The sequence below is a fragment of the Onychomys torridus genome, chromosome 14 (genome assembly GCF_903995425.1).
Source record: "Onychomys torridus chromosome 14, mOncTor1.1, whole genome shotgun sequence".
Lineage (NCBI taxonomy): Eukaryota > Metazoa > Chordata > Mammalia > Rodentia > Cricetidae > Onychomys > Onychomys torridus.
Window position 1 is genome coordinate 27878767 of NC_050456.1, and position 288358 is coordinate 28167124.

At 41.2% G+C, this 288358-nt stretch overlaps 6 protein-coding genes, 1 non-coding gene and 2 pseudogenes across 16 annotated transcripts in view; 5 read left to right on the forward strand and 4 right to left on the reverse strand.

Moving 5' to 3' along the window:
• Nucleotides 1–43677, reverse strand: part of LOC118595674 (protein transport protein Sec23A-like) — a 52796-nt gene extending 9119 nt beyond the window's left edge. Inside the window, 18 exon segments of the mRNA XM_036206399.1 lie at nt 1680–1699; nt 1702–1840; nt 3166–3243; nt 6132–6285; nt 13969–14075; nt 17978–18067; nt 19175–19255; nt 20379–20502; nt 23379–23494; nt 24369–24467; nt 24469–24528; nt 29712–29856; nt 30779–30858; nt 32500–32736; nt 35363–35449; nt 35946–36003; nt 37865–38110; nt 43436–43677. Of these exon segments, the coding sequence (XP_036062292.1) occupies nt 1680–1699; nt 1702–1840; nt 3166–3243; nt 6132–6285; nt 13969–14075; nt 17978–18067; nt 19175–19255; nt 20379–20502; nt 23379–23494; nt 24369–24467; nt 24469–24528; nt 29712–29856; nt 30779–30858; nt 32500–32736; nt 35363–35449; nt 35946–36003; nt 37865–38085 (1896 nt within the window). The 5' untranslated portion in view covers nt 38086–38110; nt 43436–43677.
• Nucleotides 21442–22352, forward strand: LOC118595356 (annotated as a pseudogene).
• A 1504-nt stretch (nt 43678–45181) lies between the features above and the next one.
• Gemin2 (gem nuclear organelle associated protein 2) lies at nt 45182–62765 on the forward strand. 2 transcript variants are annotated; one of them, XM_036206049.1, is made up of 11 exons: nt 45182–45405; nt 45760–45844; nt 48284–48373; nt 48609–48668; nt 50545–50658; nt 54442–54486; nt 55396–55422; nt 55889–55957; nt 58229–58339; nt 60863–60921; nt 62287–62765. In XM_036206049.1, the coding sequence occupies exons 1-11, from the start codon at nt 45269–45271 to the stop codon at nt 62324–62326; spliced, it is 837 nt and encodes a 278-aa protein (XP_036061942.1). In that variant the 5' UTR covers nt 45182–45268; the 3' UTR covers nt 62327–62765. The 2 variants fall into 2 exon arrangements, with proteins under 2 accessions (XP_036061942.1, XP_036061943.1); XM_036206050.1 differs by lacking the exon at nt 55396–55422.
• Nucleotides 62766–69025: 6260 nt separating this feature from the next.
• On the reverse strand, nt 69026–87979 carry Trappc6b (trafficking protein particle complex 6B). Its single transcript, XM_036206667.1, has 6 exons — nt 87674–87979; nt 77554–77621; nt 75806–75923; nt 73456–73539; nt 70033–70126; nt 69026–69427 (listed from the first exon to the last, which is right to left on the reverse strand). The coding sequence occupies exons 1-6, from the start codon at nt 87752–87754 to the stop codon at nt 69396–69398; spliced, it is 477 nt and encodes a 158-aa protein (XP_036062560.1). The 5' UTR covers nt 87755–87979; the 3' UTR covers nt 69026–69395.
• LOC118595848 lies at nt 84625–84894 on the reverse strand (annotated as a pseudogene).
• A 6028-nt stretch (nt 87980–94007) lies between the features above and the next one.
• On the forward strand, nt 94008–101994 carry Pnn (pinin, desmosome associated protein). Its single transcript, XM_036206479.1, has 9 exons — nt 94008–94202; nt 94883–94954; nt 95566–95634; nt 96097–96169; nt 96273–96367; nt 96474–96549; nt 98484–98639; nt 98718–98856; nt 99567–101994. The coding sequence occupies exons 1-9, from the start codon at nt 94090–94092 to the stop codon at nt 100934–100936; spliced, it is 2163 nt and encodes a 720-aa protein (XP_036062372.1). The 5' UTR covers nt 94008–94089; the 3' UTR covers nt 100937–101994.
• Nucleotides 101995–117408: 15414 nt separating this feature from the next.
• On the forward strand, nt 117409–210289 carry Mia2 (MIA SH3 domain ER export factor 2). Of its 9 annotated transcripts, XM_036205899.1 has the most exons (30): nt 117410–117554; nt 119126–119330; nt 124886–125019; nt 127654–127740; nt 131317–132565; nt 142768–142938; nt 143041–143141; nt 154577–154708; nt 156062–156083; nt 156190–156278; nt 162117–162188; nt 163815–163841; nt 164327–164437; nt 165649–165720; nt 167720–167824; nt 171713–171835; nt 175589–175709; nt 177395–177441; nt 178162–178252; nt 182621–182759; nt 186924–187025; nt 188284–188344; nt 188802–188837; nt 191096–191163; nt 192453–192535; nt 195418–195546; nt 198100–198255; nt 206418–206476; nt 208566–208767; nt 209753–210289. In XM_036205899.1, exons 1-30 carry the CDS (start codon nt 117516–117518, stop codon nt 209914–209916), a joined length of 4197 nt encoding a protein of 1398 aa, XP_036061792.1. In that variant the 5' UTR covers nt 117410–117515; the 3' UTR covers nt 209917–210289. The 9 variants fall into 9 exon arrangements, with proteins under 9 accessions (XP_036061796.1, XP_036061797.1, XP_036061792.1 ...); XM_036205903.1 differs by lacking the exon at nt 195418–195546 and having other exon boundaries at nt 117409–117554; XM_036205900.1 differs by lacking the exon at nt 162117–162188.
• Nucleotides 152818–152942, forward strand: LOC118595940. The gene has a single exon (XR_004946623.1). It is a non-coding gene; the product is annotated as a small nucleolar RNA SNORA26 (small nucleolar RNA).
• Nucleotides 210290–217580: 7291 nt separating the features above from the next.
• Nucleotides 217581–246731, reverse strand: Fbxo33 (F-box protein 33). Its single transcript, XM_036206380.1, has 4 exons — nt 245797–246731; nt 223149–223259; nt 221409–222094; nt 217581–219602 (listed from the first exon to the last, which is right to left on the reverse strand). Exons 1-4 carry the CDS (start codon nt 246423–246425, stop codon nt 219331–219333), a joined length of 1698 nt encoding a protein of 565 aa, XP_036062273.1. The 5' UTR covers nt 246426–246731; the 3' UTR covers nt 217581–219330.
• Nucleotides 246732–288358: the final 41627 nt, after the last annotated feature.

The window sequence follows — 288358 nt, forward strand, 5'->3', positions numbered from 1 at the left end:
ACACTTGAGGTATAACAAATCCAAAAGATATAATAAACACCCAGTAGTACTGACCTTTCCTATGGTTACTATTTCCAAATACATCTATTATATAGGTTTTGTGGAGGCCCAAATTACTCAGGGTCAGAGAATCTGAGCTTCTTTTACCCCAGCAGAGCTGCATAAGAAGATGATTTGGCCACAGGCATGGTTACCATGTGTTTGAAATGGTCTACACTTGGCTGTACAGTATATTTTGATCAAGCAAGGAGGAGGTTTTTTGCCTTGCCCCTTGGTATGTTATAAAAAGACTTTTGAAATAAACCTGTGAGGCTGCCGGGTATTAATCCAGGCCTTCCCGAAGCTATCCTGAGGTTCTGTTTTTCTTCTCGTCGGCTAGGTCTCTCTTTCTAGCTAATATTTCCTCATTCCTCTCTCCTCTTCCTAAGAACCCTTAAAAAAGGTGGGAGCTGGCCTTCATAGGTTTTTAGATTTTGTTTTTGTTTTTTGTTTTTCATGACAGGGTTTCTCTGTGTAGCTCTGGCTGTCCTGGAACTTGCTTTGTAAACCAGGCTGGTATCCAACTCACAGAGATCTGCCTCCTTCTGCCTCGCATGTGCTAGGATTAAAGGTGGTTATATAGTTTTAAATGGTAAATGAACAATTCAAATTATGAAAAAGAAAACATTTATTTGATAATAGATAAAAATGTTTGGAACAGTTTCCCAAAATAACTCAGAGGGTGACTTTATCACTCTTCCAAATATATATCTCTAGGATCAATTTTATCTCACCTTCTCAAAGGACCAAAGGAAAATAAGCTACATGAAAACAAAAGACTTGACTATGACAGATTGTTGTGCCAGACATGAAGTTAGCCATCTCCTCCACAACCATGATCATTTCTGAGCCTTCAAAGACCAATCATAAACTCTGGAGAGTTTTGCCAACAACACATTAAACAGTCACACAAGAGTATCTCCAATAATACTTTTGTATTTAACTTAATGATATAACCTACCACACTGCCTACTAAATAGGGAACACTCAATTAAATATTTTTTTCCTTTTTTTCTATTTTTTTAAATTTATTATATTTGTGTTTTAATTTTACATATCAACCATGGATTCCCCCATCCTCCACCCTCCCGCCCCCACCTCTGCCTTCCCCCAGCCCCTCCCCTCCATTCCCATTTCCTCCAGGGCCAAGACTCCCCTGGGGATTCATTGAAACCTGGTGGATTCAGTACAGGCAGGTCCAGTCCCCTCCTTCCAGGCTGGGCAAAGTGTCCCTGTGTAAGCGCAAGGTTCCAAACAGCCAACTCAGCACTAAGGACAGGTCTGGGTCCCACAGCCTGGGTGCCTCCCAAACAGTTCAAGCTATTCAATTGTCTCTCTTATCCAGAGGGCCTGATCCAGCTGGGGGCTCCACAGCCTTTGGTTCATAATTCATGTGCTTCCATTCGTTTGGCTATTTGTCCCTGTGCCTTTCCAATCTTGGTCTCAACAATTCACCCTCTTACTGTACCTCCTTTTAGAGCAGTAGGCAGTGAGTCAGTCTCAATTAAATATTTTTAAATTAATATCTTGCAATAATAATTTAACAAATTCCAAATACATTTCAAAACAGCAGTTGTTTTCACTTTGTTAATACCACACATCACAATAACAAAACAAATCAACTCTCTTTATCCTCTTACCTCTGGTGGGCCACTAAAGAATAGGCATACAGAATGGGCTGAATCATAATTAGAGACTGTGTCAGATCTTGACGCATGAAATGGTGACGATAATATGAACTCTCATCAGGACTATTGTTAAAAACTTGCAAAAAAGGAGATCTTCTCAAATGAAACATAAACTACAAGACAAAGCAGGTGAGATAGCTTTTACTGATTTTAATATGGCAACAGTAGTTCCATAACAAAACATTTGGTTATAGTACTACGTCACATTAGCAACACACACAAATAAAAGCACCTTCTGTTAAGAATATACTAGAGTAGGACTACAGAGATGGCTTAGAAGTTAAGTGCACTTACAAATGGACTGAGGGGTACTGGGGCTTCAGTTACCAGAACCCACAATTGGTTCACAACTCCCTGTAAATTCAATTCAGGCTATCAGAAGCTCTGGCCTCTGCAGACACTTGCACATACATGGTGCACATAAACTCATACAGGCACATACACAGACATATAAAATAAAAAATAAATGACTGTTTAAAAAGAATGTTCTAAAGTATATCCCAAGAAAGCTTGTTCATGAGCTAAGTCTGGGCTGATGAAACAGCTCCACAGTTAAGAGAGCCTGCTAGGTAAGCATGGGGATTGGAGTTCTGCTCTGCACCCAAATAACAAGCTACGTGGGAGGTCAAGGCATGCCTAGGCTGGAAACCTGACCTCAAAAGAAACAAAAGGGCTGGGCAATAATGGCACACACTTTTAATCTCAGCTCTTAGGAGACAGAGGCAGGTGGATCTCTGAGTTTGAGGCCAGCCTGGTCTACAGAGTGAGATCCAGGACAGCCAGGGCTACACAGAAACCCTGTCTCAAAAGACCAAAAGGAAAACAATAAAAGTTGAAGTTTCAGGACAAACATGAACTTTACTGAAGTACTAAAGGTACAAGTGTATAACCCCAGCACTTGGAAGACAGGCAAGAACATGACAAGTTCAAAATGAACCCTGCTTGAAAAACAAGACCCTGTCTCAAAAACAGAAAGAAAGAAAAGACAAACACAGACATGGTGAAGGTGCTGTAAGGCAAGTTAAGCTCACGTTTCCTACCTGGTAGGGCACTATAAAATTGTTCTCAGTGATGACTATATGCCACCAGATTATCTCCTCAGTAAAATTACAGCACACACCTTCTTTGGCATAGCTGTAATTGGAACCTCTTACCTTCAGTGGCATGCTAATGGGCTTTAGCCTTGCCTGCACCCACAGTCAGCTTCAGTTAAGTCGTCAGGCATCATAAATAGTGACTATTTGTAAAGCCAATATGGGGATACTGTATTCTTGTCATTAACCACAGAGCATAAAATTAATTTCTGAGTTGTCCCAAAATTAAAAGAATAATCCAATAAAATATGTTCATAGATGATTATTAAAAAATAAACAACAAAAAAGATGAAACTCAAGTGTTATTGCTAACAAGAGAAGAGCATGTTCTTTGACTAGCTTACCTGTGGATAAAGGGAAAATGTTTCTGAAAACCGGAAGGAACTTGGGTCATCCTTGTGATATTCTCCAAATTTCTGACACTAAATAAAATAAAATATTAGTGATTTGTTCCTGGTATAATAACTAAAATTCTGCCTAAAAAAATTTTATATATTAAAAAGTTACTACTATTTAGGAAACAGATACTCAACACAGGGTGAAATTGGAATACTATGTATTGACTTAGCAAGAGACTAATTAACCAAAAAAAAAAAAAAATTAAATTTCAGAGAGGCAACAACTTGCTCTAAAATGTTTAGATTTGTTTTAAGCAAGTGTCTTTTGTAGCAAACCAAGAATATGTAAATGTCAATGGGGGGAGAAGGGAGAGGCCAACAGAAGCTTCCAAAGATTATCAGAGTATCTTTTGTCACTACTGGCCAAGGACAGAAAGATACACAATCAACACACCACAGCAGCTACAAAAGTAAGCTGCTGGTCCAAAGTTTGCCATTCTGAAAGTGCCCAAAAGGAAAAAAAAATTCTTATAGAAGCAAAAATTAGAATGAAATAAGGTCACTCGCACAGGCAACAGGGAAGCAAGACACCTATGAGACTATGACAAGGGGCATCCAGCGGCCTTGCATGATCATGAACTCTTCCTACAACAGGCAGTGAACCTTAACCACAAAAAGTCTCTGCAATGGAGGCCCATGTGTTGGAGGCTTGGTCACCAGTTCACAGAACCAGTGAGAGTTAAAGGCCTCCTGGGAGGTATTTTGATCCCTGGGGGGATGCCAAGAAGGGAACTCAACAACCAGTCCCCTTCCTCACTGAAACTTCAAAACAAGCCTATAGCAACAGGGCCAATGATCATAAACCAAAAGCTCCAAAATGATGAGCCAAAGTAAACCCTTTCTGTGTTGTGGTGAAGGAAATGTGACTAACACTTGGAAGATGCCACTCTCAGTTCTGGACACCATACAGCTCAGGCACAAAGACGGGAGAACTGATGTTTCACAAAGAGTGCAATAGTGGCTGACTATCAGACTTCTCCTGAATTACCTCCACTAGTCTCCTCTTGCTGGGACACAAGATCAGAGTAAACTCTTCATGACTCCATCCATAACCTGTTGTCTAGCTCAGCTGCCTTGCTGCTGTGTTTGTTGCAAAATGTTCAGTGTGTGACTAACAGCTGGCTATACATGGTGAGGAAACTGATTTTGTGCCTTGTGCAATTGTCTAATTCAATTATTCACTAGGATCTTTTGAGTTTTATTAGTGTTTCCCTTTTTAAAATATACCAGACAATTGCAGCAGTTTGTGAAGGGAGATGTGAGATAGAAAAGAAGCCTAAACCTGCTAAGAACTCTTTAAAAAATTACAGGCCTGAGTCTTTTGTGCAGCGAAGGACAAAAAAAAAGTCTTTTTCTCTCTCAATAAAAGATGCTTAGTGTGTTTTGGCTCCAGCAACATGGAAAGAGCACTTTACTACAAATCACAGCCACTGCCCAAGTACATACACTTGATAATTCAGCTTTTAGAATCTCAAAACAATAGGGCATTATGAAGACAAAATCAAGGTCAGGTGGTGGTGGCTCACATCTATAGTCCCAGCACTCTGGAGGCAGAGGCAGGCAGATCTCTATGAGTCTGAGGCCAGCCTGGTCTATAGAGCTAGTTCCAGGACAGTCAAGGCTGTTACACAGTGAAATCCTGTCTCAAAAGCCGCCCAATTAAATAAATAAATAAGACTAAGTTATTTTCTGAGAAAAGGCTCAGGAGGCAAGCTATTTCAGAGCACAACTTACTATCCACAAAAGGAAAGCTTACATGGCTTTCCCAGATACTCCAATAGGTAAAATTACAGTCAGTAAAATACTAGGGCAAATGCAACTTAGGAAATAGAAACACCCCTATTTGAGAGTACATTGCTAGAACTGTGGACTCAGCATGATGGACAAGGCTTGAGTATTACCACCAACACAAGAAAGTGTTTTTTTTTTTTTTTTTAAAAAAGACATTTAAAACAGTGCACTGACTCAAAGCACTGGCTCCATGCCACATGATGCTGGGAGGTGTGTGCAATAAACTGGAAATAGCTTTTGTATTCAGATTGGAGGCTCAGGAATGTGTATGGATCTACTGATAGTGACAGTCAAGGAAAGTTTTCTGCTATAAATATATCCCGTTGTTTTAAAGAAGCACAAGTAAGATTCTTAATCATTTTTCCCATCTAGAATCAAAGGCCCAAGGAGGACCTGTGCCAGCCTTGGTGGTGACCGTGCTCCATCATGGTGGCTGTCCAAGGTTAAAGCTCATTTGAAAAGACATATTGAATATCACAACCGCGCTTTCTTCACTAAGAGGTGTTGGGAGAAGGGGGTGCTCTTAGGCTCGAGAAATCTAGACAATACTGCAGAAGTAGCTAATTCTAACCAAGCTCACCTGTGACACCTGAGGAAAAGATTAAAGGCAGCTCTCTTGGTAGCTAACAGAGAATTCTCAAACGTGTTTAAGTTGAAGAAAGAATAAAAAAGTACAGGATAGAGTTAACAAGGTAAAAATGAAATGTTAAGAACTACTTAAGCCCATAGTTCCAGTACGTGAGAGTAAGTTTAAGGCCAGTCTACATAGTGATAATAAACTGAAATTCAAACAGAAAGTAGAAGCCAGAGTAAAGACTAATCACACACATGTAGTGATAGGAAGCTCCAGACCAGCCATGGTTATACAGAGACTCTGTCTCAAAACAAAAACAAAATTCATAGAATTAGTAATATAAAATTAATTTCCACACTAACTCTACACCAGCTAAAATAATGGGTAGCATACTTGCCATACATTTTTAAGGAAGTGAGTAGAACACTTGTATTTACTAGTTCATATTTTGAATTAGTTCTGCGTACAGTTCTCCCGCCCACTTTAAAGGACATTTACTACAAAGGAAAGCTGACCAGCTGAGGAAAGCACACTCTCCGCTTCTTACCAGTCGAATTAGTTGTCTGTCCAACCACCTAAGCACATCTGGCCCTTCCTCTGTCTCTGCTCTGTATATTGCCAGTCGGGCCATGAGAATGGCAGCTGCTTCCTGGTCAAAAGATGCAGCAATGTTTTGGATTTGAGTTTGAGCATCTGCCCAGCTAAAGAAATAAGAAAGCACAGACACAGAAATGAATTACATCATAATTCCAGTTACCTACCACACAGACCTACACTTACAGAATATAGAATGCCTCCTCAACATTTCAAAATTCTAATATTACACAGATTAATTAGCATTATTAAAACATCACAAATAGCTGTTCATTACACTCATTTTCATAAAAACAAAACCTTAAAATATTTTCTAAAATAACATCTCCAAATATATTCTTTAAGACATCAAGATATGATAAGCAAATAGTAGAGACACACAGCATAGATACCTACAACCTGAGTTCAAGTACCAGATTCCACAATGTGGCAGGAGAAAACTGACTCCTAAGGGCCCTCCTCTGACCTCTATTTTCCTACAGTGACCTGCACATGTGCACACATAAATAACAAATCAAGATCCTTTTTAATGAAATGGCATCTGTGAATGTGTGTATGATGTAGAAATCCTGATGGTGACATCATTCCTAAGAATTCTTTTTACATAAAAAAGTCCATACACATGCACATAAATACATACTATAGGCAGAGAATACCATATACATGTGTATAGACAAATACTAATTTCTATCAGTCTTTATCTTTAACTTTTTGTTGATTCTTTGTGAATTTCATATCATGCACCCCAATCCCACCCATCTCCCTGTCCCTTTGTATCTGTCCTCTGCCCTTGCAACCTACCCCCAAAATAAAAATTTTTTAAAAATGATAAAACACACATACAAACAAACAACAATCTCATCATGGGAGCTGTAGTGTATCACAGTGAGTCACACAGTACACCCTTTAGTCCAGACATCTTTACTTGCAAATGTTCATTGTAATACAGCATTGATCCGGTTCCAGACCTCTGGCTTCTGCTACACTATCAATACTGGAGCCTCACTGGGACTCCTCCTTGATATCCTGTTGTTGCCCTGTGTCATGGAGATCCTGCAGCTTAGGATCTGCAGGACTGGCCCCCTCTCATGCTCCAGCAGTTCACAGATGGGATGGATGTTGGAGCTGGCCAACTCCTAGCTCTGGCTCTGGGTGATAGCTGAATTGGTCAGACTTCCAGCTCTCCCACTACCTCACCACCAGGCTGAGCTCTCTAGTGCTGCCCCAGCTAGCTCACTCCATGATGCAGGCAGCGAGGGGTGGGGCCAGTTCTCCCACTCTCATGCCCTCAGGGCCAGCTCACAAGTACCCACACCACCAGGACTACCAGCTCTATTATACTGCCCAGGTGAGGTAAGGGGCCCACTCTCCTGCTCTCCCAATCTCATGACCCCGAGTGCTGCAGCTGGTGAGGGTCAGGGCCAGCTTTCCCACTCTTGTGCTCCCAAGGCCAGCTCTTTGGCCTGCCACAGATGGCAAGTGGGGGACAGGCATCTTTCTCAACCATGCCACTGCATGGCAGGATTAGTCTTTATCTTACTACATAATTCTATGTTGAATTTTATCATATTCAATTTTAGAAAAGCAAAAAATGAAAATACCAAAACAAAGGTTTTATTCTCAACCTTAGAGAATCATTTGATACACTAGTAAAGAAAACATCAGAATTTTATTCTCATTAGTCTTTAGTTCAATCATCAGTGATAAAAATCCCATAACTAAAACTGCTTTGTATTGCCAGGCAGTGGTGGCACACACCTGTAATCCCAGCACTTGGGAGGCAGAGGCAGGTGGATCTCTGTGAGTTCAAGGACAGCCTGTCAGAGAAATTAAGCTCAGTTCCCAGTACCCATATCTAGGGACTCATATTTGCCTGTAATTCCAGCTCCAGTGTGATGCCCTCTTCTTACCTCCACAGATACCTACACTCACATGCACATATCCCCACAGACACACAAGCACACACATAATTCAAATATAAAAATACTTAAAAAACAAACTCCCATATGATCCAGTTAAACCACTCTCAAAGAATCAGTCAGCTCTTAGAGGAGACACCTACACATCTATGTCTACTCTGTATTCTCATCACATTACATTACATTACCAACGTAAGCACCCATTAACGAATGGATGGACAAAGAAAACGTCACACTGAGCACAGTGGTGAAGGCCTATGATCCTAGGACACAGGCTGGGCTTAGTGATTGCATGCCTCTAACCCCAGCCTGATCTACACAGTGAATTCCAGGACAGTCAGGGTGGACAAGGAAGATCACTGCAAACTTCGGACCAGCCTGAGCTACAGAGGGAAAAGGAAAAAGAAGGAAGGGGTAGAAAATGTGGCCTTAGATACACTACAGAGATTTATTCCACTGTAAAGGAGAATGAAAACACACCAGCAAAGTGGGTAACTAGAGAGCCATCATGTTAATCAAAGTAAGTCAGGCTCATAAAGGCAAGTATTGCATTTCCTTCCATACATACAATTTGGAGGGGTCAGTAACAGGCGACAGTAACGGCAGGACTATCACGGATGAGGAAGGGATTGGGAAAAGGGAGAGCAAGAAAGGAAAACAAGAAGGACATGACCAAAGTACATTAGGTCCTAAGGAAACCCAGTACTCTGTACAGATTACATAAGCTAATGAGGTGATGGGGTGGGCTGGGAAATGGCTCAGTGGAGAAAGTGTTGGCTATGTAATCATAAGGATCTGAGTTCCAATCCCCAGCACCCAAGTGAAAAGCCTGATGCTGAGGCAGACCTGTAACCTAGTGCTAGGAAAGCACAGACAGGCAGATCCCAGGGGCTTGCTGGCCACCGGTCTAGAGCAAACAGCAAGCTCAGGGTGCAGTAACAGACATTTTGCATCGAGCATTAACTAAAATGAAGTGATAGAAAATGACACTTGATGTTGACCTCTGGCTTCCACAACATCATACATGGATGAGTGTGTTTGTGTGCGCGTGCACATACACACATACACACACACACACACACACACACACACACACACACACACTTATATATATACTGGGAAAAAAGATTTGAAAAAAACTAAAGTGAGAATCTCAGTCTGAGTGATTGATATTATAAATAATGTATTACTGTGTAGGCCCTGCTGGCCTGGAGCTCACTATGTAGCCTATCTTAGTTAAGGTTTTCATTGCTATGAAAAGACACCATGACGACGGCAACTCTTAGAAGGAAAACATTTGAGGGGGCTCACTTAAAGTTTCAGAGGTTCAGTCCATTATCATCATGATGGGGAGCATGGCGGCATGCAGGCAGACCTGGTGCAGGAGTTGAGAATGCTACATCTTGCAGGGCAACAGGCAACAAGAAGTCAACTGTCTGTCTGTCACACTGAGGGAAGCTTGAGCAAAAGAGACCTTAAAGCCCACTCCTACAGTGACACACTTCCTCCAAGAAGGCTACACCTCCCAATAGTGCCACTCCCTTTGGGGGCCACTTTCTTTCAAACTACCCCATAGCCCAAGGTGGCCTCAAACTCACAGAAATAGATCTGCCCTTACTTTGCTTCCCAAGTAAAGTCACATGCTCAAGAAACATAATCTAGTCAAACTTTTTCTGGGTAGAACCAGTATTAGTTTCTATTTGCAATATTTCAAAGACATAATTTTTGGGTTTTTTAAACACTTCTGCTGGTCCTAGTTGCAAAGTGTCTGACTTTAAGCAAAGCTGGCCATCCTTTGTGAACTTCTTGTATGTGAGCTATCATCTTGTGCATGATCATGTGGGGGTAGAGTATATGCACTATGTCCAGATGCCTGTGGATACCAGAGGATAACCCCAGAACCCATCTTCAAGAACACCTTCCGTCTGCTTTGAGACAGTATTTCTTTGGCCTGGTGCTCACCAATTAGGCTAGACTGTACAGTTCCAAGCTTAAGGATACTCCTGCCTCTGCCCCCACACCTCCATACTGAGATTACAAGCACAGTACATGGGTTCTGGTGATCAAACTCATGTATGGGCAAGGATTATACCCACTGACCTATTCCATAGTCCACACATTATATTTACTCTACATGTAATTTATTTTATACTGATATATTTATTTTTTCTGCCTTTTATTTTAAATTTCATTTTTATTTATGATGAAGCGCTATCCTAATTAGTCGTAACAATAAAAACCCAAGTCAGATATCAAGGGTGAAAGCCAAAAGATGCAGAGCAGCAGCTACTAAAAACAGACCTCTATGAATTCTCAGAAAGAATGGGGGAGGGGGGGCGAGATCTTATCTCCACCCACCTTATATTCCTGTCTCTACATTCCTAGTAGAGATCAAAGGCTTGAGTCTCCCATGTGCTGGGATCAAAGGCATGATCCTCCAAGTACTGGGATTAAAGGTGTGTGCTTCCACTGCCTGGATTCTATGGTTAACTAGTGGCTAGCTCCACCCTCTGATCTCCAGACAAGCTTTATTTGTCGGAACACAAACAAAATATCACACAACAATATGCATGAGTGTGTATCTGTATGTATGTACACATGAATACATGAGTCCAGATGTCTACAGTGGTCAGAATGGGGTGTCAGGTCCCTTGGAGCAGGAGTTATAAGTGGTTATGAACTGTCCAACCTGGGTACTGGGAACCAAACAATATTCCTCTACAAGAGCAGCAAGCAATCTTAAATACTGAGTCATGACTCCAGCCTAGTGGTTTAAGTAAGAATGGCCCCATAGGTTCATATATTTGAAAGCTTGGTCATCAGGGATTGGCACTACTTGAGAGGGAGTAGGAGGTGTGGCCTTGTTGGAGTAGGTGTGACTTTATTGGAGGATGAGTCACTGGGGGTGGTAAAGGAGACCAGCTCCCTCTTATTCCCCCAGGGTACTCCTGAGCAGGGAGAAATGAGGAATATGTAGATAGAAATACAGAGGAAAGAGATAGTTAGAAAACACAGGATAGCCTTGGGAGGGCCTGGGTCCAAACCCATTAGATCCTCTGTCTCTACTAAAGGGCTTCTTAAAGGAATGCCAAGGGGTGGAGCAAAAGACCACCCCCCAGAACAGCCAAGTGCAGACCATTCCAGATACCTCATGACCATGCAATACCTGGTCCAGCCATCCCCTAGTGCAGCCCTGCTGTGTAAAGCAAGCTCAGATCTCACTAAGAAACCCTTGTGGGCTCCCACAGGGTGGGCTTTGAAGTTCCAAAGAAAGTCCCAGTGGCTTTCCTTCATATAGCCTGTTGATCTGGATGTACTCTTGGCTACTTTTCCAGCATCATGTGTGTCTGTGTGCTGCTGTGTTCCCTGCCATGCTGACAATGGACCACACCTCTGAAATGTCAGCCAACCCTAGGGAAATGTGTTCCATTAATAGAACTGCATGTGCATGCTATCTCGCCACAGCAATAGAACACTGACTAAATGCCTTCCTCTAATTTTAATTTTCTTTCATTGAGCAATTTTAAAATTTTTCAGATAATAAAACAAAATTATTTCAGTCTACTGAAATATTAATAAGAAACAAAAATAGAGGGCAAATGAGGGTACAAAGTATACAAGTTATTTTGATTTAATTGTAATATTTAGTGTTCATAGCTTAATACTTAAACTTTAATTTATATAATAAACTCCAGGACTGGAGAGATGGCTCAGCCATTAAAGGCTAGGCTCACTACCAAAATAAACTCTAAGAATAATAAAGCTGTTTAAATTAGTGCTTTTCCATCTTAGTGAACCATGAGATTTAGCTGCTTTAAACTGAATTATAAAGGAAACATATCTCCTGAAAATAAAATAGTTCAATAATGGAATGATGTTAGCAAGTAACCATGTGTATTTGTGTGTATGCTGGATAATTTTATGCCTGACAAACGAAATAAAAAAAAAATAAGAACATGTGTTTTCAGTGGCCTTAAATAGTATTTTGTTTTTATAGTAACTCACTTTTATTGTACTTAGTAAAAGCATTCATTCCAAAGGATGGGAAGAAAAACCACAACTAACCCTTCAACACAGAAAGTTTGAACAGCAGTCTATACCACACCATCATAGTGGATCAAGCCCCTAATAGCACCTAATCCACAAAGCAGGAGCTGCATGATGGTATAAATGAATTAGAGCATTAATAACACATGGGAAATTATAGTTATAACCATCAGCTGAAATGAACTGTCATTAACCATAGCACTATATTATTAAGTATATATGATATATACTTCACATATGTGTATGCATATATAAAAGTATATGTGTACACATATATATGTATATTAGTGACTACTAAATATAATGTTTTATTCTCCCCACAGGGATAAGGTAAATAAAATTTGTTCACTTATTTTTTTTGATGTTGTTATTAATTTTTATTTAAGAGTGTGTATATGTAAACCTGTCTGTGTATGTGTGGGTGGGTGCCTGCAGAGGTCGTAAGAGGGCATTAGATCCCCAGAAACCAGAGTTATAAGCAGTTGTTAGCTGCCCAACACAGTAGCTAGAAACTGAATTTGGGTCTTTTCCAACAGCAGCAAGTGTTCTTATCTGCTGAGCGATTCCTCCAGCCTGTTGTTTGTGTGTGTGTGTGTGTGCGCGTGCGCGTGTGCGTGTGTGTGTGTGTGTGTGTGCAAGCGTGTGTGTGTGTGTGTGTGTGTGTGTGTGTGTGTGTGTGTTAGTTTCATATTTGCCAGGCTTATCTCAAACTCCCTGAGAATGACCTACATCTCCTGATCCTCCTGCCTCTACCTCCCAAGTGCTGGGATTACAAGTGTGTGCCACCATACCTGGTCATAATGAACACAATTTAAGTGTGTGAATCAGGAGCACTTGTGTGCATGTGTGGTTGCACATTTGTGCATATGAATATGGAAGGCAGGGAAGAATCCCAGGTGTCATCCTCAGAAGTCAGGCACCTTGTCTTTTGAGACAGGATTTCTCACCGGTCTGGAGGTCTCCAAATAGGCTAGGCTAGCAGGAGAGTGAGTCTCAGCAATTCACCTGTCTCCATCTCCCAGAGCTGGGATTACACCTGGGTTCCCCCACATCCAGCTTTTTTCCCATGGGTTCTGGGGATCAATCTCAGGTCCTTATGCTTGCAAGGCAGGCATTTTACCAACTGGGCTATCTTCCCAACCCTGAGGAGTACTTTTTGTTTTGTTATGTTTTCAAGACAGAGTTTCTCTACGCAGCCCTGGCTGTTCTGGAAGTACTTTTTTTTTTTTTAGATTTATTTATTTATTATGTATACAGCATGTATGACTGCAGGCCAGAAGAGGGCACCAGATGTCATTACAGATGGTTGTGAGCCACCATGTGGTTGCTGGACCTCTGGAAGAGCAGACAGTGCTCCTAACCTCTGAGCCATCTCTCCAGCCCTGGAAGTACTTTTTAAAAAACTACTATTAAACTTACAACTGACGGGCTGGAGAGATGGCTCAGGGGTTAAGATCACTGGCTGCTCTTCCAGAGGACCCGAGTTCAATTCCCAGTACCCACATGGCAGCTCACACCTGTCTTATCTCCAGTTTCAGGGGACCCCGACACCCATGGCAAAAATACAAATGCACATAAATATATCAAAGAAAGTTCAGGTTTCTGTTAAAGTCATCATACTCAAGAAAAAAAGATTTAAAAACAAAACTTACAACTGACTATTCTACAAAATAAGCTAGGTTTGAAACAAATCACAAACTCTAAATCATACATGTTTATTTTCTAGTGATAAATGTTACCCAAATAAGACACCCAGATTGAGAGTATGACCTACAATAGCTTTAATACATAATTAAACTCTAATAAAATAAAAGAAACACTTACTTCCTAGCAATTGTGGTCACTCGGATACGTCTCTGCCCACTTGAGTGCTGATACTGGGTGACAAACTGGACTGCACCTCGTCCTCCTTGAGGAATTGGAGCATTATGCTGTATAAAAAAAAAAGAAGACGGGATTGAAGATTTAGCTCAGTGGTAGAGCACTTGCCTATCAAGCGCAAGGCCCTGGGTTCGATTCTCAGCTCCACAAAAAAATAAAAATATAAAAAATAAAGAAAAACAAAATCTAAAATCTACTACGGCCATGTCACAGTATCAAAAACTACATATTTTCTAGCACTAAAAAAAATTTCAGGGCAAGGAAAAGCCCAAGAGCTGGAGAGATGGCTCAGCAGTTAAACACACTGGCTGTTCTTCCAGAGGACCCAGGTTCAGTTTCCAGAACCCACATGGCAGCTCACAATCATCCATTACTCCAACTCTAGCCATCTAATGCTCTCTTCTGGACTCTCAGGCACCAGGCACACATGTGGTGTACATGCATACATTCAAGCAAATCATTCACACATATAAAATAAATATAAAATAAAGCCCAGTGTCAGATGCTGTGGTGGTCTGAATGAAGATGGTCCCCACAGGCTCATAGGGTGTGGCACTGTTGGGAGATGTGGCCTTGTTGGAGGAAGCATGCCACTGGAGATGGGCTTTGAGATTTCTGGAGATGATGGGCTTTGAGGTTTCTGGAGATGGGCTTTGAGGTTTCTGGAGATGGGCTTTGAGGTTTCTGGTGCTCAAGCTAGGCCCAGTGTCACTATCTCCTCCTGCTATCTGCTAATCCAGATGTAGAACTCTCAGCTACCTCTCCAGAACCATGTCTGCCTGCATGCCACCATGCTTCCCACCATGACAATAATGAACTGTAAGCTGCCCACAATTAAATGTTTTCCTTTATAAGAGTTGCCATAGTCATGGTGTCTGTTCACAGCAATAGAAACCCTAACTAAGACAGAAGTCTTCACTACAGAGCTCAATAAATATGTAAAGAACTGTCAGAACACAGTCCATGAACGAAGCTAAGTGAGAATTCTGAGACCTTGTGAGAAAACAAGACAGAAGTCTTGTAATCTCTGTTCCTCCTTAACTTGGGATGTTCCTGGAATGTGCTTTGGTGCCCTTCCCACATGTAGGGGATAATAGTGAATTCATTTAGATTATTCACTACAGCTGGCTATGATTTGTTTATACATCTCTAAGGAAAAACATGTTGTTGCCACGTGCAGCCTGTCCTTGTCATTGTACACTTTACTTAGAGTATAAACTGTCCGATGCTCTGAATAAAGTTGGCTATTGTATGAGACTTTAGTCGGCCTCGTTTTTAGCCCCCCACTCTCCCTGGTTCACAATGCTAACTACAGCAGCAACAAAGAACTAATACTAATCTTCTCAGAGTGGGATTCTTCCTATGGAGTGGTTCAACATATGCAAATGAATAAATGATATGATAGTACCATATCAATAAAATGAAAAACAAAAGGCATATGGCGTCACCTCAATAGATGCAGAAAAGGCATTTGGTAAAATTCAGCACTCTTTAATGAGAATGCTAAACACATTATATATAGAAGAATTCTACTTCAACATAACAAAAGGCCATGCATTGAAAAGGCCACAAATGGCATCACACCTTAGAGGGAAAATGAGCTTCTCTCTCGTGTCTAGAATAAAATAAGGATTCCTATTTTCACCAGTCACCAAACATTGTACTACAAAAAGTCCTAGCCACAAGATCAGGCAAGAGGAAGAAAACAGAGCATCAGAATTGGAACAGGAAGTCAAACTGTCACTAAAATAACACAACCTGTCTCTCACATAGATCTCTACACATTCACCTAAAAATATTAAAATCATGAAAAAAATACCCTGTTTTTAATGTTGGCAGAGGGAGGAGATGGAGATAAGACAACGATAAGAGTAAATACTGTGGGTTTTCCTGCGATGCCCCTGACCCCCGGCTCCTACAATCCCTCCTCCCTCTCCTCAGCAGGACTCCCAAGCATGGTCCAAAAGGCCCAGTGTTTGGCCATGGATCTCTGAATCTGCCTCCATCAGTCACTGCATGAAGGCTCTCCCATTACAACAGGGGTTGTCACCAATCCAATCACAGGGGATGGCCAGTTCAGGTTATGCATCTACAGCTGTCAGGAGTCTAAGCTGGGACCACCCTCGTAGCTGTGAGTTTCCCTTGCCTCAGGCTTCTGCCTGACCCCATTAAGCCCCCCTTTCCAGTCATGTCTCTCGGCATTCTTCCCCCTGCCAACCCCTCAACCTGATCCCTTAAGTTCCCATGCCCACCCGGCCCCAGTCCAAACAGGAGATCTCCTCTATTTCCCCTTCCCAGGGAGATCCATGTGTCCCCCACTCAGGCCCTCCTTGTTACCCAGCCTGTTTGGAAATCGCTAGCCTGGCTCATGGGAACTCACAGAGTCTGAAACAACAACCAGGGAGCTTTCATGGGACTGACCTAGGCCTTCCGCATATATATGACAGTTGAGTAACTTGGTCTACTTGTGGGACTCCTGGCAATGGAGGCAGGGGCTGTCCCTGGTGCTTTGACTGCCTCTTGGAAACCTGTTCCTCATATGCTGGATTGCCTTGCCCAGCCTGAATACAGGGGGAGGTGCTTAGTCTTAAGGCAGCTTGATATGCCATGGGAGGCCCGGCCCTTTCTTAGCAAATATGGAGGAGGAGTGGAAGAAGGGGGAGAGAGGAGAGAGGGGAAGAAGTGGAAGGAGAAGAGGGAGGAGAGGCTGCGTTAGGGATGTAAAATAAATTAATTTTTAGAAAAAGATTACAGTAAGCTGGCACAAGGAGGCAATAAATTTTATTTTGATTGGTGGGGGGGTGGTGAATACTGACTGGGAAGTGGTGGTGCATGCCTTTAGTCCCTGCAGTCAGGAGGCAGAGGCAGGCTGATCTCTGAGAGTTCGAGGCCAGCCTGGTCTACAAAGAGAGTTCCAGAACAGCCTGGGCTGTTACACAGAGAAACCCTATCTCAAAAAACAAAACAAAATAAAACAAAAAAATCAAAAAAAGTGAATACTACTTTTGCAGAGGACTCAAATTTCATTTCAGAACCCACATTAGATGACTTACAACCACCTGTAACTATCACAGCAGGGAATCTGATGTCTCTGGCTTCTATGGGCTCTTGTACACATAGGCACAAAACCCCACACATACACATAATTTTAAAATAATTTAAACAAAAAAAACCAGTCAAGTTGCGACATGCATATAATCTAGCACTTGAAAGGAGGAGGATCAGAAGAAGTTCAAAAGTTCTGGGTCATCATCACCTACACAGGGAATTCAAGGCAGCCTCCCTACATAAGACTCTATCTAAAAGAATCCACAACACTGTCATACACCTATACCAAACTCTCTGAAATGGAAATCTAGTGCTAAACATAGAGAGCTCAATGGTGGAACATCTACCTAGCCAGAGTAAAAACCTGGTTCAATCCCTAGCACTGATGAGGGAAGGAGAAAGGAAGGGAGGGAGGGAGGGGGGGGAGGGAGGGGGGGGATTTGGAGAGGAAGAGGAAATAATCCCATTTACAACAGTGAAAAAAATGCCTATTTTAAATCCAAACAAAGGTGAAAGAAATTAAATAAATGGAAAGCTATCTTTGTTCATTGACAGGAAAATCAGTATTGTTAAAATGTCCACACTGTCCCAATTCAATCTATAGATTTATTGCCAATCCATCAAACTACCAATGACACGGTTCACAGAACTAGAAAAATAAATCCTCCAATTCATATGAAAGATTCAGTTCTCAGTTTAGTGTTTGTTTACCTTTAGTATTAAAAAGCAGGCAATCAGCCAGACAGGGTGGAACATGCTTTTAACCCAGCACTTGGGAGGCAGAGACAGGCAGAGCACTAAGAATTTGAGGCCAGTCTAGTCTACATAGTGAGTTCCAGAGCCAGAGCTACATACTCTGTCTCAAATACCAAAAGCATGTTTTTTAAAATGTAAGTAGTCATACCTGATTAACAACTTCAAAATACAAGGCTAAGGTTGTAGTGGGACTGAGTCCACATATCTTCCACTGACAAGTCCCTCCTGTTCCAATCTCCTATAAAAAAAAAAAAGAAGACAGGGTGCTTGAAAGCTAAAGAACATTATTTATTAATTTATAGGAAGAAGAAAAGGAAGGAAAAGCCTCCAGTAAGAAAAAAAACACACAGCTTTCAGATTTATTCAATAAATCTTAAGAGCTTAAAAAAAATTTTTTTAAAGATTTATTTATTTATTATGTATACAATGTTCTGCCTGCACATACGTCTACAGGCCAGAAGAGGGCACCAGATCTCATTACAGATGGTTGTGAGCCACCATGTGGTTGCTGGGGATTGAACTCAGGACCTCTGGAAGAGCAGCCAGTGCTCTTAGCCTCTGAGCCATCTCTCCAGGCCAAGAGCTTAAAAATTTTAACACCATATCACAAACACATAATTACATACAATTAAGCATTTTACATGACAAAAGCGTTAAGATTATTAAATGGATTGCTAAGTAAATTAAAGGGATACAAGGATTTTTGAAGCATGCACTATTTAACAAGTGATTAACCAGAAACATTACCTTTCCACCCAACTTCCCTATCTGTATCAAGGGATCCTATACATAGGCATATATGACTAGATCCTCTGTATCAGAATTATAAGCATTCTAAATGCCAAGAAAATTCAGACACAGATCTTTACCACACAAACTACATATAAACTGATTTTTTGCTTTGTCATTTTTGAAAGCTAATTGTCTATCTTGTGCTGTCTTATCATCCTATCTACAACTACAGGACTGTAATTTTGGAATGCATTACAGTCTTTCAACAGGCAGAGAAAAAGAAAGGAGTTGAAACCTAAATCTCTCTGATTTGGTTGTTCTGTTGTTAATTATGATGACAAATGCCACTTAAAATTAATTTTGGCTTTCAGAAACCTGAAATTGTCCAGGTCATGAGAATGTATTCAAGAGCACACTAAGACAAGGAATAGCTTAGCCATACAGAACAGAGACCGGTGGCAGTGTATGTGAAAGGACAACCACACACGGAAGTGAACGACAGAAGCTCAACCACATACAACAGCTGAAAAGGAAAATCACAGGCTTCCATGACAGGCCTGTTTTTCTGCTAGCCTAGAAATTAACTGTGTTTTTTAGAACAAACGTTACTCACGTTTTCAGACACGCAGGGTCCTTTAGAGTTAAGAGACACACAGGGTCCAATAGCTCCTGAAATCTTTATTTCCCTTGAGGTCTGTAAATAAGAACATGGTACATTTGGTTTTCTCAAAGATAATGTCAGGGCTTCAAAGATGGCTGAGTGGATAAAGGTACTTACCACCAACCCCGACTACCTGAGTTTGAATCCCAGGAACCACGTGGAAGGACCAACTCCTCTAAGTTGCCCTTAGACCTCCATAAAAGCATCATAGCATGTGCATGTGCTCACATTCACACATTAATAAATATAATAAAAATTTTAATAAGTTCAGATGTTTATAAGTGTTATAAGCTTAGTCTCTCTCTCTCAAGATGAAGTTTCCCTAATAACAAAACCTCCACCTTACAGATCCAATCACATCTCCACAATTTCCTACCATCATGCTGATTACATGGTCAAAATATTTAATGAAAATCAAAATCAGGGTGTTTGCAATATAAATGTAATTAACACAAAGTCTTCCAAGTGTTTTAAGTCAATATTTGAATTTCATGATGGAATTTTACATACCACCAACACTAATCACAAAACTAAAGAATAATTTCCTCTCTAGTTAGTTCATTTCTGCCATTATAAAAACTAACATATAGGTGGACAGTGGTGGCACACTCCTTTAATCCCAGAAATGGGGAGGCAGAGGCAGGTGGATCTCTGAGTTCAAGGCCAGCCTGGTCTACAGAGCAAGTTCCAGGACAGCTAGGGCAACACAGAGAATCCTGGTTTCAAAAAACAAGACAAACAAATAAACAAACAAAAAAAACTAACATATAAATTTCCTATAAAAATAAATATAATGTGTAGTGCCAGGCCGAGTAGAACACACATGCATCACAGCACCTGGAAAACTGATGCAGGTGGGTCAGGAGTTATAAGACAAACTGATAAGACCTTACCTCTAAAAAATGAAAATATATATGCAATATATGTAACTTTACTTACATGACTCTTCTTTTCTAACCATTATTCAGAATGATCCCAGTCTCATGTACGTTTAATAACAATACCTTTTTCTGGGAAACAAAATCTCTAATCCATGGTCAAAAGTAACCATTATTTTTAAAGTACATCTGAATTTGACTAATGTTTTAAAGTTATCTTTAAGCCTACAAGGTTCTCACTTGATAACATATCACACATGTCAAGTTTGGACTCTCACCTTTATTTCTAACGTGCCACCAAAGCCCATTTTAAACTGTCCATGTATATCTTTGGTGAATACTCTTTGAAAAGTTTGCTTGAATAAGGAAGTGTTGAAAGAGTCACCCATTACCATGTATCCTCTGCACAAGAAAAAGGCAAACACAACATACACAACACAATTAAATGGGCTCATGTATTACCAGAAAAAAAAATTTACTTAGACTATGAAAAATAGTAAAGACATTTCCCAAAACAAATGTAATTAACCCCATTTCTATTAATAATCCATTTAAAATATAATTACATTTATTTATGTTATGTCTATGGGTATGCACACAACACAGTGTGGGTGTGACAGTCTGAGAAGAACTTCCAGGTACCAGTTCTCTCCTTCCACCATGTGGGTCCCAAGTATCCACCTCAGGGCCTCAGGCTTGCCATCAGAGCTTTCACCCACTGAGCCGTTAACTGGCCCAGATTTTCTCCTTTCACACGCATCATCTAAGATTATCCGTGTTGAAAAATACTTGATAATGCATCATGCATAAATGACTGCTCCTTTTCTTAGTATATATCCACAAAGGTTGTCTATACTTCTACTTCTCAAAGTGTGGTCCTCGGTCCAGCAACGTTAACACCAACAACAACCCCATCTCAAACATACTAAAGAGCACTGGTTATTTCACAAGAAACCCAAGGTTTTGTACAAGTTAATCCCCGAGAAGCTCTTGTCCATATCAGCTTTTTCCAACTCTCTCCTCCTGTTGTCTTTCTAACTCACTCTAGGTCAACTTTCCTTGTTTTTAGTAAGATTCTCAATGGCCTTGACAATGCTGAACTACGTGATCTCCACCCTGCATTATTTTGTATCTGTAATGTTTAGCACAGATGACCATGGCCTTTACCTTCTAGTATTTTTCCCCACTGAGCTCCTAGTTGTTTGCATTTCCCTAGGTATATGTCTAAGAGAATACTGAATAAAGCTGAAACCCTACTTCACTTTTCTCAGCAATAAAAAGAAACACTGGCTTTTTCCCCCTAGCACCACTGGGCCCGCAGGTCTGTGTGGAGCTGCAGTTGCGGGTTGCTGTTCCGCAGGATGGGGTTTGTGAAAGTTGTCAAGAATAAGGCCTACTTTAAGAGACACCAAGTGAGATTTAGAAGGCGAGAGGGTAAAACTGACTACTATGCTCGGAAACGATTGGTGATCCAAGACAAAAACAAGTACAACACACCCAAATACTGGACGGTAGTTCGTGTAACCAACAGAGACATCATCTGCCAGATTGCCTATGCCCGTATAGAAGGGGACATGATCATGTGCGCAGCATATGCACGCAAGCTGCCAAAGTTCGGTGTGAAAGTCGGCCTGACAAACAGTGCTGCAGCCTATTGCACTGGCCTGCTGCTGGCCCGCAGGCTTCTCAACAGGTTTGGTATGGACAAGATCTAAGAAGGCTAAGTGGAGATGACTGGAGATGAATACAATGTGGAAAGCATTGATGGTCAGCCTGGTGCCTTCACTTGCTATTTGGATGCAGGTCTTGCCCGAACTACAACTAGCAATAAAGTTTTTGGGGCCCTCAAGGGAGCTGTGGGTGGAGGCTTGTCTATTCCTCATAGTACCAAACGATTCCCTGGTTATGATTCTGAAAGCAAGGAGTTCAACACAGAAGTACACCGTAAGCACATCATGGGTCAAAATGTGGCAGACTACATGCACAACCTGATGGAGGAAGATGAAGATGCTTATAAGAAACAGTTCTGTCAGTACCTCAAGAACAATGTGACTCCAGACATGATAGAGGAGATGTATAAGAAAGCTCATGCTGCTATCCGAGAGAATCCAGTCTATGAGAAGAAGCCCAAGAGAGAAGTGAAGAAGAAGAGGTGGAACTGACCCAAAATGTCTCTTTCCCAGAAGAAAGATCGGGTTGCTCAAAAGAAGGCAAGCTTCCTCAGAGTTCAGGAAAGGGCTGCTGAGAGCTAAAGCAGTTTTCTATGAAGATATTTTTCATGAAGATAATAAACTTATTGACTAAGCAGCCAAAAAAAAAAAAGAAAAAAGAAAAAAAAAAAAGAAATACTGGCACATCGTAAATGTGCATAAACTTAAAATGCACGCTGAATAAAAGAAGCCCGTGGTGGGCTGGACAGATGGTTGAGTGGTCAAGAGCACTGGTTTCTCTTGCAGAAGATCCCAGTTCAGTTCCCAGCACCTACAAGGTGGCTCATAACCTCTGTAACTCCAGTTCCAGGGGATCCAACTCTCTGTTCTAACCTCCTAGGGCACCAGGCCTACATACAGCACACATACATACATAGGCACAACATTCATAAACATATTTTTTAAAGAAGCCAATGGGAAACACCACTTATTGCTCCACTTACATGAAACATTCGGAAAGGCGAGTAGTGTCGCCTAGGGCAAGAGGACGGGGTGAGAAAGGAGGGAAGAATGGAGGGTAACAAGTAACAGGCAGAGTCTGGCCAGGGTCAGACAACGCTCTACATTCAACCCCAGTAATGGCCATTAACTTGTGAACACACTAAAGCCTCATGGAACATCTTAAATGGATACATTTCATGATGTGCTGCTGTGGAATATTACTTTAACTAGGAAAGGTGTGTTACATTTGTTTATGCTCCAGAATATGACTTTCACTGTGTAAAGGTGTGTTACATTTGTTTTTGCTGCATTTGTTTAATTGTGAAAAGATGTATTGCTAGTGTGCCTTGCCGGCCTAAAAAGAGAACCGAATAGCCAAAAGCTAGGTAGAGAAAGGATAGGCAGGGCTGGCAGGAGAGAGAATAAATAGAGGAGAAATCTAGGCTCAGGAGAAGAGAGAAGAAGAAGGAGAGAACAAGGGGAAAGGAGAGACACACAACCAGCCGAGGCCAGCCAGGCAGGCAGCTGCCAGACAGACAGACACAGAAGAAGCAGGAAAAGTGTCGTTTCCCACGCTGTCAGTGTGGTTCCCACTGTAAGTAGTCGTTATAGATATGACATACGTACCCCGTAAGGTTAGGGCAGCACTTCATCTCCAGGAGACCCGTCTGATCTAGTGCACATGCGTAGATATCAATAACATGCCCAGTCGTAGCAGCTCGATTAGCCAGTGCTTCAAAATGCTACGGAAGATTTTAATAAAATCAAATATATAACTTGACTGTCCCAGAAATCTTTATCCTATTAACAGATAAAGTAATTTAAGAGTAAAAGAATATCTCATAATTTACAGATCATCTTGTCTCATTTAATTTCCTACAGTTTCATAAAAATGATTAAATTACTTCTAAAAGTCTGACTTCCAGCTAGACATGTGGCAGATGACAGAAATTCCATCACTGAGGAGGCTCCAAAAGAAGCATTATGTATTGCATTATATAGAAAGATTCTGTCCCGAATAAATAAATGAATAAGTAAAGTCTAATATTTTAAAATTCTTAGACTTAAAAACCATTATTTTTAGATATGTTCCTAAGTGAAACAAAACTAAAGAGAGGTATATATTCTCTTCTTCAACACAAACACAAAAATAAAACCCAAGAGAACACAAAACTCTTTTTCCTAGCTAAATCCACAGGCAAGTAACATATACATCTGAAAAGAGAAAAAAAAAAAAAAAGAAGATAAGCCAATCTAAAGCATTTTTTTTGCAGCTTTAACAAAAAAATAAAATTTCTGAGCTCAAATGAGAAACTCATTAGCAGATAAAAGCACTCACAGTGTCAAAAATATGACATCAATTATTGTCAAAAATATAACAATGACTACCACAAACTATCAACCAGTACAGCAAAATTAAAGTAAAAGTCTGAATTGAAAATAGCAACAATAACAATAATAATAATAATAATAATAATAATAATGGCATCAACAAGCAGAAACAATACAAAGATTCAAGAATCACCATTAGTGAAATATACCTTTGCAAACCACCCCATAAAATGTAAAGTTACAAAAATAGAAAACAATCACAAGAAAACACTGAATAAAAATTACCTTAGTTCCCTTTTTAACATATTTGGCATTATCCTTTTCAATGTCATGCCAGGATCTTATTGGAGTCTTTAATTCATCTCCAACCACCATTCCAGGTCCCCTGGGTAGCAGGACCACCAATGAACATCATGATCCGAGCACCCGTGTTGGGGAAAGTACACTATTGGGGGAAAAGAACTCGTTCAAAACATGTGAAGGATAACCAAAAGCAGGTATATACACTCCTGTCTCAAATAAATAAATTCCCAGCACCACATGGCAGCTCACAACTCCAGAGTATATGGCACCCTCTTCTGTCTTCCAGGGGCTCCTGCATACACAAGGTACATATGAACTCTCCCTCCCTCCCTCCCAACCCCCTTTACACACACACACACACACACACACACACACACACACACACATACACACACACTTCATTAAAAAGACATCCTTCTCCAGGGTCTAACCAGGAAGTGTAGTCTTCAACCCCATCAAGGAAACTCCTCTTGCAGCAGAGACCATTACAGAAAACCACAAAGGATCAAAATGCAGAGTGGTAGAGTCAGTCCCAACTGATACATCTCCAACATGGCTCCTGCACCTGAGGCTCAGGAATCATAGTGGAGGAGGGAGAAGAAAGATTTAATGAGCCAGAGGAACAGGAAGTTTGCTGTAAGATTGTGTCTCCTGTTGTGTGGCTTGGTCTGTTTGAGGCACCCCTGGCAGTGGGACCAGATCTATCCCTGGTGCATGATCTGGCTTTCTGGATCCCATTCCCTATGGTGGGACACCATGCTCAGTCTTGATGCAGGGGGGAGGGGATTGGACCAGCCTCAATTGAATGTACTAGGTAGGCTTTGCTGACTTCCCATGGGAGGCCTTACTCTTTTGGAGGAGGGGATTGGGGCGTGAGTTGAGAGGGGTGTGAGTCGAGGCGGAGGAGTGAGAGGAGGGATGATACGGAAGAACACACCGATTGGTTATCCAATAACCAATGGTCAGCTCAGAAAACATACATAACAAGTAAAAAAATAGGCTTGAATTTGGAAGAAACTAGGGGGCATATGGGAGGGTTTGAAAAGAGAAGAGGAAGGAAAGGGAAATGGTGTAATTATACTATAATTTTTAAAAAATTAAAAAATTGGGGGCTGGACAAATGGCTCAGTGGTTAAGAGCACTGACTGCACTTCCAGAGGACCTGGGTTCAATTCCCAGCACCCACATGGCAGCTCACAACTGTCTGTAACTCCAGGATCTACCACCCTCACACAGACATACAAACAAGCAAAAACACCAATAAAATTTTTTAAAAATTATTTAAAGCCAGGTGGTGGTGGCACACGCCTTTAATTCCAGCGCTTGGGAAGCAGAGACAGGTGGTTCTCTGTGAGTTTGAGGACAGCCTGGTCTATACAGTGAGTTCCAGGAGAGCCAGGGCTACAAAGAGAAACCCTGTCTCAAAAACTGCCTGTCCCCCTCCACCAAAATAAATAAATAAATAAACTTTTATTCTACAAAATTAGGAAATCGAAAAGAAACGGATGAATTTCTAGATGCATATAATGTAAGTCAAGATGAAATGCAGTAATCAATTTGTGATGTTTTCAATTAGAAATGACCCCACAGACTCAGGCATTTGAATACTTTCTCTGAACCTAGTACTGATGTATGAGGAGGCTACATGGAGTTGCAGTGGTTAAAGAAATGTATCTTTAGAAGCTCAAAAACTAGTTCCATGGCCAGTTCACTCTCTCTGCTTGTGACTGAATATGTGATCTCTCAGTTTCCTGCTCTGGCTGCCTGCTGCCATTCCTCCCCAGCCATTATGGACTCTCTCTCTCTCTCTGGAATAATAAGATAAAATAAAGAAAGACAGACAGACAGACAGACAGACATGGGCTGTGCCGGCTAGTTTTTATGTCAACTTGAAACAAGCTACTGATGACTCATTTGAGAACTGCCTCCCTAAGATCTGGCTATAGACAAGCCTGCAGAAAATTTTCTTAATTAGTGATTGATGTAGAAGGGAACAGCCCACTCACTGTAGGTCGGGGCACCCCTGGGCTGGTGGTCCTGGGTTCTATAAGAAAGCAGGCTGACACAAAGATACATGTTCAACTATGTTCAAAGCAGCATTATTGATAATAGCCAGAACCTGGAAACAACCTAGCAGGGAAAACTCTAGGATGCCTGTGGCTTATAATAAGTTTTGGTTTTGCCCAATCACTGGGCAAGCTTTGGTGAAACATTTCACTATGAAGATAAAAATTTGTACCGTATCAAGCTGATGAAAGAATATACTGGCTGTACTTTCAGGAGGGGAGGCTAAAATCTTTTTAGATTATGGATTAGCCTATAGATATATGTCTGCCATTAATCAAACAGTGAAGGGGAAGATGAAGAGGAATCTCACTTTGCTGTAGATATCTCTCTGTATAAATAAAATGCTGATTGGCCAGAAGCCAGGCAGGAAGTATAGGTGGGACAAGCAGAGGAGAGAATTCTGGGAACAGTAAGGATGGGTAAAAGAAATGATGCCAGCTGCCACCATGACAAGCGACATGTAAAGATACCGGTAAGCCCCAAGCCATGTGGCAACTTATAGGTTAATAGAAATGGGTTAATTTAAGATATAAGAACAGTTAGCTAGAAGCCTGCCACAGCCATATAGTTTATAAGTAATATAAGTCTCTGTATGTTTACTTGGTTGGGTCTGAGTGGCTGTGGGACTGTCGGGTGAGAGAGATTCGGCCTGACCGTGGGCCAGGCAGGACTGGAGAAGTCTAGCTACATCACTTACACAATTTAAATAAAACATAGCTCTCTGAACAGATGAATATAGTTTTCTTCTGTATATCAGAATCTAATCAATATTTATATGTATAATTCAGCAATTATTTGGGATAAAAGAGCTTATTGAGAAATGTTATCATTTTTACTATTTTCTAAAGAAAAAATATTTTCCAGTTTCAAATAACCTTGGACTTTTGAATTATAACCTGTTTTTATGTGCAAGCTATCTGTGTATTATTTCTCCTACAATTGTACATAAAATGTTTTCAGATTCAAAAAAAAGAGCAAATACTATAGAATTGTATTACATGAAATATATTGAACATACAAGTTCATAGAGACAGAAAGATCAGATGTTATCTCAAGACAGAGAAGAAAGGAATATAGAGCAATGATTTCCTAACTACAGAGTTTCTGTTTTGTGTGATGGAAAAGCCCCCAAAATGGACAGTAGTTATCAGGACATAATATATCATGAATGTAATAAATCAATACAATTAATGTAATTAATGAATATCATAAATATAGTTATTGAATAAATACTGTATATGTAATCAATGAATATCATAAATGTAATTAATATCATGAGTGTAATTAATGATTATCATGAGTGTAATTAATATCTTCAATGTAATTCATACCACTGAATTGTGAAGTTAAAAATTGTTACAATTGCAATTATATTCATTTAAAAAATAAGGTGGAATATAATCACCATACGTTATATGTGTGTATGAAATTGAAGACAGTGATGTTCTAAAATAGAAAGTGGTGATGGTGTCATGGGCCTAAGAGGATGCTGGACTAAAGTTTATCAAATTGTGCAAACAGGCAAATTGTATACAATGTGAATTATCAGTCAATAAAGATTTTATAAAACATTTAAAAAAAAAAAAAAGCAAGCAGGCTGAGCAAGCCATGAAGAGCAAGACAGTAAGCAACACCCCTCCATGGCCTCTGCATCAGCTCCTGCCTCCAGGTTGCTGCCATGCTTGAGTTCCTGCCCTCACTGCTTTTGATAATGAACTGTTACATGTAACTGTGAGTGAAATAAACCCTTTCCTCCTCAAGTTGCTCTTGTTCATGGTGTTTCACTACAGCAATAATAACCCTAACTAGGATAGTTGTGCACATCTTTAATACCAGAACTCAGAAGCCAGAGGCACGCAGATCTCTGTGACATACTTTTCCAGGCCAACCAGCACAAAACTGTGAAACTTGTCTCAAAAAAAAGGAAGGCAGGAAGGAGGAAAACTAATCAATATAATCTAAGAAAGTGCTCCAGGAATAAATCACATGGACCCAACAGGTACTAGAACAAATTAACTACAACAACCATCCTACTAATAGATCTCAAGACTAAAGACAGATTGATTACAAGTTGAACACCACCAGCCAGCGATGCAGTCAATCTCGCCTCTGTAGTGAAGCTTCCACAACCAATCATGGGGTGCAGGGGCACTGGAGAGATGGCTCAGTGATAAAAACACTTGTTGTTCTTGCAGAACACCCACACTTGGTTCTCAGCACCCACCCTGCAGTTCACAATCAACTGGAACTCCATTCCAGAGGAACCAATGCCTTCTTGTGGCCTCCATGGGCAACCAGGCATGCACAGAGTGTATAGATATACATGCAGGCCAAACACTCATATACTAAATAAAAACAAATAAATCTTAAAAGAAAATCAAGGTGGAGAGATGGATTACCAGAAGAACCAAGTTTGATTCCAGCATCTATGTCAGGTTGCTCACAAAGACCCATAACTCCAGCTCTGCCTCTGACCTCTGAGTGCACTTACACTCAGATGCACACACTCATGCACACAGACACACACACATAATTTAAAATAATAAAAATAAATCCCTTTTTAAAAATCATACGGACTGGATTTGGAGTTTCTGGATGGCTGAATCCATGCTGCTTTCTAGTGTGTGGTGTATAGAGGGGACATGCCCTTTCAATGATGCAACTATATGCATTTCTTCTATCAGGTTGTGTCTTTTGTAACACTCTTTATGAGTAATAAATAAGTAAAGGGTTTCCCATAAGTTCTGAGCCAGCCACTGTAGCAAATTAATCAAACCTGAGGAGCTACCCAACTTATAGCTAGAAGTACAAGTAACAACCTACTACTTTAGCTGGAATTTGAAGTGAATAGCCTGTTCATGGAAACGAGACCTTAATCTGTGAGAACTAATGCTACTTCTACTAAACAGTGTCAGAACTGATTGCTACATGAGAGAAGAGAAGAGCCACACATGGTGGTGCACAGCGATAGTCCTACATTTAGAAGTCTAAGATCGGAGGGCTGCCATTAGTTCAGGTTCAGCACTAACTGTATTATTTAGTGAGACAGAAAAAAGAAGGAGAAAGATGAAAATGGAGGAAGGAAGAAAAAGATAAAAAGAAATAAGAAAGGAAGAAAGAAGAATAGACCCTTACACCAACCACCACCATGGTGTTTGGCTCACATCTTTACTAGTCCACATGTGCACACACACACTCATGTGCACGCACACACACAAGGACTCTTACATTTCAAAACCAAATTTTTATCACTACTACCTCAAGTAGTCCTACAGCTATAGAAAGAGCCACTCCTGAGGAACGCAAAGGTCTCTTCCCCTGTGGTACAGGCCAAGGGTCTCGCTGAAGTTCTCCCAAAAGATCTGTGAGATTCATGTCTATTTTCTGTACTGGCTGCAAGAATCTGCAAAACAGGAGTAAACCAAAAGCCATTTACAAATGTGATATTGCAAGAACTTTTCTTAAAAACAGAAAAAACTATTTGATACACAGTAGACCAACAGTTCACAATCTTCTGTATGCAGCAGAATGCACTGGAGTATTTCTTTGGAAGCAGCTTGCTATTGGAGATGTAGCTCAGTCAGTAGAGGACTTATCTAGCAGGTATGAGAGCCTAGGCTAAATCCCAAGCAACACACACACACAAATACATGCTCCAAGTGGTGGGGAAAGGAGAGGAGACAGGAAGAGAAGGAGGCAAGAGGAGAAGGGAGAGAGAAATGAGTCAGGCATGGTAGTACACGCCTATAATCCCAGCACTAAGAAGGTGGAGGTGGGAGAATCAAGAGATCAAGGTCACCAAACCAAGTCTATGTCCAACCTGGCTATAGGAGACTGTCTCCCCAGAAAGAAAGGGAGATGGCTATTACTGGGCCCCATACTATAGTCTGTTTATCACTCCAGTCATACTACCAACCAAGAAATCAATATAATTGTTACCAATTTCTTTTAAAGTTTTAAGGTTATCAACATAATTAGAAGATACATCAATACATCAATGAATTTTTATAACACCTCTGGTCAGAAGGTTAAAGAAAAAGCTACCCATAAAGACAAAATTAAAAGCTTTTGAGGCCCTATTTTTGTATAGCCACCCTCAAACCACATAAAGGTTTAAAAAAAGAAACATATTAAAACTAAATTCCTAACATCATAATGATAAAAAAGAAACTGCCTGAAAAAACTTTAGTATATTTTTCACAACTATGTACTACCACAATCTATTTATATCCCTAACATTACTAAATATTATACCATCACCTAATGCCCTTGTTCAAGTTGAGGGCATGATATGTATACAGAGTTCTGTTTGCCGTATTAATTACCTATTGGAAGGAGGTGGCTGCTGGACCTGAGGCCCACGTGTGGCTTGAGTAACAGGTACTTTAGAGAGCGCCAGCATTTCCTGGAAAGAGACGATTTCAGTGAGATCACAATATTTGTCAACTTCTTAAGATGTTCAAGGTGCTCTGCTACACAAAATGAGCATAAGGTCTCTTTCCCCAGAAAGCAAACAGTCTGACTGTGGAAACTGAGCTCTCTCAGTAGCAATTCACCAGGAGAGAGCAAATACAAGGTCTGATGGAGTAAAAAGGATGCTAATTTACAAGTACTTCTTATCTAATGCAGTCAAACTGCATTAATGATTAACTTAAATGTCTTTCCTCCTAGCTTATATGCATTCATCCTTTTCAGCAACTGTCACCTTAAACACCTACTCTGTAGCAGGAATACAGTGGTTTAAAAAAATACTCTCTGCTCACATGGTAGTTAAAATCTAGAAGAAAGGAACGAAGTTATCTAATAAAGCAGTGTAAAATCATAACTGCAGCATTATGAAGCAGTACATCAAGGACTGGAGAGATGGCTCAGCAGTAAGAGGCTTGCAGCTCTTGCAGAAGACCAGGGTTTGATCCAGCACCTATATCAGGTGGCCCACACATCAGCCTACCAGCTGTTATCAGCCTCTAACTCTAGGAAATCCAGTGCCTTCTTCTAACTCTGCAAGCACCTGCACTCATGTGCCTATACACACATACACACACACACACACACACACACACACACACACACACACACACACACACTTTCTTGAAATAAAAAAGTCTTTTTTTAGCCGGGCAGTGGTGGCATATGCCTTTAATCCTAGCACTTGGAAAGCAGAGGCAGATGGATCTCTGAGAGTTTGAGGCCAGGACGGTCTACAGAGCAAGTTCCAAGACAGGCTTCAAAACTACACAGAGAACCTTGTCTCAAAAAGCAATAAACAACAAATAAAGTCTGGGTGTAGTGGTACAAACTTGTAATCCACTACTTGAGTGATAGAGACCGGTAGATGGATACCTGAGCCTTAATGGCCACCCAGCCTCACCTAATCATCAAGCTCCAGGCCAATGAGAGAGCCTATCTCAAAAATAGAGTAGAGTGTGCCTGATGAATAACAATGCCTTAGGTTGTCCTAAGGCCTACACACACACACACACACACACACACACACACACACCTACACATACAGAGTCACTAACTAAACAATGCACACAGTGAAATCCTAATTAAGAGCATACACTGAAATTCTAATAAAGCCATTACAGAAATGAAACAGGTTACATATGTGGTCATTAAGAGATACCAAAGACACACTATGAAAAGTAGAAAGTCTTCAATTCATATGACAGCGAAATTACACAAGAAACAAAACTGATGTTAATACTAAAGTTAAAGCCTTGTCATAATGCAATTATAACGAAGTGAATTCATCATGGTTTTTTAATAATACATGCATCTAGGGTCTGTAGAGATGGCTCAGTGGTTGAGAGCACTGACTGCTCTTCCAGAGAACCTGGGTTCATTTCCCAGCAACCACATGGCACCTAACAATTGTCTGTAACTCCAAGGTCTGAAACCTTACACAGACATACATACAGGCAAAACACCAATGTACATAAAATAAGAATAAATTATTTAAAAAAATACATACATCTAGAAAGTATTTATTAACATACATAATCCACAAAAGAATAAGTTGAGCACTCCCATTCTTACCCACCTGCAGTTGTTTGGCAGATAAATCCTTTGTTCCCCTGAAGACATAGCTTTTTGAAATGCCTTCACATCCAAGTTCATGAACCTGGACCATTCTCCCAAAAGTAATAAGTCCAACCAAAGCTGTAGGTGGCAAAAGACTCAATGACATCTGCATGGATTCCTTTAGAGCTTGTAAATCTTCATCTTCTATACAAGTATCAACCACATAGAGAAATATCAAAGGCATCTGAGGGCCGCGCTTGAAAAAAATGCAGTAAGAAAAGGACTTATAAAGGTATTAGCATTCTATAACAATATTCAAGATAGTCAACCAAGAACTAATGAAAACTGAAAACAGTGAAATACTAATATGTGCATGCAGTGCAATTCTAATAAACCCATTATAGAAATGAAACAGGTTATATCCATGGTCCTGGAGAGAGCAAAGACAGCACTGAGTGAAAAAGGAAGTGTAAAGAAAGGGATGACAGGGTGACATTGCAGGTAAAAGCCCTTGTGGCACAAGTCTGAGGACCTGAGACCATCCCCAAAACCCACAGTGGAAGGAGATACTGACTTTGGAAAACTCTCTTCTGACCTCCAAACACACACACACACACACACACACACACACACACACACACACACACACACACATAGTGGGCGAGGGAGGCTTTGGTTTTCTATTTAATTACATGAATTTAATTTCTTGTAAGCATTTATTACTTTTCAAACTGAGTGTAGTAATGCACATCTGTGACCCCAGCTCAGGACCACCAAGAGTTGAAGGCCATCTTCATCTACATAGGAAACATGACATACATGAGACTCTGTAGCAAATAACTTAATAATTTTAATGTATTTCAAATAGTAATTTAACAACTACAACGTTCAGGCCAGGTACGGGAACACCTATGGCCTCAGCTATTGGGATGATTTCACTTAGAACAACAAAATCAAGATTAACCTGGATGGAAAACAGAGTGGTGTGCCAGATAAAAAAAATACATAAGTCGGGTGGTGGCAGGGCATGCCTTTAATCCCAGCACTCGGGAGGCAGAGCCAGGCAGATCTCTGTGAGTTCGAGGCCAGCCTGGACTACAGAGTGAATTCCAGGAAAGGGACCAAAGCTACACAGAAAAGCCTGTCTCGAGAAACCAAAATAAATAAATAAATGATGTAACTCTTTTTTTAAATCATAAACCATGTACCAAGTTTTTGGTCAAAACTATATAAAATAAGTTGAATAGCATTCTACTATGAGTAAAATAGCACACTAGTAATATGTGTATTTCTACTTGAGTGAATTTCCGTAAGTATAGTCATTTTTCTGTTTGTTTATTTGGGTTTATTTCACTCTTTTGTTTTGTTTGTGTAGTTTTGGAGTGTGTCCTGGAACTCACTTTGCAGACCAGGCTGGCCTCAAACTCACAGAGATCCACCTGCCTCTGCCTCCCAAGTGCTGGGATTAAAGGCATGCACCATCAACGCCTGGCTAGTTAAATGATTTTTTGTTTTTGTTTTTAAAGCAATATTTATTGATTTTTATTTCATTAGGATGAAAGCAGCAATCTTCATCAGAAAATAAACACCATCTCCATCCTACCCCCAAGAGATAATTTTGGTTATTGCCTTTCTTTTTTTGATAAGGAAAAATCACATTGTTCACTCATATTTTTACTATTTATTTTCTCAATTTGATTTAATTTACTTATATTTTATACTCATACATAAATATAGAAATATGATTACTGGATATTTCATAGTGGTCCTTTGTAATTTCTTTTTGCTTGACCCCTAACTCACACTATCCCTCCATTTACTAAACCAATACATATCTTTCTCCATGTGGCTTTTAGAAGGTTTTGTGAATTGTTTTTATTCTTTAATACGTGTTAAAAAATAGTAATAATGAAGGGCTGGAGAGATGGCTGAGTGGTTGAGAGTGCTGCCTGCTCTTCCAGAGGTCCTGAGTTCAATTCCCAGCAACCACATGGCGGCTCACAACTGTAACTACAGTTCTAGGGGACCCAACACCCTTACACAGACCTACATGCAAGCAAAACACGTAAAATAAAAAGAAAAATTATTTACAATAATGAGATAATGTTTATAAAATAATTACCTAAGCCTGGGATGACTTTTCAGAAAATCAAAACCTAGCCAGGTTTGACAAATGTAGTAGTAACCAGTTCTAGTGACCCACAATTCTGTTCCTGTACCACATTCAGGTATTTTTTATTGGTCAACTATAATGGTGCATACCTTTAATACCTGCACTGGAGAGGCAGACAGAGGCAGTCTGCTCTACACAGGGAGCTGCAGGTCAGCAAGGGCTTTAGAGACAGACGCTGTCTCAAAAATATATTTATACTTTTAAATTTCCACACCTTTTTTGATTTCTGTTGTTTTGAGATATGTCTCATAAAGTCCAGGTGGACCTCGAACTCATAGACCAAGATGACCTTGAACCCCTGATCCTTCTGCTTCCATAAGCAAAGTTCTGTGATTACAGGCATGACGTAACCTGTCCAGCTCTCCACAATAAAATCCATAAGCACCAAAGGTATGATCATTCATAAACTCCAGGACAGCAGAATATAGTATTCTATTAAGCAAGTATATGTCAAGAGACCTCCAATTATAAAATGAAGCTGAAAGTTTCCTGCTTACTGATCAAATCATACCATCCTACCCAGTATCTGACTAATCATCAAATAATTCAGAAATTACCTTCATCAAATTGACCTTAATGTTTCTTAACTGTGAAATGCTCAATTCGATATATTGTCTGCCCCTTAACATGATGTCCATTTTCATGATTATTCTGACATAAGCCCTTGTTTACTTATAGCTTTCTTAAATACCTACTCTTATGTTCTTACCAGAACTACATATTCAATGCTTGAAAACTGGGGTAAAAGTTCAGCAGGCTGATTCAGTTCAGATATCCCAGCATATGTAGGTGGAAACTGCAAACAGGAAAAAAAAAAAAAAAAAGTTACCAAATAATTGCCAGAAATAAAGTTTTAAACTCAAAATTGTTTCCTCATCATTTAAATTTCTGTCTGCATTTGTTGTTGTTGTTGTTGTTTGTTTTTGAGACAGGGTCTTCTATGCAGCCCCAGCTGTCCTGGAACTTACTGTGTAGACCAGGCTGGTCTCATTTAACTATTAAAAAGGAATTTCAGGCTGGTGAGATGACTTAGTGGCTAAGTGCTCTTGCTTCTAACCCTGACTACCTGAGTTTGACCCCTGGAGTCCATATGGTATAAGGACAGAACTAAATCCCTCAAGTTTCCTCTGACCTACCCATGCTCAGCATTGTACATGAACACCCACCCACACACACCCCATGCATGGAATGAAAAGAAAGATTGTTTTGTTCTGACTGTTTTATCCTTTTTACATGAGCATTCCCCTATATGACCAGCACTACAGCATTAGCATCTGTAATGATGTCCTTACCTGATTCCTTTGGTAACAAAAGTTGCAAGCCCAGAGTTTTGCTCGATAATCCACTTGACTGTTTTAAGAAAAAAACAGATGTTAGGCAATGTTTCAGTTCAAATTTACAAGGACCTTAATTTAAATAAAATTAATTTCATTCAAAAACATGGAGCAAAATTGATGATCAAATGATTTGCTTTTTATTCCTACCCAGGACCTCATACATTAGACAAACATATACCACTAAACTAAATTGTACCCCTGTTTTGTTTTGAGACAAATCTTCCCAAAACATCCAGGCTGACCTAGAACCCACAACCCCTCAAGTCTTTAGAATTATAGGCTTCTACTAACACACACAGCTGAAAATACTACTTAAGTAGCAATAATAAAGATTAAAAGGCCAGCAAGATGGCTCACTTGGTCAAAGTGCTTGCCAAGAAAGCCTAACAACCTCAGTTCAATATCCAGAGCCATGGTAGAAGGAGAGAACTAAAAAAGTTGTCCTTTGACTTCCATACAATACACCACACATGCATGCACACAAACACATACACATGTGCACACAAACACAAATTATTTGTTTTATTACACAAATAAGAAAAAAGTGATATTTCTAGAGAATATGTTTGGAACACCTACTTTAAAGCAGAGTCTTCTATTTGAAGCCCACTATCTATGATGGGATATCTCCCACAGCCTTGAGGCAGAGGGAGGGGCTTGAACCATGGGAGGCCTTATCTTCTTGTAGGAGGAAATAGGGGATAGGCTGAGAGAAGAAGGCTGGAGGGACAGGAGGAAGGAAGAGGAGGATCTTTGATTGGTATGTAAAATGAATAAAAAATTCTTAATTAAAAAAAAGAATTGAATAAAGCAGAGCCTTCCTGGATACACACAGTAGTATATTCTTGCAATCCCAACACTTGGGAGGCAGGTGCAGGACTGCATGCACCACGTTCGGGGCTAGTCTAGCCACATAACAAGTTCCAGGCCTGCTGGAGCTACACAGCGAGACTGTCTCACAAAACACAAATCAACAACAACAACAACAAAGATAATAACAAAGAAAACCAAAGGAGATCCTTCAAACTTGAAGAGCAGCCTGAAGGAAAGGAAGCCAATGACAGGAGAACCAGAGGCAGAATGCTATATGAAGAATTAACAAACACTTGCAAAGCGCCAGGCTGTAAGTTTAGTTGATGTGCTCAAGGCTCAGACAGAGAAAAGATGTGAAGATGTGACATTGATAGGAAAGACTGGGTAAGCCTATAATCCCAGCATCAGCAAACACCAAGTAAAAGTCAGAGAATCCACAGTGCTCTGGATGTAGAACTGACTGCATTCGCTAACCAACTAGATGGGAGAAAAGACAGAAGAAAGAGAAATTTTAAAAATATTTCCTGAGATCTTGCTTTAGGAATACCAGCACCTTTTGAATATCACACCAACTCATTTATGACTTTTCCAAGTCATAAGATGGGTTTATACACAGCCAGTACTATTAATAGGCTATAATACTTTTTATGATGATATTTGTATCTGGTCTCTTCACTTTACTAATTCATTATAACTAGAATACTAAAATCTAAGCTCTTGGGATTTCTTTGACTACAACTATAAATAGAAAAAGCAGAATTCTTTACATAAATGATAAAAAACAATCTATTTTCCTTTTCTTTTTGTTGAGATGATCTCATGTAGCCCAGCTTGGCTTTGAATTTGCTATGTAGCTGAAAATAATCTTGAACTTCTGATTGCCCTGCCTCCACTGTCTGAGTGCTGAGATCTCAGGTGAGTGCTGGTTTATGTGAAGCAGGGGACTAAACCCAGGATTTTGTGTGTGCTAGGTAAGTACCACCTGAGCTAACCCCTCAGCACAAAATACAGTTCTGAGCTATATTACCACAGTACTTCTTCCTTCCATGTATTTTGATTACCATAAAGGATTCAAAACTGCTCGGCAAGTCGTCCTGCTGCACAGGACAGGCTCATATTGAATGGGTGGTAAGTCGGGCCTCTCCTTTAGAGGTGTAAAGAGGGCTGCCACCGGAACAACCATCCTCGTAGCTTCCAGCCGACTAGATGGCCAAACATTCCAACTGAACCGGACCCCATCTCGTTCTTCATTTTGTTGGATGAATTCCAAATAGGTTGTCATTGTAGTGCTTGATTCTTATTTTTGTCTGAAACATAAGTTAAAAGATATTTAAAAATCTAGAAGCATCATAAGAAACTTAAAATGTTTTTCTACCTTCAGCAAAATTAACACATTAAAAATTATGACCAAACAAAAACATAACAACTCCACTCATAATCCATAATGGCTCTACAAGGCCTAATGCTCATGAGGCTCAGTAAGAAGTAGTGATTTTAGCTAACTTAATTCACTCTTTTAAATCTATTGACAAGGTAAGACGGCTCAGTGAGGCACTTGCTACCAAGTCTGAAGATCAAATGTGAACCCTGGTACAACATGGTACAAAGAGAGAACCAAGTTGTTCTCTGACCTTTCCAAATGTGTGCTGTGCACATGCATGCACCATGCACACACCAACCACATGCACTTTGTCACACACAAAAGAAACAAATATAGGGGCTGGAGAGATGGCTCAGAGGTTAAGAGCACTGGCTGCTCTTCCAGAGGTCCTGAGTTCAATTCCCAGAACCCACGTGGTGGCTCACAACCATCTATAATGAGATCTGGTGTTCTCTTCTGGTGTGCAGACATACATGTAAACAAAACACTGTATAAATAGTAATAACTAAATCTTTAAAAAAAGAAACAAATATAATAAAATATTAAACATTAAATACTAGGACCAATATATAATGAGTGCCCTTATTATTTATTTAAATGTGTATACAAGGGAAAGGACAAAAAGGGAGTAGGAGCCTAGACATTATGATTCCAATCATCAACTTTGTAAGTTATATAATTCTAATAAACATACAAAATCATAAAATTCTAAAATATACATGGTTTTTAATTCAAAAAGGACAAGCTCTCATCTGACTTTCTAGAAGAGAGCATTTAATAGTATTTCTGCTGACAAGAAAACTTATCCTGAAACTAGGTAGAGAATAGCAGAGGCATGACCAAGTGCCTGTTAAGTGGTATCCCCAGGATTTACACATCACAGTGCCTCTGGTAGAAACTGAATCCTAACTTGTGAAAGCATGTTCAGATATAAAATGTCAACGAATATTTTAAGCTCACAGCCAGGTTTAGGCTCTCTGGTCATCGTCTGTCATTGACACTGTGTTGAAAGAGTCTCACCACATAGTCCAGGTTATCCTGGACACCCCCGTCCCCCAGCTGCAGCCTCCGAGTGCTGGGATTGTAGTGTGTGTCATCACGACCAGGTATCTCACCACTTTCTGACTGGCTGGCTACGGTGTTGGCTCCCATCTAGAGTACACTCCTGCCTCAGCCTCTTCAACTGCAGAGAGGTTAGTCATGAATGGAAGCCAAAGAACTTAAGAGCACAAAGATATACCATTCCAAATACCAGTGTAACAACAGTGAAAGAAACAAGGTTAAAAGAGCTGAGGCCGGAGAGTTGGCAACAGTTAAGAACACTCACTGCTCTGTGCACAGGACCTTGGTTTAGTTCCCAGCACCCATATGGCAGCTCACAGACATCTCTAACTCCAGTTCCAGGGGCTCTGATTCTTTCTTCTGACCCCCGAGGACACCAGGCACAAGTAATGCACAAACATAGATGCAGGCAAAGTACTCATACATATTTAAAAAAAAAAAAAAAAAACTTAGAGGTGGGGAGGGGTGCTGGAGAGATGGTTCAGCAGTTAAGAGCATTGGCTACTGGGTTCAATTCTCGGCAACCACATGGCAGCTTACTACCAGATTCTATAAGTCCAGTTCCAGGGATCACCCACTTCTGGGGCAATAGGCACACAAGTGGTGCACAGACATTCATTCACACAGGCAAAATACCCATACACATAAAACAAAATATTTTTCAATTAAGCTTAAAAACAGAATTGATACAGGGCCATGCTGTAAAAAATTTTAAAAAATTTTTAAAAAGATTAAAAAAAGAACAGAATTGAAAATCATAGACCTACACTGTCAGAAGAGAGAATATGGATGTTAAAATTGCTGAGAAGGATGTGGGAAAAGAAACTGATTTTAAATGAATGGGATTGTTGGCCTTATTTTAAAAGACTCCAGAAAACTATATGCCTTTTCTGCTATGTGAGAACACACTGCAAAGTACCATATATGCACCACAAAGCAGGCCTTCACCAGACACCCAATATAGCATCTTGATTTGGGATTTCTTCTGAAACTGAGAAGTAAGTTTCTAGTCAATAAAAAATGCTGATAAGACCAAGTTGAGAAAGGTTTTCGATGCTGTCATACCTAGCATTAGTTCTGTAAGCCATCCCTCACTGATGAATGAAGTTGCTGGAAACCACCAGGCTTGACTGACTTTCAGTCTGTTGCTATCCTATGTGCTAGGCTCTCTCCTTGGAAAAAGAAGCAATAAACACATCTGGTATGACCAGCATGGTGCTGCATGCTTGCCAACCCAGTACTAGGGGAGGCTGAGACAGGAGGATTGCTGTAACCTGGGCTACAGGTTGACAGAGTGAGACCTTGTCTCAAAGAATTAAAAGTAATAGAGAAGAGAAACGGAACCGAGATCATAAGTAAGACAATGGTTACATAAATAAAAATCTTCAGTTGCTTCCTCTTCCCCCACCTCTCTGTTCCAATGGAGACTACACACAGTAGTCCTGTTTGTTTGTTTGTTTAAGGGATATAAAAGTAAACATGTTTAAAAGTATAAGAAGGTCCTGTGAACCACTGCCTAAGCTCCCTCTCAATGAGGAAGATTAAAAGACTCAGAAGGCATTCACACTTAAGAGCCAGGTTTAAGTTTCTACAATAGGTTGTGGACTGGATTTTTTTTTTAAGGTTTATTTATTTTTATTATGTATACAGTGTTCTGCCTGCATGTGTCCTTGCAGGGCAGAAGAGGGTACCAGATCTAATTGCAGGTGGTTGTGAGCCACCATGTGGTCGCTGGGAATCGAACTCAGGACCTCTGGAAGAGCAGTTGGTGTTCTTAACCACAGAGGCATCTCTCCAGCCCTGGACTGGACTTTTTTTAAAGCGCATTATATCTAGAATACTTTTTGAAATAATTTACTTATTTTTATTTTATGTGCATTGTTGTTTTGTCCACATGTATGTCTGTGTGAGGGTGTCTGATTGCCTGGAACTCAAGGTATAAACAGTTGTGTTCTGCCACATGAGTGCTGGAGATTAAACCCTGGTCCTCTGGAAGAGCAGCCAATGCTCTTAATGGCTGAGACATCTCTCTAGCCTATGGAGTGCATTCTAACTCTACATGCTTGTATTTTATTATGATACACGAAATGTCACCTGAGTGATATTTGAGCACAATTTCCCTTTTCCTCAGATTTTTTCTCTCACCCTCTCTGCTCTAAAATTATATTCACTCACTGGTATTCACTGTGTTTCTTAACATTCTCACCTTCTAGCAATCTTCTGAAGCAAGCTGCACCTGTTCTTACTTTGTCCGGTTACATGGTCACGTACAATACTCTCTTACTTTCAAAAGTAGTGTCTGCTCAAGCTGAAAAATCACAAATCCCAGCACAAGAGTCCTTTCACAAACTTCCTTAATGTGATGACATTATTTGGTAAGCACTTTATTACCTAGTATTAACATTAGCCTAAATATGTAAAACCAGCCAGGCATGTTGGCACACAACTTTAATCTTAGCACTCAGGAGGCAGAGGCCAGGGGATCTCTTCTCAGTTCCAAGCTGCCATAGTTAGACCCTGTTAAACACGCGCACGCGCGCACGCACACACACACGCGCGCACACATACATACACACACACACACACACACACACACACACACACACACATTCTGAATTATCATTAGAATGCAGATTTAACAAACTCAGCTTTTAAAAAAAAAAAATGATATAAGATACAAAAGACCATTCTAAAGAAATGACACATTTTCTCAATAATTTATAGCAGTGAAAACTATTTTAATAATTTCTCCTGGTAGACCAATAGCATCATGTCACTTTAATGTAGCACAGCAAATATTTTTCCTAAAGTATCTTGAAAGGCTTTCCCTAGTATTGTTTTTCTCAGTTCCAATTTTAACCTCCGTATGCATTTCTAATTGAAAAACATACAAATTGTAAATAAATTTTAGTTCCTTAGTTATGTGTTACCATTGTACCTCTCTACATTTCAGTTGTAAAATTTTCTCTTATAGGTGTTTTATTTCATTTTTTATGTATGGGTGTTTTGCCTGCATGTGTCTGTATACCATGTGTGTGCAGTGCCTGTGGAGACCAGAAGAGGGCAGTGGATCCCCTAGGAATGGAGTTAGAGAAGGTTGTAAGCCAGTAGGTGAGCCGCTGTGTGTGTGTGGGTGGGTGGGTGGGTGTGTCTGTATGTCTGTCTGTCTGTGTGTGTGTGTGTGTGTGTGTGTGTGTGTGTCTGTCTGTCTGTCTGTCTGTCTGTCTGTCTCTGTGTCCACTTGAACCAGGATTGAACACAGGTCTTCTGGAAGAGCAACCCACTGGTCGCTCTGAACTTGTGAGCCATCTTCCCAGCCCCAGTTGTAAAATTTTCAATGAAAATAACTGAGTAACAAATGTTATGCCCGTGGGCAATAAACTTCTCTGGCCTTCAATTTTTACATCAGTTAGATGAGAAATTTGGGCAATAATACTATTATAGGTCTATGAAACAACTAAAAATATACGGACTTTCGAAGATACTGGGAAGAAGAGGGGTTTAATACACATTTATATTTAGATTTCTTTAAGCAAATATGCCTAGTTATCCGCGGCTTAAGGGTAGGAGTGTGTTAAGACGGAAGACACGGCAGAAGTTTAGGTGAGAAAGTGAATGAAGCATCTCCTCTCCAGTCCACCTATGCATTTACTGTAACTTTTCCACGAACAGGAAAGCTCCACCGACAGAATGGACGCCCGAGTGCACGGGATTGCTCAGTTCTGGAAACTGATCATGAGTAATGAGCCCAAGGCATTAGCTTTACCTGCTACTTTTCTCCTTCACCTTTATAAAGCCCAAGGCCGAATTACGGGTGATGTAGTCACCTGGGTACAAAGTCTAGGACACTCCTGATCAAGTCAAGAAACGAACCTAGAGGCCCCCGGGCCCAGGAGCCCAGGGCGGAGATGGGAAAGCGTGTCATCCAGGAGCTGGGGTGGGCGCAGGGCCAGCTGCCGAAGCCCGCGGTTCTCCACCCCGCTCCCATCCTTCCACCTACCGCAGCACTGGGGATGTGGGCGCTCGGTCGCCGTGACAGGCTCAGTGCTCGGCGCTCTCGGGTCGGCGCTGGGCCACAGCCTCCGGCGCGCCTCGCCGCCTAGGCTAGGGCAGGGCGAGGACAGACAACCCCGTCCGAAGCCCCCAGCCCGGGTGGAGCTGAGGAGGTGGCGGCGACGCCAGTCCTTACCGCAGCACCTTCCCACGAGCTCCGCGCCGGTCGCAGCCTCCGCCTCACAAAGTCAGTCCCCTCCGCCGTCCTGGAGCAGCCGTGGCACGGCAATCAGGGGCGGCCCCGCCCCGCCCCCGGCCTTCGGGAGGGCCTCGGCCTGGACAACATGGCTGGTTGCCGCCTCGGCCACGTCAAAAGGGGAGGAGGCGGAGAGGTGCCAGCAACGGAGGGGCAGGGCGAGAGGGAGGCAAGGGGCGGGGACAGTCCCGGAAGGGGCGGGGCGCACCGGTGGTAATGGGCGGGGATGGTTGGCGGAAGGGATGGGACGGGAGTGAGAAAGAGGGTGGGGCGAGCGAAAAAGTCCTGCTAGCCCAGGCAGAAGGCGGGGATAATTCAGGAAGAGGCGGGGCGAGAGGGAGTCAAGGGGCGGGACAGTCACGGAAGGGGCGGGGCGCACCGGCGGTAATGGGCGGGGATGGTTGGCGGAAGGGATGGGACGGAGTAATAAAGAGGGTGGGGCGAGCGAAGAGTCCTGGATAATGCAGGAAGGGGCGGGGCGAGCAGGAGGCGATGGGCGGGGCGGGTGGCGGAAAGGCTGTAACCCCGGTAATAAAAGGTGGGACGTGACGGGGAAGGCACTGCTGTGAAGCTACAGGGGTCAGGAGTTAAATACCCGACTGGGACGTGGCTAGTAACGGAAAGAAAAATATTCTGTTAACCACCAGATGGAGCCTTCCTGTCTATTGGAATGATTGTTTTCAGCTTTCTAGTGTACCAGAAAAGCTCTTGCATGGATTTTTTTTTTCTGCCGGATTTTATCCGTGTGTTCAAATGGAGAAAGAAAAGGCACTAGCCAACAACATTTGAAGTATTTACTAGAAAAAGATGCTCAGATTCTCCTACTATTGAGTTTTCGCCGGTGTGTTAAGAGCCAATGAAATGGCTCAGCCAGTAAACTCGCTTGCAGAAGAACTCGCAAGGTGGAAGGAGAGAACCTACTCTCCAAAGTTGTACTCTGACCTCCGCACCTGCTATGACATGCACGCACCCACACACATGCAAACACAAAAAAAATCGTAATTTTATATTTTTGAAGTGTATTTTTGGACTGGTGGTGGTGGGTCATGCCTGGAATCCCAATAGTCAAGGTAAAAAAGACAGGCCAGCTTAAGTTACATTGCAAACTGTAGACCCTTCTGGGCTACAGAAGAGACGTAGTCTCAAAACCCTAAAAATTACCCAGGTGTGGTACTTGGTTCATGCCCATAGTCCCAGGACTAAGGAAGCTGAGGCCGGAGGATCACGACAGATTTAGGACAACCGGAGCTACCTAATGGGTTCCAGAACAGCCTGAGCTACATACCACTAAGATGCTATCCAAAAAAGGGGGAAAAATTAAACTCTCCATCTATCCACTTTGTGTCAATTTTGTTCCCCGCGAAACCAGAAAGGGTTGTAATATTTAGATGAATGAAATGTGCTTAGCAGTGGCTGAATTCTTTAGGACTCTAAAAATGATAAATGCCGCAAAGTTGTTCATTAATTTAGAAACTATTCAAGACTATGAAGTTCATCCTCAGTCCCTGCTCCCTACCCAAGCTTTAGAAGAGAAAGTGCAATTGAGTATAAAGAGAAAAAAAAAAAAGACCTAGAAATTCTTTAGGAACCACTGCTCTCAGGAATCCTACTCTCCCGCTTCATTCCACCACCGGAGCCATTAACTTGATGCAACCAGCAAGTTTGCGCGGCTCCGCCCCCTTAAGCCTGTCAGCGCCAGCGGAGGCCGCTTCAGCTCCTGCGCCGTGCCTACCCTGGGCGCAGGCGCGGTAGGGGTTGGCGGGTTTGAATACCATGGCGTGGGTTCCTGCCGAGTCTGCGGTGGAGGAGTTGATGCCACGGCTGTTACCTGTGGAGCCCTGTGACTTGACGGAAGGTTTCGATCCCTCGGTGCCCCCCAGGACGCCCCAGGAATACCTAAGGAGGGTGCAGTGAGTGATTTTGTCGTGCCCCTGGGCTTAGACCTGGTGCCACGCATGACCCTCCGTGTGCGACCGTCTCTCCTCTGTTTGGGTTCCTGTCTCGCGGGAGGTCTGGGAAGTTTAAGATCCCTGTGTGACAACCTACCGTTGGCAAATATCCTTTGAACTTGATTGCACGTTAACAGGTGTGCTCTTAAATCTCTCTGCTTTTCATCTAGATAGGGTCGGGCGTTTTTGTTCTTTCATTGGGAGTCTGAATTTTAGTTGCGATTTCATAATGAAGTAAAATGCATCTGTTGTACTACATACGAGACACGAGCATAGCGCAATAATAAATTTCACACATGTATCTCTTACTTACAGGATTGAAGCGGCTCAGTGTCCAGATGTTGTGGTAGCCCAAATTGATCCAAAGAAGTTGAAGAGGAAGCAAAGTGTGAATATTTCCGTGAGTTTTACTAACCAAGTGGGTATATTCTAACCACACATAAACAGATGACAAAAGCTTTTTCTATCTTGTCTAGAATATCAGTGATGGTGTGTAGGGTAACATTAGATTGCTCCCTACAAAATTAGACACCATTTGGAGGCCAGCCTGCCTTATGAGACCCTCTGAAAAATGTAAACTGTGTGTGTGTGTGTGTGTGTGTGTGTGTGTGTGTCATTTAAAAGATTACACACACGACAGGAGGCAGTGGCGCAGGCCTTTAATCCCAGCACTGGGGAGGCAGAGCCAGGCAGATGGATCTCTGTGAGTTTGAGGCCAACCTGGTCTACAGAGCGAGATCCAGGACCAAAACTACACAGAGAAAAGTAAATTATGAAGGAACTTTTTTATGACTATACCTTTATAGTTATTATCAAACTGGTGCTTAGTGCACATTCTACCCTTGACCTGGTATTTTCTCAGACTGGAAACACAAAAGTCTTAGCATCTTTCTGTTCTTTCCTCTGGTCTTTGTTCATTTGCTTATCCAGCACACTTTTTATTAAGCAATTAGGTTGTGGTGGGCACTAGGAACACAGCAGAAGATAAGACCAGGCATGTTGGTAAGCACGCTTATAATCCTAACACTTTTTTGGAAGTAGAGACAAGAGAGTCGGGAGGTCCAGGTCATGCTCTGCTACATAGAAGGCTGCAGGCTAGCCTGGAATATAAAAGACCCTCATCTCAGAAAGAAAGAATGGGGAAAGTTCCCTATGCTTGTACAGTAACAGTCTCTCCTAAAGGACACAGAAAATAACCAAATAATTACATCATCTGGTCATTGCATGAAGAAAATAAACAACACTCAGTAAATAAAATAACTACAGGACTAGAGAGATGGCTCAGTAGTTAAAAGCACTGGATGTTTTTCCAGGGGATGCAGGTTCAATTCCCAGCACTCACAGCGCTGTTCACAACCATCTCTAGCTCTGGTTCAAGGGGATCTCTTTTCACCCCCTCAGGTACCAGGCATGCACATAGTACACAGACATGCATGCAGACAGTACACTCATACACATAAAATAAATGGAACTTTTTAGTCGAAATCTCTCAGCCAGTTATAGTGGTACATGGCTTTAATACCAGCAATGGGGAGGCAGAGACTGGCAGACCTCTGTTAAGTTCAAGAGTGTCCCAGTCTACAGTCTACGTAGTGATTTCCAGAACAGCCAGGGCCACATAGGGAAGCCCTATCTGGGGGGAGAGGGGGGAAATCTTCTCAATGAAGATTATATTTAACCTAAGATCAGGTTTTTGTTTTATTTTGGAAGGTTTTTGATAATTTTTTTTTTTATGTTTGAAGTAATTCCTTTAATGTTTATAATTAGGACATTTTAATTCAGGCACTATAAGGTTTTATATAACTTTACAAATTTTTACTTGATGGCACATGATTTCATGTAAACTTAGTTTATTTCAAATTTACCCCACGGAGTTTTATTAGAAGACGATACCTGATCATTTGTTAACTGTGTGCTGTTTCAGAAAACTAAAGTAATGTTAGTATTTGGCCACCTTGTTTGAGAACCCCAGGAGTTACAGGGTCATTAACATGTCCACCCCCACCTCCAAAAAAAAAGTTAAAAAAAAAAAGATCTTTTTAAGTCAGGTGTCTTTGAGTTACTGGATACATTTTGACCATCCCAAAATCCTTTATTTAGGGTGTATCTCTCTTTTTTGTTTCTCTTCAGTATTATAGAAAAGTAGAGCTGGGCGTTGGTATCGAACGCCTTTAATCCCAGCACTCAGGAGGCAGAGCCAGGCGGATCTTTGTGAGTGCAAGGCCAGCCTGGTCTCCAAAGCGAGTTCTAGGAAAGGCGCAAAGCTACACAGAGAAACCCTGTCTCGAAAAAACCAAAAAAAAAAAAAAAAAAAAAAAGAAAGAAAAGAAAAGTAGAATTAAGTTATATCCTTCAGGTTCATAGCATTCAGATTTCATAGAAACTTCACCCACAACATTCCGCCGATATTTTTCTAAGTAAAATGACAAAGGATCTCTTTTTATTTTTAATAGTTTATTTTTATTTCATATACATTGGTGTTTTGCCTGCATGTATGGCTGTATGAGGGTGTCAGATCCTCTGGAACTGGAGCTGCAGACAGTTGTCAGCTGCCATTTGGGTGCTGGGAATTGAACCCGGATCCTTTGGAAGAGCAATTAGTGCTCTGAACCACTGAGCCATCTCTGCAGCCCCAAAAGGATCTCTTTTATTAACTGGTTCATAGACTGTAAGGTAAACTACCTGCTTTTCTGCTCTGATAAAATATACCTTTATTCTCTTAAATAATCTTAACATTGACTAAAACGTGTTCACTCTTCATCTTGGTTTTACTCTTGCTCGGCATAGGCGCAGATCTAGATACAAAAATGGACTCTAACACTTGTGACCTGATTTCCAGCTCTCGGGATGCCAGCCTGCCCCTGAAGGTTATTCTCCCACACTTCAATGGCAGCAGCAACAAGTGGTCCAGTTTTCAGCTGTTCGACAGGCAAGTCCCTCCTAGTCAATTAAACCTGTTTCAGGTGTGGTTCTGTTCTTAGACTGCAATTGGGAAAATTATGAATATATAAGTATTTATGAATCGATTACCAAATTATTCTAATCACTAGATGTATTTGGTATGTATGTGTTTTCTAAATTTTAGGATAGCTGGAATTTTGTACAAAAACTTACTTCTTTTTAGTTTTTCATTCTCTGACAGTCATTAACTTGTTTTCCTTTAGAGTGTGAACAAGCATAGAAATCACTGGAAATCTCAGCAGTTGGATAGTAATGTGACAATGGTATGTGAGTTTCTTGGCTTAAGTTGTCCAGTATATGTCTGTGAAATAATCCATAGTCTAGTCTTTAAAGAGTTAATTGCTTGGTCTATATTATTTTTATTTTCCTTCATAAGTCAATATGTATGTGTATCAGTTTGTTATACTAGTAGCCTGAGTCAGTTCATGTTTTGGTTTTGTGTTTGATTTTTTTTAAGACAGTCTCACTGTATTGCCCCAGCTGGTGTGGAACTCATTATGTAGACCAGGCTAATCTTAGACACAAGGGATTTGCCTGCTTCTGCCTCTGGAGTGCTGGAATTAATTGGTGGCATGCAGCACCAAGCCTGGCCCAGGACTGTTTTAATTCACTTTATCTTGAGAGACTTAGAGTGTGTGAAAGTTGTCAGGATCAAAATAGAATATTACTGCTGTCTCAGTTCTAACAAAATAATAAGGCTGAGAAGTTAGAACATGTTCTTATGGATTATTGCCTAATAATAGCCACAAAACACTGTCAAACTACGCACGAGACCACCACCACCTTAAACTTCTAAGGCAGGCACAGTGGCATCTCCTGTAACCCCAGCACTCTGGAGGCTGATCCTAAGTTTGAGGCCAGCATGAGTAATTTACAGGTCAGCCTAGGCTATGGGATAATCTTATCTCAAAAAAGCAAGTAAACAAAATACTTCTGCCCAGCTGTTCACCAGCAGACTGATTTCTCAAAACGTTTGCTGTGGTCCTTTCCTCAGCCCCTTTAAGTACTCCTATAGTTTCCTGTGGTGTGTATTTTTCCTTGCAGTGCTAAGGATTGAACTCAGGGCCTTGCATATGTAGTTCTTACTCCTAGCCCTTGCTATCTTAAAACAAAGTCTACTATGTGTAGCCTTAAACTTGGAATCCTCAAGCCTTTATCTCCCAAGTGCTGGGACAGGCATGTGCTGTCATGTGGGCATCTTTTTTCATTTAGGTTGACAATTGGTGACCCTGTGACCTCTCCGGGGGCTTTTAAGGATTCTCCTCAACTTGCTTTTTTAGAATATAAACACATTTTTAGGATCTAAAAACACTGAAGGGAGGCTTATTAGATTTTCTTGGTGAGATATTAATGCTGTTCAGTGAGCACATTTATATGCTTCACAGTAACAAGCATAGTAGTGAAGCCTGTGGTCCATATTGGGAGATACTGCTTTCTGTATCATAGCAGCTTATGTATAATTAATTAAACTCCTCAATATTAGCAGTTAGAGTAAATATTGGAATTGGGGAAGAGATGAATACATAGTTCTAGCCAATTTTCTTAAACCTTCTAGGGAATCACATATCTAAGAAAGTGATGAAAGCTATTTATCTTCTGAAAGAGAAGAAAATGTATTCTTATGATCCCAAGTCCCCCTTATAAATAGACCAGTCAGGGGCCGGTGAGATGGCTCAGTCTGTGAAGGCCGTTGATGTGAGTTTGGTCTTCATGACCCACATAGTAGAAGGAAAGAACTGACTCCTTCAAGCTGTTCTCTGATTGTACACACACAAATTAATAACAGAAATGGGTTTGGGTTTTTGGAAAAGAGGCCTTCAAGATCAATTAGAGTTCATTCTTGCAGCTTTAAAGGTCAGATCTACAGCAGTCACAGCCTACGGTTCTGACAGTTGGGGCTTCAACATAGGAATTTGGAGAGCGGACACAGTTATGTCCTTAACTAGCACCATGTCTTTAAGTTGAGGAAATCAAAATATAGGGAACCCTCACTTTTCCTTTTTAAAGAAAATGAGCCAAAATTTTTATTTGTTCGTTCCTTGCATTTGAAGTTAACTTCAGTAACATTTTTGGCCTCACTTCTTTTCTTACTGTTCAGTATAAAAATAAATAGAAATAAGTAATTTTTTTTTCTTTCAGCCAAAATCTGAAGATGAAGAAGGCTGGAAAAAATTTTGTCTGGGTGAAAGGCTATGTGCTGAAGGGGCTATTGGACCACCTCCAAATGAGAGTGCTGCCATTGATTATGTCCAAGTAGGTGATGCTGTAGATAAACACAAGAAGTGACAGAGACAGACATTGATTGGCGTATTGGAGTTATCAGTTCACAGCTCCCACCAAATCCAAACGACAAACTGTTTGTGTGCATCTCATGATCTAAGAGTCACGTGTTCTTCTTTCACAGGTTGTTAAAAACAAAGCCAAGTATGGCTAAGGCAATATGTAGCTGGCAAAGACTGTGTAGAAAATACTTAACTTAGGGCTTGGGGATTTAACTCAGTGGTAGAGCACTTGCCTAGCAAGAGCAAGGCCCGGGGTTCGATCCTCAGCTCCAAAAAAAAAAAAAAAAAAAAAAAGAAAATACTTAACTTCTCACTTAGCTCACTGGCTGTTTAACTTAGAAAGTACCAGTTCAGTTTCTAATTACTGGGCTTCGTACTCTCTCGTGTGTTAGCTATATAATGATTTTATGAGTTAAAAGATATTTTGTTGAGGAAAGGGTTTTTTGTTTGTTTTATTTTGGGACAGGGTCTCATTGCTGGAGCTGGCCTTGACATCACCTTCCCGCCTGAGTCTTTTGAGTAGCTAGGATGATGCATCTCTGCCGTCCTGTCTACCTAGGATTCAGGGTGTGCTGGTTTGTTTGTGTGTTTTGGTTTGGTTTCTGTGAAGCAGAGTTGGTAATTAATAAAGACATTTTAATATGAATTCAAAGCACAAAGAGTAGTTTAGAAAGAGGCACTCAGAAATACACACCCTGCAACATAGATGTGCACGACATCTCAAGAGTTGCTTTGGGGTTTGGGTGGTTTTGTTTGTTTTGTTTTGTTTTTAATGATTGGGCAATGAATTAAATATTAAGTTCTAAGTAGTCAGAAACACAGAAAAACATGATAATTAGAAAACTCTTGCTTTTGTTGGCTTTTGTTTTGTTTTCAGATAGGGACTCACTGTGTAGCCCTGGCTGGCCTGGAACTCCCTGTGTAGACCAGGCTATCATCAAACCCACAGAGACCCTCCTGCCTCTGTCCTGAGTGCTGGGAGTAAGGGCCTGCATAACCATTCCTGGCCCAATTAGGAATTTTTTTAAGTTGTTAATAAACTTATTCTGCGGATGAACTATTGAGAATATTTTTAAATTTTTATCACTTTGTGGAAAATATTGAGACAGAGTCTTGCCCAGGGCTGGCCTGGAAGTTGCTGTGTATCCCAGGACGGCCTCGACCACATAATCCTTATGACAAAACACCCAAAGTATGCACATGGCTCCAATCATCAACTTTGTGTCTAACTCCTTGTTCTTCATGATTGACCTGCCTCTAAGTTTGACGATGTTCCCATAACACCCATTGTGAGGGCCAGCAGGCTCTGTGGGTAAAGACACATGCCTCCGAGCCTGACAACTTGAGTTCAGTCCCTAGAACTTACATGGTGGAAGGAGAAAGTCAACTTCTGAAAGTTGTTTTCCCATCTACATACACTATGGCACATGTTTGCCCACCCACATACACATAAGAAAAATAAATATGCACATTTTTAATTTTTTAAGACCCACTGTATACATCTACATATATATATGTATATATATATACATATATATACATATATATAGTATGATTGGTTTTTTTTATAATAATTCCTTTTTATGTTTTATGTGCATTGCTATAATGTTTGCAGTTATGTCTGTGTGAAGGTGTCAGATCTCCTGGAACTGCAATTACAGACAGTTGTGAGCTTCCATGTGGATGCTGGGAATTGAACCAGGGTTCTCTGGAAGAGCAGCCAATGCTCTTAACCTCTAAGCAATCTCTCCAACACCTGCTTTATGTATTTTGAGGTGGGGTTTCACTGTGTAACCCTGGCTAGCCTGGAACTCAAAGGTGTCTATGTCTGCCTTATGACTGGGGAATCAAAGGTGTGTGCCACCACCCCCAGACTCTCCATGTTATAGTCTATTGAAGAGATAATTTGTTTGGTATGCAATGCCATATTTTTGCTTTTCCTTTTAAAACTACTTCCCAAACCAAGCCTCATGGCAGGAGTTCAGTCTCGAGTGCAGCTAAAACAATAAAAAAAAAGAAAGAAAGAAAGAAAAACAAGACAAGACAAAGGGTGTAAATATATATCTCACAAAAAGGAAATACCAACCTTTTATAGAATATGTCCAACCTCACTCCTCATAGAGCTGTACTGATTTGGCTTGTTACTATAGAATATATAAGACTGTCTCAAACAAAAAAAGTTAATGTTTTCAAGTTGCATTGCTTTTTAGATTTCTTCCTTTAATAGTTCAGCTATTAAAATCCTATTCTTAGCCAGGCATTGTGGTGAATGTTTGTAATCTTAGCACTCAGACCCTATGAGTCTGGGGCAGGAGGATCACTGCGTCAGCTGGTTACGGAGTGAGTTCAAAACCAGCTTGGACTGCATAGAGAGAACATGTTTCAAAAACACAAACGAAAAATTTAAATCAAAGCCAGGTATGGTGATGCATGTCTTTAATTGCAGCAGTCAGGAGACAGAAGCAGGCAGATCTCTGGCGTTTAAGGCTAACTTGGTCTACATGATGAGACCCTGTCTTAAAAACAAATAAGCAGCCAGGCAGGGAAGGGGTGCACACCTTTAATCCCAGCATTCAGAAGACAGAGACTGCCAGATCCTTGTGACTTCCAGTGCTACGTAGTGAGACTCTGTCTCAAAAAAATTTAAAAAAAAAAAACATTTTTTTGAAAACCAGAATGTCTCACAGTGAAAAGATTTTTCTTCTGTTTATGTATGTGTGGGTACACTTGTTTGTGAAGGTGCATATAGAAGCCAGAGGCCAACCTCAACTCTTGCTCCTCAGATGCTGTCCATCCTGAATTTCACTAGCCTAGGGGTTTCCTGTTCATCTAGGCTGATGGGCTAGTGAGCTCCAGGAACCCACTTGTCTGTTTACTCAGCACTGGGATTGCAGGCATGCACCACCACAACGGACGTGCCACACAGGTTCTAGAATCACACTCGGGTCCTCATTTTCCCTTAGCAAGCACTTTACCAACTGAGCCGTCCCTCCCCAGCCTCAAAGGCTTCTTTTTTCAAGGGTGTTTTGTTTTGTTTTGTTCTTGTTTTTAAGATTCTTTTAATTTCATGTATATCAGTGTTTGCCTGCCTATGTATGTGTGCTTGGTGTCCCAAGAATCCAGAAGAGGGGAAAGGATCTCCCAGAATTAGTTACAGACAGCTGTGAGCCACCATGTGGGTGCTGAGAACAACCCTGAGTCCTCACAAAGTGCAGCCAGTGCTCTTAGCCTCTGAGCCATCTCTCCAGCCCTTCTCTTTCTCTTGCACAATTACTACTAAAGCTTTTTAAAATTGTGTGTGTGTGCGTGCGCGTGCGTGTGAGCGTGTGTGTGTGTGTGTGTGTGTGTGTGTGTGTGTGTGCGCGCGCGCGCGCGCGCGCGCGCGCCTGGTGCCTACAGAGGCTAGGCAGGGCATCTGATCCCAGGAACTGCTGTGTCAAGTGGTTGTGAGCCATTTGGTATGTATGTGGGGAACTGAACTTGGGTCCTCTGCAAGGGCAGCAAATAGCCTTCACTCCTGAGCCATTTCTCCAGCCACTCCCCACCTCCCTTCCTTCATTTTCCTTTCCCTCGCATACGTGGGACGTAAGCCCAGCATCTAACACACACTAACTGCGATCTATCACAGAGCCCCATCCCCAGCCCTTGGAATTTCCTGTCCTTTGGTAAGAAATTTACCAGTTTGCACAGAAGTAAATGAAGCCCGACTTGAGCTGCCATTTAGTAAACCTCAGTCTCTCCTTTTTTCTTTCAGATTGGTTTTCCTCCCTTACTTAGTATTGTGAGCAGAATGAATCAGGTAAGCATCACCAAACAGTGAATACACTCTTTTGCTTGCAGTGTATATGAAAGGGTTTGAATCCATTTACTCACTATTTACAGTGTGCAGGGTCTTGTCCTAGGCCCTGCAGTGATTGATTACATATCAATGTGAGAAAATGATGTTAATAGCTGTTTTATAGCTGAGGAAACAAAATTTCATGAAGTAAAAGTATTGCATAACAAGTGGTGCTTGTGTTCCTGATATGGTGCTAACATACTCACTTGTGCACGTTTAGTTGTGAGTGTTGAGTCTGCATTCGAAATTCAGTACTTAGGCCAAGACAGTTCTAGTTGTAAAGTGCCTGTCTCAGCATAGCCCATGAAGATTGAGATAGATTATTGGACCAAAGGGGGAAAACAGATGGAATTTCATTCTTTTTTTTTTTTTTTTTTTAAAGATTTATTTATTATGTACACAGAAGAAGGTGCCAGATCTCATTACAAATGGTTTTAAGCCACCATGTGGGTGCTAGGAGTTGAACCTGGGTCCTCTGGAAGAGCAGTCAGTGCTCTTAACCTCTGAGTCATCTCTCCAGGCCCCTGGAATTTCATTCTTTAGTCCTTTAGGAATAGAGACTTTTTATTTTTATTGTCAGCTTGAAAGCAAATGAAGCCAGTCAGCACACGCCTTTAATCCCAGAACTCAGGAGGCAGAAGCAGGTGGATCTCTGAGTTCTACAGAGCAAGTTCCAGGACAGCCAGGGCTCTGTAGAGACACCCTGTCTCAGAAAGGAAAGAAGCTGGTAGTCATAGCTAATGTCTATTATTTGGGGCTTTTTTTAAAGTACCCAATTACATTTAAGTAAGAGAATATTCTCAAAGCATTGATAATTTCATCTGTAGAGTTTTAAAACATCCTTCTCTAGCTAAGTTTGTTTCTCTTTAGATTTGGTTTTCAATGCAATTTGAATTGGTAAGTAAACTAAAGGCTCTTTTTGTAGAAGTATTTAAAATTTTTCATTACTTATAAACTAATGTTATGCCTAAGTTGATACTTGAGAATATAAAACTATTTCTCTTAAAAGACTCTTTAGTCAGGCATGTTGACTCATGACTATAAATGGTAGCACTTGGGAGACAGAGGCAGGAGGATGGCCACAAATTTGATGCCAGCCTGCTCTGCATTGTGCATCCAGGCTGGTCAGGGCCACATAGTGAGACCCTGTCTCAAGAAACAAAACAAAAAGCCAATTGCTAGGTGTGCGGCATAAGCATTACTCATGATTTTCTTTGGGAGCCTAAAGAACAAAGCCATTTTAACCCTTCCAGCTGCTTTTTAACTACAATTCATGGAACTCTTTTTGAACTTGTCGGTGTTATATCTCTAATGTCACTGTTTCCTACCCTCACCCCACCTCTTTTTTTTTTTTTTTTTTTAGGCAACAGTTACTAGTGTCTTGGAATATCTGAGTAATTGGTTTGGAGAAAGAGATTTTACTCCAGAATTGGTAGTATTGCATCTTTTTCTTTTCATTTTGCAGGCAAAATTATGTTTATTTATATGAAGTATGACTGTAGTATTTATATATATTTTTTTATATATGCATATATATGTATTCAGGTGTTCTGCATTATAAAATCCAAATCTTGTTTATAAATAAGGACCTTATTAAAAAATCAGTATATTTTCCTCATTCACTGAAGTCATAGGGACTGGGAATACAATGTCACCTATCTATGAATGGTAGTACTTGGGAGGCAGATACAAGAGTTTGAGGGCAACCTCAGCTACATAGTGAATTACAAGTCAGCCTAGGCTTCAGAATAAGATAAGACCTTGTCTCAAAATACAGAAAGGGAGCCAGGAAGCCTTTAATCCTAGCACTAGGGAGGCAGAGGCGGACAGGTTTAAGACCAGTCTGGTCTACAAGGGAGTTCCAGGCCAGCCAGGGCTACACAGAGAAGCTGTCTTGAACAACCAAAAAGACAAACTAGAGCAAAGGTGTGAGCAGTAGTAGCAAACACTACGTTACGTGCGTTATTCTGAGAGCTTGCTGTGCAATTCTTCATAACTCCAAGAACTTATGGGTACGGAAATTAAAGCACAGGTGGGTCAGTTTTTTACAGTCACATGCTCCATCAGAGGCAGAGCTCACACTTCGACACTAGATCTTCACCTGAGGCTTTTTCATTCTTTTAAGCCATTTTTTAAAATAAAGTAAGAGTTTATTAAAGATATTTTAATACAGGTTTTAAGCCTCGGAGTTAAGACAAAGAAAAATTTCTAAAGAAAATTAAGGTACACCAGGAACCTGGATGTGGTCTTCTCTAAATCTTCAGTCAGGTGTAGTATACTGCACATACCTGATCCTAGTACTGGGTAGGCAGAGGCAGGCAGATCACTTGTGAGTTCAAGGCCTGCCTGGACTACATAGCAAGTCTGAGGCCAGCAAAGGCTACAAAGTAAGCCCAGTTTCAATGAAAACAATTCTTTAGCATATTCTTTTCATGAGATAATAGACATTAAAATCACTCGTACCAATTTTTTCCCTAGGATCATACCTGTCTTTCAGATAATTTTAATCATATACTGTAAGAAGCCTGAATTCTGAACATTTCAAAAATCAGAAATTTTATCTGGATGATAAGACTGAAGATAATGTTTCTTTCCATTTCCTTCATATTCTTGACAAAAGTAATAACAGTTTACACAGTTTTCTGTGTAAACTGTTATTACTTTTGTATTTTATAATTGAAATACCATTTTAATAGTATAGCTACATGAAGCCCCAGAACTTAGTGGTTTTTTTAAGGAAAGGGGGGTTCATTTGGGCTCAGAGTCTCAGGGTCCTCGCTGCCATGCTGCCTCTCTCCATTGTTTCTGGCTTCAGTAAGGCAGGACGTCATGGCAGTAGGGAATAGTGAAGCACAGCTGCTGACCTGCCCATTCAGCAGCAAGGACCCAGACTATTATTTTGTTTGCAGTACAGTTCCTTTGTGTGGATCCGAGACACAGGTTTTAATATTAAAATGATTTGCACTACTCTATGAAGAACACATTTTTATATACATCTTAATTAAGATTTTTGTCTTATTTAAGAGTTGAACCTCAGCTTTATATATGTTAGGCAAGTAATTTACAATGAGCTGTACCCTCAGCCCTCATTTTACTATTTCATTTTAAGACATGGTCTCATTAAGTTGGTCGGGCTGGCCTTGAACTTACAATCCTCTTGTCACAACCTCTCAAGTGATTAGCACTACAGGCCCACCAAACCTAGAAATAAAGAGTTTTGCTTATACCCCCAATGTGGTGCACATCTTTAATCACAGCATTATAAAGGCAAAGGCAAGCAGATCTCTCCAAGTTGGAGGCCAGCCAGAGATACATAATGAGACCCTGTCTCAAAAAACAAAAAAGGTTTTTGCTTATAACTGAGAGCCTTGGGACAAGGCATGGTATGTACTACTTTAGTCCCAGTATTCATGAGGCAGAATCAAGTAGATTCCTGTGAATTCCAGGCCAACCAGAGCTACCCAGTGAGAACCTGTCTCAAAGGGGCGGTACAAATATCAGAAATGAATCCGATGGGAATCAGGAGCTATTTTGAAGTATCTAGTGATGTAGGTCTGTGGTCAGGAGACAGAAGAGCTATCATTTGATTTGTTCACAATGATTTAGTGACAGCTTGTAAACAGGTAACAGCATTGGGCATTTAGAAAAACAAGTTAAATGGGTACTTCATTACTTATCTATTACTTCTTAAATTTTCACTTAGGGGAGATGGTTTTATGCTTTGTTGGCTTGTCTTGAAAAACCTTTATTACCTGAGGCTCATTCACTAATTCGACAACTTGCAAGAAGGTGCTCCGAAGTTAGGCTCCTAGTGGTGAGTTATAACGTATATTTCAGATTCTAATTGTCTACTCAAGCATATGGTGGAAAAGAAGACTCCAGTGATAATGTGAAATAGAAAAATGTGGGATGTGTTACTAGATGAGATTAAAGAGGCCGTAAAAACAAAGAAGTCTCAAATATAGTAGATTAAATAACATACAGCCTGATGTGGTAGCACAAGACTGTTATCCTAGCATCTAGCAGGTAGAAAGGGGAGTACTAGCCGGGTGGTGGTGGCGCACGCCTTTAATCCCAGCACTCAGGAGGCAAAAGCAGGTGGATCTCTGAGTTCGAGGCCAGCCTGGTCTACAGAGTGAGTTCCAGAAAAGGGGCAAAGCTACACAGAGAAACCCTGTCTCCAAAAACAAAAACAAAAAAAAAGAAAAAGAAAAAGAAAGGGGAGTACTGCAGTTCAAGTCCAGCCTGTGGGGGCGGGGACACATGGTGTTGTGCACCTTTAATCCTAGCACTTAGGAGGCAGAAGCAAGTGGATCTCTGTAAGGCCAGCCTAGTCTTCAGAGTGAGCTTCAGGCCAGCCACGGCTACATAGTAAGACCGGTCTCAAAAAAACAAAGAACATGAAAATAAAGTACAATGAAGTCTGAAGGTACAGACAAAGTCGAAAGTTTGGTTCTGATGCTCATGACCTCCATCTTTCTCTTAGTCTGTGTTGCTATAGCAAAATACCTGAAGCTGTTGTTTATTAAGTATGGAGGGGTTGGATCCAGGACCTTGAGTATGCTGGGCAGGCACTCTCCCCAGCCTGAATAGAAACTGATTTTAGTTCAGTTTTGGAAGCTTAGAGGACCCATCTCTTCTACCTTCCAACTACACCTTGATATACTGGAGAGGATCACCTAACAGAAGTGTGTTTAGAGCAATCCCTGCCTCATGTTCACTTTATAACAACCCCTGTTGTAGTGCCCACAAAATTAGGACCCTTGTAAACAGCACTAATTTTTTTTGAACTCCGAGACAGGGTCTCTCTGTAGCCCTGGCTGTCCTAGAACTCATTCTGACTGGCCTCAAACTCAAAAGATCCTCCTGCCTCTGCTTCCTAAGTGCTGAGATTAAAGGCATGTGTTACCACTGCCGCAGCATTAATTATTAATCCTTCTGGACAGCATCTTTCTTTAAATAATGGTCTTGGGCTGATGACCTGAGTTTGATATCCTGGGAAATACACACACTAAATAGAAGCATAATTAAAAAATAAAATAGGAGCTGGAGAGATAGATGGCTCAGAGGTTAAGAGCACTGGCTGTTCTTCCAGAAGTCCTGAGAGTTCAATCCCCAGCAACCACATGGTGGCTCACAACCATCTGTAATGAGATCTGATGCCCTCTTCTGTTATGCAAGTACACATGCAGGTAGAATACTGTATATATAATAAATAAATAAATAAATAAATAAATCAAAAAAATAAAATAAAATAAAGCCGGGCAGTGGAAACACATGCCTTTAATCCCAGCACTCAGGATGCAGAGGCAGGCGATCTCTGTGAGTTCAAGGCCAGCCTTGAACAAAGTGAATTCCAGAACAGCCAGGACTTACACAAAGAAACCCTGTCTCAAAAAAAATAAAAATAAAAAAATAAAATAAAATAAATTTTAAGAATTTTAAAAAAAGAGATTGTAGGTGGGGCTATAACCTACTGATTCCAGTGCTCATCTAACCACAGCACTGCATATTTCCAGTGTGGTAGCCCAAGCCTGTCAGCACTGGGGAGGTAGAGGCAGGAGGACCAAGGAGAGCATGGAGACTACACAGGAGTTTTAGGTCCCACTGGGCTAAACCTAAGCCTAAGAATAAAATAAGGGGCTGCTTATAAGTAACTAAGCAATACTGATATCTGGAGGCCCCCCCAACACCAACTGGTCAGCCCCAAAATTGTGTGTGTAAGTAACAGTATATGAACTAAGCAGATTATATATACTTGTGTGTGTTTGTGTAAAAAAATAAGAAAAAGAGGCCATAATTTGAGAGAGCAAGATTGGGGTACATGGATATGATTGCAGGGAGGAAATTTGGGAACAGGGAAAATAATGAGTTTATATTTTAATTTTATAAATAAAAGATGGGCCAGGTGTAGTGGCACATGTCTTTAATCCCACTACTCAGGAGGCAAAGCAGGAAGATCTCTGAATATTAGGTCAATCCAGTCTACTTAAAAAGTTCCAGGCCAGCTGGGGGTAAACAGTGAGACCTTCCCTCAAATAAACAAATAAACAAACAAATAAATAAATAAATACTCCAGTGTTTTCAGGAAATACTTAACTTCAGTTTTCATCTGTCTGTCCATTTTGGGGACACGGCTGAACTTAAATTCAAGAGCTCCCCCTGCTTCTGCCTCCTGATCTCTGATATCTAAGGCACAAGTCAAACACCAGTATCCTGACAATTTATTCCATATGGTGATGACTAGGACCTAATAAAATTTTCACATTTTCATCTTAAAAGGAAATTTATTATGAAAATATTTGAGGGAAAAACCTGTACTTTTTCTGTTTTTCAGGGTAGTAAAGATGATGAAAGAGTTCCTGCTTTGAATTTGCTGATCTGCTTAGTTAGCAGGTAAATTAACCCGATTCCTGATTGCTAACAGTATGAGGTAGAGCAAGCTTAACGCTTCATTCATTTTCAGGTGCTGTATATTTTTTTCTAATATGTTTCATTTTTTCCTTTTCTTTTTTTATCAGTACTGGGAATAGAACCCAGTGCCTTGTACATGTCAGGCAAGGGTCTACCAACTAAGCTGTATCTCCATTCCTTGTTTGATATAGTACATTATATCAGGGTTTCACTTGAATTTATTTGAGAATATATTCTTTTTTTTTTTTTTTTTTTCTTGGAGCTGGGGATTGAACCCAGGGCCTTGTGCTTGCTAGGCAAGTGCTCTACCACTGAGCTAAATCCCCAACCCCGAGAATATATTCTAAATCCAAACAAAAGGCACACATTTATTTTAGTCTCTTCCTGGACATGTGTTTGCGCATTGATGAGTGGCTGTCATTTGTTTGCTTTGTCTTGGTTTTGCTAGCACCTCTCTAAAGCCTCATAATATGTTCAGCTACATACCCCGAGTCACCCGCTTCTATTGGTGAAATTATTAAGGCCACTCCACGTAGTTAAAAGGGAGGTTTATTTTGGGGGGTAACTTACAAATGAAGGGGTAGGTTGCAGGGTCTGGCAAAGGTATAGCACAGTCCGGCGGTGTTCTCTGGAGAACTCTGCTCGGTCTACCTCCTGCGTCCAGCGTCCCCGAACCAAGAGAGCAACCTCCTCTTGATCCTCGGTCTTCCGCTCCCTCCTCTGCCCCGCCTTGTGGGCGTGATCATTACTGAAGCCTCAATGGGGGTTGGAACTTCCAGGCCAATGCTGGGATGGCTATCCACTACACGCTTCCCCAAACAAGATGTGTTCTGAAAATACACATACTGAACATCTAGGGGTTTTTTGTTGAGTTTGTGTTTTTTGAGACAGGGTTTCTCTATCTAGCTAGTCCTGGCTGTCTTAGAACTCGCTCTATAGACCAGGCTGGCCTCCAACTGAAAGATCCATCTGCTTCTGCCTCCCAAGTGCTGGGATTAAAAGCGTGCACCACCACTGCCTAGCTCATCTAGTTTCTTGATCTATTAATAATTATGCTGTTTATTTTATTAGAGATGAGGAAACTGGCAGAAAGATGGAAAGTCACTTTCCTACTTCCTGAACATTTCCTGAACATCACAGGAGTAGTGTATGGTAGAGACAGGATCCAAATGCAGGCAGCTTTACTCAAGAACGCAGTGTCTCCCTCCCCCGATGTGTATGGATGTTTTCCCATTGGGTAGTACATGCTGTAGTTAAGTCTCTTTATTATAGAGGTGTGAGCTTTTCCTGCTACAGGTAGTGCTGTACTTGATATGAATGCATACACTGAATTCTTTTTCTTACTAGGTATTTTGACCAGCGTGATTTAGCTGATGAGCCATCTTGATAGAGCTTACCTCCGGGGAATGGAAGGTAGTTCTTTGGAGGCAGCCTGAATCTGAGGAAGCACAATGCCAATTTGAGGACAGAGCGCAGCACTTCTTCAACTCTATGTGAAGTGTTTCATCTTAATCTGCAGCTCAAGTTGATATTCAAAATATAGACAGTACTGGTTTGAGTATCTGCAATACCTAAGGAAACGTCCAGTGGGTATCTGAACAGTTGGAATAGTTTCTTCAGCCATGTGCACTGAAAATAGATGAAGTGTGACTTATTACTTAAGCAGCTTGCATAAAAACTGATGAAATTTTATACAGGTCCCTGGTGCTGTTTCATTGTTTGTTTACAAATATACATACATATTTATGTTGAAATGTATTTTGGCTACTCAAATTCCATTTGACTTTTGAACAAAATAAAAGACAGCAGATGTCCTTAGTATTATACTTTGTATAGATGAAATGGCAAATCTGTCCATAGTCAACAAAACTAACCAGATGTTCAGGTTTAAATTCAATCATTTAATTGCACCACCAGATCTTTTTTAGCAAATCATTTTCAGTAATGACCTAATAAACTGCATGGTACAGCTTGTAATCCCAACATTTGGAGGTTCTAAGCCAGTTTGGGATACATAATAAGACTCTACCTCAAAAAAAAAAAAAAACAAGGGACTGGAGATGGCTCAGTGGTTAAGAGCACTTGCTGCTCTTGCAGAGGACTTGGGTTCGGTTCCCAGAACCTACATAGCAGGTGTCAACCATCTGTGACATCAGTTCCATAGGATCTTACACATTCTCCTGCCCTCCAGGTACCAGGTATACATACTGGTATACATAAAGGCAAAACACTTCTATACATCAAAAAGAAATCTTCAAAATAAAGTCTAAAAACAAGAAGATATACCACAGCTGGATTTAAAGCTTCATTGTCTTGATTTGTTTGGGAGATGAGGATGCACTGGGGACTGATGATATGGTGCAGATGAAGGGTCAGTTACTGTTTAATTTCCACAGCCAGTAGCATAGCTATATATGCTACTCTATGTAGCCCAAGATGGCCTTAAACTTGTGTGCCTCAGTTTCCCAAAAACTGTAATAACAGTCATGAGCCACCATACCTGGTTTAGCTAGAGGATTGTGAACAAAAGTGAGAAACCACTTATATAATGATTTAATTTGGTGTAAGGATATTTTGGGTGCTGGAGACAAACAGAAGTAAACACTTTAAACCACAAGACCTTTGCACAGTAACCCCATGGTTTCTTTAGGACTCTAGAACTGCTCCCACCCCTCATCCAGCTCCCAACAACAGAAATGCATTAATTGTGGAAGTCATCAATAGCCCACTGTGGTGGTTGGAATAAGAACGGCCCCCACAGGCTCATACAGTTGAAGGCTTAGGGAGTGGTATTAGGAGGCGTGGCCTTGCTGGAGGAAGCGTGTCACTGGGGGCGGGCTTTGGATTTTCAAAAGCCCAAGCCAGTCCGGGTGTCTCTTCCTGCTGCCTGCTCATTACTCTTGGCTCTTTCTCCAGCACCATGTCTGCTTACATGCTGCCAAGCTTCCCACCCTGAGGACAATGGACTAAACCTCAGTTAAGTGCTAAGAGTTGCTATAATAATGCTGTCTTCACAGCAATAGAACACTAAGATACCCACAAAATATAAAGGCTAAATGTCAAAAGTTTTGGAGAACTACACAATTTGTAACTTTCATGACTAGAAAGTTTCATTCATATGTATTCTTATATACTGCAATATACTATGACAGTTTTCTTGTTATACTATTACTTTGTGTGGTCCTGTGCTACAGCATATGTGTGGAGGTCAAAGGACAACTTATGGGATTTGATTCCCTCCTTCCACCATGTAGATCTAACCACCCAGGGGTTAGATCATAAGGCTTGGCAAAGAGAATGACCCCCAGAGGCTCCTAAGATTGAGTACTTGGTGTTGGGAAGGGTTAGGTCGTGTGGCTTTGTTGGAGGAGAGGTGTCACTGCCTGACAATGAGTTTCGAAAGCATAATGTGCCCTCTCTGCCTCCTGCTTGTGAGGTGTGAGCACTCGGCTGCTGCTCCAGCCACCTGCCGCCATGCCATCACTCCACCATCATGGACTCTAACCTTCTGAAAACATAACATCAATTAAATGCCTTCTTTTCTAAGTTGCTTTGGCCATGGTGTTGTGTCACAATAGAAAAAAATTAAGATACACTATAGACCATCTCTCCAGCCCCTCATTTTTTGTTAAAATAGCAATTTACATGTGTCCATGTAAATCCATTTCATTTTTTTCATTGTATTTACTTATAAATTTGTTTTTTGGGGTTTGGGGGGTTTGTTTGGTTTGGTTTGGTTTGTTGTTTTTCAAGACAGGGTTTCTCTGTGTAGCTTTGCACCTTTCCTGGAACTCACTTTGTAGACCAGGTTGGCCTTGAACTCAGAGATCCACCTGCCTCTGCCTCCCGAGTACTGGGATCAAAGGTGTGCGCCACCACCACCCGGCTATAAATTTGTTATGATGTATAAGAGGCTCCAGGATAACACCCCATTCTAACTATAGGTGTCAAAGATGTTACAGTAGGGAATCCAGATGTTTAACAGGCTCCAGGATAACACTCCATTCTAACTATAGGTGGCAAAAATGTTATAGTAGGGAACCTAGATCATATGGCAGTCAGAGTCTCTGATTGGTCAAGGATACAGCCAAGCATGGTGACATGAACCTTTAATGCCAGCACCAACCATAGAGACCAGGAGGTCTGTATAGACAGGCAGTGACAAGGAAGTCATGTGGCTGGGCTTAGAGCCAATGAGAAAGAACAGGAAAGCAATAAAAACATAAGTCAGCCATTAGAAGGTCTCTCTCTGGGGAAGCTACTGCGGGTGGTAAGCTAAAGCTAGGTGAGTCTTGCTCTGATCTCTTTGGCTGTAACTCTGTATTTGGCTCTGTTTCTTATTTAATAAGACTGTTTAGAAATTCGTCTACAGAAAGGCCTTGAGGCACATCTGTGAGGAATTAACCAGATTAAGGCTAGACATCTTGTGATGGTTTATCTTGATCAGGTTAATTGATGTGAGAAGAATCATCTTAACCGGGCAGGGCCAATCTCTGCTTCAAGCTCCTAAGTTCCTGACTTCCAGGCCTGAGAAGCCAGAATAAACACTTCCACTCTTAAACTGCTTTTGAACGGGGGGGGGGGGGAGGCCGCCACGGGACACGACGGCGACGGGACACGGGATGGACGGACGGACGACACGGAAGAGCTGAGACTAAAAGAGTAAAAAGGGCCAGAAGGGAGAAATTGCAGGCCCTGATCACCAGGAGAATTGTTATTAAGGTCACAATGTGAGAACCTGGGCCAACAGTGCTAGTATATTTATATTTTACAGACTAAGGAATCTTGACATCTAGGCCTAAAAGAGTCCTCACACTCACTGCTGGTTACGGGTAAGGAATTACCCAGGCCTGACTGGAAACTACTAGGACTGAACAGACATTTCTCCAAAGAAGGAATAAATGACTAAATTAAAATGAAAACATGCTTGGTGCTGGAACACTCAGCATCGCATAGGAAGATGACAGCCAGTATATGATGATTGATGTGTGTGTGTGTCTTCCACACGAGATTTCTAACACACTGAGTCAAAGTCCCCGAGGCCCTCATGGGCTGCTAGCACTCTTCAGATGACAGGACCCCATCTGCTGTTGCCAAGTACAGGGAACAAAAGCTGCCAAAGCCCATTAAAGAGCTTCTTGAGCTGGGGAGATGGCCCAATGGTAGAGTGCCTGAAGTTCCCAGGACTCACGTCAGGCAGCTCTCCTGTGGAACTCCAGCTCCAGGGCATCCCATCCCCTCACTTCCTGGCACTTGCCCTCATGGACACAGCCACATACAGACAGGCGCCCATAATTTAAAATGAAAAATTTTTTAAGGTCTCGTCTACTCAAAATTTATATCTGAGAACAGCAAAAGGAGCTTTACCAGCTGCTTGGTGAAAATGAGAATAATGTTTGTAATTTTGTTTTCCCTTTTTGCTTTCCAGAGCAGCTAGCTGCACTAATTTACATCCTAGCACAACAAAGGGATCAAGGGACCTAATGTTCTACATTGTCAGGAACATCTGTTTTGTTTTACACACACACACACACACACACACACACACACACACCCCATATTGTATTATATACTGACCATCCTAAGAACTGTGAAGTAATAGCTTACTGTTTTGTTTGCATTTTCCTATGCAATGTTGAGCATTCCAGCACTGAGCGTGTTTTCATGTTTATTTGGTTATTTGTATTCCTTCTTTGGAAAGGTGTCTATTCAGTCCTAGCCGTTTTCAATCAGGCTGCTTCTGCTACTGAGTTATAGGAGTTCTTAAGAAAAAAAAAATTTTTGACAATGTCATACATATATATAATGTATTTTGATCCCACATTTCTCACTTATCTCCTCCCTCTCCCTTCAGGACCCTCCTTCTTCCCAACACCACCCCCTTACTTACATGTCTGTTTCAATCACCCACTGAGTTGAATTAGGGTTGTTCCCACACATACAGATCATGAGCAACTTAGCAGTGGCCAGAGGCCTGAGCTACAGAAGCTCTTTATGTACCTTTAGACATTTGTGATATTTTCCTTCAGTCTATTGAGCTGTTTATCTTCAAGGCCTTGGCCATGCAGCTTCTCCAGGTTGATCTAGCTCTGTTCATCTTCCTACTTCGGCTGCCTGTGCTCAGGGTGTGAGAGCCCAGAAATTATTACCCGGAGCAATCTGATGCTTTTCTCATTCTCTTCTAGAACTTTGCAGGGTAATTTTGTTGTTCTGTTTGAGACAGGATCGCAGTAGCTTGAATTTGTATGACCTTGAACTTCGAAGAGTGCTGGTGTTGTGTGTGTACTGCCACCATGTCATTTATACATTCCTCGTGGTGGAATTTAGGGCTTCATGAATGCTAGGCAAGTACTCTACCAACGGAACCACATCGTAAGGCCAATTTTTAAGATGTTTAAGTCTTTGATCCACCCCAGGTGATCACTGTGTGTGTAGTGTTAGTATAGTGATCCAGTTTCACTCTTTTGCACATGGATATTACTGTCCTAGCATTTGTAGAAGAGATGTGCTTGTTGGATTATTTTGTGAACTTAACATAAGCTAGAGTCATCTAGGAAGAGCAAATGTCAGTTGAGAAAAAATTGGCTTGAAAGCAAATCTGTGGGGTGGGTGTTTTCTTGACTAATGACTAATATGGGAAGGTCCAGCCCACAGTGGGCAGTGCCACCCTTGGTCCTGGATTGTATATGAAAGCAGGTGGAGCAAGCCAGTAAGCATCATGCCTCCATGGCTTCCTTTTCAGTCCCTGCTTCCAGGTTCCGGCCTTGGCTTCTCTCAATGGATTGGGGCTCAAGATAAGGAAGCCAAATAAACTCTTTCCTGCCCAAGCTGTTCTTGGTCATAGTTTTTAGTCACAGCAATGGAAACCTAACTAATATAGACATTTAGGGTGTTTTGTTTTTTAGGTTTTTTTCTATTTTCCTAAACCATATTCTACTTTTATTTTGGAAAGGCCTTTACCAAATCATAAAAGTAACCTCATATTTTCTGTAGTACTTTATGACTATTTTTATACATAAACCTTTTAAGGCTGCTATAACCTCAAGAAGAAGCATATTCAATTTTCCTTATAATCTCTTGAATAACTTAACTTCTCCCTTGTTTCTATTGAAAGAAGCTTCTTTTTTTTTTTTTTTTTCCTTAGTTTTTTTGAGACAGGGTTTCTCTGGGTAGCTTTCCGCCTTTCCTGGAACTCACTTGGTAGCCCAGGCTGGCCTCGAACTCACAGAGATCCGCCTGGCTCTGCCTCCTGAGTGCTGGGATCAAAGGCATGCGACACCACCGCCCGGCGAAAGAAGTTTCTTTTTGGCTAAAATTAACAAAATACATATTGACTAATGAAATGAGTATACAGTTCTCAAAAAGATGGTACAAATGACCAATAAACATAATAAAAAGTGCTCAATACTACTAGTCAGAAGAGAACTGCAAACTTGAGATCCCATCTCAGCAGGCAGCATGGAACTGATTTTAACAACAAATTCTGGTTAGGCTATGAACAAAATGGTGGTACTGAGAATTGAAACTTGTCCAGCCAGTACAGAAATCAGTACGGAGGCTCCTTAAAAAGACCTACTATGTGGTCCAATTGGAGCACCCAGCTGTTTACCTGACAGACTCCAAATTAACAAATCAGAGATCCTTGCGCATAGGTGTTTACTGTAGCACTACTGAAAAGCACTAAGTTATGGAGTCAACCTAAGTTTCACCAACAGAACAGACAGGAAAATTGATACACACACACACACACACACACACACACACACAAAAGAAATATTTTTAAAAGGATAAGGTGTGATCAGGAGTAAGTATAAAAATTACTTCCCAGTCTAATATTCTCTGGCACTAGAGTTATCAACTAACCTACATTTCACTTTGATTAATCAACAGAGGTCTCAAGGACTGAAATCTATTAAAGTAAAATTAAATTTTCAAGCAATTTAGACAGTAGCATATATATTTATATGAACATATATATACACACAATGTATAAATGAAATCCTTATATAAGCATACAAATTCTCTTAACAGAAATAAATTATAAACAATACAATAAAACTTAAGCTTAATTTAGCATAGTGGTTTGTTTTTTTTTAAATAACTAAAACAGATTTACTTTAACAAATTTTGGTCATTTGAACACAAACTCTTCTGATTGGTACATATTTTTCTATTCAGGAATTCAATACACCCTGAGTTTCACTTCCCAATCTATGATTAAATACGTATCACACTAAGGAAGTAAGGGTGTTTAAAATAATGAGCTTTACATCCTGGTGCCTAGTCCACTGCAATCACCTGGAACAGTTCAGTTAGTCTGTGTCATGGTGGAAGGACCTTCTATCTCCTGGGATTCGGTCTGCAGGAATCTGGTGAGCGCAGCCAGCCAACGATGAGGTGAAATCAGGACTTGCAACACTTTGTACAGGAGAGTCCCTCTTGTGCTTCACTGCACTCTACAGCTTCTGGATCATCACCTGAAATTTGCCTGAGGGGGGGGAAAAAAACAGAACAATTATTCTTCAATTTTTCAGGCATAAGGAAAACAAGCACATTATTTCCACTCAGGAAGTAGTTTTCATTCAAAGAACTTGCTATGTCAAAGGTCTTTTGCACCCCTTAAGGTATTCAATAAAGCCTATTCCACTGAATAACTGTCTGGTTTATGAGGAGGTGTCTTTCCTACATCCTGGGTCTGTCCCTCTGTCTCAACTCCCCCAACTCTGTTTAGAGACAGAGTCTCATTATGTAGCCCTGGCTTGGAGCTCACTATGTAGACCAAACCAGGCAAGCTTCAAACTCAGAGACTGCCTGCCTCTGCTTCCTCAATGCCAGGACTAAAGCTGTGAGTAACCATGCTTGGTAATTCTGGGTATCTCATTACTAATTTGTCAGTGGATAAGAAAATAATACAGTGAAATTCAATTAACTTGTTTTCTTGGTTAGTAGTACCTTGAGTGAAAAGATATTACATATTACCAAAATAAATGTGAAATACTAAAATAAAAGTTTCAGCATTTTTAGTTTCCACTACATTTAAAAGAAAAAGACCTGAAAAATGAGTTAAAAGATCTGTAAGGTAAACAAACTTACAGGCGGGCATTGAAGATACTTCAGCTGTTACAATACTTTTTATTCCCAAGTTTGACAAGCCACCTCTGATTAAGCCACATGTAAATGCTAGATACTAAAAGGGGAAAAAAAAATTAAAAATCAGTAAGGATTTACTAAAACAATAAGCTATTGATAAACATGGAATTGATTTAAGCTATGGTATCAACACATCACTGCTATGTTTTAAAAGGAGAATGAAGGAAGAGAAGACAAGAAGCAAGAGCACGAGGAAAAGGCAGGGCTAAAAAAAAAATGAAGTTGTGAAGCTGGCCTTAAATCCCAGCACTTAGGAAAGAGAAGTAGGCTGATCTCTGAGTTCAAGGCCAGCCTGATGTACAGTGAATTCAAAAACAGCCAGAGCTACATAGTACAAGGTGCGAAAAGCCACTGGTGGTACACCCCTGCACTTCAGCTGTTCAGGCTAAGGCAAGAGGATCATTTCTCTTTTTTTTTGAGACAGGATTTCTCTGTGTAGCTTTGCACCTTTCCTGGAACTCACTTGGTAGCCCAGGCTGGCCTCAAACTCACAGAGATCCGCCTGGCTCTGCCTCCCAAGTGCTGGCGTGTGCCACCACCGCCCGGCTAAGAGGATCATTTCTTGAGGTAGGAAATGGAGGCCAACCTGAGCAACACACGAGTCCCCACAACATGTGTCTCAGGTACACAGGAGCTGATTGATGGTCAATATGTCTCCTGTTTCACAGAAAATGGCTTACACAAAATGGTATAAGTGAAATTACAGCACAGATATTGTAAAGAACTGTTAGAGCTAAATCTAACTGTAACTAAAGCACATGGACAAATGATTTCAGCATAATCAATCTGGTGCTACAGAATAAGGCTCTGAATCTAGAGTAATAAGAAAAACAGAAACAACAGAGTTAGCTTGTAAGTGTTCTCCAGGCTGTGCACAGGGCTCTAACTAGACACTTAACTAGTTTTTAATTAGTTCTTTTTCTAGTCCCTTTAGCCTCCTTAATTTCTTGCCTATTTTCTTGGCCTTCCTATCAACACTGCTGACTAAGTGAAGATGTCTGTTTCTTTTTTCTTCTTTCACCTTTGAGACAGGGTCACATGTGGGTCAGCCAGGCCCAAACTTCCTATGTAGCTAGCTCCTGGTCTCCCAGCTTGTCTCCCAAATACTGGGATCACAAGCATATCCAGCTTCCTAAAACCAAACATCTCATCTTGTTTAAGACTTGAAGCTTAGCTACAGAGCTTGCCTGTAATCCTAGCACTCAAGTGGCTCAGGCAAGAGCATCACTACAAGTTGGAGACTAGCCTGGGCTTTGTGATAAGTGCTCTCAACTCAGCAGCCATCAATCTAGTCCCCCAGCAAAAAATCTTTAACTAAGATGCCGCAAAGTTAAGTGAGACTTAAAAGCAGTAAAATGTGAATAAAAAGAAAAACAATGACTATATATTAACCATAAAAATGCCTGAAGCCTAAATTCACTTGGTTCTGGTCCATGCTCTCTGTTTCAGATGTGGAGACTATCAGGAGGATCAGGAGGACAGCAGGAGGGAGGCAGACAAAAAGGGAGAGCAGTGGTCGAGGAGGACCAATAAGAACAAAGCATACATGAAAGAAGAGGGTTGGGGATTTAGCTCAGTGGTAGAGCGCTTGCCTAGCAAGCGAAAGGCCCTGGGTTCGGTCCTCAGCTCCACATACAAAAAAAAAAAAAAAAAAACCCATACATGAAAGAAGAATCATGACACCTTTGTATGGTCATTTTTAAAAACTCATAGAAAACTGAAGAATGAACAATATTTATAGATAAATAGCAAACTATACTTGCCTAGACACTTTAATATTTCAAAGGAATCTTTATATTACAATTTGTTATTCTGCCAGGCATAGTGACATAGGCCTTTAATCCCAGCACTTAGGAGGCAGTGAGTTCCAGGCCAGCCTGGTCTACAGAGCAAGTTTCAGACTAGCCAAGCTACAGAGTAAGATCCTGCTCCCTTCCAAAAACAAAACACCCTAAAATCTGTTTAAGTCTCCTTTAGTCCATCTGTTTACTCATTGACTTCTTTGTGAGATTAAAGGCAAAACCCACACAAACCCTAGAAATACAGATATACTTAATGTAAAACAAACTTTTAGAAACAAATGACAATTATATTTCTTAAACATTTTAGCCTAGCAAAGGAGATGATAAACTCTGAGGTAAGTAATTCTGCACAGCTTATGTCTGTGTCTGAGTACCTGTACTGAGATAACAACATCATATTAAAGAAAGAATCTGTAGTAAGTCTACATTCACTGAGTGTCTCAGGTACACAGGAGACATGGTCAACATGTCTCCTGTTTCATAGAAAATGGCTTAAACAAAATGGTATAAGTGAAATTACTATTTATTGAAACAGTGTACTTATTTATTTATTTATTTATTGGTCTTTTGAAACAAGATTTCTTTGTGTAGCTTGGCTGTCCAGGAACTCACTCTGTAGACCAGGCTGGCCTCGAACTCAGAAATGTGCCTATCACTGCCTTCCAAGCACTAGGATTAAGGGCATGAGCCACCGCCGCCACCACCACCATTACCAGCGAAAAAGTTTATTAAAAGACATTTAACTTGGATCTTTAACATTTGGGTTAAAAAAGGGGGTGGGGGGGGCACCGGAGAGGAGAGTTGCTTCAGTGGTTGAGACCTCTTACTCTTGCAAAGGACAAGAATTCGGTTCTCGGGCTGGAGAGATGGCTCAGAGGTTAAGAGCACTGGTTGCTGTTCCAGAGGTCCTGAGTTCTATTCCCAGCAACCACATGGTGGCTCACAACCATCTGTAATAAGATCTGGTGCCCTCTTCTGGTGTTCAGGTACATGCAAGCAAGCAGAACACTATATATAGATATTAAGTAAATAAATCTTAAAAAAAAAAAAAAAAAGAAAAGAAAAAAAAAGAATTTGGTTCTCAGCACCCACATGGAAGCTCACCATCTCATCATGCATCAGACACGCATATAGTGCACACATATAAGCAAGCAACACTTGTACACACAAAATAATAAAATAAAAAAATCTAGATTAAGAAAAAAAAAAGAAAGATCTACTTTAAAAAAAAGATCACTTAAGAACACGGGTATGGCTGGGCGGTGGTAGCGAACGCCTTTAATCCCAGCACTCGGGAGGCAGAGCCAGGCGGATCTCTGTGAGTTCGAGGCCAGCCTGGGCTACCAAGTGAGTTCCAGGAAAGGCGCAAAGCTACACAGAGAAACCCTGTCTCAAAAAACAAAAAAAAAAAAAAAAAAAAAAAAAAAAGAACATGGGTATGGGCTTCTCAATGAGTTGCTGAGATTACCATGTTTAATTTCAGTCTACTGTGATTGGCCTTGTAATTTTCCCTGTTACTCTATTTTTTTTTTGTTTTAGTACAAAACCAAATTCCATTAAATACCTTTGATGCATGTTCTAAATACTGTTTTCCTGCAGACAGCTGAGTAAGTAGTCGAAATTTGTTGTCCTGAAGTACATATATGCCCTGTATTAAAAGATTAAAAAACAGCATCAAAAATCCATGCAGTCTGCAGTCCTTAAAAATCACCTTACCCTAGGTAAGTGCAGCTTCCCATGACTATGATTCCATCACAAAGTCAGCAGCCTGTCTCAATAAATAAACAGATAAAATAGATAAGACTGGTAGACAGACGACAGACAGACAGACAGACAGACAGATAGGTGAATAAATAAGTGAACAGGTCAAGGAATAAAAAGAACATAAATCAGTTACTGCACATCCGAACAACTTCTTTTTTTTTTTTTGAGCTGAGGATCGAACCCAGGGCCTTGAGCTTGCTAGGCAAGTGCTCTACCACTGACCTAAATCCCTAACCCGCGAACAACTTCTTTTTAAGATTCATTTTTTTAAAACTGTTCATGTGGGCCAGGCGATGGTGGTGCACGTGATGCCTTTAATCCAATATCACTGCCTTTAATCCCAGCACTGGGGAGGCAGAAGCAGGCAGATCTCTGTGAGTTTGAGGCCATCTTGGACTCACCACAAAGTGAGTTCCAGGACAGCCAGGACTATTCCAGAGAAACCCTGTCTTGAAAAACTGTATATGAGAATGTACACATCAGTGTAGCTGCTCACTGAGATAAGAAGACATCAGATCCTCTAGAGCTGGAACTACAGGCAGCTATGAGTGTCTGACATGGACTGGGAAGTAAACTCAGGTCCTCTGTTAGAACATTATGAGCTCTTAACCACTGAGCCATCTCTCTAGTTAAACCAAAGCAAGTTATTTTCGAGTTAAATATAGTCTATGAATTAGACTTTAGAAATTATTCTAAAGATATAAATATGATAACTATTATGGTTCTGAGTGATAAATGAAGAATCAACCCTAAACCAAATTTCTTTGTCGTGCTACATTCCAAAGATTTTTTTTTTCCCAGTTCCAACAGTTTTATTGGAAAATATGTTTTGGAATATCATTTCTGGTGAGTGGAATGAAGAGCTATGTCCAGGGACCCTTCAGAAAAGCTAAAAAGGACCCTGTTTCGTCCAACTCCACTCACAGACCCAATGATGGCACAAACTAACAGTCGATGAGTAATCCCAGCTGAAACCACAGACTCATCCCATGGTCAGTATTTCCCATTGAATCACTGCCATGAATGATGGTCCTGCCAACTTGAATGTAGGACGTCCCCAGCTATCGAAATACCACCAAAAATGAGGTGTCTCTTTGCCCACTGCTAGAGGGCTATTGTATTTTTTGGTTTGTTTTTTTTGTTTGTTTTTTGAGGCAGAGTTTCTCTGTGTAACCCTGACTGTCCTAGAACTTGCTATGTAGACCAGGCTGGCCTCAGAGATCCAACTGCCTCTGCCTCCCTTTAATCCCTTTGTGGATTAAAGGTGTGCACCACCACACCCAGCTGAGTTATTTTTAGTTATGTGTTTATAAGTATGTGTGTGTACATGCATGTGGATTCCCAAAGAAGCCAGACACTGAATCCTCCTGGAGTTGGAATTTCAAGAGCTTTTGAAACATTTGTCATGAATGTTAGGAACCAACTCATGTCCTCTAGAAGAACAACAATTCACTTAAGCACTGAGCCATCTTTCCAGCCCCCATGCTGGCCTCAAACTCAGAGATCCACCTGCCTCTGCCTCCCAATGCTACATTTTAAAAATTTAACACTACTTAAGTAATTAGAGGAAAGAAACAGTTACAGTTACTCATAACTGTTGCTTTTTCCTTATTCACTTTACCCTACCAGAGAAAAAGACTGACTTATCAATAACATTAGAAAAACATGAAGTTTACCCCCTCCCCCCCACCAAAAAAAGGAGTTCTAGAGGGCTGGAGAGAGATGGCTCAGCTATTAGGATCACCTGCTACACTTGCAAAGGACCCAGGTCCAGTGCCCAGCAAACACACTGAAGCTCACAACCTTTCGTCCCAGCTGCAAGGAATCCGACACCCTCTTCTGGCCACTAAATACACAAGGTACTTTTACATACATAAAAATAAATCCTAAAAAATGTAACTGAAATAAGTAAATTAAGGGCCAACAAAGACAGCTCAGCATGTAAAAGCCCTTGTGCACAAGCCTCACAATCTCAACTGGATGCCTGAACCCACGGTAGATGGAAATACAACCCAGAAGCTGTCCTCTAACCTCACTGTGCCACGCAAGCAGTTACATTCACACATACATCATATACAACAATAGGTAGTAAATATTTGATACGAAGGACATTCACATTAAGTGGCTTTAAAAAAGATTTATCTAAATACCTGATGATTTGTCCTTAGATTGTCAATTTGTTTCTTGAATACTGTAGTCCAAAAATCTTTACATATGAACTTCATGATGTCTAATTCATCCTTGAACCTTGCAGTATCTTTTGTAAACCTAAAAGATTAACTAGAAGTAATACAATATATTTCTTCCAAAGAAAACAAAGGGGGAATTATTTTTCTAACAAGGGGTAAATTATTAACCAATTTCTAAATGCCACTATTACTAAACATTTATTGACAGTCATACAGTGATTAACACCAATCTCATCTCAGTGGATTTACATTCTATCACATAATTATGGGGCTCAAGAGTCTATTATTTATTAGTCAGCCATATTTTCTGTGACAATTCAAACTTGAACATGAAAAAGTCTATTATTTATTAGTCAGTCATATTTTTGGTGACAATTCAAACTTGAACATGAAAAACAACAAAAACGACCTCATAGAATGTGGTGGTTTGTGCCTATAATTCAAGCACTCTGGAGGCTGAGGTAAGATCTCCACAGGTCTGAGGCCAATCTGGGCTTTATGAGTTCCGGGGCAGGTTGGGAGGTTGGACTACAGTATGAAACTTTATTTAAAAAAAAAAAAATGCTGGGTGATGGCGCACACCTTTAATCCCAGCCCTCAGGAGGCAGAGGCAGGTGGATCTCTATGAGTTCCAGGAGTTCAAGACCAGCCTAGTGAGTTCCAGGACAGCCAAGGCTATACGAAGAAACCCTGTCTCCAAAAACCAAAACCCAAAAAAAGACTAAGCATAGTCTTTTATATAAAATCTAATCTAATCTAATCTAAATTCAACTATTTAGATATTCAGAAAGGAAAACAAAAAGCAAAAAAGAAGTGATCCATGCCTCTGCAGTTAAACAAAATTCCATTTCTATTCTGTTTTTAAAAACCTACTAAGCCATAAACAGAAAACGCAATGAGACTGTAAATAGATATTTCAATATATTAATGTTTTCACAGGGGAAAAAAAAAACATGTATGTAAAATAGGTCTTCCTCAATTATTAAAACATAAAATTTGAAGCTGAAGGCCGGGCGGTGGTAGCACACACCTTTAATCCCAGCACTCGGGAGGTAGAGCCAGGCGGATCTCTGTGAGTTCCAGGCCAGCCTGGTCTACCAAGTGAGTTCCAGAAAAGGCGCAAAGCTACACAGAGAAACCCTGTCTCGAAAAACCAAAAAAAAATTTGAAGCTGAGCACAGTGGAGAATGGTTATAATCCCAGTACTTAGAGGACTGACAGCATGAATAGCAAGTCTGCAGCCAATCTGGGTTACACAGCAAGGCCAAGTCCATAAACAAAAATAATAAAACCTGAATAACAGAATTAAACAAGCATCAGATCTAAAGAGAATTTTTTCACAGTAATGGAACCCAGGGCCTCAGGCTCACTAAACACATGCCCTACTACTGATATACCAGCAGCCCCTTAAAAGCAATGTCCATTCTATCAACTACAAAACAGAAAAGAACCTGGGCACAAGCCTTTAATCCCAGCACTCAGGAGGCAGATCTCTGTGAGTTCGAGGCCAGCCTGGTCTGCAGAGTGAGATCCAGGACAGGCACCAAAACTACACAGAGAAACCTTATCTCAAAAAAAAAAAAAAAAAAAAACAGAAATTAAAAATTGGAAATTAAAAAATAAAATCTCAAGTGTTACATAACGATTCGAAACCGATCTTCTGGGTTCATACCTACCTGGAAGAAAATTTTCAAATCCATACTGCTCACCTTTCTATCAATCCTTGTCCCACTCGAAACCCCATGTTTTCCAGCTTAGTAATACATCGTCCATTTTCCTACGAAAAAAGTTTCGAATACTTAGAATTCTAAGACAACTGTATTTTAAAACAGTAAAATAGAAATCAGAGAATAAAAAGGTGGCTCAGCAGGTAAAGTACTTGCCACCAACCCTGATGATTTAATCCATAGGACCCAGGCTAGAAGCAGAGAAATTCTCCAGTTCTGACCTCCACATGTGCACTATGATATATACATGGCACACTCGGGGACACAGACACACACACAAACTAAATATTTTTTTAATCAGTTCCTTTTCTATATACCACTTGCAAAGAAAGAAATCAGGGGGCAAACGAATTCACAATGACTTAAAAAGTAAATAAATTACAAAAAGATAGAAGAACTCTCACAACCAAAAAGTCTATTTAACAACTTTTTATTTAAATGTTTCATTGTAAGTGTCTGGGGAGCATGTCACCGCACACAGGTGGAAGTCAAAGCACAATTTCTAGGTCTTATAGTTCTCTTTCTACCACAGGAACCCAAGGGACTCAACAATTCAACTCAGGATCTCAGGCTTGGCAGCAGGCACCTTTGGAATAAGTTAAGGAAAGCTGGCAAGAAACTACCAAGCTAAGGCTGGGCATGGATAATTAAGAATAAGTCTCCGTGGGCTGTAGAGATGGCTCAGGCTTGGCAGCAGGCACCTTTGTAAGTAAGCAACTTAACAGCCCTAAATTTGTCTTCCATGTAGTGTGAGTGTGTGTGTGTGTGTGTGTGTGTGTGTGTGTGTGCGCGCGCGCGCGCGCGCGCACGCACACACCATGCTCACAATGCACATGTGGGAGTGAGAAACAAATTGAGTTGGTTTGCTCCTTCCACCATGTGGTTCCGAGGAATCCAACTCAGGTTCTCGGGCTTGGTAACAAGCACCCTGTTGTTTGTTTTTACTCTTTTTGGGGTCCCACCACCCAGCTCCCAAATAAATCACACACAGGGGCTTTTTCTTTTTTTAATTTATTTATTATGTATACAGTGGTCTGCTTGCATCTATGCCTGCAGGCCAGAATAAGGCACCAGATCTCATTACAGATGGTTGTGAGCCACCATGTGGTTGCTGGGAATTGAACTCAGGACCTCTGGAAAAGCAGCCAGTGCTCTTAACCACTGAGCCATCTCTCCAGCCCACAGAGACTTATTCTTAATTATGAATGCCCAGCCTTAGCTTGGTAGTTTCTTGCCAGCTTTCCTTAACTTATTCTAACTACCTTTTGCCTCTGGGATTTTCCCATTCTCTAACTTCTGAAAATCTTACTCTTACTCTGTGGCTTGCTGTGTAGCTAGGTAGCTGGCCCCTGGAGTCCTCCTCCTTCTCTGGCTCCTAGCTCTCTCCTCTCAGATTTCTCCTTGTCTATATCCTCTCTGCCTGCCAGCCCCTCCTTTCCTTTCTCCTGCCTTGCTATTGGCCAGTTCTTTAGTTGACCATCAGGTGTTTTATACAAGCACAGTAACACAGCTTCACAGAGCTAAACAAATGCAATGTAAGCAAAAGTAGCATACATTAAAATAATATTCTACTACAGCACCCTTTCCAACTGAGTCTCTGCTGGTGATAGAGGACAATTTTGAAATGCTAAAAAATAAATTCAAGATAACACTAGAGTGCGTGCGCATGTGCACGCGCGCGCGCACACACACACACACACACACACACACACACACGTACGTTTGAATGAATTTACACCACTTTAGGAGATAATGCTCTCCCCAGAGCCACAGGCTAACTAACAAAAACTAGGTGTGCCAGGAGTGGAACCTCCCTCTGAGCTGTTGCCAAGGGGAAGTTAGGAGATTCCCCAAAACAATAGGCTGTATCTGGAAGTTCTTGTGTGTCCCCCACAATCCCACAGCTGCTCAGACCCAAATAAACACACAGAGGCTTAGATTAATTATGAATTGTATAGCCATGGCCTATGGCTCAAGCTTCTTGTTAGCTAGCTCTTATATCTTAAATTAATCCATTTCTATTCCTCTATAAGTTGCCACATGGCTGTGTCTTACTGGTGTCTTTACATCTTGCTGCTTCTGCCAGTGGCTTGCATGGTCTCCTTCCTCTTTCTCCTCCCACTGTCTCTCTTTCATTTTCCCACCTGGCTCCATCCTGCCCTGCCACAGGCCAGCTGATACAGCTTTATTTATCAACCAGTCAGAGCAGCACATATTTACAGCATACAGAAAGACATCCCACAGCAATAGGCTATTGCCCTTGCCCTTGGCTGCCTCCGAGAACCTGAAGTAAGACCCTATTGCTGAAGACACAACACACGTCACAAACTGAGCTGGAACTGACTAGAAGTACACTCCCTTGAAGACTAGCTACCACAGTATCCAAAAGTAGTATGCAAGCTGCCAAGGGAGAAAAGCAATCAACAGTCATACCCAGCTGTGATGCCTATAAACCACAACAATGACCAGCATGGCAGAATGTCATCCCCAAGGGTACAATAGTCGCACTTATATTTTGGGGGTAAACAGCAGATAGCTAATTGAACATAAGGCCTCTTCAAGAGGAAGGGAGTCATGCCCGGTACTATGACCTTAACCAATTACCTTTGAAATCATGAACCTAGAGGAGAACCTCCTACTGCCATTTTCCTAAACCAATATAATTTCTAACTGCATTCTCAATGCTTATCTTTATACCTACATATGTTTCTTCTGCAACAGATGGAGACCATTACAGAAGCCCACAACAGGTGAAACATAGAAAACAATAGACTGTGAGGGGCCCAATACCAATTGATACATCTACAACATGACCCCTATATATAAGGCTCAGAGAATGTATCAGAATGGGGCGAGGGGACAGCAAACTGCAAGAGCCAGAGGATCTGCTGTGAGACTAGGCTGTGTCTTCCGTGTATGAGAGGAACGCCGCACTCAAACTCTCAACACTACAGTCACCTTAACAAAACCTACACAATACCAGTTGCCATGCCAACAAAGACAGGGGATGTCTCACAAGGCCCCACCTCTAAATGAAGAGCTATGAGCCTTTAATGACTGCAGAGAGAGGGAGAATCAGTCTTCTTCAGGGAGGAGTCCTTTATAGGTTATTCAATCCCAAGTTGTCAGCCCTAAATAACACACAACACTAGAGGGGCTCAGTAGGGCGTGTGTGTGTGTGTGTGTGTGTGTGTGTGTGTGTGTGTGTATGTGTGTGTGTGAACAATAATTAAGAATAGGTCGTGTTTCAGAGTGGGGGAGCATGGGATAAGTCAGAAGAGAAAAAAGGTGAGGTGGAAGTGATGTAAATACAGTACTAATGCATGAAATTCTCAAAAAATTTTAAATAAAAAAAAAGTTGAAGAAAAGTGAAGGAAAAAAGAAGGTACTAGATGAAATACCTCTCATGCTTATGGATTAGTGAATATACTGTGAAAGTCAACGCCCAATCGCTATCAAGATTCTAGTAAGATCCTCACAGAACTAGACGAACGAAACCTAAAAGCTGCTGAAGATCCAAATAGCCAAAGCAATCCTGAGCGGAAAGAATAATGCTGCACACTCCAGAGCTATAGAAAGGAAAGCAGCACGAGACTGGCAGGAAAACAGCCACAAAGACCAACCCCGAAACAAACTCATACAGCCACAGCTGACTCTTCATAAACACAGCACAAACATACACGGGTGAACAGCGCTGGGGGTGTGGGTGAACGACAGAACACTCACATAGCGGGGACTCACACAAGACCCTAGCCACAATCTGGGGTTCCTTCCAGGGAAGGGGGATCCCTGAAAACACTGGATGGTCACAGGTAAAAGCATGAAAATAGTTCTCTCACTCTGCACAAAAATAAATTCAAATGGATCAGAGATCTTAATGTGAAAACCTGAAACTCTGAAATTGCTAACGTAAAACAATTTAAGATATAATCAGAGGCAAAACATTTCAGAAAAGGTTCCCAGTAGCACTGGAAATAATCTTAGAAACTGCCATATGAGATCCTATGCAATAAAGGGTTCTATTTAACAGTCAGCAAAGTGAAGAGATAACCCACAGAATGACAGACTGGAAAAAAAAAAATCTCTGCTAAGTATACATCAGACATGGGATTGCTATCTTGATTCTGTAAAGACCTCAAAAGAAAGGAAGAAGGAAGGAAGGAGGGAGGGAGGGAGGGAGGGAGGGAGGGAGGAAGGAAGGAAGGAAGGAAGGAAGGAAGGAAGGAAGGAAGGAAGGACCCCTAGGGAAGAACCTACTACTATACTGTGACTCTGCAAAGTGGGCACAGTACTAAACCAAGTCCCAGTGACTCATCTTTATATTCATAGATTACTGCATCTCTCAACCCTCAGAGACTTGTTTGCAGTCCACAGTGATTAACAAAGACTCACCTTGGTCACAGTGAGGACATTAAATCTGCAGAGTGCTCATCCATAAATAGGACATCTTTATCATACACTCTCCTCTCAAGGGATCATTGCAGAAAAGAGAACAGAAAGACTAAAAAATGCCACATCCAACCTCTACATTCAGCAAGATTCTGCACATCCCTCTCAAGGGACTACACCAGTAATGGATAGAACTTAGAAAAGACCATATTGAATGAAATAACCCAGAAAGACAAACATCACATATTCCCTCTCATTTGAAGTTCCTAGCTCAAAATCTTTAGATATAAAATGTAGTCCTCACCCCTCACCAAGGAAATTTCTTTCTGCATTAGAGACCATTGCAGAAAACCACACAGTTCAAAATGCAGAGTGGTAGTCAGTCCCAACTGATACATCTCCAACACAGCTCCTGCATCTGAGGCTCAGGAATCATAACGGAGGAAGGAGAAGAAAGATTTAATGAGCCAGAGGAATAGGAAGTTTGCTGAGATTGTGTCTCCTAGAAATGTCAGAAGATACACCCATGAAATCTTCCCAACATGGTTGCCTAAATATGACCTGAATAAGAACCAATAGACATGCTAATGTGGAAGAGAGAAAGCTCCTGAGGCCTCAACCCTAGACAAAGAACTACAGGTGACTAAGGAACCCTGAGAGGAGGTGAAACAATCTGTTTTTACAGAATCATCCAGGAACATATTAGCAGGGACTATAGTTATATAGACACTCAAATCATACCACCTATGACCAAAGAAACTTAAGAGTAGGAAAGGGATTACTTCATTTACACTTCCATGTCACAGTGCACCACGAGGAAGCCAAGGCTGGAACTCAACAGAGAAACCATGTTTTCCAGCTTTATTATTCACAGGTTAGTTAGCTTTCTTACACAGTCCAGGACTACCTGAGTAGGGATGGTGCCACCCACAATGGACTGGGGGGTTCTCCTGCATTGGTTAAAAACAAAGACAATTCTCCACAGACATATCCATAGGCCAGTCTGATCTAGGCAATTCCTCTATCCAGGCTTGAAACTCAGATGACTCCAGGCCAGCAGCTCTCAACCAAGAAGTCACCCCTTTGGGGGTCAAACATCCTTTCACAGGGGTTGCATATCAGATATGCTGCATATCAGATACATTATGATTCATAAAGTAGCAAAATTACAGTTATGAAGTAGCAATGGAAATAATTTTATGATTTGGGGTCACCACAACATGAAGAACTGAATTAAAGGGTTGTAGTATTAGTCTAGGCTGTGTCAAGTTGACAATTAGAGCTAATTAGGACAGCCAGTAAAGGTCAATTACAGCCAAACCTAACAAACCAGAGTTCAATCCCCAGGACCCACAGAGTGGAAGGAGAAAACTGATTCCTGAAAGTTGTCCTTTGGCATATACATGTGCGTCATTGCACATGGGTGCACACACACAAATAATAAATAGGTATTTCTAAAATGACATATAATCCTGTCAAGAATGGTTTCAGTCTTTAAAAACAATATTAAGGGCTAGAGAGATGGCTCAGCAGTTAAAAGTACTGAGTGCTCTTCCAGAGGTCCCAGGTTAAATTACCAGCACCACATAGTGGCTCACAACCATATGTTTTAGGGGATCTGATGGCCTTTTCTGGCCTCCTGGGCACCAGTCACACATATGGTGCACAGACATAAACGTAGGGGAAAAAGAGAAAAAAACCTCATACACAAAAGATGAATAATAAAAATGTTGAAGTGTATGTTTTAAAAATGGGCAGACCCTTGCAGCTGCTTCCATCACGTAGCACTGCGGGGCTTCTGCCAGGGGCCCGCCCTCTTCTGAACCACTCAGTCTTTCTTTCCTTACCTACTTCCTAGATACTGGCCCAAGCAAACAGGCTTTCGCTGGGACTCTGGGCTTCTTCCCTGGCTCTCTGAAGTCCCTCCTTTTGTTATGTGGCTGTCTACTTCCACCACAAACACCACTGGATTTTCTCTTTCTCTTCTTCATGCCCCTCTCCTGGCAGCACCTGAGCCTTACAGCTTGCCGCCGCATGTGATGTTATTTTTCTCTTAAGGGCTACTAGAACTACCCCTGAACTTAAAACAACAGCAGGGGGCTGAGACAGATGACTTAGCCAATAAGAGCTCTGGCTGTTCTTCCAGAGGACCTGGGTTCAGTTCCCAGAAACCACATGGAGGCTCGCATCCATCTGTAACTTCAGTTCTAAGAGATCTGATGCCCTTTTCTGGTTTTAATTAGAAAAATTTAAAAAGTCAGTGAGATGGCTCAGTAGGTAAAGGTGCTTGCTGCCAAGACTAGAGCCCTAAGCTGATCCTGGGAACCCACATGAAAGAAGTAAAGAACTGAATCCAACAAGTTCTCTTCTCACATGCATACAGTGGCATACCCACCCACACCTTTCTGCCCTGCTCAGCTACCAGGAACAAAATTAGTACACAGACAACACCCTTACACACAAAGTAAGATACAAATAAGAATGTTTAAAAAGGAAAATTTTTTTAAGTTTAAAAATATTTTTTTAAACAAAAACAATCTCACAGCATTACTTGTTACCTGATAATAACATAAGGGTCACCAAAACAGTATGCTTAAGTGTTTCAGACTGTGTTCCCAAAAATCCCTGTATCACCTTCTCAACCTCTGGGTTCCTGGGCCATTTCTAGTTGGAGACACTCTGTAGCAGAGGGATATTAGTTCCTCTTAGTGTGATCACACCCAGTTGTTTTCTCGACTTTAAGAATGTGTGCTAATGGAGGTTCACGAACTCATCAAAGGCTACATAAAAGTGCTCTGTTTGATCCATCTGCATGTTCACTTGTTCATACAGCCAAGCCTGAATATGAGACCTATTTTGCAAGTGTCTGAAAATGAGGATAATGGGCTGCACCATCACCATTGGCACCTTCTGGCACTGGCCACTGTCCGCCATAGCGGAAGTCACAGGGACCACTGGAGTAGGAAAAGCCACCTCAGAAAGTAACTTAGAAAAAAAAAAAAAGAAAAAGAAAAAATTTAAATGTTAGGTGGCATGGTGGTGTATGCCTTTAATCCCTGCACTCCCGAAGCAGGTAGATCTCTGTGAGTTCAAGGCAAGCTTGGCCTACATACAGAGTTCAAGCTAGTCATGATTGCACAATGAAACACTCTCAGATCATCATCATCATCACCACCACCACCACCACCACCACCACCACCACCACCACCACCACCGCTCTCTATTTGGTTTTCCCTCTCCCAACTATAAATACATTGAAATAGGTAAATAAAACCTTTTTATGAGATTTTATAAGGTTTTTGTTTTACAAGAATCTGTTGTGAGTAGAACAACTATGTTTGTATTACTTTGAGCTAACCCCAGGAGAAAGTGATTAAAAGGTGGAAGATAAGAAAAAGAAGGATGGGAAGGAAGCTAGACACTGTTTGCTCTTCCAGAAGACCTGGGTACAAGGCAGCTCACAACTGTCTGTATCTCTAGTTCCAGGGAATATGAAGCTCTCTTCTGGCCTCTGTGGGCATTAGGCATGCACGGAATGCACAGGCATACATGCAGGCAAGATACCCAGAGAAATAAATTTTTAAAATGTGAAGGCCAAGATGTGGTGTAGCATGCATTGAATCACAGCCCTTGGGAGGCAGAGTTTGCGGTCATTCTGGTCCACACTGAAGCTCCGGGACAACCAGGGCTATATTGTGAGACCCTGTCTCAGAACAAAACAAAACAAGCCTCAGTTTCAATCTTCTTCCTAATGGTATTTTCAATGATGTCATGCCCATCTTTCTTATAGTTTACAATATGTGTCTGCACCTTTTCTTAAGTGTCTCAAAAATTAAACCTGCATATAAGTCAATAGTCTCTGTCCCTCTTCTCTTTACCCCTTCTCTCACTAACAGTACCCCCTTCCAACCCACATGCTTTATCTACAGGGGGTAATTTCAACCTCCATTCCCATATTTAACCAAGACTTAGCATCCACCTCCCTACCTCTTAAGTCTCTTCTCTCTTCTCACTATATCTTCTGAATTCAGACCTTGATCATCTCCTGCCCTGACTCCTGTGAAAATTTATCTTCTCACTGCAAAGATCTCTTAGTCCAGACACTGAGCTAGCTATTTTCATTATAAGCAAATGGACCACATCGTTCCCTAACTTTAAGTCCCCCACTGAGAAACATCTGGGAGGCAGAGGTAAGCAGATCTCTTGTGAGTTTGAAGCTAGCCTGGTCTACATACCAAGTTCCAGGCCAGCCGGAGCTACACAGTAAGATGCTGTCTCCAAAACAAAGTCCTCACTCTTTCATATTCTATGACTTTAACTAGGATGCTTCCTTCCCTAGCCTTCACTCCTCTTGATCAACAGCACTAAAGAAGGGGCTCCTCCCAGCTGTGTCAGTGCACGCCAGCACTTGGGAGACAGAGTTAAGTGGATCTCTGTGAGTTCTAGTCCAGCCTGATCAACATGTTGAGTTCCAGGTAAACCAGGGCTAAAGAGTAAGACCCTGTCTCAAAAAAAAAAAAAGGAAGGAGGCCTCCTGACCATAACTTCAGGCTGTCTCATTTCTAAAATTTGATAACATTCTGTTATCTTATGACTAATTGCGACCCAATACTTTAATCAATAAATTCTATTCCCTAACGACTGTGAAGGAAGAGTTTAATCTTATTTACCCAGAAGGTCCAGTCCGAATTTTCTAAAAGAATCCCGAGGAAATAAGAACTCCCACATTCGATGTAACCTCCCCACAAGGATAAGGCCACTGTGTCATTCACTATTAACTATTAACCAAACTCCCAAAACCAGCTCTGCCATAATGAACACCAAACACTTTAAGTAATTAAGTAGCGTCATAATTATTGCTTAAAAAAAAAAAAAAATCTTGCGAAGTTTCCTATGCTTTAACTCCAAGGCTCATCAGGGTTCGGCCCTGGAAACGTGTGGTGGCGTGGTATCCCGAGTCAAGAGAAAGGTGGGAGAAGAGTCTCTCTGGGACAGCTGTAGTGGGCCTCTCCAAGTGCTGGGCGCACCAGGAAAAGTAAGCAGGTAAGCAAAACCAGCTGCTCTGCAGCTAAGACTCTCAGTAAATCCTAATAGGGCCAATTATTAAAAAAAAAAAAAAAAAAAAATCTGTGGCATGCACTCGGAGGAACAAACAGACACGAACACACCAAACTGAAGGCACAAGACAGAAAGGGTTGGGGGATTTAATCTCGGGAGGAGCCAGCCGAGACACACACACACACACACACACACACACACACACACGTACACACACACACACACACACACGTACACACACACACACACACACGTTACCGGCCTCGGGGTGGACACACACACACACACACACACACACACACACACACGTTACCGGCCTCGGGGTGGACACACACACACACACACACACACACACGTTACCGGCCTCGGGGTGGACACACACACACACACACACACACACACGTTACGGCTGCGGGATGCCACACACACACACACACACACACACACACACGTTACCGGCTGCGGGATGCCACACACACACACACACACACACACACACACACACACACACACACACACACACACGTTACGGCTGCGGGATGCCTCGGGGTGGACCAGTCCGGTCTCACCTAGGGGGCGTCTACGGCCGCCGCGGGGCGGGAGAGGAACGGGAGCAAGTGGCCCGCAGGACCCCGGGGTGCGTGGCGGCACTCACCACTTCCCCCTGCTCGGCGGACTTGTAGACTCCGGACACCATCTCGTTGTGGAGAAGCAGAAACAACGCCTCGTCCGCCATTTCCCGCCGATCCCTCCAGCGCCGCCGAGTCGGCTCCAGCTAGTGCGGGACTCGCGGTTCCCGTTAGCCCGCGCCGGCGGCCCGCACCGCCGCAGCCCGTGCGCGGCGGCCTACCCCGGTGCCGAGGCCGCGGAAGGCCGCTGTGGACCGCGCCCCTCCCTCCCCAGGGCCGCCGCCACTGGAACCCACCAGGCCCTCTTGACAGCTCCACACCCCGCAGAGCCCAGTGCGCCCGGCGCCGGGCGTGAGCAATTTCCGGTCTGGGGGTGAGCAACTTCCGGTGCTCTGCCCGGTTCTGGGAGGCCGGTGGTAACCCAGCTGCAGATGCAGCTGGTCCAGGTACTCAGCTAGGAGGAGAAAAGGACTTTTCTCCTGGACGAGGCAGAGTCGAGGTGGCACGGGGCTGGAGGATAAAGACCCAAGCGTCTGCCTTGAAAGTCGAGCGTGGTTGTTCATGCATGTAATCCCAGCACGCTGGGGGCTGAGGCAGGAGGATTGCCTTGAGTTTGAGACCGGCGTAAATTACAGAATGAGACCTCTGTCAAAAAACAAACAAGGGCTGGAGAGATGGCTCAGCGGTTAAGAGCACTGGCTGCTCTTCCAGAGGTCCTGAGTTCAGTTCCCAGCAACCACATGGTGGCTCCCAACCACCTGTAATGAGATCTGGTGCCTCTTCTGGCCTGCAAGCATACATGAAGACAGAACACTATGCATAATAAATAAATCTTTAAACAAACAAACGAACAAAAATTAAAGCAGTATTGTTAAGCTGATGAAAATCTGTTTCTGCCATCTCGGTGCTAATTATAAAACTTGGGCCGGAGAGATGGCTCGGCGGTTAAGAGACCTCAAATTCGATTCCCAGCACCCACATAGAGTGCTTCTCCACTGCCTGTAAATCCAGATCCAGGGGAGGACTTGATCTTTGGTTTCTGTGACCACTTGCGCTCAGGAGCGTCCCCGCACACACCACACCACACACACACACACACACACACACACACACACACACACACACCACTGCTAAAATATTTCTTTAAGTTATCTTGTGTTCTCTGACATGAAAAAGTAAACACTATGATTACTGGGCATGGTGATACACCTGTAATCCTAACACTCCGGAGATAGAGGCAAGAGGATAGGATCTGTCATCGGCGGCTACATGATTTGTGACCCATTTGAGTGTCGTCTCACAAATGAAAAGAATGAATGGATTGGAGGTAAGAGAAGAGTGTCTCTGTGCAGCTCAAGCTGACCTCAACCTTTGGGCTCCTCCAGCCTCACCTCACAAGTACTGAAGTTGAAAGTTTTCACCAGCATGTGTGCTTCTTCTAAACCCTGCCCAGACTGCAAATATCAGATATAGTGGATTAAACTCAGATTACAAAACAACAACAACACACCCTGAAAGCCATCTTAGCAGCAAAGTTTTTGGGGAGTTGGATTCAAGGGACAAGTAGAGCTTCCTCCAATGCAAGTGACTGACATTCCTACAGGATATTTTCCCTGAAATCTGTCTAGGTACACCTCTCTAGGGAACTTGGAATCATTGTTATTTAGAACAATTACATGGGTTTGTTTGTTTTGTTTTCCTAATAAATCCTTTCCAACATTTAGATTAATTTATGTCATTCATCATACGCATCAAACATAAAGAAGTCCCACCTGAAAGCCACATGTGGTGGTAGGCACTTGGGAAGAAGAAATGGAGACTTTCAGCATGAGGAGGACAGATTCAATGGACAGTTCCATTCTTACCCACAGCAGCCTAGCGAATTTCTATAATCTCTTTTTCTAAGACTTATTAATTTTTTATGTATGTGCATGGGTGTTTTGCCTACATATATGTCTATGCACCATTCACATGTCTGGTACTCTTGGAACACAGAAGAGGGTGTCAGAATCCCTAGAACTGGAGCTACCAATGGTTGTGAGCTGCCAAGTGGGTGCTGGGAATCAAATCCCTCTGGAAGAACAGCCAGTATTCTTAACCACTGAGCCATCTCTCCAGTGCCATAAATTCATTGCATTCCTAATTGTGTGTGTATGTGTCTGTACATGGGCACGAGAGTGAGTGTGGATGCTAGCAGAGGCCAGCAGCTGTAGGACCCCCTAGAATTGGAGCTACAAATAGTTGTGAACCACCTGGTATTGTGAAATATTCCTTTACACTGTGTGAAGATGTGTCACTGTGGTTGGTTTAATAAAGTGCTGAATGGCCAATAGCTAGGCAGGAAGAGGCTAGGCGGGACTTCTGGGGACAGAAGAAAAAAGGGGAGTCACCAGGCCAGGTGTGGTGGCACACACCTTTAATCCCAGCATTGGGGAGGCAGGCAGATCTCTGTGAGTTCGAGGCCAGACTGGTCTACAGAGTGAGTTCCAGAATAAGATCCAAAGTTACAGACAAACGCTGTCTCAAAAAACCAAAAAAAAAAAAAAAAAAAAAAAAAAAGTCCCCAGCTGGACACAGAGGAAACAGGACATGCAGGAGTAAACAAGCCATGCAACAGCATATAGATTAATTTTTAAAAATGGGTTATAGGAGCTATTTAGAAACAAGCCTAAGCTAAGGCTGAGCTTTCATAATTAATAATAAGTGTCTGTGTCATGATTTGAGGGCTGGTGGTTCAAAAAAGCCTGCTACGGCCTGATATGGGTAATGAGAACCAGACTTGCATCTTTGCAAGAACAGCAACCAAACTTTTGTTTGTTTGCTTCTTTTGTTTTGTTTTTTGAGACAGTGTTTCTCTGTGTAGCCCTGGCTGTCCTAGAACTCACTTGGTAGACCAGGCTGGCTTCAAATTCACAGAGATCCGCCTGCCTCTGCTTCCCCAGTGCTACGATCAAAGTTGCGTGCCCCCACTGTAGCCAGAAGTTTTCCTGGTCCCACCCAGCTCGCAGCTGCTCAGACCCAAATAAACACACAGACACTTATATTAATTAAAACTGTTTGGCCTAATGGTTCAGGCTTCTTTCTAGCAAGATATTACACTTAAATTAACCCATAGTTCTTATTTATGTTTAGCCACATGGCTTGGTACCTTTTCCCAGTTCTGCCTTTACATCTTGCTTCTCATGGAGGTGGCAGGTGGCCACGTCTCCTGACTCAGCCTTCCTTTTCCCAGCATTCTCCTCTCTCCTTATCCAGCCTATACTATAGTTCCTGCCTTGCTACTGGCCAATCAGCGTTTTAATTATCAATCAATCAGAGCAACACATTCATAGCATACAGAAAGACATCCCCAGCACACCACCGCCAGGTATCTGCAACCAGTCTTAAATGATGAACTGTTTCTCCAACCCTCCAGTGCTAGGATTACAGGCACGATCCACCAGTCCCAATACTAAGTAGGGTTCTGATAAGATAATTAAACCAGCACACCATGTTAGAAACGTGGACATGTGTTGTATCTTTCCATAGTGTTAGAGTTGATTTGGCTGATGGGATGACTCAGGCGCCTGCCACCAAGCCTGACAAGCTGAGTCCCAAATCCTATCTGGTGAAGAAGAAAACTGACTCCGGTGAGTTGTCTGTCCTCTGACAAGGTGTGTATGCACACATAAACAACACATTGAAAATAAATTAAAAATAGATGTAATAAAAATTTAAAGATAGTGAATAATGAATTTAGAAAACTGACTCCAGTGAGTTGTCTGTCCTCTGACAATGTGTGTATGCACACATAAACAACACATTGAAAATAAATTAAAAATAGATGTAATAAAAATTTAAAGATAGTGAATAATGAATTTACTAGTCACATCATTTCATTAGCTGCATTGTGCCAACAAAATGATTTTGCTTGATAGCTGGCCTTTGGAAAACATGGGTTCTTAATGACAGTGTGATTGCCTCTAAAATCGCATATTACATATTGTTCTGCCCAGATTAGGACCCCCAAAGAGACCACCAGAGACTGAGGATGTCCAGAATGCAACAGCAAGGTTTACTTCTTAGCGCAATACAAGCTAGCAGAGAACCCTGTCCGCAGTGCCCGGCGCAGCAAGGCAGGGGGGAGAGTTCCTCTTTCTTGGGGAGGTTAGCTTTTGAAGGCAAAACCCACAAAATTCTTCAGAGAGGAGGGGGTTAGTACAGGTCCATCCTTGGTTGGTTCAGTTTTCCCGAGCCTGGACTTTATCTTATTTTAGTTTGTCTGTTTGCTATGTCAGGAGTTTTACGGCCCATCTCCAAAGTCTGGTCATGTTATCCAGGGGAAGGGGGCATCTGGTGGTTAGTCACCACCAGACATCCTGACTTTGTACTTAAAAAAAAAAAAAAAAAAAACTTCTGACCTCACCCTGTATGGGAATGGGGAACTGACTCAGTTCTGGTTATTTTAAGATGTCCCTTCCCTCAGCTCTCTGGGCCTTAGGGGAACTGGGGTGGAGGGTCTCTCACATATCACACACAGTATATATATATAAAGTTCAATCCTAATTAGTCCTAATCAATAAAAACCAGGAGTCAGAAGCTGGGCGGTGGTTGTGCACACCTGTAATCCCAGCACTCGGGAGGCAGAGGCAGGCGAATCTCTATGAGTTCCAGGCCAGCCTGGTCTACAGAGCTAGTCCAGGACAGGCTCTAAAGCTACAAAGAAACTCTGTCTCGAAAAAGAAAAACAAAACAAAACAAAAACCAAACCAAACCAAACAAACAGAAATAAAAACCCAGAAGTCAGAAGTTAGAGTGAAAGCTGAAAGATCAGAGAAGCAAAAGAGCAGCCGCAGTCACTTCTTACTCTCTGGATCCTCTGACTGAACCGGAAGCCCCAGATCCTGTCTCCACCCACCTTATATTCCTGTCTCTATCTCTCTAGTGCTGAGATTAAAGGCTTGAGCCGCCCAAGTGCTGGGATCAAAGGCATGATCCTCCCAAGTGCTGGGATTAAAGGTGTGAGCCATCACCTCCTGGCTCTGTTTCTATTTCAGATTGGTTCAATCTTGTATAGTCCAGGGTGGTTCTTGCTTCCTCCTCCCAAGTGCTGGGATTGAAGGTGTGTGCCACCAATGCCTGGCCCTTATGGTTAATTAGTAGCTAGTTAGTAGATCTGCCCTCTGATCTCCAGGCAAGTTTTTCTTGTCAGAACACAAAATATTATACAACACACACACACAAGTATAACACACACACACACATACATATATACACACACACTCTGCCTTCTGGGTGCTGGGATTAAAGGCTTGCATCACCTGGCTGTTTTGTTTTGTTTGAGGCAGGGTTTCCTCTGTGTAGCCCTAGTTGTCCGTTTTGTAGATCACAGGTACTGTAGCATTTACTTATGTAATAAAGACAGTGAAATTCTTCCTCACTTATCCAGTTATGGGCCTCCACATAAATAGCATACAGGGTAAGAGCAAATTACTGTTACTAAAAACAAAACCTCATTCTTTTTCAGGAAGCAACCCGATGAGGATCTGACCTCTGGGTAGCATTTCCTGAACTACAACTTGTCCATCTCTTCTGGATCAGAACCAGTTCCAATGTTGAAAGTGTAGGAAGGTCAGAGTGGAATCTGGTAAACACACACAGCAAAATACTGGCCAGACCACTTCCCCAGAACCACTGTCAAATTAGCCGGCTCTAGGTCTGGTGAAGACTGTCAGCCTTTCTTGGGGTCACATCAACCTCTCAACATAGATCTGACTTGACCTGCTTGACCTAGGGAAACCGAAGCCTCAATTTCCTTATCATTAATAACCATGTTTCCAAGTTTCTAGTTCTTAACGACTAAGGCGTGCAAAGCGATTCGCAGTGTCCACGACGATTACTAGCTGTTAGGGTGAAGACTCGTGGTGGCGGTTCTTCGCTTTACGTTCAAGTTCCCTTTAATGGGAAGGCAGGCAGCACCCCCCCCCAACCCCACCCCCGCTGCATTCTGGGCATGCGCAACACCCATACACTGCCATGCCCTGTCCCAATTGAATCTCTGGTGGAGGGAAAGAGGGGAGGTAGAGCCGCTGCCGTCCCCTGGGCGTTAGTAGATGTTCCAAAAATCACTACGAAGTCGGCGGCATCGCAAACTCAAGGGGCTGCCTTCCCCAGAAGCGCGCGAGCCGGGCGGGGGGTCGAGCGCACCGACATAATCCCTCCCCGCTCTGCGCAAGAAGCGGAGCGCCACCACCCGCGGGCGCCCTGCCGGCTTCTCATTGGTCCGGAGTCACGGAGCGGCCAGCTCCTTCCCCTTCCGGTCCCTGGGTGGTTGCGGCCGACGGCCAAAGCCCGCGGTCATTGGCTGGCGCGGGCTGTCACTCCTTCCGCGTCTGGCGGCGGCGGGCGCGGCGCGGCAGCGCGCGGCCTGTAGAGCAGCCGCGAAGCCTGCTGCAGAGAGAAGATGGCGGTCGCGGTGAGAACTTTGCAGGAGCAGCTGGAGAAGGCCAAAGAGAGCCTCAAGAACGTGGACGAGAACATCCGCAAGCTCACCGGGCGGGACCCAAATGATGTGAGGTAAGAGGCGCGGGGGGTGGCGGGGGAGAACGGGACCTGCGAGGTCGGCGAGGCACGCCTCAGGTCGGGGCCCAGCGGGGCGGGAGGGCAGCCGGCCGGTGGCGGGTCAAGAGGCCGCTTTCCCCGGGCAGCGGCCGAGCACGCTTCGCGGTTAGGTCGGGGAAGACGCCATCCCTGCGCCCTAGGGCGCTGTTCGCAAGGGCTTGCGGAGGGAGAGCGAGCCTGGCTGCGCCGCATGGCTTCCGCACCCGTGGGAAGGAGGCCGAGACCACGGCTTCCCGCCCTTGGCGCTGCAGGCCCGGAACTGCAGTACAAAGCCCGTGTCCACCCCGGCGGCCCCCCAGCCCCGGCCAAACCCCGAGGCCCTCCGGGGACGCGGGTGGCCGCCCCTCTCCCTGCGCTGGCCTAGGTGTCCCCCTCCCCTGGGGCTGGCGGATAGGAGCTGATCCAGGCTTGTTAAGGTGTAGAGGTTCGAAGGAAATGTATTTTCCGAAATACTGGTCTAGGCGAGACAAGGGAGAGGCATGTAATTTCCCGTTCCAGAGACGTGGGTCTGAAACCGTCGTTTTAGAATTATTTGTGTTCGGTTTTCCTTAGGGTGTACCACACCTGTGGAAGTATATGATGCCCTTGCATATGTCTACGTAGGACTTTGGCACTGATTATAAATCTTTTTATAGGCCCATCCAAGCCAGATTGCTGGCCCTTTCTGGTCCTGGTGGAGGTAGAGGACGTGGTAGTTTATTGCTAAGGTAAGGTCTTTGATATATGTTACCTAATGCTAAAATTTATAAACTTCAAACAGCCTGGTCTACAGAGCCAGGTCCAGGACAGCCAGAATTACACAGAGAAACCCTGTCTCAATAAACCAAACCAAAACAACAACAAAAAAGAATTATCAGGAGCTAGGGTGGTGGCGCATACCTTTCGTCCCAGTACTCAGGAGGCAGAGGCAGGTGGATCTGTGTGAGTTTGAGGCCAACCTGGTCTAAAAATCGAGTTCCAGGACAGCCAGGACTGTTACACTTTGAAACCTTGTCTTGCGGGGTTGGGGAATCAGATTGAACTTGTTAGGTTTCTAGTAAGTGTACTGCAAAGTAGAGGCTGAAGACTATTAATTAGAACAGTTTTGTATAAGCCTAATTGTGTTTTTACGTACTGTAAATGCTTTTTGACATCTGAGACTATAATTGGTGGTAGAGCGTTGCTTCACAATCCCACAATAGAAGGAGGCAACTTTTTCCTGTAAATGTTCACGGAAGTTCACTTTGTTTGGAAATGTTTTTACTTTTTATGAAGTCACCAACACAGAATATCAATTTATCTCAAGCTTTCTGTTGGATTTTTTTTTTTTCAATTGCAGGCGTGGATTCTCAGATAGTGGAGGAGGACCCCCAGCCAAACAGAGAGACCTGGAAGGGGCAGTCAGTAGGTATGTTTTCAGAAGATTTCTGTAGCATTGGTAGTAGTACATGCCTTGTTTTTTGGGGACACTACAGATACTTCTGCACCAGGGAGAGTCCCTTGGTGTATGAACTGGGCTAGCCATCATCTTAGAAAAGTCAATAAGATTGGAAGAAGTAACACTTTGTTTTATAATTTGAAAATCATTGTGAGAAATGTGGTTGGAGTTTGGTTTGAGCATTTTGCTTCTATTTTTTTCTTTCTCTCAGAGCTGAGGATCAAACCCAGGGCCTTGCACTTGCTAGGCAAGCGCTCTACCACTGAGCTAAATCCCCAACCCCTATTTTTTTTCCACTTTAAAAAAAAAAAAAAAAAAAAAGGTAAATGAGATCTAAACTGATAGACTGTGGCTTCTGGAGATAAACTGGTTTGCCCTTGGTCATTAGGCACTTGATTCCGCAGCAGTCATTTATATTTTCTCCTGTGATAGGCTGGGTGGGGAGCGGCGGACAAGAAGAGAATCACGCCAGGAAAGCGACCCGGAAGATGATGATGTTAAAAAGGTATTGAAATTAAATATTAGAGGATGGACACCATTCTTAGTGCATTTTGGAAAATGGTGTTTCCCGTGTGCAGGCAATCAGCAATCCTTCTTTTCTCTTGTAGCCAGCACTTCAGTCTTCCGTTGTAGCTACCTCCAAAGAGCGCACTCGTAGAGACCTCATCCAGGATCAAAATATGGATGAAAAGGGAAAGCAAAGGTATCTGCAGACACGTCAGATAACAGTTTTAAGCCTAGAGGATCTCTTAGAAAATGTTGGGTTTGGTAGATCCTGCAGGCATTGATTTTGTTTTGTTGCTTTTTAGGAACCGGCGAATATTTGGCTTGTTGATGGGCACCCTTCAAAAATTTAAACAAGAATCTACTGTTGCGACTGAAAGGGTATTGGTGCAATTTTTGTCTTGCCTCATTTTCTCATTACCAAATAGGGGACTAATGTTCCTAAAAAGAGCTTGAAAAGTTCTCTTTGCTTTGGTGATAAGGGCTTTTGCTGTGAAGTTCTGGCTAAGCTGGTATTCACCTATAACTAAGAATGACTTTGGAGCCGGGCGGTGATGGCACGAGCCTTTAATCCTAGCACTTGGGAGGCAGAGGCAGGCGGATCTCTGTGAGTTCAAGGCCAGCCTGGGCCACAGAGTGAATTCCAGGACAGGCTTCACAGCTACACAGAGAGACCCTGTCTGGAAAACAACAACAACAACAACAAAAGACCTTGGACTCTCAATGCTCCTGCTTCCACCTTAGAAGTACTGGGATTTATTTATTGAATAGGTTACTTGTCCACCTTTGAGTTTTTGAGATGGTGGTCTCACTATATAACTGTGTTGAAACTCACTATGTAGACTATGCTAGCCTCAGACTCAACAAGATCCACCTGCCTCTGCCTTCTGAGTGCCGGGTTAAAGGTGTGAGCCACCATCACTGGCTTTTTGCTTTTTTTTTTTTTGAGCTGAGGATTGAACCCAGGGCCTTGCACTTGCTAAGCAAGCACTCTACCACTGAGCTAAATCCCCAACCCGTTGCTGGCTTTTTAATAGGTTTTTGCCTTTATTTTGTGTGTATGGATGTTGCCATTACATGTGTCTGTGGAGGCAAGAAAGAGGGTGTTGGGTCCTCTGGGCCTGGCGTCACAGGTCTGTGAGCTGCCCTGTGGGTACTTGGAATCAAACACAGATCTATAAAGAGCCTGAATTTGTAACTATTGAGAGCATGGGTTCTGGCCTAAGCTAAAACAGTCTCATTGTGTGATCTTAGGCAAATCCTAATTTGGTATCCAGTTTGGTTGGGGGAATGTATGTTTTAATTACATTTATTTATGTGGTGGGCACATGTATAGTGAGTGAGGTCAGATAACAACTTCAGGAGTTGATTATCTCTCTCCAAGATGTGGGTTTGGGGGATTAAAGCTCAGGTTATCGGGCTTTGATGGCATTCACCTTTACCTATTGAGCTATCTTACTGGCTCTAGGTCTCAGATTTTCCTTCAAGCAAAGGGGTTTGGGTTATAGTATTTGGTTCTGTTTTTGTCTTTTTGGAATAGGGTCTCATGTAATCCAGGTTGGCTTTGAACTACCTGTGTAGCTGAGAATGACCTTGAGCAGTTGGTCTTCCTGCCTCCCACACCCACATGTTGGAATTACAGTCATTAAGTCACCAGGACCGGCTCAAGGGTAGTAGTTGACTCTTACTACACACTCAAAGGCAATCCTTACACTCCAGAAGCCAAAGGCTGCCCTCTACAGTTTATTTTGCCCTTTACAGTTTATTTTATTTTGGCTTCTATAAATTCTTATTTCGGTACAGCTACAGATTTGTGTCTCTGGAACTGATGTTAATGCTTTTGTAGGAAAACTAATAGGGAGAAAGGGGCATTGTAGATGCCACCACACACCTGTGGAAGTCATCATGCATACCCTCAACCTGTGCTCTGAGAATGGAACTCAGTTGCTCAGGTCTGGCTGCAAGTGCCCTTATCCAGTGAGCCATCTTGCAGACCTGAGTTAAGTTATATTAAAGAAACTTTTATGATGCAATAGAACGGTTAATGTTCTGTGACTAGTGACTTTCAAATTTAGATATTTATAGGAAAGGGCCTTAGTCACTGTCTCCTGAAATTGTCAGTTACAGTCAGTACCAAATACTAAGTTAAAATTTCTAATACCTGAAAGTGTGATCTAGAAAAAACGTGTGCGAGAAAATTTTTATGATAAAATAGTAAATTTCAGGTAATCAAGATGTGTGGTGTTTCTATTGTTATTGAACTAAAACTGAAATCTTGATTATCTTGTATACTAAATCAGGTTATTTATTTTTAGCAAAAGAGACGCCAAGAAATTGAGCAAAAACTTGAAGTTCAGGCTGAAGAAGAGAGAAAGCAGGTTGAAAATGAGAGGAGAGAACTGTTTGAGGAGAGACGTGCTAAACAGACAGAACTGCGCCTTCTGGAGCAGAAGGTTGAGCTTGCGCAGCTGGTGAGCAGTGCTTTCTAAGTCCTAAGTGAGGTGGTCCTCCGTGTTTACAGAGCACTGACCTTTCTACTTTTTCTTCAGCAAGAAGAATGGAATGAGCATAATGCCAAGATAATTAAGTATATAAGAACTAAGACAAAGCCCCATTTGTTCTATATTCCTGGAAGAATGTGTCCAGCTACTCAAAAGCTAATAGAAGAGTCACAGAGAAAAATGAATGGTAAGTACATGAAGTCCATTGAAGCTTTCTCAGTGGTAAAACCATACATTCACATATGCCTATTTCTTAGAAATGATTTAATAGTTCAGTTTTGGGTTGTTGCTGTTTTATAATATTCTGAAATTGATAGTGGGGTTGGGGTTTGGGAATATTTTCTGCATAGTTGACTTTAATCTCAAACTCATTTTGTGGTGGTGATTATATGTATAAAGACTTTGTGTAAGATTACTTTGTGCTTAAAAATCTTAGCAGACACAGAAGAATGTTAAGGAAATTAGGCAAAATAAAAGTTCATATTAGGTATTCACATGGCGGGCTAGACATTGGTAGGCTGGTAATTGGGCATTTTGTTGTGCCTGAGCCCGGGAAAGTTAACTATAATGGTGATTCTGCTTTAAAGAGGTTTTGTTGATTTTCAGTTTGTAATACATTTACCATAATCAGTATTGTCATCTCTAGGAAAACATTCAGGAACTGGTAGTTCACCTATAGAGTGCTTGTCTAGTTTGCATAAGATTCCTGAGTTCACTTTCCAACACTGTTCTCCACCCCCCCCCCAAAAAAAAAAAACCAAAAAACTAGAGACATAATAAAAAGACTATTAGATGACAGTGACAATTTGTGACCTGGTATAAAGTTGTTACTTTTTTTAAAAAAATTTTATTTTCTTAACTGCCATAAATTGTACACATGTAATTTTTATTGTTTAGCTTTATTTGAAGGTAGACGCATCGAATTTGCAGAACAAATAAATAAAATGGAGGCTAGGCCTAGAAGACAATCAATGAAGGAAAAAGAGCATCAGGTGGTGCGTAATGAAGAACAGAAGGCGGAACAAGAAGAGGGTAAGGTGGCTCAGCGAGAGGAAGAGTTGGAGGAGACAGGTAATCAGCACAATGATGTAGAAATAGAGGAGGCAGGAGAGGAAGAGGAGAAGGAAGCAGGTGTAGTTCATAGTGATGCAGAGAAAGGACAGGAGGAGGAGGAGCACAAGCAGGAAATGGAGGCTAAGATGGAGGAGGAAACTGAGGTAAGAGAAGGTGAGAAGCAGCAGGATAGTCAGCCAGAAGAAGTTATGGATGTGTTAGAGATGGTTGAAAGTGTCAAAAATGTAATTGCTGAGCAGGAAGTAATGGAGACTAATCAAGTTGAAAGTATAGAACCTTCAGAAAATGAAACTAGCAAAGAATTGGAGCCAGAGATGGAATTTGATGTTGAGCCAGATAAAGAATGTAAATCTCTTTCTCCTGGAAAAGAGAATATTAATTCTCTGGAAGTGGAAAAGGAGTCTGAGGAAAAAGAAGATAAAGAACCTGAGCCCCAGCCTGAGCCTATGGCTCAGCCTCAGCCCCCGCCTCAGCCCCTGCCCCAGAGCCAGCCCCACTCTCAGCCCCAGCCTGTCCTCCAGCCCCAGCCTCTCTCTCAGCCTGAGACTTTGCCATTAGCGGTTTTGCAGCCTCCGCCTCAGGTTGTTCAGGAGCAAGGGAGTCTACTACCTGAGCGGAAGGAGTTTCCTCTAGAGTCTATAAAACTCCCTGACGTGCCTGTAGAGCCAGTGTTGACAGTACACGCAGAGAACAAAAGTAAGAACAAAACTAGGAGCAGAAGCAGAGGTCGGGCCAGAAATAAGGCGAGCAAGAGTAGAAGCCGGAGCAGCAGCAGCAGTAGTTCGAGCAGCAGCTCCAGCAGCAGCAGCAGCGGGAGCAGCTCCAGCAGTGGCAGCAGTAGTAGTCGCAGCAGCTCCAGCAGCAGCTCGAGCAGCAGCGGGAGCAGCAGCAGAGACAGCAGCAGCAGCACTAGCGAGAGCAGTAGTGAGAGCAGGAGTCGGAGCAGGGGCCGAGGACATAACCGAGATAGAAAGCACAGGAGGAGCGTGGACCGGAAGCGAAGGGACACTGCAGGACTAGAAAGAAGTCACAAACCTTCCAAAGGTGGTAGTAGTAGAGATACAAAAGGATCAAAGGATAAGAATTCCCGATCTGACAGAAAAAGGTCTATATCAGAGAGTAGTCGATCAGGCAAAAGATCTTCAAGAAGTGAAAGAGACCGAAAATCAGACAGGAAAGACAAAAGGCGTTAATGGAAGAAGCCAGGCTTTCTTAGCCTATTTGCAGCAGAAGATTTGATGAGTAAAAGGATTACCTTGTAAGGAGGATGCTGCCTTAAGAATTGCATGTTGTAAAAATTCTTTTTGGAAAATACAGACTGTTTGTTTACCAGACATTCTTGTACTTTTTGCATAATTTTGTAAGAGTTATTTATCAAAATTATGTGAGGTTCCAAAATATGTAAAAATAATAATAATAAAAAAAGATTAACATCCCTTGTCATCTTTTTTAAATACCCTATTACTCTTCAGTCAAAATCTGTATATTTTAATAGGTAAATCTTTAAATTGTTCCTTTATGTTCTGTACCATACATTGCTTTTGTAGAAATAAATGTGCATCTTTCATTATTTTTGGGATGTCCTTGTTAACACTTGTATAATAAATATCTTTATATCATTTTCAGTTTTTGTCACAAGATACTGAACATGATTAGAATGTTTTTGAAAGTTTCATCACTTGGATTTGCCTGAAAACAGTTACTTTGAGTTACCAGGTCTTTACAGCTTTGACGGGAAATAGTTCTTTTAAAACATTTAATTATTTCCTCTCTTATAATTTTAATCTAAGCATTTTCCTGTTTTTCATTTAAACCATTCAGTTGGTAGATAACTTAAACAGTGTAATTTGGTTGTCATTTCATGATTATGGGAACATCATTCTCTTGTCCTCATAGCTACTTGTGTGATAACAACATAGTGTATAAATCTGTTATAGTTATCACCTCCTGGGTGGTGGTGGGGTAAAAGTATCTTCTAAAGTTGGTTTTTGAATTTGTGGTCTTGTCTTTCCTGTTGGCTATAACGGAAACATGCCAATATGTGTTTTCAAGAATTTTTGTTTAAGGAAGTGTTGTATGGAAGTTTACACAATGAAGGAAGCTCATCTAGACTTGACTATGTAAACAAGATGACACACAAGTGTACCAAGTGATTATTAACTTTGTTTATAAATTTGTATGGACTTGGAGTATCTGTTGCCCATTACTATATATGTGCAAATAAATGTGGCTTAGACTTGTGACTGTTTAAGATTAGTATTTGTATTAACGTTCTGATGCACATGAGAACATTTCAATGGCAGTGGCTATTTTTGAGTTGATATTTTAACATTATAGCTGTAGCTTGACTTTAAATAGTAGTATACCGTCAACAAGTAAACAGTTTGCATGAAAAATGAGCAAACATCTTCGTTTAGTCTTCGTGTCTGCACAACCCACGTGTTAAATGTGAAAAGAATTCTTTTTAAAAATCCTTTTCTTGGGTTAGAGGAACAAAAGTCAAACTGTAGAACCACATTCGTTTGTGAGCCTGAGTACACCAGGACCAGCTTAACAACTCTGTGCTCTTGATGACCTTGTGCCGTGCAGTGGAACAAGTGGTAAGGGAATGACTAGATTTAAAATGGCTGAGGAGAAAAAACAAAGCTTGGCCTCTTTTTTCTTAACATGTATTTATTATGTATAGTCTTCTGCCTGCATGTGTGCCTGCAGGCCAGAAGACGGCATCAGATCTCATTACAGATGGTTGTGAGCCACCATGTGGTTGCTGGGAATTGAACTCAGAACCTCTAGAATGCTCTTAACCTCTGAACCATCTCTCCAGCCCTTGGCCTCTCTTTTTTGAAGCACATAGATTTATTAAGGAAAGATGAGAACTGAGGGTGGGGAGAGCCTCCAAGGAAGAAGTACTTAATAACATTTTTTTACTTAAATATCTTTTGTCTGTGTGGGTAGATGAGCTCATAACTTTTTTGATGAATTAACATATTTTGAGAGCCTACGTACCGGAATAGTGGTGTAGTCCAATGCCTAGAAAGTGCTAGGCCCTGGATGCAGCCCATTTTTGTGATAAAAATTTTACTTCCTTCTGTTCAACTAGTGGATAATGGTCAAAGGAATATAATTTATAAGGAGAGGAGTAATTCACAATTTCCACTTAAGCTTTATAAATAAGTATTAAGTACTAGTATTTAAGTTACATGTATTTTCAACTGGAAGGCTTGTAATTTTTTTAAAGTTAGTATTTTACTCACTGTGTGTGTGTGTGTGTGTGTGTGTATACCAGAGGAAGGTGTCAGATCTCTAGAGCTGCAGTAATAGGCATTTTTTAGTTGCCCTATTGGGGTGCCAGGAGATGAGTTGTCTGGAAGAGCAGCAAATGTCTCAACTGCTAAGCCATCTTTCCAGCCCATGGAAAGCTTATTGGCATGTTATTAGTTATAAAGGGTTTCATTGTGATACTTCACATGAGGATATAACATTTGCTCTTTGTCCCACTCTTCCTTTACTTCCCCACTAGTCTCCTACTTTCATGTCCTTATTTTAACAGCTTCCTAAATTTAATTAAGGTTTCTTTTAAGAGCACAGGTATTGAAATGTCTCTCCCCAGTAGTCATTAACTGTATATCCTTAGAGGGAAGGGGTTTGTGACCCCTGACTAAGAATTCAGAATTTTTTTCTTTTGTATTTATTTACTTGTGTGTGTGTTTTTTTTTAAATGTGAATTCTCCAGGACAGCCAGCTAGGACTACACAGAAAAACCCTGTGTAGAAAATAATTGTGAATTCAGGACTAGTGAGATGGCCCAGCAATTAAAAATGCTTGCCAAATCTGAGCTTGATCCCTGGGACCAATGTCTTGCAAATGTACGTCTCTACTCATACATATACACACACAATAATGGTAATAAAATGTTTGCATTTAGGCCTCATGTAACCCAGATATTTACCATGACTCCCAGTTTATGCAATATTGGGGATGGAACTTGGCTTTATGCATGCTAGGCAGGCACTCTACCTATCATAAACTGCTTCCCCACAGGGAGATGGCTCAGCAGAAAAGAGCACTGGTTGTTCTTCTAGAGGTTCTGGGTTCAGTTCCTGACAACCACATAGTGACTCAACCATCTAGAGTGGGATCTGATGCCTTCTTCTGACATAAAGTCATACATGTAGATAGAGCATTCATATACATAAATAAATCTTAGGCACCTCGGCGCAATAGGCAGTGCGTCAGTCTCACAAATAAATCTTAAAATAGGCCACTTACACAACCTTAACAGTATCTCACAGCTCTTCAGAATAGAGAGTATGAGCTACACACTAAAGTTCCCTTCAAATGGATGTTTGCCTGCTTTCACTGTGTTCTCAGAGGCTTCTAATATAGCCATAGTATGTTCAAGGCTGCCTACCTTTGTGTTTCAGAATGTAAATGATGTGATAATTGGGTCATCTCTGAATTCTTTGTAGGTGAAATGACCTAGAAAGTGAACTAATAGAATTAAAGTCTCTTATGTATTCCTTATTTCCTTTCCACCCAACCCAGAATCCACTGCATTTTCCTGATCTGTATTCCAGAGAACCTGAGTTAATTTTCCAGCACCCATGCCAGGCAGCTCCCAACTTCCTGTAACCCTAACTTCAAGGGATCTGACATACTCTCCTGGTCTCAGACACCTGTGTACACACACTAAAACAAATTTGGTTTTGTTTTTCATGACACAGTATTTCTATATAGTTCTGTCTGTCCTAGAAATCCATCTGCAGAGTGGAATGGGCTGGGCTTGAACTCAGAAATTTGCCTGCTTCTGCCTCCTGAGATCAAAGGTGTGTACCACCACTGCCAGGCTTCAAACATAAATTGATTAGAAGTCTAAAACAAAAAAAATCTGTTATAGAACATCTTTTAATAAGGCTACTTTTCTTAGCTTGTCTATTTTTGTCAACCAAAATTAATTAGAGCTTACCCAAATATTCTGCACAATTATCTTTTATTATTATGAATTTTGATACTAGACTTTAGGGAGAGGGTGCCATGTCAAGATGGTTTTATACAGCCCAGGCTGGCATTGGACTCAACTGTGGAGGCAAGGAAAACCTTGAAGTCCTGATCCCTTTTGCATCCATCACCCAAGTGTTGGGTCTATAGGCCTGAATCATTATGCCTGACTTAGAAACAAGCCTTTAGTTCACTGTTTAAAATATTTTTTAGACAGGATCTCGCCAAGAACTCAAAAGAGAGATCCCTGCCTCTGCTCGTATGTGTTTATGTACACAGGAATACAAGTGCCCAAGGAGGCCAGCGGTCAGAGCCTTACGAAGCTAGGGTTAGAGATGATGGGGGGCTATCACCTGACAGGAGTGCTAAGACGTGTTGAATTCTGTCTGGTCCTCTGCAAAAGCACTGTGCATTCTTTTGGTTTGGTTTAGTTTTTTGAGGCAAGGTTTCTATGTTACAGCTCTGGCTACAGTGGAACTCCTCTGTTGACCAGGCTGGCCTCAAACTCACAGAGATCTGCCTGCCTCTGCGCCCATGGAGTGCTGGGATTAAAGGTGTGTACCACCACTGCCCAGTAACAATATGCATTCTTAATTGCTAAGTCATCTCTCCAGTCTTTGTATCTAGTAATGCAAATTTATTTTCTCAAGAACCAAAAATAATTTTTATCTATTTATTTTTAGTATTGATTTTTCAAGACAGGATTTCTCTGTAGAGCAGTTCTGGCTGTCCTGGAACTCACTCTGTAGACTAGGTTGGCCTTAAACTCACAGATCTGCCTACCTGTGTTTCCTGAGTGCTGGAATCAAAAGGCGTGCACCTTTTTTAGTCTTATTTTAGTCTAGACAGTGTTTCTCTGTTCTGGATAGGACTTCAGACAAGGCTGGCCTTTAACTTAGAGATCTGCCTGTTTCTTCCTCCTGAGTTCTGTAATTAAAGGTGTGTGTCACCAGTACCCACTGTTAATTTTAGTTGTCCTATTAACTTTTACATTTATTTGGGAGCAATTAACATCTTTAGAATGCTGGATTAATCGAAACAGAAATTTAGTTCCTCATTTACCTTATCCTCAGAGTTTTCGAGTTTCATGCTTTCGTTGCATGCCAAATTTATTTACTTACAGGTCGAAACAACTTTAAAGGTCTTTCTGGAATGTAGGAAGCTTGTTTTTCTCTTGTCTCCAGAATAGAGTCCTATGACATTTTCTAGCTATACTTTATTGAATCATAGAATCCATATGGACATCCTCCAGGAAGACAACAACATTGCATTTTGTGGTTGGACCCGTTGACATGTTTGACTGATTTGACTAGTGTCTAATTTTCTGGCTGGAACTACACCATTTGTTACTCTGGTCTCAGCCTTCCAACTCCAGGAGTAACAAACCACTTTCAGTCATGGCCTTTGTTTTGCTTTGTTTTGTTTTGAGACAGGGTCTCTATGTAACCTAGCCATCCTGGAACTTGCTGTGTAGACTAGGCTGGCCTCAAACTCACAGAGATCCATATGCATGGTCTTTAATCGTCATTCCCCAGCTCTGTTCTACCATGGATACAGAAACTTGGATGCCTTATGTTCTAGATGGCTTAGGCAGAGGTTAGCTGTTTTATGTTCACTTCATATCCATCACTCTAGTATGAACAAGAAACGATCTTTGGGTCTGGAGAGAAAGTTCAATGGTTAGGGGTGCCTGTTGCTCTTGCAGAGGACCTTGGGTTCTGTTCCCAGTACCTACATAGTGGCTCACAACCACCCGTAACTCTAGTTCTAGGGGATCCGATGCCTTCTGCCCTCTGTGAGCAGTGCTCATGCATATAGTGCAAATACGTGCAGACACAGCCCCCACTTCTGCTTTTCTTTCCTTATTAATTTTTTTTTTCAGAATCCCAGGTTGACCTCAACTCACTATGTAGCTGAGGATAATTTTGAACATGTGTGTGTGTGTGTGTGTGTGCACGTGGGTGTGCATGTCTGAAGGCAAAAGGTTTACTTCAGGTGTCTTCCTCTATCATTCACTACCTATTTGTAACACTTTGTTGGTTTAGTTTGTATGGAGGAGTGTGTGTTATGGAGCATGTGTGAAGGTCTGAGGGCAGGTTGTGGGAACGGGTCCTCTTCTACCATCTGGCCCTGTCGATTGAACTCAGGTTACTAGGCTTGGCAGCAAGCACTTTACCCACAGAGCCATCTCGCCACCCACCCTTAGTGTGCTAATGTTGGATGATGCTAACTTAGAACTTCACAGTTTTATCATTCTAAGTCCTGGAGCAAATGCAAAATTACTTTGCCTAGTTGCCACGCATGTTGTCCTTAGTCCTCTTTTGACTTACTTTTAGGGTGGGGCTGCAAGGTAATTTCCTATTTAATCACTTAGCCTTTTGAACTCCTCAGCTTTCCTAAGACTAAACATCTTTAGCTCTGCTGAGAGTGAAAGCATATGAGTCAGCACTTCAGTGTGGAACAGTGTGTTCTTTACTTGGGGATTATGACCTCTTACTCAAGAGTTGTAACCAATTTGAACAAAATTCCATTGTAATGTTCATTTAAACAAGTTATGACTTGATGAAATTCTGAGGCAAGCAATATATATATAGTAAAGGGCTAGATTAGAACTACCAGTGAATATCTGCAGGAAACCATACTGCAGAGGTTTGATGAGAGAAGCTATCTTAAGGTAGAGTATATCACCTCCCTGGGCACTTTCCAGCAGTCAGGCTGTGGCCACAGGATTGGGTTCTGCAGTGTCTGTGGGTAAAGGGGATGTACTCTCAGACTGGATCATGAAAGTTCACATGTGTTTCTCAGCATATTCTCTTTCACTTCTGTGATGACTTCAGAGGCTATGTCATCTAGAATGCAAAGTGGAAACATGCTGTGGGATGGTCTTTCTGTATGCTTTGAATATGTGTTGCTCTCATTGGTTGATGAATAAAGCTGCTTTGGCCTATGGCAAGGCAGCTTAGAGCCAGGTGGGGAATCCAAGCAGAGATTCAGGGAGAAGAAGGGCAGAGTCAGAGGAGATGCTGCAAGCTGCCAAAGAACAAGATGTAATAGACACAGGTAAAGCCACGAGACAAGTGACAATACATAGATTAATAGAGATGGACTAATTTAAGATGTAAGAGCTACCTAGCAATAAGCCTGAGCCATAGACCAAACAGTTTGTAATTAATATTAAGCCTCTGACTGGTTGTTTGGGAACAGGTAGATGGGAGAGATTCGTGCATCTACAGAAATATTCTCTCTGGGTTACCATCAAGAAGAAAGTCACTAAGGAAAAATGGCCAGATTGACTTAGGGAATAAAAAATAAGCTTTTTTTTTTTTTTTTGTCTTAAATTACAGAGGTTTTGTGGATTATTTATTAGTATAATATCTTACTGGAATTTAGTTCAAAGTAATATACCTGACATTTATTTATTTATTTATCTATTTTTAAGACAAGATCTTTCTATGTAGCCTTGGCTAGCCTGGAACTAACTATGTAAATCAGGTTGGCATTGAACTCACAAAGATCTGCCTGACTCTTATTCCTGAGTATTGCAATTAAAATGCCTGGTATAATAATGACTTTTTAGGAGTTTGTTTAATTATGAAAGCCACATAGATAAGTTTATCTCCAATTCTGGGTATTCATTATGATTCACAAAGTACACATATCCATTAATCAGCAGATAAATGTTTAATGAAGTTTATCTGGTTCAAACTCAGAGATTCACCTACCTCTGCCTACAGAGTGCTGGGACTAAAGGTGTGTGTCGCCACTGTCTAGTACCTGCCACTACTGCCTTAGCAGCCAAGCTAGCTGGAGGGCTAGAAAGTAGATAAAAGCAGATAATTTCCCAGGTGTAGTGGTATTTGCTCTGCCCATGACTATAGGGTATAGGGCCGGAAGGAGGCAGTGCTTCTTGCTGATGTACATGACCTCTTAAAAGGAAAGGGAGAAGGGTCACAAGCTCCTTTCTCCCTGCTGCCTGCTTCCTGGTGTGATCCAATTGCCAGGTAGATCAGAGGAGGACTTGAGAGTCTGCAGCCATTCTCAGAGTAATGGGTAAGATTGTCTGAGATTCTTAATCTTGTAGTCATTGGGCTCTTCCTTCTGGAGACTTCAGAGGTTGTTACTGGGAAGACTTATTTTTCACTGTGGAAAACTTGAACACTATTAATATCAAAATGGAAAGTTCAGGTTTAGGGATTTGAGGAAGGATTTCCAGAAATCAAGGATAATCATGGGAAGAAACAGAATCTTGACAATAATGGTCACTAGATTGTTTTCTTCTGTCTTACACCAGTAGGCTCTTCTGATATGAGACAAAATCTCCTAATTTTTCTTTTAGCAATAAGCTTGGGTTTAAAGAAGGAGAGAGCCACATTCCAACTCCAAAACCAGCTTGATTTATAATTGAATCGGGACCACAACTATTCTAGATGTAGATGTTAGACAGTGAGATATTACCCTGTAGAGTATATTATTACCAATAGGTCCTTCCTTTATGTGGTAGACATCTAGGTGTTCAAGGCCTTATGATTTCTTGAAGATGGGTATTTTTATTATCCTGTAAAGACAAAAAACAGAACCTGCCCTAGCCCTTGTTTGTTGAGTTTTTCTTAACAACTTGTAGAACTGTCACATTGGTGGATGAGCTATCACTTCACTTCATCAAGGGGTTTCTCCTGTTCAAAGTGATTTTTTTTTTATTAATTTTGTTAGTATCCATAGCTTTTCTTCTCCTATAGAAACAAAAGCAAAACTCCTTCCTCAATGGAGGACATATTCTGGTTTCCATTCTGAGGTCAACACATCTTTGAAGTGGCATTTAAATGTTTTGATAACTTAGAATTCTGTTGACATGAAACATGATTGTTCCTGGCAGCACCAATCTGATCCCGAGTGAAAGTTGGGCTTCTAAGACACTATGTTTGGAAGTTGTCTTCTCCTTAGCACAAAATGGCCTGCTGGGCAAAGAATGCCCTTGCCTCGACTGCTGACACTATGAATGCTGTCCTTTCCAGTCCTTGAGCAGGACACAAGGACTACTGAACCTTGTCAAGACAGGGTAAGATGGTCTTTCAAATTTTCTGCTTCTGAAAATGGTCTGTCAGATACTCTAGGCCTGTAGCCAAATTGGATGCCTCAATGATGCTGAGAAACTTTAGGTGACTATCCAGGCTTCCAGCTGTCTCTGTCTAGCAAGAATTTTGGAAATTGCTTGCTTGCATCTTTCATTTTCTCAGGTATTATTTTCCTTCTCAGGTCTTTGATGAAGTTGAAGATGAGATAGTTACAGGTACAATCTTCTCATATCTTAGCTAGGACATACTAAGTGCTAGAGTTATTATAATCTTCAGAATAGGACAACTATTGGAGTAATCTCCGTAATTTGACATTTACCTATGACCTGGACATTTCTGGACGTTTAGCATGTGTGGTAATACATTGTGTACCTCAATAAAACTTACCTGGGGATCAGAAGACAGAGCCAGCCACTAAATTAGACATAGAGGTCAGGCAGTGGTGGCACACACCTTTAATCCTATCACTTGAGAGGCAGAGATCCGTCTGGATCTCTGTGAGTTCAAGGCTATACTTGGCTATATGAAAAACAGAACCAGGCAGTGGTAACACACACCTTTAATCCCAGGAAGTAATATGAGGAAACAGGAACTTGCTCTCTTGAGGCTGAGGATTTTGTAGAGGTAAGCTAGTAACTGGCTGTTATTCTCTGATCTTTTAGTTTTATCTGGCTCTGGGTATTTTATTATAAGACTTCATAAGATTTATATTTCAAGCATGTCTTTCTTTCTTTTAAAATTGATTTTGTTTATTATATAAATAGTGTTCTTTGTACAAGTTTGCCTGTATACCAGAAGAAGGAATCAGATCTCATTATAGATGGTTGTGAGCCACCATGTGGTTGCTGGGAATTGAACTCAGGACCTCTGGAAGAACAGTCAGTGCTCTTAACCTCTGAGCCATCTCTCCGGCCCCTCAAGCATGTTTTTTTGTTTGTTTGTTTGATATTGTTCCTGTTGCTTGTAGTTCCATTTTTGTTTATGTTATTACCCTTCGTTTTTCCTGGATAATACTTGATAATCATTCTTATTATATATAGTGTGCATTAAGTTTTGAAAAAAAGATAAATAAGCATAGCTACCTTAATCAAAGCATATTTTGATAAGTATGATTTTGTCTTTAATAAATAGTAATATTTTAGCCGGACAGTGGTGGCGCACGCCTGTAATCCCAGCACTTGGGAGGCAGAGGCAGGTGGATCTCTGTGAGTTTGAGGCCAGCCTGTGTTACAGAGCTAGTCCAGGACAGGCTCCAAAGCTACAGAGAAACCCTGTCTCGAAAAACTAAAAAAAAAAAAAAAAAGTTTAGAACCTTCTTATTTAGACAAAAAGGGGAAATGTAGTGGTATTTGTTCTACCCATGACCTTGAGCTATTGGACCCAAAGGAGTCAGTGCTTCTTGCCTTGCATGTAACCTCTTAAAAGGAAAGGGAGAAGGGGCTCATCACAAGCTGCCTGCTTCCTGGTGTGATCGAACTGCCAGGGGGATTTGCTCCTGGTCAGATCAGAGAACAACTTCAGCTGTCTACTCTATTCTGTATTCATGAGTGTATTTCCTCAATTTACCCTAATAAATTTCCCCAGTACTCCTTAAGCAGACTCACAAGAATTTATTGAATTAGCCAGGCAGTGTTTTGGGACCAGAATAGGTTATAAAAATTATTTTTGAAGAAATAACATATTAAAGTAATTAGGTTTTTAAATGTATTTTGATTAAACATTTTGAGTTTAACAAGTGACTTTTAGTTCACAGTTCTTTATTTTTTTGGGGGGAGGGGGAGGATGTAGATTTTTCAAGACAGAGTTTCTCTTTGTAGTTCTGGTTGTCCTGGATCTCTCTCTGTAGACCAGGCTTACCTCAAACTCAGAGATCTGCCTGCCTCTGCCTCCCAAGTGCTGGGATGAAAGGTGTGGGCCAGGACCTCAGGACTATATAGTTCTTTATGCATGCTGTGTCAGACCTGGGTTCTTGACTTGGGACAAAAAGCCTCAAAAGCTATCTGTGGAAGCATTCTCAACTTTGAACATGTTCAAGGGCTCAAAGGTAACCTTTATTGGAGATTCATGTTACAAAGATTGAAAGACAAAGATATATTCACTTTGCTTTCAATGACCTTATGTTTTAAGTATTTTTTTCAATTCTGCTCAAAGATTAACAAACCTTGCAAACAGAATAGGCAAAGTTAAGCATTTTCTATATACTTCAGATAAAATAAAATTTCATATTATTAAGTTAACTTTAAAATGCCTTGGGACTATTGTGTATAGAGTAGCGGGAGTGGATATACAGCTATATGTTCATTAAAATCTACCAAACTGTATACTTAGGCTATGAAGAACTAGTCTTACTGTCTACAAATCAACAAGACAGCAGAGGAATTCAAGGTGGAATGTAGGTTGTGATAAGGAAATCAAATATATTACAAATGTATGACATCACCGTCTTGCCAGAGTAGAGAGGCTGAGGGCTGACCTAAATCATTTTGTAAAAACACAACTAGACATTGTAGGTGAGAGGATGACAGGGTTGCAGCCATCTTAGAGAAGGGTCAGACTGGGGCAGCAGGCCCTGGGAAAGCCACCAGAGGATTAGACTCAGGGCAGCAGGCCTTGGGAAACTCATCAAAGGATGTGCTGCCCTTAGACCCAGACAATTAAGAGCCACATAAAAAATGAGTTCCAGACATTTCCTGCCATAAACTAAAGAATATGATAGATTATATACCATAGCTGTCAGAGGGAACAAGTTTCCTACATAAGAAATGGGATGTCTTATAGATGTGATGACATTGGTAGTTAGATTCCTTGCAGCTGTAACTCTCCAGTCAGTTCAAACACAGCATCTCTAACCTAAAGTAAGCACCAGTCCTGAGCTTGTAACTACATAGAGTTGGAATTCCCCCAGACTCCCTACCCTGACCATTACAAAAGCCCTGCTTGATTGCTACTCAGGGTCTCTCCTGCTCAGCTGTTGCATCAGATGAATGGAGAAACCCCAGTTAACTCACAACAATAAAAAGACTCTTTGCTTTTGCATCAGATTTGGTCTCTTGGTGCTCTTTGGGGGACTCTGGGTACAACAGTAGGGCAAACCAGAAAGGAGAGCAGGAGAACACCTCCCTGGTAAATTTGTTCAGAATGGGTGTGGGCTATCAGTTCTGAAACTATACATATAATGGAGAACAAGTAGATGAGTATCTTGAAGCTAATGATCTGGGTTTCTTATCATTGGAGAACCTTCTGATAATCCTCAGGAGTAAAGCAAAAATTCTCCTTGAAAGTGGGCTGGGCCTAGTAATTCTCCTCACATGAATAGGACAGGAGGAGAAAACAGTTCCTTTACTTTACAGATGTCTGGAAGACATTACTTTAGTCAGGTGATCAAGGTTATACCAGCAACTTGACATATGTATTATGTGTAACCGTGAGATGCTGCTGTTCTGTGGTGTCCTCTACAGAAAGCACCAAGCAGCCCCAAATGAGGAGCATTTCAAAGTGTTAAGATCAGTGTCAACCAAAAGCCTTTCACAGAATATAGAAGATTGAGGAGGCATAACAACCAATAAAATGTGTGATTTTCAATTTGATTTTTTTTTTTCTGAGACAAGGTTTCCCTATGTACCCTTGACTAGCTTGGAACTACCAAGTACTGGGATTACAGGCAAGTCCCACCAAATATTGGCTCTGAATTAGATTCTTGAACAGATTCCTGGAAGTTCTCCCCTGACCTCTATGTGCATGTCATCACACACACACACACACACACACACACACACACACACACACACCAAAAAAAAAAATAAAAATAAAAATAAAAACACCCACTAGCTGTCTTTGGTCTTGACAGTGCACAGTAAAGGAATCATGACCTACTCGTGTTTTCTTTGCTCTTTCTAATCCACTCTTCAATTTGCTTATGCCTCCAGACTGTAGACATTTACAGCAGCTCCAGGGGGCCCCTGCTTTGCTGGTGTCTGCTGGTTTTGGTCAATGGAAAGCACCATCAGGACAGCAAAGGACAGCGAAGAATGAGGTGCTCTAGACTGAGCTTCCCATAAGGCTTCAAGTTCCTGTTGGGCAGGCCTCTCCTGTAGCTCTTGGCAAGCAGTCGCAATTCCTCCATGCCTGAGGATGTCACTTCCCTGTTGCTTCCCTTTCACCTAGTCTACACCTTTGTAAACTGTCCCTCCGGAACCATCCCCGTGTATCAGCCCTTACATCTGAATGTCTATTCATTTCCTGTTGATAGAAACAAAACACAGACCAGGCAGTGGTGGTGCACACCTTTAACCCCAGCACGCGGGAGGCAGAGGCAGGTGGATCTCTGTGAGTTCGAGGCCAGCCTGGTCTACAGAGCGAGTTCTAGGACAGCCAGGGCTACAAGAGAAAGAAACCCTGTCTAGAAAAAAACAACAACAGCAAAAACAAAACCAAGAAACAAAACATAAAATGGTGAGTAGAATTACATTTTGGACTTCAGCAACACAAAGCACACAAGAAAGTCATGAGTGACTAGCACAAACGATAATAAAACATGCATGCTTGCTGTTGTCTTCTTTATTTTATTTTATTTTTTTTAAAGATTTATTTATTTATTATGTGTACAGAAGAGGGCGCCAGATCTCATTGCAGATGGTTGTGAGCCACACCATGTGGGTGCTGGGAATTGAACTCAGCACCTTTAGAAGAGCATTCAGTGCTCTTAACCTCTGAGCCATCTCTCCAGCCCCATCTTCTTTATTTTATTTTATTATTTTTTTTCTGTAATTCATGGCTTCTGAGATTGAGCCTTCTGGAAGCAGATGCTGAGATGGGGTTTGGGGTTTAAGGGATTCATTTCCTCAAAAGATAGAAGAGAGCAGAAAAGCCCAGAGCAAGTCACATTGCAAGGCTTAGTCAGCAGGAAGTGCTGGATGAAAGAATGACCTTGCCCTTTACTATGTTGTTTATTCCCTAGATGCACTAGGACACCCAGGAGGAGTAATCTCGGGGAAGGTGATTCCCTGCAGCGAAGGCAGACTTTGACATCAAGACCTGCTGCAGACAGCCAGCTGACTAGACACAGAGCAGTTGGCCAGAAAGTCCTACCTGGAGGGCAGGAGACCAGGCCTCTCCACATCTTCCACACACAAGCTTCATTCTCTCTTTCCTAGGCCTTTTTTCTTTCTATGTGCCTACCTACCTTGGGGACTTTATTCAAAGGCTCTGTTCTCATGCCTGGACCTTGGAAAAGCCCTACAGGTTTATTCATTCTGTGTTCTAAGGCTGTCCTACCTGAACTTACCTTAAATTGTCAGAGTAACAGGCAGATGATTTAAGAAAACACATTTTCAAGGAAATGTAAGAAATTTGAGACAGTAGAAAAGAAGGCAATATTGTATAGGGTTGGCAATAATATCACCACACAGTAAAAATCAAACACTCATGAGGATGCTTTTATGTTCTGATGGAAAGGCTGCTCTGTGAGCTTAGCTGTAGGATACCATGTGTGACTTTGATGATTCAGGCTTCAGCTTTGTACAGTAGGCTCTCTTACCTCCAGAGGCTGTATTTTGTTACCATGACATCCTCCTTAGTGCTAACTTTGTAGATGAATATAGATACATTTAATCTACACACTGACTCAACAGTTAGGTAATATCTAAGTTGATAGAGCTGGCTACCAGACAGGATTTCACTGTGTAACCCTGGCTGTGCTGGAACTCACAGACATCTGCATCTGCCTCTGCCTCCCTAGTGCTGGGATTAAAGGAGTGTGCCACCACCACCCAGCTACATTTTCTTTTATCTTTAAATCACGATCTGAACAGAAAATGAGATCACCGAGTGCAGTAATTGGCATGAAGAGATGTAAGTAGAGAAAATATTCAGAGATAGGTCTACTAACCATGTGCACCCTATCTTGTCTTTCAGTAGACAAATTTAAACCTTGCCGGCCTCTTATTGCTCTTTTTTCTTGGAATTCTTGAATTAAATTTTATTATTTTTATTTATTTGTGTGTGTGTGTGTGTGTGTGTGTGTGTGTGTGTACACACCCATGCGTATCATGGAGGTACAGTGTACATGCGGCAGTCAGAAGACAGCTTGAAGGAACAGTTGGCTGTCTTTTACTCTATGTGGATTCTAGGAATTCAATGCACGTCTTTAGGGTTTGTGACAAGTACCCTTACCCCTGAACCATCTTGTTGGCTTATCTATCTACCTATCTATCTATCTATCTATCTATCTATCTATCTATCTATCTAATGTATGTATGTATCTATCATCCATCTGTCTGTCTATCTCTATTTGTCTATCTAATGTATGTATGTATGTATCTATCTATCTATATGTATCTGTCATCTATCTATCATCCATCTATCTATCATCTATCTATGCATCTATGTATGTATCTATCTATTGTATGTATGTATGTATGTATGTATGTATGTATGTATCATTTATCTATCTATCTATCTATCTATCTATCTATCTATCATCTATCTATCGTGTGTGTGTGTGTGTGTGTGTGTGTGTGTGTGTGTGTGTGTGTGAGTATAAGTGCCTAGAGATCAGGGGACAATTTACCAGAGTTGTTTCTCTCCTTCTACCCTGTGGGACCTGGGGATCAACTCTATAGATAGGGCCTGGTGTTCACACAAACCTGTGCATGCGCTTTCATGATGTGTGCACACGATGTGCTCACATGTCACATGCATGTGTAGAGGCCAGACTTTGTGCAGTTAGTTCTTCCTTCACCTATATTAAACTTGGTATTAAACTCAGGTCAGTAGGTTTGCAGGACAAGCACCTCCCCCACTGAGCCACCCATCCCATCTACTATTGAATTGCTAATTTAGAACAGCATTTATTCTGAATTTAATTCATGAGGTCTTTAGTATTGAGTATAAACAACAAAGATACTTAAATGAAATTGCTAAGTGTGCTCAATTTATTACTGGTTTTAATTTCTAAGAATTTATTTTTATTATTTTCATTTTGTTTATTCTTATATTTTTTGTTGTTGTTTGCTTGTTTTGGTTTTTTTCAAGACAGGGTTTCTCTGTGTAACAGCCTTGGCTGTCCTGGAACTCCCTTGGTAGCCCAGACTGGCTTCAAACTCACAGAGCTGCCTGCCTCTGCCTCCTGATTGCTGGGATTAAACGCATGCACCACCGCTGCCCTTCTTATTTTTATTATTTTTAATTATGCGGTTATGTGTAGATTTGTGTACATGAGGGTGCAGGTGCCCTCAGAGGCCAGAGGTGATAGATCCCTCTGGATACTGGGAACTCAACTTGGGTCCTATGCAAGAGCATAAGTGCTCTTCACATATGTGCCACCTGTGAGGCTTCTAATATGGGCTTTGATAAAATACATTGTGCAAATAACTTCACACCAAATCTTGAGGATGAAGAGTTAACACTCTTCTCTCACTGAACACAGGATCTTGCCCTGACTGATCTGAAGTTTCTCTGTAGACCAGATTGGCTTGGAATTCTCAGAGATCCTGCCTCCCTGGAGTGCCAATATTAAAGGCATATGCTACCACACTTGGCCCCAAATCAGCCTGGCTGATTTTTATTTAAATGTCATTAACAATGATATTCCAGACTAAGGAAGTTGGTCAAGAACCTAATCTACACTGTGTGTGTGAACACGACTATGGAATGCCCTGTTGCAAGCCACCTGACCCCCAAGTGCATCAGACTTTTTGGATAAATGTACGAACCTTGTCTTGGACAGAGCAGATTTCCACAGGTAAATAAACCAGCAGGCAATTGTATTTCTGTTCTTTTAGGACTCTGAAAGCAAAGGTCCTTTACTTTAGCTTGTCTGGGGTGGTGGATATGTGTCATTTCTTTTTCTTTCTTTCTTTTTTAAATATGAAGTCTGTTTTTTTGTTTGTTTGTTTGTTTTCTTAAGATTTATTTATTATGTATACAGCATGTGTCCCTGCAGGCCAGAAGAGAGCACCAGATCTCATTACAGGTGGTTGTGAGCCACAAGTGGTTGCTGGGAACTGAACTCAGGACCTTTGGAAGAGCAGTTGGTTCTTAACCACCGAGCCATCTCTCCAGCCCAATATGTGTCATTTCTGTCTGGCCCTAGAGTGCAGTGTGCTGCCTTGGGACCTGAGGACCTTCAGATCTAGTCTCTTAAACAAAATTTCCCAATATAGGACTTTGATCTTTTAAAGCAACAACAGCATTCAAACGACTCAATTTCCCTAACTTATTTGTAAATGACACATGCTCATTTTTTTTCTTTTTTTTTTTTTTTTTTTTTTTTTTTTATGAAAGAAGCTATGAAGAAGAATCCATTCTGAAATTACATTTCCACCCTCTGGGGAACCTTGCCAGTGATCTCTCATCTCTCACTCTCCCTCCACATGTGTCCTTTTAAATGAGTAGAAGTCTTCACTTCTGTTTTTTCCACAGCAGTGACTTAAAACACAGTAGTTACTGTGTTGTTTCTTAATAGCACATTCGTTTAATTTTTTTTTTTTTTCATTCACTGAATGACCTTGGGTGACTTAGCCTGTCTCTGGTGTGGCTCATATGCAAAATCATACTTTTAACATAAATTCATACTGCTTTTTGTACAACTATATACCTTCTTTTTAATGCCATGTGTACAGCAATTGTTTCTAGTTTAATTTCTATATTTGAAGCTTTTTTGCAAGGGCATAAATTCATTTTGGATTATTCATTTAACTTTTAAAATTACATTTATTTATTTACGCACACTCTGTCTCTCTGTCTCTTTGTCTCTCTCTCTCTCTCTCTCTCTGTGTGTGTGTGTGTGTGTGTGTGTGTGTGTGTGTGTTTAAGTGTAGGGCAGACTACCACTTGTGGGAATCGGTTCTGTCTTTCCACCAAGTAGGTCCCAGGTAATATTTATTCACTGCATTACTCACTATTTTCTGGCTCTGTACCTTCTCTTTTGAAGTTAGAATTTACATGCAGTAAATATTTGGTTTTTACTTGTGGACCGATCTGCCTGAAGACAATGGTAGAGATTAACTACCTTTTTGAGGAGGCTTAAGAACTGTCCTTTTGGGCTCAAGGTTCCTTTAAGTGAGTCAGTTTCACATGGGCTACTTTATAAAACATTAGTCCGACTAAAAATCCCCGTTAATTATTAAGCCCTTCTGTATTATCTGTCTAACTGACACTGCAGATTGAGACAGAGTGTTAACTCCTGAAGTTGAGCCACGACACCAACAGGAAAATGTAGCTACGAAGGCACTGAAAAACGTTCAACCTTTTCCACTGAAAAACGTTCAACCTTTTCCACTGAAAAACGTTCAACCTTTTCCTCTTGTACAGCTGGAGAGAGTTGCTGCTGTTTTGCTGGTGTGTCTGCGACCTAACAGGCATTCGGATGCTTGTTCAGGATCCCTGGTGTCTTGTGTAAGCATGGCGGAAATCAGTGTTCGAAGAATCCTTCTTTTGGTTATTTCTCTGGCTAAGTGTCTGGAGGGCACAAAGCTGCTGGCACACCTTAAAAAGTGTGGTGACTTGGAATGTGAAAGTAAGTTTGTATTTCTTCTTCTCACATTAAATGTTCCTCTGGACCTGGATAATGAAATCAGCATTAATAATACTGAGAAATGTTTTAATTAAAAAATGTAGCTTGATATAAAAAAGGAATTCTATAAGCAAAACATTTTGTGACAGCATTATTATACATTTAACATATAAGACAAAAATAAGACTGATAGAAAAATATGTCAGAAATGGTATTAATCCAGGTGTCAAAAACTAAATAAAGACTAAAACTTTTACTATTTTTTTAAGACAGTTGAGTTGTTTAAAAAGATATCAGGCAGCTTGATAATTTACTATTTATGAATCTTCTACATTTTAGTTTCTATTTTACAGTCAAGAATTTCTGATCCTCATGAGTTTCCCCCAAAATGTTTTTATTTCAAGCATGATGATTTAGCTGTCTAAATTTTATCAGATGCTAATAATATCACATGTTAATTTTTTAATGTAAAATGCTAAAATAAGTGTTCCAATATAGATATTTATGATTTATAACATTCAATATTAAATTCTCTTGAGTTTCTGTGATGAAAAATTAATTTTTACTTCGTTGTTTAAGAACTTACGTTCTAATTATTTTATTTTATATATATGGGTATTTTGCTTGCAGGTATATATATATTATACAACATATGTGCTTAGTGTTCACAAAATCCAAAAGAGGGCATTGGATTCCCGGGCACTTGAATTACAGACAGTTGTGAGCTTCCATGTGGGTGTTGGGGAACCAAACCTGGATCCTCTGCTAGAGCAGTAAGAACTCTTAACCACCCAATCATCTCTCCACCTCCAAGAACTTAATTTTTTGTTATCCACATGATGGTATAAAATAATTTTATCCTACTGAATATGATGGTACACACTTTTAGTTCCAGCACTCAGGAGACAGAAGCAGCCAGATCTCTAGTTCCAGGCCAGCTGGAGCTACATGGAGAGTTCTTTGTCTCAAAGTAAAATCACAACAACAAAAACAGAAAAAGAAAATATTGTATCTTCATCTCAGAGTTGCTGAAAATGAGTTATATCTTTCCCACATGAAAACTATATCTAATTTTGCAAAATTAAAATACAGAATATGATTAAATGAAACAAAAAATTCTAACATATATGTATAAAAGATTTATTTACCCCTATTTTTTTGTGTATGAGTGTTTGCCTGCATGCATGTAAAGGCACTGGGTGTGTGCTTGCTGCCCTTAGAGGCCAGAGAAAGTTCCGAATCCACTGACAGGAGTCACAGATGGCCACGAGCCACAATTCGGGTGCTAGGAATCGAACTCAGATGCTGTAGAAGAGCAGCCAGTGCTCCCATCTTGTCAGCCACCTCTCCAGCCCCAGTAATTGCTTTTTTCAGGACAGGGTTTCTCTGTGTAGCCTTGGCGAACGTTCCTGGAACTCCTTCTGTAGACCAGGCTGGCCTCGAACTCAGAGATCCACCTGCCTCTGCCTCTCAAGATGGGACTAAAGGAGTGCACCATCATCCCCCAGGTAGTAATATTTTCATGAATAATTTTTTTATAATCTTTCTCAGAAGTCATTTGAAACATATGTTTATATGTTTACTATATCTTGCCTTTCTTTTCTTACTTATCTTTCTTTCTTCCTTTTTTTTTTTTTTTTTTTAACCTAGTCCTGGCTGCCCTGGAACTCTCTATGTAGACCAGGCTGGCCTTAAACTCACAGAGATCAGCCTGCCTCTGCCTCCAGAGTGCTGGGATTAAAGGCGTGTGCCCCCACTCCCTGCCAACTACCTGGTATTTTATAAGATCCTTTAACTTTTCTCTAATAACTGCTTTCTGTATTTTAATAGTGTTTTTATTTATCTTTTGGCACTTTCATACATTTGTACAATGTGTTTTTGATTATGTCTATTCTATATCCCACTTCCAACTCCACCTGCAGCCCCTGCAACATCCATAGTCTCTTTTTTTAATTTTTTTAAAGAAAGTTTTTTGTTGTTGTTGTTGTTTTTCAAGACAGGGTCTCTCTGTGTAGCTTTGAAGCCTGTCCTGGAACTCACTTGGTAGCCCAGGCTGGCCTCAAACTCAGAGATCCGCCTGGCTCTGCCTCCTGAGTGCTGGGATTAAAGGCATGCGCCAACACCACCGGGCAAGAAAGTTCTTCTTAAAGTCTTCTTCATTGTATTTCATGTGTGAGTGTTTTGTCTGCATGTATGTTTACACGTATGTCTGCATACCACGTGCATGCCTGGTGCTGGCAGAGGTCAGAAGAGGGCATGGAACTCCCTAGAACTGTAGTTACGCATCAGTTACAGCCACCATTGTGGGTGTGAGGCCATCAGCTGGAGCATGGGCAACCTACCAGTGGCCACACCCCTAAAGAAAACTGACTCTTTTCCCTCAGAAGCCATGGACTCAGCAGCTCCTCAGCCAGCAGTGGGGGCTTGTGGGCCCCTTCCTGCTCTGCTTTGGGGATGTCAATGGCTTGGTCTTGTACAGGTCCTTGGCAGGCAACCACAGTTGCTATGAGTTGGTAAGTGTAACACCCACCTCCTATCCAGAAGACAGCATTTCAAAAGGCAAAAATATGGTTAGTTTAAACGTATAAATTCATGTGATATTTTTACACATAATCCTTTTTTCTTAACCTTTTGGAAAAGCCATTCTGTATGTAGAGAAGTTAGCAACCACGGTACTTTATAGTGACAATTCTTTCCCACTTTGCATTATATCAGCACTTTAATATTTTGAGGGTCCAATGGAAACTCAAATTCATAGTAATTTATATTGCTGTTTTGACTCTTATTGAAGAACTTAATATGTTTTTAAATTTTACCCATTAGTACCATAATAGTTATATGATAAGTGTGTTCCTTTAGACATTGAAGGACTGAATCAAGCCTATGTAATTTACTCAGAGTTATTGAGGGCCTACTATATTTCCAGGGTATGTGTTTTAATAAATGTGTTTTAAATGTAATAAAGTGAAATGTAAGTTGTTTCTTACTCTGTAGGAATATTAATTTTATTTAATAATGACAAAACAGATAAAGATGAAACAATAGTGATATAAAATTGTGAGGATAACAGGTAATGCAGGAGTTCAGACTCAGAGAGGAAGGAAGATATGAGTTAAGTAAGAAGATGTAATCAGGGCTGGAGAGATGGCCGTTAAGAGCACTGGCTGTTCTTCTAGAGGTCCTGAGTTCAATCCCCAGCAACCACATAGAGGCTCTCAATCATCTGTAATGAGATCTGGTGCCCTCTTATATATATATAAAAGATGTAATCAGCATCCCATATCCCAACCTCTTGATCCCTTAGAGGTTTATATTAATTACAAATGCTCGGCTGAAAGTTCAGGCTTGTTACTAGCTAACTCTTACATTTAAGTTAACCCATTTCTATTAATCTATGTATTGCCATGTGACTCATGGCTTTACTTGTCCTCTAGGATGTCTTGCATATCTTGCTTCCTGGGTGGCTGGCTGGTGTCTCTTGACTCCACCCTCCTTCTTCCCATCATTCTCAGTTTGGTTTTCCTGCCTAACTTCCTGCCCAGCTACCTGCCTGTGAGCTTTTATTAACCAATGAGAGTAATACATATTCATAGCATAGACAGGATTGTTCTACAGCAAAAAGAGAGAAGGATTTTTCTTTTTTTTCTTTCTTTTTTTTTTTTTTTGGAACTGAGGGAAGCTAGAAGCTTAGGATAAGGAAGGTGATGTTGCAGTGAAAAAAATATCAGGGCAGATCTAGCCAACCAGCGCTATATGATCAGTCCCCTAACCCTTAGCTAAAGGCTCATTTGTTAGAATGAAATGAGCTTGTAGATATGTGTTGAGGATTTAGGAGAATGAAAATATGATGCATTGACATGTAAAGATACCAGGAAGAAAGGAGTGTCCTACACACCAGAGAACAGCGGTGACTTACTCTGAGAACAACATATTTGCAAGCTGGAGTGTAGCCCTGAATCTGTGCAAAGGAATAGAAGAGATTGCTTAACATAGGAAAGGGCAAGGGCTTCAGAGACGGATCTGTAGTTAAGAGTGCTCACTGTTCTTACAGAGGATCTGGATTCAGTTCTCAGCACCCACATGGTGGGCGGCTCACAACCACCTATAGATCCAATTCCAGTAGATCTAGTTCCCTTTCTGGCCTTTGTGAGCACCAGGCACACATACGGTCCATATACACATATGGAAGCAAAACACTCAAACAGGTAAAATACAATAAAACCTTTAAGAATGAGACACAATGAGGCGAGCCTGTAAGATGACTCAGTGGGTGAAGGCATTTGCTGCCAAGCCTGACAATCTGAGTTTGACAACCAGGGTCCACAGAACACAAAGAGAGAACTGACTCCCAAAAGTTGTACGCTGGCCTCTACATGGGCACATACGTGATTTAAATTAAAAAATAGATAAGTGGGATCAGCTTGTGAATAATCTCCAGTACTGTGCCAAAAAATCTGGGCTTGAATCTGTGTGTAGTGAAGAGTTTATTTTGGCTTTTGAGATCATAACCAATATCAGTAAATTAGCATTTCAAACTTTATTATTATTGTTGTTATCATTATAGAAAGAGCCTGAGGTAGTTTGAATGTAATTGACCTCAATAAGCTCATAGGGAGTGGCACTATTAGGAGGTGTGGCTTTGTTGGAGTAGGCGTGGCCTTGTTGGAGGAAGTGTGTCACTGTGGAGGTGGGCATTGAGGTCTCATTCATGCTCAAGCCACGCCACGCCCATTGTCTCTGTTCACTTTCTGATCAAGATGTAGCCAGCACCATGTCTGCCTGCATGCTGCCATGCTCCCTGCCATGATGATAATGGACTAAGATTATCTTCTTTATAAGAGTTGGTGTCTCTTCACAGCAATAGAAACTCTAACTAAGACATAGCCCAAACTCTTGAGGTCAGAACATCTTTTTTTAAAGATTTATTTATTCATTATGTACACAGTTTTTCTGCCTGTGTGTGTACTTGCAGACCAGAAGAGGGCACCAGATCTCATTACAAATGGTTGTGAGCCACTATGTGGTTGCTGGGAATTGAATTCAGGACCTTTGGAAGAGCAGTCAGTGCTCTTAACTGCTGAGCCATCTCTCCAGCCCATAGCCCAAACTCTTGAAGTCCTCCTGCCTCGGCTTCTTGAGTGGTGGGATTACAAGTGTGAACTATCAAGCCCAGCTATCATTTCAAAACTTAAAGGATGGATTGAAGGAAGACAAAATGGATGGAGGTGTCAATTATGGTGGTGTATATCTATAGTCTTAGCACCTGGGAGAAGCTGAAGCGGATTTTAAGTTTGAGGCCAGTGCAGTATACATAGCAAGACCTTGTCCGTAAAAAGTAAATGAGGCCAGGTGGTGGTGGCACACACCTTTAATCCCAGCAGGTAGAGGCAGGTGGATCTCTATGAGTTCGAGGCCAGCCTAGGCTACCAAGCGAGTACCAGGAAAGGCGCAAAGCTACACAGAGAAACCTTGTCTCGAAAAACCAAAAAAAAAAAAAAAAAGTAAATGAGGAGCCACACCATCTTAAAGTGTGTGCTTTTCTTTATGTGTCTCTGCAGCTTTAATCAGTAGAGTCTTAGCCCTGAGAGATCACACAGGACCTGACTGTCGGTACCTAAACTTCACTACGGGCGAAGAGATATCTGTTTATGTTAAACTGGCAGGAGAGAGAGAAGATTTGTGGGCCGGAAGCGTAAGTATCTAGTTTTAAGAACTGAACGCAGAATAAATGGCCAAGGATACTCGCTGTGAGTCTTTAAAGGACCTCTGATCTCTGTATAACTATTAAAACCCTTGTCATATTTAAGAAAACAAACAAAAATGATCACATGCATGCTTTTAATCCAAGCACTTGATATAAGGCCAGCCTGTTCTACATAGCAAGTTCCAGATCAGCCAGGCTTCAAAAAAAAAAAAAAAATGACATTTATTGATGGCTCTAAAAGAAGTTTTTGAGTAGACAGCTTGAGATGAAGGACTAAAGGAGTGCCTTGAAATTATTTTTACATAACATACAGAGTTTTAAGCTTCGAGTTTATATTTATTTAGAAAGCCTTTAGGAGTACTGACCTATATAACAGCAACCTCTCTGTGCTGTCAGTGACCAAGTGTGAGAAAGACTGAGAAGTCAGTTCATCAGGTTTCAAAGCATGTCTGTCTGAACAGAGAGAGAGCTGAAGTGTGCTGGAGAGGTCAGCAGAGAGGTTGGTACTCTAGGGAAGAAAGGTATATAATTTTTTCATAGAATATAAAATAATAACTGTGAGATCCTTTTATATGGCCAAACTAAAAGCAGCCTAAACTATCTCTGAGAATGATAATTAATGTTTCCGGTTGAAAAGATTTGTGTATTATGTTTTATAATAACAGCATGCTGTGGTAGATGAGTTTATTTCCAAGCTCAATAGACATGACCAATCTGATAGAGTCCCACGTAGTTTCCATATTGTGTATGTATCAGGTTCTTCCCTAATATAGTCTCTCATGCTCACTGTCTGAATGAGACAGAGTTTCATGTAGCCCACGCCATCCATAAACTCCCAATATAGACGAGGGTGAGCCTGAACGCCATATCCTCCTGAGTGTGTTGATGTTGCTGGTGTACAATACCATACCCTGGAGGCACAGACTGTATCTGAAACCGTCCTCTTCACACCTGGAGATTCGTAACCAAACCTTTGCCACTGGCCAGATGTGCTTTCTGCTCAGTAACTCCCAGGACTCCTTACTGCTTAGAATGGCTTTAAAATGCCAGTTTGTGTTTTGAATGCATCGCAGAAATCTGATTCGGGTATAAGAAAATGACTTCGTATAAGCCATAAGAGGCAAAGAAAGCAATCTTTGTTTGTTTACTAAGCATGAAAATAATAATTCTACACAAAATGGTATTTAATGGCTAAAACTCTGGGTGAAGTCCCAGCTGCTTTTAGTTTGGTATATTGCATGTTTAGTTTAATTGCTTTTCTGTCCTTTTGCTAGATGAAATAGAGATGAATAGTCTGTGCTTATAACCATTTAAAGACTGATAGTGTGGACTTACAGACCATTTCCAAATAGTCTATGTATTGTAATACACAGATTATTATTACTATGTAATACAGATTACTATTACTAAGTATTGTAAATGAAGACTAACTGAACAGCTAGAAGAATCATATTTGTGGTGGTGTTAGATCGAAAGACACAAAATATCTGTAAAACTTTAACAGACATAAGAAGGGCTGTGAGGGCTGGGTGGTGGTAGCACACCCTTTAATCCCAGTACTTGCGAAGTAAAGTTGGTGGCTCTCTGTGAGTTGAGGCCAGCTTTGTATGCAGAGTGAGTTTCAGGACAGCTAGAGCTGTTACACAGAGAAACCCTGTTTTGCAAAAAAAAAAAAAAAAAAAGGTTGTGAGTGAGTGGTTGAGTGGTGACTTACTCTTGGGACATCCTACATGTGCTTGAACTGGGTCAAGAAAATCTCTTACCAGGCTAGCCCAGAGGAGCCAAAATGAACTGCATCCTCCCTTGGGGACACACAGACCTTAATTACGCCAACCAATCCATCTGCGGCTTCTGGAGTTTACATCCCTTTCTTGAATGTGACACCTTGAAAACTCCAAGTTTGTCACATTTTCCGGATTCTTCCATAGCTGTCACCTGAATTGTTACTTTTTGATATCTCAGACATAAAACTGTAAATCTGCAGAACCTGAACAAAGAGGGTCTTTAGGAAATAAGGGAGGGGTTGGGCTGGAACAATGGCCGGTGGTTGCTAATTGCTATACTTCCAGAGACCTGGGTTCAATCCCCAGCACCCACATGGCAACACACAACTGTTTATAATTCCAGTTTTAGGGAATCTGATGGCCTTTTCTGGTCCCCACAGACACTACAAGCAAAACACCCATACACACACAGAAAAATATATAAATCTTGAAAAAAGAAAACAGAGAGAAGGGAAATGAGAATAATAGGAGTATATAATCCAGTTCTCATACTGAAGTTTTCGACAAGGGCATTTTACAGTGCAGGTCATTATGACCTTAAGTTAATATTATTCCGTCAAATTACAGAACAATGAGGCATCGCTCATGTTCTTTTTGTTGTTCTTGTTTGTCTGGCACTGGGGCTTGATGCCAGGGCCCTGTGCATGCTAAGTAAGCACTCTACCACTTTATTATATCCCCAGTCCCCACTCCTGAGTTTTAGATAGCATTTCTTAGCCAATTAATGTTTTGTGATTTAATGTAGCTAAAAGCCGAGGTCACAGGGCAGAATGAGGCTCCAAAGTTATTACTGCTTCAATCACTTTTCCTCTATAACCTTTGTCCTTTGTTTTGGTAGAAGGGAAAGGACTTTGGATTTTTTCCCAGAGACACAGTCCAAATTGAAGAGGTGTTCATATCTGAAGAAGTTGAAATGCCAACTAAAGTGAGTAAACTCATTCTCAGCTATCAATTGAATTAAAAAAAAAAAGTTCTTGGGTTGGGGATTTAGCTCAGTGGTAGAGCGCTTGCCTGAGTTTGATCCTCAGCTCAAAAAAAAAAAAAAAAGTTCTTGGCAAAAAATGGTTTCCTTGAAATAAATGTTCATTGGTTGTGTACCTCATTTAGTGTCTGTAAACAATAATTATTAAGAACTTGTTCTTGGTATGGTTTGGGTATGTGAATACGATTAGATAAAACAGGACTGAGGACAGCTAAAGATGTGGCTTTCTGAGCAACTGACAGGCAATAGGGTACAGAGGTTGAAAGAGTGAATTCTGGAGAGTGTGCGCTTACGGCCTGACGCAGCCACTTACTATGGCTGTAGTACTGGATGCCTGAGTCTATCACTGAAAAACAGGGACTGTGAGCATAGCGTAGCAACCTGCAACAGACTGAAGACTAGATGAGCGTAAAAAAGGACACAGAGAGCCGGGCGGTGGTGGCGCACGCCTTTAATCCCAGAGCCAGGCAGATCTCTGTGTGCGAGGCCAGCCTGGGCTACAGAGTGAGTTCCAGGACAGGCTCCGAAGCTACACAGAGAAACCCTGTCTCAAAAAAAACAAACAAAAACAACAACAACAACAACAAAAAGACACAGAACAGCACACAGTTTCTATTCTTGAGCTACAGTCGCTGATAATATTGTCCTACTAGGTCCAAAGGTTATTTCTTCTACCATGTGTAGATGATGTGTATGAGTGTTTGTCTTCATGTATGTCTGTGTACTACATGCATGCCTGGTGCCGGCAGAGGCCAGAAGGAGGCTTCAGATCCCCTGGAACTGGAGTTACAGACAGTTGTGAGTAGCCATGCGGGTACTGAGAACCGGACTTGGGTCTTCTGGAAGAGCAGCCAGTGCCAGTGAGCTTTTTTTTTTTTTTCCTTTTTGTTTTTTTGTTTTTCGAGAGAGGGTTTCTCCATGTAGTTTTGGTTCCTGTCCTGGATCTCGCTCTATAGACTAGGCTGGCCTCGAACTCACAGAGATCCGCCTGCCTCTGTCTCCCAAGTGCTGGGATTAAAGGCGTGTGCCTCCGCCACCCTAATGTTAAGCTTGGTAATAAGAAAAGGAATCATGGGGCTGGAGAGAAGGCTCAGGGTTACGAGCACTTGCTGTTCTTACAGAGGACCAGGTTTAGTTCTCAGCACCCACATGGCAGCTCACATTTGTCTGTTACAGGGGATCTGACACCCTCACACCAATGCATATAAAATAAAATAAATTATATATAATTTTTAATTTATATAATAATTATATATATAATCCTCCAGAGACACAACACACTCTAAAAATATGCAATTAAAAAATGAAAAGGAATCAGAAAGTGATATTTTAATATATGAATTTGACTTGCCAATTTAATTCAGATTCCAGGCTTTACCCCGAGTAAGGCCATCGTGAAATAAGACTGTCTGGTGCCGTTCTTCCCCCATAAGCCACACATACCCTGGACAGACTGACTTTGGGATTGTTCTTAGAGTGTGCCAACTCTTACTTAGCCCAGGGACTAGAAGGGACTCTTTCTCTGGTTAGAACACCCGGCACTGTTTCCACCTAGCTAGTTTCTTCTCATCCTGTAGGTCCCGATTTAAAACATTGGTGCCTCTCAGGAAACTTTTGGAATATTTCCCTAGATTCCAGTGATTGGCAACAACAATAGATTTGTGTAAACTCACAAAATTCGATGAGTTTATTATAATAGGATATTATATGCATTTTTGGTGAGCTGATTATTACTCCGTATAGATCGGGGAATGCTGTAATTAGTTTGCAATTAAAAAAAAAAATGGGAGCCAGTGAGATGACTCAGTTGGCGAAGGAGCTTGCCACAAAGCCTGACAACCTGAGTTGATCCCTGGAACCCATGTGACCTTGGAAAGGAGACAAACAACTACAAATTTGTCCTTCCACTGCCACATGAACATCATGGTAGACATGTCCTCAAATACACATGTCAGGTGTGTGTGTGTGTGTGTGTGTGTGTGTGTGGTGTGTCCTTGTGCTACAGCCTATGTGTGGAGGTCAGAGGTCAACTTGCTAGAGTTGATTCTGTCCTGGTACTAGGTGGGTTTGACAATCAGGTTGTTAGGCTTGGTGCTAGGCACCTTCACTCACTGAACAATTCAAATCTATGAGCCCGTGGGGGCCATTCTCATTCAAGCTACGACATCTAAGCACTATCAAGCTGCTGACACCCTTTGAGGGCATTTTTGTTATATGACTGTGGTGGAAGGAAAGAGTGAGAGAAGTCATGACAGAGCAGGGGGGTGAGCCATCCTTTGGTAAAGAATCACTCCTGGGCCGGGCGGTGGTGGCGCACGCCTGTAATCCCAGCAATCGGGAGGCAGAGGCAGGTGGATCTCTGTGAGTTCAAGGCCAGCCTGGTCTGCAGAGCTAGTCCAGGATAGGCTCCAAAGCTACACAGAGAAACCCTGTCTCGAAAAACCAAAAAAAAAAAAAAAAAAAAAAGAGAGAGAAGAATCACTTCTGGGATGACGTACCCACTCCCATGACATTCAAACTGCCCTCATGACCTAATCACTTACCATGAGGGTCCATCTCCTAAGACTGTTGCATTAAGTTTCCTATATATACTTTTGGGGGAACGCATTAAGGTATAAGCCCAGGCCCTGAAATCACTGCACAAATGTGTGCATTCACTTAGCACACTCTTAGGAAGTGCCAGAACTTATTTGTGGAATATACTAAAAGCATTAATAATCTATGCTTTTCAACTATTTGATAACAAATAAACCATACTCTAAGAGTTTTCATTTAAGTTAATATCATTAATCCTTAGAAGTCAGTTGTGACACATATATTTGAGGGTCAGAGACCTAATTTTAGGCTTTGCTCTGGGATTAAGCTAGTTGTATATTTTTGGGAAAATCATAGTCATCCGTTTACTTTATTTTTGAAATAGTCTTTTAATAGAACATTTGTTTTTACTTTTTGTTTTGTTTTGTTTTTCAAGACAGGGTTTCTCTGTAGCTTTGGAGCCTGTCCTGGACTAGCTCTGTAGATCAGGCTAGTTTCAAACTCACAGAGATCTACCTGCCTCTGCCACCCGAGTGCTGGGATTACAGGCGTGTGCCATCACCGCCCAGCCCATTTGTTTTTATTTAGTTGTCTTTGTGAGTATATGCCACTTGTGAACAGATGCCCAGGGAGGCAAGAAGAGGGTCTTGATCCCCTGGAACTGGTGTTATAGGCAGTGAGTGAGCCACCTGATGCAGGAGCTGGAAACTGAGCTCAGGTTCTCTGTAGAGCAACAAGTGCTCTTTATAATTTTTGTTTTGGTTTGGTTTTGTCTTGTTTTTCCAAGATAGGGTTTCTTTGTGTAGCCCCAGCCATCCTGGAAACCCCTATGTAGACCAAGGTAGCCTTGACCTCTGAGATTTGCCTCTCTTTGTCTGCTCAGTGCTGGGATTAAAGGTATGAAAGAACACACCTGACTATATAGTCTGTTATCTTAAAATGTTTAGGGAGAGACATTTATGATTTTTTTTTTTTGTCCTTTAGGAGTCTGACTTTCTTTGTCTTCTTGGGGAAGGCTACATATTTGGAAGTGAACATAGTGAGTTAAATGGAGATGGTGATGGAAATATGTACCCATATGAGGAAGATGAAGACCCAAACTATAACATATATGAAAGTGGTTTTCAGCCAGAACTTGACTTTTATGCAGCTTCCGAAGGACCTTTTCTTGAAGACCAAATGTCAGCATCAGAGGCTCCTGAAGATTTCAGCATTTCTAACAAGTCTAAGGATTGGGAAGAGGCTGGAAGTGCGGGCAGTGGGGAGCAGGAGTACACTCCAGATGTGGACCATGTCTTGCCATCCCTAAGCATGCCTGAAACGCAAGGACCGTTTGGACTGGGGAAAGAAGAAGCTGGAGAGAAGGCTTTTGAAGCAGACCCTGAACTCACACAAAATAGCTCATTTCAAAGTAGAAAATTAACAGTGGATGAGGAGAATGACCTAGAGAAATTAAACAATGCTGAACCCCAAATGGAACTTGAGCAGGATCCAGAATCCCACTTTGACTCAGAGACACCAGAATTCAGTCCAGGACCAGAGGAACAGTATGAACTAGTGTCTGAGTCAGAGAACACCCTCAAGCCTCAAGCCACTGGCTGGTTTGGTGGTGGATTTACAAGTTATTTAGGTTTTGGAGAGGAGGATCCAGGACTTGAGTTATTGTCCAAAGAAAGCAATCCGCCATTACAAGATGTTCCCAGTTCTGTTTCACCTGATGAAGAAGCCCCAGCTCCATGCAGAGAAATACAGACGGACAAAGAAGATGCAGTCATTAATGACACCTCAACTCTCAGTCCAAGCTGGTTTAACTTGGGCTTTGGTATGCTAGGCTTTGCCTATGCTGATGAAGACAAAAGTATTTCAGATGATGGGAAAAGTGAAGATGGTGAGGTAGATAACCACAAACATCCTCTAGCAAATGACTTTGACGCCGCAAAGGAACAAGAAAGGAAAATGATAACAGCCATGGAAACAGAAGATCAAATAAGTAAGGACAGAGCTTTGGAGAAGACCGATGATTCTGATTCTATGCAGTATCTGAAGAGGTTCTTTGATAACCCTTGGAGCTTCCAGAATCTCCCAGAGGACAAAGAATTACCATTTTCCCAACAGATGCTGGATGAAGATGATGTACTTGCAAATGACAAAACTGAAGAACTCTCCACTGAAAAGTCTGCCACAGAGGACATGAAAGATCCCATGATGCTGGAGGGCAGATACAGCCCGTCAGGTTGGTATGAAAAGATTTTAACATATTTGTTAAGGTAATTTATTTTTACAAGTACCCATCCGATGAAAGGTTCGTGTCTGCACTGGGGAGATGGCTCAGTGGGTTAAGTGCCTGCTACATGAGCATGAGGATGAGTCAAGCCTCCCAGGGATGTCAACTGAACATGCCTTAACAAGTTACAATAAGACTAGGCGGGGCTGGAGAGATGGCTCAGAGGTTAAGAGCACCAACTGCTCTTCCAGAGGTCCTGAGTTCAATTCCCAGCAACCACATGGTGGCTCACAACCATCTGTAATGAGATCTGGCGCCCTCTTCTGTGTACATAATAAATAAAGAAATCTTTAAAAAAAAAAAAAGACTAAGCACATAGCCTCATATCAAGGCTGGATGAGTGGGAAAAGGATCCCAATAGCAGGCAAAAGGGTTAGAGACACCACCACACAGTCCCACTGTTAAGAGTCCCACAAGAACACCATTCTACACAGCTATAAAATACATTCAGAGGACCTAGCTCAGACTCACACAGGGTCCGTGATTGTTGATTCAGTCTCTGTGAGCCCTGCTTAGTTGATTCTTCGGGCCACATTCACACTCTAAAGAGAAAAAAAAGTCCATGTTTTTCAGAATAGTCAGCATCCAACAAGAACTATCTTTACTGTTTGATTTACTCTGAGATTTAGAAAATAAAACCTAAGGAAAAGAATGATTAGTGGTGTCCTGGTGTTATGTGAAGATTTTAAAATATTTACAGTATATTTTTAATTATCAGAGAGCTATACTATGTAAATAGATTTTAAATTTTAAATAGGGTGAAGGCCTTTTAAAAGGGAAAGCAGTTTCTGCTCTTTCTGTCTTTATTCTCACCATCGTCCCAGAGGTCTTAGCTTCTTTTCTTTTCTTTCTTTCTTTTTTTTTGGGGGGGGGGCGTTTGAAGTCCATTTAGTTTTTTTCCTCTTATTTCCTAAATAAAATATTTATATTATTTTGGGGGCTGGAGAGATGGCTCAGTGGTTAAGAGCGCTGTCTGATCTTTCAGAGGTTCTGAGTTCAATTCCCAGCAACCACATGGTGGCTCACAACCATCTATAGTGGGATCTGATGCCCTCTTCTGGCATAAAGTTGTACATGCAGATAGAGCACTCATATACATAAAATAAATAAATAAATTTAAAAAGTCTTTATATTATTTTGCTTTAATTAACCTATTTTATTCAAGGCCTGCTGACTTTCTGTTCTAGTAGATAAGGATTTCACTTATTGATACTCAGTTTTAAGACATTCCCAAAAGAATCGTATGTCAATGGTTTTCTTTGAAACCTAAACTAATGGCAACTTCAACAATTCAAAGTTGTCCAGATTTTTTTTTTTTTTCAAGCCAAAGTCTCATTATGTAGACCAGGCTGGCCTTCTGACTTTGGCTCCAGTGCTGGGATTAAAGGCCTGCACTACCACATCCAGCTAGTTTTGATTCTTAAATATTATTTTTTAAAGATTTATTTATTGTATATTATGTATAGTGTTCTGCCTGTGTGCCAGATCTCATTACAGATGGTTGTGAGACACCATGTGGTTGCTGGGAATTGAACTCAGGACCTCTGGAACAGCAAGCAGCCAGTGCTCTTAACCATTGAACCATCTCTCCAGCCCCCTTAAATATTATTTTATTCCATCTGCAGTTACATATTGTTTGTTTCCCTATGAAACACTATGATAAGGGGTTTCTCTAAGTGTGCTAGATCCTAGAGAATTTCAGGCAGGGCTGGAGAGACAGCTTAAGGGACAAGAGAGCACTTGCTGCTCTAGCAAAGGAGCCGAGGTCAGTTCCCAGAATCCATGTGGTGGCTCACAATCGCCTGTAACTCAAGTTCCAGGGGATACAGTGCTCTCTGCTGGCCTCTGTAGGCACCAACTCTGTATGTGGCACACACACACACACACACACACACACACACACACACACAGAAACAAAACATTCAGACACATAAAAATAAGACACTACGAAAATTTCAATCACAAATATTGTAAACAGCTATTTTTCAACTTTTTTATTTCTGAGAGTTCACCAGAGGGCTGTATAGTGGGTGAATATTGGAAGACATAGCTCTATTTAGATGACCATTTATTAGCCACTTCTATGATTAAAACCACATGGGTTGGGCCAGCTGTGGTGATGCATACATTTAATCCCAGCACTCAGAGGCACAGGCAGGAAGATCTCTGTGAGTTCGAGGCCAGCCTGGTCTACAGAGTGAGAACCTGTCCCTGTTTCAAAACAAACACAAACAACAGCAAAACCACAGAACAAAAAAATCCCTCCTATGTGGGTTGTGATTTGAGTCACATAGTTCTCAGCTCCATTCTGATTTGTCTGTGATGAATAGATCAGAAACCCAGAAAAGGACTGGAGAGATGGCTCAGTGGCTAAGAACACTCAGTGCTTACCTAGACCCCTAAGTTCAGTTCACAGCATTCACATTGGGCAGCTCACAACTCCTGTAACCCCAATTATAGGTGATATGACACCCTTCTCTGGCCTCTTGGGACATTGCATGCACATACAGAGAAGAAGGCACACACACATACATATTAACAGAAATTAGAAAGAAAAGACTTAAAATCCTCAGAAAATATTGATCAATAACACATAAATAACTGATCCTTAGGATGACATCAAACCTTTCAGAAGTAGCTCAAAATGCTGAGAACTCAGAAGGGAACACATTTGCATTAGAACCAATAGATTTTCCTGTATTTCAAGAACTGTTAATATCTCAGTATTCTCCAAAATATGAGCCTTCTACTTGCTCACTATCAGCACAGTATAATATGGATATCTAGACTTCACTGCTTTTCCAAATGAGAATGGTGCATGACCACAAACAGTAGAGACCTAGATTGCTGAGAGCTTCTTGTAAAGGACATTCCCTTCTTCTAAACTTTTAATCTTCCCCAAAAACACTTGTGGGAAAGCTAATCAGAGCCATTGAAAAGGAAGGAGACTACAGCAAATCAAAGCAATATCAAATCTAGAAATATAAGCAATTTAAAAGACTGATACAAGGTGAATATGTTCACAGTGCATTGTATATATGCATAAAACTGTCAAATATTAAAATTTAAAAATGTTTTAAAGAGAAAAAAGAATTCATGGAAAATGAGAGTCCTGACAGATTGTGTCTAATCTCCAATAAAATTATTTACTGGTCAAAGAGATTGATATATAAAAATTTGTCAGCCGGGCGGTGGTGGTGCACGCCTGTAATCCCAGCACTCGGGAGGCAGAGCCAGGTGGATCTCTGTGAGTTCGAGGCCAGCCTGGTCTACAGAGCTAGTCCAGGACAGGCTCCAAAGCTATAGAGAAACCCTGTCTCGGAAAAAAAAAAAAAAATTGTCACAATTTAATTTTGTGATTTCAAGGTATCCTGAAAAAAAAAAAAATCAGTGTTTTTAAGTTTTATATATCATTTCATAAGGTAATACTGGGAAATTTTCTAAACAATAAAACCTGACACACTGGGCATGGTGATGCACCCTTGTAACCCTGGCATGGTGGTGATGCACCCCTGTAACCCTGGCATGGTGGTGATGCACCCCTGTAACCCTGGCATGGTGGTGATGCACCCCTGTAGCCCTGGCAGTTAGGAGTTGGAGGCAAGAGGATCAGAAGTTTAAAGCCAACTTGAGCTATATAGTGAGTTCAAATAAATTTAAGGCTAGCCTAGGCTACACAAGACCTTCTCTTGAAACATCCCAAAAAGAAAGAAAAAACAAGCTCCTAACAAATCAGCAAGTACAAATTATAGCCAGTTTTAGAGAACTTTGGTGAAAATATTTAGAAGTTCTTTTAAGTTTCAGGAAGTAGATACCCCACATATAAACAAAGCAGGGTGCTCTAACACATGTATTGAAGTAAGCGAAAGCAGCTGCAGGTTATTTGGTGTGCATGTGTGACTGAAAATTGAACCCAGGACCTCACTAGGCAAGCACTTTACCGCTGAGTCATTTCTCCAACCATACTTTCACTTATCATTTTAATTTTTAATGTCATTTCATTATGTTTTTATTTGTTTGTTGAGACAGGGTCTAACTGTGTAGTCTTTGCTGTCCTGGAACTCACTCTGTAGACCAGGCTGGCCTCAATCTCACAGAGATCCACCTGCCTCTGCCTCCCCAGTGCTGGGGTTGAAGGCTTGCGCCACCGCTTTCCAGCCTTTTATGTTTTTTCAATAAATTCTGATGTTTTTCCTTTCAAAAAAATTAAAATGTAGGTTTTTCAGGAGATGCACACACCTATTTTTATTCTGAAGCTGAATTCAGGCAAGTTTTGGTTTGTTTAAAAAAATGTTTTGTAGGCCGGGTGGTGGTGGTGGTGGTGGTGGTGGTGCACGCCTTTGATCACATCTCTTGGGACGCAGAGGGAGGTGGATCTCTGTGAGTTTGAAGCTAGCCTGATCTACAGAGTGAGTTCCAGGACAGGCTGCAAAGCTACACAGAGAAACCCTGTCTCAAAAAACAAACAAACAAACAAAAGAAGAAGTTGAGGGAAGAGGATCCAGAATTCAAGGCTAACCTGGGTTACAGAGTGAGACCTTGTCTAAAAAAATTTGTAGGGGGGCGGTTTGGGGATTTAGTTTAGAGGTAGAGCACTTGCCTAGCAAGTACAAGGTCCTGGGTTCCGTCCTCAGCTAAAAAAAAAAAATTGTAAGATAAACCCAGAAAATTCAAGAATATTTTATATAAACTCATATCAGCACTATTTCATTGAGATATGAAATCAAATTATATTTCCCTAAAGTTATAAAAACTTCTAGCCTGGTGGTGGTAGTGTACACCTTTATTCCCAGCACTCAGGAGGCAGAGGCAGGTGGACCTCTGTGATTTGAGAAAAGACGGGTCTATAAAGTGAGTTCCAGGACAGCCAGAGCTACACAAAGAAACTATCATGAAAACCCAGAAAAAGAAAAATTATTAGTTGGATAACATGCTTTTAAATATTACTAAATGTGTATGACTACTTTTTGCCTGCATATATGTCTGTCCATCACATAAGAGAACATCGGATTCGTTGTGAGCTGCCCTGTGGACACTGGGAATTGAACCTGGGTCCTCTGGAAGAACATTCGGTGCTCTTAACTGCTGAGCCATCTTTCCATCCCCAGATAACATGCTTTCAAAAACATTTTTAATTTAGACTGACAATTTTATATCCATACATAATGTATCTTGATCAACTCCACTTCTGCTCCCTCCTTTTCCCTGGGCTCTCCAAAACACCCCTTTTTGCTAACATTTTTTTCTTTTCATTTGTTCGTTTATTTTGTGTGTATCGGTTTGGAGGAGGTAGTTGGGCTACAGAATACATCTTGAGGTCAGAAAACAGTTTGTGAAACTTTATCTTTTTCCTTCCACCATGTGGGTCCCAGGGATCAAAATCAGGCTCTCTGGCTTGGCAAGTGTCTTTTCCTAAGGAGCTCCCTTGCTGGCACCTATTTTTTGAGTTTTTGTTTGTTTTGTTTGTTTGTTTGTTTGTTTGGTAAACAGAGTTTCTCTGTGTAGCTCTGGATGTCCCAGAACTCACTCCGTAGACCAGGCTGGCCTTGAACTCAGAGATCCACCTCCCTCTCCCTCCCAAGTGCTGGCTGTTTTTTTTTTTTTTTTTTTTGAGTTTTGAGACAGGGGTTGGCTATGTAGCCCAGGCTGGCCTTGAACTTGTGATTCTCCTGCCTTAGTCTCATGAGTCTCTTGATTACAGGAGTGTACCACCATGCTTGGTTGATAAGATGTATTTTTATTTAAACAGATCTAATTAATTTCTGAGAGTAGGGGAAGGCAGTGATAAGTTTCATAATTTCTGAGATTGCTTTTAGTAGTTTGACATTCTAATCTTGCTGGAGCAGTGCATGAACCTTCTGAAGTCACCAAAGGAAGCAGTAATCTTGTGTGAGTTTTCCTTTGCCTGAAGTGGTCACAGCCAAAATGATCGAAAATACAGCTTAGTGTTGTTTTTAATTTCTCAGCACAGACTTGTCCTATATTTGGCTTGAAAGAGAAAAGCATTTGTGTGTACAAACTCATGGCAGCATATATTTCATAGTTGCTATTTTTATATTTTTATAATATCTGTATCTTCCACGTACAGAGCCAACAAAGAACTACAAAATGTCCTTGTTTTACCTCTGCTTATCTTTTTCTTGTTTGTTCCTCTGAGACAGGGACTCATATAGCTCAGGCTAGCTTTAAACTCACTAGCAGAGGATAACCTTCAGCTCTTCATCCTTCTGCCTTTACCTCCCAAGTTTTGGCATTATAAGTGTGCACCATAATGCCTGGCTGAGACTATTTTTTTCTACTTTATTTGTGTTACACAACACCTTCCAGTACATGAATCACTAACATAATGTACTCTAAATACAAGACATACTAAGAGCTGCATGTGTGATACAGATATAATAAATAGGATAAAAGGGTAGATTAATAAACCTACTTTTAAAAAACAACAACTTGTTTGAAATGTTTTACATTGGTATAGATTTTAGTTTATTGATACAAATTTAAAGTTAATTTTGTTATACTGTTTATATATTTCTACTCTTGTTTACGGTATTATGTTTATATAACTCATTTAGATTATAATAGATAATTAAAAATACAGATTAATAATCTATGATAGTTAAACTTATAACATGTTAGTTAAGTTTTCTAGGTATACATAGATATATTTCAGATAGATAGATAATCTCCAAACACTTCAAAGACCTACAAAATATAACTTTTAAAATGTTTTAAAAATTTAAACTTTCTAAACAATAAGACATGTCTACTCCTGACAACACAGATTTACTTAAAAAATAGACATTAAAAACACTCTATATAAAGTTTATCTTCACCTTGACAAAAATAGCCATTTAGACAAAAAACTGTTCTTGCCTGGACTGCTTAAAAAGATATGTTGTCTAAACATACAAAACCCATAAAAAGGTAACCACTAAACTTTGCTTGACAAAATGGTCCTTCAGGTTCCTGCTTCACAAAAAAACAAAAACATAAACAAAAAACCTGCCAAACATTCTACAACACACACACACACACACACACACACACACACACACACACAAAGACTAAAAAACTCTAGCCCTATGGGCTAAAAACAGATGCTCCAACTTTACAAAAAACATTAGATGACTTTCCAGGCTGCCAGTTGTCTCTGTCTACCCTACAAGACTCCCAAAAGTTGCTTACATCCTTCTCCCATTTCTCAAATAATTATGTATTCTTCTAAGGTCTTTGATCTAGTTAAAAACTAAAATTGGTTATAATTTTCCTTAATTATGATAAAAAATAAGTTAAATATAAAACCTTAAACTCACAAATATAAGATAGATAAGTATCTTCTTTAATTTTCCAAATAAACTAGTTATTATGAATAAACTAGATATTATAACTATAATTCTTACTTAATAATTGTTTTATTATCTATAATTTTACTATATAAAAGTTAAAACCTTTGGGAAGTGGAAGGCTGAGACAAAGAGACACTGCCAGCCACCGCCATGACAAAAGAGATATAAGATACCGGTAAGCCATGAGCCACGTGACAAAGTATAGATTAATAAAAATAAGTTAATTTAAAATATAAAAACTGCCAGGCGGTAGTGGCTCACGCCTGTAATCCCAGCACTCGGGGTTACAGAGGCAGGTGGATCTCTGTGAGTTTGAGGCCAGCCTGGTCTAGTCCAGGACAGGCTCTAAAGCTACAGAGAAACCCTGTCTCAAAAAACTAAAAGAAAAAAAAAAGAAAAACAAAAAGCCTACCATAGCCATACAGTTTGTAAACAAAATAAGTCTCTGTAAATTTACTTGGTTGGGTCTAAGCAACTGTAAAACTAACAGATAAAAAAGCTTTGTCCTGACTGTGGGCCAAAAAAACTCTAACTACAAAAAACAAAAAACAAAAAAACAACCTCTGAAAACATGTGTGGCTTTACGTATCTATAATCCAAGCATTTGGAACACTGAGACAAGAGCACATCGTGTGTGAAACCATGCTGGGCCGCAGAGTGAAACCCTGTTGCAATAAGTAAATAAAAAAATATATATATATATATATATGACATCATGTTAGTTAAAAAGGATTCCTCTAGAGTATATCTATATTCCTCTAAAATTTTCAGTTCATATAAAGGATGGGTTTGATTATGGGATTTTTAAAAGCCTTTTAAAAAGTAATTGTTTTTCTTAATATGCTCCCTCGACTATGTAGTATGGCATGGTATATATAATGGAATGGAACGGACATGGGATTAAAGGGACAACCAGGGATGGAGTTTGAACTTAATGAATCCCCAAAAGGACAACAATGTGTGACATCTGATCAGTACCTCATCATTTCCAAACTTCTTCCTAATAGCCTAGGGGTGCTGGCCTTTTTCTGCATAAACATTTGATTCCCAGGACTCACAAGGTACACTGAGTCCTGCAAAAGGCCTCTGATTTCCACACACATGCCGTATCGGAACACACATGCTCAAGTGATAGTTTTTATATTTAATAGTGCATATTATTACATACACATGATCTAGTGGGCTCAGCTTTGGAATTTGGAAATCCATTACTGTAAGTTCTAGCATGGATTTTGTTGTAACTATTTTGCTCTATTTATTAAGTAGGATTAGCTACCAATATTAAGCATCCTGTAGATGCTATAAATAATTTTTGTCATTCTGACTTCCTGATTATCTAACAGATAAAGTAAGCATTTGTCATTGAATGACGTCTACATTTTATATCTTTTTGGATACATGTTTCTAACAGGAATGAAATATTTTTATTTTTATTTTTATTTTTTTGAAACAGGGTTTCTAAGCCAGACGGTGGTGGCACATGCCTGTAATGCCTATAATCCCAGCACTTGGGAGTCAGAGGCAGGTGGATCTCTGTGAGTTCGAGGCCAGCCTGATCTACAAGCAAGCTCCAGGACAGCCTCCAAAGCTACAGAGAAACCCTGTGTAGTCCTGACTGGCCTAGAACTTGCTCTGTAAACCAGAGTGGTTTCAAACTCAGAGATTCATCTGCCTCTGCCTCCAGCGATCAAAGGCATGTACCACCATGCCAGGCAGAAATCTTCTTTTCTTAAAAATTAACTTTATTTATTTATGTGAGTGTTTTGCTTGTGGGTGTGTTTGTGCACCACTGGAAGCCAGCATTGGATCCCTGGACTTGGAGTTACACATGGTTGCAAGCTACTATGTGGGTGCTGGGAATTGAACCTGGGTCCTCTGCAAATGTAGCAAGTGTTCTTTTTTTTTTTTTTTTTTTTTTTTGGTTTTTTCGAGACAGGGTTTCTCTGTGTAGCTTTGCACCTTTCCTGGAACTCACTCTGTAGCCCAGGCTGGCCTCGAACTCACAGAGATCTGCCTGGCTATGCCTTCCGAGTGCTGGGATTAAAGGCGTGCGCCACCACTGCCTGGCTGGCTCTCTTTTTTAAAATAAACTTGCTCACTTGTACTTTATGTTCATTGGTGTTTTGCCTGCATGTATATGTGTGTGAGAGTGTCAGATCCCCTGGAACAGTAAAGGTGGGTGCTGGGAATTGAACCCAGGTCCTTTAGTAGGACAGCAAGGGCTCTTCACCTCTGAGCCATCTCTCAAGCCCTAAATTGGTTCTCTTCTTTCATCATGTGTGTCCTAGGGATTGAACTCAGGTTGTCATGCTTTGCAGCAAGCACCTTTACCCACTGAGCTTTCTTGGGCAGTCCAAGGAATGAAATCTTTTTTTGGGGGTGGGGGTTGTTTTTCTCTGTGTAGTCATGCCTGTCCTGGAGCTCTCTCTGTAAACCAGGCTAGCTTCGAACTCACAGAGCTCCACCTATCTTTGTCTCTCGAGTGCTGGAATAAATTATTAGCTTAATCATGGGCTTATACAGCAGAAGAAAGTTGCTGACGTTTATTTCCTGGTTTTCTTTTTTTTAAAGCCTGGATCTTAAGTAGGACAGCAAGGGCTCTTAACCTCTAAAGCCAAAGGTTTGTGGTCCTTTGTCACACTTTAAGACCTTGCACAGGCCACAGCTAATGTTTTGTGTGTTTTCTCAAATGAAGTGTCCTACTGGCCATATTGTTTCAAACAGTAACTTTCCAGAAAATGAAAGGAAGCCAAACACGAAGTAAGTATTTTAGCAAAAACATTTCTCTTCATGTGTTTGCAGATACGGCTTCTGAAATAGAGTTACCTGTGAGAGTCCGTGAAGGAATACATTCGCTGAAAGGGAATGAGGAAGATTCAGAGTCATGGGTGGACTCTGAAGGACCTGCTGTGGCAGAAACCGACAGGTCTGTGGGAGGTTCCCTGCTTGGTAGTCAGCTGGTCTCTCAAAAAGGTAAGAAATGGTTATCTGTTCCAATCCATCAGCTGAAGAAGAAATTAGACCCAGAAATTATATATCAAGTGGTGATATGTTTTTTTTTTTCTAAAACAACAGAGCATGATGCAGGGTTTCAGATTCTGAAGTATTTCTTTCAAATCGATGTCTATGGCTTCATGAATTCCGCTTTTTCACCATCTGAAATTTTTATAGAAAGGGTGAGTCAAATTTAAAATTTTCATTTATATTTCTTTAGTTTTCTCTCTCTCTCTCTCTCTCTCTCTCTCTCTCTCTGTGTGTGTGTGTGTGTGTGTGTGTGTGTGTGTGTGTGTGCATATACACATGTGGAGGTCAGAGGACAATTTGGGGGAGTCTGTTTTCTCTTTCCACTATGTGGATCTTAGGGATCAAGCCCATTAGTCTTGGCAGCAAGCACCTTTACCAGATGAGCCATCTCTGGTAAAATCCATGCCCCATGGATTTTTAAATCTTTTGCAATATTTTTTTTACCCAATATAGGAATGACTTATAGGCTTGAGTGACTCTTCCCTCTACATGCCTCACAGTGCTTCCCTTTCCATGAAATCTTACGTGTGAGTTCTCCTTAGATAAAGGTTCTGTTAATAAATGTTGTTAGGAGTATTTTTTTTCCTGAGTCAAGGTTTCTCTGTGTATCCCTGGCTGTCTTGTAACACAATCTACGGACCAGGCTGCCTCTGAACTCAGAGATCTGCCTGCCTCTGCCTCGTGAGTGCTGGGATTAAAGGCACACGTCACCACCACCCAAGAGGAATTTTTTTAAAAAAAGATTGTGAATAATGACTTTCTGCCTTTTTTTTTTTTTTGGTAAAATTATACTTAATGAGGCAATTAGAAATAGTATGAGTTAAAGAGTCTTGAGCAAATTGTTAGGAACAAATGACAGTTACGATCTTGAAGAGGTATAATAGGAATATAAAACCAATCAGTACTGTAATACTTAACTACTGTAGCAAAAATTCCAAATTCTGTTCACATTCTCACTTGTTGCTAACCTGATTATCAGCAAGATGTGGTATCATACATCTGCAATAGCGCAGCATTTGAGAAGCAGAGGCAAGAGGATTGTGAGCTGGAGTTCAGCTTGGGCTACAAAGTGAAACTCCATCTCAAAAAGGGAATGGGGCCCTGGAGGGACAGCTCTCTGGTTAAGAGCACTTGCTGCTCTTGCAGAGGACCAGAGTTCAGTTCCTGGCACCCACATGTCAAGTTACAACCATCTCTAACTCCAGTTGCAGAGGACCCCACACTGTCTTCTGGATACCAGGGCACTAGGCACACACATGTTACACATACATACATGCAGGCAAAATTCTCATACACATAAAATAGAGATAAATACATCTTAAAAAAAAACTTATTACTAAATGAGATATAGCCTTGCAACAGGACCTCTCTTTAGTACTTAGCACAAAAGAAATCTTTTGCATCTGGGTGGTGGTGGCACACGCCTTTAATCCCAGCACTTGGCAGGCAGAGGTGGGTGGATCTCTGAGTTCAAGGCCAGCCTGGCTTACAGAGTGAGTTCCAGGACAGCCAGGTGTTGGGTTTTTTTTTTTGGGGGGGGGACCTGCCACCCAACTCCCAAATAAATTCATATTTAGAGGCTTATTTTTAATTATGAATTCCCAGCCTTAGCTTGGCTTAGTTTCTTGCCAGCTTTCCTTAACTTATTCTGACTACCTTTTGACTCTGGGCTTTTCCCATTCTCTTACTTCTGTAAATTTTACTCTTTCTCCATGGTTTGCTGTGTAGCTAGGTGGCTGGACGCTGGAGTCCTCCTCCTCCTCTGGCTCCTAGATCTCAGATCTCAGGTCCCTCCTCCCAGTGCTCTCTGCCTGCCAGCTCTGCCCATCCTTTCTCCTGCCTTGCTATTGGCATTCAGTTCTTTATTAGACCATCAGGTGTTTACACAGGCACAGTAACACATCTTCAGAGTTAAACACATGCAACATAAGCAAAAGTAACACACCTTAAAATAATATTCTACTGCAGCCAGGGCTACATAGAGAATACCAAAAAAAAAAGATTATCCTTCACTAAAATTTATACCAGAGAAATTAAGAAGTTGAAAAAATAATTTAACAGTCAGAACATGATATATGAGTCTCTATAAAATATTTATTTAATGAAACCCACTAAGTATGCTTACTTTTGTGGGCTTAGTAAATATAGTCAAATAGATTTTCCTTAACTGTCTTGGTTGAAATTCCTTAGACATGAAAATATTGAATTTAAGTTTATTTTAATTATCTTGTGGTCTTGGAAAGTTATATCTTTGCAGAAGGCATCTTAGTATTAAACCTTCAGTATTAGAGGCTGAGACTAGTGACATGCTCCTGGTGAGGTAGACTTGTACATTGTTTTTTTTTTTTTTTTTAATGTCATTGTTGGTGTGTGGAGGTGGTGGCACACGCCTTTAAACCCAGCACTCTATAGGCAGAGGCAGGCGGATCTCTGTGAGTCTGAGGTCAGCCTGGTCTACAAAGCGAGTTCCAGGGTAGCCAAAGCTGTTATACAGAGAAACCCTGTCTCCAAAAAACCAAACAAAACAAAATCACTGTGGGCTGGTGATGCAGCTCCGTAAAGAAGAGAACTTACTGAAAACTGTCATAAAAAACAAACAAAAAACCAGAGCTCACACACACACACACACACACACACACACACACACACACACACACACTCACACAAGTCAATTGTCAACATTTAAAATGTAAGTTCATTTAACAATTCCAGATTCTCTCCAACAGCTAAAAGATTGCAGTAGAAAAGTCTCTAGTCTGGCAGCCAGAGGCTCAGGCTGCTACTGCTGACGAATGTAGACTTGTAACTGTACAACTGCTTGCGTGTATTTCAACTGCTTGCCTTTCTGGGCCCTGCAGCCCACAGGCATTGGATTAAATGTTCTGTAGAGTGTCTAACAGACCTGGAGCCTAGCAATCTGGCACAGCTTTGAGGCATCCATAACACTGATCTGAAAAGCTCCTGCAAACAAAAAACGAGCAAATTTCCAGTTAATTTCTAATGAAATTTTTCTTGCCTAGTTGAGGCGACTGTTTCAATTAATCAGTATTTCAGGTAGATTATGTGTAGACATACCTAAAACGTTCTAACATTCATCTGCTCCCTTGAATACTTCATTTACAGGTGTCCTAAACCAGGAAATGCCCAGGTTCAATATATTCCGAGAACAACTCTTACATCACAGATACAGAGAACAGCAATGTGGCACACTAGTGCCGATTTCCTTTCAAAAGGAATACTTCTCTGTGTGTCACTAGTGCTGAACTAAGTGGGAGTAGCTCGTCCTTACAGCTTTGACATAGGCCTTCCTGAGGGTCTAGGCTGTGGACTAGGTCTTCCAGCTAGCGATGTCTAGGGTCAGTGGATGCTTTCTCATAGCTGTTAAGAGCACTAATAACATTTGCTGTCCATTTCCTTGAAAGCAGGTCCTTTGTAAGATAATAAAATCTCATGTCCACTATGGCAAACCTTCTTTGAATATCTGTCATCTGGTAGAAATTTTGTACTCTATGTGAATAGGCTACAGGGTAAAATATTTAGTGTTTCAGTTTCCAGTTGTGGATTTTAACGTGTGATATGTATAATATTTAAGAAAATATCTATATACAGGCGTAAATATGTGTGCACACATATACTTCTTAAGTGATGAGGTCCATGAAAGTGGATTATGGGTTGCTAGTCACAGCTCCACCTATAGCACCCCTTTATCTCAGTGTCAAAACAGGATCACACTCTGTGTGGAAACAGGAGTCCAGGTATTAAAATCTGGACTCTTTCTCAAGGATGTGAAGTGTTCAGGATAGCTTTACTTATGTGTTAGGGTATTTTAACATGAACTTCCTAAGACATGGAACAGGAAGGTCTGGGTGAAGAGGTAAGTGTCTCTGTGACGGTAATGCTTTCAGAAAGTTAGATGAAGAATTTCGCACTGACTGTTAAGTTTACTATTTTTGCTATGGAGAAATCTTTGCTATAGGTATGCTCAGGTTTTTCTGCTTTCTAAAATTTCACTTGTCTCAATTTTGCTTTTAGCATGTGGGGTGGTAACTACTGCAGATTGGAAGGGGGCACAGAAGAACACAGGGAAGATCGGTAGAGCAAAGCAAGTTTTTTTATTTACAAATCCTAAAATCCCAATAAGATTCTAGAGCCCATTAAAGGTGGGCTCAGACTCACTCAAGAATTTTCATTTGAGTAATGCAGTGTTTAAATCAAAGCTTAAGCATCTTTGAAAAATTTCAAGCACAGTTCTGAAGTTAGTATTCACCTAAGTTAGTTTCAACGCAATCCAACACGTATGAAACTGGAGTATTGAGCAACTTCGGCTGTCTCCGATAGCAGCAGTTTCTGAAACTCCCTAGGGTGATGTGGCAAAGAACAATTCGAGTTTCGACAAAGCAGGCCTCAGTTTGGTCTTAAGTCACTGGCTGTAAAGTAACCGTGGGTGTTTCTGATTTTGAGTGTGAGTGCTCCAAGATTTTATTACAGGGATTTACAAAGGGTTTATGATTTTGTTTATTAAGTTCTCTAGGGAGGCTGCTCCTTTTCGAATTGCTCCACTGAAGAAGCGTTCGTTTGGATAAGACGAGGGTGTTGGGAAAGAAGACACACATTAGAGACAGGTTACCTTTTGAATCGTATGTTTAAAATCATCTCTCCCAGTCCTTCACGCAACGGCTCTAAAAATAGAGCCCTAAATTTAGAGGGCAAGCTGCTACATTTAGTTCTTGCCTCAGTGGGCGCCTCGTGCTGGGCAGACGTCCACACGGGCTTGATTTAGGTAACCTGGGCGCGAATGGAGTTTAAAGCTGGGGTGCGTGGCTAGCGGCCACCTGGTGAACTCAGGCGAGTGATCCCCGAAGGCTGGGCGGAGGAGGACCGGAGCCTGCGTGCCCAGATGGGGTTAAACTGACCAGCGCGCACCGTTGACCCGACCGCCTTCGTGTCCAGAGTGCGAAGTTGTGACGCGGCGGGCAGGCAGGGCGCGCGGGTGGATTATGGCCCAGGCCGACCTCTCGGTGCTCGAGGGGGGTCGCCGGGGATACTGACGGCAGTGCGCCGTTCCGACTGGGGAGAGGGCACGGACGCGCCGAGCTCTCGTCCTTCTGTCTTTCTTCCTTGTTCAGTTTTAAATACTTAGCTTGGTTTAGGCTCTTTTTTTTTTTTTTAATATATATGTTTTTAATTTAAATTAGTTTTTCCTTTTCTATACCAACCCCTGTCCCCTCTCCCTCTCCTCCCCCTACTCCTCACAGCGCCTCCCTGGGCATTACCCCCGCAGCCTCGCGGCTCCGGCTCTCGGTGCTCCCGCTCCCCGTGCTCCGGGGATGAAGGCCCGGGAGAGGCTCGTGGGCCCTTTAAGCGCAGTAGAGGGGGCGTCTCCGCCTCGCCGGCGAGACCAAGGCCGGGGGTACTAGGCGGGCTCCCCCCGCAGGCCCGCAGTGGTGCGCGCCGCCTGCCGGCGCCTTCGCCTTCCCTGCGCTCCCCCGACTGCGCCGGCCCTGCTGCTGGCCGGCGGGCCGGCTGCGAGGCCTCCGCCCGTGGGCGCGGCGATGGCGGGGCCCGGGGCCGCCGCGACTTGCGTGCGGTGGGTTCTGGAGCAGCTGCGCGGGGTGAGTCCTGGGCTCGGGAGCCGCGGGCCCGGTGGGGCCGAGTGGCTGCGGCGGCGGGGAGACCGGGGCTGGGTCGGCCTGTGCTCGACCGCTGCGAGCCGTGGGGCGGAGGGGTGAGGGGGGGGTGGAGAAAAGGGGCCCCGGGGACCCGGAAGGCAACGTGGAAGTCCCGGAGGGGCCCGGATCGTTCCCGACTCCCGAGTCAGATTTGCCTGAACGTTTATTTATTTTGAACGGGGGTCAGTTACACGTGGTTCTTCTGACTGCCGGAAACTGGAGTTTCTTGCTGATGAAACTTCTTGGCTGAAGAGGACGCCTAAGCTGGGGCCAGAGCTGAGATTCTAATTCTGCATTATTTTTCCCCAATAAAGAGCGCCTTTTTGAGATGCTTTAAACAATACAAAAGGCATTCTTGTAAACTCTAGAGATAGTGAAGGATCAGGATCCAAAGTGTGTGTGTGTGTGTGTGTGTGTGTGTGTATGTATGTGTGTGTGTACACAAACATATAATCAGGTGGCAGAGGTTTTGCTCTTTAAGTGTTTGTAGATGGTTTTGTTGTTGCTGTTGACATACTTAGGGACACACACACACACACACACACACACAGTTTTTGGAAACTGCATTGCGTTTTTAAAAAGACCATTTAAATGTAGTGGCTGTTTGACGAACCAGTTCTGATTATCTTCTTGTTCTGGGAATTTAAAGCAGTGTTGCCATGTTCGTGGCTCATTCATCCAACCATAGTGTAGTGAGTGCACCCGCTCGTGAGTGAGAAAGCCCTATGGAGGTTCTCAGTGAACTTAAGAGTTTTGGTTGACTTTGAAGGGAGAGGACCCACAAACTTAATTCACAGTAGAAGCCAATTGCTTATTGGAGCACACATGTAGAACAAAGGGAGGGAGGGGTTGTCTTTTCTTGGGTTGTTGGGGAAGTCTTTAGAGGCCGAGCCAATGGTTTAAACGGATGAGATGTGAAAACACGGCGTGGACAGGGGCTTTGCTGCTCAAAATGAGCCAAGGGTGTGTGTGATGTGAAATAATGCCCACTGTAGACAAGTGGGTCCCAAGGACTGCTGCAGGGTGCAGAGGAGCCACTGAGGGCATTTCAGTGGTTAGACTTTTAGGAAGAAAATATAGGTTTTCCTGATAGTGTGTAGTTCAGGCGTCAGGGGACAAAGAGCAGGCTGGAGAAATGACAGTGGTAAGGATACAGAAGTTGGTCCTAAATGGGGCAAATAGGAAGTTAGAGCTAAAATGGGTATGACTTTCCCGATTAGCTGTGGAGAGGGGTGGGATGTGGGAAGAATCTAGAACAATCCTAAATTTCTGACTGTGTCAGCTAAGTTACTGAGATGAGGTTTATAGGAAGAGAAGCAAATTGTAGATGAGAGGTAACTTCAAAACACACACGCCCCCTTAAAATCAGGCATTCGGGCCCCCGGGAGATGTCTCAGTGGGTAAAGTGCTTGCATGATCTGGAGTTGGAGCCCTCACATGCAATGTAAATGCAAATGCGTACATGCAAGGCTTTTGGTGCCCTTCAGCTCACTCACTGGTCACCAGCTTAGCGAAGAATGAGTGAGCTCTAGATTCAGCGAGAGACATTGTCTCAGAAAAACTCAGGTGGAGAAGGAAGACATCTTCAGGGCTACTTCTGGCTTTTCTGCGCATGCTCATGCAGCAGATGCAACACACGCACACACCTAACAGTTAGCAACACTTGGTTTTGGTAAGGTTGATAATGAGGGACATGGAGAGATTTTGCAGACTTTTCAGAGTTTTTTGTGGTTCAGTGGGCTATGTGGGTGTGTTTGTTGCTGGTCTTAGGGGAACAGTCCTTTTCACCTTCGACATGTTGTTAGCTGTGTGTTTTATTATATTGGTGCTGTTTGTCAGATTGAGAAATGTAATCCTAGTTTGCTGAGTCTTTTGATTATTAGAGGGTGTTTGGTGTTGTTAAATATTTTCTTAGTATCTTCTGATATGTTTTTTTTTTTTTTTAACTTCTTTTACTATGGTATATGGTATTGATTTTTTTAACTTAAAAATTACATTCATTCGTGTGTGTGTGTGTGTGTGTGTGTGTGTGTGTGTGTGTGTGTTTGTGGGGGGGGACATCCAAGGACCCAGGAGTCTGTTTTTTCCTTCTACCATGTGGGTTCTGGGGTTCACACTCAGTCTTCAGGCTTCGTGGCAAAGTTCTTACCTGCTGAGCCATCTTCCTGGCCCAATAACTTTTTTAAAACGGCCTTTACAACTATAAATTTTCCTTTTATGCACTGAATTAGCTGCATTCTATAAGTTTTATTGTGTTGCATTTTTTCAATTTATCTGAAAGTATTTTATTTGAAAACAACTGTATTTTACGTGCATGGGTATTTTGATCCTGCATGTGTCTGTGCACCATGTGTTTGCAGTGCTTGAAGATGCCACAAGAGGGTGTCAGATTCCCTGGGACTGGAGTTATGGACAATGTGGGTGCTGGGGATTGAACTGGGGTCCTCTGGAAGAACAATCAGAACTCCTAAATGCTGATGTATCTCACCAGCCCCTGGAAGTATTTTCTAATTTCCCGAGTTGGACTGGAGGCATAGTTCTGTGGGTAATACAGGCCAGGTGACCTGAGCTCAGATCCCCAGAAGCCACATTCCAGTTGGACGGAGCATAGGGATCTGTGATCCTAGTTGATCCTCCTGTTAGTTGGAGGCAGAAGGCTCCAGACGCTTATGGGCCAGCTAGCCTGGTAAATGTGACCATGAATAATAGGAGACCCAGTTTAAAAAAAAAAAAAAGAAGGTACGAACTGAAAACCTGAAGTTGTCCTCTGACTTCATGTGTACTCATGGCACTAATGTGCCTAGACTCCCAATAATATGGTTATTTTAGTAGTTTATTATTAATTTCCACGTTTGTAAAATTTCCAGATTTCCTTTTAAAAAAAAATTTTAAAGCGATTTATTTTATGTGTATTTAATATTTTGCCTGCATGCATATTTGAACACTGTGTGTCTGATGATGGTGGAGGCCAGAGGAGGGGTTGGATCCCCTGGAACTGGAGTTGTGGATAGTGATGAGCCACCATGTGGATGGATCCTTGGAACCAAACCTGGGCCATCTACAAGAAAGACAAATGCTCTAACCTGCTGAGCCATCTTGCCAGCCCCTCCTGTTTTTGATGGCTAATTTTAACTCACTGTAATCAGAGAACATGCTTCTCAAGATTGGAATTTTAAAATGAATTTTTATTATTTTAAATTATGTGTATGCCTCTGTGTGTGTCTGTGCATGTGGGTCCAGGTGCCTGAGGAGGCCAGAAGAGGGCATCAGATCCCCTCGTGCTAGAGTCATGGGCAGGCAGTTAGGGACTGCCTGATGTGGATTCTGGGAACTGAACTCTGGTCCTCTGCAAGAGCAGTAAATGTGCTTCGCTACTGAGCCATTTCTCCCGGATAGCCCTGTGATTTGATTATTTAAAAAACAAAACATATTGAGGTTTATTTTAGCTTGATATGTGGCTTTGTTCCGAAGACTCTTGCGTGTACATTTGAGAATGTGTTCTCTGCTGTTGTTGTTAGTAGTTTGTTAGTGTGTTAGGTCTGGCTGGTTTGTAGTATTGTTCCAGTTTTCTCTTCTCATGCTGACTCATTGAAAGTGAGATCTGGAAATCCCTAACTACTACTGATGAATTGTCTATTTTCTTCTTTACTTCATCAGATTTACTTCATTTTGTGGTTCTCTTGTTAGGCAAAATATACTGCATCTTAAAACCAGAGCTAGCCCTTGCCGTCACATGTCTTTGTTTCTAGTAACAGTTTTTGTCTTACAGTCTTCATTTATCTGATATCAGAGCAGTCAACCCACTTGTTTTTATGATCAGTTAGTATGTGGGGCCTGGTGACAAAATAGAATAACCCACTGAGGGAGGGGGGTGGGCCCGCTGGGCCCAGGGAGAGGTAAAATATGCAGTCCACTGCAAGCCTTGAGCTGTGTGGTATGGAAGCACTTCAGAGGAGGAATGGAGAGGCCTTGATTATACACTCACGGTCTTTGGGGGAGAGATGGTGGAAGTAGTTGCTGTTTATTAAATTCTGTCCTTGTGATCCTGGAGGCAAATCCTTGTTATTGCTTAACGGTATGATATCATGTTTTTGTGTATTGGACCCAGGTGAAGAAAGGAGAGACAGAATCAGGATAAAAGGTTTTTCTGCCCTTTCCTGTGCTCTTTTAAGGTTGGGGCTGTACCTTAAGAGGCTAACACAGAAGGGTAAAGGAACTCTCCATCAAACCCAGAGAAGAGGCTGTACACCTCCTCCTCTTTGGATCCTGTCTGGAGTCACAGATGTACAAAGGAAAATAAAGATACAGGGATTTGAAAAAAGAGTCTAATATTGCATGTATTTGATGGAAGTTAATAAACAATAGATAACAGCTTGGAAGGAGTCCTTGTAGACATAAGAGCTAAAATCAGATTTCACAGAGAGTGTTGAAGGATTTGTTGATTTTTGTCAGACCTTGGAGTGGGAAGATTGTGGGTGAAGGAGGTTCTAGAGGGTCTGTGTCGATGCCTGGAAAAGAATCAAGCATTCTTAGGGTTGTTTTCTCCTTGTGATCAAACTGTATTATTTTAACTCAAGAGAAGAGATAGAAGGGAAGGATTTAAATTTCAAATTCAAAGCTCTATCAGTTGCTTTCTGACCACTCCCCTGACCCCACCAACAAACTTCACGTCTGTGTTTTTTCTCTGCAGGGAAATTTTTTGTCATACCCAATGCATATAGATAATGCATGAACTTGAAGTCAGGGAAAAGCACCCAACCCAGGTCATTGGTACTCTTTTGTAGTTGGTATTTTTTACTCTTTGGGGGCCTGCCACCCATCTCCCAAATAAATACACAGAGATTTATGCTTGTTTTTGGAGCGGGGGTCGGGGGGAAACAGGATTTCTCTGTGTAGTTTTGGAGCCTGTCCTGGATCTTGCTCTGTAGGCCAGGCTGGCCTGGAACTCACAGAGATCCGCCTGGCTCTGCCTCCCGAGTGCTGGGATTAAAGGTGTGCACCACCAATGCCCGGCCGGAGACTTATTCTTACTTATGAATGTCTGGCCTTAGCTTGACTTGTTTCTAGGCAGCTTTCTAACTTAAATTATCCCATTTCTCTTTAACAACATTTTGCATGTAGACTTTTTTCCTTTCTCTAGACTCTATAATTTTGTTCCCTTCTTAGTCTGTGGCTGGCCCCTGGCATCCTCCTTTTCACGATCACTTTGGATTTCTCCTATTTATTCTTGCTGCGTGCCAGCCTGCCTGTCTTTTCTCCTGCCTACTTATTGGCCATTCAGCTCTTTATTAGACCAATCAGATGTTTTAGGCAGGCACAGTAACACAGCCTTACAGAGTTAAACAAATGCAGCATAAAAGAATGCAACATGGGGCTGGAGAGATGGCTCAGGGGTTAAGAGCACTGGCTGCTCTTCCAGAGAACCTGAGTTCAGTTCCCAGCATCCACATCAGGCAGATCACAGGAGATCTGACACTTTCTTCTGGTTCCCACAGACACCTGCACATATTCACATACATGTAATTAAAAATAAAATTAAAAAAAGAAAAAAAAATGCAACACATCTTTGTCTCATTAAACAAATATTCCACAGCATAAATGAATGTAACACATCTTAAACTCAGAGTCCCCAACATTCTTTCCTTGACACTCTGTCCTTATCCTCGACCCCTCCTGGAGTTAAGCTCCGAGGAAACTCCTCTAACTCCTGTTTGAAAACCATTGTGTTTCATCACACTGCTGCTCGCCATCACTCAGGAAAAGACTGTGAGTTGACAGAAAACGAGGTTGGAGGCTTTCGGCTTCCTATCACATGGTAGCCCATTTCGTAGTAGTGGAGTTGGTCACAACCCTGTACCTCTTTATAGCAGCACTGTGGAAGGTGCATGTTTATAGGTAGAACTTGCTTTGTCTTGAAGGTTGTGGCAGCATTGCCTGAAGACATGAGAGTGGGCTTCAATTCCAGCGGTTTTTCATTGGAATTGGCGATCTGTGTGCTCTCCCTTGGATTGCTTACTGTGCTCCTGTTTGTGTGGAGAGGCTTCCGATCAGTAAGTAGCCACCACATACTAAACGGTCATTCTGGGGTCTGTTTTTTTACTTTATTTTAGATGTATTACTGTTTTGCTTGCATGTATGCATGTATATTGCATGTGTTCTTGGTACACATGGAGGTGAGAAGAGAGCATTGGATCCCCTGGTACTGGAATTACTGATGATTGTGAGCTACCATGTGGGTGATGGGAATTGAACCCTGGTCCTCCTGAAGAGTACCAAGTGCTCTTAACCACTGAGCCATCTCTACAATCCTTATCTGTCTTTAGACAGAGCAACTAATTGGAGAAACTTACTTGTTATTTCAGGGAAATAAGTTAGGTCATATCGTTCTGGGTTACTCATGGTGATATGTAGTTATTAGAAACTGAGTATAGATCTAGAGAAAGGTTTTTGTGTGTAAGGATTTTTTAAAGGGTTTTCTTTGTCGGGTACTATACAGGAGGACAAAAGCCCCACCATTCTTTCTTGCTTTTTTGGCAGGGGGTGTCTGTGTTTGTTTTTAACAATATGAAAAGCCAGCAGGTGCATCTACCTACCAACCTAGAATAAAACCACTGCTGCCATTTATATTCAGTTAATAACCCCTGATTTCGCCACCCTGGCTTGCTGTATAGAGGTGCCCCTGTCCTGGGTCCTGCATTGCTTATTCCTATACTTAAGTTTTTGGGTTTTTTGGAGGGAGGGATAATATACCCTTTTCTTTCTGAGACTTCTTTTTATTCGTTTCTAATTTCTGTTCTCCCCAGAAGGAGCCCTCCACCTGGTGTTGCCCTTCCCTTCTTTCTTGTTTACACAAAACCCCGTTATATCTTGTCTTTTCAATTTTTCTCTTCCATTTTTCTGTCTCCGTATTTTCTAGGTGGTATGAGTCTCCTTTTATTTGTTTTCCTGATCCTTGACCCTAGCTCCCCTGCTCTCACGGTGGGTTTATCCCTCCTTCATTGAGAGCTGACGCATAAGGAGGAAAAGGCTAATGAGTTTTTAAGAGTCAGTCCAGGTCCAGAGCCCCAGGATACTTTGTAGACTTTTATTTAGGCTATTAACAGTAGGAGACTTAAAAATAGGGGCTCCTTAAAATACTTGGTCTTAGGGCCAAATACTTGTGTGGGAAACCTGGGTTTAAGTGGACTTAAACAAGTGCCTTTAATATGATAACACACAGTGTGAGTCTTCAATGGGAGACCCTACTGTGTAGCATTGCTTCATTGGAAATAGAATGCTTTTGGGTAATTCATTCAATGTAAGGAGGTAAGAAAGTTGTTGTTTTAAAGTTGGGAGTAGAAGTCATACAGATTGACTTGAAGGTATATTTGTTTTAATGTAATTTTGTTAAAAATTTATTTCAGATTCGAAGCCGATTTTATGTGGGTAAGTTGTTTTTTTTTTTTTTTCTATTTTAGATCACATGGTTGTATATAGTTTAAAAACTTATAATAGTTTAGTCATAATAATAATCTTTCTTTTGCTTTCTCAGGAAGAGAAAAAAAATTGGCTCTTGAGCTTTCTGCACAAATTGAAGAAAAATGTAAACTACTTGAAAAAGTTAGCCTTGCTGAAAAGGAGGTAAGGCATGTTTGAAAATAACGTCAGGGTAGAGTGTGGAACTTCACGGGTTCTCCATGGAGAGTTCCTTTGCTCCCCTTCATCACTTAGCATTCTCCTTGCAGCCACTCTGGTGATGATGTGTGGTGCTTCTCTCCCTGATGAATGAACGAGGTGGGGCGCCTATTGCTCATCTTGATATTCTTTTTGTGAAATTGCCTTTTTAAGTCGTTTTCACCTTAAAAAATTACTTCATTATTATTGTGTGTGTCTATATGTGTCTGTGAATGTGTGCATGTCCTAGGCATTGTGTGGTGATCGTAGAACATGGGGGTCAGTTCTCTCCTTTTCTCATCTGGGTCCTAGGAATTGAAGTCAGGTTGTCAGTCTTGGAGCAAGCTCCTTAACCACTGAGCCATTTTGCTGGCCCCTTTCCACCCTTTTAAAGGCACTCACAATCTTTTCCCCCGTATGTCATATAGAAACAGGGCGTTTGTTTTTAATATTTTATATCTTATATATAAGGGTTTTGTCAGATGCAGGGATTGCAGATATCTTCTACCCTGTGGCTTCTATTTCTGATTTGTTTGGTGTCATAGAAGGTAGAGGTTTAGGATTAGAATTTTAATGTAGTATAATGTGTCAGATTTTTGATTATCAAGGATGTAGAGGTACCTTTACTTGTCCTTGTGTAGAGACTTTACTTACTGTTTTCATTTGGACTTTATATCAGCAGGCTAAGGCTGCTGAGACTAAATAACACTTTAGCAGCAGGAGTGAATTTCCTTACAGTTCTGCAAACTGGAGTCCAAGATGGAGGTGTAGGCAGGCTTTGCTTCTTCTGTGACCGGTCCCTTGACTTATAGATAGCGCTGTCTGCTTGCCATGTCTCACTCTGTCCTAATGTTCTCTCTTAGGATACCAGTCACATTAGGTGAGAGTCGTCTTAACCACCTCGTGTTAGCCTAGTTATTTCTAAAGGCTTTGTCTTCAAATAGCAAACATTCAGAGACAGGGTTTCTCTGTGTAGTCATGGCTGTCCTGGATCTCACTCTGTAGACCAGGCTGACCTTGAACTCAGAGATCCTCTGCCCCTGCCTCCTGAGTGCTAGGATTAAAGGTGTGAGCCACCACTATCCAGCTCTTACTTTCTTCTTCTTCTCCTCCTCCTCCTCCTTTTCTTCTCCTCCTTTTTTTAAAGATTTATTTATTTATTATGTATACAGTATTCTGCCTGCATGTATCCCTGCAGGCCAGAAGAGGGCATCAGATCTCATTACAAGTGGTTGTGAGCCACCATGTGGTTGCTGGGAATTGAACTCAGGACCTCTGGAAGAGCAGCTGGTGCTCTTAACCACTGAGCCATCTTTCCAGCCCCTTCTTCTTCTTCTTCTTCTTCTTCTTCTTCTTTCTTTCCCTTTCCTTTTTTTTTTTTTTTTTTAAACAATAATGTATTTATTTTCTATTTTATGTGCATTGGTGTTTTTGCTTGCATGTATGTCTGATCCCCTGTAATTGGAGTTGTCAGCTGCCGTGTGGGTGCTGGGAGCTAAACCTCGGCCTTCTGGAAGAGCAGCCAGTGCTGTTAACTGCTGAGCCATCTCTCTAGCCCCCTCTGTTTACTTTCTTAATGGTGTGTGTGTGTGTGTGTGTGTGTGTGTGTGTGTGTGTGTGTGTGTGTGTTTTAAGATTTAGTTATTATTTTATGTGCATGAGTGTTTTTATTGAATGTGTATCTGTATACAATGTGAGTTCCTGGTGCTTTCAGAGGTCAGAAAAAGGCAGTAGGAACTGGAGTTACAGGCTCTTGTGAGCCACCTCTACAGCCAGCCTCCTCCAGGTATCTTTTTGACACAGTGTCTTACTGTTTAGCCCAGGGAGGCCTGGGATTTCCTATGTATGTATACCGTGCTGGACTTAACTCAGAGATCTGCCTGCTTCTGTTCTGCCTCCTGAGTACTGGAAATTTGGGCATGCGCCATCATCCCTGGCTTGATGGTTAAATGTTTCACATTTTGATGATGATCAGTTTATTTACTTTATTATTTTTGTGCTTCTGGTTATAGAAATAAATGGAGATTAATTCAGGGTGACAGAGATTTATACTTGTGTTCATGTAGAGAAGTTTTACAGATTTAACTCTGTGTCTAAGTCCATGGTTTGTGTAGAATTGAATTTCATATCTAGTGTGAGGTGGAAATCCTCATTCATTCTTTTGCACCTGTCTATCTGGTTTTCTTAGCTCCACTTAACTGAAGAGTAATCTTTCCCCATGGAATTGTCGTGGAATGAGACATTAGTTTTGTTAGCTGAAGAGTCTGCATAAAGGAAAGCATGCTGTTGGCTTTACAGTCAGTATTGCTTTTATGAGAGTCATCTGTTGTGAACATATTTAGTTTTTTTCCCCTGCTGAGTAAATTTGTACTCTATCAGTGCACATACTTGTTTATCAACTAATTTCTTGGTATTATTATTTCTGGATCTTGGCTATTAAGAATAAAGTTATGAACTTTTTTTTCTACAAGTTTATTTTTCTAGCATGTATTCTAATTTCTCCTTATTAAATATCTATTACTAGGTTGGCAGGTCATTAGGTTGGCTACAGTTTAGGTTTATAAGAAGCTTTCTGCTGCTTTAAAGTTATTCTTTCACAGTTCGTATATATTTAACGTACTTGGATCATATTCTTCTCCCCCAACTCCCTGCTCTTCCAAGCTCCTCCTTCCCAACTATACCTCCCTCAGGTACAGCCTCTTGATGACTCGTCCCTAGTGTACTATGTAGTGGCCTCCACGCCTCTTCTCACTGGCTTTGGTTTGAAGTTTACTCCGTTGGACATGAGAATCGCTATGCCAGCCCGTTAGCAGCTTCCTTTGGCATGCTAGGTTTATTTCCAGCTTTGACTCTCAGTTTTTGGATACCTTTCCTGAGTTTCTTGGAGACAGCACATAGTTGGATCTTGATTTTTCAGTCCAGTCAACTAGCCTTTGTGCTTTTTTTGAGATAGGGTCTCACTATGTAACCCCACTGGCCTGGAACTGAAAGAGATCCACCTCTGTCTGCTCCTAAGTACTGGATTAGAGGTGTTAGAGGTATGAAAAGAGGAAATGTTGTATATCAGTATTTAGGAAATGAATGAAAGGGGAGTAGGGAAGAGGACTTTAGAAAAAGAAGAAAAGCGTTAAGTGTCAGAGGTATGAAAAGCAACAGAGAAAATATTGTGTATTAGGTTTAGAGGAAAAAAGGACAGATAGAAGAGACTTTCCCACCAAGATACAAGCTCCCACATACAGACCAAACACCTAAAGTATAAAAGTGTTCAGAGTAAAAAAAATGAAATTAATTATTAAACATTATGTATAAATCATTGGAAAATAAAAATTAAAGATTAAAATAATAAAGACACAAATGAGGAAGAAAATGAAGTAGAGAGGTTGTGTTCTTGATCTAGGCTCCTTCTTGCACTGCAGTGCTCCCCAGTTTGCTGGGAGTGCTCCCCAGTTTCCTAGGGTTGGTGTAGCTCCTTCCGGTATGCCTGGACTGGGGATGTGGGGGCCCTCAGCTTCTGCCGTCTCTACAGTCTGTGCCACTGGGATCGGATGTCTCATCTGGATGCTCCTCCAAGTTCTGTGGCTTCGTTTCCGGTCCCAGGCATGTTCCAGGGGGCAGTATAGCAGGGGTGGGAGGGTGAGGCCTGCAGTTCTTCCAGCTGGAGGGTCCTGGGTTCTGTCTGGCACTTCTGTGTCTGTAATTTGCTGAGCTGGTCTCTTCTGCTGGTGGATTCAGCCTCCAAGCTAGTTCTTCCCATGGTCTGTTCCAGTTCTGAACCCTGCCTGCTCCTCTACATAGTGGCAGGGAGGGAGGAGTCATTGGAAGGCTCTCTCTCAGATCCCCTATCCCTTTTTTGAGTCTTGTGGTCCATTTTCCCCCCTGGTCACTAAGTCCAGATTTGCATGTCTGCTTGGAATCCTTAATGGATGCCTCTCTGGTGGGGCTCAGCTCGGCCTGCTTCCTGGGTGTGCCTGGATGTGCTTGTGGAGGAAATCCTAAGAAGTATGCTTCACCTTTCTGTCGCTCCTAGTGCTCTGCTGGGTATTATTATCTTTCTTCTTCTACCTGCTCCTGGTCTCCCAAACACTATATCTAAACTACCATGGTGAATCGCCTTGTTAGTATCTTTTTAAGCTGGTTCATTATGTGTCATAGGCTTATTATGCTGCTTTATTGAATTCATTCATTGGATCTGTAGCTTTTGGGGCAGTCTTAGGGGTTTGTCTACATATAACATGCTACATAAGTTAGGATTCTCTAGAGGAACAGAATAAGGTGAATCTGTGTACATGGAAAGGGGATTTGTTAGAGTGGATTACAGGCTGTGGTCTGGCTCGTCTCTCAGTGGCTGAATACCAACTGAAAGGCCCAGAATCTGACAGGCTAGTTGTCTGGGTCTTCTGTATACCCTGGAATTCTGAAGAACTAGGTTCTAATATCATCAAGGAATGCCTCAGCAGCAGGGTCAATGAACCAGCCAGTGACACTGGGGGTGAGCAGGCAGCAAGCAGAAGCTTCCTCCCTTCCTACACTTTTATGTGAGCTGCCATCAGAAGGTGTCTTCCCACCTCAGACGATCCAGTCAAGATCAAGGGGGGCCTAGCTGGTTGGGTTTTAGTTGATTACAGATGTGGTCAAGGCGACAACATTATGTCCAGGGACATTCCTCTTAGACATAAACCTGTGCAGGTTTGGTCAAGAAAGGAAGCTGAATTTTGTTCAGAGCTCTCTGTTGATCTGTGTGCTTGTGTTACTGTTTGCTCATGTGGTCTGGTGAAGTGATGGATGACACTGTGTTTAGCCTTAGTGTCTCGTAAAGCCCACATTATTAGGCATATAATTTTTTTTGAGATTCGAGTAAGTTCCATTTGTTAGAAATGTATTGAGAATTTTGCAGTAGTAGTTACCAGACACATTGACCTATTTTCTTTTTTGTGTGCTGTCTTTGTCTTGCTTAGTTATCAAAAGGATACTTTTTGAAATATTCAGGCAAGCACAGGATCCTGTCCTAAAGCCCATCTGACTTAGCGGGTCCTGAAGTGTATACATTGTTTCTTCATGGTTTCTAATTCTCCTGAAGTCCTTACCTAGTTCCCTGCCCATGTGAGTCTCTTTTATAAGGAAAAAGAAATGTGTGCTGCTGGGTTTGCCTTTCTGCAGGGCTCTCTCTCTTCTCATACATCTTTACTGTCTAAATAGTTCTCAGAGGCTTTGGATTCTGTCCTTGGTGTGCTTGTTATCTGCTGGTCATCAGGAAGCTTGATTCAGAACAAGATAGTCCTCAATTTAATCACCCCTTATTTTATTTTATTTTATTTTATTTTATTTTATTTTATTCTTCTTAGTTTCTATCCCTCGATGATTATTCTATCCCTTAAAGATTTTATCTTCCTTACTTGCCTTATTTGTCATATGATGTAAATACCTGATGGCCAGTTATTACTCACTGCTCTATTGAATGGAGACTGGAGAGGCTGTTCATTTGTTCAGAGGCTGAGAGACTGGACTGCTTCTTTGGACACTCGTTAGCACACTCTTGCTGATACAGGTTTCACCCCCAGCAGCCTTGGGCAACTTTGCTGGTCACAGGGTAAAGTCCTGCTGTCTCTTGCCCCAGCTGGTGGTTGTGGTTTGTTAGCTGTCCTGGCTTTGCTCATCACAGCTGTTAGATTGCAAAATAAGCTCAGAAAATCCAAGGGAATTTTACACATGTGGAGATAGATTCTGTTTGCTTTTTCCACATCTATTTAGATACAGTCTGAGATAAAATTTGTAGTTCTCACTCACGTGTCGCCTTCTTTCACTCAGTATGAAGGCTTAGAGTCATCTTTACAGGAGGCCAGCTTTGACAAGGAAGCAACAGAAGCACAAAGTTTGAAGGTAAAAAAAATACGAACAACCAAAAAGTATGACTTAAGAGCTAGGGAAAAGATTCTTATTAAATAACAAACTTTAAAAATTCATTATCTTTTCAAAAATAATTATTTCAGAGAAATATGAAATGGCATATCTGGATCTTAAAACTTACAGAAAAAGTTAGAGGAAACAACATTTGTAGGTAGCATAAAACTTTTAAAAACAAAACAGTTTTGTTTGAGCTCTTGTTATTAACTTGTTTTAAGGGATACATAATGAATTTACCAGAATCTCTAGATTTATAGAAAGAAATCCTTTATTCTGTATTCCTAAGAATGCATTGAAGAGACCATTCCTTTTTTTTTTTTGACATGGTTTGCTCCAGGAAAGAGACATAGAACTCTTTACTAATTTAAACATAGCAGGAGACAAGTAAGTTATGACTATATTACTTTTTCCTTTCCCAGATGGTAGGCATTAACGAGAATTAGACCAGAGGTGTGCATTGTAAATAATGGCATGGTAAATGTTTAATTATCCCTGTCTACACACTCTGTCATGGCCAGTTTTCAGTCAGCAACATGATGTCACTGAATGGGGAGTTTAGGAGAGATATCCAGTTAACTTTTCTGTTTCGGAGGACACAGTGATTCATGTTAGCAGACAGAGTAGGGTGTGATGGAGTGCCTTGGTAATGTTGACAGATGGAAGGGTTGTAAAGAGTGAGTAGCGAGCCTGTATAGGAGAAGCAAGCTGCTCCTGCTGATGGTGGAATAGAAGACAGACCTTGTACCTTTGGTTTACGTGTTCAGTCCAGCGTGGCAGTTCTGTCACCGTCTGTCCCGTAGAAAGTCCGTGTCTTCTGATTTAAAATGCCCTTGTAGAATCCACAAGAAGTTTGGACTCCAAAGAAATTCCTTAATTTTTTTTTTCTTTCTTTGTTACTTATGAATATCCTCAGGAACACTTTGTAGTTGCTGTGTTTGATTCGGTGAGCCTGAGGAACCTTTTGTGGTTGCTATGTGTTATTTGTCGAGGCTCTGTTAGAAGTGCTAACCCAGTGGGAATTTCTTAGTTTCCCCGATGGAAGAGATTTAGGCAGGTGTGGGGCATGCCTATCATCCTGGCACGTTGGGGGGGGGGGGAGAGTGCTGGAGGATTGCCAACTCTGCCTTAAAAAACAAACACACAAATACAAACTCAAAACAAAACAAATGCCGCAAAACAAAACATGTAAAGGTTTTAGAAGCTGCTAAAGAAAAGTCGTTACTGGATAACAAAGACAAATATTTATTCAGACTTGGTGTACAGGTAATATACACATACCAGGTTGTTATGACAATAAATTTATGAGTAATATAAGTTGAGATTTGGCCACACTGCATACCTTAGAAAATTATCTAATTTTAGTAATTGAAAATATTTTTAGGTGTAGTAGTCATAGTTGGACACACAATATAATGTAATACAAGTTTTACAAAGCTTGAGAGTTGACTTTGCAGGTAAAAATCAAACCAGTAGAGTACTCTTGATTCCAGTCAGAAGTCTTGTAATAAAATAATCAAATTTGGGGAGATTATAGGTAAAGTTTTTACAACTACTTAACACGTTTTGGTTTTGTTCTTTTTTCTTTTTTTTTCTTTTAACAAGTTTATTGAAGGACCACAAATATCAGAGGTATGTTATAGTATTAAATCCAAAAATCAATCTAATAATTAATCACCTTAAATTAAAAAGATTACAGAAAATGTCATTCAGTGGAAAATATGATGATGCAATCTTGATTTTAAAATTTCTTTTTATAATAAATTGCACTTGTCCTTTTTCCCCATAACATGCTTTTTAACATGCTCTAGAACTGTTGATAAGCTGTGCTTGGTGGATTTTCCCCCTGTCTTTGTAGATAAAAATTGTATTGGAATGTAATCATATTAATTCCTTCAGGGGTAGTCTTTGTTTCTCCTGGTCAGCTGATGGAAGCCTGAAATACTTAGACTCTTTACAGAAGTTGCTGGCAACTGCTAGACCTGCTGTTATTTTAAAATCAGAGAAATGAACAAATGTAGAAAGTGTTTATAAATTTGTCTGATTATACTCATCTGATTTTTACCCTAACTAAAAGTTCTTAAGTCTGGATTGTTAAAGTTGGCTTTCTATTTTAGGCAACCTATGAAAATCTAGAAAGTTCGAAATCTAAACTTGAAGATGAAATACTCTTTCTAGAGAAAGAACTGGAAGAAGAGAGAGCTAAACATTCTGAACAAGATGATTTGGTGAGTCTTGTGTATTCCAAAAGAATTATGAATTTTACATATTAATACAATATTGATTTAAATATGACATGTAATCTAGCCATAGTGACACAAGCCTGTAATCCTAGCACTTCAGAGGAGGAGGCAGGAGTTCCAAGCTAGGCTGGTCTGCACAAGGAGAGGAGATACTATCTTCAGAAATGTAAATAAAAATAGTAAAACTCCCAAACCGTACAAATAAGTAATAAATATAACCCAAGCAAAATAAAACAAAACAAAAAACTCATGCATGTAAAGAAACAGAATGTAGAAGACCCTGAGGACAAAAATTGTCAAATCTAATCTTTCATGTTTTAGATGTTCTCAAAGCTCTTTTTTGCATATTCCTTTTTTCTTGCTTTTTTCATTTGTTGAGGCAGAGTCTTAGACTACACCCCAGTCTGTATAATTGTGTAACTGTATAACCGAGGCTGGCCTCAAACTCCTGATCTTCCTGCCTGTGTCTCCTAAGAGCTGATATTGCAAGTGTGTGCCCCCACACTTGACTATCTTTTACATTTACATAGAGATTTCCCATATTTGCTGTGAAAGTAACATGAATAATGTAACTTGAGTAATCATATACCTAATGAAGGATATATATTTTTTCTTTTTTCTTTTTTAAAAATTTTCTTTTTCATCATAAGTCAATTTATTTAAAAGAATATATTTACTTTTATTTCATTTGCCTTGGTGCTTTGCCTGCATATATGTCTGTAGGAGGGTGTTGGATCCCCTTGAACAGGAGTTACAGACAGTTGTGAGCTGCCAATGTGGGTACTGGGAATTGAACCTGGGTCCTATGGAAGAGCAGTCAGTGCTTTTATCCACTGAGCCATCTCCAGCCCTCAATATATATTTTTTAACTTAAAAATACATTAATAACTTTATAATTTTCTACTTTAAATTCTGGCATAAGGGAAATCTTGATGTGTGTGAGATTATTTAAAATATGACATTAGTGGGTTCTTCTTGAACCTGAAGAGTTCTACGATACATAGAAGTTGAGAAGACGTACTGTTATCACGTAATTTGTGAAGTCCTTGTGAGCACACGGTAAGCAAGCTGACAAGGCCTCTTCATCCGGCCTCTCACTTTTATTAGCAATAAATTAACAATACACTTACCTAATGCATGTTGTCTTGGAGCCAAAGGACTTATTAAATACTTACTGTCTGATACTGTCTTTTCAGATGGCTGACACTTTAAAAGACATACAATCCCTAGAAGATGAATTAAAAGCTCTCAAATCACAAATAGCTGAGGTAAGTTGAATTACTCTAATTGATCTGTTACTTTTTTTTGTTTTTGTTTTTGTTTTTTTTTGTTTTTTTTTGGTTTTTTTTTGTTTTTTTTCGAGACAGGGTTTCTCTGTAGCTTTGGAGCCTGTCTTGGACTAGCTCTGTAGACCAGGCTGGCCTCGAACTCACAGAGACCCACCTGGCTCTGCCTCCCAAGTGCTGGGATTACAGGCGTGCGCCACCACTGCCCGGTGGTCTGTCACTTTTGAAAAACATTTATGTTTTCATGTCATTTTTATTATTAGGTATATTAGTCAGAGCTCTCTAGAGGAGCAGAACTAATGGGATGACTATTATCATCTGTCTGTCTATCTATCTATTTATCTCTCTCTCTCTCTATCTATCTATCTAGTCATCAATCCTATTGGTGATTTATTAGAGTGGCTTATAGGCTGTGGTCCACTTAGTCCAACAATGGTGCTCTACCAACAGAGAGTCCAAAATCCGGTAGTTGCTCAGTCTATGAGGCTGGATATCTCACCTGATATTCAGAATACACCAGAATCCCAAAGAAGTAGGCTCTAATGCCAGTGAAGAAATGGACTTGCCAGCTAAAGTGAGGGCAAGTAGGCAAAGAGCAATGCTCCCTTCTTCCATGTCCTCTAGATAGGCTGCCACCAGAAGGTGTCCCCATGTTGAAAGTGGATCTTCCCACCTCAAAAGATCTGGGCTAAAGGTGGATCCAAGGCCAGGGCGGTGGTGGCGCACGCCTTTAATCCCAGCACTGGGAGGCAGAGGCAGGCAGATCTCTGTGAGTTTGAGGCCAGCCTGGTCTAGTGATCAAGATCCAGGATAGGCTCCAAACCTGTACAGAGAAGCCTGCCCCTAAAAAAATAAAACAAAATAAAACATAAAAAAGGTGGATCTGAGATCCAGATTAAAGGTGGGTCTTTTCACTTTAAATGATTTAATTAAGAAATATCACAGCTTGCTTGGGTTTTAGTTAATTCCAGATATAATTGATAACCAAGAATAGCCATCACATCAGATAATAAAATATTGCATTAGTATTTGAAATATAGGGACTCTTTTTTTTTGGTGGGGGGTGTTTCCAGACAAGGTTTCTCTGTGTAGCTTTGTGCCTTTCCTGGAACTCGCTTTGGAGACCAGGCTGGCCTCGAACTCACAGAGATCCGCCTGGCCCTGCCTCCTGAGTGCTGGGATTAAAGGCGTGTGCCACGACCACTTCAGCAGGTATTCATTTTTTAAACTTGACTAACTGCCAATGAAATTCATTTTTCCCTGGATAAGTTTAAGGTTTGACAGCATTGAGCCCTCTTGAAGTTGTGTAACATGTAACAACAGAAACAAAGTTGTTTCCTGCAGTATAAAGTTTAGGGGAGGAGACAAAGTGTAAGTAGTGTGGGATCTTGTGGAATAAGTACTCCGACATTTGTGAGCCTGGAAGAGAGGAGATGTCACCAGTGGACTGAAGCCAGGACAGTCTTGAAAGGCTTCAGTTCTGGGTCTGGTTTATATTCTAAAACCACAAAGTGGGCAGAAGAGCAAGTGAGAATTTTCCTGAAGTATACGTGGCAGCCGGCGGGTTGTTAAGGGCAGCAGCCCGTTGTTTCAGCTTTCTCCAGGTCGTTGTGTCCCAGGTAGCAGGTGACGCGGTGCTTGACAAATAGGCAGTCCATGCAGTGCTCTAAGTAAGTCACCAAGGACGCCGATAAATCAGTATCTAATAACTGGGCTTCTCTGCTTCAGTGGTTAACAAAATTGTACAGAACATGGAAGGTTCAATAATTTGCCCAAAGTCACGTGGCAAACAAGTGGTAGGGTAGGATGGGCCCTGGGTCTTGGCCAGCCTTTGTCTGTTGTATCAAAGCAGTGTTAATACTTCCTCTACTGTTAATGGTGGCGTGTTTTGGTTTTTGCTTAAATTTTGTGTTCTGCAGAGAATACATAACCATGAGGTTTTCTGTTAAATTGTTATAAATTGTGTATTTCTTTTACTCAGGCCAAAACGACCTTGAGAATATTTGAAATCAATAAAGAGCGACTTGTGGGAACAATAAAAGATGCCTTGAATGAAACTGCTGAACTTCAGGAAAACCATAAGCAGGTCTGTGGTCTGGAGAGCCGCTTTTAGGTCTGAGTGTAGACTTGATGTTCTGGGTAACTCGACTGACCGTACCTGCAGTCCTGTAATGAATGAGTAGGCTTTTGAGGGCAGGCGGTCTCCCACGCATACTTCTGTCTCTCGTAAAGGATTTACAGGTCTGTCCTTCTATCTCTGTCTTCTCCCGTGTAAGAAGTCAGCCAAGGCAGTCAGCATTCTGACATTCACAGGAGACAGCAGGGAATATAGTAAGAGTGAATGTAGTAGCGATTTGGGGCCTAAAGGAAGGAGTTCTGGGGGGCCGTAACATGGAAAGTTAGCTTTTATTGTCACGTTCCTCTCACATAGGCACTCACACGTACATGCTCTCCCTTCTGTTCTCCCAATAGTGTTTGGCATGAAAGTTCCGTTTTCCTTCCTTCCTTTCTACAATGTGCATATTGAGGCGCGCGCGCGCGCGCGCGCGTGTGTGTGTGTGTGTGTGTGTGTGTGTGTGTGTGTGTGTGTGTTGTGAGAGTTTGAGTGTGCACAGGTCATGGCTTGGTGTTGGTCCTTACTTTCACCTTGTTTGAGATAGACTGTCTCTTTTCTGTTTTTTCTGTTGTGTATGCCTGGGTAGCTAGTCTGTAAGCTTCTAGGGACTCACCTTTCTCTGCCTTCCATCTCTCTGTAAAGCACTGGGATTATAGATGTTTGTACTATCCATCTGGCTTATTATGTGTGTTCTGGGGATTTGACTCAGGTCTTCATCAATGGCAACCCTTCATCTTCTCACCCTAACAGTATGAAAATTTCTAATTACATTATTATGAGTCTCAGCCAGGTGGTGGTGGCACATGCCTTTAATTCCAGCACTCAGGAGGCAGAGCCAGGCGGATCTCTGTGAGTTCGAGGCCATCCTGGGCTACAGAGCGAGTTCCAGGAAAGGCACCAAAACTACATAGAGCAGCCCTGTCTTGAAAAACAAAACACAACAACAACACATTATTATGAGTCTCTAAATAGTAGTCTATCTTGAGCCACACGATGTGACTTGATTATATATCCTGTGTTGCCCGTTTTACTTTCCTGTTGTTAATAATTGCTTGTTTTCCTGTAATACATATTTGTAATCTACCTCTATGCTTTTTGAGAGATGGCAGTATCATAAATTCAACTGCTTTGGCTAATTTGTTAATTTAAACTATTATTATTATTATTATTATTATTATTATTATTATTATTATTATTTTAGAGAGACTCCTCTAGTGTAGTTCAGGATGGCCTGGAACTCACTATGGTACTCAGCCTCCTAACTACTGGGATTGTAGATATGTGCCATCATGCTTGCTGCCTCCTCTTTCTCTTCCTCTTTGTCTATTTTTATTATTTTTAATTATGTGCATGTGTCTTTTGAGTGTGGATATGTGCATATAATGTGTTCTGGCTTCCATGGATGCCTGCACACATATGCACATACCAACACACAGAAACACACATATCCATGTTCCTGTTTTCCCTCCTTCCTTCCTCCTTTCCTGTTTCTGTCTTCTCCTAAACATGCATATACACATCTCATTTTCTGCCATTCATCTCTTTTCTTTGTTTGCTTTGTGCATATATCTAGCTGGAAGTTTCATCCCTACTGGCTAGCTTCAATAGTGCTGGAAGGTGCAATGCATACTACCACAGGAAAAAAGTAATCATCAGTCTCACCTACCTGCAAACCATGCAGGCTACAATAACAATCTGCCTGGCAAGATATGCCTACTGATACTCACACAAACACACAAAAAAATCAATAAATAAAAACTTTAAATTATCACAATAAATATATGAAATAATTCTAGTAACCCACAGAATCGAGAGGAGTTTCCAGAATGAAAGTGTCCAACGTAACATATAAAAGACACGATGTAGGACACATTGTCATATAATCTCAGAGAGCTAAAGATAACAGAGATACATTAACAGTTTGTGAAGAAAAAAGAGAGCAGGAAACAAAGAAGGACCCATTTAAAAACCAAACCAAACCAAAGAACCCTTGTATCTAAATGTGAGAACCATGAAGGAGAACAAGGAGCTGCATGTACTGTTCTCCAAGACGTCTTTTTTGTTGTCGTTGTTTTTGAGACAGGGCTGCTCTGTGTAGTTTTGGTGCCTTTTCTGGAACTCACTTGGTAGCCCAGGCTGGCCTGGAACTCACAGAGATCCGCCTGGCTCTGCCTCCCGAGTGCTGGGATTAAAGGTGCGCGCCACTACCGCCCGGCTCCAGGACGTCTTGATCTCAATTTCCCACACCTGTATCAGGCTGCTCTCAACCACTCACAACTCCAACTCCAGAGGATTCAACACCGTCTCCTGGCCTCTGAGGGCATCTTTATCATGAACACAGATGCACACAAGTACAAACACATTCACATAATTAAAATAGTGATAATTTTTTAAATGAAATCTTTTTTTTAACAAAAATGGAAGACGAGATTTTCAGCTATGCTACCTCTTTTAAAATTATTTCCTGTGCCTCATTATCTGAAAGTTAATCAAAATAACTAACCACAAAAGAGCAAGTCTTCGGTACAGGAAATAGAATGTTTAAGATGAGAAAACAAGAATCCTTGATGGCAGAGTGAACTGTAGTCTCAAGACAACAGAAGCCCAGCAGATCTACAGAACTTGTTCTTTTTTGTCTGTGTTTTGAGACAGCGTTTATTTATGTAGTGTTAAGCTATTCTGGAACTTGGTTTTTGACCAGGGTGGCCTTAAATTCACAGAGCTGTCTGTCCCCTGAGTGCTCAGATTAAAGGTGTGCACCACCACTGCCCATCAGAGCACATTCTTGTTAGACCAAGAGAACCTAAGTTCCCAAGAAAATGGCTTCTAGAAGGAAATGAAGGGAGGAGAGATAGCTCAGTGTTTGAGTGCCATAGGACTTGAGTTTGGTTCCCCTTGCACATATCAGTTGGCTCTGCCTGTGACTTGAATTCTGTGGGCATCCGATGCCTCCGGCCCCCAAAGGCCCCAGTGCAGGGGCAGGGGACTGATGTGGGTCCTCTGCAACAGCAGTACGCGCTTTTACCTGCTCAGTTGTTTCTCCAGTCCCCCAGTTCTTCCCTTTTGGTTTCGGCTCATCCACCTGTTACTGCTGCTTTCACATCGTGAGCCTTTCTGGACCACGTCCGTCATCATCGTCTTCACTACTTTCCACCTGGCTTAGGCTGCTTCTGTCTATTGTCTGTGGAGTCTGTTTATCACAGTTGTGTGTCTCTCTTCTCTCCATTTCTCCACTTTTCTTTTCCTTCTCTCCCTCCCTCCTCTGTGTGGGTCGACGCCTTTTCCTTCTACACCTTTCTCCTGTCATCTTAGATTTCAGAGAACGCATGTGGTGGTGATGGCACCTGTTGTAAGTTTCCCAGGCTGTAACCCAAAGTGCCTCCCCCACTTCAGACCAAGTCCTACCATGTAGCCCAAGCTAGACGAAAACTCACAGTGCAGTTCGGGCTGGGGTTTTCTGTCTAGACTATCGAGACTAACAATACTCTTCAGAGTTACCTGGAGACAGGTAACCCAGTACTAAACAGCATGGTGACTGAAAAATACTAAGGTAAGTCAGATCTGGCATATTATATGGGATACAAAGGTAGAAAGAATTGACTAGATTTATCAGATAAGTGTGTGTCAAAAACCTTGTACTTGATAAGAATTTACCTTGTAAATCATTTGGAGAATATTTGTCATTTTACAGTCTTCTGTTTTGAAAGTTCTTTATAAAAGGGAGCCACATCTGCCTTCCTTTTTTTAAGTAGCAGCCCTACTTTCTTATATTTTTTTAATGATACATCTAAATATTTAAATGAATGCATCTAGACATTATGTTATTTCTCACATCCTTGTTAATTGTTTTCATATCAGCTTTTACAGGAAGCTGAAGTAATGAAAGAAAAGGTGAATGAACTCAATACACAGAAAGTAAAATCTGAAGAATCCAAAGTACAGGCAGAGCAAGTTCTAAATGACAAAGACAATCAGATCAAGGTAAAGGTTCTTTGGCTTTAGTAACTAGTTGGCCACAATTTTACTTTTACTTTGAAATTCAAACACTTTGAACAGCTTTTATTGCTATTGTGTCTTTCATCACATTTCAGGTGCTTTTTGATGATTCATAGATTTGTAATATGTATGTTAACACTCCATGTCTTTGTCCTCTAGTATTTTAGCCTGGTATTTATCAATAAAGAAAGAAAATAATGATTTTTACCTTTTCCTGTTATACTGACATCCACTGCTATTGGTTAAGAAATTGGGTTTATAGTTTATATGTATGGGCTGAATATTCTTTGCATCTCTACTAAGTTTGTGATACTTATTTTGTTGATACAAAAGCTTTTTAAAAAATTGAAACTCAGGCTGGGGAGATGGCTCACTGGATAAATCACGTTTCATAAGCCCAATGATGTGAGTTCAGCTCTCCAGAATCCTAAAAGCTGATTATAGTTAGCATAGTAAGTATCTAATGCCAGTGCTCTGGGGTAGAGAGATGGAGACACAGACTGGACACTCTGCACAAGTTTGAGGGGTGGAGAGACCTGTCTCAAACAAGGTAGAAAGGCATGGACTGACTGCAAAGTTTGTCTTCTGACCTCTGTAGGTGCTGTGTGTACCTGAACCCATATATACCCATACATATGGCTGTCGGGTCACACACACATACACTAATTGGAACCTGACTCTAATTATAGGAATAAAATAATTGACATTACATAGGCCATTGAGAGCACTCAGCGGGTAAAAGCACTTGCTGTACAATCCTGACAATCTTGAGTTCATTTGATTCTTAGGACTCACATTGTGGAAGGAGAGAATTGACTCTCAAATTGTCCTCTGACCTTCCTGCATATGCCATGACACATATGTTGTTCCCCACCTAGATAAATAAATATAAAAATTAATGAAGATGTTTTCAAGAGATTCTAGCTTTAGTTTTATTTACAGTTTGCCATATAGTTGGCTCTCTGTATCTCTCTGAATTCAACCAATCACAGAACGGTGCTATTAACAATTTTGGACTGACTAGAGGGTTTATTGAGTGAAAGTGCCTGCCTCATAAACCTGATGACCTGAGAGTTTGATCCCCAAACCACATAAAATAAAAGGAGCAAACCACCTGACTTCAGTTGTCCTCTGACTTCATGTGCTTGCCCTACTTACTTAAATGTGCAGACATAACAAAACAAGCACTAATAATAACTAGAAGAAAAACATTGCATCTGTACTCTGCACGTAGACTTTCCCCTGCCATTCCCTGAATGATACAGTAAAGCAACTGTTAGTGTAGCATCTGTGTTGTATTAGTTATTATAAGTAATCTAGAATCGGTTTTATGTATATAAAGGAAGATACATATAGGTTATATGCAAATACTGTTACTTTATGTACAGGGACTTGAGCACCCATGGAGTTTGTATCCACGCAGTGGTAGTGGCAGGCATCCTGGAGCCAATGCTCTGGATGCTGAGGGATGTCTGTACTTTCCTTCTCTAAACTTCCTTAAGAAGCTTATGATTCTTCCTAAATAAAAAAGGAATGGGATGTGAACCTTCAGCACTGCTCAGAGCTGGAGGGCATTTTATTTGTGCCAGAAACCTTGAAGGAAGGGAAGAGATTAGCAAGTAGTTTTAGGTGGCCCTTGCAGAGAAATGCATGGTGCATAGTCATCTTGTTACTTGTACCGTTGCACTTGGTTTCGGCCAATAACCTCAGACGAAATACTAACCTATGTTACTAGAAAATGTTCCTTACTTCAGAAGATTAAAAAAACATTGCTGAGCCAGGCATGGTGGTGCACACCTTTAATCCCAGCACTGGGAGGCAGGCAGATCTCTGTGAGCTCCAGGCCAGCCAGGGCTACATGGAGACTGTCTCAACAACAACAACAACAACAACAACAAAAAACACGGTTGGAGAACTTGCAGTGCTCCATTGAAATTCTTTTACAGTATGTCTTTGTCTTGTTTGAACTCTTCAGCTAGTTATTTACTTGAATAAATCAAGAATCTATGGCTTATTTTTTGTGGGTATGTGCATGTGAGTTTCAGTGCCCTGGGGGAGCAGAGTGTTGGGTGCCCTGTAGTTGAGGTTACAGTAATTGTGAGCTTGCTGGGTGTGGGTGCTAGGAATTGAATTTGGGCCTTCTGCAAGAGTAATAGCTGCTCTGAAGTGCTGAGCCATCTCCCTAGCCAGAGATGTTAATGTTTTCATTTGTTTATACTTGTATGTGCCTGTGTGGGGGTGTGTGCATATGAGTGCAGTGCCTGTGCTGGTGTCTGTGATTTTTTAAATAGATTTTTGTGTCTCTCAGAGATTTAATATCACACAACTTTTACCCCCATATGTTAATGACCATTCTTTTAATTTTTTTTCGGGGGTGGGGTTTCAAGACAGGTTTTCTCTGTGTAGTTTTGGTGCCTGTCCTGTCCTGAAACTCACTCTGTAGCCCAGGCTGGCCTTGAACTCACAGAGATCCTCCTGGCTCTGCCTTCTGAGTGCTGGGATCAAAGGCGTGCGCCACCACTGCCCGGCTTACTTTTAATTTTTTTTTTTTTTTTTTTTTTTTTAAAGCTGGGCAAGTGCTCTACCACTGAGCTAAATCCCCGACACATAATTTTTTTTTAAACTTCTGAATTTCTGTATTTGTGCACGTCAGTGTGTGAATGCCAGGTGTGTGAAGGTCATGAGTGTGGATGCCCACACAGGCCAGACGAGGCCGTTGGATTTCCCAGAGCTGGAAGAAAGTCATAAGAAAATATTTTTGGTACTAGGGTGATGGTTTAGTGGGTTAGTGCACTTGCTGTGCAGGCATGAAGACCACCCTGAGTTTGAATTCTAAGCACCCACTTAAAAGATGAGCGTGACTGTGTACGCCTGTAAGGCCAGCACTGGGGACAGAGACAGTGGATCCGAGAGCTTGTTGAGTGGCCGAGCTTCTGATTCTATGAGAGGTCCTGTCTCCAGGCAACAAGCTCTAGAGTGTGGTAGAGGAAGACACTTCCGGCTTCCTGCTCTTTCAGCCACATGTGCACCTACGTACTCAAGTGCATATGATACACACAAAAGAAAAGAAAAGACTTCACTGTTTTGTAATCATATAGTGTTGTTAGCAAGAATGAACCATTTTAAAATATTATGTTTGATTTCGTTTTCTCATCTTTCTTTTTTCTTTGGATACAATGTCTTACGAGGTAGCCCTAGCTTTCCAGAACTCACTCTCTTTGTAGACTAGAATGGCCTCAAACTCACATAGATCTGCCTGCTCTGCCTTCTGAGTGCCGGGATTAAAGATGTTGTACCATGCTGGGCAAGTTTTATGTTTTATTTTTTAGGGTTTAATAGTCAATAAATGTTGCAGTTAAAAAAAAAAAAATCCCAACAAGTATTTTCGTTAAGATATATTAAGATATAACAGGTAGAAAATTAGAGCTCATAAGGAATTATTTATGTGAACTGATTTGAAATTTTTTTTTAATTGTATCTTAATTATTTGTGTCTGTATGTGTGGGGTATGTGCACGCCATGATGTGTGTGGAAAGTTCAGAGGACAGCTTTTGGGAGGCAGTTCTACCGTGGAGGCCCTGGGGTTCAAACGCAGGTCATCAGGCTTAGTGGCCGATGCCTTTACCTGCCGTCTCGTTGGCTGGGATTGAATTGTAAACTACTGTGCAGTTATGCACTGTACCGCTGATAGCCTGAGTCGTTACTTCTCTTTGCTTCCCCCTTTGGCTTACTGTCCAGTCTCTGGTGGAGAGCCTGCTGAAGATGGAAGTTTGGACTGCTGTGTTTGGAGAACACATAGTCGATGATGGTAACCTGGATTGGGAGATGAAGAGTGACCTAGAAAACGATGCTCACTTAGGTATGGTGACTGGTTCCTTGCTTCCTCTTCATTCCATGCACTTGAACCACCTCACGTAGCTAGACTTTTCTAGTAACTCTTTGATCACCTCTTCCCAGTTGTAGCCTCCTCTCCTTTGTCCTGTGTCATACATCTCTTCACGACAACAGCTTCAGAATCGTAACCACTCTGGTGCCTGTCTTTATTGTTAATCATATGAGTGTCAGAATAACTAATTGCTGAAGCCCTTTGCTTTAGACAGATGACAGTACTTTAATCTTGGCCACCACAAATTGTTACTGCTGTTGCTGGATATATTATGACAGTCACAAAACAAAGGTTCATTTAGTTATTTACTGTATTTCCAAACTCAGAGACTCTCCTGCCTCTGCCTCCCGAGTGCTGGGATTAAAGGTGTGCACCACCACCTCCCGGCTCCAGTGGTGATTCTTCAACTTTGTGTCCTCTCTCTTGGCTCCCTGACCTGCTGTGTAAATAGTAGACTTCTTATACCCACAGAGCGTAGTTTTCGAGCTGTCTAGTCGGCCAGAAACTGTAGGCAGTGCTGAGCGAACTCTCTGTGTATTGTGCCCTCTCCTGTCCTTACATACTTTCAGAAGTTTAAGTTTTTACTTAGCCACAGTAAGAGACGAGAGCAGCAATAGCAAAACAGGATAGTTATTTCAGTATACTGTTAGGAAGCGATGGGAATGCGGTTTCTTCCCATCCCAGTGCTGGAACAGATTGTCTGATCGAGATGGCTGAGTGAGGAGCAGTGAACAGATACTGGGTGGGCGTGTCTCGGTGGAAAGCGGTAGGATGGGGGAGATGTCCTCATGCTGCTCAGGACCGCATGTAATATAGAACTTGGGAGCTGTGTGTTCCCAAGTTGTTGTCAGGAGGAGACGGGTGATAGATATATAGGACGAAGGAGAAGGAGGCTGCAACTCTGAAGAGGTAAAGAAAGCTCTCCTCGAAAGTTCAGCTGTAGGAGTGCTGAGAGTAGAGGGCATTTCAGGCAGATGGACAGACTGCCGCTAAAACAGATGAGGAGAACTATGATAAAGCTACATTTGTAGTTTTTCATTTTTACTTTATCATGTCAGAAATAGTTTTCTGACAGAATTTATGCTGAATATTACTTAATTTGGAGCCATGCATCACTAATACTTTGGATGCCGTAATGTCTTAAGAATCTAAGCATGGTAGATGGAAGATTGTATAACATCGGTAGCGAACTCCTGCCCTCCGAGGTTCTCCTCCCTCTCCTCCCTCCTTCAATAAACGGCATTCAGCATTTAAAAAAAAAAAAAAAAGAATCTAAGCATGGTTAAGTGTGTGGCCAGCGTTTAGGTGAATATTCAGTTCTTGTTGGGACTCTGTGGTACTTTGATTGCTTGCAATGTCTAGCTTCCTAAGAGTAGGTTGCTCTACCTTATACAAATTATTATTTTTATTTTAATTCCTGTTTTTCTGAGAAAGTGTCTCACTGTAGCTCAAGCTGGCCTGGAATTCACTGTGTAGCTCCAGCTGGCCTCAAACTCATGGTAGTCCCCAGGTCTCAGCTTTGGAATGTTGGGATTGCAGACAAGAGGTGCTAAGCTCAGCTCCAAACTGTTTATTGGAAGAGGGATTGTAGGACTAGCTGAGGAACTACTGTATTCGTTTGGATGTCTTCGATAATATGGTTTTATTTTTCACTGTAGAGAATCAGCCCAAGGGAGCTTTGAAGAAGCTGATTTATGCTGTTAAGGTTTGTATTATCATGTAATATAGAGAGGAGGAGGAGGACCTACAGCAGGGATTCGGTCTGGCTGTCCTTAGTAACTAATTGAAGATCACTTTTATTGTTTTAATTCATTTATTTGCATTGGTGTTTTGTCAGCATGTATGTATGTGTGAGGGTGTTGAATCCTCTGGAAGTGGAGTTCCAGGCAGTGGTGAGCTGCCATGTGGGTGCTGGGAATCAAACCAGGTCCTCTGGAAGAGCAGCCAGTGCTCTTAACTGCTGAGCCATTTCTCTAGCCCCTAGAATTTTCTTTATCAATTGCTTTTTTATAGTAACTGTAGAAATTCACATAATTATAGAATTTAGAAAAGTTCAAAATTGTACACTCATTCCTTCAGCTAAAAATACTTTAAAAATGTTTACTATATTCATTTCATAGTTCCCTTTGGGCAGTGTTTTCCTGCTGCTTCTGTTACTTTCTTACCCCAGTGGCTCCATATCCTATTTGAGAAGTAAATAATAGCTTTGTTTTCTTCTGGTTTGTTCCTTCTGCCTGTTCTTAGCTAACCTGTGGGAGAAGTCCTGCTAATGTATTGTGAAGGCTGCTTTACAGCAGCTGCATTGATGGCTTTATGTTTATGATGCACCATCAGAGGAGAGCAGCTGCAGACAGTGCGGGTGTACCAGGAGATGTGTGTGTATTTTATGTAACCTTACTGTTTTTTCTTCTTCCCTTCTGTAAAGTTAAACGCTTCTTTAAAAGCCTTAGAAGGAGAAAGAAACCAAATTTACACTCAGTTATCTGAAGTCGATAAAACAAAGGAGGATCTTACAGGTAAGGTTTACTCAGTGAGTTTTGTTGTTATTGGTAAAGGCATTTCAGTTTCTCTTACACTTACAAAGTAATCTTTAAAGCATGTAGAACTGTGTATTATGGTCTGTCTTAGTCAATGTTCTATTGCTATGAAGAGACACCATGACCACAGCAACTCTTATAAGGAAAACATTTAAAGATTTATTTATTTATTTATTATGTATACAGCATGTATGACTGCAGGCCAGAGGAGGGTGCCAGATCTCATTACAGATGGTTGTGAGCCACCATGTGGTTGCTGGGAACTGAACTCAGGACCTCTGGAAGAGCAGCCAGTGCTCTTAACCTCTGAGCCATCTCTCTAGCCCCAGGAAAACATTTAATTGGGGTGTGCTTACAGTTCAGAGTTTTAGTGCCAATAAACTATACACATACATTAAAGCAGAGGACCATACTATTTCCACTACTGAAGATGAATTTCACAATTGCCCATCGTCATCATGGCGAGAAGCATGGCGGCACATAGGCAGACGTGGTGCTGGAGAAGGAGCCAAGAGTTCTACATCTGTATCCGCAGGCAGCAGGAAGAGAGAGTGACACTGGGTCAGGCTTAGCATTTGAAACCTCAAAGCCTGCCACCAGTGACACATGACACACTTCCTCCACAAGGCCACACCTCTGAATGAGCCTATGGGGCCATTTTCATTCAGACCACCACACAGTATTATATGTGTAGTATAGTTGTAGATGTTTGAAAGTATCAAATTGAAATTTTTCTTTGCAATTTTTTTTTCAATTGAGAAATTGATCTTTAGTAGTGGAACTAGTATGGACTACTACTTTATGTGTATGGCTTGTTAACATATATAGGATGATGTTAGACCTATAAAAATAAGTTTTTTTTTTTTTTTTTATTGAGAGCATTAAAAAAACTTGCTGATAGTGTTGAAAAATAAGTTCTTCCAGTTGTGTTTGGGATGTTAAAAAAGTTAGTATATCATGTCTCATTGTATTAAATAAATAAATTAATATTTTTATATCTGAAAAGAATGGATGGACATATTCAAATGTCTGAACTGGTTAACTCAGAGTATAGGACCACAGGCATCTTTTTTTTTTTTTTTTTAATTTCTCCCCATCTTTATTTTCTTTCCTTTTTAATTTCCAAAACAGTCTTCATTGATCCAGTTACATGTACATAAATCATGCAGCATTAGCCAAAAGCTTCTGCTTACAGAGCTTCGTTTCTGCCTGCCTGGTCCTTTCCCGGCCTGTTTGCAACTATAGACCAATGATCACAGACAAGGGCCCCTTTATTGATTGTACAGCTAAAAACAAACAAACCAGAAACAAACAAAAAATCTGCTCCATGAGGACAAGAAAGAAATGCCTCAAGTATGTAGTCAACCACTGCTGCAGCTGCCCAGAACTTAACAATTCTCTCTTTAATCCTCAACGTCTCCTGTCTTACAAAGAGCAGTCAGACCTGTTTGAGTCTGGACCCGTGCTCTGTGCTGGAGGACATCATTGTGAGACCAGCTTCAGTGTCCTCTTTCTTCTTTATGACCTCCAGGGCCAGTGTTGAGATCAGAGGAGAACTGGACCAGAGGGGTCCTCGTCTGATTTGCTCTTTTAAATGAGCAGAATGTTTAAAAAGATTGAACTATACTGGATAGAAATTACTAAAAGATTAACATTGCTCTCTCAATGATTATAGTAGTTGTATTTTGATTAGACCTGAAAAAACATTAGTGTAACTTAAAAAAAGCTGCTATCTGCACAGAGTAGTATTAAAGAGGGGAAGATGCACAGAGGACTAGGACTGTTCGTAGGGCAGCTCCACCGTGGCGTGTCTTAGGAGGAGCTGCCGGAGCAGCAAGGATCAGTTCACCAGTCAGCCCATTGCTTCTCCGGTCTCTTGGCCAGTCTCCCCCCCCTCCCCCCAAGTAATAGTGGAGACCAGGTCTGTGTATAGTGTCTTCCAAATCCAACTTTGTTTTCTCAATGGCTCGTAAAATTTTTCAATAATTGATTTCCGTTGTATGTGAACATCTTCTTCTAACGGTCTCTCTCCTCTAGTCTCTGCCTTTTTCGGTAATCATTTACAATGCTCTCCTTTTGGAGGTAGTGTTTCTGTGTAACCCCAGGTCGTCTTGAGGTCCTGAACCTTCTGCCTCAGCCTCCCACATGCTGGCATTTATATAGGCTCACAGTTGCCATACCTGGCTGTACAGTACCCCCTTAAAGTATGTGGGCTGGCCAGATGCTCAGTGCAGAAAAGCCCTTTCTGCCGAGCCTGATGGCTGGAATTCAGTCCCCAGTGGAAGGAGAGAACTGAGCCTCCTATTTGTCATCTGACCTTTGCTTCCTTGAATGCAGGTGCACACGCATGCTTTTTCGAGACAGGGTTTCTCTGTGTAGCTTTGCCCCTTTCCTGGAACTCACAGAGATCCGCCTGTCTCTGCCTCCTGGGTGCTGGGATTAAAGGTGTGCGCTACCACCACCCGGCTTTAAAAGAAAATATGAGACAAAAGAGCTAGAGTGTATAATGGTAAAAGAATTCATGTTGTTTTGTAAGGCTTCTTTGTATGATGCACTTATAGTAGAGCTTATATCCAACATTGATTTCTTTGTTAAGTGACTTGTTGGAATTGATTGACAGCATAGATGGACACTTTTTTTTTTTTCTGAAACAGATGTAAAATTTTTGCAGAAAACATCTATACACTATTTCCTGTACATGTACCATTTGCTGTTAAGGTGTTTACATAAACAGTTATTTTGGTATGCATGTTTAGTTAACTGATGTTTTAGAATAATTACATGCCATTACATTTAATTACTAAACTTTTCCATGTTAAGCTTTTGAAACTGCCCTTTTGATACATAGTGCATTTTTTCTTATGCTAGATTTGATTCACATGTTTTGGGAAATGATGCTTTAGAGGAGGTCAGAGTTGAGGTTCTCTTCTTGGTCCTTTAATATTAGAGCTGTTTAGAGTTATGGTAGTTATACTGAAAGAGAAATGAATTTTTTAAAAAAAGATTTATTTATTATGTATACAGAAGAGGGCACCAGATCTCATTACAGATAGTTGGGAGCCACCATGTGGTTGCTGGGAATTGAACTCAGGACCTCTGGAAGAGCAGTCAGTGCTCTTAACCTCTGAGCCATCTCTCTAGCCTGAGAAATGATTTTTTTTAAAAACAGCTGTATGCTAGTTTATACAGAATTTACAGTTACTTCGAATTGTTCGTTTCCATTTGTGTGTGTGTGTGTGTGTGTGTGCGTGCGTGCGCGTGTGTGTGTGTGTGTGTGTGTGTATGTGTGTGTGTGTATGTGTGTGTGTATGTGTGTGTGTATCTGTGTGTGTGTGTATCTGTGTGTGTGTATGTGCATGTGTGTGTGTGCGTGTGCGCGTGCGCGTGTGTGTGTGTGTGTGTGTGTGTGTGTGTGTGTGTGTGTGTGCATATGTGTGTATAGAGGACAAGGGTCGATGCTCGGTGTTTTCTTCACTTGTTTTCCGCCTTGTTTGTTGAGAAGATGTCTCTCAGTAAACCTGGAGTGTGTTAATTTTGTTACAGCAGCTGCCCAGGGAGCCCCAGGGAGCCTGCTTTTGCTTCTCCAGTACTGTAACTTATTTTGCTAACCAGCTTTTATGTGGGCACTGGGGACCCACACTCGGGCTCTCATGTTTGTGTGGCCAGTACGTTACTGACTGAGCCATCTCCCCATTTTTGTGGGTGATTCGGTAGTTGAGCAGTTGAAGTAAAGTTAAAGTCATTTTTCTCTCCAGTCTTAGTCTTGTCTGAGACACGGTCTCTCTCTAAACTGGAAAATGAGCATTTGTTATCAGCTAGCTTGAATGACAACATATGTAAAATTTTGGCTTAAACAGAAGACTGGATAATTATGGTACTGGTGATTGAACCCAGGGCTTTGTGTGTTCTAGGCCAGGGCTCTACCACTCAGCTCTGTCCACCAGCCTGAACAGCAAGCTACTGAGGTGACTTCTTAGACTGTAACAGACATTCAGCATGTGAAACAGGGAAGGCTGATTCTAAATGCCCTCCTCTGAAACACTCATCCTCATGGCCTTCATCCAGTGGCTGTTACTTCTCAGGTTGAAAGTCAGAATTAGAATGTTGAAGTTTGAGAGATCTTCATAATAATCATACTAGCAATTTAAAATAGGGTTTGTAGCATCTTAGTTAAAATAGTTACAGATTTTGTCCTGCTGCTGAAGAACGTTTGGTTTGCTCTTCTCTGTAGTAATTGTCTACAGCTGCATCACCCCGGGCATGCCCAACCTTGTCTGTTCTTGATAGGTTTTACTTTTATGAAATTCCTTTAATTGTGTTCCGTTATGACTTTGAATGTTTCTCTAGAGCGTATTAGAAGTCTGGAATCTGAGCAGGCGTCTTTGCCATCAGAAATCACAGAGTTTGAAAACGAGAAACAGAAGCTTCAGCAGAAACTCCAAGTGATGACTGAGCTGTACCAAGAAAATGAAATGAAGCTTCACAGGTGAGAAGTATTGGGTAACTCCATCGACTGGCAAGCAAAATGGCTTTAAAGTATGTGTTACATGTTCAAGACCTTAAACGTGATTATTAGACATTATCAGTTATATTGCATCATTCACTTTTCAGAATGTTATTTGATCTTGAAGCACACTTTTCTTCTCTGAAGAATATGTAAATGATGTTGAAATTTTCAAGCTATTTCACAAAATCTTCCTTAATGTTAGTAAGCATTTATCAGATTATTGCCTTAAACTAATACTGACAGCCGGGCCAGGGAATCTTGAGTGATCTGTTTGGATGGAACTGCTTGGTGTATGTAAAACTGATTGCTTTCTCCTGTTCATTAGTCTTGCTCAGTGCTCTTCGTTCCAGTTAGTAAATGGCAGTGTCATTTGCCTTGTGTGCAGGGCAGATGCTTGTCATCCTTAAATGCCCCCTTTGTGTCCCATATTTGTCTTCTCATCACGTCTTGTCAGCCTTCCTAACTTTAGTCTGATGCCATTTCACCCTCTTCCAGTACTCTGCTTAAAGCCATTATTGGCAGTAGTTGGCTTATCACAGTAGCTTTGTGAATGTCTTTACACCTTAGCCTCCTGCACCGTCTTTTCTCTGTAATCACAGAATAACTCTAAAAACATAAATTGTGGGTACTGTCATGGTCTTTCTTGGGCCCCCTAAGTGCATTTAAAGAGATTTTAAAGCAAAACTTAATCTTAGCCTATCAGAGCCCAGCTTACTGCACCCGCCTTCTGACTATCTCTAGCCTATTCTGTGTCTTGTTTCTTTGTTTCTCTCTATTGACATGGCTTTCTTGATTTTTGGTGTGCCCAGCACATCTGTATCTCAAGGTCTTTTATGCCTGTTCCTTTTGCTTGCAATGGCTGTGTTTGCATGGTTTGATCCTTCGTTTCCTTAGGATGACAGGTTCAACTGTCATCTTAAAGAGGGCTGCCCTAACTAAAGCAGTACCTGCTATTCTGTTCCCTTCTCTTTCTTCACAGCCCTTTCTGTGTTCTAAACATCATGTCCTTCACCTCACATTAAATTTGAACTCTTAAGAAATGCTGTGTTTTTGTTTATATTCCCAGTGCTTCAACTGAGAGGAAAATGGTAGGTTTCCTACAGATAAATATGCTCAGTGCACTTAAATATTGATGTTAGGGTGTGGTTGTGCATAGAAACACCCAGATATAGGTAGAGATACTGATCCAGCAATTTGCAGATTTTCAAAGTACAAATTAGCCTAGATTTTTCATTATACAACCCAGCAGACTTTGCTTTCCCTTGAGGAAGTTAATGAAAGTCACTTGCCAGTCCTTATCCGTCATACATTTTACATACATACCTGATGTAAAGTTGGTCCGTTGATAAAATTTGTTTATAACCTTAAAGCCTGTTCTTCCAAAGCTTTCATGGCCTTTCATGAGGATGCTGAGAATGGTAAAGGTTCTGAGATGCCCAATGTGAGCACTCCCAGTTGAGGACTAACACAGCAACTTCTTTAGTTCTCCTTCTGTAAACAAGTGTTTTTCCCTGAGGGCCACATCTTTTGAGAACTGTATCTGGTGACTTAGCTATTCACATAGATCCCAAACACACGCTTGAGTGCTGTTGGTGTTCCTGATGAGAAGGCCATGAGATATTTTGTGGAGAAAATACAATGTATCAGGTAAACTTCATTTGGTCATAACTTACAGTGCTGTTGGCTGTAAGTTGAGTGCTAGAAAATCTACAATATATATTAAATAAGGCATCTTATTTTGTTTGAGGCTGTTTCATGTAGTCCGTGCTGGCTTGACCTTAATATACAATCAGCTATGACCTTTAACTTCTAATCCTTCTGCTTTTACTTCCCAAGTGCTTGGAACAGGTGTTTGCCACCATTGTAGTTTTTTGTTTGTTTGTTTGTTTTTAATTTTTATTTTCTGGAGCTGAGGACCAAATCCAGGGCTTGTGCTTGCTAGGTAAATGCTCTGCCACTGAGCTAAGTCCCCAACCCCCCATTGTAGTTTTTATTCATTTAATTTTTAAAAAGGATCTACTATTTAAATTGTGTGTGTATGTGGGGCCCTGTGCACGGGTGCTGGTACCTGCAGAAGTCAGAAGGGTTGGGTCCCCTGGAACTGTATGTGGTCACAGACAGGTGTGATCTGGGAATTGTGACATGCAGATGCTGGGAGTTGAACCTGGGTCCTCTGGAAGAGCAGCCAGTGCTCTTAACTGCTGAGCCATCTCTCCAGCCCCTCAACCTCCTTTCTTATACAACCCAGGGGGTGGCACCACTTGCAGTGGGTAGGGCCCTCCTACATCAATCATCCATCAAGGGAATGCCCCATAGGCTTGACGACAGCCCAGTCTGGTGTGGAGCTTCCCTTTTTCCAAAGTGCTGTAGTTTGTGAGAAGTTGGCACAACTGTTGTGAGTCTCCAAACCTGAAACGTTGTGTTCTGAAGGCACTCACTACTCAGGTTGAAGCACACCACCAGGTGTTGTAGAGGGCGGGACAGAGGAAGCTGGAGAACTGTTGAAATGTTAGGACTAATTCTTGCCTGTGTAGGGTGTAATTTAGGTTCAGTTATTTTGTAGATTTATTTTGTTGTTCTTGTTCAGTTATCTTCTTAATGCTTTTCATGACTGGTACTCTGTGTTGCTTACACTTTTTGAAGTTTAATGTTGGCAGGAAGTGAAGTATTAGAGCCTGGGGTTCAGTGTTTGCAATGTGACTCCTCTTTGAGCTCCTCAGTGGGTCTCCTCTCACGGGTAATCTTCAACTTGAAGGCTGTATTGGTTTACTCTTGTGTTGCTGTGACTGAAAAAACTAAACAAACAAAAACAAAACAAACCCTAAAAACAAATACTGTGATCAAGGTGACTTGTAGATGGGAGAGCTATTTTCTCTCAAGGCATACAGTTCCAAAGAGAGAGCGTGGGATGGTGAGGGAGCTTGGGAGCAGGTTCTGGAGCAGGAAGCTGAGAGGTCATAACCTGAACTTGAAGAAGAGGGAGAAAACCGGAAGTAGAGGAGGCTATATGCTGCCAGTGACAGTCATGTGACATGTGCTGGCATGTTGGTGAACTGTGAACCACAGATATGGTGCTGTCATGACAATGCCACCCACTGATTCTTGGCCATCTTGGTTTGTGTAAGCACACTCTGACGTCCACAGAGTAATGAAATGGCTTGTTGGATCATTTCTCAGAGACCTGTTGTTACATAGTATATGCCTGTATCTGGCTTCTCTGTGCTGTGTTTTCATTTTTGGGCAATGGAGATAATTGTCCCTTCTGTAGACCTGCTCACTAAACAGTGCACACAAAAGTCTAGCACATGCTAATGGTTCAGCAGGTTACCTGTCACCTACTATTAGTACAAAAAAAAAAAAAAAAAGTAATGTAGGATTAGTGCTGGTACTCATATTATTTGTTATTTTTAACTACCAATTAAAAATATAGGGGCTGCACACCTTTAATCTTAGTACTCAAGAAGCAGAGGCAGGAGGATCTTTGTGAACTAGAGGCCAGCCTGGTCTACAGAGTGAGTTTCAGGTCTACATTGTGAGACCAAACCCACCCCCCCCCCCAAAAAAAAACAAAAAAACAAAAACAAAAACAAAACAAAAAACAACAACCAAAAATCCCTAGGTGGTATTGGCGCAGGCCTTTAATCCCAGCACCGGGGAGGCAGAGGCAGGTGGTTCTCTGTGATTTCAAGGTCAGCCTGGTCTACAAAGTGAGTTCCAGGACAGCCAAGGCTGTTACACAGAGAAACCCTGTCTCAAAAATCCGAAGCAAAAACAAAAACAAAAACAAAACCCCCCAAAAATCCATAATTTTAGTTGTTGGTTTCTTGTTTTCAAACATAATGCTTTATTACAGAAAACCTTGATAAATGATAGTCTTTACTGTTTTTATTAATATTTATCCTGGACAAATTATGATAAAGTAAAACTCTTGAGACTGTTAATACCAATGAACACTGTGATCTTGGGTTTATAATGTTAAATTTCATATCAGAAATATACAAACTTTTTTTTTTTTGCATATGACCTTTGTAGTGGTGTATGGAAATTGCTTTGGGGGGTGCAAAGTTCTGATGTGATTTTTAAAATGTAGTTGATTATATGTATTACATACTTTAAAAGAAATAAAATACTCTTTGTTTTAAGGAAATTAACAGTAGAAGAAAATTACCGATTAGAGAAAGAGAAAAAACTTTCCAAAGTAAAGGAGAGGATCAGCTATGCAGCCGAGGAGCTGGAGACCTGCAGGTAGGAAGTACTCTCTCTCTTTTGGATGCTGAGCAGCAGAAGCAGTGACAAATGGCTGTCCTGGATCTCACTCTGTAGCCCAGGCTGGCCTTGAACTCAGAGATCCACCTGCCTCTGCCTCCCGAGTGCTCCCGAGTGCTGGGACTAAAGGTGTGCACCACAACCACCCAGTGAATTGGCTTATTTTTATTTCATTACTTTACATTTGAATTTCTTGGTATTTTGCAGATATTCAGAAAATATAAAAAGGAAAAAAATTTCTTTTCGGGAACTTTGATATTTAAGTACAGACATTTTATATTAATACCAAGAAGTTTATAAATAGTTATTAATGCTATGTGTGGTGGCACTGGGAGGTAGAACAGAATGATCACAAGATCAAGGCCAACCCTGGCTAAATAGTGAGTTTGAAGCCATCTTGGACTACATGAGACCCTGTCTCGAGAAGGAAATGGAGAGAGCAGCTAATTCAAGCTCCTTGGGTTATGTTCAAAGGGAGGAACGTGCACAGTATTAACATTCAGTGAGTGTGTCCTTGAAGAGCATTTTAGTAAATGCTTAGCTGTAGTTTTTGGTAACACTAGAATGTCAGAAAGAGACACAGAGTCATAGGAACACTCTTTATCTTGGGAAGAGTAAGTTTAGGCTTTGTCTAGAAGGACAAATTATTTTCTTTGTAAGTTATGTACTTATTTACCTTGTAAGAGTTCCTCTCCTGAGCTGGGTGGTGGTGGTGCATGCCTTTATGGAAGTCTGATCTACAGAGCGAGTTCCAGGGCAGCCAGGTCAGGTCTACACAGAAAAACCCTGTCTTGAAGAACCAAAAAAAGAAAAAAGAGTTCCTTTTCAGGGACTTTGTTAAGACTACAGGATCTGAGTTAATCTTTCAGGATTCCTCTTCCTAAAAATGAAAGCCGGAGAGCATCAGGCATGGTGGCGTGTACCTGTGACTCCTAGACTTAGGACGTAGAGCTAGGAAGATTATAACTGAGCTTGAGGCCAGGCTGGATGAGACCTTGTGTATTGTATAAATCCTTTGTGATGTTGTTTTAGCCACAGCCAAGCAATAGTACTCAAGAGGTTTGATTGAGGTTAGAATTAGAGGAAGAAAGGATGTACTTTAAAATCTGTCCATATCTCTCAAAGACAAGTCTTGGGGTTATACTTAAAATAAGGTAGAACACTATATTCTTGTAGCCACGTGCTCTCATTCCTTATTATATGTTACTACAGTGGAATAACTACTTGTTCTTTATAGACAGCGCGCCAAGGATCTGGAAGAAGAGCTGGAGAGAACAATTCACTCTTATCAAGGGCAGGTATGTGTGAGACTGTTGTGTGCACACAGCAGAGCACTGGACTCTAGAACTGTTGCAGGACTGCAGCTTTCATCCCTGCTGAAGTGGAACATTCCCAGGGAGCCAAAGATGCTGAAATCAGAAAATCCTGGAACTTTCCTGTCTTTGGAAATGAGGATTATGTACCCCCTAAAAATGCCTGTCACCATTGTAGTCCCATGTTGTGCTTGTTATCTTTTCCTTGGGACCTCTTGTTGATCATTACATGAGGTTTGTTGGCATTACAAAATTTACATTCAATTTTACAAAATAAGAGTTCAGTAGAGTAGATCATACATATACACGAAGTATGCTTTCAGAATGCTTATAGTGCTTCAGAGATGCCTGGACAGTTTGAGTTTATGTTTTGTGCCTTAAATTTTAGTGGTGGGAATAAATGTTTTTATTTAAGAATAATTTTAATCATTTTATTTTTTAGGTTATTGCTCATGAAAAAAAAGCACATGATAATTGGGTAAGTTTTAAGTTCACCTAAAGCCTTTTTGTCAAATTCCTTCCAGAAAATATACTACTCATTTTAGATTAGGCAAACATATAGATAGTATTTAAAAAATAATCACTTTCTATTAATTTTACCAGTAATGAAATCATGTTACAAGTCATACCATCGGAGGCACTGAGAAGTAATCGTCTTTTATTTTATACTTTTCTTTCTGAATGCAACTAGTTAAAAAAATCACAAAGGAATTCTGGGGGCCGGAGAGATGGCTCTGTGGTTAAGAGCACTGGCTGCTCTTGTAGAGGACCTGACCTGCGTTTGGTTCTAAGCTTGTCAGATGGCTCACAGGTGCCTGTAATTTTAGTTCCAGGTGATTTGACACTCTCTTCTGTCCTCTTACACACACACACACACACACACACACACACACACACACACACAGAGAGCAGGCACCTTGTAACTCCAGTTATATCACATTCAGGCAGAACACTCATATACGTAAAACTAAATAAAATTTTAAGACATTTAAGTTAATTGTTACATTTTACTAGTTAACATTATTGGTGCAACGTTCCTTTTTGTTCAGAATTGATTTTATGATTACATATTGCACACACAATCCCCCCCCCCTGCTTTTTTTTTGAGATAGGATTTCTCTGTGTATCCCTGGCTATCTTGGAACTCACTATATAGACCAGGCTAGCCTCAGAGATCCATCTGCCCCTGCCTCCCGAGTGCTGGGATTAAAGGTGTGTACCATCACTGCCTAGCCAAAAAAATCTTTTTTTGATAGTACTAAAATATATTTAAGCTATGTTTTCTGTGAATGTTTGTTTGTTCGTTGGCTAAAGTCAATTCTCATGTATATTTCTCATATGAAAACTAATTTGAAAGTAGAGTTCCTTTTACTTGTAAATAGTTAATAGTTCTAGACTGTTAGTCTGTGTCTACTGATATGGTAAGCTCACTTTTTGCATTTGATCTTGTTGCTGGAGTTATCTCCAGTCCAGCCCACCCAGGCCAGCAGTCACTCAGACCCAAATAAACACACAGATGCTTATATTATTTAAACTGTTTGGCCTAATGGCTCAGGCTTCTTGTTAACTAGTTCTTATATCTTTTTTTTTTTTTAAAGATTTATTTATTTATTATGTATACAGTGTTCTATGTGCATATATACCCGCAGGCCAGAAGAGGGCAACAGATCTCATTACAGATGGTTGTGAGCCACCATGTGGTTGCTGGGAATTGAACTCAGGACCTCTGGAAGAACAAGCAGTGCTCTTAACCTCTGAGCCATCTCTCCAGCCCCTAGTTCTTATATTTTAAATTTCTATTTAAATTCATTCATTTCTATTCATCTATAAGTTGCCATGTGGCTTGTGGTTTACCGGTACTTTTATATCTTACTTCCTCTGTCTATGGCTGGCGACTCCTGACTTAGCCTTCCTGTTCTCAGAATTCTCCTCTCTGCTTGTCCCACCTATACTTCCTGCCTGGCTACTGGCCAATCAGCATTTTATTTATCAACCAAATCAGAGCAACACACTCACAGCATCCCCAGCACTTCCCATTTTCTTTTTCTCAAAAGGGAAGGATTTTAACTTTAACGTAGTAAAATTACATATAACAAAACAATTATCAAGCAAGAATTACAGTTACAATATCTAGTCTATTTATAATATTTAGTCTATTTGTATTTGACAAAATTAAAGAAGATATCCTATTAGACAACCCCAGTATGATCTATCTCCTGTTTTATCTATTCTACATCTAATCTGTAGAGTCTAGTATTTGTTCATTGTTCTATACTTACTAGATGTGCAATATTCATTGATTGTATTTAGTTATTAAAAGCATGACCTGTATTGGTGTTCTGTGAAACTGTTTTAGACCTTTCTAGTTTCCTAGAATTATGGGCATAATGACCATCCATTTCCATTGACTTTGCCCTAAGCTTATCTGCCAACATGCCTCTTATGATTGGATATTTGCATCATCAAGTAATTTTAGGCCCCAATTTTGCATTTAAATAGCAACATTCACTAACAAGTACCAATTAAACTCCAGCTTTATGTTCATGCTTTTGGCTGGCATGAAACTCATTCCCTTTTTGAATAATTCCCTAAGTTTAAAATGTTTTATATTGACTCAAATAAATGCAGACTCATCTGTTTTTGGTTGTGACATTATATGCCATCATGCTGATATTTATGCTGCTCTTGCATTTAAGTTTGTGTAGATATAGTTTCAAATGTATTATTTTCTTCAAGCTGGTAGCTCGGACTTGTGAAAGAAACCTCAGTGATTTAAGGAAAGAAAATGCTCACAACAGACAAAAGTAAGTATTCATGGAAAAATAGTTTCCTCATTATGTAACACTTGTATAAGGATAAATTTTAAAAAAATGTAGCAAATTCACATAATTTTTTACAAAATATCTAGTTTTACTAGTTGAGAAGTTTTAATTTTTTTTTGAAATAATTTTCTTAGGCTACTGCAGTGGCTATTACACTTTAAAGAAGGTTTTACAAGATACACTGTAAAAAGTGTCACTTAAAAAAAATTAAGCCAGTATGAGAAAAAAGAAGAGTGGGCACAAGAAAGGCTGTCTCTGTGACACAGTGATGCTTAGAGTGTCAGTGTCCTCCATCTCTAAGGAGGTAAAGCATTTCTTGTCTCAGCCCTGGCTTGTGGTCGGGCGTCGTGTCATACAGTAATAAAGTGAAAGAAAGAGTAAAGGTGTGCAATACAAAGGAAGCGTAAATGCTTTACCTACGGGTGGTAGCAGTCTTGAAGAGTGTTAGGCTTGCTTGCCAAACTACTTTTGGCATCATTAAAAACTGCCTTCTGCCGGGTGGTGGTGGCGCTCACCTTTAGTCCCAGCACTTGGGAGGCAGAGGCAGGTGGATCTCTGTGAGTTCGAGGCCAGCATGGTCTCCAAAGTGAGTTCCAGGAAAGGTGCCAAGCTACACAGAGAAACCTTGTCTTGAAAAACCAAACCAAACCAAAACAAAACAAAATAAAACAACAAAAAAAACTGCCTTCTGTCTCCTGGCTTATAGCTCAGAAATTAAAGTCAAACAGTTGCTTTATTTCAAGTCTGAGGATCAAAAACTAAACATTTGTTTGAAAATGCAACATCTAAAGATACAAAGTTTAGAAATAAAATAGACGTATCAATTAATGGGATTTCCAATTTCACAAGGGGAAGTAAGTGTAGGTGTCTCAGAGCAGAGGTTCTGTGCGGTAGCCCTGGCCTTTTCATTTAGGAGTCAGGTAAGTCCCTGCCTCAGTTTCCTTAGTTATAAAATGACACATTTGCACTCGTTTATCTTGGATGGTTCTACTTCAGAAGTGTAGACTGTGAGATCGCACTCATCAAAGTCTAGTTTTAAAGAGCCAAGCAGTTCTAAACATGAGTACCTCTAAGGAGAAGCCAGTCACCCCCAAGTAAGTGTGGGAATTGTAGAAAGGTATCCGGGCAGACCAGTGCTGGGCCTTTTTCTTTTCAGCAGAGGTTGAGCTTGTGGGAGGAGCTGGTTTGGAAGTGGCCTTTGCTTAAAATGTGCTGTTTGTTTTGGCTGAGTAACTTTGAGTAGCTTAGAGATGTTTACTCTTTGTTTGCAGATTAACTGAAGCAGAGTTGAAATTAGAACGTTTAGAAAAAGATCCTTATGCACTTGATGTTCCAAACACAGCGTTTGGCAGAGGTAGTCTTTTTAACCCCTTGTTTACAATACATATTGTGTGTCCATATATATTGTGTATGTAGTTTACTTTAGTGTAAGTTAACATTTTCACCTCACAGTATTTTGTATTTTGTAGCAAGGGTTCTATTTGAAACTGTCTCACTAACTCTGGGATGTCATTCTGTATGCTGTGAATATGTGCTGCTCTGATTGATTGATAAATAAAGTTGTTTGGCCAATGGTGAGACAGAGTAAGGTTAGGCCGTACATTCCAGAGAGGAAGAAGAAAGGAGAGTGGGGCAGACGCTGCCAGCCACTGTCAGGCAAAGCAAGATGTGAAAGTACCAATAAGCCACGAAGCCACGTGGCAATGCCTAGATGAATAGAAATGGGCTGAGTTAACTTGTAAGAGCTAGCTAGCGAGAAGCCTGAGCCATTAGGCCATACATTGTGTAAGTAGTATAAGCCTGTGTGTGTTTACCTGGGTCTGAGCAGCTGAAGGACCAGGTGGGACACAGGAAAACTTCCAACTACACCAAATATTTATATATTTGGTATATATTTGGTGTATGTAGTTTGCTTTAGTGTAAGTTAACATTTCACCTCACAGTATTTTGGATTTTGTAGCAAGGATTCTATTTGAAACTGTTTCACTAACTCTGGGTTTGGTGTTTGGGTTTGGTTTTCCTAGTGGTAATGAAAGTGAGTGGTGTCTCCTTTCTCAGGGAACTGTCCTGACAGGTATTTAGTGCTGTCGCCTCCTTGCAAAGCTCGGCACTCTGAATGGGGCCATTGGCTGATTTTTGGGAGAATGAATGAGAAGTAGTGAAGTGGAATAGCATTGTGACTATTTATATATTAACAATACTTTGAAATTTGCTTGATTAGAGTGAGAATTAACATAGCATTAAAAAATCCTTCAACTATTGATTGAAAAGTTAGGGCAGATGTGGTCTACAGTTGATGACTATAATTACCCTGGGAGGTTCGCCCTTTAGAGGTGCAGTCAGTACCTCTGCTGGTTCATTATTATCATTTTAATGATCTCTAGCTAATCACTTTCAGAGTGATTTTAGTTGAAGTGGAATTAAAGTCCTGTAGTTATGAAATGAAATCTTTATCGGTAGAATCTACTTTTAATAACCTCTGAAAGTCAGCAAATCACTTTTGAGAGTCAACTTTCATTAAAATGTAAATGTTTCTTACATTTTAAAATATCAGATTATTGAAGTCTTCAAGTCATAACAAAGCTTGGAGTGTGACAAGTATATAAGCAGAATTTTTGTTTAACTTCAAATCAGGATTCTATGGGAGGGTAAAGCATGCTTTGATCTTTTCTGTAAACCATTTGGGTGTGTCAGGTACACACTTTATAAGACTGTATTTTAAGTGTGAATTCCCTGGTGTTTAAGTTCTTTTTTATTGCTGATTTTTTCTTTACCTTTGGAAGCATAATCACAATCTGGGAGTGATTACGGTTGTAAAATGGTAGGTCTTTTGGTCACCAGGATTGCAGAAATTTATTGGATTCATGATAATATCTAACCAAGTCTTTGACTTTACAATTCAAAAGTAATTTCTGGTTCTTCAGAGTATTTTATGCATTTATTTAATTTATGCATTATTTAATTTTCAAAATCTTACTTTTAGCCAGGCAGTGGTGGCCCATGCCTTTAATCCCAGCACTTGGGAGGCAGAGGCAGGTGGATCTCTGATTTTGAGGCCAGCTTAATCTAGAGATTGTATTCTAGGATAACCAAGGCTATATATATAGAGAGAAACCCTATTCCAAAAAACTAAAACCAAAACCAAAACAACAACAACAAACCCAAAAAAACTGACTGACTCTAACATTTCAGATTGAACGTGGCCTACATGGCTCTGCCTTAAATCAAGCACTTCCTTGTTGTAAACCTTCCCAGTGGAAATATTGGGAAGTCATCAAATTCCCAAACCACCGGTGCATGGTGGCAGACACCTTTAATCCTACTACTGAGTCAAGGACAGGCTCTTTGTGAGGTTAAGGCCAATCCAGTCTACATCCCCAGTTCCAGACCAGCTAGTACTATGTAATAAGACCGTTTCAAAAACAAACAAACGAAAACCCAACAACTAAACAAAACAACAACACACAAAATGAACCAACAGAACAGGCAAACTTACTTCCTGCTCCCTAAGTCTTCAGTAACCCTGAGCACTGCCAGCATCCTTTGTTTAACGTGTGTGGTTACTTACGTAGCTGATGGTTTGGTTTCGTTTGTTGGTTGGTTTTTATGTACATGTCTTGAGACTTGTGCTTGTTTATTCATGTAAAGTTTCTCTAGAGCTTGTAGCCTGCCCTCAGCATTGCACAGATAAAAACAAGTGACATTTAACAGAGACCTTCACATTTTAAAAATCAGAGCTCTCTCAGGGCTAAGGAGGTGGCTGCTAAGAGCACATACTGCTCTTGCACAGGACCTGAGTTCAGTTCCTAGCACCCACATTGAGTAGCTAGTGGTCCCTGTAAACTTTGAGCTCTAGGGTATCCAATGCCTGTGGCCTCATAGGCCACTGCTGCTTACATGTACACAACCCACACATAGACAGACTCACACATGCCAAATTAAAAACAAAATAAAACCTTAAAAACGTTGGACCTTTGTATATAGGTGTAAAGCTGACAGAATTCAAGTTCTGAGTATTTATATATACAACCTTATGTTTTTAATTGACTAAATGTCTGATTTGTTGAAAAGCTTTAAAAACTCCAGGTTCTCTGTTTAATCCTGTGCAGTGTTCAGGGCACAGATTAGACATGGGCTGGCAGCAGGATGACCCAGGGACAGTTGTTGAATGGGATTCTAACTTTATGGTACCGCTAACTGGCTATGCATGTACATCTGCTGTTTTAATTATTCCAGAGCACTCCCCATGTGGTCCCTCACCACTGGGCCGACCTCCATCTGAAACGAGAGCTTTTCTCTCCCCTCCAACTTTGTTGGAGGGTCCACTCAGACTCTCGCCTTTGCTTCCAGGGGGAGGAAGAAGAGGTATATTGTTTAAACATTTTTATTACTCTAAATGTCTTCCTTTATATTTTCAACTCAACTTACCTTTAAAATAATCTGTAAATAGACATTTGGAACGTACAGGCATTCCTTGCACTTATCATAGATTCACTTATTTTTTTTTAACTGGGTAAAAAATCTTGGGCCAGATATGGTGGCACACACCTTTTATCGCAGCAGCTGGGAGGCAGAAGCAGGAGGAACTCCGTGAGTTTGAGGCCAGTCTGGTCTATATAATAGTGAATTGTAGGCCATTTGGAGCTGCATAGTAAGATTCTGGCTCAAAAACAAACAGCAAAATTCTCCATAGCACCTTGTTTTTCATATGTTTATCTCTTGCACACAGTTTAAGGTGCTAAATCCAGAGTACTCTGAATGGCAGACTCTTTTGGTGTAGCACTCAAAAAGTTGTAAATTTTGAAGCATTTCATATTGCAGATTTTGGGTTTGTGATGTTCAACCCTTTAGGGTCTATAAACACACCCAGCCAGGAGGTGGTGGTGCATGCCTTTAATCCCAGCACTTGGGAGGCAGAGGTAGGTGGATCCTGTGAGTTCAAGGCCAGCCTGGTCTACAGAGTGAGTTCCAGGACAGCCCAGACTGTTATACAGAGGAACCCTGTCTTAAAAAACACAAAACAAAAACCACACACACACAAAATCTAAAATTGTAAACACTTATGGTGCCATGCATTTTCAGTAAGGAATACTCAACCTATACTGGATAATGAGGAGTCATTGTGTATCTTTTAAAACCATACTATACTACATAAAACATTTTAAAGAATATGTAAGACATAGCAGTATAACCAGCATAAAATGTGTTTTGATGAAACAAGATCAAAATATAGAATTTTATATGTATATATTTAATTGAGAAACATTTTTATATATTTTTTGTAGTAAATCAGAATGTGAAAGCCCTTATCCTCCCTTTTAAGCATGAAGGAAGTCAGAAGTGCTCTTCTAGGCAGACTTTGGATGGGGCTTTTCAGGAGTCCTAACTCTTACTGACACTTTGAGAGACTATGCCTGGGTTGTCTGCCTTGCTCCCATACCACCTTGCTTTTTCTGTATTTCCATAGCTATGTTAAGTATAGGAACTGCTAACGAAATGTCTCTAACCATTTGTGTAAGTGATTTAACAAACTAAATGTAAGACAAGTGACACTATGAAAACAGCAAGCTAAACCAAACATATCAACATTGCACACTGAGCCCAGCGCCCCCCCCCCTCGGGCAAACTGCGTCCTTCTGCTAAACCAATGCCATTATAACTATTTTAGAATCCTGTTCTTTGTGAGAATATCAGTACCCTAGAAATAAGTTTAATTTCTCACTGGAAGTTGAATTGCATAAGTCAAGGATTGCCTGTAGTCAAATGAATGTTTGAAATTATAAAAATTACCTTTCCTTTCTCCTCTCCTGTTTAAGTACTTTCCTCTTCTATTTAATTGTTTTTAACAGTATGTTTAGATTATTTGCAAGGTTATTTCCTGTCTGTTAAAAAGCTCCAGAAGTTCTTGGTAAGTTACCAGCAGGCCTGAAATCTCTATTGGATCAAGTTTCCTATGACCAGGGAAAGAGTGGCTCCTTCTCCTTCCTCTGATTATCTTGAAATTTGAAAGCTTGCATAAGATTGTGTATAAGGAAAGCAATTTATTTTTAGGGAGTGAATCGTAGATAACTTGTTCTTAAAACTCTTTAAGCTTTTGTATTTTCAGGTTTGCAATGCTCACCTGAGGGTCACTTGGCCTGTGGCTTTGGTCCTGGTAGCGAGTGATGAGGAGTCTTAGAACCTCTCATTAAAGCCTGTGGACTCCTGAGTATTGTCCCTTCCCATCCTTCTTCTCATGAGCTAACAGGAGGAGAGATGTGGAGATTTACTAGAATATATATTCATTGTTGGATAGAACCGAGATTCTTATTACAACTTCTGATGCAAGTTTTGGTCTTGTAACGTTAGGCTTAGTGTAGTACACTTCCAAAGAAGTTGTCTGAAACTACTTGTTTAGTAGCAGAATTGCTGTTGCAGGAATATAGCCTCTAGGATGATTGATAGAACTCATGCCTAAATAATAAAATCCTTATCTTTTGCTTATTTCATAATTTTGCTTAGCATGAGTCTTTATAATTTACTCTCTATACCTTATTTTTCAGATTTATTATCTAACCACTGATTATAATTATAAAATAATGATGATGGTAATTCATAAAGATGAATTTTATAGGCAAATGTTGTTGGATATTTATTTACTTATTTTGTGCTATGGGTTGACCCCAGAGCCTTCTGTTAGCTAAGCAATACTCTAATCTCTGAGCTATATTCCAGTCTGTAAGCAAGTATTTGTTTATGCACATTGCAAAGTTATTTTCCCATTTCTTAGAAATGGTTTTGGTAGAATTATAATCTAAATATTTTCCAGGGAAGCTTTCTTTGAATTTGTATTCACTTTTGAAAAAGCATCTTGATTTCGACAGTGGGTCTTTTGTGACACTTTTTGAGAAAATATAGATTTGGGTTTTCTTTAATTAGGCCCACGAGGCCCTGAGAATCTTCTGGACCATCAGATGAATACTGAAAGAGGAGAGTCAAGCTGTGACAGGTTGTCTGGTGCTCCGAGAGCACCTTCTGACAAGTCCCTGTCACCTCCATGGGAACAAGACCGAAGGATGATGGCCCCTCCACCAGGTATGTAAAAACAACAGTCACTGTTCATATTTGTATGACATCTTGTGTTTGGGACACAGTGAAGAGGACCATATGTGTTCTTATCTTAAAAATCTTATCTTGGGGTTGGAGAGATGGCTCTGTGGTTAAGAGCACTGACTGCTATTCCAGAGGTCCTGAGTTCAATTCCCGGCAACCACATGGTGGCTCACAACCACCTGTAATGAGATTTGGCGTGCAGGCAGAACACTGTATACATAAAAAAAAAACAAACTTAAAAATAAGAGTATTTAAACAGTATTATGAGGTGACTGTTCACATTACAGGAGCTTTCCCAGTTATTATTGGTTACACAAGTAAAACATGCTTATTTTTGAAAATCTGAACGTTAGGGATATGGAGCTACAAAAGTAAAAATTTCCCTTGTTGTCTTAGCACACATTTCTTGCCCTGAATTTAGTTACTTATCTTGAGGGATTTTATATATATGTTCACAAATATAGTTGTTAAAATTCTTTTATCACTGCTGCTTGAACTCTCAGCAATCCTCCTGCATCCTGAGCTGTTCTTCCGCTTTTCTTGAAACTACCCAGATCATACTCCCTGGGATGACCAATGTTCTGGCTGGCAGGTGTCTCCTCCTTGGGAGTGAAGGAAATGTTCAGGTGCAGGACCTACCTTCTACTTTCTAAATTTCCCAGGTGTGGCTTGCCTATAGAGAGGTGTTTTAGTTAGGGTTTCAATTGCTGTGAAGAGACACCATGACACTTATATAGGAAAACATTTAATTGTGGGTGGCTTACAATTTTAGAGGTTTAGTTCATTATCGTCATGGCGGGAAACATGGTAGCCTGCAGACAGACAGGTTGTGTGCCACACTGAATGTAGCTTGAGCATATGAGACCTCAAAGCTTACTTCCACAGTGACACACTCCTTTCATCAAGGCCACAAGGCCGTACTTCCTAGTAGTGGCACTCCCTGTAGGCCAAGCATTCAAACACATGCGTCTATGGGGCCATTCCTTCACACCACCACAAAGAGGATGCATCTGTGGATGCCATGTGCATTCCTGGGGCTTCAGGTTCTCAGCCTTCAGCAGTGAAGAGCAAGTTGGGTGCCCCAGAGGCTGATTTCCTTTCACTTCCAGCCTGAGCTTATGCTCTTGCTGCATTTACTGTCCAGCTTGTCACAGCTGCTTCCTAGGGCTTTCTCACACTGCTTGTGGCTGGTTGAATTCAGAGTGCTACTACTACTACTACTACTTATTTTATTTATGCTTCTTTCATATATTGCATCCTAGCCATAATTTCCTTTTCCTCCTCTCCTCCCAGCCCCTCACATCTCCCCTCTCCCCCACATCCATTCCTCCTCCCTCCAGAAAAGGCAGGCCTCCTGGGGATATCAACTGAACATGCTATATCAAGTCACAGTAAGACTAGGCACCTCCCCTCATATCAAGGCTGGGCAAGGAAACCCAGTAGGAGGAAAAAGGGTCCCAAAAGCAGGCAAAAGAGTCAGAGACATCCCCACTCCCACTGTTAAGAGTGCCACAAGAACATACAGGCTCCCTGATTGTCAGTTTAGTCTCTGTGAGCCTTGGTTAGTTGATTCTGTGGGTTTTCTTGTGATGTCCTTGACCCCTTTGGCTCCTATATTCCTTCCTCCCCCTCTTCCACAGGATTTCCTGAGCTCCACCTAATGTTTGGCTGTGGGTCTGCATCTGTTTGCATCAGTTGCTGGATGAAGCCTGTCTGATGATGGTTATGCTAGGCTCCAGTCTACAAGTATAGCAGAGTATCATTAGGAATCATTCATTTCATTTAATTTTTTTTCCTTCTTTTTTTCTGCTGGTTGTGTTGGGTTCTATTGTAGGTTCAATCATAGGTCTCTGGGCTATCCAGTCTCTAGTTCCTGGTTCTCCAGACAGTATCAGGGGTGGTCCCTCTCATGGCATGGGTCTCAAGCTGGAACAGTTATTGGTTGGTGTCTCCTCTCCTCTCCTCTCCTCTCCCTCTCTCTTTTAGATTTATTTATTTTTATGTGCATTGGTATTTTGCCTGGATGTATGTCTGTGAGGATGCCAGTCCCCTTGAACTGGAGTTACAGACAGTTGTGAGCTGCCATGTGGGTGCTAGGAATTGAACCCAGGTCCTCTGGAAGAGCAGCCAGTACTCATAACTGCTGAGCCATCTCTCCAGCCTCATTTGGTTGGTGTTTTCATTAAGGTTTCAATTGCTAGGAAGAGGCACCATGACCACAGCAACTTTTATAAAGTAAAGCATTTAATTGGAATGGCTTACAGTTTCAGAGGTTTAGTCCATCTTCATCATAGTGGGAAACATGTGACATGCAGGCAAGCATGGTGCTGGGGAAGGACATCCTGATCTGTATGCAACAGGAAGTGAACTGACACTGGCCATAGTTTGAGCATAGGGCTTTGAAGCCCACCCCTACAGTGACACACTTCCTCCAACAAGGCCACACCTCCTAATAGTGCCACTCCCTTTAGGGGCCATTTTCTTTCAGACCACCACAGATGGCTACTCTCACAAGTTCTGAGCCAACTTTACCCCAGCACATTTTTCAGGCAGGACTAATTGTAGGTTGAAGGTTTTGTTGCTAGATTGGTGTCCCAATCCGTCCACTGGAAGCCTCGCTGGTTACGGAATATGGCAGGTTCAGGCCCTGTATCCTTCATTACTAGGAGTCTTAGCTGGGAGTTTCCATTGCACTAGGTTCCTAGATCACCCCTGAAGTAACCCCCAATTCCAGTCATCACTCCCAGTATGCTTTCTCCCCATCCTCCACCCCCGCCTGATCCCTCTGTTTCTATCCCCACCTGCCCCAGTTCATTCACTAAATCTATTCTCTCTTCCTTCCCAGGGAGATCTACGCATCCCACCTCGAGCTCTCCTTGTTACTTAGCCTCTCTGGGTCTTAGTAGCTAACGTCCACGTATAAGTCAGTATTTACCATGTTTGTTCCCTGGGTCTGGGTTACCTCAATCTGAATGATTTTTTTTCTAGTTCTATCCATTTGCCTGCAAATTTCATGATGTTATTTTTTTCTAAGCAGCTGAGTGACACACCATTATGTAAATGTACCATATTTTCTTTATCCCTTCTTGTGTTGAGGGACATCTAGGTTGTTTCCAGGTTCTGGCTATTACAAATAAAGCTGCTATGAACATAGCTGACCATGTGTCCTTGTGGACAGCATGAAAAGAGCAACTCTTTTTTGTTTTTTGAGACAGGGTTTCTCTGTGTAGCTTTGCGCCTTTCCTGGAACTCACTCTGTAGACCAGGCTGGCCTCGAACTCACAGAGATCTGCCTGGCTCTGCTTCCCGAGTGCTGCTGGGATTAAAGGCATGCGCCATCATTGCCCAGTGGAAAATGGCAATTGTTATGAAAGAAAACATTTAATTGGGGTGGCTCGTTAACAGTTTTGGAGGTTCAGTCCATTATCATCATGGCAGGGAGCATGGCAGCATGCAGGCAGACGTGGTGCTGGAGGAATAGTTGAGAGGCCTACATCTTGCAGGCAACAGGAAGTCGACTGAAACTCTTGGTGGTATCCTGAGCATAGGAAACCTCAAAGCCCTTTCCCACAGTGACACATTTCCTCCAACAAGGCCATGCCCACCCCAACAAAGCCACACCTCCTAACAGTTCTACTACCTATGAAATTATGGGAGCCAGTTACATTCAGACTACCACATTTCCACTTCCTGGCCCCTGTAAGCTTATAACAATATCATAATCCAAAATGCATTTAGTGCAACTTCAAAGTCCCCATGGTCTATAACAGTCTCAACAATGTTTTAAAGTCCAAAATTCCTTCTGAGAGTCATGCAATCTCTTCTTTTTTTAAAATCTAATTTAAAAATTTTTTTTTTTTAAGCTGAGGACCAAACCCCAGGGCCTTGAGCTTGCTAAGCAAGTACTCTACCACCTAGCTAAATTCCCAACCCTTCATGCAAACCCTTAACTGTAATCACCTGTAAAAATCAAAATCAAAAAGCAGATCACATACTTCCACCATATAATGGCACAGAATATGCATTACCATTCCAAAATGTAGGGAAGGGAGCATAGTGAGGAAATACTGGACAAAAGCAAGACCAAAAACCAGTTGGGCAAACTCCAAACTCTGCATCTCCATGTCTGATGTCAACACACTCCAGATCTCCAACTCTGTTCAGCTTTGTTGACTGCAGCACACTTCTCTCTCTTAGGCTGGTTCCACTCCCTCTTAGCAGCTCCCCTTGGCAGGTATCCCATGACTCTGGTATCTCTAACATCTTAGTTCTCCAAGGTAATCCAGGCTTCACCTTCACAGCTTCATGTAGTGGCCTCTCCACTAGGCCATTCAGGGACACCTCTGATACATGCCTGGCCTCAGTGGCTTTATTCCATAACTCCTTTCTCCTATCCTTAACTCTAAAGCCAGAACCACGTGGCAGAAGCTGCCAAGTTCTGCTGCTTACTGGGGCTGGAACATGGCCCCCTCATTTAATTACATCTTCACCAGCTTTCTGTTTTCCTTCACTGCCTAAGCTTGGCTGTCCTTGAACTTGCTCTGTAGACCAGGCTGGCCTCAAACTCGGAGATCGGATAGCCTCTGCCTTCCCAGTGCTGGCTGGGATTAAAGCTGTGCACCACCAAACCTGGCTCTACACTTTTCTTTGGTTCTTTTTTACAAGTGGAAACTTGGATGGGTGGGATCTTACGCCAAGGTCACCGCTCCCTTTATTCCATTTCTTAATCAGTTTATCTCCTTGAACACAGAACTTAGCTCCATTCCACTTTCTGGTGCTCCTTTTCTCCTCAAATATTTTTTTGTTGCTCAGCTTGCTCCTTTTCACAGTAAATCATCATAATAACCACACAACAGTGTCTATACTAGGCTGTTTTGAGATTTCTTCTGCCAGTGGAATTAATCTAAAACTCTTCACTTTAACCTTAGGCAGACTCTTCAGACAAGGGCAAAAGGAAACCACTTCTTCACCAAAATATCACAAGACCAGTCTTGAGGCCACATGCTAACACTCTTCCTCTCTGAAACATCTTGATCCCACAGTTCATCAAGTCACACTCAGCACCACTCTCTTCCATGCTCTTTCTAGTATTGCACATTAATCCTTTCCAAACCAAAAGAACCAAAGTCCAAATTTCTCTAACATAGTCTCAGCAATACCCCACTCCTGGGTACCCCACTTCTGTCATAGTTAGGGTTTCCGTTGCTGCAAAGAGACACCATGACCATAGCAACTGTTTTAAGAAAACATTTGAGGTAGCTCACTTACAGTTTCAGAGGTTCAGTCCATTATCGTCATGACAGGGAGCATGGTGGCATGCAAGCAGATGTGCTGGAGTAGTGGCCGAGAGTCCTACATCTTGCAGGCAACAGGAAGTTGACTGATACACTGAGTGGTATTCTGAGCATAGGAAACTTCAAAGCCTCCCCCACAGTGACACACTTTCTCCAACAAAGCCACACCCCCTAACAGTGCCACTTCATATGAGATTATGGGGGCCAGTTACATTCAAACTTCCACAGATAGTACATCCTTTGGTTGTATGCCCAGGAGTTGTATAGCTGGGTCTTGAGGTAGATCAATTCCCATTTTTTGAGAAACCACCATATTGATTTCTAAATTGGCTGGTAATTTTGCACCCCACCAGCAATGGAGGAGTGTTCTCCTTGCTCCACATCCTCTCAGCATGAGCTGTCACTAGTAGTGTTTTTGATCTTAGCCATTCTGACAAGTATATGATGGAATCTCAGAGTCCTTTTGATTTGCCTTTCCCTGATGACTAAGGATGTTGAACATTTCTTAGTGTTTTTTGCCCCTTTGAGGTTTTTCTGTTGGTAATTCTCTGTTTACATCTGTACCTCATTTTTTTTTTTTTTCCTTCTAGAGCTGAGGACCGAACCCAGGGCTTTGTACTTGCTAGGCAAGCGCTCTACCACTGAGTTAAATCCCCTGGGCTTTTTTTAGTTGGGAGACTTTTAACAACTTGCTTTTATTTTCTTCGGTGTTATTGGTCTATTCCAATTATTTATCTGATCCTGACTTAACTTTTGTGAGTGTTATCTGTCAAGAAAATTGTCCATTTCTTTCTTTGTTTTTTTTGAGCTGAGGATCGAATCCAGGGCCTTGCTCTTGCTAGGCAAGCGCTCTACCACTGAGCTAAATCCTCAAGCCATTGTCCATTTCTTTTACATTTTCCAATTTTGTATAATACAGGTCTTTGATGATTCTTTGTATTTCCTTGGTGTCTGTTGTCATACACCACCACCACCACCCACCCACCCACCCCACCCCCACCCCACCCCCCCCCCCCGCCACACACACACACATACACACACTGTAACTGGAAGTTTTTGTATATCCTGCCCAGGCCCTGCGGTTGGGACGAATCTATCTCATCCCTGTCTCACAGCTGCTTGGTCTCAAATAAACACGCAGAGGCTTATATTATTTTCAAACTATAGGCCTAATGGCTCAGGCTTCTTGCTAGCTAGCTCTGACATCTTAAATTAACCCATTTTTATAAATCTATACTCCGCCACATGGCTTACCTGTACACCTTGCTTCTCCTGGTGGCAGCTAGCAGCATCTCTTCTCCCTCTCCTTTCTCCTCCCACTATCTCTCTTGAATTTTCTCATCTGGCTCCATCCTGCCCTGCCATAGGCCAATGCAGCTTTATTTATCAACCAATCAGAGCAACATATATTCACAGCATACAGAAAGACATCTCATAGCACCACCCCAGTTTAATTTGGATATTCTCTCTCTGGAATTCAGATTTCTTGATTTGTGGTTGATCTCTGTTCTCATAGATTCCCTCTCAAGATGGTGCTCAGCCTTCACCCTCCAAGTCATTATAGAGTAACAGAATGGACCTCCTTTCCATTGATGACTCTTGCTGGGAGAATCAAGAGTCTCACCAAAACCTGTAGTTCTGTTTGAGTCAGTGAACACTGTGGGTCTGTCCCTGCTCACCAGGGTGGCACGCTTCCCCTGCCCCACCAGGGAGCCATGTGACTGGAACTATGTTTGGCTTAATAACAAATCCATTTAGATAAACAACAGCAGTAGGTTCCATGACCTCCCGAGCCACAGTCTTTTGAGCAATGCTTTGCATGAACTCCCTCCTGTAAGGCAGGCCTCAAATTCAATCAGAATATGGTTGGTCATTCCTCCAAAGAGTCATGGCACTATTGGGCCAGCAGCTGATCTTGACTGGAAGGTCATTATTGTCGCATCCAAGTTTCATCAGTGGTTCCATTGGTGACTTTTCTTCTCTAGTGGACTGCATAGCCCCTCTGGCACTATAAAAGCTAGCCTGCAGAAAAGAAGTTTCCGGTTCCAGGTTGGTTTCTCTCTGTCCTCCAACAGAAATACATTGTGTCTTCAGAAATAGGGTCTTACCGTGCACTACTTAGTACCTGCCACGTGATAGATAGACTCTGGATCTAAATAACAGGTTACTTTTTGTCAGTGGAGGGCAAAAGGTATATATTTTGTGAAAAAATAAACTCTGAGTTTCTGATATTTTGATGAACATTAGAAGGAAAATGCTAATGTGAGACCTAATCTTGAGACCTGATTAAGGATGAGTTGTGAGTTTTCTCTACTTCATCCTAATATTTGATCAATCCCATGTTGGAAGAAAAGCAGGGCATTCTGTGTAAAAGGCTTTCTATTAGCCCTCTGCTTTCATGGGACTAGTCCTGATCCACTGAGACAGCTCTTTGCTAAGATCTGAAAGGTGGTTATAAATGAGCCTTCTCTTCAGGAGTTGTGGAACTTTCCTTAGTCTTGTCCTCTTACTCTTGGGAGCTCATTAGAAATAATTCTTTCCATTGACTCTTGTTACATCAAGGTGGTTTCCTTGGCATTGTGCGGAGAGATGTTTCAGGGGAGTCTCAGGAGCGTAAGTCAGATGAGGGGTGACATAGCATTGCTGAGTTCAAGTGAGGCCAGGGAAGACAGTTGGCACTGTTGATGTCTGCAGTAGGACAGTATTTAGGTAAGGTTACTGTTGCTGTGATAGAACACCATGGCCAAAAGCAACTTGGCATGGAACAAACCAGTGTCATTTGGATCTGGAAATGGTCTAGAAATAAAGTGACAATTCATGAATTTTTCCTGGTTCAATTTTTCTGTCTAGATGGGCCAGTCTCCTCAGAAAAGGAGTCCATTAGAAATGATACCAAAGATCAACCTGGTGTAAGTATTGGAAATTGAATTCTACCCATGTATCCATAACCAGTTTCTTGATTTTACTAGAACAAAGCTAGAGCTAGTTTACATTGTGAATATCAAGATATTAATAAAATATACTTCTACTTAGCATTATCACTGTTTCATATCTGGTTTGTAACCTTTGGAGAAGTAGTACAAGTGACAAGCCAGGTTTTGATGATGCATGTAATCCTGGTATTTTGGCAGGCTGAGGCAAGACGATTTTGGGAATTCAAAGTCAGTGTGGGCTACATAAGGTGATCTTGTCAACAACAACAACAACAACAACAACGACAACGACAAACCCCAACAAATAATGGACTAGAGAAATGGCTTAGAGGTTAAGAGCACTGGCTGCTATGCTATGCCCTAACTTCTTTCCACTAGGTTTAACCTCAAAGGTTCTACCTCACCTCAAGTAGGGACTGAGAAGCCATGGGGGTAGCATTAAGATCCAAATAGTATGCCAGATGGTGGTGGCACACGCCTTTAATCCAAGCATTTGGGAGGCAGGCAGATCTCTGTGAGTTTGAGGCCAGCCGGTCTACAAAGTGAGTTCCAGGAAAGGCGCAAAGCTACACAGAGAAACCCTGTCTCGAAAACAACAAACAACAACAAAAAGATCCAAACAGTAAGAGAAGAGTAAGTACAAAAGGAGTGAGGTAGATGGGAACCAGGCATTAGCGACTTACAGTGAAGTGTTAAGGCGAGGGGCAGGTGGGTGTGGAGCTTTGGATACCAGCTAGAATTATGGGAGTCCATCACCTAGGCTTAAGCAGTAGCAGTAAGCCACAGCGGATTTTATATCCTCTGTTATTTCATTTTCTTCCCAGTTTATTTGGAACTGAACCCTTGTGTATGTTATTTCTTCTGTGAATATTTTTTATATGCATCTCTGAAAGATAAGGACTTAAAGGTGATCATGAGATATTATACTGAGTAGTTGCCTTTCACCAGATGTTCACACTGCGTGTATTTGTTTTCATATACACACATTTACAAACTCTGATGGTGATTGTTAATTGGCAACTTGATAGATTCTCAAATCACTTAGGAGATGAGCTTCAGGGTGAGCCTGTGGGGAATGATCTTGATTGTGTTCTTTGAGGTGGACCAACATGCTCACTGTGGGTGGCGCCATTCCCTGGCTGGAATCCTGGATTGTATAAGTGGAGAAAGGAAGCTGAACAGCAGCATCCACTCATAGGTCTCTGCTTTCTGATTGTGGGTGTGGTATAACCAGCTGATTCAAGCCCTATCCACCTGAACGTCTCTGCCAAGATCCTTGAAGTGTGCATCTGAATAAACCCTTTCTGCCTTAAGAAGTTGCTTTTGTCAAGGTGTTTTACCATAGAAGCAGAAGAGTAACTAAAATGATAATGTACATTTATGCATATGTGTTTAATATGTGTATATAAGTCTATATCATTGATTATTTTTGAAATGTCTGGTTAATTGCTTATAGTCTATAATGTCAGGACCCACAAAAGGTTCATGGGTTGTAGTTAGTCACTATGTACCTTAAGGATTTTTTTTTTTTTAGTCTTATTAAGTTCAACTTTCAATTTCTCCATTATTAAAAATAATTATTAAAAAAAAAAGAGATACCACTGGCTGCTCTGATAGAGGACCTGGGTTTGGTTCCCAGCACCCACGTGGTGGCTCACAACTATTTTTACCTCCATTCTCAAAAGATCTGAAGCCATGTTCTATTCTCCCAGAACACTGAATGTACATGCAGACATACATGCAGGCAAAACCCCCATACATGTGAAGTAAATACAACATATTAAAAGAAATGAGAGAAACCTGACAGCTCCCACTTTAGAATGGATTTTAAAGCTTCTTTACTAGCTGAACACAATTTCAGAGTTTCTTCCTTGAAATTTTATTTGAATCTTAAAATATATTTTATTTTTAAAGTATAATATTGATTTTGGCCATTTTGAGATTATCATATCCTAACATTTTCCTTTTGAGTGTGTATTTGATAGACTCGTGTTTTAGTGTGAGCTAGGTAGAGGAGCTGTGAATCCAGCCACTTTACTGACTGCTGACTGTCAATCTGCTCCAGAACTCAAAAGTGCCTGATTCTCCTGGTCATGGCTTCGTCCCTCCACCGGGTCCCCCAGTCCCCCCTGTGGACCCAAGGAGCCAGCTGATGGGAAGGGCCTGCCCCTTCCCCCCACCTTCTCCAAGAAACATCTATGGAGCTCCTCCAGATTATTATTCTCCACCTAACGACTTCCCTGGCCCACCACGTCTTCCATTCCCAGGTAGGCCTTTTTTAAGAGTCCATGAGTGTGTCAACATTTATCTGTGCTTTTCTTCAAGTTTGGTTCCTGCTGCTGTGATAAACACTGACCAGAACCAGCTTGAGGAGGAGAGGGTTTACATGGCTCACAGGTTACAGTCCAGCAACAAAGGAAGCCAAGGCTTCACCTTCATCCACCTTAGCTAATTTTGAATTTTAACTGTATTGTGATAGTTCAGAGAATCACTGAATGTATAAGCAGTTTTAAGATTAAAATTATGTGTATTTAATTTAATAGAAATGTAGTGTGTTCAATTATTAAAATACTTATATTTTAGTCAAGATTACTGACTAAAGTGTTTTAAAGTTTTTTTCATAAATAGTTCCCACCTGCTCATATTTATTTAAGATCATATTTAGTTATTTGTTGAACTTACTGAAATTCCTTCATACCCTTACATTTTAAAATGAAAATAATTTGTTGCTTTTACAGCACACTTTACCCTTTGAAACCACAGATTTCTACACAGTAAATCATGTTTTCAAGTACTACACAGGAACCAGCTTAGTTGTTCTAGGAAGCTGCTCTCTGATCTCATCTCTAGTTTTAAAGTTCTAGGTGAGTCAAAGGAATTTTGTTTGGTAAGTTTTAGGATGGTCCTTGGCACTGCAGGACATGTTCTTAGTAGAGTATCAGGTCGGAATCTGATCTGAATGCTAAGTTTGAAAATCTGACTACATTGAAAACCTGTTGTTTTTAAGTAAGCCTTGAGTGTATTGAGACCTTGTTAACTGCAAAGATAGGACCAACATACCTGAAATCGATATTCTTATTAATCCTATGTAGTTGAAGAAGTACATTTTTCAATGTCAAAATTAATTTGTGAGATCAAATATTCTGGTGTGTGTGTTTGAATATCAGAATAACTACCGGAGCTAGTGGTTTTTAACAAGTGTGTAGTCCGGGGTTTCAACTTCCAATGTCCTTTGCTAATCTCTTTGAACAGGGAGAAATGTGTACCCACCGAGGGGCTTTCCACCTTACCTTCCCCCAAGAGCTGGGTTCTTCCCCCCACCCCCACATCCTGAAAGTAGACGTGCGCTCCCTCCAGACTTGATTCCACCTTCAAAAGAACCTGCAGCCGAACCTCCAGAACCCCAGGAGACCTGACAGTGGTGCTGGTCCCTCAGCAGTCCTTTTCTTCATTTTCAGTTTAAGCAACTGCTATTACTTATGTGATTATATTTTTGCTCAAATTGAAGCTTAATGGAATTATAATTCTCAGGATAGTATTTTGTAAATAAATATGATTTAAATATGAATCTTATGAGTAAATTATTTCCATTTTATTTTATTCTGAATAGTATATTTTACTTTGATTACCTCATCCATAATTATGGTAGTTTTATATATGTAATCTTATAGTTGGGGATATCTTAAACTCAAAAGGCTGTGTCTTTATACCAGGAATGTGTTCACCGTGGTTGTAGACAAATGTAAAAGTAACTTTATGTACAATGAAATAAATTTTAATTGATTTAAAGTCTTGTTTGGCATTGCTAATAATAAAACCAGCCAGTTTCACATAAACATGGTTACATAAATTAATCTTTTTACCTGTACCAATAATTCAGTGGTTCAAAAGTAAAGCAGTTAGGGCTGCAGAGATGATGATGGCTCAGTGGTTATGAGTACTGGCTGCTCTTCCAGAGGACTTGGGTTTGGTTCCCAGAGTCCATATGGCAGTTCACAAGCCTCTGTAACTCCAGCTCTGGGTAATCCAATGGCCTCTGTGGCCTCCAGATGCACCAGGTATGCATGTAACGCACAGACATGCATGTAAACAAAACATCTGCACACATTAAATTATATTTTAAGAAAAGGTAAAATATTTTGTGGTCTTTCTGATTGATTATCTTATAAAATATGTATTCTTATAGTTAGATATGAATGACCCAAAATAAATTAATAAACTTTAAAAACTTAAATATAGAGATACATTTTAATATGTGTATCTATCTACTGTACTATCAGGACTCAGGAGTTCAAGGCCATACTAGTCTACAAAGTGAGTTCCAGCCAGAGCTGTTACACAGAGAACCCCTGCCCACCCCCTCCAAAAAAAAAAAAGAATTTCAAAGATTTCTACTGTGTAGTGTAAATAGATATTTCTTTGGGCTGCCTGCTCACAAATAATGACACAGAGACTTCTTTTTGAAACTGTGAAAGCTTGGCTGATAGCTTAGGCTTGTGGTTTAGCTAGCTCTTATAACTTAAATGAACCCATTTCTATTCATCTATGTGCTGCCACATTGCTTGTGGCTTGTTACCTCATCTTCTACATGACCTTCCTTTGCATCTCCTGGTGACTCCACCCTCTTCCCCGTGTCCTCTCTGCCCTGAAAATCCTGCCTAGCTACTGGCTGTTCAGCTTTTTATTAAACCAATCAGAATGACACATCTTCACAGTGTACAAAAAGATTATTTCACAACAATTTCCCTTTTAGTCTAAATAAAAAGGCAAGGTTTTAACTCTAATAAAGTAAACTATATATAATAAGAACAATCTTCAAGGAAGAATTACATTCGCAATGTTCAAACCATGTGCATTTGGCATATTTAGAGAAAATGATCCATTATCTATCCTATCTTGTTGAATTCAAAGTTTTATACCTAAACCATTTTTTATTATAACTTGTACTACATCCTAAAAATATCTTTGTAGACCTTAAATAAAACATGGCTTTAGAGAAACAACTTAAGCTTTTATGTTTTTTAACCTTATAACTTTACATCTCTTACATAAGTTCTTTTCTGAATTTGATAACAAGAGAAACTGTAAAACTATAAGTATCTAGTCTTCAGTCTCCATTAGAGACCCACGAAGGATAAAATTTTGAGTAAACAGGAAGTGCAGAAAATGTAACTTCCAAAACTAAGCAATGACAGAGATATCTGGCTGCCTTGGACAGTCACCTCAAGATCCTCTCTAATGTTGGGGCATCCAACTTCGGTCTACCGGCCTAAAATATCAGACTGTGATATTCTGTGAAGCAGGATTTTTGAAGGGTTGTCCTACCTTGTCTTGGCAAAGTTTGGCAGATGCTTTCTTTTGTGTCCTGCTTGTCCAATCTGGGCAGCATAATGTCAGCAATTGAGGCAAGGGCAGTTTCTTTGTCCAGTGGCTGACCTTACCACAAATGAAAGCAAACTCCATATGGAGGTTTTCTTTGATGTCCATCATCCTTTTATGAAGTAGATTGGTGCTGCCAGGAGCAGATGCGTGTGGTGATATTTTGTTTGTGCTCTAACATAAAGCTTGCAAGAAGATCAGAGGGTGGAGCTAGCCATTAGTTAACTATAGAGGTCTGGAGGTCTGTGTAGAAAGGAGACAGGAAATGATATGGCTCGGGGAGAGGAGCTTGACCCTTTTTGGTCTGAGGAGTCATGGAGATAAGAGGTGACTTTGGCTGCTCCTTCACTTCTCTGATCTTTCAGCATTTACCTTGATATCTGACCCTGGGTTTTTATTGTTAAGACCAATTAGAATTCATGCTACAGATACATCTCATGAAAAGACTTAGGTTATTAAAACATTTTAAATGCCATATTCTATAGGTCTTTGAAATGTTTGAAGACCATCTATTTAAAATATATCTTTGGCCAGACGGTGGTGGCACATGCCTTTAATCTCAGCACTCGGAAAGCAGAGCCAGGCGGATCTCTGAGTTTGAGGCCAGCCTGGACTACAGAGCGAGATCAGGACAGGCACCAAAACTATACAGAGAAGCCCTGTCTCAAATAAAAAATAAAATAAAATAAAAAAAAATCTTTGTATGACCTTGAAAATATGCCTAATATGACTAAATTTGATTGTTATAGATGACTATTAACTTGTATTTCTCTATTATCCTAAATACTTTTCAAGGACTAAAATTTACATTTTTAAATAAGCTGTATAGGTACAATACCTTAAACAAGAATAGAAACATATATACAGTATAACAAAAAACTCCTTCAATTTGTATCAATATGCAAAACTCCATACCAATGTAAAATATTAGAGACTAGTGGTTGTTCAAAAGTAGACTCAATAATCCACCCTTTTATCACTTCTATATTATATTCCCACTTTTTGCCTTTAGAAAGAGATTCTTTTTATTTTTTAGATTTTTTTTTAAGCTGAGGATCAAACCCAGGGCCTTGAGCTTGCTAGGCAAGTGCTCTACCACTGAGCTAAATCCCCAACCCCAGAAAGAGATTCTTGAATTTAATGTCCTTTGTTTAGTTTTCTCCCCAACCATGACTAAGAACAAATTGTAACCAAACCCCTAAACGATGACAAATGTCCATAACCCATTGAATGACTAAAAACCACCCATCCCCACCTCTTGGGAAAGTGGTCATCATGTTCTCTAGACTGCTTTCTGTCGTCTGTGGGCAATGACATCTTTGAGGAACACTGAGAAAATTAGAATTATGGTCAAGTTTGGAAAAACTAGCCATAACCTTTGTTGTCCAGTGTCTGTGCAATGGGAAAAGCACAAGACTTATTTGAAGTCCTGGCTGGAATAGTCTATGAGGCTGGACTATCTCAGCCAGCAGCCTTGAAGCTGTTCTAGATACAGAACTATGAGCAAACTGCAACACCTGGACTCTGAGGGGCCGGATCACCTGGCCCAGTTTTCATTAGTACCTGGTCTCCTTACTCTGAAAATACAAATTTTCAAACATAACATATCTGCATTAACATACATATGGATTGTGCATTGTATGCAAGCCAGCCAAAGCTGACTTTTTCTTTTTTTTTTTTTTTTAAGATTTATTTATTTATTTATTATTTATACAATATTCTGCCTGCATGTGTCCCTGCAGGCCAGAAGAGGGCACCAGATCTCATTACAGGTGGTTGTAAGCCACCATGTGGTTGCTGGGAACTGAACTCAGGACCTCTGGAAGAGCAGTTGGTGCTCTTAACCACTGAGCCATCTCTCCAGCCCCCGACTTTTTCTTTTATGTTTGAGCAGGTAACATATAGGTGGCCTATCTTGTAGTTTTCTAGGTTCACTTTTTTATGTCTCCAGCCTAGATTTTCAGGGGGTCTTCCCCAATGAAACCTGATGTGTATCAACCTTGAAGGAATTCACAGCCTTTCATTTTCTGTGGAAACTAAAGTAAACCTCTTCCCCAAAGCAATACATTTTCTGATTTCCATTTTAATGTTAAGGCATCTGAAAGTATGTGTCATGTCATAAACCCAAGCAAGACAGTTTCTGCATCTTTGTATTCAACCATAAGCACACTGTCCTTCCCAGCCCTACTCTACTGGCTCCTTAAATTCCTTAATCATTGGATGGTGAGAGATGCAGAAAATATGGTTTGACTCATTTTGTTCATACTGTCTTTTTGGTAGTGCTGGTGTCTTTGTTAGGGTTTTTATTGCTGTGAAGAGACAGCAACTCTTAAAAGGAAAACATTTAATTGGGGTGGCTTGCTTACAGTTTCAGAGGTTCAGTCCATTATCAACATGATGGGGAGCATGGCAGCATGCATGCAGACATGGTGCTTAAGTTGAGAGTGCCACATCTTGCAGGCAACAGGAAGTTGACTGTCACACTGAGGAAGCCTGAGCAAAAAACATCTCAATGTCCACCCCCACAGTTATACATTTCCTCCAACAAGGACACACCTCCCCTTTGGAAGCCATCGTCTTTCAAACCACCACATTCCACTTCCTGGCTCCCAAAGGCTGATAGCCATATCACAATGAAAAAAAAAAAATGCATTAAATCCAACTTCAGAAGTCCCCATAGTCTATAACAGTCTCAAACTTATTTAGAAATCCAAAGTCCAAGTTCTCTTCTGAGATACATGGCACTCCTTTAATGTAATCTCCCTGTAAAAATAAAAAATCAGATCACATTCTTCTAAAATATAATGGCACAGGATATATATTATCATTTCAAATTGCAGGGAAGGTAGCATAGTGAGGAAATACTGGACAAAAGCAAGACCAAAAACCAGCTGGGCAAACTCCAAACTCTGCATCTCCATGTCTGATGTCAAAACACTCCAGATCTCCAACTCTGTTCAGCTTTGTTGACTGCAGCACACACTTCTTTCCCTTGGGCTGGTTCCACTCCCTCTTAGCAGTTCTCCTTGGCATTCTTGGCTCTGGCATCTCTCTTGGGTTCTCCAAGGCAATCCAGGCTTCATCTTCACAGCTTCACGCAATGGCCTCTCTACTAGGCCTCCATTCAGGGACACCTCTGACACATGCCTGGCCTCAGCATCTTTATTCCTTAACTCCTTTCTTGTATCCTTTTCTCTAAAGCTAGAACCACATGGGGAAAGCTGCCAAGTTCTGCTGTTTTCTGGGGCTGGAACATGGTACCCTCATTCAATTACATCTTCACTGCCTAAATTTGGTTGTCCTGAAACATGATCTGTAGATGGGGCTGGCCTCAAACTCAGAGATCTGCTAGCCTCTGTCTTCCAAGTTCTGAGATTAAAGGTGTGCCCCACCACACCCAGCTCTAAGTTTTTCGTTAGTTCTTTTTCACAAATTGGAAATTTATCTGGGTAAGATCTTGCCCTGTTGTAGAATATTATTTTAAGGTGTGTTACTTTTGTTCATGTTGCATTTGTTTTACTCTGTGAAGCTGAGTTACTGTGCCTGTCTAAAACACCTGGTGGTCTAATAAAGAACAGCCAATAGCATGGCAGGAGACAAGATAGGTGGGACTGGAAGGCAGAGAGAATAAATAGGAGAAATCTTGGAGGAGGAGAAAAAGAAGTAAGAAACAAAGAAAGTTATACAGGAATAGAAAAGGAAAGAGAAGTAGCCAGAGAAGGAAGAGGATTCCAGGGGCCAGCCACCCAGCTACACAGCAAGCTTGGAGTAAGATTATGATTTACAGAAGTAAGAGAATGGGAAAAGCCCAGAGGCAAAACAGATGGGATAATTCAAGGAAAGCTGGCAAGAAACAAGCCAAGCTAAGGTTGGGCATTCATAATTAAGAATAAGCGTCTGTGTATGATTTATCTGGGAGCTGGGTGTCGGGTTCCCCAAAAGAGCAAAAACAAACAACATTGCCCTGAGGTCACCACTCCCTTTATTCCATTTCTTAGTCCATTTATCTTCTTGTACATAGGATTTAGCTTCATTCCACTTCCTGGAGCTCTTTGTCTCCTCAAAATTTACAGCTTGTAATTTACCCTGCTCAGCTTGCTCCTTTTCATTATAAATTTTCATTGGGGTTACCACTAAAAACCACACAACAGTGTGTCTATACTAGGCTCTTTTGAGATTTCTTCTGCCAACAGAATTAATCCAAAACACTTCACTCAGGCAAACTCTTTGGGCAAGGACAAAAGGCAACCACTTTCTTCACAAAATATTACAAGAATGATCTTTAGACAACATACTAAAATTCTTCTCCTCTGAAACCTCTTGAGTGAACCCCCCATAGTTCAAATAACTCTTAGTACCACTGTCTTTCATGCTCCTACTGATATGGCTTAAAGCATTCCAACTGCTTCCCAAACCCAAAGCACCAAAAGTCCAAATTTCTTCAAACAAACACATAGTCAGGCCTACCACAGCAATATCTCAGTCTCTGGTACCAACTTCTGTCTTAGTTTGGGTTTTTATTGCTGTGAAAAGACACCATGACCAAGGCAATCTTTATACGAAAACATTTAATTAGGGTGGCTTCCTACAGTTTCAGAGGTTCAGTCCATTATCATCGTAACAGGGAGCATGGGCAGCATGGATGCTGATGTGGTATTGAAGTTGAGAGTGCTACATCCTGCAGGAAATAGGAAGTCAACTGTCTTTCACACTGAGGGAAGCTTAAGCAAAAAAGACTTCAAAGCCCATCCTCACAGTAACACATTTCCAATAAGGCCACCTAATAATGCCACTCCTTTTGGTGGCCATTTTCTTTCAAAACACCACAGCTGGGGATGGAACCCATGGTCTTTGCAGGAGAAAGGATAGGTGGGACTGGTAGGCAGAGAGAATAAATAGGAGAAATCATATTTGTATGATCAGTCACCAGTTGGTAGGCTGTCTGGAAAGCTTAGTAGGTATGGCTTTGTTGGAAGTGGTTTGCTGCTGGGGATGGGCTTTGAGGTTTCAAAATCTTATGCCAGGCCAAGTCTACCCTCCATCCCTTGGCCCTAGCCTGCTGCCTGAGGATCAGGATGTAAAACTCAGTTACTTCTTCAGCACCATGCCTGCCTGCATGCTGCCATTCTCCTCACATGATGACAATGGACTAAGCCACTGAGACTGTAAGCAACCCCCAGTTAAATGCTTTCCCTTATAGTTGTTGCCTTGGTCATGATGTCTCTACACAGCAATAGAACAATAACCCGTGCCATGCTTGGCTCTTTTTCTGCCTCCTACTTGTGGATCAAGATTTGAGTTCTCAGATGTCCCTGCTGCCATGCTTTTCCTTCTCCATCTTGGACTTTAAACCTCTGAAACTGTAAGCTCAATTAAACACTCTTTTATAAGATGCCTTGGTCACGTGTTTTGTCACAGCAACAGAAAAGTAACTAAGACACTGACCTTAAACTTGGGATCTTCCTGTCTCTATTTCTCAAGAGCCAGGATTATAGGAGTGTGTCATCATGCTTGGCTTAATGTCTGTTTTGAAGCTTGCCTTTTCTCAAAAAGTGTGTGTGTGTCTGGGGGGTGAGTAGACGGGGGGGGGGGGGTAGGAGATGGGGGACATGACTTTGACTTTCTAAACTCTGTGGCCTAAGATTTTTATTTAAACATTGAACACTTCATGCTTCATATACAATAAAATACATTACAATGGTCACTTTTTAATGCTTTATTCATTGATTAAAAGAATATACATTTAACATAAACCATACAACATCAGTCATCAGGTCAAACATTCAGCTGGTTTCCTTACAGTTTCTGTCAGGAGTTATTTTATCTGATCACATATACAAGATAAAATCTCACCACATCTGGCATTTACACACACTGTGCCAGTGGATTCACACTACTGATGTACATATAAAATCCGCATGGTATGTGCTCACTGGAGACAAAACAGTGCACACCTGTCAAAAGGTCATTTAATATAAGATGGTAAAACCATTTGTAAAACATATAAACTTTTTCCATAAATAGAATCATATCTGGACATCTGTTGCATAAATTGTGTTTCCAAAGCTTACAATAGAGCAGCCAGGTCTCAGCACTGCTGGGCACCCACGTTGGCTACTTACTTTATTATTGCAGACTGTCCTTAACGTTAAATGCACAACATTCGTACCACTTAAAACTTGGGTCAGGTGGAAGTCTCACAGAGACCACGTCTGTACCGCGGTTGCCCTGAAACAGTTATTGGCTTTTAAAGCCACTCAGATATAACAAGGTTTTAAAACATACTTCATGGAATGTTCTTCATGTATCATAGCAGCTCATACCTGTGATGGAACAAGCTTTTGGTTTTCCTTTCTTTCCTTTACATTCACTATTCACAGTGAAACAGGTGCATTTTTTTTTTTTTGTTTTTTGTTTTTTTGTTTTTTTTTTCAGAGTTCTGAGGTTGCTGACTGAGCCACAGCACAGCTGTGTACCACAGGTCGAAATTCGACCTTAAATATTACAATCTAGCAGTATCTGGCTGGCCAAAGCTGGCCAGCCCCTGCCAGCATGTGGGCACTTCTTCATGTAAATCTATTCTTTGGCAGCTGACACGCGCGCTGACAGAGAGATCCAGTGACTTGTTAGGGATTTCACGACTAATGTTGGTTTGCAAGCCTGTGTGTCTACAGTTCTGTGCTTTGACTTAGCCTCAGAAGTTTCCCTGGAATATGGTTCTTTCTTCTTCTACAATGTTGATTTCTGGGCTAAAGAAGCTAACTTGAATGTAACAGATGAAAAAATTACGACAGATATAGTTTAAAAAATCCAGCAATTTGAGTTTCATGTTTATGTAAATGCATTTAAAAAGGGATTAAAGCAATATCTAACTTATACTATATGAAATTCAGAATGGTAATTGGCAATATCAATTATTATATTGGTAATGAAAGTTAAACTCAGCGTTCTGTTAAAGATAACTCATTTGGGATACTATTTTCCCTTCTATTTCAAACCAAAATCAATGAGATGCTATCAGAATACATAGATGCAGTGCATTGCATACAAATCCACCAGGCTATGGATATTCATATATATATATATACGTATAAAAATATTTGGCTCCTGAGCTCTGGATTCCGACAAAGAATAAAAATGTCAAAAAGGCAGAGTAACTCAGTGAAAAACAAAGTTAGCCAGCAACCTCAGATAATCATTGGCTGTATATCCTTAAGGTTTGGTAACAATCTCATTAACCGTGAAAGCCCTATACAATGTCACTTTGAACTTCTAAAACCAATACCCGACTACGTTCTTTGATCAAGAAGTAGAATATACATATATAATTCTATAAAGCTAATACTGATTAAACACAGCACAAAAGGATTAGTTTATACTACTGAAAGAAAAAAAACATAATGGGACCCTACTTGCATATGTAGCCAGAGGAATTATACATTTTAAAAAAGCTAAATGTCTTCGCTGAAGCTTTGCATCTCTCTGTAAAAATGACGATTTGGTTCAGTGAAGACACTGAGTGATTCAATGTCCAAGACTGCGTGCCAAGGCTGACCAAGGCCCAGGGATACCTGCTCAATAAGGTTATGCACTGGATCCACATCCTGGTCAGCCAGTTCACCTTGGTCAAAATCAATGCTTTCTTCGGTGACTTCAAGCACTTTTAGATCAGAGCCACGAAGACGAGCAATGGCAATGAGGTTGTGTGCCCACACGGTGTAACCTTAAAGATAAACAAAAGGTAACTCTGTTATTCTCTTCTGTTTTAGTCTGTCTCCAACAAGTTTAGGCTGTGTCTCAGCAAGTGCTTCTTGAGAAGCTTCACATTTATATTTCACCATATTTGACCTTTCCCCTTTAAACTGAGAATAAAAGAAACATGATTACCTAGGAGTTTCACATTGTCTTTAAGAACACCACAGAATGGTGGGCTGTTAAGTGGTGTATAATCTTACTCTGGTATTTCATTCAGCAAAACAGAAGACATTTAAAGTATATAAATACATTTTTAACTTTGGATAATGGTTTATCATAAGGAGCACATTTTATTTCCTATATAAGTCCTGATTAACAATATATAGAGCCCAGCAGTAGTGGCACATACCTTTAATCCCAGCACTCGGGAGGCAGAGCCAGGCTGATCTCTGAGTTTGAGGCCAGCCTGGTCTACAAAGTGAGTTCCAGGACAGCCAGGGACATACAGAGAAACCCTGTCTTGAAAAACCAAACCAAACAAAATGGAATTTTTCATTGTAAAACTAATTTCCTATGGTGTCTCACAGTCCAAAGTCATGACACCTGAAACTTTGAAAGTAACTGTTCATTATCAGAAGTCATAGAAATCATAGGATTATATATCAACTTCAGAACAGAGGTCACCCTGGAAAAGGATAAGGGCGGCAGCTGATGGGCAAGCTTTATCTCTATTTAACATAGAGAAGAACAAAGAAGAAAAAGCTTTAAAAGGGCTCGTTTAAGTTAACTTTCAAATAACCTGATGTCTGCTGATCCGTTTTTTTTTTTTTTTTTTAAATATACTGTCTATGCATGTACATGTGTATGGGTGTGTGCCTGCTTATGGAGGTCTCAAGATGACATGGTGTCTTCCCTGGTTGTTCTCTACTTTATTTGTTGAGGCAGGATCTTAAAATGGAATCAGAGCTCGATTGGCTAGTCCAGCCAGCCAGTTTGACCCAGGGATTCTCTTTGCCTGAGTAGAGGACTTGAGATGGTCACCAAATTGCCTGGCTGTTTTATGGGTTCTGGAGAGCAAAACTCTGGTCCCACACTTGCAGAGTAAGCACTTTATTCACTGAAGCATCTTCCCTGACAGCTCCTTACTACTTTTAATATGGATCTGTTTCTGGCTACTACCTTTGTGTGGCCCAATCAAGTAAAACCTGAAAATTAGAACTGCAGGCTAAGAAAGTTTCAGAAACAATGAGCTAGTATAGAAAGCTTAAGACATTCTTTGCTTGCTTTATTATTTATTTATTTATTTATTTATTTGGTTTTTCGAGACAGGGTTTCTCTGTGTAGCTTTGCGCCTTTCCTGGAACTCACTTGGTAGCCCAGGCTGGCCTCGAACTCACAAGATCCGCCTGCCTCTGCCTCCCAAGTGCTAGGATTAAAGGCATGCGCCACCACTGCCCAGTTTATTTATTTATTTATTTATCCATTCATTCATTCTTTTGAGACAAGGTTTCTCTGTGTAGCATCCCTGGCTTTGTAGACCAGGCTGGCCTTGAATTCACAGAGATCCGCCTGCCTCTGTCTTTCAAGTGCTGAGATTAAAAGTGTGAGGCACCATACCTTGTTTATTATTATTTTTTAAACAAAGTCTCAGTCTCTAGCTCAGGCTGGCCTAGAAAACACTTATGTAGTATCAAATGCCTCACAAAAGCATTAGAGGGGTGCTGAGAAAGAGCACTCAGTTGAGATAGGACTTTCTAATTTGTGATATATTTACCAGCACAAAATACTTTAGGTATGATGTCAGTATCAAGTTATAGTGAACAAAACTACATACCATGAATTGCCAAAAGAGTAAGCTTTGTGCACCTCCATGCTAATAAAACCAACGGATCTTCATTTCGGTTGTCACTAAGATCTGGAAAACCAGACGTGTCAATGACGTCATTCATCAATATAAAATGAGTGAGGAACTTGTCGTACTGCCTGGATATAAGATCAACAATAGCCCCTGAGACACAAGTGACGTAGCTGTCAAAGTGAACTCTCTCAAGTGGTATACTGGGTTTCAGAATCTTTAGCATGTCTTCACCTTTGACATCAAAAGCCATTAGATAGACCCGAAGGCTGGAGCTCTTTCGTGATAGGGCTTTCCAGTGCTCATCGTTTGGCATGTTGTCTAATGACTTGTGCATCACTGAAACATTGTGGACCAGGAGAGACAGTCGCTGCAAAGGCACATGGTTGCTTTCGGTTAAGACTCTTGCCATCTCAGCTGTAAAGTCACAGAAATCCAGGGCAAGTGAACGCAGGTTTACAAACCGCTCTAGTTCAACTGCAGTGATAAGAGTGCTGTTGTCAGGAATATTGTTGTCCAGTAAACTCAGGTGTTCCATAGTGTTGGCAATTGAGTTAGATAGAGACGACAGTGATGTTGGGGTCACTATTTCCAGCATAAATCCACAGGACAGCCATTTTAGTTGCCTACTATTGCTCAGTATTTCTTCAAACAGCTGCTGAATTCTACGAGGAAAACATGTCACAATGATGTCATGAGCACTCAGCACTAATCTTTTTAAAAATGGGCAATACATAGCATTCAATGTTGAGATACATTTTTTCCTCACTGATTTATATCCACCTACAAATGCAATTAAACTCACATTACAATATAATAAATAAGATACACTAAATATGTAGAATGTTTCTCATCTGAGGAAAAGAACATTTTTTTTAACTAACATTATGGAAGACTGATGACATATGACTTATTTTATAACAAAGGGAAGTGAAAAATAACACCTTTAAATAGCAGTAAGGAGCTGTGAATAAGAAAACTTCCTTCTGCAGAGAATCTGGGTTCATTTCCCAGCACTCATATACTGGCACACAACCATCTGTAACTCTAGTTCCAGAGATCTGACTCCTTCTTCTGACTTTTGTAGGACCCAGACACTCATGTGGTGCATATATATATATATATACACATACATACATACATACATGCAGGCAAAATATTTGAAAGGCATAAAATAAAATATTAAGAATTTATACAGCAACAATTACCCAGCAAGCTATATAATTTATCCTAAAAGACTTATGCCATTGAGTGTCACATAACCACCACTAAAATGAACTGTTAAGATGTTTCTAGGACATATACTCTACCCCAACACTGTGTGCATGTGTACATGCACATGTGCGTGCGTGCTTGTGTGTTTATGTGTGAGTGCGTGTATGTATGTGTTTGTGTGTGTATAAAGCAGGCTCTCTCAAACCAGAGCTTGCTGATAGGGCTCATTTCTGTTGGCCAGCTTGCTGTGGGGATCCTTGGTCTCTGGCCTTTCAAGGTCAGAATCATAAGGAGCCACCATGTCTATGCAGCATTCACATGGAATCTGTTTTCTTAGCTCAAATTAGTATCAAATCTTCAGATCTTCAATCCTATGGATTACCTCCATTTTTTTAAAAAGAAAACAAAGATCATTTTTCTTGATTCTGTCTTGTGATTTTTTTCCAGTAAAAAACTAGACTCATTATTAACATAAGCCCCTGTAAAGCTTACTGTATGACTTACTGCTTAATCTTCTTGCCATCAGGGTCTACCCTGCTGAGGTATGTGCTGGATAAACTTCCTTGCTGCTGCATAACACTTATGTCTCCAAAAAGACTAAACTTCTGGAGATTCCTATAGGAGAAAATGGAAAGTGATTTTCTAAATGTTTAATACACACACATACTAAAATACGTAGAAGGGATATTTTAGAAGAGTTTCCATCCAACTCACTTAGAACCAAATGGCCTTTGGACAGCTGCGCACATTCAGTGCGACAGTATGGAGAAACAGCAAACATGGTAAAGGAAGTAGACCAGGTACAGCTCATACTCAAGTTTAATGACTGTGGACAACACTGTGACCAAAGCCAGCTGCTGAGTTCACAGGTCTTAGGTACGAGCAACGAGGTGACACTGAGAACTTTAAGTTACAAGAGATGTCAATCACAAGAACTTCTCAAGTGAAACAGGTGATGGCGGCAAACAACTCTGATCCCAAAACAGGGGAGGCAGAGGCAGTCATATCTCTGTGAGTTCAAGGCCAGCCTGGGCTACAAGCAAGTTCCAAGACAGCCAGAGCTGTTACACAGAGAAACCTTGTCTCCAAAAACCAAACCCAACAAAAACTATGTAAAAATCTTTAAAGTTTTAGGTAATTTCAGCTGTAAAATAATTTTCTAACAGCAATATTCTAAATAAAATGCAAGGAAACAAATAAATAGTTAAGATACACACTCCTAAATAGTAGTGTTAAGTTTCAAATCTGGGACAAAAGGTTGAAGTATCAATTTAACATACGAATGTGGACCTGGCTGCCAGATTCTCCCAGCATCCCTCAGTCCTGTTACAGGGTATGACTGGCATACCCTGCCCTGAAAAGCCATGATCTGGGCTTCCCTTCCCTGTATAATCCAGACATTTTGCTCGCCCAGCCCTTTTGTGCCTTTGACCTCCTGGCTGCAGCATCGGATCCCATCTCTCCCTTCTTTCTCTTCTCCCCACACGGTCCATCTCAGTGTGGCCATGGCCACTCTGGACTCTCCCAGATTTCTCTATCCCTGCCTCTACCTATGTTTTCCTCTTTATCTAGAATACACTTTCTCCTCCACCATACCTAGGAACAGTCATGTCCTTTCCTTTCCATTTCTTTTTAAAATTTAGGTATTAGTAACCAACTAGAGATTTCATTAATAACAAAACATTTAGGATAACTTTAACAATAACTTTAATCCATGAAAGTGCTTAGAACCAATGTAAAATACTGTCAAGAAAATATGTTAGAAGGATTACTAAGGGAAATAATCTAAGTTTTGTCCTTCAAAAAGTTTCAAATTGATCTTTCAAGGCAGTATCTCATTGATGACTGGAAGCATTTTACTTTTTAAAAAGTTCAAAGACAATCATGAAAATAGATGCCAACAATTTTCACATTAACGAAGGACACAGAAAGCTGCTCTTGCCAGCCATGGTGTACTCCTTTATTCCCGGTACTGGAAGGCAGAGGTAGACAGATCTCTGTAGGTGCAATACCAGCCTGGTCTATACAGTGAATTCCAGAACAGGCAGGGCTACATACAAGAGACCCTGTCTGAAAACAAAACAAATACTCTTAAAAGAAAACCAAAAACTAGAAAGCAAAGGCAAAAGCAAAGACCAAACCAAAAAACAAAGTTATTCTGTATTCTAATTTGTTACATGTGGAATTAAAAACAAGTTAATTTCTCAGAAGAAAGAAAAATTAAATACTTCTAAAAGAAAAAGTGTTTAGAAGATGAGAGTCTATAAGTAAAAACTGCACTGTTCTCAATGTCTACTCGTATTCAGGAGCCACACAATCTCAGTGTTTTCCCTTCAGTTCAGCTCCCACTGGTGACTCGTACATGCCCACAAGTGTGTGGGGCAGTAAAGCACAAAGGCAGATGTTTACTTCTGCCACGCATCATTCAAGAGCTAGAACTTCTTTCACTGTAAGTTGTCTATTAAGTTAAAATCTTGTTCTCAAAGACAGTTAAAAATGAAGGGCAAACTAGAGATGACAAGAACTATTTTAAGACATATATCTAATTAAAAGACTGTGATCCAAAAGAATTTTAAGCAGATGCTTGGAATTCCAGCACTTGGAAGGTTCCAGGGGGAAGGCCACAAGCCCAAGGCCACAGTGCTACACAGTGAGTGCCAGGCCAGCCTGTGCCACATTTAGAGCCTGTCTCAGAAAAAGAAAAACCAGGTCTGAAGGGGCACTGCAACCAAGAAAGAAGGAAGGTGAACTGCATATGAAAATGTTCATCATTATCACCCACCAGGGAAACGGAAGTTAAAACCACAGGGAGATAGATAACCACACATACCCTATAATGTCTAAAATGACAAAGATTCACAACACCAAGTGTGGGCAAGGATATGGAACAACTAAAACTCACACATTACTTCCAGAGTGCAAAATAACACATTCTGAAAATAGTTCATCAATTTGATGAAGAGTTAGATACAGGCCAATAATTCCAATTGTAAGAACTTACCCAAGAGAGAGAGAATTTGATCCAAAAGTTCACAGCAACTTTATTCATAATAGAAATAAAATTAGAAACAATTTAAATATTACCCAATTGGTGAATAAATACACAATTAACACATCTACACAATGGAATAAGCAATGAAAAACAAAGTGCTTATATATATTATGGACATAAAGCAAAATTGTATTTATTGTATTATTCAATCTGTATGAAATTCTAGAACAATCAATTGGTAGGTTTGGGTCATTGTTTCCTCAGGGTTAAAGATGACGGGGGTGGAGGGGCAGAGTAGAATTTCTTTGATTAAAAAATGTTCTACATTTTGAATTTGGTGGCTATACAGCAGCGTTAATCTATAAGCATCTCTTGAACTATACTCTTAAAAATGAGGGCTGAAGAGACAGCTCACCATTAAGTGTGCTTACTGCTCTTACAGAGGACCTGGGTTCAGTTTTCAGCAGCCACACAGAAGTTTGCAATAGCCTTTATCCTATTATAGTTCTCAAGATCTGAACATATGTATTATACAAACATATGTCCAGGCACACACACACATTCAGATAAAATTAAATGAATCTTTTTTTGTTTATTTTGTTTTTGTCTTCTGAGACAGGGTCTCTCTTTGTAGCCCTGGCTGTCCTGGAACTCACTATGTAGACCTGGCTGAACTTCACCTCACAGAAATCTGTCTCCCCTTGCTTCCCAAGTGCTAGAACTAAAGGCATGTGCCAACACATCAAGCAAAATTAAATAAATCTTAAACAAACGGAGTTCAAGGACAGCCAGGACTACACAGAAAGACCCTGTCTCAAAACCCCACTACCACCACCATCACCACCAAAACCCAATAAACAACTCCCAAATATAGTGTTTTATGATTCTCAAATTCTAGCACTATTTTTCTCATTATTTTATTTTTTAGCCACAAAGATTATTGGGGGAGCCTATCAGAGTCCCAGCTTCGACCTGCTCAAGGGTTCTTGGGGTGGGGGTGGGGGGAAGAGGAATGAAGAAATATCATATAGAAAGGAGATAAGAAAGAAAGAAACACAGGATAGCTTCAGGAGGGCCCTGGGTCAATTCCCAGCCACCTCAAAATTTATTCAAAAGGGCTTTTTACACCATGCCAAGGGGAGAGGCAAAAAGACTTCCCCCTTGCAAGATCAAAGCACAATGTACATTCAAGTGTAGACCCTTCCAAACACCTGGTAAATATGCCCATGGCCAAATCATCCCATTAGGCAGCTCTGCTGGGTAAAGCAAGCTCAGATTCTCTGACCTTGAGCAAGGTCTCACTAGAGAGCCTATGTGGCCCCCATTGATTATCTACTGTCTTCTCAAGTAATCAACAAAATAAGGTCTTTACATTTTGTCACTTTAAACTCTTTTTTTTTTCTTTAGATATTGTTTGTAACAGCTACCAGAGAAGATGGAAACAACATATTTTAAAGACAGTTCAAATCTATACACTAAGATTATATATGTCTGTAAAACCTACATAACACCCAACAAAACTCTAAGCAACTGGGAAAATTTCATTCACTGCATTAGAATAATTTAGAAGGAAGTACCTTCTCAGCTTCTGAGTTTAGTACTCTCTGCAAATGAAAATACTTGTAAATGCAAGTAAGTACAGTTAAGAGTTGAAGGCCATTTATGTTTATTTAAGTTGAGAAACAAGAATGAATGTGGAACTTGGCATTTAAAGTCTATTTCTTTGAACGAAACTATGATAAACTGATTTTCATATTTTGAACTAAGACACAAAGCTGACAGCAATATAACAATTGTGGAGTTAATAATCTATCTTAGTGCATTTTCTGTTGCTTTAACAAAATACCCCAGATGAGGTAATTTACAAAAGATACAAATTTACCTAGCACATAGTTCTGGAGACTGGTCAGTTAAAAACAGGAAGGTGGCATCTGATGAGCACATTCTTGCTGCATCACACCATGGGGAAGGAAAGGAGAGGGAATCATAGCATGATTAGTCAAGCTCATCAGTTTCTGTCTCTCTTACTTTCAAAAGATATTAATGCCAATATAGTTTTACACTTACGAGCTAATCCTAATGACCTGCCAATGGCTCCATCTCCAAATTCACATGAATTTGAGGATTAAGTTTTCTTTTTTGAGACAGGTCTCACTGGGTTTGGGCCCTAGCACCCACATGGTAATTCACAATTGTTTTTAACTCCAGTTCCAGGGGATTCAACACTCTCTTCTGATCTCATGGTGCATAGATACACATACAAACAAAACACCCACACATACAAAATAGAAAGAGATCTAAAAGAAAACCTACAACACAGCGTAAAATGGGAGATCTGATATTTGCACACTAAGCAGCCGCTGGGGAAGGAACCCCTACACTAGCTTATTCGTGGAACTGTGGTGGTGAATCATCTTAGGCATAGTAGTCAAACTTCACCTCCAATGAGAGCAGTAGCCAGTATATTTTTATATCCACAAGCCCTATAGGTATCCTCTTTCCACCAAGTGAGTGACCACCTGTGGAATATTCCTTTACACCTTGTGAATATATGTTGCTGTTGTTAGTTTAACTGGACAGGATAAAGTTAGGTAGGAGAGCCAAACAGAGAATGCTGGGAAGAAGAAGGGCAGACTCAGATGAGTAGCAAGCAGATGTAGAGAGAAGCAAGATGGACATGCCATACTGAGAAAAGGTACCAAGCTACATGGCAAAATACAGATTGAACACTTAAGTGTCTGTGCCCTGACCTGCCAACACAGACTGCCTTGGCCCTGATGCTTTCCATGCCTTTGAAGTCCAAGAGACAAGTGGTAGAAATTCAGCTGCTTTGCAGACATTTCCCAGGCCCATATTAGCACAGAGCCTTTGGCATAAGAAGGCATTTACCACATCTTTTTTCTTTTCTTTCTTTCTTTCCTCCCTCCCTCCTCCCCCTCTTTCCTTTCCTCTCCCCTTTCTTTCCCCTTTCCCCTCCCCCTTCTTCCCCTTTCCTTTCCTTTCCTTTCTTTTTTGGAGACAGGGTCTCTCTATGTAGTCCTTGTTGTCCTAGAGCTAGATATGTAGACCAGGCTGAACTTCAACACACAGAGATCCACCTGTCTCTGCCCCAGAGGGCTGGTATTAAAGGCACTGAACCACCTAGCTTTGTTTTTATTTTTATTTTTCTATGCTTTTAAATATCTGGTCTGTTTCTGAACTATGTCTGCTTTCTCTCCTCTGAGTGGCAATGGGGACTGAGACCTCAAGAGATAGCTTCTACTAAGACCCCTATGTAAAAGATACAGATCCCAACAGATGTACAAATTTGCAGTACAGAAACACAAGAAATATAAAGGAAATTTGATGCTATGAAAGTTTATTCCTCAATAACCCAATCAAATGATATTGAAATGGTTGAAATGTTAAAGAATTAAAGCACTTAAGTTAAAAACGACCAAGACTGAAAAGAAGATTCAAATAAGCTTAAGGAAGTCAATTCAAGACTAGGATGAAAAATTAAACAACTTGTATAAGAGATTCAGCAAAGGTAGATTCTAAAAACTACTCAAAACTACTCCTCCCTCATGGAAACTCTGGAAATAAAAGTTAAGCAAAAACAAAACAAATTTGATCCAGTGGACTGCATACCATATGGATCCAGGAGATAGCACACTAGATCAAGCAGGAGAAAGAGTACTGTCAGGAAAAGGCAAACAAATCCCCCAACACATTTAATGAAATTACAAGCAGAAAGTCCCCTAAATCTAGGAGAAGTTGTAGCCATCCAAGATCAGAAAACATCTAGAATTCCCAACAGGACCAGGAAAGAACCTCTCCCTGAGAAGAATTCAGACCAAAGAAAGAATATTCAAAGCTGCAAAAGAAAAGGAGCCAAGTTACTTACGAAGACAAACCTATCAGTATGAGGTCAGATCTCTCAGAAGAAATAAAAGCCAAGAAAGTACAGGATGATGTGCTTCTAGCCTTGAGAGTAAATAACTACAAGCCAAGGTTTCTACATCCAGCAATGTTATCCATTATCCCTTAAATGGATGGATTAAACAGACTTCAGGATAAGCATAAACTAAGCAATTCCTGATCTCTAAACCAGCACCACAAAAAAAAAAAAAAGCAAACAAAAAACAAAACAAAACAAAAACCACCTTAAAAGACTACTACATACAGATGAGAAAGACTGTTGCAATTATAAAAGCTAAGAATAAACTTCACAAGAAGAAATGAACATAGAATAGGAAAGTCAAACATTTTTTAGTCAGTAAGCCAGTAAACCTTTAAAATGAGCAAGGGAGAAAGAAAAGTCAACCAGGAAACAACTATAATACAATTGCAGGAATTAACACACACTTCTCAGTAAGAACCCTAAATGTAAATGGTCTTCAGTCTCTAATTAAAAGATAACTTCTTAATAATAATTCCAATTTGGTCTTAAATCTCCAATTAAAAAAAAAACCCACAGAATGGCTTAAATGGATTAAAGACAAGATCTGAGGTATGTGAGAAAGCTCAGCTGGTACAGGTGCTTGCATGTATGCCTGATCACCAGACCTGACCTTCACATATGTGTTATGATGTGCGATGCGCGTGTGCGGGCGGGCAGACGGACGGACAGACACCCACACCCACCCACAAACCTCTAGTCCTTGGCAACCACTGACTTTTTTTTTTAACCATCTCCATAGTTCTGCCTATTGTAGAATTTTATACAATTGAAACCACCTAATATGTAGCTTTTCCAGACTGCTTTACTTAGCAATACACTTTGAGGCTTTCATATCTTCATAGTTTAAGAGCTCATACTTCTGAACAATGAATGATATTTGATTGTCTAGACTGCTAGTTTATTCATTCACTTATTGATTGATTACAAGTTTTGGCAATCATTAACACAGTTGCTATAAATATCCTTATTGTTTTTGTGTGGACACACATTATATACCAAGAGGTAACAGTACAAGGCAACACGTGAGTTTGTATAGTTTTGAAAAAAAAGTGTCTTTTTCTCTTGAAAGTCAGTTTTTATTAGTATAATTACACAGTGGATTTAACACATTTATGTAGTGTGTTTTGACCCACTATCCTTTTCTTATTTCCTTCCCTCTTCCCAACTAACCCCCACCACTCCTTCTGAAGTAACTCAGTGAGTGAGTTTCATTAGGGTTGTTTACAGGAGGAAGGTTGAGGAGTTGTTGGAGCAGAGGGTTGTTTAAGAGTCATATGAGAACCTTCTTGGTGGTTACCATTAAACACACATAAGCCCCCAGGGTGAAATGCAGCCCAGTAGTTCTTCCCCCTTCCATGACAGGATGCTGACAGGCCCAGTCTTGTGCAAGTAATCATCGCTGTGAGTTAAGGAATGCAACAGCAAGGTCATGTCCATGAGTGGTACATACCACTTACCTATTCTTCTGGCCCTTACATTCTTTCCATCCCTTTTTCTGTGACACCCCTGAGCCTTAGAGGGGTCTTATATAGATGTCTCATATTCATTCATTCATTCATTCCCAAGACAGGCTTTAGCCCTGGCTGTCCTGGAACTTGCTCTGTAGACCAGGCTGGCCTCCAACTCACAGATCCACCTACCTCTACCTCCTGAGTGCTAGGATCAAAGGCGTGTGTCACCACTACCTGGCTGGACGTCTTATCACGCTGACTAGTTATGAGCTTCAGCAGGACTGCTGCCCACTACAGAAGTGTCTCACACCAAAGCCCACAGCAGCACTAACCTGTGGACATACGCACAGTACTCTGAACAACAATTCAAAGGCACATGACCTGGCTGTGCCTTCACATTTCCATTACTGATGTATGTGAATCTTGTTGCTCTACCTCTTATCACCATCCACATGCTGTTACAGCTCTGAGCAAAAACTGTCCATTCTAGGTATACAGTGGCATCTCACTGTTTTATTTGTATTTCCCTGAGGACATATGGTATGAACAGCTTTTCTTAAGTGTACATGCAACCCACACATCTTCTTTGGTAAGGTGTCTGCCTGATCTTTGGCCTAACTTTCAGCTGGGCTGTTTTCTCGTTCAATTCTCAGACTTCTTTATACGTTCTGAGGCAAGGTTTCTCCTGTGAAATCTGCTCACAGACTTATGAAGGCACATTTTATGTGATGGCCTTACAAAAACTTCTCTTCCCTCTGGATTCAGTTGGGTTAGTACAATCATGCTGGTGTAGACCACTCGGGGCTCATTCTGCCTGGTATTCCTTCTTTGGGCTCCCTGAGTCTGGACATCAGTCCCCTTCTTGGAGTTGGGAAGTGCTGTAACTGCCCTGCTGCTGCTTCCACCACTTGCACCTGCTGGCTGATGGGAGTCCCGTCATTCTAGGTCCTCCTCATTTCAATTGACTTTCCTTTTGCTCCTCTAACTTAATAAATTTCAAATCATCTTTCTTTAAGCTCACTGATGCATTTGCTTGATCATGTCTGCTACTGACTTCACAGGTAAGTTTCACTCTAATTATTACATTATTTAGCTGCAACATTTCTCTTTGGTTATTAAAGATTACTCCATAGCTTTTGGTTCATAATTCATGTGCTTCCATTCGTTTGGCTATTTGTCCCTGTGCTTTTTTGATCTTGGTCTCAACAATTCACACTCTTGCAGTCCCTCCTCTTTCTCGACAATTAGACTCCTGGAGCTCCACCTGGGGCCTGGCCGAGGATCTCTGCATCCACTTCCATCAGTTATTGGATGAGAGTTCTAGCACAACAGTTAGGGTGTTTGGCCATCTGATCACCAGACTAGCTCAGTTTGGGCTTTGGATCAGGCCCTCCGGATAAGTGAGACAACTGAATAGCTTGAACTGTTTGGGAGGTACCCAGGCAGTGGAACCGGGACCTGTCCTTAGTGCATGAATTCGCTGTTTGGAACCTGGGGCATATGCAGGGAACACTTTGCTCGGCTTGGAAGGAGGGGACTGGACCTGCCTGGACTGAATCTACCAGGTTGAACTGAATCCCCGGGGGAGTCTTTGCCCTGGAGGAGATGGGAATGAAGGGGAGGGGCTGGGGGGGCGGGAAGGGGGAGGACAGGGGAACCCATGGCTGATATGTAAAATTAAAACACAAATATAATAAAAAAAATTATTCCTCACCCTTTATATTATCAATTTATTTTCATGTATGGACTTCTTGATTTGATTTAGTACTTTCCCTCCCTTCTTTCTGAGACAGTTATTAGCTAGCCTAGACTGGTTGGTATTAAACTTGCTATGTAGCTGAGGCTGGCCTTAAATTTGTGATCTACCTGCCAAGCCTCCTGAGTGCTAAAATGAAAGGTTGTGCCATTCATTATGTGTAGCTCTTCAAGTTGTATGTATGTGTGCGCCTTATTTTCTGTAACTTACTGAGCTTCAAGATGATTTGAATTCTTTGCAAGCAATTAATAAAATTTCAGTTCTTCTGAGTCGATTACTATAACTTTATTTTTTTTAGACTGAGTCTTGTCATGTCTTGATTTGTTCACATTATTTACATAGTAGTTGGACCTTATCTGTAGGAAAATATGTTCTAAGACCTTTGACCCTCACCAGATGCGGTGACCATGAATACACCAAACTTTGCATAGACTATGTTTTTATACATGTACATATTGATGAAAAAGTTAAATTTTAAATGAAACACAGTAAGAAATTACAACCAATAATGAAAGAGAACAATTACAATGAACAGCAAAGAAAGTTGCAAATGTGGTCTCTTTTAAAGTGTAGTTATTTTACTGTTTTTGAGAGCTCTTGGGTTCTCTTCATCTTGTCAGCTCTTCTTGACTTCATAATATGCTTGGCAATACCGCTTCATAGCTTCAGAGTTCATCTGTCCTCCCATATTTTATGCCTTGCTGCTTTTATTCTTTGGTATATTTATGAAAATGTGCTCTACTGGGAACTGTAAAGTTTGATCTTGACTGTCAATCCGATGAGATAGATTTAACTGAGCAGAGAAGCCCCACCCTGAGTCGGAGGAGAAGATGAGTTGACCCCAGCACTCGTTTTGTTCTGCTCCTTGACACTGGACATAACGTGAAGACCAGCACTTCTCGCTCCTCTTATCACATTTCCCTGCTCTGCAGAACTACACCCGCTCAAACTAAGTCAGAAATACCCTTTTCCCATAAGTTGCTATTGTTAGATATTTGATAACAGCAACAAATAAAGTACAGGCATCAGAAAGACTGGCTTAAGTCCGCAGCATTTCTCTAATTAACATCTTCATTTTGATAGAGACGTGGCAAAAGCTTATTCACTGCCAAGTAGTTTCTCCTGCAACTGATATTTTTCAGATCAAATCTATTCCTGAATTTGAGTGCTTCCAGTCAATGCCTTATTTACAATAGGGCACCCTTTGCTCAAGTCTTTGCTTAATGCTTTCTTTCTTTTTGGGGCGGGGGTCAGAGGATGGGCATTCAAGACAGGGTTTCATTGTGTAGCTCTGGCTGTCCTGTAACTCACTTTATAGACCAGACTGGCCTTGAACTCACAGAGATCTGCCTGCTCTGCTGGGATTAAAGGTGTGTACCACCACCTCCCAACTGTACAATGCTTTATTAATGTCCACTTGAAACATGTTTTTGGTTCATGTTTTCCACTCATAAATTAGTACTCTTTTCATTTTAACTAGGCACTAATCACATACAGTGGCTATAACTTCTGCAGTATGAGGTACTTATAGAACACTAATTTATTTTCTTCTCCACAAGTTCAGATAATAGTTCTATTGTAGTATAGATCCTCCCAACCTTGGCACATGACTGTTTTCTTTCCTTAAGAATTTAAACCTTTTCACTTAATCCTAATACTCAGGGGGCAGAACAGGTAACCTCTGTGAATTCAAGGCCAGTCTGGTCTACAAAGGAGTTCTAGGCCATTGTGGGTACAAAGTAAGACTCTGTTTCAAAAAACCAAAAAGAACTTAATCTTTTCACTTAAAAGAATTTTATGGCTTTCCTGTGGCATATCTGAACTGCTGGTATCACTATTCCTGTGCTTGTGCTTGAGGTTGTTATGAAGTGAAGTACAGGTTATTTAAACTTCAGCATAGTGGTGCTTAATCAGTCAATCTGATACCTGAAGTGCCTTCGGAGTAACTAAGAGGTGGGCAGCACACAATCGATATGTTGGACAAAGGGATGAATCATGTCCTAGAGCCAGAATGCAGTAGTATAAAATTTCATTATTCTATTTAAAATTTCATGTGATTTTAAACATGTTTGAAATTTCCCATATCGTATTTTTAGATGATGGCTTATGGATAACTGAAATACCAGATAGCAAAGTATAATCATGCTGATGTCTGTGCATTAAAAAAACAACAACAGTACTTTTACTCCAATCTCATAGATTATTAGAGATGCTTATCCTTCTTCTCTGGTACTAGGTGTCCTGGGCATCTATGTAGGCTCCAGAGGTCTTTTGTACTCAGTATGAACCAAGTGGAAACCAGCCATTTGGGGATCATACTGAAAGGTAGGGTAAGGGTTTACTTCATCTCTCTCCCCACTTCTGAGCCTTTGTAAAATTGTCAGCTCTAAGAGGGAGGTTACTTCTATTGATCTTTGTTGTCCCAAGGGTCTATGTTCTATTAAGTCTTTCTGTAGTGGTACGAGGCAGGCAAGAAACTGGCTTCTTGGGTGAAAATAAAAGGCTTCTTACAAAACAAGATGGCCAGGAATACCATCCATTGTATCCCTCACTACTGCAGAAGCCCCAGGAGGCCAAAGAGTGAGTGGGAGAGTGAGTGAGTGAGTGAGTGAGAGAGAGAGAGTGAGAGTGAGAGTGAGAGTGAGAGAGAGAGAGAGAGAGAGAGAGAAGCTATTGTGCTCTTCTTACGAATAGGACCATAAATTTCTCAGCTCTGTGCTTGTTTATGGCACTATAACTTCTTAAGTGGATTCTGGCCTTTTACTACATATACACTATCTGAATATTACCTTCAATGTTTCTGAGGGAAAACAATGGCTTGATTTATTATTTTACTATCTTGTTCTCAACAAAATTTTTCAATGTACATACTGATAAAAAAGGTATAAAATTATAGAAGCACTACAATTTTGCAAAAAGATGCATACATTTACCCTATCTGGTGAGTTTGTTTTATTTTTCCTGTAGTTTTAAATTTTTCTATTTTTACCAACCCATTCCTTGAGAATTCAGAAAAAAATTAAAATAACTGCCCAGGTTTGAGTTTTATAAGAACTTAACTATGATAGTAAAATTTATCTAGTTAATATACTGAGACTCTTCGGAAGATTTCTAGTTTCAGGTTCAGCTATACTGTATTTTCAATGTCTTATCACTAAAGCGGCAATGGAACAAAAATTCTTTCTAACTGTGGCATTAAAGTGTTAATCATCTTTTTTACAGTAAAGCCACTAACACATCCACGAACTGGTTCCTTATAGACAGGAGAAAGGCGAGGCATGTGGAACCACCCAATATCCCGGGAAAACACTATCAACTGTCACGCATAGATGAGTCACTTGCAGCCACAGCCATCAAGAGAGCAGGGGCTAAGTGAAGCTCAGGCAGAGGAAAGAGCTCCCTGATCACAAGCATGGGGCCCGCAAAAACCCAGCCAGAGGCCCAGCACCCTTTTATAAACAAACAGGCACCGTGAGGTGCAGGCACAAAGAGCCCTGGAGCTACAGAGTCAGCCTAGTCTGATGATGTGAGTGCAGGTCAAGTGACAGACCTTATTTCAAGAAGCAAGGTGGATGTCCCCTAAAGAGTAACACCTACAGCTGACTTCTGGTTTCAACATCCACACACATGCATCCACACATACTGCCCATGATGTGCATGTCAGAAAAAAAAAAAAAGATTTTTCTCCTTTAGTATAAGAATTTCCTTATTACAGTTCAGTTTAGTAAAAACACAGATTAGCAAGTAAAATTGGGTAATTCTTCAAAAATAATATAATGATTTGATCTACGTGCTCATTAGTACATTCCTCAAGGTCCAGCTTCAGGTTATAGATGGAGCTTTAAATAATCAAGACCCAAAGCTTCTGAGAGCTTGGGTATGATGGCCTGTTTCTATTTTACAGTTCAGAATTGAGGCACTCCATCCATGGCAGTAACTTTGGTATTTGATATAATCATATGGACTAGTATAGAAACACAAAATGCAGTGGCCTTGCAATTAAAATTTAATACAGCTAGGGCTAATTATCTATAGAAACATGGAATGAAAGAGAAGCTGGCTAAACTCTCAATACAGAACCTAGACTGCCCTTGAATCTGAGTGATCCTTCTGCCTGCTGAGATTATATGAGTACTGTGCATTATCACATCCAGCTATGAGTTCTTTAAAATACCATCATAACACCAGTGCTGAAAAAGAGGTTATAAATACAGTATTTGTTCTTGTTGATAAATGTTAAAATAATGTTGAGCTCCATTTTTCTAAGTTCAGGCTCAACTCGACATGGTTTGCACTCACCTAACAGTCTTACATAAAGGCGATGCACTCTGGTCATCTCATTTCCACGTCATCTCTCCTCTCCACCAGGCTCCTTCTTTTCCCAACAAGTTCTTTTCATACCTTCACTTTTTTACTTAGTTTCTGTGGCCACTGAACTTAACTAGGGCTGCTTACATGAGCATGAGTGGGGTGAATCAACATTTTTAACGATATTTAATTAATTTAAAATCTAAGTAGGTTTATATGGCTAGTGGAGCCATAATGGACAGACAGAACATTAGAGCCAGTGAATAGGTCACTAGCCTAAAATAGTGGTTTTTATTAAGTTTTACTAGGGTCTATTAGTTAAAATTTCCCTGAGTTTGCAAGCTCCACCTAAAAATTTCCATTATCCTCAAATCTCAAAATTAGGATTGCATTTCTACTTAAATACAACTAACAAAAGTATGATTTAACATGCTACTAAAAGATAATTTTAACACTATTAAGGACGAGAAAACTGAGTCTTACAAAGAAATAATGAAAAATATTTGTTTTTTTTTCTTTTGTGATTCACATCTAATTAGCAAGTTCTGGGCTATACTTCTTTCCAACTCCACTGCGCTGACTACGAGTAAACATTTTGTTTAGATTCTTTACTGGTCTCATGATCCAGCTACCAGAGTGATTGACTTAAAATACAGATTAAGTCACCCATCCATCCATCCATCCATCCATCCATCCATCCATCTTTGAAATGGTTTTCACACAGCCCATGCTAGCCTCAAACTCACCTACTTAGACAAGGCTGGCTTTGAACTCCTAGTCCTTCTGCCTCCACCTACCAAGTGCTAGGAATACAGGAATGTGCTACCATGCCTAGCTTAGATCACATTACTCTCTCTAAAATTTTCCTCATTTTCCATTAGCATATATTATTCATCATGGGTTTCATCGCAACATGTATGTATTTATTTCAATCATGTTCACACACACCCCCTTACACTTGGTTTCCCTCTCACTTACGCTTGCCCCCTTCTTCCCAACTGGTCTCCCCTCACTTTCCTATCTTCGTCTTTGATGACCGAATGATTTCAATAGGGTTGCACACAGGAGGACTTGGCAGGAGGAGTTGTTTGCAGGAGTATGGGCACATTATCAGAAGCTGCAACATTCAAGTAAATCCCTCTCCCTCCTCCAGCAACCATTAACTACTCATAAATCCTCATGGAGGGGTGGGGCCTTGCAAGCTCCTCTCCCCTCCATGACTTGTCCCTAAAAATGTTTACAAAGACCTCTGTCCATATACTGGGTGGGCAGTAGTGGTACCCACCTTTAATCCCAGCAGAGGGAGGCAGCGACAGGTGAATCTCTGTGAGTTCGAGGCCAGCCTGGTCCACAGAGTGAATTCCAGGACAGGCTCCAAAGCCACACAGAGAAACCCTGTCTCAAAAAACAAACACAACTGTTGTGGTTTGAATGAGAATGGCCCCCAACAACCTTTTATATTTTCAGGCTTAGTCCCTAGCCGATGATCTGTTTGGGGAGGTTTAGAGGTGTGGCCTTGTTGGCGGAGGTATGCTGCTGGGGTGGGTTTTGAGGTTTCATATCTCTCTGTCTCTCTCTCATCAGGATATAGAACTCTCATCTACCTCTCCAGGACCATGCCTGCCTGCCATGATGACAATGGACTAACCCTCTGAAACTGTAAGCAAGCCCCCAGTGAAATGCTTCCTTTTATAAGAGTTGCCTTGGTCATGGTATCTTTTCATAGCAAGAAGTGATTAAGACAATTGCATAAGGTGATTCCACAAGCTCATATAACCCCATCTTTCTTCCCTCTGCCTCTCGTTTTTTTTTTTTTCTGACATGACTCAGTTATTCATTTGCCCTGGTTGTCACTCTTTCCAGCCCCCAAATCCTGTCAGCTTCAGGCCATGGAACTAGCTGCTCTTTGTACTTAGAGTGTTATCTGCTCTGAGATGCTCACGGCAACTCTGGTCATTTACCATACAGCTATAAATGCCTTCTCCAAAGAGGTCTTGAGTATCACCCTATCTACTGTTGCAACTTAAGTCCCTACAATCTCCTTTTATAATCTCCTTTTACAAACTAGTCACCATGTGTGTGGATGTAAGTGTATGTGTATAAAGGCCACACTGTTTTTTAAGAAAAGTTTTCTCATTGAGACCTGTGCTCATCCATTAGGCCAGGGAGCCCCAGGGATTTGCCTGACGCTACCTCCCCAACACTGGGATTACAAGTGTGTGTCACCATTCCTGTTTTTTCATATTGGTGCTGGGGACTGGACTCAGGTCCTCATGCACACATGGTAAGGATTTAACCAACTGAGCCCTTTCCCCAGCCCCAAACTCTTTTTGTTATTAGATTTTCACTTCATTTACATAACCTGAAGAAATCTTTTATTTCGGTATTGTCTCCCTAGAAAGTAGATGTCATAAGAACAAGGAGTTTGTCTATACCCTCTGGCACATAGTAGTCTCTCAATATTTAGAAATAAAAAGCCCGAGTGGTGGTGACACACGCCTTTAATCCAAGCACTTGGGAGGCAGAGCCAGAAGGATCTCTCTGAGTTCGAGGCCAGCCCGGGCTACAGAGAGAGATCCAGGACAGGCACCAAAACTACACGGAGAAACCCTGTCTTGAAAAACCAAAAAAGATTAAAAAAAAAAAAAAATCCTATATTTTCTTTAGTTATCAGTTTAGGTCTCAAGTTAGGAGAACTCTTCCAAGGCTGCCTCAAGAATAACACTACATTAAAATAGACTTAATTACTTCACTCAAGTTTCTCAATGGTTTAAGTCAATTTTCTTTTTGTCCCTTTGCATTTTATCAGTTGCTCAAGAAACATAAAATGATACCATGCCCTAGAGAGAAACTCCCTTTCATAGCAGCCCTTCCAGCAAGTTTGAGTAGCCTCTATTCTCAGTGGTCTTTAAGTTGTCTTTGGGGAACCCCATTACTGTGTCAGTTTTAGGGTATTGAGCCTGTCAGGAATGCACAGACTCACTTGTCTTATCTATAAGCACTACTTCGTAGGAAGTATGAATTGGTCAGTCTCCACATTTTTTGTTTATTCTAAAAATAAACTTTTAAAAGCAGGTAATAATTAGTGAGCTCATAAAAATGAAAGCTGTCTCTTATGGTATTTTGTCGGTTGCTGGAAGACATTTTCTTTCAAGATAAGTAAGGCTCAAATTTGTTGGAGAGAACACCTTCAAGGCATCCTTATCATCTGAGATAGTATCTGACACGGCTAAAGAACCTTTAACTTATTTTAAGATTTTAATAATTATATTTACTATATAAAATAATGGATTCCATTATAACATTTTTATACATGAACATAACATATCTGATTATATCCACCTCCCATTGCCCTTTGCTGTTCCCCTCTCCACTTCTGCTGGTTCCCTTCTACTTTCTGGAATCTACTTTTTTAATGTCTTATATTTTATATTTGATAATACATATGGGAGAAAATGTGATACTTATAGTCCTGAGTCTGGCTTATTCCACTTAACATGCAGATCTTTCATTTCATCCATTTTTCTGCAAATGATGTTTCTGTTTTTTAGGGCTAAAGAAGATTCTCTTGTGTATATATTTCATTTATCTATCCAATCATGTGTTGATGGGCATCTAAGCTGATTTCATTTGTGATTACTGTGAGTAGCATAGTAATAAACACAATGTGCAAATCTCTGCTGTATGTGTGGTGTGGTGTATATATGCATGTGTGGGGCATGTACATGTATGCAGGTGTGCACCTCATATGTGTGTGCATGCACATCGAGGCCAGAGGAGGCTGTTGAGTGTCTTCCATATTATCTTGAGACAGTATCTTTCACTGAACAGGAAGCTCACCTTTTCAGCTAAGCTGGTTGGTCTGTGAGCTCCTAGGATCTACATGTCTGTGTTCTCTGATGATGTTGTATGTTTGGTTTTTTTGTACATGGGAACTGAGGGTTTAAACTCAGGTCTTCATGCTTCCACAGCAAATACTCTTATTCACTAAGCCATTTCTCCAATCTCTAAGCTGTGTTTTTAACAGGACTTGTTGTATTATTATGTCTTAGTAGACTCCTTACCTGCATATGTCAAATAACAAGACCAAATCTAAGAATTACTAATAGACTTTTTAAAAAGACTTTAAAACTGATTTTTTTTTTTTTTTTGTGGATTTCATATCATGCTTAATAGACTTTTTTATGAGATAGTGCTGAAATTTGGATATGGATTATTCTCAAAGTCCATGGTTAAAGTAGGCCTGAGTAATTCTGGAGGGTGGTAGAAAATGTAAATAATGAGACAGCTCCAAAAGCAACAGGGCCAATTGACCATGGGCTGAAACCTTCAAAAGTGTAAGCCAAAATACTTATTATTTATTTATTTCTTGAGACAGGGTTTCTCTGTGTAGCCCTGCCAGCCTCTGCCTCCCAATGCTAGGATTAAAGGCATTGGTCACTAAGCCTGGCAACTCTTTGTTTTTCGTAAGTGACTCTAACTGAACACTTGTCACAGGAATGAAAAGCTAACACAGGACGATGAAGTACAAACTAGAAAGGATGCCTGAGGGACAATGGTGGCCCACGCCTTAATCCCAGCAGCACTCGGAGGCAGAGCCAGGCGGATCTCTGTGAGTTCAAGACCAGCCTGGGCTACAGAGTGAGTTCTAGGACAGCCAGGACTACACAGAGAAAACCTGTCTTGAAAAAGCAATAAAAAAAAAAAAAAAAGAATGTATTCTTTGTAAAAACTGTGGACCTAAACAGTGTTAACAATGTCACTTAGTAGTTTTTTGTTTCCAAACCCTAAAATTTAATAACTAGTGAGAAGTATAAATACAAACCCATTCTTTTAAAATTTATAATGTTTTTGCTTTGTGATTTCTACCATTTTTTAAAATGAATCATTGTATCAGACATTCCACTTCCAAGCTTTGTGCTGAATTCTTTACACAACTCAGTTATTTTATTTTGTTCTGGATATGTTCATTCCCCAAAGGAAAAGAACTAAAACCAGTAACCTATAGTTGTGGGTATTTTCTTTCTTTCTTTCTTTCTTTTTTTTTTTTGAGACAGGGTCTCTCTGTGTAGCTTTGCGCCTTTCCTGGATCTCACTCTGTAGCCCAGGCTGGCCTTGAACTCACAGAGATCCGCCTGGCTCTGCCTCCCGAGTGCTGCTGGGATTAAAGGCGTGGGCCACCATTGTCCCTCAGGCATCCTTTCTAGTTTGTACTTCATCGTCCTGTGTTAGCTTTTCATTCCTGTGACAAGTGTTCAGTTTATGGCTGCCATATTGGTATCTTAGATGTTAGGAGCAGATGACAATCTTTGAAGGTAAAATACAGTGCTGCAGGTTTCAGAAAAGCTTTGTCTAGAGATGCAGTAAGAGCTCATTAAAATGTGTGTTAAAAGGGTTGAACTTCTGCAGTGGCTCTATAAGAAATTCTACTATATTCAAAACAACAAGGTCAGAAATGTATTTGTAGCTTTCAGTCTAGGTGCCAGATCAAATACTCAGTAATGAAAAGTTGTATTTCCTATTTAGAAAAAGAGAAACTTTAGGATTATCAGTAAGGGCGGGGCAGTGGTGGTGCATGCCTGTAATCCCAGCACTCGGGAGGCAGAGCCAGGTGGAGCTCTGTGAGTTCGAGGCCAGCCTGGGCTACCAAGTGAGTTCCAGGAAAGGCACAAAGCTACACAGGGAAACCCTGTCTCAAAAACCAAAAAGATTATCAGTAAGATTTGCGATAACAGACTAGTTTGTTTTTATGTTTTGTTTTATTTCTTGTTTGTTTGGTTTAATCTCTGCGTGCTGGGACTAAAAGTGTGCACCACCACCTAAATCCAGTTTTTGATCACAGAATCACAAATGTCACTAAAAATACAAATACAAAAAAATCACAGGCTTTACTAAACTTGGTGAACTTGAGTAACTAAAATTAGTGAGTGAAAAACTTAGTTTAATGCAGGGTAGTAGCAGCACAGGACTTTAACCCCAACGGGAGGCAGAGACAGGTGGATCTCTTGAGTTCTATGCCAGACTAGTCTACACAGTGAGTTCTAGGACAGTCAGGACTACATAGAGAAATCCTGTCTCAAAAAAAGAAAGAATAGAAGGAAGGAGGGAAAGAAAGAAACTTAGTTTAAAATAGTTTTAATTTGTTAAAGCTTAAAAATTCCAATTATATTTTATCATTTGAATACTTCCAGTATCAGAATATTTAGACATTTCCAAAAATAAAGATGACGTTAACTCAAAACATATAAACACAATTTTTTTTTTTTGAGAGAAAGAGCCTTGTGTATCCCACCCTGGCCTTAACTAGCTACATAGCCAAGGCTGACCTTGAACTTGGATTCTTTTGCCTCTTCTAAGTGTTGAAGTACAGATGTACGCTACCACTGCCAATTTAAGTGGTGTTTGGGACTGAACCCAGGACTTCCTGTATGTCAGAAAAATACTTAGCAAAGCTACACCCCAGTCCAACAAAATTTAGTTGAAAAGAAATAGCATAGAGTACAAACAATATACATACACACACACACACACACATACACACACACACACACACACACAGAATATGCTATCCAAGCAGCACAATGTGCAGTTCCATCACTACAGCAGATGAAAGGAAAACCTTACACTCACAGATGACTGACAGCTGTCAGCAGAGAAGTGATTAGTGGACCCAGAAGAGCAAATGCATATGGCCTCACAAACAAGTACATTAGGAGAGAAGCTTACATGGTAAGGGTGAAAGAGAAAAAGAGAATTAAAGACAAAATGTGGTATTCTATTATTGTGTATACATGCTATATATCCACCCATAAATCATTAAAATACCTAAAAGAACTGTGAGAAGTGGTGCTTCCTTGAATCAATGCCGATTCCCCATCCCCACTGTCCCTTTGCAGGGTCCCTAGCTATGTTCAATTCTGCTTTTCTTTTTTTTTGAGACAGGGTTTCTCTGTATAGCTTTGCGCCTTTCCTGGAACTCACTTGGTAGCCCAGGCTGGCCTTGAACTCACAGAGATCCGCCTGGCTCTGCCTCCCGAGTGCTGGGATTAAAGGCGTGCGCCACCACCGCCCGGCTATGTTCAACTCTGACAGGAAGCCTCCAACCTAGGTAAGAACATTTTTAGCCTTAATAGCCTATCTTGACAAAAATCAAAGCAAGTAAGTGGAATGGCTTAATGTGAAAAGCTTAGGAAAACAGGCCCCTGGAATAACGGAGCCATATTCCATCAACATTTTTTTAAAATATTGTTTCTTGGGACAGGGTTTCACAAAACCCAGGCTGGTCTTGATCTTGTTCAGCAGAGGATGATCTTGAACTCCTGATCTCCCTGCCTCTAGCTCCCAAGTACTGAGATTCCAAATCTGTATCATGCCTGGCTTCCACATGATACCCTATGCTATACCTCTTGATTGAGACACAGATTATGAAAAAAATGTAATCTATATATAGACATACATGGCCTAGCATTAAACACAACCTGCTCTTAACTCTTTTTTTTCCAAGACGAGGTTTCTCTGTGTAGCTTGGGAGCCTGTCCTGGAACTCGAGCTGTAGACCTGGAGGCCTCAAACTCAGAGATCCGTCTGCCTCTGCCTCCCGAGTGCTGGGATTAAAGGCGAGCGCCCAGCCTCTCAATACTATTTAACACGATGATGGTGTGGTTATTTATTGTGGAAGGAAGAGCACTGCTCTTAGAGAAAAATAATGCCATCTGACATTGTGTACATCACTTGATCGATTGAGTACCCGTTTCCGGGCTGTAAAGTGGGGCAATACTTTCTACACTGACTCTAACAGTGTCAGAGTCAAGTCAGAAAAACAATTATTTGTAAACTGCTACAATGACAACTATGTAAGGTTCTCTCTCTGTCTCCCAAATTAAAAGTGCTGTAAGGTTGGAATAAATATCCAGATACAGAAAATATAAATATGGTTTGAAGGACACTAGGCTTTCATAGAACAACAGAGAAATATTGATTAGGATATAGTCTGTCCCGGGCTCCAAATATGCGTTATAAGCTCTAGGTGAAATTATAGTAAAGTCCTGATGCAAAATGACAGTTTCATACTTAATCCCATCCCCACCCCACCCCGCCAGACTCTGGCCAGCTCCTTCACCCCACCCCAAGTTACACTGTGTTATTTCCAAGTGAATCACTGGGAATAAGTTCAGTCTGATGGTGCATGGGGAGGGGTTCCACAACTCTGCAATCTCCCTCAATAACTTTTAACAAGTACTCTTTGGGCCTGGCCCAGATTAATGAAACTATTCCAGGCAAAAAAAGGACTGTTACAGATTTCTTGTCGGTTAATTCTTGTCATCATGGACACCAGCAGTAAAACTACTCACTCCCTCACTACGAATTACTATCACCAATCAAGAAAACTCGCCTTGTTTCTTGAACAAGCCTCACTCTTAACTCACAACTCTCCCACGCACAAAATAAAGAATGACATTGCCCGGTAGCTCTATCCCATGGTGAAGAACGGATGAATGAACCGTGCCTGGGAGGCGCCAGGAACGGTGTTTGATAAAGTGTCACGCCAAGACCCGTTATCACCTCTTGTCTCAGGAAATAGCCGGGTCAGGACCGATAGCTGCATCTACCCCAAGGCCACGCTGAGACCGGCTGGCGCATCCCACGGGATGGTTCCCAGGCGAAGGAGAGGAGAGACCCTCGTGCTCCCCACGCAAACCTACCTGTTGTTCCGGATGCTGAGCAGCACGCACAACACCAGCTCCAAGTAGATGCGCAGCACTTCCAGCCAGCGAGAGGAGAGCTGCAGGGCCTCACCTTCCTCCCCTCCGGTGCCCGTGTCGGCGCCGCCGCCGCCCTCGCCGTCGCCGGGGCCGCCGCCTCCGCTCAGGTAATTCTCCGCGGCGAATTCAACGCGCAGCTCCCGCACGAACCAGCCGCACTTGCGCATGAGGAACTCTAGCCGCGGCTGCTCGGCGGGCGAGACGCGGAGGCAGAGGCGGAGCTGGGGCCACAGCGCCGGGTAGAAGAGGCACTCACGCCAGTGCGAGCAGGAGGCCGAGGCCCGCAGCCGGTCGGGCGGCGGCAGGAAGGAGAAGATGTGCACGATGAGTTCGCTGGGCAGCGACGCGGCGCCGGCTGCCTGCCCGCACAGAGCCATCCGGCCCCGCCGCCGGCCGCCCGCCCCCGGCCGCCTGCGCAGTCCTCGCAGCAGCCCCCGCAGCCGGCGTAGCTGCCGCAGCCGCAGCCGCTGCCGCTGCCGCCGCCGCCGCCACCGCACCACCCGGGCGGCCCCGGCTCGGGTTCGCGCTCCCGGCGGTCGGGGCTGCGGCACTGACAAGAACAACAACATCAATGACAAGGAAGAAGGGGGCGGAACCGTCGTGCGCTTCGGCGGAACCAAGTGCAGCAAGAGTGGTGGAGAGGCCGGCTCGCCGCCGGCCGCCGGTCTTCCGTACCGCACGCAAGGACGCCCCGGTCAGCCCACTTAACAACCTCAAAACCCTCGTTCCAACGGACCCGGGGCCCGGAGGTGACCACGCTGCCTCTAAGGAAACCGCGACTCTCCCCGGACCCGGACGCGGAGGCTCGGTAGTGGTAGGGACTGAACTTGACGTCATGGCGGTGGGCGGAGCCTGGCGCGGCTGTGCGCGACTTCCGGAACCGGGGAGCTCCTGGTTGCCTGAACCGCGCGGCACGTGATCCAGGACGCTAGCCGGCTGGAGGGCGGAGCTGGCGGCGCGGGGGCGGAGCCACGGCGTGGAGGCGGAGCCACGCCGGGCGCCCCTTTCGGGCTGGGTCCGGCCCTTGCAGCATGCTCATGGTGGACCCCGGCTCCGGGCGAGCCTTCCCGCCGCTTTCTCATTCGCTGGGCTAGGGGCGCGGATCCCGAGGGCCTGCACACCAGCGTCCTTCTCCGTCCTATTTGCTCCGAGGAGGACCAAGTCGGCTACCGAGAGGGCGGGTCTAGGCGGCACGCGGACCTGCCTCCTCCGACGAGCGGAGGCCGCTCACGCCCGGATGCCGAACGAGTGAAGACAGCGCCACCCTTAGTCTTTAGAGGGGGAGGAAAAAAATATGGCTAACGATTTTCTTCTTTCCGGCGGGTACCCAGACCTAAAGGCTCTCTGGACCCTTGTCTGCAGAAGTTCTGTGTAATTAGTATGTCTTATTCACAGCTAACGATCATTTAGTGGCGGCCACAGCAGCAAATTAGGAAGTTAAGACGGAGGTTTTAATTTCCAGCTTCGTCAAGTCTTTGAAGGGTTTTTGAAGGGAGTCGTAGACTTGGATCGTCTGTGTACCAGTGTACATACACCTCCATAACAGCATACCCCTGTGTATAAAGAACACGAGTTAAAGTACGTTTTAGTATTAACTGATACTCCTGCAAACAAGTTGGGGAGGAGAGCTTTTCTTTAGTTTGGTGCCCCGGAAGAAAGGAATTCTCAAAACATAGCCCCTCAAATTCTCAGCATGCGAAGTAGCTCACTCAAGTTGTAAGAGGCAGCGAAATCAGAAAGGAATAAGATTTTTGTAATAATTGGGGACTGCTCAACGGAGTCTGCTGCTTCAAAGTGTTTGAACAGTCTCTTGCACACTAAGAAACTAGCTATTATAGATGCTTTTAGCCCTGAGAGCAGACCTTGCTGCTCACATTTTTAAAAATACATTTTGGTGTCATGTACCTAATAAGCTACCAATAATAGTATTCTGTTACTTCTGAATTTCCATCTGTTCACTTGGTACTTTTAATAAAAATGTATTCAAGATAGGTCATTTCTGTGGACCCTTGTCTATAAATTCTATGTAATTATGTTTTATTAGCATTCTATGAACATTAAGTGGTAAATTATGAAATTAAGACTTGGATTTGAATATCAGTTTCAAAGTCATTGAAGTGCTTTGAAGAGAGCCATAGACTTCTGGAGTTTCGCTTTAGTGTGCACCTCTGTACTGGCCATTCTCGGTTGTCAACTTGACAATATTTGGAATGAACTACAATCCAGAAATGTAGGGCACACCTGTGTGAGAGAGTCTGCTTTGTTTGAAATGGGTGAACCCACTTCTAGTCTGGACCTTTGCCTGAATCCCTTTTAAAATTATAACTTCCTTTTCTTTCATTGCATCTACAGTTACTAGTTTGTATTATCCTGTAGTCGTTAGAAACTTTCAAAAACCAGTAACATAAGAAGAAGTCCAAAACAAAATTAGTAACAGTTAATGCCTAATTTTTTTTATTTCCCATTTTGAAAGTAAGGCCTTAGAAAATGACAAATGAGTTTTTCTTGGTTTTGGTTTTTCTGCATATTACTCTTTATTTATGAATGTTTTATAGATTTGAATCAATCATTGCTTCTCAAATTCTGGTGCTTTCACAATCCCCTTTCAAATACATTTTTTTTCTGTGTATTATAGTTTTATTTTATTTTATTTTTTGGTTTTTTTGAGACAGGGATTTCCTGTGTAGCTTTGGTTTTTTAAAGTTCTCTCCCTGTTGTATGCTTGGCAACTGATGGATGCTGGGGGAGGAACAGTTATTGCCTTCAGTAGTATAGCAGGTAGGGGGCCCATCAGGCTCCAGTGAGTATTTCCAGACCTCCGGCCACACAGACAGCCCTGCATACAACCAGTGGATCACAAAGCAAAACAAAAGAGCATGAATTCTGGAAGGAATCTGTGAAGAACAGTGGGAGGGATCATGGGGGAGAGAGTAAACAGAATGCACCAAAATATGGATGAAAGAAATTTAATCCATAAAAGAGTAATTGAAAAAATTTCCTTGAGCAGTTTCAGTAAAATGAGTGGGAAGCTGAGGTTCAGTTCTTCTCCTGAGTTGGCTGTGAACTAGCTGGGTGAACTTTAAACAAGATGCTTAACCTCTTGTGTCTGTGCTTTTTATTGGGCAGGGATTTCTGCAGTCCTGTTCTTAGATTCTTAAAAACACGCACTTACCGTTCCGTCAAGATATATTTTCCATGCCGTAAAACTGCCTATTTCAAGTATTTAACTGAAGGATCTTTAGTAATTTTGTCAAGTGATGCAACCACCATAAATCAGATTGAGAACATTTTCTTCCCATGAATAAGGTTCCTTCCATATATGGCTAATCCTCCTTCAACCATTTACCAAACCATTGTGTACATTTTTGTCTATGTTGCCTTCTTTGGACATTTCAGATGGAATTATAGAATATATGACCTCTCAGGTTTCTTTTACTCAGCATGATATTTTGAGGTTCATTCGTGAAATACCACACATTCCTTTATGTTGCAGAGCAGCATTTCATTCTGCATTTTTTTGTTGTTATGTCCACCCAATAATTGATAGATATTTATAGATTGTTTCCAGTTCAGGCTGTTATAAATATGCTGCTTTTAATTTAAACTAGCAACTGAGCCAAAGAAAATTCAGAAGTAGCAGCATGATATTATTGCAAGTCACCAAAATGCATCAAAAAACTGTGAACGCAAATATACTCTGATTTGTAATTCACTAGAAATATGCTGCCTTCTTCCTGGGTAATATTAATGGTTAGGCTTTAATGATTAAAAATGTTGTCTAAAAAAAAAAAAAGGGTATTTTGCTTAAAATAAAAGTGTTTCTAGGTGTTATGTTTGTATTTTTATTTTCTTATTAAACAAAGATAGGAATGCTTTTATCTGTAACTGTGAGCTAAGACATGAATTAATAAGATATTATCATAATAAGAAAACAGTAAATTCCAATGCTGATGCAGAATTTATCAAAGCAATACACTTAATATTAATTGTCTACTACATTATTTCTTTTGACGTTTATGTATGCATTCTATTGCTAAAGGAACAAAGTCAATGTACAAAGGTCAGGATAAAATCACATTTCATGAAGTTATAGAGCCTGAGCTATGATTCAGAGCGTGGGAGGAGGCACTGGTGTTAGGAAGCTCATAAAAATACCTAGTACTACCGAGTTCCAGGTTCCAAAAGGGGCATATTGTCACTATGGCAACTACCATGCTTATTTGGCTCTGAATCCCAGGCAACGCACAGCTGTTAGGACTACCTCATCCAGGTAGATGGATTGGATTAAATTACCTGCCTGTTGGCAGTCAGTGGGTCTGTTTTATCATGTAATTTTTTTATAAAGATGTATTAGTTTTGTGTTACTTTTCCAAAAGATAATTTAAGTATTCAGTGTTTTCATATGCTTCTTTTTAAAAACATGCTAAGTTTAGTGCTTTTTCCAGTTAGGTAATAAGGATTTACTCCCCAATTATTGCTTAAATTTGGCAACCTGTTTTGAGCTAAATATAATTTTTATAATACTGAATCATTGGCATTTTTATAACAGAAAAAATGGCTGTGACAAAATTCATTTTATGATAGGGCTATTGATTAAAAATTCCCTAAATTCAAACATTTTTTTGAAACATTATTTTTTTTCCCAGAGCAAATCCTCATCTTTGATGATGTTGGCAGATGAAGACAGCATAATTCTCTTCCAAATTATCTCTTAGTGCATTGATGAATTTACCCAGAGGTGGCCCATCATATGCCTTTAATTGGTGGACCTCTGTTGAGTTCAAAGCCAGCCTAACTCAATATTAGGCCAGCCAGGACTACACAGTAAGACCTTGTCCAATGAGACATGCATGCACAGGGGTCTTCTGTGAAAATAGATCTTAGAATTTGAATTTGCTTTCTTTCTTTCTTCCCTGGCCTATAAGATAGAAATGTTCTTAGTGGGATTCTTTTACAGGAAAAGGAGATGAAGAGGACCTGCCTTTAGAGAGTAGTGAGGTAAGTAGGACAGAAGACTTAGAGTAGGTGTTGTAGGATTATTGCTATAATGAAACAATATGACCAAGCAGCTCTTAGAAAGCATTTGATCAGGGGCTTGCTTACAGTTCTAGACGTTTAGTCCTTATTATGGTGGGAAGCAGATAGCCATGGTGCTAGAGAGCAGAGATGTTGCTAAGAGACTTACACCCTGATGGAGAGAGAGAGAGAGAGAGAGAGAGAGAGAGAGAGAGAGAGAGAGAGAAAGAGAGACTCACCAAGGCCACACTTTCTAATCCTTCTCAAACAGTTCCACTCCCTGGTGACTAAGCGTTCAAATATATGAACCTATTGGAGGTCATTTTTATTCAAACCCTATGGTTGGTGTTTTGTTTTTGGTATAGCAAGTGTGTATCTGTACTTGCCCTATGCAAGCCACTTACAGGTTGGTTGTGCAAATTTGGAAATTGGAAGAGCTACACTGATAAAGTAGGGATTGGTGTCTGGTATCCTAAGAAAATCTGATCCTATATGGTACAGCAGGAAGTGAGGCTGTGATTTACTAGTGGGAAGGCGACCTCTATGTTCCCAGGTTTCATACTTTTTCAAGAGTAACTAAACTGGATTTGTTTGTTTGAGACAGGGTTTCTCTGTGTAGTCCTGGAACTCGCTCTGTAGCCCAGGCTGGCCTCGAACTCACAGAGATCTGTCTGCCTCTGTCTCCCCAGTGGTGGGATTAAAGGCATGCATCACCAACTCAGGGCACTAAACTGAATTTCTAAAGTGAAGAATTCTCTTGATTGCTGCTTGATTCACATTAAAAATATCCTGCAGATATCTCAGACAAGAGTTGGTCTTTAAGACATTGAATTACAAATTTCTAGAGTTGTGAAGCCTGTGGGTGGGACTCCTTTTTATTCTTCTGTCTGGGCCTGCTAGTTTATTCTTGACATTTAAATCCACCTCAGAGCCACTTTTTCCCACCCTCCTCCATCAGTTTAAAAGAAAGAAAGAAAAAAGTTTATCTTGGATGACTATTTTAAAGTAAGTTAATTTTTGGTCTTTTATTCAGAAGGATATTTATTCAGAAGGATATATAATGTATATATAATTAAAACCCAAATACCACTATCTTTAATTCGACCACAAAGGGTTTTTTATATATAATTAAAAATTAACAATTGGGACTGGAGAGACGGCTCAGCAGTCTCTGACTGACTGCTCCTCCAAAGGACCCGGGTTCAATTTCCAACACCCACTAACTCCAGTTCCAGAAAAAAAAAAAATGAACAATTGGGTAATTTTAATGATTTAGTTGCCAAGGGGCAGTCTTGAAGTAATCACTTTGATTTGGTTTCTTTGGTTGCTCAACTAGTTTAAGCATTGAATATATTATTACCTCCCCTCCCTCCGCTCTCACTCCCCCTCCTAGATACACTAGGGAGCTTTGAGGTCATCCCCATGCTTGTAACTACCTAAACTTCATAGCCACCACTCTCTTCATCCCGCAGGGTATCATAGTCCTTCCCTTTTCTCTTCAGACTATTTAGCTAACTTATTTTATGTGGGACCCCTAACTGCTGGTCCAACTCCAAGTCTACAAGACCCAGCTACAGTTTCTAATTTCATGAACAGATTTCTTCACTGTCTTCAGTTGAAATTGCTGAGGGAATCCGCTAGGGTTATCTTTGGGACGTACATAGGTGACAGATCATTAATTGATTTGATTGGCTGTTTTAAATCCAGATGTTTCTGATCTTGTCTAATGAGCTGAATTTAGAGTGATTGACCATTATACACAGTTCTTTGGACAGATGGACACGAAAATAAGAAGAGAACAAAGAGCTTTTTCCCCTGCTTAGGAACCAATGCTGTAGGCCTTCAACCACTCTGAAATCCATTTTGTACAGTAGATACCATGGCTCAGTTATTTTTATGCAAAGATGCTTATATTTCTATATTGAACAAAAGTGGCCTAAGATGGACACCCTGAGACATCATCTCATAGGACCTGAACTAAGAAAATAAAGGAAGGACCACATCTTTAGGACTACTTAATTATGCCCTCCTACCCTAATTATTTTTCTCTTAAAAGCCCAAAGTTTGTGTCAATACTCTGAAGACAAACTGTAGCATGAATCTTAAAAGGTTTTATTAATAAAAACAAACCTGGAGCCAGGTATTGGGTGAACGCTGAAAGATCACAGAAACAGAACCAGCCACAGCTAATCTCACTTCACCTATTCCTCAGCTGATCTCGTTTCCTCAAACTGGAAGCCTCTGTGTCCTTATCCGAATGGATATCAGCTGAACTGCTGCTCAAAAGCCTAAAAGCTTAACCAGGCTCTAGTTCCTGGTTTTCACACCTTATATACCTTTCTGCTTTTTGCCATCACTTGCTGAGATTAAAGGCGTGTGTTGCCATGCCTGGCTGTTTCCAGTGTGGCTTTGAACTCACAGAGATCCACATGGATCTCTGCCTCTGGAATGCCAGGATTAAAGGCGTGTGTGTGCTACCATTGCCTAACCTCTATGTTTAATTTTGTGGCTGTTCTATTCTCTGACCCCCCAGATAAGTTTATTAGGGTGCACAATATATTGGGGAACACAATATCACCACACTACACCCTTTTGTTTATTCCTCTTCCCTATATATGTTTAATATTTTTTCTTTGCTTTGAAAAAGAATAGGAGCCAGGTATGGTGGCATATACCTTTAATCCCAGCACTTGGGAGGTAGAGGCAGATATATCTCTCTGAGTTTGGGGCCAGCCTGGTCTACATAGTGAGTTCCAGGACAGCCAGAGATAAGTAATAGAGAGACCTTGTTTCAACATCTCCCCTCCCGTCCCCCCCCCCAAAAAAAAGATAAAGAAAGGTCTAAGCTGATGACAGTTAGCTTTTTTAGGTAGTTAGTATAGTTGAATAGTCCTAGAAGTTACTGGAGTCCTAGTCTGAATATCCATTACACTTCTTAAGACCATATAGATTTAGTCATGAAGAGTTAAATTGTGACAAATTACCACAATATTCTTATTATAGAATTAATATGTAATTCTTTGAAAATAATATTTTAAAAACCATTTGGTACAGGAAAATCAGAAACGAAGTATTCTCATACAATAAACACTAATCAAAGTATGGGGCAAAGGGCTTACTTGACATACAGCTGTTAGTCTAGGGAATACTGCTGAGGGCAGGAGGTAAAAACTGGCAGACAGTTTAGGAGCAAGGGTCTCAGGGTGAATAGTTTCCTTGTCCTTGGTCAGAAGCAGGAAATATCCTTGGGTCTCAGTCCAGGAATATCAGAAAGGGGGGGGGGGTCTGATTTCTTACCTCCTTCCACGGGAACACTTCTGCCTACAGGAGATACATAAGGGTGTGACCAAAAGATGCTAATTCCTTTTGGTGACCAGCTTTAGATTTAGTTCTCTAGGATTTTCATAATGAAAATGGGTTATATTTATTCCCCAATTTCAGCCCATCTCATAACGATGTTAGGATTACCTCTCTTGTGGGAGCCCACAAAGGTTTCCTAGTGAAATTTGAGCTTACTTTATACAACAGGGCTGCATTAGGGGATGGCTTGACCACATGCATGGTCACCAGGTGACTGGGATGGTCTGCACTTGGCTGTGCTGGGGGGAGGTCTTTAGCTCCACCCCTTGGCATTCCTTTAAAAGCTCTTTAGTAGAGACAGAAGGAGCCAGTGGATAAGGATCCAGGCCCACCCAAAGCTATCTTGTGTTTCTAACTGTCTCTCTCCTCTATATTTCTATCTAAATCTCTTCTTATCCCTCACTCCTCAAGAGCCCCTGGGGTAAATAAATGTGGGAGCTGGTCTCCCACACTCTCTAGAGGGGGAAATGCTATAGTAGTTTTGAAGGGATATTTGTGTTGAGGCCCATTAAGACAGATACTTCCTTCTGGTCAAAAGAATTGAATTTTAAGTTTTATCTCTGGCGTTGAATGGAGACGTAACATTCTATACTTCCCAAAACATAGGAGTTAACCCAGCTAGTTCAATTAATCACCTGGATTTCTTACTTTAGCAAGAATAATTTACCTTAAACCATGTGAAAGAGATGGGAGGAATAATTACCCTTTTAATGAAATAATGTTCTTTTCCTTCCCAGAACCTTTACCCTCAGTGCAGTTATTTATAGAGCTGCTGACATGCAGCTGGGCTAGGCCTGCCCATTTTTTCTAAGTTACTAAAAAAAAAAAAAAAAAAAAAAACAAAACTATAACTTGTAGAATATTATTTTAAGATGTGTTACTTTTGTTTATATTGCATTTGTTTGACTTTGTGAAGCTGTATTACTTTGCCTGTCTAAAACACCTGATGGTCTAATAAAGAACTGGATGGCAGGAGAAAGGATAGGTGGGGTTGGCAGGCAGAGAGAATAAATAGAAGGAGAAATCTGGGGAAAAGAAGAAAGAGCAAGAGAACAGGGAGAGGAGGATGCCAGGGACCAGCTACACAGACAGCAATGGAGTAAGAGTGAATGAAAGTAAGACATATAGAAGTAGGAGAAAGGTAGAAGCCCAGAGACAAAAGGTAGATGGGATAATTTAAGAAAAGCTGGCTAGAAACAAGCCAAGCTAAGGCTGGGCATTCATAAGAAATAATAAGCTTCTGTGTGTGGTTTATTTGGGAGCTGGGTGGTGGGCCCCCCGAAGAGTAAGTAGTAAAAACCAACCAACAACAATAACCTTCCCACTTTTTTTCTTTCTCTCTGTTTCTTTGAAATACTTGCCATGTCCTGGGCATGCTTTCTGGCTACTCTGAGATTTCTTACTCTTCTTCCAACCTCCCCGCCTTTCTACCACCTGTTTCTGCCATATAGCTATTGGTCTGACCTCTGTCACTAACCTCCATGCCTAACTCAGAAGGCATGTTTTCTCTTTTTTCCCCTTTAATCCTCAGGGCAGCTGCTGAACTACGCAGCTTGCATGATCATCTCCAGCTACATCGACAATTGACTCAGAAGCCCCCACATATTTACTGTATTCTTCATTCATGGTTTCCCTTAAATGCCATCTGTGCAGAAGGGCCTTTCTGCACTACCTTGTCCAGAATATCAACCTCTTCCCTCTGACACAGCCCATGCTTTGAGCGTGTGAGGTGCTGGAGACCAAGTCCAGGAGCTTGCACTTACAAGGCAGTCACTCTACCTCTAGGTACATCAGAACCTCATCTTTCATCATTCAATTTTCTTTTGTAGTTATCACCTATTACACTGTATATTTTGCTAATTTATCATTCTTCTGTTTCTGTTTCTCTAGAGTATAGGCACCCAGAGGTCCTAAGTTTGTATTTGTTGATTATTGTATCACTACTGTCAAGAGTCCTTGACACGTAATAGGCACTCAAATATCTGTTTAATGATGAAACAACCTGACAATGTTGTACAACACACATAGAAATAAAGGAGGCTACAGTTAGAATACTATTGTTTACACACACAAAAATTGAGTACCAACTACAGATACAAAGCTTTTGTGGGGGGAAGGAAGGGAACAAATATGAAAAGGACAGTGATTAGACACAAATCAACTATAATCTAAAATAAATATTCAGGTGAGAATTGGAAGAAAGTGCTGTGGGTACTGGAATGAAAATTAATTAATGTTAGAGCCGAAGAGGTGGCTCAGCCGCCATGAGCACTTGCTGCTCTTGCAGAAGTCTTGGGTTTGGTTCCCAGAACCTACACAGTGGCTCACAGCTGTCTGCAGTTCCTATTCCAGGGGATCTGATGCCTCTTCTGACCTTCAAGATCTTCTGCATGCATGTGGTGTACATACACACATATACCAGGCACACACAAATATACACATAAAATGAATATACATAAACTATTTTTAAAAAAGAAAATTATGTTGGCAGGTAACTATTGTAGTAGACTAGACATCAGTTCCCTGGGCCTTGCACTATACAGTTTGCAGAGGATGTGCGGAAGAAGGCATTAGCCGCCAGGCAGGTACTTGTATGGGTAATTACTTAGGTTTATGCCATGGGCGAAGAGAACAGCTGCACTTTTAGAATCACTGTTAACCCATTAATAGTCCTTTATTGTTGTATTTTTCTGTTTCTGATAAGCCCCCCTCCTTGAGAGAAACTCAAATTCTTTAAACCAGCCCCACAACGCAGTCCTTCTCCTAGGTGACCTACAATAAGCATTACTCATTATTTTCTCATTAGAAAGCTCAATCCTACAGCCACGGGGCAGTTCTGACTGCTATTTTTGAAAAATCTATGTAGAGGTTAGCATGATGTCCAGCTGTGTGTGCCGAGGAATCTATTTCATGTGATGTTTTCCTCATATGATTATGCATGAGAGCTTTTTTTTTAGATTATTTATTTATTTATTTGTTTGTTTATTTATTTATTTATTTATTTATTTATTTATTTATTATACAGAAGAAGGTGCCAGATCTCATTACAGATGGTTGTGAGCCTCCATGTGGGTGCTGGGAATTGAACTCAGGACCTTTGGAAGAGCAGTCGGCGCTCTTAACCACTGAGCCATCTCTCCAGCCCCCGCATGAGAGCTTTAATAAAAGCTCTCTGCTTTCCTTGCTGGGGAGGGGCCCTGCTTTGATAACTCCCCCAAATGCTCTTTAAAAAAATTTTTTTTTTAATTTTTAATTTTTATTTTCCGGAGCTGAGTACCGAACCCAGGGCCTTGTACTTGCTAGACAAGCACTCTACCACTGAGCTAAATATCCACCCCCCCCCCCTTCCCCCCGTGCTCTTTTTACTATTACCTTCTGGCTATAATTATCAGCTTTTCACTTTCCATTGCAAACGGACAGAGCTTATAAAAATGGACAAAATTAGGATGTGATGGCCCTTTGAATAGAAGGAGAAGTACCACGAAATATAAACTTGGATAGTGACAAGAACATTAGTGGCATTATAAAAGAAGGTGTCCTAGGAGCTCAGTGGTAGAGAGCACATGCTTAGTATGTGCTAGGTTCTGAACCTGTCCCTAGCATCAGTCAATTAGTTTATCCATCGTGCACCCACCTGAAGCATTTATCTTATGATTATCAATAAAAACTCAGGAGTCAGATATTGGGGCAAGAACCTGAATGATCAGAGAAGCAGTGAAGAAGCAACCAGTGATGTCCCCTCTCTCTCCTTTCTCGATCTAAAAAAGGCTGAGACTCTTTTCTAAACCCCTCCCTACTACTTCCTGTGTCTCTCTATATGTTCCTTGGTCCTCCAAGGTTCTATGGCTAATTTTGGTTAGCTAGTGGCTAGCTCTGCCCTTTGATTCAAAGTAAACTTTATTGGCAGTCTCAGGAGTGTTAGAATGCAAACAAAATATCCCACAGCATCCATCCATCCATCCATCCATCCATCCATCCATCCATCCATCCAGGGATGAGTTGTGGGGGACACAGAGTGAGTGGAAAACAATAAGTCCAATAATAACCATTTTATTTTAGGTAATAGTAGATCATATCGGAGAAATTTTCAATGCAAAATTGTGAGTCATATGCTAAGGAATATTGACTTATAAGGATATTTTTCTCCACAGAGAGGTAATTGAAACAGGAAAAAGTGAGATTTTCAAACAAAAGAGTGATGGAAAAACCATAGGAAACTGGTGAACTTACAGGTCAGGGAAGAGAGAAGTGCACATGAGCATGGCAGGGAAGACAGAAAGAAAGAAAATCAGGACAGCTCTAAGTAGACGCAGCTTTAAGAATTCATCCAGGTTTAAGAATAATCAGGTTGCCATCCACTTTCATGTTTAATAATTTTTCGATTATGTTCATTTAAATCCTCAAAAATCTCAGATGAAATTAAACCAATATTTCATTTAAATGATCAGACTGGCATATTTTCCCAGTAACCTCTGAAATAAAAATACAGCTTGTATCCTTTTGCACATTTAATTGGAATTTGGATGAAAGATAAAGAATATGATGCAACAAGACTCTGTCACCCAGGAAACCAACTAATATCACGGAAAAATTGTGCAGCCTTCTTTATAAATATGAGTCAGCCCTGCTCGGCATCTGGGCTGGTTCTATATATAAAAGGAACATTGGCTACATATTTATTTACACGGGTAGCAAATTGAGCCAGTTAGAAAATATAGAAATAGGTAATTTTAAAATAATTCATGGAAGGGACAGTTGTTAATTAGTTCACGGAAAAGAGAGGAGGAGGATTTTGTATTTGGTGTGTACTGAGTTGCAATTTGGAAAGATGGACAGGTTTTTCTTTTTTATTTATTAGTTATGTTTTTCATTTATTTTTACATGCCAACAGCAGTTTTCCCTCTCTCCTTTCCTCCCGTTCCCTCCCCTGTCCATTTCTACTGCCCCCAGCCCCATGCACAGGTTTCTATAGATATTTTTGGTGGTTGTATAGAGTGTGAGTGTACTCACGATAGTTAAAACAGTAACTGTGGTGGTTTAAAAGAAAATGGCCTCCAATGGAGAGGCACTATCAGGAGGTGTGGTCTTGTTGGAGGAAGTGGTCCACTGGAGGGGCGGGCTTTGAGGTCTTTGCTCAAGCTTTCCTCAGTGTGACTGCTAGTTGACTTCCTGTTGCCTGTAAGATGTAGCACTTTCAGCTCCAGCTCCAGCATCATGTCTGCCTGCACACCACCACGCTCCTCGTCATGATGATAATGGACTGAACCTCTGAAATTGTAAGCAAGCCACCCAGCTAAATGAGTTACCTTGGTCATGGTGTCTCTTCACAGCAATAAAATCCCAAACTAAGAAAGTAATCTTATGTATACTTTATCACAGTTTAAAAAATTACTTCAATTCACATTTTACGGTGTAAAATGAGTACTAATTCCCAGGAGCAATGACTATATCAATTTTACTTTAATCCCAAGTCTCCAAATTCACACCTGAAATTTGGTAATGAGGTGGGTAAAGTGTTTCAAGCCTAAGATGATATTGACAAGAAAAAAATAGAGAACAGGATACAAACTGTTCTCTATTTTTTTAAAAAAATATTTGTATCAATTATTCTTTATTATAATTTATATAATTTGGTTTCATATTAAGGACATGGTTAGCAATGGTGTAGTAGCCAGCACACTCATTGTCAAAAGCTAAATCTTAAAACATGGTTCAAATATGCAAAATTTACATGGTACTCACAACAACCAGGCCTATAGAGAGACAATGAGTCATGAACATTAGAGGAATGAGGTTTCACCTGCCTTCATTCAAGCAGTTACCAAAGGAGTAGGAAATATTCATGCCATCTGGTACCAGGTCAGTCTCTATGGATTTAATTTGTAACTCTGCCTCTTTTTATTTATTTATTTATTTATTTTTAATTACTATTTTTTCCTAGGCCGGGCCGTGGTGGTGCACGCCTTTAATCCCAGCACTCGGGAGGCAGAGCCAGGCGGATCTCTGTGAGTTCAAGGCCAGCCTGGGCTACAGAGCGAGATCCAGGAAAGGCACAAGGCTACACAGAGAAACCCAGTCTCGAAAAAAAAAAAACAACAACTATTTTTCCTTTACATTTTTTATGAATATGAGTATTTTACTTGCATTTTGTCTGTACACCGTGTGGGTACAAGTGCCCATGGAGGCCAGAAGATCAGCTGGAGCTGGAATTATAGATGGTTGTGAGCTGCCACGTAGGCGCTGGAAATTGTAACAGCGAGTGCTTTTAGCTGCGGAGCCACCTCTCCAGCCCCTGGAATTTTTCTTCTTGTAATCAGGAAACACACCAGCTCTGGAAGGTGGTCAGTTACTTCCCCAGCAGAGCCCCTGGCCTGCTCTTCTAAACTCGTCTCTGTCTGGCCCTCCTGTTTCATGACTGCCTGTCACGGCTGTTTCTCAGCCCGGGACTGTGGGAAGTGGACCCCAGTCTCCATGTCTTGTGAGGGGTGCTTGTTCTTAGGTCCCAACGGGGCAGCTCAGTTTGAAGTCTTTTCTGTATTAGTGTCTTACGGATGGGACTGAATAGTTGACAGACAACTTAAGGAAGTATTTCTTTTGGTTTGTGGTTGATGTGGTTATGTCTATCATGACTGGGAAGCTTGGCAGCAGGGGAACCTCCGAGGCTGTGATGAAGGGAGCGTCAAGTGGCTGGTTACATAGTTAGCAGACAGAAAGCGGAGCTGTGGGGCTGGGTTCCTGGTCATGCCATACCTACAGCGCCTGCCCTCCAGTGACCCACTTTCTCCAGCTAGACTCCCCTCCTTAAAGACTGTAGTCTCCCCAGATAGTACCACTAGCTGGGGACATTACATATTCAAGTCATAATAAGTTCTGCATCAAGCTGCCATCCAGCAGGAACTCACCGAGTCACGGGTTGAGACAAAATGGACCTCCTCTCCACTGCTCACCGTCACTGCGGAGCAATCACTCACTGTCTCACCGAAACCAAGACCTGGATTTGATGCTTGTGAGAACTCAGGGTGGGAGCCAGTGCTGACTGCTCCAAACAGCAAACAAACAAACATTAAACGTTCTGGTCCGTGACAAGATTTTACATACATTTTCATTTAAAAAGTCTCTCATCTGAAGCTACTGAAATAAATACTAAAAATACAGTTTTTAGGCCGGGCGGTAGTGGCGCACGCTTTTAATCCCAGCACTCGGGGAAGCAGAGCCAGGCCGATCTCTGTGAGTTTGAGGCCAGCCTGGTTACAGAGTGAGATCCAGGACAGACCACAAAACTACACAGAGAAACCCTGTCGAAAAACAACAACAATAACAACAACAGCAACAACACAGTTTTTCAAACTTCAAAATAGTCTAATGGAGCAAATTGAGAAGTAGGACGTCCCATTTCCTCTTGATGTTGAACTCAGGTCTCTGAGCTGAGAACAAAGTATGTTAGATTCCCAGAGAGCCTAGAGAGGGGTGCTGTGCTTCTGTGTGAAGCAGGAGATGGCCTCGTAAATGGTGTTTCTGTGCAATTCTCTGTTACTTGCGGCTGGTCTGCAGAGAAGCAGGGATTGTGGAATGTATTCCCATTCCGACTGTAGCCAGGCCACCTATGGAAAGCTGCCTTGTTGTCTGCTTAGACTCAGTGGCCATGTGCTCAACAATGAGGCTGTGCTGGAGGCTTTTGTTCATTTTTTTTTTTTTTTTTTTTTATAGATACAGCAAGACAGGCAAGCAGTTGAATGTAGGAGCAAAAATCATAAAAACTGAGATGAAAAACTGTCATGTCAGTATTGAAACACCCAGAGAGCCATTTGATTTGGGTTTAGTTGCCTAAACGCAAATCAAATCAGGCTATATTCACGGTTCATTATCGTTAAGCTTTTTTTTTTGTTTTGTTTTGTTTTTTTAAAGATTTATTTATTATGTATACAGAAGAGGGCACCAGATCTCATTACAGATGGTTGTGAGCCACCATGTGGGTGCTGGGAATTGAACTCAGGACCTCTGGGAGAGCAGTCGGTGTTCTTAACTGCTAAGCCATCTCTCCAGCACCTAAGCTTGTTTTTATATATGAGTGAGGTTTATGTGGTCAGGAATAAAGTTCATGGTTTGTTAGTTTGTGGGAAACGCATTATTTTGCTTCCAGTTATCCATACATGTATCTGCTTGAGATCCTGTCTACGTGCCTCCAGTTGTACGCCAGGGACTTTCGGAAGCATCACTATAATTTCACACACTTGAGTTGTCATGACTGACAGCATCTTCTGTTGCCATTGTGACTCTTTCAGACATGGGAGTCTGATTAGATTTATCTGTGAGCAAAGAAAGGCTTGGTAGGAAAATTTCTTCTACAAGTAATCTATTCCTTAAGTGTTATCATAATTCTCTTCTAAAATGTGCCAATGTGAGATAAAAAGTTTTATCAAGCAGAAAACATGTAATAGATTTAATTCAGAGGTTGTATTGTAGCTGAAGTTTTCCTGTGTCCCATCTGGCCTGCGGTCAGGACAAATCTCTCTCACCCGTCACTCCTCCAACCGCTTGGACCCAAGTAAACACACAGAGGCTTATGGCAATTAATACTGCTTGGCCATTAGCTCAGGTCTACCACTGACTAGCTCTTACATTTAAACTCAGCCCATTTCTGTTAATCTATATGACGCCATGTTTTCTGTGGCTTTTACCTGTGTGCCATTACATGCTGCTCCCTGGACGGCAGGCTGGTGTCTCCTGACTCAGCCTTCCAGCCTTCCCAGAATTCCCCTTTCTCTGCTTTTCCTGCCTATACTTCCTGTCTGGCTACAGCATTTTATTTATCAACCAATCAGAGCAATACATTCACAGCATACAGAACGATATCCACAGCATTGTATTGTTGGCTTTTGGTGTTTTTTTTTTAAGATTTATTGTTTCTTTTATGTGTATGAATTATTATGTATAGAGTTATCTGCATGTTTGCCTGTGTGCCAGAAGAGGGCATCAGATCTCATTATAGATAGTTGTGAGCCACCATGTGGTTGCTGGGAATTGAACTCAGGACCTTTGGAAGAGCAGTTGGTGCTCTTAACCTCTGAGCCATCTCTTCAGCTCAGGCTTTTGGTATTTTGTAGTAGTAAGAGATTAATATTAATGTGTGGTCAAGATAGGAGGGGTGGAGAGAGAGAGAGAGAGACAGAGACAGAGAGACAGAGACAGAGAGACAGACAGAGACAGAGAGACAGAGAGAGACAGAGAGGCAGGGTGGGGGGAGAGGTACTGAGTGCTTCTTTTGCACGCCGCCATTCCAACCTCCACAGGTAACTTCAGGCCTCACTGAGTTTTGGTAGGCTTTCTAGAGGGGAACTGTATGGAAGTTTTCTCATGGGCTCCCACCTCCACCTGCTAAGTAGACAGTAGGGACAATCCCTTTTCCCTCTAAGGTTTGGCTGGGAGCTAGAAATGCAGAATGTGCAGGGAACTCCCTCTGGCTGCTCCAAGTGACAGCATTTCCAGTCATGTATCACTCTTTAACCTCTTTCAGGATCATACTAAACATTTAGTCCTTGGCGCTTAAAAAAAAACGAACCCAACAACTAACTCCCCCACAGGCCCTTCCGTACTGCAACTCATATATGTTGGTTGTTGTCATTTATTTTTTATGTCTAGTGTGAGTGTAGGACCTGACAGGTAAGAATTTGTTGACTGAATGAAGGATTGAGTCTGTCAGCTGGGCAGCTTAGTCTGCTCCCACAACACTTTGTAAGCGAGGACGTTTATCAGGCACTGCAGCCCATAGAAGGCAGCTGTAGCATTATACCGCTCAGCAGAGCAAGCAAGCAGAATTTGAAGAATTTTAATTTTGCATGTATTGGTTAAATAATACAGGTGCTACTTATGATGGGAAGTACAGCATAAGCATAATCCCCAGTCTGCAGAAGTTTACAAGCTGGTGGATGTAACCGAAACATTAGCCCCTTGAACACAGGGTGGGAGACATTTATGTCAAGTCTTTCTGGAGGTCCTGATTATGAGCCGGCCTTTGATACCTGGAGGAATGTGACCCTGGGCTGAGGTGTGGGAGAGGAATGAGCAATACCTCACTGGGAGCTGCATGAGCAGAAGGAAAGGTGGGGACAAGGAAGAAGGGGCATGGCCCAGGAGCCAGGGCAGCATAGCACAGCTTTGTCTGGGTTCAGTGACTGGAAAGGCAACATGAGATCATTGTTCAAAGACTGAATGCCAAACAGCATTTTGAACACCTTTGAAAGTCATCACAACTCTCCAAGCAAGGAAATATTTGGTAGCTAATTACCGTGTAATTATTATTGATTGGTGCATGTATGAGGATCCTCTGCCAGGTTTGTAGGATATAACCATGTGAGGTTCTTACTCAGATTTGATGACTCAGAAGTTACAAGATGGCACATGGGCATTTGGGTTTTCAGTGCCACAGGTAATTATGAACACCTGGAGTGGTAGAGCAGCCGTCAACACCAAGTGACTTAACTTCTCTGAATTCAATTTATATATCTGAAAAAGATTGACTAATAAGGCCTTGGCATCTATTTCACAGTGTTATTGTGAAGACCACATAATAAAATATATGAAACAGTTTGATGAACTGTGAAAAATACACAAGGAGAAAGAGGGATTGTGACCACACTTGTGTTTCAGCTATGAGATATGTGTTCACAGAGGAAGAACATCCAGTCATAAAGAACAGAATCTTATTTACAGCAAAATGGATGAGCCTGGAGGACATTATATTAGGTGGAATAAACCAGACACTGAATGATAAGTATTGCATCTTTTTTCCCCCCTCATATGGGCAGGAAAAAGTCAGCCTAATAAAAACAATTACTAGAGATTGGGAAAGTATGTGTGTGCTGGGGAGGGTGGACAAGAGAAAGCAGGATCTGATCAGTGCATTGTGTGTTGCATTACTGCAGTGGACTCCACTAATATGTAAAATAATACATTAATCATAAGTAAAGTAACTTGAAAAACAAGTTAAGCAATGGGCTTATTGTAAGGACACTCCAAGAGCAATATAAGGAAATGGCCATAGGGGTGTTATGGGCTCCTTGTTTGAAAGACTGTGCTCTTGTGGTTCAACATCCTACTCATCTTTTTTAGCTTTTGAACTTCTCTCCCCCATTCTAAAGACAATGAGTTAGTTACTGCCCAACAAACAGACGTCTTTGCTATCACAGAGTGCTGTGCCAGTGAGAGCAATTAAGAAAGCAAATGCATGGAAGGTATGACGTACTACAGAGGAAATAGAACAAGGTAGGAGCTTGGAGGTTGGTTGCTTATTTGTGAAGTATGGTTAGGGAAGCCCTCTAATACAACATTTGAGCAGAAATTGAAGGAAGAAAGAAGGACTCCGGGTTATCCATTAGAAGATATATATGAGCTACCTTTGTGATTTTGAATTCCATTAGAGCGGAGTTGGGAGGTTGAGGATGGGTCTGGTAGGCGGTTGTGTTTCTTTATTGTGTTTTGTGCATCCATTAGGATTGATTTGTCTTCCAGTTTTAACTTCTTGCACTCTTTGGTTTTGCTCCTGTGAGTCTTCCCAGAGGGATGTCTCGTGAAGTTCAGTGATGGGGACTGCTAGAGCTTATCACTGATTCTGTGGTGGGGGTGACCTGATGGTGGCCAGTGACAATAAGATGGTGAGCAGAGCTGCACACTGATCACCAAGGGGGCTTGTGGAGACACAACCCTGGTAACATGTTGGACTTCGTGTACTGGCTGGGGGCTAGAGTCAGAACTCTAGTCCTGTGATAAACTCGGGGGCCATTTGAGTCAAAACTTCAGTCCCTCCATGAACTCTGGACTCCTGGTAAATGAACTCTGAGACCCCTGTGTCTAAGCTTCAGGGCTGCTGTGGGATCTAGGGCTTTCTAGAGTCACAGCTCAGGTCCTGGAGCAAACTTTTGGACTACAGGAGTACATACATTGCAGATCTTCGACCAAAGTAAATATGACTGTTATGAGCCATGGTTATGGTTTGAATATAAAATGTCTTTCAAAGGCTCATGGGTCTGAACACTTGTTCCCAGCTATTTGGGAAGGGTATTTGACCTTTGGTACAGGAGGCCTAGAGGGTGCAAAGAGGTCACGTGGGTCCTTGGAGGTTCTAACTTGCTTTCTCTGCTTCCTGCTTGCAGTAATGTAGATAAGCCTCTTCTACATGCTTCCTGCCACACATTGTCCACCACCACAGCTTCCCTACCATGCTTCCTTTACTACTGTGGTCCTTGTGAAACCATTAGCACAAATACAATTTTCTTTTAACTATTAAGAAGGACTTATTTGTTTTTTATTTTTGTGAGAGTCTGATGTTTGTGTACCATTTGCAAGCCTGATGTCTACAGAGGCTAGAAGGGCATTGGATCTCCTGGAACTGGAGTAGCAAGGTGGTTGTGAGCCACTGTGTAGGTGCTGGGAACAGTCCCTGGTTATTCTGAAAGAATAGCGGTGTTCTTAATGGCTGAGCCATCTCTTCACCCTCCTAAGTTGTTTCCATCAGGTATTTTATGAGAAAAGTAGCAGCTATCAAATTTTGGAATTTTTTTAAATGAAGTAATAGAAAGTGAATAGATGTCATTATCTGATATTGGAATTCTGTGTTTTGGAAACCCAAACTTGAGGCATGTTGTGGAATATTTGTTTAACTATACCAAGATTGTTGCATTTGTTTATGTTGTAGAATACTGAAATATGCAAAGATGTATTGCAATTAATTATGTAAAGTTGTATTGCTATTTTACCTTGCCTGCCTAAGGCACCTGATTGGTCTAATAAAAAGCAGAACAGCCAATAGTGAGGGAGGCAGGACTTCTGGGCAGGGAGAGCAACTAGGAGGAGGAATTTCGGCTCGGGAAAGAAAGAAAATGAGATGCCAGGGAGACACCAGGAGCTAGCCAGCCAGACATGGAGGAAGCAGAAAAGTGGGGCATACAGAACGGGAGAAAGGTAAAAAGCCCTGAGGCAAAATGTAGATGAAAAGAAACAGGTTAAATTAGGTTAAAAGAGCTTGCGGGACTAGCCTAAGCTAAGGCTGAGTATTCCTCATTAATAATAAGTCCTTGTGTCTGTATTTGGGAGCTTGTTGGTGGCCTAAAGAAAAAGCAACTACAAAGGCAGGCTGAGGCTCTAGGCTGGACAGGACAAGAGAGTGGGCAGAAACGAGATAGCCTTGGGGAGGCTGGGAACTTGAGAGCCCTTGGGGAGGCTGTCAAGAGGACTGGAATGGAGTGGAGCCGTGTAAGAGGGGGCTGCAGAAAAGCAGATAACTCCACAAAAACAGAGGGCTCAGCACCATTTCCACCATGGTGACGTGAAAAGCAGAGCATGGCTATAATATTTCATGCGATAAAGCTCACTCCAGGGAGAGAGTGCAAGAGGTGTGACTTCCTGGTGCTTACAGCAGGATGTAGGAGAGAGATGAGCCGAGGAAGAGAGGGGTGAGCTAAAGAAGGAATTGGTTAAATATAAAGGAGGCAGGACTTGGTGGGTTTGAAAATAAAACTGTCTATTTTCCAGTTCCTCCAGATGGCAGACAATTCTAAAGTTAAGAAAAGGCCGTGGAAGATCTAATCTGTGGTTGGGCCAGTAAAATATGGCATAATAGGAAGCTGAGAGGATGACCGTAAGCCCTTCGTTAAGCCCTCATCCAGACACGAGAAGATGTTTATGGAGGGGCTGGGGAGATGGCTCAGGTGTTAAGAGCATTCACTACTCTTTCAGGAGACCCTAGTTTGGTTTCCAGAACCCAGAAAAGGTGGCTCATAACCACTTTGAAGTGCCTGTAGCTCGAGGGAACTCCAACACTTCTGGCCTGTGTGGTCACCTGCACTCATACACACACACACACACACACACACACACACACACACACACACAATACAAACATACATATACACTTAAAAAATAATAAAAATAAATCTTAAAAATAGTTGTTTAGGGACTAGCATGTGTGTTGGCTAATCTTGGTTGTCCAGTTGGCATCCCTGGGAAGAGGGAACCTCAATTGAAGAATTTCCCCTATTAAGTCATACTGTGGGTATGTCCGTGGCATTTTCTTAATTGTTAATTGATGTTGGAGGGCCCAGACTACTGTGGGTGCCATTCCAGGCAGGTGGGTCTGGGATGTATAAGACAAATAGCTGGTGTGATGCCTATGAATGAGTTACTACCGTGGCAAAATATCCCTATAGGTGCAGAAGTGGCCATATCTTGGAATAACCAACAGCTCTCTAACTAGACTTAAGGTCTACTCAACAGAGGAAAATCATACCTGATAATGGAAACCTAGCCAACTACCCAGAACTAGAGAGCTCATGGGTCTTAGAGGAGAACTTACTGTGGTGGGTATTGTGTTCCCTGAAATATTGTGTGTTCCCCGAAATAAACATATCTGGGGTCAGAGAACAGACAGCCACTAGAACAAAGCCAGAAATGGTGGCTAGAAAATGGGAAGAGTAAGCCATAGCAGAAGTTGGGCAGTGGTGGTACACACCTTTAATCCCAGCACTTGGGAGGCAGAGCCAGGTGGATCTGTGAGTTCAAGGCCACTTTAGAAACAGCTAAGCATGGTGACCCACACCTTTAATCCCAGAAACCCAACCTTTAACCCCAGGGAGTGGGGGCAGAAAGAGAAAGGTATATAAGGCGTGAGGACCAGGAACTAAGGAGAAAAAAGCATGTAGTGAGTAAAGCATTCAACTAGTTAAGCATTCAGGCTTTCGAGCACAGTTCAGCTGAGAGCCTTTGGGATGAGGACACAGAAGCTTCCAGTCTGAGGAAACAAGACCACCTGAGGAACTGGCGAGGTGAGGAAACTGTGGCTTGTTCTGTGTCTCTGATCTTCCAGCAATCACCCCAATAACTGGCATTGGGTTTGAGTTTTATTAATAAGACTCTTTAAGTTTCCTGTTACATATTACCACCACTTTCCTAAAACAATGTAATGCCTAATTGCATTCTAAATACTTAGCTTTATGCCCACAGATAAGTATACTTCTCACCCCTCATCAAAGAAACTTCTTTTTGCAATAGACTGAGACTATTACAGAAAACCACAATTGGTCAAAATGCAGAGAGCAACTGATGGTTGGGTGCCCAACCCTACTTGATGTGTCTGCAACTAAATTCCTGCACCTGAGGCTCAGAGGACATCCACAGAGGTGGGACAGGAAGATTTCAAGAGCCAGAGGACGTGAGAATTTGCTGTAAGACTGTCTCTTCTAGAAATGACAAGGAAGACTTATTTACTCATGATATCTCAACAATGAACAAGTACAACACCCAAAAACATGCTAACACAGAAGGGGGAAATCTCACAGAACCCCACTCCTAAGACAAGGAACTACAGGTAACTACAGACTGCTGAGAGCAGGAGAAATAGTTTTACCCAGGAATGAACCCCCTAATTGGCTATTTAATGCCAATTATTTAGCTCTGAAGTAATACACACACACACACACACATATAATATGTACACATATATACACACATTTATTTATGTGCAACAATAACAAAGAAAAAGAGGACATAAATTTGAAAGGGAGCAACGTGGACCATGAAAGAGGACAGAAGGAGGAAAGAGAGGGGGGAAATGATGAAATTATTTTTTAATTTAAAGAAGAAAAAAGAAAAGAAGGTAACTGAATGTGACATTTGGAGCAAGCCAGTGAGCAGTGCAATCTGTGTCCTGTGCTTTAGTTTCTGCCTCTAGGGTCCTGTCTTGAGCTCCTGACCTGGCTTCCCCTGCTGACAGAGGATAAATTGCAGGATGAATAGACTTTCCTTCCCAAGTTACTTCTGGTCATGATGCTTATCACAGCAACAGAGAACCAAACCAGTACAGACCCCCTTTACTAAACAAAAGGTCCAAGGATTTAAGAATATTGTCCACAAGCATTCTTATAGGATGTATCTTGAGATTTCAAGACTTACCTAGACATTTGTAGGTTGTTTTTTGTCTAATGAAGTGGATTAAATTGAGACACAAGAAAGCTACACTGTCTTATATTATTTTTATTTAGGAAACTTTAAAATTACATTTATTTGTGTACGTGTGTATGTGTGTGTGTGTGTGTGTGTGTGTGTGTGTGTGTGTGTATGGAGTGCACACACGCCATGACATGTATGTGGAAGTTAAAGGAAAACCTGAAAATTTGGAGTCAGTTCTTTCCCTGGACCGTAGATCTCAGGATTTGAACTCAGATCGTCAGGCTTTCTGGAAAGTTTACTCTTCAAATTTTGTAATTTTATTTCTTAAAAAAAAAAAAAAAGGATCTGGGTTGGGGATTTAGCTCAGTGGTAGAGTGCTTGTCTAGCAAGCGCAAGTTTCTGGGTTCGAACCTCAGCTCAAAAAAAAAAAAAAAGAAAGAAAGAAAAAAAAAGGATCTAGACAGAATACACTGCAGTTTTAGTGATTTTGCTTCATACTGAAAGGGTTTAGGATTTTTGCCTAATAATCTGTTGTCTAATCTGTGTCTAATATGTGTCTATCTGTTGGAGCAGTGTTGTCCACCATGAAGAATATCTCTCTCTCTCCCTCTCCCTCCCCCCTCTCCCTCTCTTTCTCTCTCTTTCTCATTTTAATTGGCTTACAAAGAAGTAGGTTTCTATATGGTTTTCACACACCCCTATATTTTGGTTAACCCTCCTGTGGTGGTTTGAAAGAAAATGGCCCTCAAGGGAGTGGCACTATTAGGAGGTGTGGCTTTGTTGGAGTGGGTGTGATCTTGTTGGAGGAAGTGTGTCACTGTGGAGGCAGGCTTTGAGGTCTCAGATGCTCAAGCCATGTTCAGTGAGACAGACCACTTCCTGTTGCCTGCAAGTCAAGATGTAGGAGACTCAGCTATGTCTCCAGCACCATGTCTGTCTGCATGCTTCCTGCTTCCTGCCATTACAATAATGGACTAAACCTATGAACTGTAAGTGACCCACCACAATTAAATGTTTTTCCTTTCTGAGAGTTGCCATAGTGTAGATGTAACCGTCTTATTAAATAAGGAACACAGAACCAATTGCAGAGTTAAAAACCATGAGGTCAGAGCAAGAGCGGAAAACCTTACCCTTCACGGCTTCTGCTGTTCTTCCTCTCCACAAGAGACCTACTTCTGTGTGTCTTGTCTATTTATAGATTTTCTGTTCTGTTTTCTCGTTGGTTGTAAACCCAGCCACATGACCTCCTCATCACTGCCTGTTTGTACAGACCTCCAGGTCTTCTATGGTTGCTATTGAGATTAAAGGCGTGGTGTCTGCCATGCTGGCTGTGTCCTTGAACACACAGAGATCTACCTAGCTCTGCCTCCCAAGTGCTGGGATTAAAGGCGTGCACCACTACCGCCCAGTTTCTGCTCTGGCTTGCTCTGACCTCAAGGCAACTTTATTAACATACAAATAAAATCACATTTCAGTACAAATAAAATATCACTATACTGTAGTCATGGTGTCTCTTCACAGCAATAGAAATCCTAACTAAGACATCTCCTTCCCTGCTCCTTCATCTCTCACATCTCCCCGCCTCCACCCCCTTTCCCTTTTCTTTTCCTCTCAACTATGTTCTCTCCTCCCTTCCTTCAATACATCCCTACAGATGGCTGCTTTCTAGTTTTTTTTTTCCCTCTGGCTTCTTCAGGTGCTTCCAGTTAAACACACTAATTTTAGGATTTGAAGTTAGGCTCCACCAAAGAGAAAACATGTGATTTCTGTTTCTGGTGCTTGCTGTCCTCACTCATATAATTTTTTTCCAGGTACAACCATTTATCTGCAAACAAAACAAAACAAAACAAAACAAAACAAAACAAAACCCGTTTTAGGTCCTCAGTAAAGTTGAGCTTAAAGTACAGAGAGTTCCCATATACCTCATGACCTCCCCCCACCCCAGTTTTTCACAATATCAATAGTACTCACTAGAGCAGTGTGTTTTCCTATACTGAAACATTATCACATCAAGTCCACAGGGGGCACTCTTGGCTGAAAGTCTGTGTATTTTGATGAATAATGATGTGTCTTCCCAATTATTGTACCTTGCAGAGTGATTCATTGTACCTGAAATCTGTGCTCTGTATGTTTGTCCTTCCCTTCCTGCTAATTTCAGTCAACTACAAATGTTTTCACTGTTTCTGTATTTGGCATTTTCCAGATCACTTGGCACCATGCAGCGTGCAGTCCTCAGCTTGGCTTCCATTAGCAAGATGTGCTTAAGTTTCCTCCCTGTCTTTTAACTTCTCTACAGCATTTCTTTTTAGCACCGAATTATATTCCACTATACATATACATGTATATATCTCTATGCATGTATATACATGTATATGTATAGTGGGATACACACACGGACAGACACAAACACACATAGACATACACACACACACACACACACACACACACACACGGACACACACAAACACACATAGATATACAGACACAGACACACACACACACACACACACACACACACACACACACACACACACACAGTGTCCTAGTTAGGGTTTCTATTGCTGTGATACAACTCCATGACCAAAAGCTACTTGGGAAGGGAAGGGTTTGTTTCATCTTGTAACTTGCAGTCCATCACTGAAGGCAGTCAGAGCAGGAACTCAAGGTAGGAACCTGTAGACAAGAACTGATGTGTAGACCGTGGAGGAACCTGCTTACCGCAGTGGTTCTCAACCTACGGGCTGCAACCCCTTTGCAGGGGGTATAATGACCCTTTCACAGGGGTCACCTAAAACCACCAGAAAACAAAGATATTTGCATTATTATTCCGAACAGTAGCAAAATTATAGTTAGGAAGAAGTAACAGAAATAATTTTATGGTTGGCGGTCACCACAACACGTGAACTGTATTAAAGGTCTCAGCATTAGTAAGGCTGAGAACCACTGGCTTACTGGCTTGCTCCCCAAAGCTTGATCAGCTTGCTTCCTTGTACAACCCAGGACCACCAGCTCCTGAGGTGGTGCCACACACCATGGGCAGGGTCCTCCCACCTCAATCATTAATAAAGAGAATACTCCACAGACTTGCCAACAGGCCAATCTTACAAAGGCATTTTCTCAATTAAGACTCTCTCTTCCCAGATATGTCTAGGTTTGTGTCACGTTGGTGAAACAATTAACCAGTGTCAGGTTCAAAGGAAACTCCAGTTCTCCAATTCCCCAAACTCCCCAAGGTGGTCCATATATCCAGAACAGAGTTTAATCTGGACTATAGGATTTCTGGTGGTTAGATCAAAGCCAGCATTCCTCTGGGACTTTTGAAACCAGTTCTCTTCTGTCAAAAGGGGTCCATATCCCTTGTCCCTGGCAGAAGGGACACATGGCTCCACTGACATATACCCATGGCTGCATATCAAACCTACAGGCCTGCAGGCTCCACTAGTCTCTACTCACAAGTGCTTGTCACATCTCAATTTCCCAGGCCCTTCCTTCCCCCTAGCTACGCACCCTCCTTATGACCTGCTGTTCCCCCCTATTCTGGCACTCTTTCTTATCCCCTTCTCTCACTAGTCTCTGTCTCTTGCTATCTATACTGTATTATTACTATACGAATATCTCCACTATTCTCTTCTGCTTCCCTTAGCCCTGGCTGTGTCCACTCCGCTAGCTGTGTTCAGTCTACTTTCTCTCTCTGCTCTGGACTCTTCCACATGCCGCGTCCTGTTCTCTCTCTCCTATCTACAATGAAAACCTTAACCATGTCTGCAGTTCCTTTACTACACACAACCAGGACATGCAGTTTACATATCTGTTCTCTTGTGGAAGGGCATCTTTTATTGTTTCACCTTTTTTTTTTTAGATATAAGTTTTTTTTTTTTCATTTTACATACCAACTATAGTCTCCCTTCCCTCTCTTTCTCCCACTCCCTCCCACCTCCCACCCCCCATCAACTCCTCAGAGAGGGTAAGGCCTCCCTTGGGTAGTCAACAGAGGCTGGCATACCAAGTTGGGGCAGGACCTAGCCCCTCTCCCCTGCATCAAGGCTGAGCAATGTATCCCACCACAGGGAATGGGATCTAAAAAGCCAGTTCATGGACCCAGGATAAGTCCCAGTCCCGCTGCTAGGGGCCCCACAAACAGATCGAGCCACACAGCTCTCACCCACATTCAGAGGACCTAGTTCGGTCCCATGTAGGCTTCCCAGCTGTCAGTCCAGAGTCCGTGAGTTCTCACTAGCTTGGGCCAGCTGTCTCTGTTTTTCCCCATCGTTATCTTGACCTCCTTGGCTCCCCTCCTCCCTCTCTTCAATTGAACTCCAGGAGCTCGGCCAAGTGCTTGGCTGTGGGTATCTGCATCTGCTTCCATTAGCCACTGGATGAAGGTTCTGTGATGACAATTAGGGTAGTCACCCATCTGACTACAGGGGAAGGCTAGTTCAGGCACCCTCTCCACCATTGCTAGGAGTCTTAGCTGGGCTTGTTCTTGTGAGTTCCTGAGGATTTCCCTAGCACCAGGTTTCTCCCTAACCCCATAATGGCTCCCTCTATCAAAATATCTCTTTCATTGCTCTCCCTCTCTGTCCATCCCCCAACTTGGCCATCTCGATCCCTCATGTTCCCACCCTTCTCCCCTCCCCTTTACTCTCCCAGTTTACCCACGAGATTTTAACCATTTCCCCTTCCTGGAGCGAGCGATCCATGGGTGTCCCTCTTAGGATCTTCCGCTTGACCTAACTGTTGAAGGACATCTTGATTATTTCTACATTTTAGGAATTGTGATTAAAGCTGCTCTAATATTTGTAGGGTTTTGTTTACTTGTAAGTTTTCACCCATCTTTCAAAAATACGAAAGAGTGTGATTGCTGGATTGTATGGTAAGAATTAGTGTAGATTTTAAGAAACTGCCAAAGTGTCTCCTATAGTGGCTTACCATTTTTCCTCTCTAGCAGTGAGGAGTGAGGACTTGTGTGTCTAAACTAGTATTGTAGCTTCACCTTTCTGATAGATGTGTAGTGGCTTGCCATTTCTGTTGTAATGTTCAATTTCTTCACAGCATATGATGTGAAACGTCCTTCATGTGCATTTTTTTTTTGCCATTATAATTCTCCTTGTAATGGTGCTTTATCAAATTTGTCTTTGGATGGTATTTACCCCATCTATGATTTTTTCATCTCGTTCTCTTGATTTATACAGTTTTCTAGAAGGATTGTATAATTTGGGAACAAGATGCGCAGAGATATAATACGAAGTGGAAAGATGTCTTTAAATGGCAAAGTTCTGCAGGCAGAAAACACGCTAAGAACACAACTAGTTTTTATGAGTCACTCAGAGGATGATGCTGACAGCCTAATGTGACCTGTGAACCCTAGTAAATTATTTACAGGCAGAGTAACCAGCCTCCATCAAGCAGTTAGCACTATGTGCCCATGTAGACCTCAACTTTAGTGGACCAATAACTTCTCTCTTTCTTCCTTTTTGAATGGGAATATTTGTAGCAGTAACCTATATCTAGTGTCTATTGGCTATTTTTGTTTCTGTAGGTAGAAAATTACCTTTTCAGTTGATAGATTTTTCCAATCAAGAGTACTAATATTAATTAGGGTAGGGCTTTTTAAACCTTGTTTACTTGTGGCTCTTTTTGCTTCAGAAATATTTATAAAACTCTATTTAGGTATATAATATATATATATCAAATATTTATTACCAGTAAATAATAAATTTATTTTAAAATAATTATATATATATATATAATTTTACTACTTATTAAAGGTGCAAGAAGATTTGCACATTGAGATAAATGAATATTTGATGTAGAAAACATTTTTCAAAATTGATCAATGTTTTGAGTACATCAGTACTGAGAATGCCAATTTTCATAAATTTGTGGTATGAAATGGCAGAAGTATGTTTAAAGACATTTCAGGAATTATTGAAAATTTCTTCCTAATCCCAAGCTAAAGTTCCTTTAACTGCTTTTTGTGAAACTCAAGTCAGCAACTCAAATAGTAATTTTTGAAGACATTTTTGAGATTATAATTTAATTTTCCTCCCTCCAAAACCTCCATATACATTTCTCCACTCCTTTCAAATTCATGGCCTCTTTCTTTCTTCTACTAATTGATATTGCATGCATATATGTATTTGTATGTACATGTATATTCCTAAATATAACCTTTTGGGTCTATAGAATTTGAACAGTATTTTTTTTTTTTTTTTTTTTTTTTTGAGACAGGGTTTCCTTCCCTATGGGGAGCTTTGGAGCCTGTCCTGGAACTCATTCCATAAACCAGGCTGGCCTCAAACTCACAGAGATCCTCCTGCCTCTCTGCCTCCTGAGTACTAGGATTAAAGGCATGTGCCACCACTGCCTGGCTTGAACATTAATATTTAAAAACCAGAAATTCAAAACAACATAACCCAAACATATACAGTGTGATACCTGTTGAGGAATAACAATAAGAAAATAAACGGGGGGCTGGAGAGATGGCTCAGAGGTTAAGAGCACTGGCTGCTCTTCCAGAGGTCCTGAGTTCATTCAATTCCCAGCAACCACATGGTGGCTCACAACCATCTATAGTGAGATCTGGTGCCCTCTTCTGGCCTGTAGGCCGAACACTCACTGTATACATAATAAATAAATACATCTTAAAAAAAAAAAAAGAAAATAAACGTCTTTTTTTTTTTTTTTTTGTTATTAAGCTATTGTGTTTCTGTAAGATCAAAAAACTTCGTTCTCTTTTCCTAGACAGGGTATACTAGATAGTTTTATGTCAACTTGGCACAAGCTAGAGTCATCTGAGAGGAGGGAACCTTAATTAAGAAAATGCATCCGTAAGATCGGGCTGTAAGGCAAGCCTGTAGGGCATTTTCTTAATTAGTGATTGATGGGGGAGGGTTCAGCCCACTGTGGGTGGTTGCCATCCCTGGCTGTTGGTCCTGGGTTCTGTAAGAAAGCAGGCTGAGCAAGCCATGTTGAGAAAACCAGTAAGTGGTCCCTCTCCATGGCCTCTGCATCAGTTCCTGCCTCCAGGTTTCTGCCCTGCATGAGTTTCTGTCCTGACTTCCTTCAGTAATGGACCAAAATGTGGAAGTCTGAACCAAATAAACCCTTTCCTCCCCAACTTGCTTTTGGTCATAGTGTTTCATCACAGCAATAGAAACCCTAACTAGGAAACAGGGTTTCTCTGTGTAGTCCTGGCTGTCCTGGAACTTGCTGTGTTGACTGGGCTGGCCTCAAATTTAGAGATTCACCTGCCTCTGCCTCCCAAGCACTGGGATTAAAGGCATGTACCACCACCTCTGGTTGACCAACAAACTTTGTATGTACAATAAACCTCCCACAGTTTACAACATACATTAGTCTTAAATGTGAGCCCAGATGATTCAGGCAGTGTGAGAGCATGCTCAGTATAATAATTGTACTTGTGTGTTCAGAACCAAGCATCAGTGAAGTTGTGCTATGTAGCATGGTCCAGCGATGCCAGAAGTACCTTGGATTCATTATACATTTCATTTTGATTTTTGGTCATCATACATTCAGAGACTTTTCAGTGTTACCAGTTGTTTTTACAACCCCACCTTCAGCGTGACCCCACATGGGCTTGGGTCCAACAGTTTAAGAAGCTGGGCTTTTGGTGATGTTCTTGAGGGTCTGTGTCTACAAAGTGCACCCATACTGGGACCTTAAACCTGAGGGGAAGGAATAAGTGAGTCTTGCCTGTGGTAGTTATGGAAGCAAGATATGAACTACTGAAGTCAGGGTGTGGACTTATGCTGTATTTTCCAAAATTAGATTTATTGATATTTCTGGGCCATATGCTCTTCTAATGTCTTGCCTCAACTTTTCAAGGGATGCAGTTTATTTCCCCTCCCCTAGAATGTGAGTTGGACTTTCACTGATGGAATTTAGAAGAATTAACACTGTATGACTTTTAAGGATATCAAGAAGACAGTGTTGCTTCCTCCTGGCTGTCTCACGATGTTACCTGGGAAGCAGCCACCAGCTGCTTTGACAGTGTGAGGAAGGTGATATAGGTCCTCTGCCACCAGCTACGGTCTAGATACGGACAATGTTGGTGATTGAACTCTTGTGTTAATGCCTAGCCTCCTTTCTTACCACCTGACCACAAGAGGAGCAAAGATGTCTCTTAGAATGTATCCAAATATTGTTTCTTTGGGTCACTAAATATTGCCTCCCCCAATGTGGCCATGTACTAACTAAAACAATTAATTGAAATTTTAGGTTTATTCTTTAAATTTTGGTAATAAAGTTTATACTGGCTTCATAAATGAGTTGGGAAATATTTCACTTTTTTATTTGGCATGAAATAATTTAAGTAACATTGTATTACTTTAAAATCACATTGTATCCTCTAAACTTTAGGGGGCACTGTGCCTGTAATCTCAGCATTCAGGAAGTTGAAGCAGAAGGATTGCAACTTTAGTAAGAGGGTTTCAAAAAAATCAAATCAAGGGCCTGGTGTTGTTATTTATTTTTGTTGTTTTGGGGGCTCACCACCCAGCTCCCAAATAAATCATAGGTGGAGGCTTATTCTTAATTATGAATGCCTGGCCTCAGCTTGGCTTGTTTCTTGCTAGCTTTTGTTTTCTTTAATTATCCCCATCTGTCTTTTGCCTCTGGGCTTTTACCTTTCTCTATTTCTGTATACCTTTCTTTCTTACTCTGTTGCTGGTTGTGTAGCTGGCCCCTGATGTCCTCCTCCTTCTCTAGCTCCTAGATCTTTCCTCTCCCAGATTTCTCCTTCTATTAATTCTCCCTGCCTGCCAGTCCCGCCTATCCTTTCTCCTGCCTTGCTATTGGCCATTCAGCTCTTTGTTAGACCATCAGGTGTTCTAGACAGGCACAATAACACAGCTTCACAGAGTTAAACAAATGCAACAGAAACAAAAGTAACACACCTTAAAATAATATTCCCCATCAAGCTGGAGAGATGACTCAGTGGTTAAGTCTCTTGATGTCCCTGTAGAAGATCAGGGTTCAGTTGTCAGCAACTCTGTGGGGCAGCTCACAACTAACTGCCTGTAACTTCAGCTCTAGGGAATTAAACACCCTCTTTTGCCATCTTTGGGCATTGGCACAAGTGTGTGTATATGTGTGTGTGTGTGTGTGTGTGTGTGTGTGTGTGTGTGTCCATGTATATTTGCATGTTTGTATGCACACAAATAAAATGTTAAAAAAGATAAGAAGTCAGTTAGAACTGAAGTTCTAACTGAGTATATTGTTTTTGATTTTTGAAATAATAATCACCTTTCCAATCTTTTCTTTGATGACTGGCCATTTTGAGATTTGTTCCTGGCTTAATTTGTCATACACACACACACACACACACACACACACACACACACATATTCTCATTAAATTATATATTTATTTTTATTCCTAGTCTTTCAAGTGGGTTTTTCCCTCTTCACTTTTCAAGCAGGATCACAAGGACTAGTTAGAAGTCTTTGCTCTTTCTGCTGCCCCCGCTCTCAAATCAACAGATCTATTATCTTTATTTGCTCTCTCTTCAAATTTGCCTCTAACTTTGTTCTTTCTTTCTTTTTTTTTTTTTTTTTTTTTTTTTTTTTTTTTTTTTAGACAGGGTTTCTCTGTGTAGCTTTGTGCCTTTCCTGGAACTCACTTGGTAGCCTAGGCTGGCCTCAAACTCACAGAGATCCGCCTGCCTCTGCCTCCCGAGTGCTGGGATTAAAGGCGTGCGCCACCACTGCCCGGCAATTTTGTTCCTTCTTAAAAGAGCTTAAACAGAAGGCATAATATGCAGGTTTAGTGATTTTGCTTCATAATGAAAGCATTTTAGGAATATAATATTTACCTAAATCTGGGTGTTACTGTGTTCTGTAATTTTTAAAAATAAAATCATTAATCTTCCCATTGATTTCTTGATGAGTTTTTGATTTCTCGCTTTGAACAGGAATTGGTTTTCAAACCATTAAAATCTTTCAAGTCATTTACCAATCATTTATTCATAAAATTGAATTATAGTCAGTGAATTATAGTCAGTGGCCTGTTAAATGTTTATCCTAAAATATTTATTATGATTTGTTTTGTGGAAAGTTTTATTAAAAACATGGTTTTGTCTTTGAACTTAACAGTCTATACATAGATTAAAAAAATCAGTCAGTGTAGATAAACTTAGGAAGACCCAGCCTGGGGACCTGTCTGAACTTGTGAGTCAGAGAATTTAGGAGGGAGAAATATCTAAGAGCTGAGCATACCACTCAGAGAGAAACAAATTACCACAGCTATTTAATTAGGGATTCATTTTCCCATCTCCATTCTGTGAAACTTTTCAGAGCTTACAAATCATCAAAATAATGGTATGAACCAAGGAAGCAGAAAACAGAATTAGGTAAATGGAAACAATATAAAAGAGAGCCAAGAAAAGGAGCTGTAGGCTTGGAAGTCAGCCAGTCCACACAGAAACATGCAAGCAGGCTCATGGAGAGCCACTGGGGAGACGAACTGATGGAACACCTTGTGAGTTTGAGAGTATAGAGAATAGATTTACATAGGTTTTGGAGTACTTGGTGAATAAATTAATGTTAAGCAATAGAAAAATAAGAATAGAAAAATAGAATTCTCGAGTCTAGAGAAAATAGCTACAATAAGCAATACACATTTAATAATTAACACAGTCATTATAAATAACAGGAATCAGTCAAAATAAGGCATATCGATTTATCATAACATGATCAAATGACACTAGATGGTAAGGAACCCCAAGTGTGTACATGTATGGAGAGACTGGTGGTTATAGGCTAAAGACAAAGAAAATTCTCCTCTTCTGTAATAACACCAGTAAATAATGAATGTAACTAAGTTAGTAAAATATAAAACCGTAAAAATATTATTTAGAGATTGAGGGCAAAATCCAGTAACTAGTAGAAACAATTTGAAAGCGGTTCAGGAGAAAGAAGTTTCCTGTGTGGGGGAGACTGATGATTTTTGTGGATAAATCTTGTGATTTTTAAATGATGTTCCTGTGCAACTCTGCCAAAAATTAAGCCCAAACTAAAACCAAACAGAGGCAGATAAATCATGAAGAATGATAGCGACTTGATAGATCTGGGGGACACAATACTAGAGCTTAGAGGTTAAACAGAAAGAAAAGAATCTGGGAGTTAAGGTGGCCATTCAGTGTCGCGCTCGCCACACAAGCAGGAACACCTGAGTTTGATCCCCAGAAACCATGTAAAAAGCATGACATGGTGCTGTGTGTTTGTAACTCAAGCTCTGGGAAGGTGGAGGCAGGCAGAATCCTGGCACTTACTGGCCAGTAGTCTATCTTACTTGACAAGTCCCAGGTCCCAGGGAGAGAGTCTGTCTCAGAAAAAAAAGGGGAAAATCTTCTGAGGCTCTACATTCATGTGCACACATGCCTGCACACACATATGCACTACTTCTGCGCATATGTACACACATGCATTGCAACACTTGTCTGTTAAACACACACATTAAAAACAGAGAGAAAACAGTAAGCCCTCATTAAAAGAAAGGTACAGATCTGTAGCTTGAAGGGTACCCTACTCCTACACTCAGTGAGAGAAAGCATTTAGTAGGTATATTCATCTAAAACTGCCAAACTCCTGGGACAGTGACAGCATTGTTTAGGGTTCCACATAGTAACAAGTTACTTGTTGTGTTAGCAGCTTTTGTCTTGGTGACAAAATGCCCTGAGAAAACAGTTTAAGCGAGGAAGAAATTATCCAGCTCATGGTTTCAGGCTATAATAAGTTGGCTCCATTGCTTCTGGCGCATGCACGGTAAAACAGAACACCATGGCTGGCAGGATATGGTGAGCAAAATGGCTCAGGTCATGGCAGATAGGAGGCAGAGAGAGGCAGAGGCTAGGGACAAGGTACACCTTCTGAAGGTATGTCCCAAGTGACTGGAAACTTCTTACAATCAGGTGCCTCCTTCTCATAGTCCACAACAGCTGCAAAAGGCAAGAGAATTAGACAGACATTGAACTTTCTCTGTGCAGTTCTGGAGACTAGAAGATGGTGTCATGGAGATGGTGTAATGGTGCCAATGGGCCAGAAAATGATACCATGGAACTCTATAACTAGGTTAAGCCACCAGTCACCTCTCAGAGACAATGTTATTTGCATATGTGACTCAGAATTTGAGGAAATAGAATAACTGTCAAATGGGGTTGAGTAACTAGTGTAGAATACATGAAGATGAAAAAGAGGAAAAAGCTGTAAAGAATGAACTGGGCAGAGTACACTGTTGTAAGTCTCTGGTTAATGATTGACCATTAGCAAATGCTTATTGCGAATTCCAAAGGAGTAATTTTTTTTCTTCATCCTTCATTTTGAACTTTCAAGCAGAAAATAAGTAAGTAAATAAATAGATAAAAATGGAAAGACTTTCACCTACACTCAATAATTTCTCTTTCAGGGCTTTTCTTTTAACTCTAGCGTACTACTTTAGGAATGGCCCATTCCAGGGCAAGAAAAGTAGAAGATGATTCTCAGTTGTTCTCACGTGACAGGAAGAAAAAAAATGCCCAAAGATGAACGCGGCCTGCCAAAGGGGCCGCAAGTGCAGTCATGGAGACTTATCGGGGCTTGCTCTTCAGAGGAAAAAAAAAACTCAAAGGAGCATAACAAGTTAGGATTGGCAAAGGGAGGAACGGAAGTATGCCATAGGCCTCCTGCATGGGGAGCTATGGATAAGCATTCCAAGTTGTTCTGATCAGAGCCAACGGGGCTAGGCTCTGGCGTCCCTGGACTGGCCACTGGATGTGAACCTCTCTTAAAGAGGGGGCTTAACCTTGGGTGTAGAAGCTCCTTTTAATGGAGGACACCTTTTGGGACAGTATAAATTGTGAGCTTTCACACACAATATTTTTGTCACTGAGGAAGAGTCTCCTAGAGAGTATGCTCAACGATTATTGCTCCTATCTACCTTTATCACATAAAATATTCACTCCATCTGCAACAGATTCCCCCAAGATTCTGCTTGATCTGCCTTTGATTCCTGTAGTTACTGTATTTCCCATGAAATACTGGAGGCATGGTAATTTATAAAGAAAAGACGTTCATTTTTGGCTCATGGTTCTGGAATCCAGGGTCAAGAAGGCTACATCTTGTTGACAGAATCCTGGGGTACCACAGAGGGCCATGTGGCATGGGACAGATGCACGTGTTTCTGTCTAGCCTCTCACTCTCTTTCCTACAAAGTCACCAGGATTTAATCCTGGGTGCTCCACTCTGATTTATCCCAAAACAATTACTTTTCTATGACCTCTTTCTAAACATTATAGTATGTTAACTTTCCACACATTGTGTGTGCATGCATATGTTCAAGTGAATATTCTGTGTGTGTGTGTGTGTGTGTGTGTGTGTGTGTGTGTGTGTGTGTGTGCGCGCGTGCGTGCATGTGTGTGTGTGTGTGTGTATGCATGTGCAGATAGAGGACAGGGGACTCAGTCTTGGTTGTTACCTAGGTGGTTGTCCACTTCTTTACATTTATTGTTTTTGAGACAGGACTTCACATTGGCTCAGAGATCGTTGTTTAGCTTAGGTGGCTGACAAGTGAGTCTCAGGGATCTATCTGCCTTTGCCTACCCAGGTCTGGAATTATAAACATGTTACCATGCCTGGCTTTTTTATTCACAAGGAGTCTAGGGATAGATCTCAGATTCTCAGGTTTATGTGCAAGCACTTCACTGAGTAGCCATTTCTTCACCCCAGTTTCTAAAGCCTTAGTATCTTACAATGGAGATTAGATTTTTAACCCAGGAAGCACTGGGGTATGGCACTCAAACCATATTCAAACCATAGCAGACTCTTTCTGGAAATACAAGTAGAACTTAAGGATGCATTTCAGTCCTTTTCACCGCAGGTGGTCTTGGGGCCATGAGTGGCACTTGTTAACTGTGTCTGTGGATTGTAGAATTGTCTTTGCTTTTATCTTTACTGGTCCAGGTGACCCACATGTTGGGTCGCTGAGTCCACTGTTAGCTTTCCAAAGACTCTACTTGTTGACTCTGTTAATTTGTTGTCAAACCCAGGTGAAAGCTTGGCAAAATCCCAGCGTTTTGGAGAGAGAATCAGGCAGATCTCTGTGAGTTGGAGGCCAAGCTTTTCTAGTGACTTTCTGGCCAGACAGGACTACCTAGTTTTAAAAAAAATGCATATTAAGAGTATGATGAGATATCCTTTGTATACATCTTCATGTGACAAAACTATGTTTATCAGCTAGGTGATAATTTTTTTTTTTTTCTGCACTTACTGTGTGACAGAGCCCTACCTTCCTGAGGATCAAGGCCATTTATCTGGACTGAGTCACTTATTGTCTGTTTTTTTATCCCTGGTTCTTGACTGTTTTCCTTGGTGGGATTGATTAGGATTCATTCATGGGGAAAGAAATAGAAGTTAAGTGGGTTTCTGAGAATGGCAGCTACTGGGGCTGCTCATGCTTCTCCTGTTCATTTCCTGGCTGCATGTGTTTTCTCTGTTGCAGAAGGGGTCACTATATTATGGTTATTGCTTTGGGTTCTCACTTTGTCTTGGAGAACAGCTCTGTGTTCTCATATAGTATCTCCTGGGAGGTGCCTTACCAGCTGCCAGAATGTTCTTTCATTGCTCTGCCATGCTGGCATCTTCTGAACAGCTGTGTGTGATGGGACCAGTGGGGACTATGTTCAGGTACTCACATCTCCCTTGTTATCAATAGCATCACTTGATCTGAGGTAAGGTTAGATGAGATGTAGTTAAAGTGAGCTAGTATGTTTCCAGATAGTAGTGTTGCTTAAGGCTCTGTAGTCTGGAAAGGCACATTCATATTGTAGTGTGTCCTGATTTTTGTCAAGATAAACCACTGCCCCTTCCAGGGTGGGAAGATGTCCAGTGTAATACATTTCCTACTAACTGTGTGATCTCTTAGAAGGAATGTGTCATGTTGGGTGCTGAGTTACTGGTAGGGTGGCTAATCTGACATAGAAGGAACTAATCCATCTTTCCTGAGAGGGACTCACACTGTTTGAATCCCTGCTTAGATTTCATGGCTGCATTGTCCTTTAGGCTGGCACTAAGGTGGCTAATGACAGAAGTGGATGATGTCCGTTGGTTAGTATTCTGTATTCTTCATTGCTTGGTGCCTTTCCTTGGAGGATGTTCTCTGATGAATGTGAACCTGTGATAAAATGATCCTCTTACTTTGTATTTGCCTCCATGGGTGATCCTTGGGTCCCAGAGAAATGAGTTAAGAAGCCTGCAGTTAGAGCAGAATGAAGGCTCTGAGCTAGCAGAGTGTTAGTGAGAATGTACATAAATAATATCTGTGTGGAATGTTATGCCAGGTTTGTGACATTTCGGAGATTCTAAAATTTCTAATTTGACTAGATGGATCATAGATGCATTTTATTTTGTGATCTATTTTTTTTGATATAGGGTATCAATATGTTGCTGTGGGTAGTCTTGAACTCATAAACTTCTTGTTCCAGTCTCTTAAAGTGCTAAGATTATAGGTGAATACCACCATGTAAGGCTAAAGATCATTTTAACTGAGACAAAGAATTTAGGGGACAGTCACTGCAGAGAGAAGTGGTTTCAACCAGCAGATTGTTAGAAATGTTGGTAAGAAACTCAAGAAATGGGTCAGACTTAGAGACAGACACATAGAAGCCTGTTTGTCTTACAACTCTTACAGGTGAGGGAAATTTGCTCCTGCTGCCCTAAGCCACCCATTACAATTTTCAGACTGCTGGAGCATTGGAAACATGGGAGATAAAAAAAGAAATAACAGCAGAAACATACAAGGATTTAATCAGGTTTGAAATTTAGCCTCATAAGATAACGTAGAAGCATTTGCTTTCATGGATGCCTGGTGTCTGCACAGAGTCTCAGATAGCTTCTATCCCTCAGATGGCATCTGGGGTTGTGGTATAAGACACTTTCTTTGACTTTATGGCTGGAGAGAGGCGAGATTCTCAAATTTGCATACTGTCCCAAGGCTCCTCTGGTTGCCATGGTGACGTCTTTTGCTGCTTGCTCTTCTCCCTGCAGCATTTAGATGGCTAGAACCCCCTCCCCGCCCCCCTCCCCCCCTAGTTTTGACAGAGCCCAGTTATGATTCCTAGCTTTCAAGCTTTCAAGGCCCCTGGCTTTTGAGAGCCCTATGCAATCTGGCTGTGAGGTGGGGCCAGCTCAGGCTAGGGGCTTCCCTAGAGGGCTGGCACTCCACACAGAAACCTCAACTGGCAAGCTCTTGAGCTAGATGCTGCGGGGCTGATAGACACCAGCCAAGGGGAAGCTCATTTCCTATGGCCTTCTAATGACAAGGATCAGCTGTAAAGCTTATTTAGACAACTTTGTGCTTCTTCCCCTTTTGATTAGTTTACTCTGTCATTTCTCACCATTCCTCCTCCAACAATAGATGCGCACACCAGAATATCAGCTCTTGATGAAGGGGATATTGTCAGTCTTATTCGCCACAGAACCCCGAGCGCTAAGGAGGCGCTTGTCACACTATTGGGCCTCGAATAAGTTTTTGCCAAATCAGTCAAGGAAGGAAGGATGAAAATAATAAATGAACTCTCCGGGGAGGAATGTGTCAGGAGAGGATGAAATGAGTGCTAAGCTGGCTGGCACGTCTACCTCCCATTTTAGATGGAGAAGGCAGAAGTGGCTGCAGGGAAGGAACGGAGAAGAACTCTAATTCAAGAGGAATGTGAAGTTTCGGACCTGCTGTGTCTGTAAATCAAAGGCAGCCACTGTTCCCCAAAGCTCCAGAAACCGAGCAGGAATAGCTGCTGAATATAGCAAATTGAAGTTATTAACTTGGGGATTGTGATAGGAATCCAGAAAAGTGGAGATGTCACAGAATTATGCCACAAATGGATAAAAAGAATGATGGTAGCAGGTGTGTGTGTGTGTGTGTGTGTGTGTGTGTGTGTGTGTACACACGTGAGATGTGTGTATTTGTGAGTGTGTTTGTGAGTGAACGTGTATGTGTGTGAGAGCATATGAATGTGTGTATATGTGTGAATGTGAGATATGTGTGTTTATGAGTAAGTGCATGAGTGTGTGTGTGTGTGTGTGTGTGTGTGTGTGTGTTTTAAATGAAGGTTGGTGGTAAAGAGAAGGAGAAATTAGGCTATATCCCTGGACTCCTCTGTAACATGACTCATTGAGGATTTTGCCTCCCAAGACAAGACAATTGGTGTGTCAGGATTATATAGAGAAGGAATAGCGGAGGGGGAAGGAGAGGATTGGATTGTAGGGGATGGTTTATTAATCAGAGTCTCAGAACTTAACTGGGAATGGATGAGATTCTCCTTAGGAAAATGGGAAGAACAGACAGCAGAGACTGAGGCAGATGGGAAGAACATGGAGGACTCCACCTTAGATTTTGCTCAGTTGAACTAGGTGTTCCAGGATGTCTGCTAAGAGCTCATTGTCCAGAGACTGTGACCACTGCCTTGATGAACGTGTTGCCTCATAGGTTTGGCTTCCTATCTCCTATGTTTCCTGTCTACCTCCTTTGTCTGTTACTTGACCACTGTGCATGGTCCTGTTCTCTGGAAGTGCCTTTCCAGTGGCTCTAAGAAAGAGAACACGTTAGCCCCAGTGGCTTAAATCAGGCAGGAGTATTCTTGTGAATACTCTTTCCCAGTCTTTTCCATACTGGGAAATCAGATGTAAGAGAAGCCAGGAGGCCCTAATGTTCACTAGGCTGAACATGGGGATTTCAGTAGTTCACAAGCTTCAATCCTATTCGTGATCCTGCATCATGTAAACGATATGAATAATTCAAATATCACACCTCTAAGATTCCTTTGAGTCCTAATGATATCGATTGATGCATTATCAAATAAATTTACTTAGCCTGTTTCCTCTGAAAGCCGACAGCAGACTATATCAATATTTTGTTTTTGAGTCTCTTGTGGTAATTAAGAGTTTATAAACTGTATGCCGATAGTGGCTGGGCAATGACTCAGTTGGTCATGTTTGCCTTGTGAGCACCAGGACCTGACTTCTACTCCCTGAACCCATGTAGAGCAAGAGCTAGCATGGTGGCATTCCCTGAGAATCTCTGGGCAAAAGAGGATGAGACAGACACAGAAATTTCTAGTGCTCACTGGCTGGCTAGCCTTGTTTACTTGGCAAGCATCAGGTCACTGAGAAGACAAGCTTGCAGAAAGACACCTAAT

Excerpts from the sequence above, each read along its gene's own strand:
- Pnn (XM_036206479.1), top strand. The coding sequence starts at position 94,090 with ATGGCGGTCGCGGTGAGAACTTTGCAGGAGCAGCTGGAGAAGGCCAAA. Across the intron at positions 96,170-96,272 it reads AAGATGATGATGTTAAAAAG|CCAGCACTTCAGTCTTCCGT; the intron begins GTATTGAAATTA and ends TTTCTCTTGTAG. Across the intron at positions 96,550-98,483 it reads CTACTGTTGCGACTGAAAGG|CAAAAGAGACGCCAAGAAAT; the intron begins GTATTGGTGCAA and ends ATTTATTTTTAG.
- Gemin2 (XM_036206049.1), top strand. The coding sequence starts at position 45,269 with ATGGCGTGGGTTCCTGCCGAGTCTGCGGTGGAGGAGTTGATGCCACGG. Across the intron at positions 45,406-45,759 it reads GAATACCTAAGGAGGGTGCA|GATTGAAGCGGCTCAGTGTC; the intron begins GTGAGTGATTTT and ends TCTTACTTACAG. Across the intron at positions 48,374-48,608 it reads AGTTTTCAGCTGTTCGACAG|AGTGTGAACAAGCATAGAAA; the intron begins GCAAGTCCCTCC and ends GTTTTCCTTTAG.
- Fbxo33 (XM_036206380.1), bottom strand. The coding sequence starts at position 246,425 with ATGTTGTTGTTCTTGTCAGTGCCGCAGCCCCGACCGCCGGGAGCGCGA. Across the intron at positions 223,260-245,796 it reads CTCAGCATCCGGAACAACAG|GAATCTCCAGAAGTTTAGTC; the intron begins GTAGGTTTGCGT and ends TTTCTCCTATAG. Across the intron at positions 222,095-223,148 it reads GATGGCAAGAAGATTAAGCA|AATTCAGCAGCTGTTTGAAG; the intron begins GTAAGTCATACA and ends TTTTCCTCGTAG.
- Trappc6b (XM_036206667.1), bottom strand. The coding sequence starts at position 87,754 with ATGGCGGACGAGGCGTTGTTTCTGCTTCTCCACAACGAGATGGTGTCC. Across the intron at positions 70,127-73,455 it reads ATTTAGAACATGCATCAAAG|TATCTAGCATTTACATGTGG; the intron begins GTATTTAATGGA and ends TTCCCCTTTTAG. Across the intron at positions 69,428-70,032 it reads AGTATCTTCAATGCCCGCCT|GCAAATTTCAGGTGATGATC; the intron begins GTAAGTTTGTTT and ends CCCCCCCCTCAG.
- Mia2 (XM_036205899.1), top strand. The coding sequence starts at position 117,516 with ATGTACGAACCTTGTCTTGGACAGAGCAGATTTCCACAG. Across the intron at positions 156,279-162,116 it reads TTAGCCTTGCTGAAAAGGAG|TATGAAGGCTTAGAGTCATC; the intron begins GTAAGGCATGTT and ends TCTTTCACTCAG. Across the intron at positions 162,189-163,814 it reads CAGAAGCACAAAGTTTGAAG|TTTATTGAAGGACCACAAAT; the intron begins GTAAAAAAAATA and ends TCTTTTAACAAG.